The sequence below is a fragment of the Arvicola amphibius genome, chromosome 12 (assembly GCF_903992535.2).
Source record: "Arvicola amphibius chromosome 12, mArvAmp1.2, whole genome shotgun sequence".
NCBI lineage: Eukaryota > Metazoa > Chordata > Mammalia > Rodentia > Cricetidae > Arvicola > Arvicola amphibius.
In genome coordinates this window covers 154903477-155182844 of record NC_052058.2, presented here as the reverse complement: position 1 = coordinate 155182844, position 279368 = coordinate 154903477, and the positions used below count along the sequence as shown (strand labels likewise).

Sequence of the window (279368 nt, the reverse complement as noted above, 5' to 3'; positions counted from 1 at the left end):
GAAAGAAAGAAAGCAGGCTGAGCAAGCTACGGGGAGCAAGCCTGTAAGCAATATTCCTTCAGGGTTTCTGCTTCAGTTCCTAGTTCCAGGTTCCTGCCTCAAGTCCTTGCCCTGACTTATATCTCAATAACGGAAGTAAAAGATGAAATAAACTTTTCCTCACCGAGTTGCATTTTGATCACAGCAACGAGAGGCGAACCAGGACAGAAGGATCTATTTGTGTGTTCTATACTTGTTAACTTCTAACTCAGCAAGAAGAGAGATTTATTTTCCTTCAAAATTTTTCAAAATTTATTTGAAAATTCCATCAAATCTTTATGTGGCAATGTTTAAAAAAATTTGATCTGTTTCTGTTTGTTGAGCATTTGAGTCATTTCTAGTCCTTTGACATCACAACTGGAGAACTGCCGTGAGTAATTTGCTATATTACGCACTATGTCCTACATATGTCAGGTTCTCCGCGCTGAAGATTCTCAGAACTGAAACTGCTGAGTGAAGTGGGAAGTACTTTTGATGACGTCACTTTTTCTTTCCAAGAGGGTGGAGTGTTTCAAATGTTGCTCCCTTCCAGGGGCACTTTTAAAAGGTAGATGGGGGGCTGATGAACCCTGCCTCTTTCCCCAGGTAAGCCACCTGTTCAAAACTAAGAATATTGGTTCTATGACTGGGAATAGATCTCAGTGGTAGAGTGCAAGCCTGGCTTCTCAAGGCCTTGGGTTTTATTCCTCACACTGAAAGAAAAAAAAAACCAGAAATTCAGTTTAAAGATGCAACCAAATTGGTGGGCTTCTTATTGACAACCTGACCTAAAAATTCTGCAGTCAGTGATGAGAACTTTCTCCTCCTCTTCCAGATCTTCGAGTATTTAGTTGTGATGGCTACCCTTGATGGTCAAAGTTTGGCGGGATGGGGAATCACCCAAAAGACAGCCCTTTGGGCATTTGAGGGCATTTCTAGATAAACTTAACTGGGAAGGGAGGCACGACTTTGTGCAGGGTGGTACCTTTCCACAGGCTGAATGCTGGGACTGAGTGAGAAGGACAGAGGAGGAAGCCAGCTGTGCACAGCATTTGCCCCTCTGTTCCTTGACTACAGACAGTGTGACCCATCGGCTCTTGCTCAGGCTGCTATAGATGAGAGCTGTCCTTGTCACCTTGCCTTCCCTATCCTAACGGACTGTTCTCTCAAACCGTAAGCCACAAAACAAAACCTAAGTTGCTGTCGTCAGGTGTTTTGCCACAGCAACCAGACAAGTCGCTGATACCGAAAATAGGACCAGAGGCATGGGGCTGTTGCTGTTCATCACCATGTCGTTCTTTGGACCTTAGAACTGGTTTACAGCATGAATGTGGATGAGTTTGGAGCAGAGGGCTAGAGAAGACTCCAAATGCCGTAAACAGAGCTTAATGGGCCCTCTGCTGGGAGTTTAGCAGGCCAAATGCCAAGAGAAATGTGAACAGTGAGGGCTCAGCTTGTGACATTTCTAAGTGAGAAGTAGGCTAGTGGACACTTGTGTCATGTTCCGACCAAGAACCTGCCTTCATCCTGGCCATGTCCTCAGGCTGAATTCAAAGGTAGTGAAGTAATTTGCTCGGTGGTGAAAATGCCAAGGGAGGATAACATTCAGGCTGTGGTATGGTTACTGCTTGCTGATCTCATCTAGGTCTACAGCAACAGCAGTAGCAGAAAGTACGACAGAAAGATATGAAAAATGGACAAATTATCCAGAAAAGGCATCTAAAGTTTCAGATTGCGTTGTGTAGGAAAGTGGCTGTAATTGTTAAAAATATTAGCTTCATTATAAAGCGATCTTGTGGGATATACTGGGACAGTAGGAAAGGTACTCTGGGGACAAGACCCTACCCATCGAAGTCTCCAGCCTGTAAAAATTCAAATTTATTTGAAAAGAGAGAGCCTGATCTCAGAATGCCACTGAGGAGGTTCCCTGTTTGAAAGTAACTGATTAGGGAAGCTGTGTTTACACACTCAAATATTACAATGCACAGATGCCATTACAGCTATTCCCGGATGGGACCAAACACAACTCAAGCTGACAGGAAGACTTGACAGCATCATTCACAGAGTGCTGGTTTTAAAGACATTCAAAAGAGTTATGGGGTCCTGGAGATTTTCACCAAGATTTCTTAAAGCTATAAAGACTGGCAATATGTGGTAGTGTTTTATTTCCTGCAAGGGAGCCCCAGGAGGGCCACGGCATGAAGGTAAATCCTGGGTTGCCATGAAAACCCAAGAACGCTGGAGCTACTGGATCTAGAGGACATCTGACCCAGTAAGCTGATGACACAGAGTGGAGCCAGTCCAGCACAGAGGGCATGCACGCTACAGATGGCACAAATGGAGGGGGCTAGAGCTTCTTCTCAAGGCTGTTGGAGCTTAGGTGATTCTAGCATGAATTCCAGATGCCAGGCAGGGAGCTGCAGAATTTGCTTTCTCTGCTGGCTTTGGTTTTAGTCTAGTATTTCCTTGCCATGGTCCCATCCCTTCCTTTTTTAATGGGAATGTTTACTCTGTGACATTGTATGTTGAAAACTTACGTGTACTTTTTATTTTACGCAGGTCTTCAGTCATGAGATTGTCTGAATCTTGGAAGAGACCCTGCCCTTATATTTTTGAACACTTTTGGAATTGTTAAGACTTTTGGTCTTTAGCAGATGGGATAAACACATTTTGCATCATGAGATTAACGTGAGGCTTTAGAGATCAGGTGTGGATGTAATGAAGGAAGGGTGATGTTTTGTGTGTTGAGTTGGAGGGGTTAAACTTGGTTGTCTACTTGACAGGATTTAGGATCAGCTAAGAAACAACCCCCTAGGTATATCTGTAAGGTATTACCAGAGCGGTTTTATGGAATGGGAAGATCAACCTGCCTATGGGTGGAACATGTTACGGACTGAGGTCCCAGACTCAGTGAAAAGGAGAAAGTGAACTGAGTACCAGTATTCATCTCTGCTTCTGGAGTTTGGACACAATGGAAGAAGTCACATGCAGTAACTGCAGCCACAGCTAGGTCTTCTCGTGTGTTTTCTCTCTCTCTCTCTCTCTCTCTCTCTCTCTCTCTCTCACACACACACACACACACACACACAACTCTATGACCAACTCTACCCCTCAAACCACGATTCTTCCTTCAGTTGACCTTCAGTTGTAATGAGAAAAGTAATTAACTCACTTATCTACATTCTGAGTTCTTGCTACAGTTGATATGACTTATCATGTTAGACACGTATGCATTGTCTTCTGTCTATGTGGAGGCTAAATTGGTGGCCTCATGATTCTAAGGGGTCCCCCTCCAGATATGGTTACATTTTTAAGGGGCGAAAGATAAGCAAAAGAGCTCTCAAAACTGAGAGCTTCCGGTTGCCAGGGGTTGACTGCAGGTAGTTTATGTCTGCATACTCCACGCGCTACCCCTGTCTGCACTGAAAAGGACCAATGGACTTAGAAGAACTTAGCATAGAAGATGATTGGGAAGAGGAAGGGGACTTGGATTTCTTCAGTTATGCTCTTCCTTGTGGGAACTGAACTGTCACTTTCAAAGCTTAAAATTCTGCTGAAGCTAAGGTTTAACAAAACCTCAGGCTTACTGTTCGGTCCTGTGATGACTCTTATAGTTGCGCCATTATGTGTTGATGAAATTTTAAATCACTATGTTTTGTGCTGTATTCTTATTTTTGTTCCCTACCGTTTTTTTACTAGTATGATTAATGATGTAGGTCAACTTCAAGAGCAAAAAAAAAATAACCCTACACTTATTTTCATATCGCAACCATAGACTTTTGTTTAATTACATTTTTAATACAAATAATTCATTATTATAACTTACAATAGAAGCTCATAATAACCCAGACATGGTGGCTTATAACTGTAATCTCACCACATAGGACACTGAGGCAGGAGGATTTCCATGAGTTGGAGGACACCTTGAACTACAGAGTGAGATGTCTCAAAAACAAAAATAAGAATGAATTTCGTGATAATTAACATGTATTGAGGAGCGGGTATTTAAGGTGACCTGCTCTGGAGGTCATGCTACGCTCTGGACTGTCCCTAAGCCAGGCATCAGGGCCCCACCACTAACTTTGTCATTGTGTTAGCCTGCCTGCCAATCTGGATAAACAATAAAAGATAACACTGCCATTTTGCTTCTCTTGTGATGAGGGAGGGGGCCCCTTTGCTACCACATGCCCCAGACCCCTTTTACTTCCTCTAGTTTTCTGACCCTGTGGTTTGAGCTATGTGGTTCCTGCAGTACATCCTCCTTGCTTTCTTCTGGGCAGACCTCACTTGACTCAGCCCCACAGAGGGCATCCAAAGCGCTGCAGAGCTCTCTGTAGCCGTGGTACCCGTGGCTGCCTCAAGGCGAAGACCATCTGCTGCCTAGGTCTGGGCGCTCTGCTTGCCTTACTACGGTGTCAGCAATCATTTGCAGTGCTTTGTCAACTCTTTGGCTGACGATGCGTTTAGAGTCAACCTAACCCTCAATTCCTTTGAATCACACCCTTGGCTAAGATACAGGCATTTCTGGATCAAGCAATTAGCTTTTGAACCCACTTAGAAGTGTGTTATCTCTTGAGGGCATTTGTCCTTAGATTTATGCTCTTGGTCCAGTTTGTTGAGGTTATTTTGAGTTTTGCTTCTGGCACCTGTAATGCCTCTAAGGCTGTCAGCATCACATTAAAAGCAAATCTGGAAAATCGTAATAATCCATCCTCATTCTGATCGCTGAAAAAGACACCCGGTTCTGAATGCCAATGCCAGAGCCCTGGGGCCAATTAGGATGTATTTCCACAAGTGAGCCTGCCATAGAAATGACCACTGCCTACTTTCTGATGTTTTATCATTATTTAGGAAGAGCTATGTGCTCATTATAGAAAATCACAAAATACAGAAAAATATAAACATAAAATTCAGCTTCCAAAAAAGAGTTAGCACTGTAGCATCATCATATGAAGTATCTATCTATCTATCTGAATGCATAAATATGTAAGTAAAAGCTGCTGAGTTCATTCAATGGGCCTTGTGTATATGTGGTTTCAAGACTACTTTGTATTAGATAACCAATTAGGGGCCCCATCCCTTGGAGAGGCCAATTCTCCCTCTCTCTGCAGTCATTAGTTGCCTATAGTTCTTTGTCTACGGGTGGAACCTTATAAGATTTCCCTCTTCCACATTAGCTTGTCTGTTGATATTAGCATTATTACAGTCTTGTTTCGGTAGCTATAATTTTGAGATATCTTGGAGCTTCCCAATCACTTCTAGACAACACAGTTTCAGCAAACTACCTGGTCCTCCGGCTCTTACAATCATTCTACCCCCTCTTCAGAGATGTTCCTTGAGCCTTAGATGGAGACGTTGTGTTGTAGATATATCTTTTTGTTGTAAGGAGGCTGTCTGTTTCCCAGCTGCCCAGACTCCAGAAATAATCACACAGAAACCATATCATTTGCAATACTATTTGGCCAATAGCTTAAGCATATTTCTGGCTAACTGTTATATCTTAATTTATCCCATCTCCACTAATCTGTACATCACCACGAGGTCGTGGCCTACCAGCAAAGTTTCAGTGTGTCTGTCTCCAGCAGAGGCTCCATGGCTTCTCTCTGACTCCACCATTTTTATCCCAGCATTTAGCTCAGTCTTTCCCACCTAGCTAAGTTCTGCCTTGCTATAGGTCCAAAGCAGCCCTTTATTAACCAATGGTATTCACAGCATATAGAGGGGAATCCCACATCATCCTTTGGGATGGGCTCCACATGACCCATTGATTTCTACATAATAATCTGCTGTGGTTTTTCTGATATGGACTCTGTTTGCTGTAAAGAGAAGCTTCTTAGATGAGGGGTGAGAGCTATGCTTATCTATGTGCGTGAGGATGAGTTTTAAAATGCAGTTAGGAATTATTCCTGTCTTAGGGTTTCTATTGCTGTGAAGAGACAACCATGACCACAACAACTCTTATAAGGAAAACATTTAGGGGAGCATGGCATCTTACAGGCAGAATTGGTGCTGGAGAGGTAGCTGAGAATTCAACATCTGGATCTGAAGGCAGCAGAAAGAGCGAGTGAGCCATTGGGTCAGACTCGAGCTTCTAAAACCTCAAAAAGCACATCTCCAGTGATGTTCACAAGGAAGCAGCTGGCTAGCATATTAGTTCACATGAATCTGACAGAGCAGACTCCTCATCCGACTTGGAGATCCCCAAGTCCTCCATAGGGGGCCAGCTGCACCGTCATCTCTGCAGTCAGCAGTGGGTCCATTCTGGACTTCACAGATGCTGAAGAGGAGACTTGTCCCCTGCTGGTGTCTGTGCCTAACCATGTGGAAATGGGTGTACAGGAAAGAAGTCAACAGAGGTGTGTAGGGACAAGACAGTGTGTCTGGTACCTGAATATAACCATCGGTGGCATCTGGACTTTTCAGTCAGGAGTCAATCTATCCTGCTCTCCACCTTTGTCAGCATAAATTTAGCTTCAATTGCGTTTCTGCCACTTGCAGTCCAGAGGGCCCTGACATGGCCATATGCTGTGTGACCTGCGTGGAACCAGATGTTTCAGCTGGCAGGAGGGGAGGATGGTGGCCCAGCATCTGTAACTGATGGCATCATTCTGCCCACACTGCTGGCTGCTATGAAGCAAGAAAACACCATTTCTTCAGCACTGCTTCCTCCTCACATGCCTCACCCACACCCCAAATCAATGGTTATGCAGGTGGTAAAGTAGACGGTGTATTAATATGTTCTTAATTTTAGACGTCAGTGAATGCCACCAGCAGAAAGAGAAGCTGCCAACGCCGTCAGGGCACGTGTCCAACCAAATTCAAGGACTTGCTTTTCCTTTCCTTATCTCTATAAACACATCCATGCTGCTCAGAATAACTGTGAGCTCTCATACTGCCTGGAAAGATCACTTATAAATTCTTGACTTTCAAGTTGTGTTGTGAACATTCTCCTGAGGGCCAATAACATCTGAAAATTTAATCTGTGATAAATCACGACAATCGATTATATAAATATAATAACATTTTCCCTCCTTTTCAAAAGAATCTGGCAGCGAGTCACAGAGTGTTTGATCCCCGTCTATAACTCCATTGCACCCACTGTTAAATGTGAGTGTTAGGTGAGCACATTTTGAATCTTAAGATTTAAGGTGAAATTTGATAAATGTAGTAATTTTAATTTGGAAATATGCTATCCTTCAAAGAACAAAGCCTACTCTGTGTATTTGTGCATCTGAGCACACACGTGTGTGCACACGGGGTTTATAGATGCGACAATGAGCTCAGGTACTCAAAATCTCTGATGTCACGTGTTGAATCTCTTTGGCACTGAAGGCCCTGAGCTCCAGACTCTGGTACTAAGGGCCAGTGCCTGGCTTTGGAAAAAGCTTTTACAGAATGGAAGGCCACACCCCACTCCATCCTCTGTCAGTTCCCAACATCCAAAATTCTCAGGAAGAGCAAGCTGATGGAGAAGCCTTGTTAGCCAATTATCTTTAAGAGGTGGGTCCAGGTTAAGGCGTGGATTTCTGGGACCAGGGGAAGATGGGTGCACGCGGCCCATGTGTGCTCACTCTGTGTGATTCCCCCAGGGCACTGCTGAGCTTGGACTTCTCATTCCGGTTTTGTGAGTTTTCCCCTTATAATAAATAAAAATATAATTATTATATCCTTTAACTAGCCTGGCTTTTTCCCCCCAAATCGAACTAATTTCTACACACAGCCGCAACAAACACCTACTACGCTGCTTCTCAAGCAAGTCTAAAGATAAGGCCCAGACCTCTGCCAATGGCCAAAGCCTTTTTAGAAAGATGACTTAAACTTTGCTGCAATCATGAGTCTGGTAAACTGTTTTAAAGTCCTTGAAGTGATGGTTATTGATCCTCAGCAACGTTACAGACAATGTACAAAATTTCAGTTTCTCTCCTTGCATGCCTAATAGGCTTGACTTATGTATTTTATGTCTTCATTCTGTCAAGCTTGTTGCACATTTTGTGCTCACAGTGCAGTACTGCTCTAGTTAAGCGATTTTCCATTCCTCACAGTGTACCAATTATCAAGTCGGTACCCTTAGTTTCTGATAGAGTTTTCATTGTTTTACTCTGTATCACTGAGAGTGATCCTATAAACACTGTGTATCCCATGCATATGAATCTGCTGTTTGGAGATAGAAGGGATAGATACGTAGATAGATGATAGACAATAGATAATAGAGATAGATAGATAGATGATAGATTGATAGATAGATAGATAGATGATAGAGATAGATGATAGAGATAGATGATAGATAAATAGATAGATGATTGACAGATGGTAGATAGATAGATGATAGAGATAGATAAATAGATGATAGATAGATGATTGACAGATGGTAGATAGATAGATAGATAGATAGATAGATAGATAGATAGATAGATAGATAGAGATAGATGTGTGTGCAGGTGCAGCTGCCTGTGCAAACACATGTGGAGGCCAGAGGATGACTACAAATATCTTCCTCTACTGCTCCACTTAATTTTTTTGAGGCAGAGTCTCTCATTGAACCTGGTGCCCACTGTTTCAGCTGGATTGGTTGACCAGAGAACTTCAAGATGTGTGCTAGGCAGGCGGCTCTGCCACAGACCTTCAGGGCCAGCCCTGAAGTCTTCTATTGAATGGACGACCAGCAAATCGTTGTTGAGAGGAATCTCTAAGTATTATTTTTTCACTTTAGAATTTTTATTAGTTCTTTGAGACTTTTATACACTAGATTTTGGTCATATTCATCCCTTCCCCAGTTTATACCCTTCTCCCACTGACCAAACTCTGTGTCCTTAAAATAAATAAATAAAAGCCCCTCTAAACCAATTTGGAGCACAACATTATTTTGAGAAATAGTTGATATTTTATTCATTCAGTAGTGTTTGCCATTTGCCAGATCCTTGCCTGGTCACTGTGAATACAAAGATGCCATGACAGCCTCAGTGCAAGTACGTAGGGGACCAAAATGCTCTACAAGACCCCTGGTGACTCAGAGTAAAGAGTCCTGGGGACAGAAAAGAAGAGGTGGGCTTTCCTGTGTGGGGGGAACACTCAGTCTGCTGCTTCCTCCTGGGATGGGACTGTTCCTCATCTCCGTGTTCTTGGTGACCAGCAGTAACATGTCTTTAATGTCACCGATGATTCAGTGCATGAGTGGGGCTCAAACTCAGGCCAGAAATTAGAGCTATGAAAATATGACTTCAGCCCTTCCAGAGAGGAACACATGGGCTTGTCTGTGAGGCCACTCACAATGTCCCCAGACTGCACAGAGCTCTGGACTTCTCTTTGGAATGAGCTCTTTCTATCACCAACCCAATGATTAGGATGGTGGCTCTCCAGGCACGTGGTGACAGAGGGTGCCAGGTCAAAGGACTGCGATCCTTTTGGCTTGAGCATCCCTTCATCCTTTAAATGAGGGATTTCCATATCAGAACGTTATAACTTGGAAAGCACTTGAGTTGGGAAGTGGTGGAAAAATCAAAGCTGAATGCCTTGTGCCTGCATTGAGAATGATTCATGGTCTTCCATTCTGCTTTTAATTTGAAGTCAGCGTGCCTGCTCTCACTTCCACCACCACCAGCTGAAATATTAAGTGTAACTTCATCATCCATTTCTGGCGTTATTGAATAAAGCTGAAGGCGCCACAGCACCTTAATATGCACGCGATATGGACTGCCTAACAAACGCACTCTGCAGCATTCATTTTTTAATTAAATCAAGGAAGAACTTGGAACAGATGTGTGTCGTTTAAATGGTCCACTCCAGCTGGGTGCTATGGAAACCCACACTTCAGAAAAGCTTATCTTTTAATTTCCAATTAGATCTAATCTCATTTCTAATTTATTTCCACTTAGACTTTCTACTGAAGTTTCTAATTCTGTGGTCAGTAACACAGAGGCCTAAAGTTGAGAGATGGAAAAAAATCCCAGAATCCTTAAATTTCAGAGTTAAAAGGATGAGGCCATGACATCGTTACATCCTCTGCCTCGCTTCGTAAAGGTGGAAGCTGCATGGGAGAAGAAATGGACCCAAACTGGACACTGGTCAGTTCTGCCAGGTCCAGACAATGCTGGGATTGGTGTGGTTTAAAAACCAGCCAGATGTTCAGTCCGAAGGTAAAAGTGAAAAAGAAAAAGTAGACAAACAAAAAACTCAAACTCCGAAACGTTTTGTAGACGATGAGATGTTGGAACAGCTCAAGAAAAATGTTCCTTGAGAAGTCGTTAATTTCCTCCAAGGCCGTTTGTCTTCCCCTTGTAATACTCTCAAGCATGAATTTAATATCTTTGCCCTAAAACAAATAGCTCCTGTAAGGCTCAAAGGACAAGAGGGATGTTACAACTCACCAAGTCCAATAAGATCATTAATTATTTTGCTGGCCATTAAACACTGGTCTTCGGGGATGGTTGAGAAATGATGAGCTGGAGGCTAGAATCTTCAGCACGTCCTGTTGTTGCCAGAATCCATTGCCATCCTCAGAATCTGTTACTCATGGGTCAGGTGGGTGCGGGGCCCCCAGAAACTGCTACCAATAAAAAGGGTGGGTGAGTCCTTGGTATCCCTAGTCTTCCCTCTCTCAGAATACAGCTGGGAACTATTTCTTTCTTCTTTTTTTTTTTTTCTCTGGAAACTGGGATTTTTATTTTTTATTTCTTTTGCAGTCCTGGGGATAGAACCAAGGGTCTCGTGTGCTAGACAGGTCATCTATCATTAAGCCAGTTCCCTGCCCCCATCACTTTGCTTTTTCTTTCCCTTCCTTTCTTCCTACCTCTCTTCCTCCCTTTGTTTTTTTCTCCTTCCCCTACCTCCCTTCTCTCTCTCCTTTTTTCTTCTCTCTCTCTCTCTCTCTCTCTCTCTCTCTCTCTCTCTCTCTCTCTCTCGTTTCGCTGTAGCCCTGGCTGTCCTGGAACTCACTTTGTAGAACAGGTTGGTCTTGAACTCAGAGTTCCACCTGCCTCTGTCTCACAAATGCTGAGATTAAAGGTGTGTGCCACCACTGCCTGGACATTTATTATTTTTCTTTTTAACTTTCTTTTTTTTTTTTTCTCATGGTTTATTTTTTTTATATTTAAAAATTTCCATCTCCTTCCCTCCTCCTCCCCCCTCCCTCCCCTCCTTCTCCCCTTTCTCTCCCCTCCTTCTCCCCCTTCCCTCCCCTCCCCTCCACCCATACCTCCCCTCCCTCCCTCTCAAGGCCAAGGAGCCATCAGGGTTCCCCACTCTATGCTAAGACCAAGGTCCTCCCAACTCCCCCCAGGTCCAGGAAGGTGATCGACCAAGCTGAGAAGGCTCCCACAGAGCCCGTCCATGAAGAAGAATCAGAGCCCAGAGCCATTGTCCTTTGCTTCTCAGTCAGCCCCCGCTGTTGGCCACACTCAGAGAGACGGGTTTGGTCGCATGATCCATCAGTCCCATTCCAACTGGAGTTGGTGATCTCCCATTAGTTCTGTCCCACCGTCTCCATGAGTGAACGCACCCCTCTCGTTCCTGACTTTCTCCCTCATGTTCTCGCTCCTTCTGCTCCTCATCGGGATTGGGAGCTCAGTCCAGTGCTCCAATGTGGGGCTCAGTCACCTTCCCCATCTGTCGCCAGCTGGAGGTTCCCTCACGGTCCTGACTTTCTTTCTCATGTTCTCTCTCCTTCTGCTCCTCATCAGGACCTTGGGAGCTCAGTCCGGTGCTCCAAGGTGGGGCTCTGTCATTTTCTTCATCTATCGTCAGGTGGAGGTTCTATGGTGATATGCAAGAAATTCATCAGTATGGCTATAGGAACTGGCCTTTTCAGGCTCCCTCTCCTCAGCTGCCCAAGGAACCAACTGGGGGCGTCTCCCTGGAAACCTGGGAACCCCTCTAGGGTCAAGTCTCTTGACCACCCTCAGGTAGCTCCTTAAATTCAGATATATGCTTCCCTGCTCTCATATCCACCCTTCCTATATCCCAAGCACCCCATTCCTCCGAGCTCCCCCCGCTCTCCCCTTCACACTTTTCTCTCCCCATCTTCCCTTGGCCCAGTCTTGCCCAACCCTCAAGTTCCCAATTTTGCCTGGCGATCGTGTCTACTTCCACTATCCAGGAGGATTACTATATCTTTTTTGGGAGTTCACCTTCTTATTATCTTCTCAAGGATCCCAAACTTATAGGCTCGATGTCCTATAATCATGGCTAGAAACCGAATATGAGTGAGTACATCCCATGTTCATCTTTATGGGTCTGGGTTACCTCACTCAGAATAGTGTTTTCTATTTCCATCCATTTGCCTGCAAAATTCAAGATGTCATTGTTTTTACCGCTGAGTAGTATTCTAGCATGTATATATTCCACAGTTTCTTCATCCATTCTTCCACTGAAGGGCATCTAGGCTGTCTCCAGGATCTGGCTATTACAAATAATGCTGCTATGAACATAGATGAGCATATGCTTTTGTTGTATGATTGGGCATCTCTTGGGTAGATTCCCAATAGTGGAATTGCTGGGTCCTGGGGTAGGTTGATCCCGAATTTCCTGAGAAACCGCCACACTGCTTTCCAAAGTGGTTGCACAAGTTTGCATTCCCACCAGCAATGGATGAGTGTGCCCCTTACCCCACAACCTCTCCAGCAAAGGTTATTATTGGTGTTTTGGATTTTAGCCAATCTGACAGGTGTGAGATGATATCTCAAAGTTGTTTTGATTTGCATTTCCCTGATAGCTAGGGAGGTTGAGCATGACCTTAAGTGTCTTTTGGCCATTCGAACTTCTTCTGTTGAGAATTCTCTGTTCAGTTCATCGCCCCATTTTTTAATTGGGTTAATTGGCATTTTAACCGTCTAGTCTCTTGAGTTCCTTATATATTTTAGAGATCAGACCTTTGTCAGTTGCAGGGTTGGTGAAGATCTTTTCCCAGTCAGTAGGCTGCCTTTGTGTCTTAGTGACAATGTCCTTTGCTTTACAGAAGCTGCTCAACTTCAGGAGGTCCCATTTATTCAATGTTGCCCTTAAAGTCTGTGCAGCTGGGGTTATGCATAGGAAACGGTTCCCTGTGCCCATTTGTTGTAGAGTACTTCCCACTTTCTCCTCTATCAATCTCAATGTGTTCAAATTAATATTGAGGTCTTTAATCCATTTGGACTTGAGTTTTGTGCATGGTGATAGATATGGATCTACTTTCATTCTTCTACAGGTTGACATCCAGTTATGCCAGCACCATTTGTTGAAGATGCCCTCTTTTTTCCATTGTGTACTTTTGGCTCCTTTATCAAAAATCAGGTGTTCATAGGTTTGTGGTTTAAGATCCGGGTCTTCTATACGATTCCATTGGTCAACTTCTCTGTTCTTATGCCAATACCAAGCCGTTTTCAATACTGTAGCTCTGTAATAGAGTTTGAAGTCAGGGATGGTAATGCCTCCAGAAGTACCTTTATTGTATAAGATATTTTTGGCTATCCTGGGTTTCTTGTTTTTCCATATAAAGTTGATTATTGTCTTCTCAATCTCTGTGAAGAATTTTAATGGGACCTTGATTGGGATTGCATTGAATCTATAGATTGCTTTTGGTAGAATTGCCATTTTTACTATGTTGATCCTCCCAATCCACGAGCAGGGGAGATCCTTCCATTTTCTGGTATCCTCTTCAATTTCTTTCTTCAAAGACTTAAAGTTCTTGTCATATAAATCCTTCACTTCCTTGGTTAGCGATATTCCCAGATATCTTATGCTATTTGTGGCTATTGTGAAAGGTGATACTTCTCTGATTTCCCTCTCTGCTTCCTTATCCTTTGTGTATAGGAGGGCGACTGATTTTTTGGAGTTGATCTTGTATCCTGCCACGTTACTGAAGGAGTTTATCAGCTGTAGGAGTTCTTTGGTGGAGTTTTTGGGGTCGCTTATGTATACTATCATATCATCTGCAAATAATGAAAGTTTAACTTCTTCCTTTCCAAATTGGATCCCCTTGATTCCCTTATGTTGTCTTATTGCTATTGCTAGAACTTCAAGCACTATATTGAAGAGATAAGGAGAGAGTGGACAGCCTTGTCGTGTTCCTGAATTTAGTGGGATAGCCTTGAGTTTCTCTCCGTTTAATTTGATGTTAGCTGTCGGTTTGCTGTAAATAGCTTTTATTATATTTAGGAATGACCCTTGTATCCCTAATCTCTCCAAGACCTTTATCATAAAAGGGTGCTGAATTTTGTCAAATGCTTTTTCAGCATCTAATGAGATGACCATATGGTTTTTTTCCTTCAGTTTGTTTATATGATGGATTACATTAATAGATTTTCGTATGTTGAACCAGCCCTGCATCTCTGGGATGAAGCCTACTTGATCGTAATGGATAATTTTTCTAATGTGTTCTTGGATTCGGTTTGCCAGTATTTTATTGAGAATTTTTGCGTCCATGTTCATGAGTGAGATTGGCCTGTAATTCTCTTTCTTGGTTGAGTCTTTGTGTGGTTTAGGTATCAGGGTAACTGTAGCTTCATAGAAGGAATTTGGCAGTGACTCTTGTGTTTCTATATTATGAAATACCTTAAGGAGTATAGGTATTAGGTCTTCTTGGAAGTTCTGGTAGAATTCCGCATTGAAACCATCTGGTCCTGGGCTCTTTTTGGTAGGGAGGTTTCTGATAACAGTTTCTAATTCTTCGCGACTAACAGGACGATTTAGAGCATTTACCTGGTCCTGGTTTAACTTTGGTATATGGTATTTATCTAAAAAACTGTCCATTTTTTTACATTTTCCAATTTTGTGGCATACAGGCTTTTGTAGTAAGATCTAATGATTTTCTGAATTTCCTCTGTGTCTGTGGTTATGTCCCCCTTTTCATTTCTGATCTTGTTAATTTGCGTGTTCTCCCTCTGCCGTTTGATTAGATTGGCTAAGGGTTTGTCAATCTTGTTGATTTTCTCCAAGAACCAGCTTCTTGTTTCATTGATTCTTTGGATTGTTTTCTGTGTTTCTATTTTGTTGATTTCTGCCCTCAGTTTGATTATTTCCAGTCTTCTACTTCTCCTAGGTGAGTCTGCTTCTTTTTTTTCCAGAGCTTTCAGGTGTGCTGTTAAGTCACCAATGAGTGCTTTCTCCGTTTTCTTTAAGTGGGCACTTAGTGCTATGAACTTTCCTCTTAGCACTGCTTTCATTGTGTCCCATAGGTTTGAGTATGTTGTGTCTTTGTTTTCATTAAATTCAAGAAAGACTTTAATTTCTTTCTTTATTTCTTCCTTGACCCAGGTGTGGGTCAGTAGTTGACTGTTCAGTTTCCATGAGTTTGTGGGCCTTCTGGGGGTAGCATTGTTGTTGAATTCTAATTTTAATCCATGGTGATCCGATAAGACACAGGTGGTTACTAATATTTTTTTGTAACTGTGGAAGTTTGCTTTGTTACCAAGTATATGGTCAATTTTCGAAAAGGTTCCATGAGCCGCAGAGAAGAAGGTATATTCTTTCCTATTTGGGTGGAATGTTCTATAGATGTCTGTTAAGTCCATTTGGTTCATTACCTCCATTAAGTCTTTCAATTCTCTGTTAGGTTTCTGTCTGATTGACCTGTCCATTGGTGAGAGAGGAGTGTTGAAGTCTCCAACTATTAGTGTGTGTGGTTTGATGGCTGCCTTGAGTTCTAGAAGTGTTTCTTTTACATAAGTGGGAGCTTTTATATTAGGGGCATAGATATTCAGGATTGAGACTTCATTCTGAAGGATTTTTCCTGTTATGAGTATAAAGTGTCCCTTTCCATCTCTTCTGATTGATTTTAGTTTGAAGTCAACTTTGTTGGAAATTAGTATGGCCACACCCGCTTGTTTCTTAGGGCCATTTGCTTGATAAACCTTTTCCCAACCCTTTACTCTGAGTAGGTGCCTGTCTTTGTGGTTGAGGTGTGTTTCTTGTAAACAGCAAAATGTTGGATTCTGTTTTCGTATCCAGTCTCTTAGCCTGTGCCTTTTTATAGGTGAATTGAGTCCATTGATATTAAGTGATATTAATGACCAGTGGTTGTTAACTTCAGTCATTTTTAGTAGTAGAGTTTGTGTGTTTCCCTTCTTCTAGTTGTGCTGGTGAAGGGTCGCTAGATGCCTGAGTTATTGTCGGCGTTGTTGGACTCCTTGGTTTGTGATTTTCCTTCTATTACTTTCTGCAAGGCTGGATTTGTGGCTGCGTATTGTTTAAATCTGTTTTTGTCCTGGAATATCTTGTTTTCTCCATCAATGGTGAATGCAAGCTTTGCTGGGTATAATAGTCTAGGCTTGCATCCATGTTCCCTAAGTGTCTGTAGCACATCTATCCAAGCTCTTCTGGCTTTCATGGTTTCCATTGAGAAATCAGGTGTAATTCTGATAGGTTTCCCTTTATATGTTACTTGACCTTTTTCCTTTGCAGCTCTTAATATCTGTTCTTTATTCTGTATGTTTTGTGTTTTGATTATTATATGGCGTGGGGATGCTTTCTTTTGATCCAGTCTATTTGGTGTTCTGTAGGCTTCTTGTACCTTCATAGGAACATCCTTCTTTAGGTTGGGGAAGTTTTCTTCTATAATTTTGTTGAATATGTTTTCTGGGCCTTTGAGTTGTAATTCTTCTCCTTCTTCTACCCCAATTATTCTTAGGTTTGGTCTTTTCATGGTGTCCCAGATTTCCTGAATGTTTTGTGTTAAGAATTTGTTAGATTTGTTTAGTTCTTTAATCTGTGAGTTTATTTCTTCTATAGTATCTTCAGAGTCCGAGATTCTTTCTTCCATCTCTTGTATTCGGTTGGAAATACTTGTCTCTGAAGTTTCTGTTCGTTTACTCAGAGTTTCCATTTCCAGTCGTCCCTCAGATTGTGTTTTCTTCAATACCTCCATTTCATTTATCAGGTCTTGTACTGTTTCCCTTACCTGTTTGATTGCTTTTTCTTGTTTTTCTTGTTTTTCTTGGGTATCTTTGAGAGATTTATTTATTTCGTCTACCTTTTTGTTTGTCATCTCCATTTCTTTATGGCAGTTTTTTACCTCCTATTTAAGGTCCTCTATTATTTTTATAAAGTACTGTTTAATGTCGGTTTCTTCTATATCTTCTGGGGTAGGGTGTTCAATTCTTGTTGTTTCGGGATGTCTGGCTTGTGGTGATGTCATGTTGCCTTTCATGTTGTTGGAGGAGCTCCTGCATTGGCTCCTGCCCATCTCTTCCCCAAAGAATGATGGATCCTTCTGCAGACTGTGAGGTCCCCTTGCAGGCCAAGCAGCTCTCAGACAAAGGCCTACCTTGCTCCGGGCAGTCAAATGAAGGAGGGGACCTCCCACCGGCCTGGGAGCACTCAATTCCAGGTCCCCAGAGCCCAAACAGGCTGAGCCCAAAGAACGATGGATCCTCCTGCAGACTTTCAGGTCCCCTTGCAGGCCAAGCAGCTCTCAGACAAAGGCCTACCTTGCTCCGGGCAGTCAAATGAAGGAGGGGACCTCCCACCGGCCTGGGTGCACTCAATTCCAGGTCCCCAGAGCCCAACAGGCTGAGCTGTGGGATTTTGTGGCCCCAAAGACGGGAGGATGAGGAAGGGGGAGGGGGGGGAGGATTCTGGGTGCAAGCTGGGAAGGGACAGGGAGAGAGAGGCAGTATCCGGGGAGAATAACCCCTGCAGGAAGAGCAGGAAGTGTGCTGGTGGCAGGGGGGGTTGTGGAGAGTCGGTGGTCCCTCTCTGGGCAGCTGCCGCGGTTCGGGCACTCACTCCTCACTCACCCCAAAGAACGATGGATCCTCCTGCAGATTTTCAGGTCCCCTTGCAGGCCAAGCAGCTCTCGGACAAAGGCCTACCTTGCTCCGGGCAGTCAAATGAAGGAGGGGACCTCCCACCGGCCTGGGTGCACTCAATTCCAGGTCCCCAGAGCCCAAACAGGCTGAGCTGTGGGATTTTGTGGCCCCAAAGACGGGAGGATGAGGCAGGGGGAGTGGGGGAGGATTCTGGGTGCGAGCTGGGAAGGGACAGGAAGAGAGAGGCAGTATCCGGGGAGAATAACCCCTGCAGGAAGAGCAGGAAGTGTGCTGGTGGCAGGGGGAGTTGTGGAGAGTCGGTGGTCCCTCACCGGGCAGCTGCCGCGGTTCGGGCACTCACTCCTCACTCACCCCAAAGAACGATGGATCCTCCTGCAGATTTTCAGGTCCCCTTGCAGGCCAAGCAGCTCTCAGACAAAGGCCTACCTTGCTCCGGGCAGTCAAATGAAGGAGGGGACCTCCCACCGGCCTGGGAGCACTCAATTCCAGGTCCCCAGAGCCCAAACAGGCTGAGCTGTGGGATTTTGTGGCCCCAAAGACGGGAGGATGAGGAAGGGGGAGGGGGGAGGATTCTGGGTGCAAGCTGGGAAGGGACAGGGAGAGAGAGGCAGTATCCGGGGAGAATAACCCCTGCAGGAAGAGCAGGAAGTGTGCTGGTGGCAGGGGGGGTTGTGGAGAGTCGGTGGTCCCTCTCCGGGCAGCTGCCGCGGTTCGGGCACTCACTCCTCACTCACCCCAAAGAACGATGGATCCTCCTGCAGATTTTCAGGTCCCCTTGCAGGCCAAGCAGCTCTCGGACAAAGGCCTACCTTGCTCCGGGCAGTCCTATTTCTTTCTTCTTGACCTTTGTAGGGCTCAGCCCTCAGGGATTTGCCCATGTTTCATTCTTCCAGAAATTTCTCCGGCTAGTCTTGGGTGGGACTCCCATCTCCTGGCCTGACGTTCATTTCAGACTCAAATGTATCTCACCAGATCAAGCCTCACAAAACTTTCCCTTAGAACTCTCTGAGCAACCCCCCAAAGAGTGTCTGTCCCTCCATGCACCACAATGGCCTTTCCCCCCTCCAGTCTGACCTTAAACATCGATTATGGATACACATAGATGCCACAGAGAAATAGCAGAATTGTGCCCATGACCTGGCTCTCATTTTCCTGCAAGCCAAATGTTAAAACCATGACCCAGAAGATGCCGGATAGTGGCTTCAAAATTTACCCAGTCACAAATAGCTGCAAGCACTGTTAGCGTGCAATGGGAAGGAATCAGAGACCACAGAATCCTGGGGAAGCACTCAGCCTCAAATGTAGTTTTTCCTGTAAGCCTTGTAAGAGTCTTCCCCCACCCCTCCTTCTTCTTCATAGTTCAATGGTAGCAATAGACATTATAGCAAAGAAGCCAGTTCTCCTCCAATGCAATAAACACCAGAGCTAAGAGCAATGCAAACTCAGATGGGAAAGTTCTGCAGTCAAGGCAGTTTCTGTTCCTGGGCTCATGATCAGGGCTCACATTGACCAAAAGGGTCCTCTTTGTTGTCTAGGTTCTCTGCGATTGCAAAGCACCAGTATTTTGGTATCTGATGATGGCTATGAAAGTTATACAATATGGAGTCACTTAAGTCATATCTCACAAAATAGTCAAGGGGCTGTAGGAAAAGGCACTCAGACTGTGTACACCTTTAAAAACAGAGCTTAGTCCAATCCTAATCATTACACCAAGACTACAAATCCTACCTAGCAACAAGTGACAGTCACCAATCAGAACTTGCCAGCTCCTGTATGACTTTGAAAAGGTCTGTGAACTTTCTCTCAAAGCAGGTTCTGAAACTTATTAATTCAGTGAACCCCTGAACAGTTTCTGTTATCCTCATATGCACCAGAGACGACTATCACCATGAGCCCCAAACTGTAATTCTGCATCTTGCACTTTATACTTTGGTTGGTGACTTAGCTGCTTTGTTTTTATGGCAAGGTGGAAAAACTCAGTTCATCCTTTAAAGGTCATTGAATTCTAGGATGTTTTTAATTTCTTTACTTCTTCCTTGACCCAGTGGTGATTCAGGTGAGCATTATTCAGTTTCCATGAGTCTGTATGCTTTCTGAATTAGTGTTGCTGCTGAATTCTAACTTTAAGCCATGGTGATCCAATGAGATACAGGCATTTATTTCATTTCTTTTGTATATATCGAGATTTACTTTGTGACCATGAATGTGGTCAGTTTTAGAGAGTTCCATAAGGTGCTGAGAAGAAGGCATATCCCTTTTGTGCTTGGGTGCATTGTTCTATAGATGTCTGTTCAGTCCATTTGAGCCATAACATCTCTTAGTTCTCCTATTTCTCTGTTAATTTTATGTCTGGCAGACCTGTTCATTGGTAAGAGTGGGGTGTTGAAGTCTCCCACTCTTAGTGTGTGGGGTTTAATATGATATTTAAGCTTTAGTAATGTTTCTCTTACATATGTGAGTGCCCTTATATGTGGGGCATAAATGTTCAGAATTGAGACTGTCTTGTTGAATTTTTCCTGTGATGAATATGAAATGTCCTTCTCTGTCTTTATTGATTAATTTTAGTTTGAAGTCTCTTCTGTTAGATATTAGGATAGCTATACTGACTTGCTTCTTAGTTCCATTTGATTGGAAAACCTTTCCCCAACCCTTTACTGAGGTAATTTCTATCTTTGAGACTGAGATGTGTTTCTTATATGCAGCAGAAGGATAGATCCTGTTTTCCTATCCATTCTTGCAGTTTGTGTCTTTTTATAGGTGAAACGAGTCCACTGTTATTAAGGGATATTAATGACCAGGGATTGGTAATCCACAAGGATGACCGCAGTTAAGACTCCTAGCAATAGTAGAGAGGTTGGCTGAACTGGCAGATTGGTGAATACCCTGTCATCGTGGAACCATCATCCCGTAACTGATGGAAGCAGGTGCAGAGATCCACAGTCAAGCAACAGGCCGAGCTTGGGTCATCACCAACTTAGTAATTATTTGTCTTAAATTTCCTGTCGTTGCTTAGCTCATCTCTTTAAATGGGTTTGAATGTGATAAACCCCGGTGATGGCCACAGGCACTGAACTTTCCAAACCTCTTATTTGTCCATTGAGCTTTATGGTTTTCGGTCGTTTCTGTGAAACTTGAAATAAAAACCATTTGCTTTGGAGCTGTCTGTGACATGTGACCATGTGACATCAAGGTATGATACAGTTAGCTCCGTGCCTGCAGGTTCTACCTCTGTGACTTCAAACCAACTGCATATGAAAATAGTTTTTAAAAATCCGTACTTCTAATGTAAAAACGATTTTTCTTACTTCCTAAACAACACAGCGTAACCACTACATAAACAGCCTTCACATCGCATTAACAATCTGAATTAGAGATAACACACATGGAAGATGCATGCAAGTTCTAGACACCATTTTGTACAAGGAGCTTGAATATTTTGGGGTACAGTCTTAGAGATAACACACATGGAGGATGCATGCAGGTTCTAGACACAATTTTGTACAAGGAACTTAAATATCTTCAGATTTTGGTGTGTGTGTGTGCGCGCGCGTGCATGCGTGTGCAGTGGATGACTCTATGTTCAACAAATGTGTTTTTTTTTTTTCCTTGCAATTTCTGATTTCATTTAAAGATGTTTCCCTAGGTCCGCTTTTTAGAAATGGTGAGCTGCACCCACCAGGAACAGCCAGGACTATATGTGACGGTTACTGCTGCCCTGCAAAAGTACCCCCAATGCTCTGAGCAAAACCACGAATGAGCTCACAACTTTGCCGGGGGCTCTGAGGACCTGCGCTTCAGCCTTCTCAAGTCGTCGTCCAGCCAAGGGATGAGGCTTCAGTCACCTTGAGATTGACTAGGAAGACGCTGCTTCCACGCCCATATGACTGTTGGTGGGTACTAGCTATTGACCACAAGCTATCTCTAGATCCTGCCAGCTGGGCCTCTCCATAGTGTAGCTCAAGACCAGCTGCTGGCTTCATCGGAGCAGTGAGAACTGGGGGCAGTGCCAGCTTCAAGGGAGGGAAGTCACATTGAAAGTGGTATCACAGTGCTGTGCTCCGGTCTTTGGAAGCCAGGCGCGAGGTCCAAGCCACACTGTGGAGTTAGTTTTGTGAGGAAGTGAACGCTTGAAGTTAGGAAGCAGGGGTGAGCATCTTGGAGCCCTGTCAGCTTGTGCAAAGAGACCATGACAAACTATGTATTTCACCCTGAAAAGACAGTGGCAACTTTGTCCCAGAGTAGACCTTCATATTCCAGTTTCCTTTCTATTCTACTTTTAAGCTTTAATCGGCTGTTTCTTTTTTATGCAAAGTTGGGGGACAAACATGCACAAGTAATATTTTTCACTGTGTATTCATGAATACACCTTTAATAACGGATACCCACCTACAGGCTGAGTGTGGGAACCGTTCCGTTAAAAGTTCCTGGGTTTCAAACCACATCGGTTCAAGAAGAAATCAACTTCCAGATGCACAAGCGCTCAGCAGGGTCCAGCTCATCGGCTACACATGGGTCTTTATAATCTGATTAAGCCACTCTGGGCATAGTGAGCCAAGATCCCAGAGCCAGCTCCCTCTTCATTCACTATGCGGAGGTTGTTTGATGTTCTTTTTAAAGCCAGTTCATTGACTTTTTATATTTTCATTTTAAAAAAGTAAAAAGGTTTTAGCCTTTTTGCAAACCACATCAAAACAAAGCTTTGCTTCACAACGGGCATGGAAATGTGAGGCTTTTCCAAGCCCCAAGGACTTGAGGGCTCATACTTACTCTGTATTTTCTTGGGAATTAAATGTCTATTCAGACGCAAAGCTAAGAAAGGGCATTCATTAATTAGGCATTTGTAATTTCATTTAGCTGTGCAAATCTCTGTTCACTAGCTAAAGTTCCCAGAGACCAGGGTGAAGTTTTGTTTAGGAGCTGCGCAGGGAAACTAAGCAGAGAGACAATTTGTGTGCAAGTAAGGGGGAGATATCCATATTTGGGATGGGTTTTTGCAGTACTTGAAGGGAAATTAGGAGACTCGTGAAACATATGGTGAGAGATATTTAATCTCCAAAAAAAGCAGTCTTTGTTCACGGGAACCAATTATGCCACTTCCAATCATTTCAGGAGGATATTTATTCACATAATTAGGCTTGCAGTGTAGACACTGAATAAGCCCAAGAATGACAGATTTATTTCAGATTAAATAGTTGTAAGCTAAAAAGGCATGTTAGAGATTTTCTGTGTGCATGTGGTGTATTTGTGTGTCCACATACGGGCACAAATGTGTGTGTGCGCGTGTGTGTGCGCATGTGCACGGAGGCTGAAAGTTACAAGGTGTCTTCATTTGCTGCTCTTTGTCCTGTACTTTCGAGGTGGTATCTCACTGGACTGGTACTGACCAAGTGGTCAGTTAGTTCCAGAGATCCACCTGTCTCCATCCCCCAGAGCTGGGATTACAGATGTACTTGTTTTTACCTGGTATTTTTATGTGGGCGCCATCGATCTCAACTCATCTGCTGTGAGATTACCCACTGAGACATTTCCCTGGCCTGGAGACGTTCTCAAATGTATGTGTTCTTGATAATCAGATACCTGTCCAACCCATTCTGTCCAATACACACATTCACCCTTTATTCCTCTGTGGGCGTGTGCAGGAGTGTGGGCATGAGCATACGTGATGGGCTTGTGGAGACTGGAGGACAAGCTCTGATATCAGTCCTTGTCTTCCAACTAGCTCGAGGCAGGGTTTCTGTTCATGACTGCAGACTGACTGGCCCATGAGTTTCCAGGTCTCCGCCCATCTCACTGTAGGAGAAGTAGGATCGCGGATGCCCGCTACCACATCTGGCTTTTATGTAGATTCTAGGAACTCAAACTCGGATCGTCACACTTACGCAGCAAGTGCTTCTTAATCTAAACATGTACCATGCTGCCCTAGCCGTGCCAATTATGAACTTCTAAAGCCCTTTGTGTCCACCTTCCTCTGTCCCACTTGAGCCTTCTCTCTTTCCCCCCTTCGCCCCCATAGGCACAATCTGCTTCCTAATATTGTGACTTTCCTTCTTATTTTTCCATACATGGGATTATTTAATAGAGTTCTCTGTTGCCAGGCTTCTCCCACCAGCACGCTCACTAGGAGATGCAGCCGTGTTATTGTGTGTGGCCTAGATTTGCTGTTTGTTCGCTGCTGAGTCATTATTTAGGGTATGAATACACAAACCTTGCCCCTCAGTCATCTGGTGGTGAACGCTTGGGTCGGGCTGGCTCTGGAGGAAAAACAGGAGCAGAGTGCAGTTCTGCAGAATGGGCATGCGCGCCCCCTTCTCTCGGATGAAACGTTTATTGCGGTGTGGGTGGGATGACCAGGAAGAGCACCTTTAACTGTTTTACCCCAAGTCCATTTTCTGAGGAGAGAGCATCATTCTACACTTGCACCAGCAGTGGGCGATGGGCCTCACATCCTGAAAAGGCTCCTGCCTTCCACTAGCACCACCTTGGGGCCTTGAAGGAGCATTTACCCAAACCACAGCCGGCCGGTTTCCTTTTAAGTGGGCGAGACTCAAACACGGAGACATGTGAGCTCTCTCTATTTGCCTGTGTATTGGGAAATAGAGGTTCTTTTTTTCATAAAAAAGAACAAAGTCGTGGAGTTGGCAAGGAAATAGATACAACTAGAGATCATTATAGCAAGTGATGTTAAGTCAGTCTCAAAAGGGGGTTAGCAGCCGGGCGGTTGTGGTGCACGCCTTTAATCCCAGCACTCGGTAGGTAGAGCCAGGCATATCTCCGTGAGTTCGAGGCCAGCCTGGTCTACACGAGCTAGTTCCAGGACAGTCACCAAAGCTACAGAGAAACCTTGTCTCAAAAAGGGGGGGGGGTGGGTTAGCGTGCATTTTCCTTCATTTGTGGTTCCTAGAGAGACACAAGAGCATACATGCATATACAACTTGAAAACAGAGCTAAGCTGTTTATGGGACAAAGGGAACTAATGGGAGTGGTCAGCATAAGGAGGTTTGGTGCTATGCAGGGATGTGTGTGCAGCATACAGTATGCACTAGTCTGAACACTTCAAACCTCAGAGAAGCTTCCTTTTAGTTTAAATGAGTTTTGTCCCTGTGACAAGGGCTGGGGATACTGGGAGTTTGTGCCTTGAAATCAGATTGTCTGATCTGAATTTTAACTGTCACTGGTAACTGCGTTGCTCAGACTCCTCACTGTAAAGCGTGTTTTTAAAAAACTGTCTACCTTACAAGGTTTGGGAGGTAAACACACTGATGCACATAAGCCACGGTGTGCTGTGTATAAATGTTCCATATATGTAGATGGATCACAATCCCTTCATAGCTCTTAGGAAGAATTTCTTCTAGCACTGATCCTAGGAAAGCTTCTTGTAATATTTTCATCTTTACGAATGACTCTATTGAATTTCAATAATATATTTGTTATAATTTGGAAAGCAGAGCTTTGGCCACACGTCAGGCTGAGCTGTGTGAAGAGTCTTCTCACTACACTACATGGAAAAGACAGAAGACAATTCTGAAAAAATGCATAGCGAAGGCTCTGGAAACAGGGAGCTAGGAAACTTTGATCCATGTTCCTCCTGGACAATGATCTGTCCTTCCTTCCTCTTTATTCACCCTGACTTCTGATTTACCCATATGCCTATAGACATACTCAAAGCCTGGGGCTGGCATTTTGCAACCGAGGCCCACTCATTACCATCCGAGGGGTTGGCATCAAAAAGCTCCTAGGCATGGACACCTGTTTCTGCCTCCACCCTGATTGAGTTCATCTGACAAGGACGTATTCAGGGATTGTCTGCTCAGAAGGGCCATTTTCACATATTGTTGCTCGTCTAAGGAAGCCTTAGGGAGAGACTATGTGTGGGAGAGCCTTTACGTACCAAAACAGGTCACTAACTCCTACTGTAGATGCCTCCCCTCAAAAAAGGTGGCATATGTCTTTGGCTTGAGGGCTAGCTGAATTAACTGAGAAAAATCCACTTCCCTACAGTGTGTCTCAGAGTGGGCACACACCATATACATTCTGTGGGTTTTTAAATCTTTCCCAAGTGTCCAGAAAATTTATCCAGCCTTAAGCAAAAGGTTGCAAAAAAGGAATCAGCTTGCCAATCCATGTGACAAAGAGAAAAGTCCCTTAATGCGTTAAAGACTAAACGCCTATTTCCAGAGTGTGACTTTCCTAAGTCACCGCTGTCACCACTTGCTCCGGGCACAAGGGATGTTTTCTCCCATACTAGGGACTCAGATACTCAGAGGCAAATGAAAGGTGTGGAAATATGGAAGATGTGATGGTGATTCTCAGAGGAGGAGACTGGAGCGCACGCCAGCCCTCCTACATCAGGGCCCAGCAGCCTAACGCTCGTGGCAATGTTCTCAGAAGCTTCTGGCTAGAAGACAGGGCCACTCTCAGTCTTCCGTAGCTGAATGAGCGAACTCGGCTCTTGGCTCCAGAAGATCACAGGAGTGTGGAAGGATCACCATCCTTTACCGCCCCCCCCCCCATCTTCTCTAACTATGGGTGAACATTACAGAAACATCAAGTCTGTTGTGTGTCCAATCAAGGATCTGGGGGACAGTTGAGCAGCAAAAGACACAGTCCCAAGAGCTCTCTGTCTGGGCTTTTGAGGCCCAGCTCTCTTCACCACTAGCTGTCTTAGCCTAGCCCAATTCTCCACCACTACCACTAGCTGTCTTAGGGTCCTAGCCCAATTCTCTGAGCCCCTTCACAAAGCACTAGCAAACTACATCTAACAATATATAACATAGAATCAAGTCAGATTTATCAGAGGAATACAATACTACTTCAAACTATGAAAAACTAATGTAATAAGCCATACTAATAAGATGAAGGGGAACTCTCACAAGATCATCTCAGTCGATGGAAATTAAAAGGTATTTGACAAAATGGAATGGTTAACAAAACTAGGGGTATTGGATTATTTGTTCTATGGATGTCAAGTTTCTTGAGTTCTTTGTGTATTTTGGAGATCAGTCTTCTGTCCGATGTGAGGTTGGGGAAGATCTTTTCCCATTCAGTAGGCTGCCTTCTTGTCTTATTGACAGTGTCCTTTGTTTTACAGAAGCTTCTCAGTTTCATGAGGTCCCATTTATTAACTGCTGCTCTCAGTGTCTGTGCTGCTGGGTTATATTTTGGAAGTGGTCTCCTGTGCCAATGTGTTCAAGTGTACTTCCCACTTTCTCTTCTATGAGGTCCAGTGTGGTTGGTTTCATGCTGAGGTCTTTGATTCATTTGGACTTGAGTTTTGTGCATGGGGATAGATATGGATCTATTTGCATTCTTTTACATGTTGATATCCAGTTATGCCAGCACCATTTGTTAAATATGCTTTTTTTTCTGTTTTCTGTTTTAACTTCCTTGTCCAAAATCAGGTGTTCGTAGTTGTGTGGATTGATAGTCAGATCTTCAGTTCGATTCCATTGATCCTCCTGTTTGTTTTTATGCCAATACCAGGCTGTTTTCATTACCATAGTTCTATAGTAGAATTTGAAGTTAGAGATGATGATGCCTCCAGAAGTTCCTTTATTGTACAGGATTATTTTGACTATCCTGGATTTTTTTTACACAGACAAATCTCAAATGGCTGAAAGGCACTTAAGGAAATGCCTTAGCCATCAGAGAAATGCAAATCAAAACAACTCTGAGATTCCATCTTACACCTCTCAGAATGGCCAAGATCAAAAACACTGATGACAGCGTATGCTGGAGAGGTTGTGGGGAAAAGGGAACACTCCTGCATTGCTGGTGAGAATGCAAGCTGGTACAGCCCCTTTGGATATCAGTATGGTGATTTCTCAGAAAATTAGGAAGCAATCTACCTTAAGAGACAGCAATACCACTTTGAGGTATATATCCAAGGGAAACTCAATCACACGGCAAGGAAATGTGCTCAGTTGTGTTCATAGCAGCATTGTTTGCAATAGACAGAACCTGGAAACAACATAGATGCTCCTCAACCAAAGAACAGATAAAGAAAATGTGGTACATTCACACATTGGAGTGTTACTCAGCAGCAAAAAAATAATGACATCTTAGCCGGGTGGTAGTGGCGCATGCCTTTAATCCCAGCACTCGGGAGGCAGAGGCAGGTGGATCTCTGAGTTCAAGGCCAGCCTGGTCTACAAGAGCTAGTTCCAGGACAGGCTCTAAAAAAGCTGCAGAGAAACCCTGTCTCAGAAAACCAAATAATAATAATAATAATAATAATAATGACATCTTGAAATTTGCAGGCAAATGGATGGATCTAGAAAAAAAAACTATAATGAGTGAGGTGACCCAGACCCAGAACAACACATATAATATGTACTCATTCAAAAGTGGCTTTTAGACATAAAGCAAAGAAAAACCAGCTTATAGGTCACAGCCCCAGAGAAACTAGACAACAAAGAGGACCTAAAGAGAGACATACATGGATCTACATAAGGAGAAAAAGACAAGATCTCCTGAGTAAATTGGGAGTGTGGGCGTCACGAGACCGTGTAGAAGGGGAGAGGGGAGGACAAGAAGGGAGCAGACAAAAATGTATAGCTTAAAGATAACAAACTAGGGGTAGAAGGCAAGCTCATCAGCCTGATGACAAGCATCTGTGGGAATACCCACCAATATTCTAGTTAACACTAAAGGAAAAAGTCCCTTTAGCATCAGGAAACAAAGACATGGTTTTGCCACTTTAATATTGGGACAAAAAATAGTTTTAGCACTTAAATTCATCCTTAGATTGGAAAGTCTAGGCAGGAGAAACTGGCAGAAGAAATGAAAGGCATCCTGCTGAGAAAGGAATAAAACCTCTCCATTTTGTAAGTGATAAATCCTCACATATGGAAAATCTTAAAGAATCACCAGAAACAACAATTAGAGGGAGGGGGGACTATTAACAAACAAGTCAGCAAGATGCCAAGTAAAATAAAATTGTATTTCTGAATACTTGGAACTTAGCACTTCCTGATTTCAAATTTTGCTGCAGAGATATAACAGTCAAGGCAATGCAATGCTGGCATGGAGCTACAGATATAGATCCACAGAACAAAACCGAGTCCAGAATTATTCCCTCGTGGTTAGAGTCAGCCCGATTTTGGCAAGAGTATCAAGAAAATTCAAGAAGGAAAGAACAGTCTTCCAACAAATGATGCCAGGATAATTGGAGATTGTGTCTGACTCTTGTTTCTGTTACGGAATTTGTTACTTTCCTCATTGCTGCAACAAAACACCTGACCAAAAAGCAACTTAAAGGGCTCAGTTCAGCTCACAGTTCAAAGGTACACAGTCCCTGGTAGTGGACAGCTCAAGGCAGCAGGAGCTTCTGGGCATCTGGTCACATTAAATCCCGGTTAAGGAGTCGAGAATGATGGTGATGGCTGGTGCTCGGTTAGCTTGATTCCTTTCAAGGATTCCAGAGTCCAAAGTCCAGGGAATGGCTCCACCCACTTTTAGAGTAGGACTTCCCGCCTTGACAACCCTAATGGAGATAGTCCTAGAGATCATACCTCACAGACACACCGAGGGTCTTGCCTTCTACGGGATTCTAGATCCTATTCACTTGACAATATCAGAGTTACAGAACACACAAGAAACAAAGGAGGGGTTGTTCTGCTCATGGTTTCAGAGGTTTCTGTCTGTTGGTGTGGTAGTATGTTGGTGTGTCGAGAGGTGAGCGCTGTGTAGTAAAGTTCACATCCTGGTAGACACGGAGCAGAGTGGAACAATGACACAAAAGGCCCAGATCAAGACAGTGCCCATAAGGACACTCCCCAATCAGATGCGTGACCTACTTCGCCCAATCAAGCCCTGCTTGCCACAAGCCCTCTACCCCACAGAAAGAGCTGTCTAGTGTTTCATCCATCAATGTATTAAGCTGTTTGTTAGCTCAGGGTCCTCATGATCTGACCTCTGTGAGCCTCATAGACACCCACTTCTGGGTGAGCTTTACTAAGCTGCTAAGCTGTTTTCAAATCCAATAAAAATGAACCATTACACACTACACACACAGACACACACACAAATATGTGTATATATATATATAAAACAAAGAATATAGCCATTCCCTTGTCTCATAGACTATATAAAAATTTCTTCAGAATGATCAAGGACTTAAATATAAGTGATAAAATCATAAAACTCTTAGAAAAAAAATCTCTATTTCCTTACCCGAGGCAAGGTGACTTAGATATGACATCAGAAAGAATAATTTAAAAGGTACTTCATTAAGTCTAAAATCTTTTGTATTTTCCAGACTCAATCAAAAAAGCGAAGAGGTGACCTGAAGGGGAAGAGCTATTTGTAGCTATCTTCTCAGTGTCCAGTGCTCAGTGTAAATAAGAAATTCTTCTCACCCCTAGCAGCACCACTTAAAATGGGCAAGAGGGTGAAACGGTAGGAACAATCCAAACACTCCTCGTGGCCGCCTGAAAAATATCCCCTCAGTCATATTCAGGTCAGACACTCAGACAATATTAACAGGATCTCAATCTCTCTTCAGAGAGGAAATTGGTTCCATTTTAAACCATGAACAATGTTCATTGGGATTCTATCGCTGGAGCCTTTTGCTCTTGTTTCTGGCATGTCTAGACTCCTCATTAGAAGCCTTCCTCAGTCCTGAAGGGCATATCAAATCTGTCCAACCAACCCAAGGTTTTAGAATACTCAGAGACAAAAATCTCATCTCAGCTCCAGTCTCTGAAACCATCCTTCTAAATGTCTCTGGATTAATTCCTTAAGAAGGAGACATCTTCATGACACGACTTCCAAGGGAATTGCCATTCTGGCCATTAAGCACTCAGCAATAAAGGATGTTGTTTAAGTTGTGAAGATCATGCCCTGCATCCCAGTGGACTGGAATGACCCCAACCATGCTGATGACTTTCACTGGGAACTCTCACGTAGCTTTTTATAGCTCCCCCTTCTCACTGACTGCCCTACCAGGCCAAATAGAATTCAGAAAACTCATATTCCACAAGAGCCACCTCAGGCGCTCTCGTTTTTGAAGTGTCAAAACACGACTCTCTGGAAAGGACCCAACCCTGTGTGGCTTCCCCCTTTTTCTGCTTCCTTACAATGGAGATCCAGGCCTAGTGGAGCTGTTTCTGAGACCCCGTTGTTCTTCCAGCCTCGTGCTCCTAGGACAAAACTCAGTCTTTCTTCTCAGGGAGCTCACAAGGTGTGAGAGGGAGTCCCTCTAAAACAGAGGAGGTCAGGGGGAATTGGATCCCTACTGAAGACTGGATGGGTTGCCACGGGCACTGTGCCTGGGATTCTGGAAGCAGAAGGTGGGTATGACAGAGAGCAATGTACTTGGAGCTGGAGGTTGCTCTCGGATCCAGCTTGGTGGAGAGACGGTCGTTGGTCATTTTGATTCTTCTTTTCCTCATCAGCAACCTGGGGTTCATAAAACTTTATTCAAGAAGCAGGCCTAAGGACAAAGTGAAGTAAAGGATACCAAGGTCCTTTTATGGTGCCTATTCAGTGCAGTGATACTTTATTTCAATTATGATATACAGAGCTCTTTACCTGGGAGAACATTTCTAAGTGACTAGGCGGAAGTGTCTGGGCCACGCTCGCAATACGAAGCTGCTGAATGTGCCAGGCGCCATTGCTGGATTATCTGTGGCTCCTACAAGCACTTTCTGACTCCTTGCTGTGTGTTAGAAATATATGTGGAAATTGAAGGCAGAGATGACAACGAGGTGTTAGAAGTTCTGTTCGCATGGATCTCCCCATTTACCACGAGAAACAATGAAATGCAGTGCCAAGAGTGAAATTCACTAGGACAAAATCGGGCAACACACCAAAGCACGGAGAGGTGTCTAGAATATCAGAGCCATATAGGAAGTGACGCCGAAGATGGCACTGTCTCAGAAGGAAGGATCGAGGCCACTGCAGTTACGGCTCATGGGAGATCCTGGATGCAGGTCCCTCACACTGGAGAGTCATCAGGGGCAGCATGGTGGAGGCAGAGAAGACAGGATGATGAGGGAGGAAGATGAGGCTGGGCAGGGGGGCAGCTTAGGTCTGGAGGACTCTGGACCCCAACAGGGAGGGGCAGATTCCGTTGGAGCCCATTGAAGGTTGAGAGCAGGGACTGGGCTTGATTTGTTCTTTGAAAAATGTCCCTTTGCTTGTGTGAAGGTGTGAAGGGCCAGGACTGAAGAAGGAACTGTTGCTAATTCAGGTGGTTTGAAGTCTCATGGCCCAGACAAGGGTCGTGATGGGAGAAACACGCTATCCATATGGAGTCTTAGCCAAAAGGAGGGGACAAGAGTGGCAGTCAGAGGACCCTGCTGCAGAGTGATAAGAGGACCAGCTGGCATAGCGCAGTGACAAGAGTTGGCCAAGCAAGGGTTTCTTTTATGGCCACAATAAAGTTAAGCCCTTAGATGTAAACGAAGCTATTCGGAAGGGTTGGGGCCAGTCAAGTTGGAGACATGAAGCTAGAATCCAATTAATATCCTTTCCTCAGGCTGATAACCTTCTCCAAAAACAGAACCACTTGCTCCCATGCTGCCTGTGTTACAGGTGAGGAAAGCAGGCTCAGAGACGTTGAAGACATTTGAGCTGTTTGGATCAGTTGTGACCCAGGGCCAAAGGACACAATTCATAAAGGAAGTTGGTGTTGGTAGCGGGGAGAGAGGTTGATCCCATAAAGTCATCGAAGACACTGATGGACGAGACCCCAGGCTGCTTGTTATCCAGACCCCAGAAAAATAAGGGCGCAGGGGGAATAGAACTCAGACACCATAGCTTATGCATTCCCATAATTCCTCATTGTTGTCTTCCCCACCATTCCTCCTCTCTACTCATGTTCTTCCCAACCACCAGTCTAGGTGAGGACCTGCTTTCCTGGCTGAGGTCAAAAGGACGAGGAGAAATCTCTGTGTGGGTTTCCTCCACAGTCCAAAGTTTTCCTGAACATAGCTGCCCATGACAGCGTCTTCCCCTGAAGGCATCCCTCCTGGTGGGCTGTCTGAAAGGAACGGTGAACTTAGGTGCAGCTTTCTCTAAACCTAGAATTCTATTCTTTAGCTGATTAGAGTTTTAAAGTCAGGAATTGGAAGGAAAATGCTTCCCCAGGCATCTCCCAGACCCTGCAAAACTCCGTTTCATAAAAATTACAGGAGCGAATAGTAGGAGGTGTACGGCTTCTACCCTGCCTGAGCGTTTAAACCTCTCTTTGTGTTTCCCAAAATGTTTTCACTCTGTTCCCCTCACCAGAGAACCTTGGAAACCCACAGCGAGGGCATTTTTTATTAAGTTCTAACTCAGGAGGCTTAATTATTGCCAGGCAGCTTCTCTTATGACACAGAAACATAATCCTGCTCTCTCCCCTTTTCCCCTCAAGTTCAGGCATCACACCAGGCTCGTCCTTACACAATATCACAGCGGCTGAGAAGGAGCAAAGGCAGGCTCCCCAAGTGCTTTGGTTAGCCCTGCCTCCCAGCCTGCTAAAGCACCGCAGAATTTTCCAGCAATAATCTTCCTCCGCGGCTCAATCTTTCTGAGTCTGGAAGCAGGGAGAGAGGGACCTGAGGCTTGGCTGTCAATCTGACCCCATTCATTTTTTCGGTGAGAATTCTCCCATGTGTCAGGGGGGTGGGTAATAGAGAAGCCAGTCCCAAGACAAGAGAAGATGAGCAACAGAGCCGGCTAGTTGTGGAGAGAAAGCCAAGGTCAAGGAGGCCAGGCTCAGGTCAGCCTGGGCTCAGGGAAGGAGTGAAGGCGGCAGCCCTAACCTGAAGTAGTGGTGGAGAAAAAAAGAGATTTAACAGAAAGTAAATACCAGGGGGCTGGAGAAATGGCTCAGCGGTTAAGAGCACTGCCTGCTCTTACAAAGGTCCTGAGTTCAATTCCCAGCAACCACATGGTGGCTCACAACCATCTGTAATGAGGTCTGGTGCCCTCTTCTGGCCTGCAGGCACACACACACAGAATATTGTATACATAACAAATAAATAAATATTAAAAAACGAAAAAGTAAATACCAAAGGAAGAGGCTGCTTGCAAGCAAAGGAGAAGCAAGCAAAGTGGAGACCTGGAGCAGGCTGGGGACCCAAGTGGTAGCAGGTTGGAGCCCACCTTCTCTGACTGCTTGGGAAAGTCCGTTGTCACATTTTCAGGCTTTTTGTGACCCGATGAATCACCTCAGCCACCGAAAATTGGCTACAGTGTGGCCTGTAGAACTAACTGCAGAAATTGGCAAACCCAAGCGTCTGACCTTCCTCCAGCCTCCACAGCCCATTGCTGAAAACTTTTAAGGCTGGGTCACCACCATGCTAAGCTCCAGTGGTTTGAGACCCCAGTGGTCCAAAAGACTTGGCTTGAAAGATCAGCTAACCAGCTAACCATCCAGACTGATTTGGCTGCCCCGAAGCATCATGGAGCTGTCTGCTGCCTATATCCCGTTCTCCAGGAGGGAATCCCCATTAAGAGATTAATTATTACAGTCTGTCCCCTTTCCTAGCAGAGTCACTAGACAGCATTGTGTCAGCATCAGTTTCGTCTGGGAACATGTCATATTTCCCAGCCCCCTCATGCCTCTGCTTTGTTAGAAACTCCAGAAAGGAGGCCCAGAAACCCATGAGGGTTCCCTTTCCTTTCCTTTTCTTTGTTTTTTTTTCTTCCCTTCCCTTCCTCCCCTCCCTCCTTCCTCCTTTCCTTCCTTCCTGTATGCATGGGTGAGTGTGTGTGTGTGTGTGTGTGTGTGTGTGTGTGTGTACACACTGTAGCTCATGTGTGCATTGTGGAGGCAGAGATAGATGTTATGCATCTTTACTGTTCCCACCTTATCTTTGAGGCAGGTTCCCTTAATGAAAATGGAACTTGCTATTTCTACTGACTGGTTAGCCAGCAATCTGCTAGGATCTCCCGGTCTCCACCCCACCCCAAACCCACCCCAGCCACTAGGTTACAGGCAGGCGTACAACACGATGCCCGGTTTTCACATGGATTCCAAATCTGAACTCAGGTTTCTTGTGCTTGCTCAGCAGGCGTTGTACCCATGAACCATCTATCTCCCCAGTGCCCAACCCGTGTCTTACCAACCCCTGAAGATGCCCAACTTTGGGCATCACGGGACTAGGCAAGCAGTGGTGATGAAGGCTGCAGTCCAATCTATGAACAGCAGCATGAAATTCAAAAAGAAATCACTAGCAGGGAAGCTACAAGGATAAGGGCAGAAAGACGGCCAAGCGAATGATTCGGGTAAACTCTGGAGTGACGTGGCAGTTTGGTGGCTTTGCCGTCGCAGGCTGAGGAGGAGCTGATTAGAGTTCATGGCAGGTGTTGGGGCTTCAGACGCGCCACTCAGCCCTGCGATGCTTACAACATCCACCCACCCACCCATGTATCGATTCATTTACCGAGAGTCACCTTGAGAGACCACCGTTGCTCTCAGGGTTGGGGCGTGGGGAAAACACAAGGGAATAGACCGTTCTCCCTGCTCATAACTCACACAGAACACGGGGGCGGGGGGGGGAGGGTAATTACAGCATGTAGGATGGGAAACACACGGGTAAATAAAAACATGTCTGAGTTCAGCAAAGGGAGGGCGTCACCTGTCCCCCAGCCTAGCCAGGAAGGTTTTCCCTTCAACCTCAGCATTGGTGTCTCTTAAGGAACCCTGGTAGCTACAACACGTTCCACCACACAGACAAGAAAGTTAATTCTGGGGGTGAGAAGGGACATGGCGTGGGGAAGGGAGGGGGAGTGGAAAGGAAGAGGTGATAATTGGCTTTTTTATTAACATTTTTTTTTTTTTTTTTGGTTTTTCGAGACAGGGTTTCTCTGTGGCTTTGGAGCCTGTCCTGGAACTAGCTTTTGTAGACCAGGCTGGTCTCGAACTCACAGAGATCCGCCTGCCTCTGCCTCCCGAGTGCTGGGATTAAAGGCGTGCGCCACCACCGCCCGGCTTATTAACATTTTTTCCTTCATTTTACATCCAGACCAGAGTTTCCCCTCCCTCCTTCTCCTTCCATTCTCCCCACCTCCACTATCTATCCCCCCCCCCCATCCACCCACTCTCTCCATTCAGAGGAGACGACTGTCTCCTCCCATGGGCTTGAACATATAGCATGGCACATCCAGTTAAGGTAGGACCGAGCGCCTCTCCCTGTATAAAAGCTGGGCAACAACTTGGGAAAACAGGTTCCCAAAAGCCAGCTAAGTGCCAGGGACAGGTCAAGGGAGAAAGCTGACTTTTCTAAGGACATACAGTCTTTGGAAACCAGGGTCAGGTGTGTCGAGGCTAATTCTAGTTCTTCCTGATAAAGCTGGAGCCTGAACATCTGATTTATTTTCAGCTCTGCCCTGTGTGTTTCCTGAGGGCTGTAGCGTTAATATTATCAATGCCAAAACAAGCCTGCTGGGCCTTTCATTTGCGCAGCACTTCAAGGGCCAGCCCTGCTTATTCTTACTGAACCCACAGTCTTCTGGGTGAAATACGCGGAGAGGATATGGGGGCTGGAGCTCTGACTCGTGGTTAGGGCTCTGGCAGAAGACCTGAGTTGAGATCTCAACACCCACATCAGAGGGCTCGCAACCACCTGTAATTCCAGCTCCAGGGAGTGCAACACCCTCTTCTGACCTCATTACACATGTATGCAACATGGCATCCACACACGCACACCCACACACCACACACTTAAATAAAAGTAAATCTCTTTTTAAAAAAAAAAAAAAGACATGGATTTCTTTTCCTGTGGTATGCGTAATTTCTAAGCCACGAGAATTTGGACCGTTTAGCCATATTATGACATGCAGCGCACAACGCCTGTCTGCGCTCTATACGCTACCATTACAGTTCACGAGCTTCGGGCAAGGGGCTGGAGATTGAAACACACAAAGACACACACCTCTAGTCACTGATAAGAAGCCCCCTACTCAATAACACCACGGGCCGCTTCACACTACACGGACGGAGGCTTATATACCCAACACAGTCAGGTGGGCCAACAGGTGAAAACCTTATCCTCTGATCCTCAAGGCCAAGGCAACACGTGCTGGAGAAGCAGAGCTGGTAAACAACTTTGACACAGCTTTCAGTAACTCAAATCAGAAGGAAAGCTCTCTAGCAGGGAAGCGCAGCTGGAGGCCAGGACTCCAGATGGTCCCAGCAATGACACACAGCATTAAAGGCATTTCTTCTGCTGTGATGGAGCAGCAAGACTGAAAGTGACTTACAGAAGAGTTTATTTTAGCTCATGGCTCCAGAGGGATAAGAACTCGCCGTGGTGGGGAGGCATGGCAGCGAGCAGCAGGTTGGTGGCAGGAGGAATAAGCCGAGAGCTCACATCTCAACCACAGCACAGAGCAGAGAGTAACCGGGAAATGGCTTGAGACTTTCAGTGCTCAGATCTCACACCCCCAGAGCCGTACTTCCTCCATCAAGTCTGGACCACGTCAACTGCCACCAACGGCGTCACCAGCTGGGGGCCAAGTGTTCACACATGGGAGCCTGTGGGAGACTTTCTCACCCAAAGTAAAACCACACACACCAAGCTGTAGAGTTCCATGTTATTCAGAGTTTGAGAGATATTATTACTATGTCAATATGTCTACTGAGAGCCACATGGTGGGGAATGGTAACCAAAGCAGCCCAGGATGGTCTTCTACCATCTATTAATATCGCCACTCTAATGTCACGGGAGGACCCCTGGTTGACCTCACTGAAGCACGGACTTCCCTGATGTAAAAAAAAAAAAAAAAAAAAAAAAAAAAAATCAGTAATAAAGTGTAAATGCTGCTGGGCTACGGTGTTGTGCACATTATTCCAGAAGAATGTGTAGTCGGTAAGTGATGACTCTGGCTTGGGGATTCTGCCCCACCCCAACGTACCCCATAAACACTATCATTTCCCCTGGTAAATAATATATGTGCCAATGTCAATCTCTGTGCCTATATGCTATTCAGTGCCAGGCATCGGTTGCTTTATCCTATCCTATACTTTGCTGGAACACTTGGACATTTCAGAGTAATGTTCAGATATACATGGCTGGACTAGGGGGAAAAAAAGAGCATGAGCAGCAGGGCCACGTAGAGCAAGCAAACGCCTGAGGGCCCCTGGGCTAGCAAGATCAAGTTCTCAGGGGAAGTGAGCTGTGATGCCCCAGCCTTTGTCGAGCACTGAGCTACGCTGTAGAATGGGGGCATCGCTTTCACCTTCCAGAGACTTCCTGCCCAACAAAAGACGAGGCTCCGGCTGCACGGAGAGCCACAGAAAGAAATGGTGAGATAGTTAACACCAACGAATACTGAGGAGACTCGGGAGAAAGCTTGGCTTCACTCGAGTTTGGTAGCGAGGAAAACCGATAGAAATACAAAGAAGCAGAATCTTCTGAAAGTCCCAACTAGCACAGGAGTTCCCAAGAACCCCAACCCAAGGTGGCAGGGAGTCAAAGGGGCATTGGACAGAACCGTCCGTTAAGGTTGAGTGGTTCTCAACCTTCCTCATGCTGTGTGACCCTTTAATACAGTCCCTCATGTTGTGATGACCCCCAACCACAAAATTATTTCTGTTGCTACTTCATAACTATAATTTTGCTACTGTTATGAATCGTAATGAAAATATCTGATATGTGACCCTAAAGGAGCCGCGACCCACAGGTTGAGAACCACTGACCTAGACAAAGCCCAATTGAGAGCCAGCGTGGTGAGGACTCTGTTGCCCAGGTGTGTCCTGCACGGTGCACAAGAGAACAACAGGAAGCTCTAAGTTGCCCAAGGCCTTGGCTGTGCAAAGGCACTTGGTGTCCTTGCGCAGGTGTTTCTTCACGGAGCCACAGCCACCCTGGCCCCAGGTAGACAGCGCCATTCCCACTCTGGGGATATCTCATTGACCTCCGGGAACAGCTTACCCAGTGCTGGGCACAGAGAACCTCTCGTCCACAGCAGTGAGATGATTGGCATTAAGGCTGCCATTCCCATTTCACGTATGAGGAAAGGGGCCAAGCAGACTGCTTAGGGCTCACTGCAAGCAGGTGGCTGCATTAGTTAACTTTCCTCATGGCTGGGATTAAGAAGAAACTTAAGAGAGGAAGAACTTACTTCAGGTACAGTTTGAGGGAGGACAGTCCATCATGACAGGGAAGGCACGGGGACAGGAGAGGGGTGTGCTTGTGACATCGTATCTGCAGACGGAAACAGATAAATACTGATGTTCAACTCAATTTTTTTTTAATTTGGTCTGAGCCTCCAGCCCAGGGCACGGTGCTGCCCACACTGCAGCAGGTCTTCTCTCCTTGGTTAAACATTTCTAGAATCACCCTCATAGACACACTTAGAAATATATAGTCCGTGGTGACCTTAAATCCTACCAAGGTGACAATAAGGACTGACCATCACAGCAGCAGATTTAGGTTTGTGCGACATCAATGTCTGTCCTTCAAATGTTCTGTCTTTTACTTGTCAACTTTCTGGGTGGTCAAAACAACTAGCATCAGCCACATGGGGTTTTTGCTGTTTCTGACTTGTCCTGCCCTGGTTGCTTCCCATCTTACGTCTCAAAGGTTCTGCTGAGAAAATGACCTCTAACTGTAGGGCGCCTGAAGTTGGCTGAGGGCGCAGGGCTGAGAATGGGAAGGCTATGGATGGTTAGGGCGCAAGATCGCCACACACCTGTGATCCCAGCACTTTGTGAGCGGGAGGCGGGAGGACCCCGAGTTCAAGGTCATTCTCAGCCGCTGGTTGAGTCAGACGGCTGGAAAAGGAAACAAAACTCCTGGCACACTATAAAAGGCGGGCTGAAGCCTAGAATTTTCCATGAGGGCTTATTTGTTTTGGTCACCTTTTATGTGTTCTGTGTCCTGAGCTCTAGAAATTGGCACCGGCACCTGTTTTCGTTTATAGAGCTCCTCGCTGCAGTGTTCCGGCTGTGATGAAGGCTGCGGCCAGCGAGAGAGCAGCTCACGTGGCGCACAGAAGGTCAGGAAGTGCCTGTGAACGGAGGACTCGGTGTTGACTCTTTTGTCTCATTTGAATAGTAAGATAAATTTAAGTGTCTTTGGCGTCAACAACCCCAGCCTCTTCAATCAGAAACCAGCACATTGAGCACACAGGGCAGCATTAAGCGTTCTCCTCTTTGGCTAATTATAAAGCACAAGGCTGAAATCATTCATGTTCATTTATCCAATTTCCTATTGTCAAGAGCTGTGTCTACGCTTGATGTGATTATGTTAATGTGCTAATTAAATTGAATGTTCTTTGTTGAACGTTCTGCTCCCAGCAAAACGGGAGACCTCGATGAGAAGTCAGTCTTCCTCCAACGTGGCCTGGAAGAAATAGGGCAAGCACCCCATGAGAGTGGGGAAGGGTGTCTTTGGGGTTGAGTTAACGAAGATACAATTCAGTTTCAACAACTGAATACGTTTATGAGGGTGCGTTCATAAAAGGAGTCAAGTTTTGTGGCAGGCCTGGAAGAACTGTCCGCGCGCTTGTACATGGGCCACAAGGGGGCGCCACAGGTACCAAAAGCGGAGTATGGTGAACTCATTTACAGCGCAAAAGCTGCTATGAACATAGTTGAGCACGTGTCCTTAAGGTATGATTGAGCATCCTTTGAGTATATGCCCAAGAGTGGTATACCTGGGTTTTGTGGTATACTGATTTTTTTTTTCCTGAGGAACCGCCACAGTGGCTTCCTGAGTGGCAGTACAAGTTTGCCCACCCACCAAGGGACGGAGGAGTGTCCCTTGTTCCACATCCAGCATGAGCGGTCGCTTGCGTTTTTGATCCTGGCCGTTCTGACAGGTGTAAGATGGAATCTCAGTCATTTTGATTTGCATTTCCAGGATGGCTAAGGATGTTGAGCAGTTCCTTAAATGTTTCTCCATCATTTGAGATTCTTCGAGAGTTCTGTTTAGATCTGTACCCCATTTAATTGGATATTATGGTTTGTATAATTTTGGCTTCTTTGTCAAAAATCAGGTGTCCATAGATATGTGAGTTTACTTTTGGGTCTTCAGTTCCATTGATCCATCTGTCTGTTTTTATGACAATGCTGTTTTATTACTATAGCTCTGTAGTGGAGTTTGAAATCAGGGGTGGTGATACCTCTAGAAGTTCTTTTATTGTATGGGTTGTTTTGGTAGATATCCTGAGTTTTTTGTTTTTTCATATGAAGCTGAGTATTGTTCTTTCAAGGACTGTAAAGAATTGTGCTGGGATTTTAATGGGGATTGCAGTTTTATTTATAATATCCAGAACCTGGAAAAAAAACCTATATGTCCTTCAGCCAAGAAATGGATTTTTTTTAAAGGTGGTACATTTACACAGTGGAGTATTACTCAGCTGTTTAAAACAAGGGCACCAGGAAATTTGAAGGCAAATGGATGAAACTAAGGAAAAAAAAAAAAAAAAGCAATTCTGAGTTGAGGTAACTCAGACCTAGAAAGACAAGCCTGGTATGTACTCACTCATAAGTAGATGTAAGTAAGATTAGCTGTAAAGGATAATCATGCTACAGTCCACAGACCCTGAGAGACCAGGTAACAAGGGAGGATTCATGGAAGGACACCCACATCTTACTGTGAAAGGGAAATAGAAGAGATGTCTTGAGTGGACTGAGGGCAGGCTGGATGGGAACATGAGCCATCAGGTTGGGGAGGGAAGAGGGGCAGAGTACTGAAAGAGACTCCTGGAAAGCGGGGGCATCTCTGAGTCAGGTGAAAACCTGGAGCAAGGGAACCTCCCAGGAATCTACAAGATGACCCCAGCTAAGACTTCTAGCAATAGCAGATACGTAGTCTGAACTGGCCATTTCCTGTGACCAGACTGGTGCCTAGCCCAACTGTCATATTAAAACAGGCTTCATCCACCAACTGACTGAACTAGATGCAGACCCACAGCCAAACATTAGGTGGAGTTCAGGGAATCTTGTAGAAAAGGGAAGAAAGGATTGTAGGAGCCAGAGGGGTCAATCAACTATTCTGGGCTCTAAAGGGCTCACCTAGACAGAACCGACAACCAGGGAGCCTACATGGGACTGACCTAGACACTCTGTATATATGTGACTGTTCTGTAGCTTGGTCGTCTTGACTCCCTAACAATGGGAGCAGGGGCTGTCTAGGACTCTTTTACTGGCTTTTGAGACCCTATTCCTCATACTGGGTTGCTTTGCCTAGCCTTAATATAAGGCAAAGTGCTTAATCTTACTGCAACTTGTTAGCCATGTTTTGTTGCTATCCATGGGAGGTCTGCCCTTTTCTGAATTGAAATAGAGAAGGAGTGGATTGAGGGGCCGAGGGGAGGTGGGGATCTGGGAGGAGAGAGGAGGGAGGGGAAGCTGCAACCAGGATGTTAAATAAATAAATAAAAATTTATCTTAAAAAAGTCTACATTTGCCGGGCGGTGGTGGCACACGCCTTTAATCCCAGCACTCGGGAGGCAGAGGCAGGCGGATCTCTGTGAGTTCGAGGCCAGCCTGGTCTACAAGAGCTAGTTCCAGGACAGGCTCAAAAAAAAAAAAAAGTCTACATTTGACTTGAACTTACTATGTTCTGTTGATTTCCTGACATAATATATGTAGACACTTTAGACACAGCCTGCTGTGGCCTCTGTAGAGTCCCAGGTAGCAACTGTTTCTAGGAATCTGCAGCTGATACACACACACACACACACACACACACACACACACACACACAATGAAAACAAGATAGAAGGGAAGGCTGAGCTGCTTGCCAGTTTTGCTTCTGCCTTTCCTGCCTGATGCCCAGGTCTTGCCTAAGACAACACAGGTGCTTCTCAAGTCACTTGGTTCAATTTGCAAATGAAGTGACATTCCATATTAGTGAAAGAGCTCTTTGAGATTTGTTTACACTCGGATCCGAGTCCATTTTAACTCAGTCTGCGTCTGCATTTCTTCCACAGTAGCATTCTCTGGGATCCCAGAGTGTGGGAGCTAGAGAATGTCCCATGTGAGTATCCTACTGCTGTCTCTGGAACATTCTGTTGATCTTATGCTTAACTTCCCTTGTATTACCCAAAGGGTTATCGAGACTTTCATATGTGTAGGTTGTGTGCAGAGGATAACAGCTGTAACAATTACTGTGATATACCAGTAACCCTCAGCCACCAGTTTCCAGGGTGTAGATGGCAGAATCTGCAGTCTAGTGTAATGACACTTTCCTCATGGCTGTAACAGTGCTGGGTGCTTAATATCTACTCACTAACAGCCATTAGCATGTTAAAGTATATTAATTTAAAAGGCAGTGATGTCACATAAATTAACTAATTAAGGTAATAGATTATACACAGGCTTTGACAAATAAGGATATTTTGGAATGTCTATTTGACCTCAAACGGATCACAGAGAGAAAAGTGGTTAGTTGAACATCACTGAGCTCCGTCTTAGGAAAAGTTCAGCTATGTTAGTCGTGGTTAATTAAATAAGGTCACCCCACCAGGAATGAGTTTGGTACATGCAATTCCACTGGGTCAAAATCTTGTAGCCAGTGTTGCCATAAGCCCAGGCAGATGATCCATGAACTAAGATGTTTGTGTTGTAAAAAGCAGCACTACGTCACTACTACACAGCTACCAAAGCGGTGAATATCTAAACTATGGACAACCCAAAGTGCTGGAGAGGTGTGAAGCAAGAGCAGCCCTCGTTCACCGGTGGTGGGAATGTGAAATGGTACAAAGGTTTTGGAAGTCAGTAGAGCATCTTTGGAAGAACCTAGATGGACTCTCGCTCAGCAGCCAGACTCCCTGGCTTACGTTCAAACCCGCTGAAAACTTCTAGCCAAGCAAAAACCTACACATGGATATTTATAGCCGCTTTATTCCTATCTTCCCAGGATTGGAAGATGTCCCTCTGTGAATGAATAAACAAACTGTGATAAAGCCAGACAATGAAATAGCATTCGGTGCTAAAAGAACGGTTAAGCCATAAAAAGACGTAGAGGAAAATTACATGTGGGTTGGTAACGTGAGAGAAACCAATCTGAACAGTACACACATTGCAGAATCCCAGTTAGATGGCAGCTGGGACCGTATCTATAATATTTCTCATTGAAATATCTATAATGAGAGAGAAGAGATCAGTTGTTTTAGAGGCTGATGGAAGGGCTGATCAGAGATTCTTAGGGTGAGTGGGGTGGAACACAGGGTCTGTAGAGCAGAGAAAATATTCTGTGAAACCAGAATAGACAAACACAGGACGCTGTGGATCCACCCAACAAGAGTGGGCTCTGGATGCCAATGATGTAACGGTGTTGGATCATCATCTGTACTAAATATACTACCCTATGGAGGATGTTGGCAGGGTGGGGGCATGTGGTTGAAGGACAGAGAGTATATGGGGGTGCTACATACTTCCCACTCAGTTGTGCTGTGAACTTAAAACTGTCCCAAATATAAAGTCTTTTTAGGAAAAGAAACCAAAAAGCAGAAACATTGCTAGATGAAAGGGGACTGAAAAGAGACAGAGACATGACAGCTCATGTGGCCTGTGGTCCTTGATTTGATCCTGAACCCGAGCTGCTTTTCTCATGAAGGTCACTTTTTAGATAATTAGAAACAAATAAATAAGATTTGGTGGTTGCGTAATTACGTTAAATCAATAATAAGGCCTTGATTTGATAATCAGAATGTGGTTATAGAAGAAAATGCACTTGTTCTTGAGAAGCACACCCTGGAGTTTTTAGGCAGAAAGGGGTGTGCTGTCTTCCAGAAAAAACAGCACAGACATACACGGAGACATTATACGGCAAATGGGATAAGACACTATTAACTGGGGTACAAGGGCTGTGTAAGTTACTTTTACTGATTTTTTTTTTTAATAGAAGCTTGCAAAAGCTAACAACGTTTCAAATCTTAAAACAGTGTAGAAGACTGAAGAAACAAAATTACTCTCGAAGGAAGATGGGGCACATGAAGCAGATTCAATTCGTTGAAACCATAGACAGCATTGTAAATTCCCTTATAGAGCCATCCTAGGGTTGGCAGAGACTTGACTCCAGAGGAGTTCCCAGGTGTCCAGAAAGACGCCCCCAGCTAGGTCGTTGGGCAGCTGAGGAGAGGGTGCCAGAAATGTCCAGATCCTATTGCCATACTCATGAATATCTTGCATATCACCATAGAACCTTCACCTGGCATTGGATGGAGAAAATGACAGAGCCCCACATTGGAGCACCGGACTGTGCTCCCAAGGTCCTGATGAGGAGCAAAAGGAGGGAGATTATGAGCAAGGAAGTCAGGACCGTGAGGGGTGCGTCCACCCATTGAGACGGTGGGACAGATCTAACGGGAGACCACCAAGTCCAGTTGGAATGGGACTGATGGAACAGGGGACCAAACCGGACTCTCTGAATGTGGCTGACGGTGGAGGAGGACTGAGAAACCAAGGACAACGGCGATGGGCTTGGACTCTACAGCATGGACGGGCTCACTGTGAGCCTTGTCAGTTTGGTTGCTCACCTTCCTGGACTTAGGGGGAGCTGGGAGGACCTTGGACTTAACGTAGTGAAGGGAACCCTGATGGCTCTTTGGCTTGGAGAGGGGTGGAGTGGGGGTATGGGTGGAAGGGAAGGGAGGGAAGGCGGAGGAGGAGGAGTGGAGGAGATGGAAAATTTTAATTAAAAAAATGAGAAAAAAAAGAAAAATAAATAAATTCCCTTATAAACGTTCATCATTGACATGTGCATGAATGAAAGTCTTGTTGAAGGGAATCCTTCCTTCTGCCTTTTTCTTTCCTTTCTTTTTTCACTCCGATCCCACTTACCTCCCTGTCCCCTGGCATCCACCAACCCTCCGTCCTTGTAACCCGGCCCCCCAAAACACCAAATTTAAAAGAAAAACCCAAAACCAAGCAACACAAAGAAACAAAACAACCAAGTAAAGAAGAAGAACTTGTCATGGAAGCTGTAGTGTGGCCTCGGGAGCCACACGGTTCACCCTTTAGACCATGCATCTTTACTTGCTCTTGGCCTGGCTCCAGGCCTCTGGTTTCTGCTACACCACCGTTACTGGGCTCTCACAAGGGATCCTCTTGGGTATCCTGTTGTTGCCTGTGTCATGGAGATCCTGCTGTAGGTTCGTCCCCTTCGCGTGCTCTAACAGTTCATAGATTCAGTGGATGTTGGGGTGAGCCAACTCATAGCCCTGGTTCTGGACTTGGGTGGTAGCTGAATTTGTCAACTTGCTAGCTTTTTCCCTCATCCTCACTACCCAGGTGAGCTCTCCAGCACTGCCTCAGCGAACTCGCCCAATGCAGCCTACAGCAAGTTCTCCTGCTCTCTGGCCCTTAGATCCCCCTTCCCGTTCACTCCAGGGTCCAACTCTACTGTTTTGCACAGGCAAGGTGCAGGGCCCTCTCCCCCGACTGGTGTAGGAGACATATGGCCAGGGGGTGGGGTGGGGGAGGTAGGATTGAGGGGGGCAGGGTCAGCTCTCCTGCTCTCATGTCCGTAGGGCTGGTTCACCTGCATCCCTGACAACAAGTCAGCTCTAGTGTGCTGCCCAGACAGGAAATAGGGGCTGCTTTCTCGGGCACTGCAGTTAGAGTCAGGGCTAGCTCTCCTGCTCCTCTAACCCCAGGGCCAGCTCTCTTACATACTGTAGATGCTAATGGGTGTGGGGGGGGACATCTTTCCCTCACCCATGCCACCACATGACAGACGAGGGGACAGGGTCAACTCCCCTGCTCTCATGCCCTCAGGAATGGCTTATCTGTGTCCCCAAACACAGGGTCAGCTGTAGTGTGCTTCCCAGCTAGGGTGCACGCCCATGGTGAGGAGTGGGGCCATCTTTCTTGAGTGGGGTGGGGGTGAGTTCTCCCCTGATGGGTAGAGCCAGCTCACCTGCTGCAATATCCAGTCGTCCCAGGGCCAGTGAAGGACAGAGATGGCCCAGCAGAACTTGGTTCCCATGATCCCCATGCTAACACAGGCTTTAGACATCACCATAGACCCCAGCTGCAGCAGGACCATGGACCCAGACAGTTCTAGCAGCAGTTGGGGTGCACGCGCCTCCATGGCCCCTCTGGCAGCATAGGCCCCTCTGATCAGCTTGGCCCCAGCAGCAGCATGGCCACTGGGAATCAACATGGTCCCAGGTAGCTGGCTAGACCCTGGACATCCTCAGACCCCACTGTGGCAACTGGAAGCATGGACACCACCCCAGACTCCAGCTTTCACAGGGCCAAGCACCCAGAGATGGCCCTAGGAAGTGGCCCGTGCCTGGAAGTTTCCCTGGTTCCAGGTGGCAGCACCATTTACCCAAATCAGCATGACCCCAGGTGTGGCACAGTTCCCAGACAGTGACGTGGTCCAATCAGACCCTGGTCCTCCACATGGCCCTCAGTGACAACAGGAGCCATGGACATCGATTGAGATCCTGGTTCCTGTAGGACCACAGACCGAGACACGGCCCTCTGCAGCAGCCCTGGTCCATGGCCCTGGCCGACAGTACAGGTCACTCAGATCAAGGTGTTCCTGGGGGCAGCAAGGCCCTCAGAAGCTCTCATAGCCACAGGTTGTGACCCAGACCCCAGGCATCTAACGTGGCTTTGGCAGCAACATAAGCCATAAACACCAATATAGACCCTGGCTGTGTGGTAGGACCATAGACCCAGTGGTCCTAGGCAGCAGCGTGGCCCCGATATACCATGGTCCCAGTTCTGCCTGCCTTTTTCTAATCGAGCCATATTTCACACGAGCAATCTCCACAGTAGCAGAGTACAGAAGCCTGCTGTATTCTAGGGACACCCCCTCCCTCAGTGTGGCTATGTCTGGGGGGCACAGTTTCCTTCTAATTGCTCATTTTTTCTCACTATCTCATTTACTAATGATCTAGTGCTTTAAGTCTATTACACAAAGGAATTAAATATAGTCATAGTGCCCTTATTAATTATAACAAGCCCTATTATTTTCTCTCTTGATTCTTGTGCCAGCCCCCAGCCTGTCAGGTGCTTATCACAAGAGCATCCACTTGGCTGCCATAGCCACACAGTGGCCACTTCTGCGTAGTGGCCCTGCTACCTCCTACGTCCATTAGTTTATATGTGCGCCTGGTGTGGGATCCTGACCCTGTCTTTCACTAGCGATGTGGTCTTCAACCAGCTAACGAATCTCTCTCAGCCTCTGTTTACTTTTAGTTGAAGTATTCTTGAAAGCTGGAGTGTACACTAGTGTGAGCCAGTCAAACCACAGATACCTGCCTGGCTGTTCGTTGCTTGGTTCCTCTCTTTACAGAGCTCCTGCTGGATCATATGCCAATGACTTTACTCATTTAACAAGAGAAGTTCCGTTTGCAGCATTCTGTGAGAAACAGGGAAGCATGATCATCGGGGGCAGCTCTATTTGCATAAATCAATACTCTGAGATTGAGTGAGCAGGAACATCGAAGCCAAATTGACCTGGGTTCACATATTTAGCTACGCCGCTTATTAGCTGGGCCACGCTTCACCTCTCTGAATATCAGTCGCCGGATAAGGTAGAAATAAAAATAACCGCATTAGAATGTTATATTCGAGGACGAAGGGTTAAGTAAGATCTGCGAAATGATTTTGGGATCTTCCAGCCATTTTATAGACATATATATGAAGGTGTTGCCTTGTCTAGTAGGCTTTCATTGCTGGGATAAACACGATGACCGAAGGGCTTACAGGGCTATAGTCCATCAACAGCGCATGCCTAGGAAGACTCACGGCAGCAGCTGAAGCAGAGGCCATGGAGGAACATTGCCCACTCTCCGTGAACCCCTCTCTTTGCTTTCTCAAGCACATCAGGGCTCCCTGCCCGAGGATAGCATCACCCACAGGGGGCTGAGCCCTCCCTCAACAATAATTAGTCAAGATACGACCCCACAGACTCACCTGCAGGGCACTTTTATGGAGGAATTTTCTCAATTATGGATTGCTCCTCTCAACTAACTCTAGCTTGTGTTGAGCTGACAGCAAAGCAGGCAGGACATGTATGTTATAGCTATTACACACACGGATACATTATATGAAAATGCACACACATTATAAAGGCCATGCAGTGGCTACACAGTGCTGTGATTTAAGTGTGAAACGATCCCCATACGCTCACGTGTTTGAATAGAGTGTCCCCAGATGGTGGGACCATTGGCTAAGCGTGTAGAGCCTTTATGGCCCAGCCCCACTTCCAGTTCTCTGTTTCCGGAGCGTGAATGCGAGGTGACCAGCCAGCCTCCTGCTTTTCCCTGCAGTGATTGAATGAGCTCCTTTAGCCATAGGCCAGAGGAAGCCCTTTCTCCCTTAAATTGCACTGGGCGTTTATTTGGCCACTACAGTGGGAAAAATAACTCAAACACATAGTGTGTCCATGAGAACCAGCACTCAAAGAGATAAAGACTCTCTGCCGAGAGCCTGAGCCACACAGCATGGCGTTCGGCACAGAGACTTGCCTTGCCCAATTTTCAATCTCTCTAGTAGAGAGCATCGGGCCCCAAGGAACAGCCCAAACTGACCACACACCAGCTGTTTCTACCAGGGGTACCAGAGTGCTTCTGTAGGCTGCTCTGCTCATCACCCTCCCGTGAGAAGTTCATAAGACCAGAATGCCCTCTGAAGGCCACAGAGCAGTCACTTTCAGCCTGGGGGTCATGACCCTCTTGGGGTCTAAAGACCCTTTCATAGGAGTTGTATGTCAGCTACATTTTTTTTATTAAATTAATTTTACAAATTTTCACATCCTCCCCTCCTCCCATTTTCCTTCCCTTCCCCCTGCCCCCCGTCCCCCTCCCTCTCCAGTCCAAGGAGCAGTCAGGGTTCCCTGCCTTGTGGGAAGTCCAAGTTCCTCCCCCATCCATCCAGGTCTAGGAAGGTGAGCATCCAAACAGGCCAGGCCCCCCCCCCCCAAAGCCAGTACATGCAGTAGGATCAAAACCCATCAGATAGCTACATTATGATTCATAACAGTAATGAAATTACAGTTACAAAGGAGCGACGAAAATAGTTTTATGCTTGTCGGGGGGGGGGGGGTTACCATATCATAAAGACACTGTATGAAAAGGTCCCAGCATTAGGGAGGTTGAGAACCACTGCTGCAGAGAGCGCGGTGTGCTGATCCAGACGAGGTTTGAGGCTGAAACCGAGTGGCTGGAGATGACAAAGGGTGCTTTGTGGCTGGGTCACTGCATGTGACAGTCTGTAAGGGGGAACTGGCCACACGTCTTGGGGAGGGCTCAAGTCCCGGATCCACGGTGTTCTTTCTCGTTTCTTTCCACCGTTCTTTCTCTGCCTGCTTTCCCATCAGCAGAGGCGTGCCAGAGTCTGCCTTCTCGTTCAGTTTCTGTTTTGTGTTCTTAATTTTTACCTGTCCGTCCCCCTCCAATGCTACTTCACCGGCTTAGGTTTGTTTCCTAGGTAATGTTCGTTCTGCTTTTGACCCCGAAAGGAAGAAAAAAAAGGTTAGAGTTAGCTGCTTCTTTGACAAGTTTCATCTATTTTTGCATCGTTTTGAGTTCCCTGCTTTCTGGGAACTTGGGAAGCAGCTCCAGGATCCATCATGGTGATTCATCAAATGGCTCCTTTACTCCCCGGACACTATTAGTAAGTGCTTCTAGAAAGTTCTACTTAGAAACATGCCAAGCCCTAGAAGAAGGGAGAAATGGGCTTCCAAAAATGCTGCTATTAGGGATTCAGAGGTCTTGCACAAACTACATCTTCTGCCAAGCAGGCTGATTAAGAAGTACAGCATCCTGCATACTATTTTCAGGGAAGAAATGGGACAGAGTCAGCAAGAAGCTAATCAAACAACGTTGCACAAAGGGAACACAGGGTATCTCAAGAACATTACAACTTGGGCACACAGTGTTCTTGGAACTGATAGCCTAGCGCCCCCCCACCCTCTGCAGGCGGCAAGAGTTGTGTTCTCAGGATCTGAAGCCACAGCTCCCCCAAGGTCCTAGCCCCAGGCCATTACCAGCTTGGTCAAACATGTTTCTGGTTTTAGAGAAGAAGCTGGCTTCCTTCTCGATTCATCAGATCCTGGTGTGGTGGGGACGGGGAGCTCCAAGGCCCTGACCTCAGGCTATTAGTAGTTCTGCCAAGCATATTTATGGCTGTGAGAAGGGTTACGTTTCTTCTCCACACACCAGGGCCTCAGGAAAAGCCTTAGTTAATCAGCCCAGCCTTCAGCAAGATTGTCAGCGACTTTCCCTTTCAAAGGTGAGATGAAGCTTTGAGGTTGCCACTGACAGATGCCCCTGCCTACCGAGGTGGTCCACGGTCAACCCCACTGTGTTTTCTGACCTTGCCATTGATGGCAAGTCCTTCGACTGTGTCCACTTCGAGCTGTTTGCAATGCAGAGTTGCAGACAGTAAAAGACATTTGTTCTCAGAGCACTCGGGAGAAAGGATTTGGTTCTATCATCTACCATGTCCACAGTATTCCAGGAGTCCTGTGCCAAGGGGGTGACGCCACATACCAAAATGACACTGGGCACAAGAAATCTGAGGATGAGACCTTCTTGAAGCATACAGGTTCTGGCTTCTTGTCATGGCAAAGGCCAAGGCAAACACAAATGGTTCCCATGTGGTCTTTGGGAAGGGGCAAGGTGGCATGGATATTACAGAAACCATGAAACATGTTGGTTCGAGGAAAGGTAAGACCAGCAAAAGTGGACAACTCTAAAAAGTTTGTCTTGAGTGCATCTTGCCCACCAGACCACTCCTGTGGTCTGCAAGAGTGTATCCACCCACATGCTCATAACCCCCTGTAAGCTTGTGCTCTCGCCACAGTCCAGTAGGCTCTGGGGTTTTCATACTCCCCCTTTCCTATCTAGCTGGACTGCAATGACATTTATGACTGTCATTTAAAAAAAAAGCCTTAATGCCAACATCCAAAACAAAAGTGAGATGAATATGATTCTATACACAAAAACTGGTGTGTAAAATCCATTCATGCGGTGTCAGAAACGATATTCAAGGTTAATTAGTGTAAGAAACCGGCTTTGAATTTTGCTTTTCCATCTGTAACCCTTTAGGTGGAGTCTGGGTTGGCTGGCCATTGGTGGAGGCTCTGTCCACCTCCAATGGACAGAGTTGGGAGATGGACAATTGAGAGTTAGATGGAATTGGGTCTGCAGACATAACCGGCTATGGCACTTGAATGACAAGGGGTGTGCATACAAACACAGAAGGGGCAGCTGGTGCTGACCCGCCTATGTTTGGCTTGACTTGGTATTCAACTGATTGCCGACTTTAGTGTAAGCAGTGGGTGAAAGAGCTTCGTGAGGGAGGGTCTGGTAGCCAACTGGAGCTCATTCTGTGTCTTGCCCCAGGTGCCGAGAGGGTCTGATTGCCCTGGAGTTGTCTGGCGTTCACCTTGGTGTGGTGCTGTGCTCTCCCTACCTCAAGGAGCACAGAAATCCACCAGGTTTACCAGGGAAGATGGGGGCTGGCTTAGGGAGAAGTGTTAAATGGGTCAGGGAGTGGCCAACCTAGGTGGCAAGAGGAAACCAAGAAAGATGTGTGGCAAATTCAAATTCCTTGAAGACGTCTTGGGAAGGGAGCCTTGTGAAAGATGAAGGGGAGGGGTGTGTAATGCTTGAGTGATTGTCTTTTTCCCTGCAACCTACAACTCCTCCCTGCTCAACCACAAAGCTAACACGGTACCAATTTATGTAACCTCAAACACTTAATCTCCTAATCCATACAGCAAGAAGAATAATGGGGACCTCCATAGAGCCATTCTTACACTGTATCCCAAAGGGTGTTGAAAGTCCTCTCCCCTAAGCTCCTTTGGATGTGCTTAAAACAGCCAGATATTTAATACACCAAAACCCAGCCCCTCCATGATTAGCTGGAGTCTTCTCAAAATGAGTTTTCTTACCCAGAAATGTGCTTGGTTTTATCCAACCATGTGTCTCGCAGGAAGTCATTGTCACCTGCCCTTTGATTGTAGACATTTGCATGCTAATGATTAAGCAGTCTCCAGCCACTCAGTTGGATAATGAACCTGGGCTAGCTGTATTGTATCAGAGTAACCAGTGTGGGTGGCAGCCAAATGTTGAATATCACTTAGAGATTAATTTTTAACCAACCCTATTAATTCTCTTGACATTCGAAAGCAAAGTTACCTCTGTTTATATAATACGAGAAAAGATCAAATAGACATATTTGGCATGCGTCACTGAAACACCTAAAGAACGATAGTGAGAAAGAATAAAATCCGCTCTCCTTTGGGGACTTCCAGTTTGAATGAATGCAATAGGAAAGTAGTTAGCCGTTAGGAGATCAGTGGTTGGGTTGAGTGGATAAAGCGTCCACTGTGCAAGCGTGAGAACTGGAGCTTGGGTCCCTAAAGCCCAGCTAAAGCTGCGGGTGGTGGCTCTCATCTTTAATCTCAGTATTCCGACAGCAAGATACAAGGCAGAAGCAAGAGCATCCCCAGAGTTCCAAGAGCCAGTTAGCTTGACGCAGGCAGGGGTGAACAGCAAAGAGACTCTGCCTCAGCTAAGGTAGAAGGTGAAGGCTATAACAAAAGGTGACTGTCCTCTGACTTCCGCCTGTGCTCCTTGGTGCACATGCATCCGTAGTCACACATCAACAATAGCTTCCTCCTTCACACACACCACACACACACATAAATGAAAATAATTTTATAGGTGTAGTATTTCTTCATTGAGATTAAATCAGATTTGCCAGTGAAATAATGGGACTAAAATGACTTGAGGGTCAGAAGGCATGGGAGGTGTTATAATCTCCACTGGAAAACAGAGTGAGTGGCCACTTTCTTATGGACTGGGAGAAAGTAAAAACTGATAGAGAACTGGGCCTAAGTAGTACATGAACTTTTCTGTTATACTCATTTTTTCTTTCTTTTTCTTTTTCTTTTTTTTTCTCTCTTTTTTTTGAGACAGGGTTTGTGTAGCCTTGGCTGTCCTTAAATTAGCTCGTTAGGTCATGTTGGCCTCAAACTCACAGACATCTGCCTGCCTCTGCCTCCTGAGTGCTGGGATTAAAGGTGTGTGCCGCTACTGCCAGGCTTTCTTTTGTTTTCCAAGGGAACTTGATATGGCCTTTAATACAAACCAGAATTATAGCAAGATATTAAAAATAAAACCCAGTCCAGACAATGGTAGACACAGATAGACTTAGGGATTCCCTAACACTAGAGAGGTGTTTAGTACTTCAGAAAGGCACACGTAACTCTGTCACCTTGTCACAGAAGAGAGAAAAGTGCAGAAACACACCCACAAGTTATTTGCTGTGTCAGCTTTGGGCGTCACTATGAGATGCTTCCTTCTCCCACAAACCTGCGTCGACTCCCAAGCCGGACAGGCATGATCAGCTGCTCCATGAATGTGATGGGTCTATGGGGGTGGGAGGGATGCCATGTAAACTGTGGGGTGACTAGCCCCTTTTCATGTCACTCTTTCTCTGAGTGGAGGAGGGGCATGAAACATCTCTCTAAACATTCCAAGTCTACCATGAGTTGTGTTCTTCACCACGGGAAAGGCGGCGAACTGGGGTGAGAAGCAAGGCCAGCCAGAAGGGAAGAAAGACAAGCCCAGTCAGTCGGCATGATGTTCGAGGACCTAGTTCTAGTTTTCCTTGAGTCTAACTAGATCCCTGCCCTCTGTGTTTTGATTGTTCAACTTTTCTCTGAAAGACCTGAGCATTGTAAGCATCTCACTAAGAAGCTCACTACTGAGAGACAGTTTGAAGTAGGGCATTTTTTTAATATTTATTTATTTATTATGTATACAATATTCTGTCAGTGTGAATGCCTGCTGGCCAGAAGAGGGCACCAGATCTCATTACAGATGGTTGTGAGCCACCATGTGGTTGCTGGGAATTGAACTCAGAACCTTTGGAAGAGCAGGCAATGCTCTTAACCTCTGAGCCAGCCCCGAAGTAGGGCATTTTTATGAACAACAAAACTCCAATCGATTCACACAGATTTTTTTAAGATAAATGCTAAGTTCACTTACTTTCTTTTGCCCTTGATAAATAACCGTGAATGACTTTTTCTCCAGATATGGCTACTGATGGACAGGGTCATCATGACCGTTTTTCAACTTGTCAGTTGCTGTTTTTAACTTTTTCCTATTTGCTCTGTGGTGGTTTGAATGAGACCCCCCCTCCCAAAACACACACACAGGAGGTTCACCTGTTTGAATGTCTGGTCCCCAGTTGGTGGCACTGTTTGGAAAGGATTAAGAGGTGTGCCATGATTGGAGGTGTGCCACTGGGAGAAGCCTTTAAGGTTTCAAAAGCCCAGGCTGTTCCCAGTTAGCTCTTTCTGCCTCGTGCATGTGGATCACATGTAAATTCTCAGCTACTGCTCCGGGGCCGTGTTTGCTTCCCAAGATGATCATGGGCTCTAAGCCTCTGGACCTATGAGCTCCAAATTAAATGCTTTCTTTTACGAACTGCCTTGGTCGTGGTGTTTTATAATAGGAAATAACTAAGACACAACCATCACAATCCTAGCTAGTCAACCTCACTTAGCCTCTCTGTAATAACACCAACACACACATCATGCCAACCACATACCAGAGGCTCTCAGCTCCCAGGGTCCTCAGCAAACTCCTCTGGGGTCAGCATTATCATTATCTTTCCTTCATAGAGAAGGGAAACAGATACAGAAAACTTGACTCACGCAGCGGATTTACTGTGGTTGAGATTTTAACATGGTACTGTGTGGCTCTAGGATCATACTCTGAGAACAGCTGAGTCTGAACTGTTCTAGAGTTGGTGCTCAATATGCCAAGGGCCAGCATAAAATCCAGCAACCATTGAGGAAGCCAGAGAGGAAAGCAAAGAGCTGTAAATCAGGTGTTAGGGTACCAGCTTCTAGCAAAACTCCCATGAGTTAGACATTTCCAGGAAGTAATGCATAGCCGCAGCCTTATGAGCCAAAATTGCCTCATCTTGAACCCCTCTCAGTCTTAGACACCTGTCTTACCCTCAGATCTAGGATAATTTTGACCTGCTTTAGAGGAGAGGTTATGCAGAAGGCACTAGAAATAGGTTTACATTCCCTCAATTTGACCAACAGTAAACAATGTGTTTTACATGTAAACTTTGTTGCTGTGTCATGGTCTACCAAAGATCACAACAACTTGGTCAAACTTTCCATCATGTTGCGATTTTTGCCATAGCTACTCCTTAAATATCTGAACAGTTTTGTTATTGCTAACATTTTAAATCCACGTTAAAGGGGTACAAAGAAGCTTCGAGGTAACAGGAATCCAGTGTGAGGCTCAGTGTTCTAGTCCCTGTAGAATTGCTCTTTGGAGGCTCCTTTTGCCCCTAAATGTCATCCTCGGAGACTGAGTTCAGAACCTGCTAGCCAGGCCCACAAGTTCACTGTTGATCCATTACCCTTTCCTTCCTCTCCTCCCCAGACCCGTTCTTCCTCTTTCCTCTTCTCCTTTTGTCTCCTTACTCTGCAATAAAGGTTGCTACGGTGGCCTCCTGTCTCTCTTCTGGACAGAGACTTGCCACACACATCCTTCACCATGCAATACATCTGCAGCATATTGCAGTCTCTCAAATGTTCATAGCATGTGAATTGTCTCCTTCAAGTTCATCTTCCTGATGACTTGGAACAGTAGGGGGATGAAGATGAGATTTAGGGGGGGATTAGCAAGGTGTCCAGAACAAGAGAATCAGTAACAGTGGGAAAAACCTGCTTCTCGGGCAGAAAAGGTATACCTTGTTGCGTAAGAGTAGGTTTCCATCTGCTCCATCTGTCTAAATCTGCAGTTCTCCCAGAAAAGGAGAGGCTTGTTAGAGGGCAGAGGCAGGTGGAATGCCTGTCCGGGCAGATTTTAGACAAGTAGAGAGAAAGACAAGAAGGTAAGGGTGAGCTGGCAGGGGCATAGACATCCCTTCTTTCCAGCAAAGAAAACGAAGTAAGAATTGAGGAGTGAGGAAGGATGAAAGGAATTAGGAAGAAAAGCCTGTCGATCCAAACCAGATCTTGTGGTGAAGCTTATCCTGAGTCCAACACACACACTGGTGGGGACCTCGGGTAACAGCAAAGGATGGCAAACTCTGTGATAGGTCTCAAGTACTATGTGATTTTCTTTTATTCTTTATTGTATGTTTATGAGACCGGGTCTTCCTCTGTAGCTCAGGCTGGCAGGAACATACTATGTAACCCAGGTTGATGTCAAACTTTCAACCGTCTTTCTGCAAGCATTCTCTTAGGACTGAGGTTACAGGCAGGATTTACCACATAGGATCTGATGATATTCTTGGTTTTGAGGTTGGTGAAAGCTCTTTTTTCCCCCTAAGAATATAACCTAAAGGCTTTATTACCTGGTAGTGGCAGGATGTTGGTCGAACATAGAAGTGAGCAATGAATGACTATTAAAGGAATTAAAGATAATCCGAGGTGATCTTGGCTTTCTATCTGCAACATTATAACTCCCCAGTCGCAGAAGTTCCAATCAGCCGGGCGGTGGTGGCGCACGCCTTTAATCCCAGCACTCGGGAGGTAGAGGCAGGCGGATCTCTGAGTTCGAGGCCAGCCTGGTCTACAAGAGCTAGTTCCAGGACAGGTTCTAGAAACTACAGGGAAACCCTGTCTCGAAAAACCAAAAAAAAAAAAAAAAAAAAAAAAAAAAAAAAAAAAAAAAAAAAAAAAAGAAGTTCCAATCAATCAGCTGCAGAACCATCAACACAGGTGTGGCTTTTTAAGGGACCATCAGAAATTCTCAAGCCTGAGGTTGGGTTCCTGGTGGCCTGCTGTTTACCCTTCAACTCCTCTTTCCAACGGCAGCCATGTGCCTTCCTCCCAGTCTCTTGCTGACCCGAAGTGACTTTAGAAGGAACTAAATACCCTTCAAATCATGGGATGTCTTGCAGAAGAAGCTCTTTGCGTCTGGAGTCAAGACTCAAAGGATATGAAGCAGAATCGGGTCACAGATTCCTCTTCTCAATTTGAAAAAGGAATAAATGCGTTGGGATTTGGATGTTTATCAGCCAACGAGACCAGTGCTGGCCATTTCTGGAAAACTAGACCCGTAATTGTGTGCTATGGGCATGCATTTTAAAAATGTAAATCTCAGCTTCGAGTCTAATGCCTCTTTTGGCATTTTGAGAGTTCTGGGTTAAGGCTGAGTGGAATTCCTAAGCCTGCTACTGGTCACAGTCGGCTAACTCTCTTAATTAGCACAGGACCACTGTATTGTATAAGCGCCACCTCTCTGAGCTCAGCAATGACTAACCGTTCCATTCCAGACTGTTTACTTAAGAGGGGGGTTTTCACCCACAATCAATGTTTCTGGGCATTGAACCTATTTAATTCTGAGCGACAAAGAAGGCTAATGTGGGTCTGGTCCCCTATTCCTCCTCTCCTTCTCCATAGTCCATCCTTCTCTGCCCAGTCACCGAATCCTCATGCTGGGGGTGACTCAGCACCAAGTCTCCTCTAGCCATTAAAAGGTACAACCTTGATAAATTCACTTCTCTACTCTTGAGTTTATTTCTTCTCTGGAAAGTTAATTGTTGATACAGGCACTTTCTACCTAAGCGGGTCTATCTATGTTGGGGAAAATGAAGCACCTCCTAACTTAAGAAATTCACCCCCTAAACCCCAACCCCAGCACAAGATAGACACCAGACTATAGAAAGTCCAGCAGTTGCTCACTTGATAGCTATCTTTTATTGTAATGGACACTGGCAAGAAGATACGTGTGTGTGAGATCCAGTATCAGAGATTTTACAGGGCTAGTGAGATGCTTCTTCAAATAAAAAGACACTTACCCTGCCTCCAAGCCTAACCCTGGGACCAGCCCGATGGAAGGAGGGAATAGACTACCCCACGAGTAGAATGGAACTTGCACACACCCACACACGCACACACACACACATGCATGGATGGAGTATTTACAGAATAATGTTCAGAAAATGGACAGAGGACAAGAACATGGCTATAGAAACCTGTTGTGCCTGGCTATGTGTGTATAACAGCTGTGTTTGCTACAATTTTATTCTGGGGAGGGACGACTCTTAAGCATATATCTGGGGGCAAAATAAGCCACACGTGACTGAACTTGGTTAGTACGCTGCTATGGATCCGTCAAGGAGGGACACCTGATTACTTTTCAGGTGTGTAGAAAGTTGGAGGAAGGAAAGAACTCGGTGATGATGCTGAGTGTCCTGCATGTGGATCCCATGGGTAGGGTCCAGAAAAAAACAAAACCAAAAAAAAAAAAAAAAAAAAAAAAAAAAAAAAAAAAAAAAAAAACCTCCTACCAGAAAGACCTGGGACGAAATATCCGATGGGACACAGAGAAAGACTTTATTTCCCTACCTTAAGAAGCATCATATAGAGATCAGATGAGGTGCTGCACACTTGCAATCCAAGCACTCAGGAAGCAGAGGCGGGAGAAGTTTACAAGTCCAAGGCTGGCCTGGGCTAAGTAAGGGGAGCCCCCATCTCAAAACAAAACAAGTATATGGTGTACATTGATTAAGTCCCGGTGGGTATTTGAGAGTGTTCTCTTTGGTGGGGGGTGGGGGGGATACAGAAGAGAGGCCGAGTCTCATTTGGTTTGCTGTGTGGCTTCAGGACTCTTCGACTTAAGACACCCACTGAAGTTTCAGTCCCTGGCTGATATCCCCGTTGGTCTCTCCTTGTTCCTGTCTTGAGTCTGGACGCACAGTGTCCTTGCCTTTCTGCTTGTCTATATTCTAGACATTTCAAAGGCAGCTTTCAATGTCACCTCCTCTTTGTCCCTCTCTCTCAGCAGTGACCAAAGTTCAGGGGTTCTGTTTAAGCTTCCAGAAGCGGGTGACCCCCAGACAACAGGTGCCTTATAACCCACCTGCTCTGGAAGCCCTGCAGGATATGACTTTCTTATGCTCAGCACCTAGGTCTGTGCTGGGTGCACAGAGCTTTCAATATTTGTCCAATTGATATATTATTTAGGGCAGTGGAGACAACACACACTGTCCGAAGACGAGGTTGGTTTGAAACACACCCCGAGCATTATTTTCCTATCCTGTCCCACGGTTCTTTAGAAATAGTGTGGTATCTTTGGCAGATGGATCAGTGTTAGAAGCCATACTGTCTTCAGCTGTGACCTGGGAGTGTGACCAGCCTTCCAATCTCACCTTATCAGGGCATCTACTGTGGAACATCCCCTCCAGGAATCTTAGAGGCTGCCTGGAAAACATCTCTTTAAGTTCCCAGCACTTTAATTTCCCCCAGATAAGCAGATGAATCATTAAAAACCTTCTTAAGCCCCCCAGTTTGGAGGTGTGAATAAGGCCCTCGAGAGGACTCAAGAATAGATGCCGGCAGTGACCATGGCCTCAGGAAGGCACTGTCATCCTCAAACCCTCCTTGGCTCCTCTCCATTCCTGGGTCAAACTCCGTGCTGAAGCTGTGTGCTAGTGCCTTAGAGGGACGGTGGCCTCGCACATTTCTGGGCGCCTTCCCGTAGGCCCTCTTCCACAGCCCTGGCTGGAGAGCCCGGGAGCCCAGTGGCGCGGCCTTGGCATGCTAAGTGGCAGTACTGGGACGCCTTTGTTTCTGAGGCCAGTTGTCCTCTGCATTCAAATGGGTCCCTCGCCCACTCGCTCCTCCGCCAGAGGACAGCGCCCCTTGGCGATGTGTCCCCGACACCTGGGGACCCTGAGAAGGCGTATAAGGGGGTGCGCAGAGACCTCCAGCCTGGGCACCTGCGCGGGCTCGAGGGGGTCTCGCTGCCCGCTGGCCCAAGTCTCGCGGTGCTACGGCTCGGACCCAGGAGCCGCGGGCCCGGCACCCCCACCGCACCACAAAGGCTGAACCCGGAGGAGGCCCGGGAAGGGAGGAGGCGCGAGTGCGCGCGGAGGAGCGGGGAGCGCGCGAGGCGCGGGGAGCAGCGCGGGGCGCTCTCAGAGCGCGGGAGCGCGGGGAGCACCGCCCGCACCTTCCTTTGTGTGGCGCGGCCGCGGCGGCGCTGGCCCGCCCCGGGTCCCCGTCCCCGCCCCCGCCCGGCGCGCCGGTCCCTCCCGGCAAGATGGCAACCCCGGCCGCCGTCAATCCTCCGGGTGAGTAGCGGCCGAGCGGCAGGCCCAGCCTGAGCCGCGCAGCCCGGGGGTGGGGAGCGGCCGCCGCCCGGCAGCCTCAGCATCAGCACCGGCCGCGGCATCCTCATCCATAAATGGTGCTCAACCTGGTCCCGCCGGCGCCCGCCGCTACCGCGGATGACTCAATGCTCGCCCGCGGGCTCCAGAGTCACAGGAGCTGGTGGATGCCAGGTGTCGCACCGAGCGAAAGAAAAGTTTGGAGCGGGGATTCAACAGGGCAGAACTCCTGGGACTCTTCGCCTGTCGGCCCCGCCTCCCTAGCGCCGGTCTTTGGCGGGGTTTACAACCTGGTCACTGTATATCCCAGTCTTTTCTGGACACGAAAAACCTAATTGGTAATAATGTATACTGGAGCAGCCCTGTCCCTGACCGATTGCCTGCTCTCTCCCAGGGTGCAGCCTGTGACCGCTAGTCTCATGCCAGCAGATTAGAAAAATAGAAGGAGTTCATGAATGAGTGGGAGTGTTGGGCTGTTGTGGCAGGGGAACCCTATTGTCGTTGGCAAAGTTTCCTGTGGTTTCATAAGAGACTGCGAGGATAGGATATGTGACTGCCCCCCAAGTTTTAGGTTTTGTGTTGTCTGCTGTGGGCCTGGAGAATCACAGGTCACTGTGGCTCAGGTAGGAACAGTCAAAAGAACTCAGACCCCAGGAAAGCCCAGTGAAAGAGGTCTTGTGTTGGGGTGCAGACCCGGTGGGATGAAGAATGTCTTCAAAGTTATGAAAGATAACTCCATCCAGGGTGGCCGGGAAAGTTGGGGGACATTGGACACTAGCTGGACCTTGCAGAAGGTACAGTTTGAGAATGCAGACAGACAGACATTGCAGCCCTAAGTCATGAAGTCATGATGGGCACGCTCTACGCATGGGCTGGAGGCCCGTGAGTGAGGTGTGAGAAGGACTTACATTGAGTTCCATGGGTGTGGCCAGACTCAAGGGGCCTTGAAAGACAAGAACTGTGACTTCCCCTTCCCACCTTAAGAGAGGGTTTTAAGCAATAGGGAGCAGAGGAGCCACCTGGTCGCTGCTTTCCTGTAAGGCCGACCTGTCAGCTGTGCTGAGCTAACATAAAAAGGTAGCGAGACTGGAAGCTGCATGGAAAGGAGGCAAAAGGAACAGGTCAGACTTAGCTGTGGAGGCTCGAACAGAGGAGAATGAAAATACCAGGGGCCGACAGAGTTTGGGATCTGGCCCTTCTTTAGGTTTGGAGTAAAGGCAAACAGGAAAGTCAGAATACACAGCGGCAGGAGCCTGTGGGGGCACGGAGGTGGGGAAACCTTTATAATTCCCAGGAAGGAGGCTGATTAACTGAAGCAGGCAGTCCTAGAAGAGCAGACATGGAGCCCCTGCTGGAATACTGAGTGGGTAGGTGACCGGCTTGGAAGCAGAGCTGCACCGTTTTGTTTACCACTGAAGCACCCTCACCCTGTTCTGCTTCCTAGAAATCAATAGCAAATTAATAAATTTTTAACTGCCATGAGATTAGAAAAAGCAAAGGAAGAAAATGAAGACAGTTGAGCTCAGAATGGGCTTCTGTTGGGAAAAAGAGCCAACACTTAGGTGGCTTACATAACCCATCCACCATTACGTCACTGTTGGATACTGCTCTGTCCATTGCTTTGCTCTCTATGCTATATGGGATAAAGATGGTACAGTCAGACACCCAGTGCACAAGAGCCTCAACCTTGGAACGTGGAAGGAGTGTTGACGGTCACTGCCTGGTCAGCTCGATACATTGTGATGTCCAGGTCTTTTCTCAGTAGACAGAAATACCAGAGAGCCTGACCCTGGTGAGAGTTTCTCAAAGAAAATGGCTTGCAGTGATTAACTAGTCTGTTGCCCACCATCATTTCTTTAGCTGGTCCTCTGTGATGGCTTTTGGGTCTGTAGGGGGTCTTGGCCTTGCTCCCTATAAGGCTTCTGCTTCTTTGGGGCAGAAGAGTTAGTCTCAAGGAATATGGTTAAACATGTGAGCCAAAGAGATATTTCAGATTGTACGAGAAATTACTATGGGGTAGCTGCTCATCCCCCCCTGTGAGCAGAAGTCACGTGATGTTTCTTTGGAATTTCTCTTCCCACCTCCACCCTCTCCCGAGATACTGCTTTGCACAGTAATGAGAGCCTGATAAACACATCTAGATGGACTTAGAGGCAGCACGATTAGTCTCTGATCTGTACTCAGAGGACATGGCCACCTCCCATATTCACCAGCAGACTGCTGCCCTCCAGCTGAACATTTGCAGAGACGCTGATGTGGTACTGTGGTGCATCATGGGACCTCAACGATGGCAGATGAAACTGGGTCTCTTCACCTCTCTCATTGCTTCAAACCCTTACTCCGTTCCTTCTAGGCCTCCTGCTTGAGATTTAGGCTAGCTTTCTACCAGTTCCCCTCTGGGAACAGAGATCTCTGGAGGAAGGGGATCTATATATTTCCATAGCTCTGGGTACCTTGCAGCTTCTAAATATTCCCACTCTTTACACTGGGTCCCCTACTATTGTAGGACCTGAATTTTCTCTGTTGTTTCTGAGCAGGGATGATGGATGCACTCATCTCCTGGAATAGAGAAAGGAGTTCTAGAGCTGTGTGTGTGTAGGGGACGGGTATTGTTCTACCTTTTAAAGATGATATTCAAGCATTTCTGACTTTATGAACCTGTGCAGGTTTGAATTAGCTATGTGCGTTCAAGGTGCTTCCTCCTGACAGGGCATAGTATCAAAGAAGCCAGTGTCATGGGTCCTTTTTAACTTCAGTGCAAAGAAGTCAGGTCTACACTCACTCAGAGCAGTCATTAGCCTCATACATTGACTGGAAATTCTCTGAAATGAGTTTTGCAGAATGATTAACAAGACCCATGATGGTTAAGCTCAATTCTCAACAGGGTTAGAATCACCTAGGAGACACACTGCTCGGCATATCTGTGAGGATGTTTCTCGAAAGGCTTAGCTGAGGAGAGAAGACCCACCCTGAAGGTGGCAATGCCATCCTATGGGCAGGGGTCCTGAGCTGAATAAAATGGAATAAGTGAGTTGGGTACCAGCATTCATCTCTTTCTCCTTCCTGACTGACGATGGAATATGACCAGCTGCGTCAAGCCCCTGGTCTTCCCCACCGTGATGGGTTGTGTCCCCTTGAAAGATGCCTCTGTCACATCTAGAAAGGTGACTAATATAGCTTGTGTATGCTAAAGGAATTTAAAGGCATGTTTTAAAGAGATTTAGGGTTTCACTTTTACCGCTCCCCTCCCCCCCCGATTTAGTTCTTGTCCCTTTGGTATTTTAGTGTGTTATTGATGACAGAACAGGAAGTTGTTTGGGTAGGGTACTGTGGATGAGGCAGTGTTTGGAATGGTTGGACTTTCTGTTGACTGTTGAATATCTTTGGTGTGTCAAACCCTCTTCAGGATGCAGAGTAACGGATGAGTTGAGGAAGAATGTCTCTTGACCTCAGCAAGTTCATAGTCTTAGAAAGAAAGTATATAAACTGGCTAACGTTGTTTTTTAAAAGCTGAAATTACGGGGTCAGGAAGATGGCACAGTAGACAGGAGTGTGCTTGCTGTGCAGGCTGAATGCCCGAGTTCCGGTGTATAGGATGCATGGGAAAAAGCATGTTGACAGGGGTGGAGGCTGTGACACAAGAAGGACATTTCTGGGGCTTGCTGACTGCCAACCTGGCTTCAGGGTTTGTGAGAAACTGCGTCTCGAGGGAATAAGGTGGAGAGAATGGGACACTTGAAATCCTCCTGTGAGGTCTGTGAACATTGCATGGATGTGCATGCTCCCGTACACATGAACATACAACAGACACATCAAAAAAATTAAAAAAAAAACCATAGTAGAATGAAAAGAAAGCTGACTAGGTATATATGTATAACAAGGACCCTCTAGTAGCCTAATAGGGAGGTGGCTTCAGAAACCAGGCCTTTTGTAGAGGAACACATTGACTTACAGGAGAATTTCAGAAGGATCATTTGAACTGGTGCTGGGGGGCTGGGATAGACATATTTGTGAACATATGGGGACTGCCAAGCCATCATCTCCTTGGTGCCCTTAAGGAATCCTGCAGGGCAGCCGAGAATATGCAATGGAACGAGAGATTTTGAGAGTTGCATGCTGTGCTTGCAAAGTGTCCAGCCTCGGGTAAAGTTGGAACACCAAAAGAGCTGGGCTAGCAAAACGTGTCAGTGCTAGGGAGGAACGGTACCCTGAGATAAATAACCGAGGAGCCTGAATTAGAAGGGACGATTGGCCAAAGCCTTGTGAAGTCGGTGATGGTCTGTACGAGCCCTTTCAAGGAAGCTTTGACGGATGAAGAGAAGCATGCAAAAGCGCACTCCCACTCTCCCAGGCTGATGGGGAGAGGCTCCTACAGAGAGCCCTTGCTAAGGAACAATTGGTAGACAGGAGCAACCCGAAAGGAAGGAGCTGCCAGTGGTGAGCAAAGACAAAGGTGGCAGGAGAGGCTGAAGGTGTGAGAAGGGGCAGGCTCAGGGAAGGGCATGGATCTTGGGTTCCGGTTCCAGTTTGTTTCTAAAGGTAGTACAAAGCTGTTGAAGGGCATGGAACAGTACAGACATTCAGGGGCTCATCTTAGATGCTGTGGCAGGCAGGATGAAGTCTTCCATGAGAGACATGGATATGAGGTGTGCGTGTATACAGCAGGGACACTCTGCTGAACAACACCAGGGTCCCAGTTATGTACTTGTCCTTCTTTGCGGTTGGGCAGGGCATGTTTCTCTTTGGAGCAGAGGCATCCTGGCTTTAGGAAAAGCGTTGGGGGTTAAGTGATGGGGTGAGTCCCAGGCTTCTGTCCTGAGAGCTGGGTGGGTGGAGGAGTGGAGGAGAAGCTAGGTAGCCAATGGGGCATCCTGGAGGCTTCCGGATGAGACATTTGTGTGGAGGGGATCAGTGGAGCCAGATATCTGTCAGAGTGGCCCAGATATCTGGGCTGAAGACATTAACAGGGATGTTAAGCAAACTAGCACAGGGTGCTTCCCAGGGTAAGAAGGGTCACAGAATACAGAGTATTTGGGCCGAATACGTAATTGCCAATCAGGGCTTCTGGGTCACCGCTTTATTATGGCTTTCCTGAGAAAGCGTGGTACATGTGAAAGACAGACGGTTCCTGCATCTTTCCCAAACCACATATTCACTCATTTCCCGTGTGTGTCTATGGTCTAAGACCTGTGCTCGTGTGTGATATAAGGAAGGAGTGAGACAGAGCTTCTAGAAGAATATGCTGTGTGTCAAGGCCCCAGAGTTGCCAGAGCCATGAGGTATTCCTCGGAGGGCACTGATATGAGCTGGTCAGGCTGGAAGTTCAGGTCACTACATGGGCCTTGGCGTTTCAAGGATAAATGCCATTTCCCATGTATCACGATTCTCCTGACAGCATTGACTGCTGCTGTGTCTGGGCTCTTCTTGGAATGATGGATTGCTCATAGCTCCTTCCCTGCTCCCGCCCCTCTTCACACCTGGCCATTTCCCTATCACAGCTTTTCCCTCCTGGCCCTCAGTGTGAGCTCTGCGCCCTCAGGGAAACCCTTCTCCGGAGCTTTATCCAGGTGGCATATTCATGCTGTGACTTCCTCCGAGGCATGACTGAGCATCCCTGCTCAGCTGGAATTGAATGGATGGTCTCATATCCCTGGGTCTGATTGGAAATCCAGGAAGGCAGGAAGTGCCCCGTCCCTGTAACCACCTAAGTCCCTGCTGTACTGCTTTTCATTTGTAAGGAGCCGTTAGTGAATGGACGCCAAGGAATTGTCTTATTCATGTGTGGTTTCTTTACCTGCCTTGAAAGGAAAAAAACAAAAACAACAAAAACAAAAAACCACCCTGTATGTCTAGGTCTCTGAGCTCCATAGTTTAGAGCGGACTTTTATTTCTGATCATTTGGTTTCAGTGTGGACATCCTAGCAGGATAATCTCTAACCTGACCAGTTCCTCTAGACTATATAATAAGGCGAGAAGTTGTGCAGCCCATAGAAACTTACAATTCTTGGTCCGATGGAGAAGTGGAAGGATGCTTGGTAAAGCCCCACTGAGGTCCTCTTAAGATCCTTCCTATCTGGGTAAGCAAAGTGGAGCCAAGGGAGAAGGCGATCTTTCCCACATCAAATACCCAGTGGGACCCTTGGGGATCCACTGTGCCCATCAGAGCCTCCCAAGCCTGGTGGGTCATTTTCTTGCCTGGACCTTTCAGTCACCCTAATTGTCACATGACTGAAGAGAGGCCAGAGAAGCTGCATGGTAATCCCGTGTAACAGGTTGAGATGTAAGTATATTAGCAACTTTTCTCATTGCTGTGATGAAATACCAGACAGAAAGCATTTATTTCAGGCTTACGATTTGAGAGGGTCTATTCTATCATGGCAAGGAAGGCACGGCTGAGGAGTATAACTCTTTTTGCCCCCATCTGGGTAGGACAGCAGAGATGGGATGCCATTGCCCGGATGACTTTCTTCTTTTTCCCTTCATGGGATGATGGCACCCACTTTTAGGGATTGGTCTTCCTCAGTTATTCCTCTATGGAAAGAGCCTAATAGGCCACCCGTGTGTGTACCTCACTAATACCCTAGGTTTTTAAAGTGTGTGTGTGTGTGTGTGTGTGTATGCAGGTGTACCTGTGCTATGACATGGTATGAAGATCAGAGGATGAGTCTGTGAAGTTGTCATCTCCTTCCACCTCCCTGTGGGTTCCGGGGATCAAACTCAGGTCTCTGGAGTTGCCCAGTACATGCCTATACCCAATGAGCCATCTTCAGCCTGTCTTACATATTTCTTAAACCTAGCAAGTTGACAGAAACCAACCATCATAATGATCTTCTTTCTGTGTTTTAGGCCAACAGCAAGACATCTAAAGTTAATTTATGTTCCCAATATTTTATTCATAGTTATGCAAAAATACACTCTCTTCCTCTTCTTGAACATTCCCGTGACTCAGATGGGCACCTGGGCTCAGAGGTTGCAGGTGTGTATGCGTACTGCATCTCAAATGAGAGCATTCGCAAAGCCTAGAGACATTCTCGCTGGTCCCAGCTCCCAGCATCTCAGATACAGGTTACAATGCTGTTGAGCAGGCTCTCGGCCGAGCCGGCGCAGGGTGACTGCTTCTCCATATTCACTGGCCACGATAGCTGTTGATGAGCTCTGACCTATGGGGATAAACTGGTCACAGGCTTTGGGAGAGTGACAACTGGAAAAGATACAAAAGGTGCCACCAGGGGGCTGGAGAGATGGCTCAGTGGTTAAGAGCACTGACTGCTCTTCCAGAGGTCCTGAGTTCAATTCCCAGCAACCACATGGTGGCTCACAACCATCTGCAGGCATACACACAGACAGAATATTGTATACATAATAAATAAATAAATAAATAAATAAATAAATAAATAAATAAAATAAAATAAAATAAAATAAAAAAGGTGCCATCATCATGTGTCATCCATAAAGGGACTGGCTTGCAGGAAACATGACAACCTTGAAAGCCAGGAGATTCCCCTTCCTGTTTTTTTATTTTTATTTTTTTTTTTTTAAGATTGGACTTTGCTGTGTTGCCCAGGCTATTCTTGATTTCTCGATCTTCCCGCCTCAGCCTCCTGACTGCCAGGACTACAGGTGTGTGCCCCCACCCCTGACTTTTGATGATGCCTCTGAGATGGTGATGAAATCCACGCTGGAAGTTAATTTCCATGTGACAGATACCAGAAGTGCGAGAAGTTTTCTTATTTTTAGAATGGCATTGGTAATTCTATCGCATCAGCAATCTGAAATGAGGCATAGTCTGGAATCGTTTGCCATAATTTGATATGCCTGATGGATTCCAAGTCCTCCAAAGAATAAAATGAATGAATGTGATCAAGGATCACAGCTGTGCTCTCTCATTTTTTTTAAAGCGTTTCACACCAGAAAACTTCCAATTCTATTCAGCCAGCCTCCCTGAACACACCCGCTCTTCCCTGAGCAGAGGGCACCGTGCTGGGGGTAGGGGCATGAAAGATGCTGATGAAACAGGCTGGCTGCATGTGGTGTGGACTTAGCTAGTCCCTGCAGCAGGCAGCCTTGGGACAGGTTTATGCAAATTTATGCAAATGCTAGTTGTCATTGGTGAGCAGAGGAGATGTGGATTATCCTGATTCTTTCCATCAGGCATTGGAAGAAAGCTGAAGGAATGGCTTTGGAGTCTACCGCGCTGTGGTGGCCAGAGAGTGTGTCTTTTCCTAATCAGTATCTCCAAGGGCGGATCTGTGTTTCCAGCTGCCTGCTGGGTCTGTGGGGTCCCATAAACTCCACAAAGCTTGGGCCTCCCTAGCGTACTCCTCCCCTTGGAACCCCCATGGCTGCTAATGGCACCACAATCCATTCATTGGTCCAGGCCAGACATTAATTATTTTAATTGCCTATGCACCTAATTAAACAAATATTAATTGAATGCCAACTGTGTGTACTCACGGTGGCTTGCAAACCCAGGCATGGCTTCTGCTTTCCCTGAGCTTAGCTGTGTGGCTGGCAAGTCGGCCGTTTACCGAGTGGTCAAATGCACAGGATCCCATTACAAAAGGCCTGGTGAGAGAGGAACGTCTTTGCTTTCTAGCGCAGCGTGAAGCTGTTGGAGTAAGTGTGGCAGGGGTGAGTGATACCCAGGGGTCCCTTCTGAAAAGATCTTTGTGGCAGCTGAGCGAGGAACATGTGTGGTAGCCACAGGCGAGCAGGTCTGCCGGGAGCTCCTTCGGTGGGTCTGGACCAGGTGATGGAGCCTGCAGGTATTTGGGAGAGATCTAGTAGAGCCTGTGGAAGAAACAATGATGAGGAGAGGGTGCAGTGAGGTCCTGGTCTAGCCAGTTAGGAAGTTAGCATCCTTTCCCCCAGTGGACCTGAGATTTAGGGTGTTAAGGGATTCTTGGAGGTTTGGGAGAGGTCCCGAGTCTGGTCTCACTTGTGTGAATGAGGTACCTTGAGCTCAGAGGTGGATCCACCAGAAACCCGAGTTGCTTCATTCCACATCCACCCCACCCACACCTTGCGAGCAGGTCTTTCCTTTCCCCCTCTCTTCCTCCCTTCTTCAGTTTCTGCTACATAATTGGTACTTAATAAATGTCTCTTGGATGAATGAATGAATTTGGAAAACCTCCTAATTCCCTAAATTTTAATTTATGAGAAGAGACATGTCTACTCCAAGGGATTTTTGAGTGGGGTTGGTAACTTCATTCCCTGAGGCCCACAGGCAGTTTTTGTGCAGTGCAGAGAGCCTTTGAGCTCAATTTCCGTCCAGTTGCTGATGCTGATGGTTTGTGAATTTCCGCAGCGTTTGAAAGCAAAAAGCAGGCAAAATGCACTTTCTATTTATTTACTTTTTATTTTCCTTACCCCCTTTTATTAAAAATAGATTCTTTTCTCATACAATATATCCTGATTACAGTTTCCGCTCCATCTACTCCTCCCTGTTACTCCCCACCTCCTCACCCCTCCATATCCACTCCCTTTCTGTCTCTCGATAGGAAAGAACAGGCTTCTGAGAGATATCAACCAAGTCTGACAAAATAAAATATAATAAAACAAAGCGAAAATCATCACGTCGGAGTTAGACAAGGCAACCCAACAGAAGAAAGAGCCCCAAGAAAAGTCACAAGGAGAGATCCACTCATTCACACATTCAGGAATCCCAGACTAATACTGAACTGAAAGTACAATGTATATGCAGAGGACCTGGTGCAGACCTGAGTAGGCCCTGTGCATGCTTCAGTCTCCGGATTCATATGAGCTGTGCTCAGTTGATCTAAAGGGCATTGTTCTCCTGGTGTCCTACATCCTCTTTGGCTCTTACGCTCTTTTCACCTCCTCTTTCTTGGGGTTCCCTGAGCTCTGAGGGAAGAGATTTGATGGAGACATCCCATTTAGAGCTGTGTGTTCCAGGGTCGGTCTCTCTCTCTCTCTCTCTCTCTCTCTCTCTCTCTCTCTCTCTGTCCACAGTGTCTGTGAGTCAGTATTTGTTCCCATCTGCTGCAAGAGGAAGCTTCTCTGATGGCTGAGTAAGGCACTGAGATCAATGTATGAGTAGTAGAATATTGATAGAATTCTATGGTTGCTTATTTGTTTGCTTGTTTGTTTTATAGACCAATAGTATTGGTTTTACACTAGGTCTCTGGTCTAGTCTCTGGTTCTTAAGCATGTAGCATAATTAATAAAAACCCAGAGACAGATATTGGGGTCAGAAAAGCAAAACAGTCAGTCATTGCTCTGAAATGGTGATCCTGCCTCCAGGAAGCTCGGAACGAAGCTGTGTCTGAGAGCTGTCTCCTCCCATTTTATATTCTAGGGCTGGGGTTAAGTGTGGTTACTGGGATTAAAGGTGTGTGTCACCACTGCCTGGTCTGAAAGGCTGACCAGTGGGGCTGTTTTACTCTCTGATTTTCAGGCAAGCTTTATTTATTGAGATACAAATGAAATATCACTACACACGCAGTATTGGGTATGGGTTCCATCTTGGAGAGTGGGCCTTAAGTAAAATCAGGCATTGGTTGGTTACTTCCACAAGTTTTTTTTTGATTGATTTTTATTGAGCTCTACATTTTTCTCTACTCCCCTCCCTGCCTCTTTCCTCCCCGCTTCAACCCTTCCCCCAAGGTCTGCATGTTCCCAATTTACTCAGGAGATCTTGTCTTTTTCTACTTCCCATGTAGATTAGATCTATGTAAGTCTCTCTTGGGGTCCTCATTGTTCTCTAAATTCTCTGGGATTGTGTTTTGTAGGCTGGTTTATGTTTATTGTTCTTTGCTTTATGTTTAAAATACTTCCACAAGTTTTATACCACCATTGCCCTAGCATATTTCGACACAGGACAGATTGTAGATCAAAGGTTTTGTGTCTGGGTCGATGTTTACAGATCTCTTTGGTAGCATGCAGAGTACCTTTCTGTACCAAAGAGACTAGAACATTAGGACTACAGAAAGGTCCTGTGTAGGCACCAGTTTGCCCTCTTCTCATTCAATGAGTTGTGGGTGTTGTCTTCAACAATGAGACCTTGATGTCAGTTTGTAGAGAGCAATCTATTGTCTTAGCAACAGCCTGGGTTGTTTGGAGATTTCCACAGAACCCATTCAGCCAGCAACCCAGTCCTGGTACTGGAAGTTTCATTTGGTGACAGGAGATAGCCAGTTGGACTTCATCTCCCTCATTATTTAGAGACTTCACTGGGATTTCCTAGATATATTTTAGGAAGTTTCCACTGCGCGAGGTGTCCATGCTACCCCTCAAATGCTTCTCAGTTCTAGCTGTTTCTCGCCAGATTCCCTCCCTCAACCCCATATACCCTCCCACCTGATTCTCTTGCTACCATTCCCTCCCTGCCCCCAGACAACCTATAAAATAAATTCTGTTCCCCCCTTCCAGAGAGATCCATCTGTTGCCCCTAGTTCCTTCCTCTATACCTAACCTCTCTGAGTCTTCAGATTATAGCTTGGTTATCATTTATTTAACGGCTAATATCAGCACATATTAGAAAGTAAATACCATATTTATCTTTCTGGATTTGAGTTGTCTTACTCAAGATGACTTTTTCTAGTTCTGCAGGATGCACTTTTGGACTCTGAGACCTTCTATGTTTTTTTTTTTTTTTTTTTTTTTTTTTTTTTTTGGTTTTTCGAGACAGGGTTTCTCTGCAGCTTTAGAGCCTGTCCTGGAGATAGCTCTTGTTCTCGAACTCGCAGAGATCCGCCTGCCTCTGCCTCCCGAGTGCTGTGATTAAAGGCGTCTGCCACCACCGCCCGGCTTACCTTCTATGTTTCTTAAGGATGGTGTTTTCCCACCATCTGTGGCCCCACTGATGAACTTGTCATTTACTCTGACTGCACTGTCTTGTCTGGGGTCGGTTTTCATGTTTTGCCAGTTGGTCTTTATCACATGAAACTTATTTTCTGATTCTGAGTTTCATCCAGGATGAGAAAACCCATTAAACTGTGATGTCTCCTTTGATTCTGGAATATCTCAATTGCTTTAATTTTGTCTTTCATAACTTAAAACTCTTTGTCAATTACAGTTATTTTGAGGAATGTCTCTCAAATGATTCTGTTTCATGTGCCTCACAATTATAAATTGTGCTTTTTCCTATCTGTCTGTCTGTCTCTATATCACCTCTTTCTCTTTTCAAATTTTAAGTATCACAAGCAGTAGCACCACACAACTCACCATACAACTGCTGTTATATCATGAGGTTACTTTTGATAGTTGTTATTAAAAATGAGTCATCAAGCTGTCTCTATCAAGGTCACACTGTACCCAGCTAAGTGAGGAAACATGTCCTCTCTTGAGTTCTGCTCACCGCTGTGAGAACGTATAGAGGAGAGTACAAGTCTTGGGGGTTTTAACCTAAGAGCTTCAGGGTTGACACTTTTCCTAAACTAAATATCAACTTATTTGATAAGCAGAATAATTATAAGTTAACTATGCCAGGATTACCATCTCTTTAATAAAGCCAACAGGCGGTTGAAGTGCTTAATTGCCAACTTCCCTGACATTCCAATTGAAAGGCTTTTCAGGTAAGCTGCCTGTGTGGAACGCCCAAATGAGCTCTGATTAACAGTAGGATCTACAGTCAAGCAGCAATTATTCTGCTGCCCCATTTTTGGGTGCTGGTGCGCATCCATGTTTAGATGCATATTTGTGTTTATTTTGGAAACTTAATTTCCTGCTTCCTCTAATTTCTTCTTAGAAGCAAGCTTGTACGTACTTTACTCTGCTTCATTAAAAAAAAAAAAAAGTTTGGAGGCTGGAGAGATGATTCAGCCATTAAGAGCACTGGCTGCTTTTCCAGTGGACCTGGATTTGATTCTCATCATCCACGTGGTAGCTCACAATTGCCTGTAACTTAAGTCCCAAGAGATCCAGTGCCCTCTTCTGTCCTCTGTGGGTTCTAGGCATTCATGTGGCTCTAGGCATTCATAGACATACATGCAGTCAAAACACTCACACATATAAAATAAACGAATAAAAATTTTAAAAATTTGTGGATTTAATTTGCCTGTGGAAATTTACTGAACTTTCCATTCATAGGACTTTGTCCTAAGTCTCTTCTTTCTCCCCCTCCCTCCCTCTCTTCCTCTCCATCCTTTCCTTTCGCCAGGCCACACCCAGCTTTAGCCTGTGTGTTGAAGGCTTGGCCATGAGACTGTGGTGCTAATGGGAAGTGGCGGTGCCTTTCCAAGGTGGAGGGAGGTGATTGGGGTGTGTGCTTGGGGGGACTTTAGGAACTTGGCTGCTCCCCTCCCCATTTCATGTCTGCTGTTTCTGTCTTACCACCTGCTCCCTGTCCTGACGTTGTACATGGCCCCAAACCCCACAACAACAGAGGCCACTGCCCAGACTTGCCTCCTTGAGTTAGTCTCAGGTAGCTCCTCACAAGGACTGAAGCATAGTTGAAGTGAGGACCGCAGGGTCCAAGTTTTTCCAGTGTTGGGTTGCTTATCCTGATGCCATCAGGGTGATGTGGCGCATAACACTGGGCTTGGGTCCAAAGCACCAAATGTTTTGTTGAAGAGAGAGGCTCCTTGGTAACACCAGAAGCATGGTTTTCCCTTGGTCCTCTGGGCAACTTCCCTGTCTCAGTCTCGCTGGGGGTCTCCATTTGTAACATCCGCCTGTACTACGGTACTGTGCCTGTAGCTTACCACCTGCACTATGGGATGGTATGTGAGCCGGGAAAGGGGCCGGAGATTTAAACACATACACACACAGAGAGACACGGGGACACGGGTCATTCTTGAAACAAGAATGCCACTTTATTGTATTCCATGGCAGCTTATATAGGGATCCTTAACTGATAGCCATGCCCTAGCCAAACCCACCTGAAACCACTCCCCTGCCATCAGGAACTCCTGTGGGTTTTGTGCTCAGAGCAGCTGCAAACACAGGAAAACACTTATGCAGGTAAAACACTCAAATACACAGAATAAAATAAATCTAAAATTTTTTTTGAAAAGACACTTGTTTACCAAACTGATGTTACGTAAAGCTTTCTCACATTAAGATGGAGTGGGTAGCTGGGCAGTGGTGGTGCACGCCTTTAATCCCAGCACTAGGGAGGCAGAGGCAGGAGGATCTCTGTGAGTTTGAGGCCAGCCTGGTCTACAAGAGCTAGTTCCAGGACAGGCTCCAAAGCTACAGAGAAACCCTGTCTAGAAAAAAAAAAAGTGGGTAACCTTCCTGGCCATCAGCTATTTTTGGCATAGATGGACAGCTGAACCTTCATTCTTCCAGGCTGCCAAATTAGGAATGTCTTTTTGTGGGGGATGCCACCTTTTCAGGAGCAGGCTTGGGTAGGTGGCCTACTGTGCACTCTTGTGTTGGCAGTTTAGGATCTTTTGAAGTATCTTCAGTTGGCTTTTTTGGCAGTATTCACAGATGTGCAGTCTCAGCCTTCTGTCCATCTGCTCAAGAAGAGATCTGTGGATCAAAGAACTTCTCTGTTGCCGTGCAGCATCTGATGACACTAATGTAGATTAGGGGTCTTCAGAATTCTCTTCCCTCTGAGGGAATCTCCTTGCCCCTGAATATCAGGAGTATTTAATCTGGAATCTTCTCTGTCCTTGGGGTGGGCACTTGCAATCTAGAAGTTTCAACTTTCAGTTCAAATAATGGAAAATAAAGAAACCCCTCTTCTTGTTTTTTGCAATGTTTCTGTCTGGAATCCTGTATTGGGTACCATCATCCACTTTTTCTCTCATTTTTTTTCCCCTACCTTACGCCTTGATCACTTCTGGGAGATATATATATGTATATTATGACTTCCCATCCTTTCTGCCCAGGGACTGGGGCCAGCTCACTGGCATTTTCAATTAGAATTCCTTTCCTGTTGCTAATTGGGTGCTGGATAGGAGACATGAAGTCATGTGTTTTTTTTCTGTTATTGTCAGCGAGGGGAAAGGTGACTTTGAAGAGAAGCACTTGGATGATTTTGTTCTTTAAAAAAGAGATTTATTAATTGGATGGAACAACAAAATTCAGCGCTGTCGTGAGTATAGTATTTATACTTGAAAATGAGTGATTTAAATTGAAGGTAAGAGTCTGTCGAGCCAGGCAAACACAAGGGACGGTGCGGTCACAGTATCGAGCAGGTAAAAGGTCATTTTATCCTGTATTCATTGGTCTTGGATGGCGCGGTACGGTTGCGATGTTTGGTGACAATTGAGCACACACCACCACATCTAATTCTTCATTTTACCCATCAAATTAAACCACCCTTTGGCCTTTTGAGATCACAGTCTCATCTTTGTTTGGGGAAGGTACACATTTTCCCTGGGGTCATTTGTGCCACCGTGAGCTTTTGATAGCTTATAAAACTTAGAAACAAGCCTTCGTCCTTCTCGTCCTTCTCTTAAGACTGATTGCCACTTAATCCAGGTGAGTTTTCAGGAATTTGTAACTGAAGAAAATGAGTGTAGTAAACCAGTGTTAGATACTAAACACAGACAAGTGGAGAATTGATGACTTAGCATGATGAAGGATATTACAGAGGGGTTCAGTGGTGTGGCTTAGTCGATTGTACTTGCCCCATGTGCCCTAAACCCTGTGTCACGTGAACTGGGTGTGGTGGCACCCGATGGTGATCTGAGCACACTAGGGAGACAGAGACAGGAAGATCAGAAAGCCAAGGATGACTTACACTACCCTGGGAGACCTGAGACCAGGTCAGACAAACAAACCAAATATCAAACAGAAGAAAAAAAAAACTACAAAGAATCCAGCACAGTGGCAGAGTTAGACATGATGAAAAGAATGCTTCAGGTGATTGCAGTGTTCATGTGGCTCTGAGCTTTAGTTTGTATGATGTGTGATGGTTGGGATAATCTCAGTGAGGGACTGACTGCATCAGGTTGGCCTGTGGGCTTTCCTGAAGGTGGGGGGATTGTCTTACTTAAGTTAGTTGATGTGGGAACACCCAGCCTGCTGTGACTGACACCATTCCTAGGCAGAGTGCTGAAAACGGTATGGGTGGAGAAGTCATGCAGAACCACTAGCCAGCAAGCATGCATTCATTTCTCTCTCTCTTTTTTTTTTGGCATGGCTATGACTAGCTGTTTGAAGTTCCTGTCTGAACTTCCCCACAGTGATGGGCTGTAACCAGGGATTATAAACTCAAAGAATCCCTTTTGTTTCTTAAGGAAATTTTATCACAGCGGCAGAAATGAAACTAAAACAGATTCTGGAACGACAATAAGTCCTCAGCGAGATAAATAACAAAGGCATCAGAACCCAAATCAAATGTAGTGAAAGTATTAGACACAGAGGAAAGCTTAAGAGCCACAGCAACAGGGAACACATCTGGGGCGCTGGGTTAGAGTAGCCAGCCACTTCTCAGCAACCACAATGGAAGCCAGAGGATGATTGTGCTGAAGACCAAACCTGGGACAGGCCAGACCTCTGCCACTAAGCCTACATTTTCCACCCCTGTGCATAGATAATTCGTCTTTCAGGAAAGAGAAGGAAGTAAAAACATTTTCAGAAAATTAAGAGAACCAAGGGCTCTGCTAAATGAGATCCTAACGGGTCTCCTTGCAGAAGATGAAAAGTGACCTCATTGGGAATTTTCAGATACAAGGAGGAGGGATGGGCTAAGAAAGTGGGGAACACGAGAATAAAGATCAATGTGCTTTGACTCTCAATAACAACATGCTGTGTGGCGTGGCCAGAGGGAAAGCCACGTGGTTCTGGACTCCTAACTTGCTGTAGCGTGCATAATAATATTTCTAGAATAATCAATAGTGCATATAAATCACTTTAAATTAGTAGGATGAAGAAGTCATAGACTGAAGTCTGGAACTCCCTGTCCTCAACACAGCATGAACAATTCAGGGAAAAAAAGACATGGGAAACGAGGTAGCAAATGAGAACCGATGGGGATGAGTCTGATATGTAAATAGTCGCTATGAATGGATTAAAATTTATGCATTAGGAAGAAAAAATGACAGATTAAAAATAGATCCAATTGTAGTTGGTAAGAGATATTTAAAATATATTTTGGATTCCACTTCCGACTTCAGTTGTATAGACATTTTATTTATTATGGAGGAAATTTGATGTGTCCTCATTTTTTTCATAAGTTATATTTTAAGGATTCATTTAGGCCAAGTTAAATGGCAATGGAGAAAGTATTTTAAAACTATATGGTAGTTAAAGACAATCTTTCATATAAATGTGTGTATACAAGTATGTATGTGTGAGCGCGAATGTAAAACAACTAGAGGAAGACAGATCACAAGGAAACATTTTTGAAATACAGAAATAGACAATTCAAAAGCAAACAAGAGGTATAGTTCATAAAATCCCACTTGGATCCAGTAGTGACTGAAGGCGTGGAAGATGAAACAAGTGTATTGGGAGGTCCTCTTGGCAGTGACTCAGCAGCATGGTGATCTTGGCACGCTTGGGAAGTCCGCCTATTTGCTGGTGGTGGGATGCAGATCCCTGCCTTGCTTTGGTGGTGGTGCATGTACAGACATGATTCAGGCGTCAGGAGTGCCCATTGGCTCCTAGGCATGCATCCCAGTTCCAAGGAAACTGTTTTACAGCGTCGTTTACAAAGGCAGGAGTCTAACAGTTACAAGTAACTGAATCCGGGTGTCCAATAAGGACAAAGGGGCTTGGATTTGCAGCATTTTTAAAGGGAGATTTATGCTTACTTTTATTCTACGTATGTGTCTCTGTGTGTAAATATCACATGTGTGGGGGCCTCTGCAGAGGCCAGAAGAGGGTGTCAGGTCTCCTGGAGCTGGAGTTACAGGTGGTAACTGATGTGCCACCTGATGTGGGTGCTGGGAACCAAACTCAGTTCCTCTAGAAGAGCAGGAAGCTCTCTTAACCACTAAGCCATGTCTCCAACCTCTACAATATTTTTTTAAAAAAATTGAGACTGTAATTTCACCATTTACCCTCTCTTTTCTCCCTTCAAAGCCTCCCGCGTACATCATCTTTCTCTCTTTCAAGTGCATCGTTTATTTCAGAGCACTTTTTTGAGACAAGGGCTTACTGTGTTGCTCTGGCTGTCTCGGGTTCCTGTGTTGAAGTGATCCACTGGCATCCCGAGTAGCTGGGTCCACAGCCTTGCACCCCTGCACCTGGCTTATATGTACAATAGTCTTTAATGGCTTGCCAATTAAACATTAATGCTTAATAAAAATAAACATTTTTATTGATGGAGAAAATTCTTCATGATTTATTAACTTAAGCAAGGAAATCATATATGATAATCCTAATTGTGCTGTAATTCTAGGTATTCACTTGCATGGAGACGTTGTCTTTTTCTGGGTGTCTGCTTGTGTAATATGTGCGTAATTGCCAATGTGTGCATGCATGGAGGTCAGAGGTCAATGTTGAGTGTCTTCCTCTGTCAATCCCCATCTTATTTTTTTAGACAGAGTCTCCCCCTGAACATGCAGAATGCCTTTTTGGCTAGGCTGGCTGGCCAGTGAGCTCCTAGGATCTAGCTGTCCCTGTCTTCTTCCGCCTTATGCTATGCATAGGCAACACAACACCCATAGATTATGTGGGTGCTGAAGATCTGAAATCGCGTCCTCATGCTTGTGCGGCAAGCACTGTGCCCACTGAGCCAGCTCCCTGGGCCTGAAAAGTCATACTTTTGTGTACAACTTTTTGTCTGTTTAGAATTCCTAGCATTTTTGATCCTGCACCTTCTGATAAAATGAAACATATTTAAGGAGACTGTAATCCTAGGTTGTGTGTTGCGTTTTGTGTTCTGTGCCTAGAAGGCGCGGTCTTTTGCTTTAGACGTGTGTGTTGGTTTGCCTGCATTGTTCACTTGGCCATGTGTGACCTCACACACATTTATCCGCCTTGTACTTTGACTTCTTTCCCTATAAAATGGGAACAATGATCCCTTGCTCACAGGAGAGTTGCGTGGGTCAATGAGATGATACACGTGGCTTGTTTAGTTCAGCACCTCGCAGAGTCCATGGCCAGGAATATGGCTACCGTCGTCACCACTGCCCTTGTCTGAGACCATTTCACAAGTGACTAAACACTCCCCTTCATGTGATCTGAACAGTGGCCATCCCGAGGCATCACTAAGGACACTTATGTCATTCTGAGTCACAGTACTGGTTATATGTCAATGTCCTTTTCCATCGACTGTTAGGCTGGGGGTGTCTTTCCCAGTGTGATCAGCAGTTTTCTCATGGATGGCTTTGCTTTCTGAGTTACTAAGAACCAACAGGATCTGGAAATATTGAAAGTGAAAATTTCCAGACACATCAATTTACAAGTTTTACTATGATACGCTGTTATAATTGTTCTGTTCTTAATCATTAGTTATTGCTGATCTCTTGCTGTGCCCGATTTATAGGTTGAACTTATGGGTACTGTATGCAGGAAAAGTAACATATCCAGAGTTGGGTGCTCTGTATCCTTCTGTGCCTGCACTGGGGGTGTTGAACAGATCCCCTGTGGGCCGGGGGATACTGCTGTTCAGTCCTGGAATAGAAGACACATGATAATGTTGTATGGCTGAAAATATTACTAAGAGATATGCCAAGATCTGAGATATTAGTGAGATTTCTGTCCATGCTAATAGTAATATTCTGTAAATATTGTAGAAGCAGTTTGTGTTTATTGAATGTGAGTTTAGGTCTCTTTCTCTCTCTCTCTCTCTCTGTGTGTGTGTGTGTGTGTGTGTGTGTGTGTGTGTGAGAGAGAGAGAGAGAGAGAGAAAGAGAGAAAGAGAGAGAGAGAGAGAACATGAATATCAATCTTCCAGTATCCTTCTATCTCTAAAAAAGAGCCCATTTTAAACTAGATTAGATAAACCATAAAACTTGGTGCTCAGATAGGCATTTGGCTCTGCCCACCTTCCTCATGTTAGATTTCCTGGCAGGTCCCCCCCTAGGTTGTGGCCCAGTTACATCTCATCATTGGGAATTCCAGCAGAGATCCTAGATAGGAGGGCCAACTGACATCCCTAGGCTAGTCTTTGGTCAAAAGTTACGTTCTAAGTGGTTCAATTTGGGGATGCTGTGGGAAGCTTTCCTGGGTGCAGATGTATCTGAATCCCAAGGACCAAGAGAAAGAAGGGGCATGTGTCAAATAAGGATCTCAGTGTTGTTACCAGAAGGAAGGAGGGCACAGGACCGGCAGTCCAGCTGGGGTCTACCCTTGCCGGTGAGGTGCTTCTGTGTGTCACAGGTTTGGGTTTGCATACAGCTTTTGCAGAGTCTTCTTTATTGAGGAGACAGCCTCTGTGAATGGTCATTCTTCATTATCGACCTGACTGTGTTTAGACTCACTATAAAAACACCTCTAGAGAAGCGTGGGAGGGGGTTAACCGAAAATGCAGGTCCCATCTGGCATGTCATCACCGTATTCTAGGGGCTGGGGTCCTGGACTGTGGAAGAGGAGACAGCGAGCCGAACACCATTCATCTCTCGTTGCTTTCTCTGTGCACACCATGGGACCGGCTGTCTCACACCCCTGCCACCCCGGGCACCATGCCTTCCCTGCCATTTTGAACTACACCTCCAAACTTTGAGCCAAATCAAACTGTTTCCTCCTTAGGTTGCTTTAGCTAATAATTGTTATCCCAGCAAGGAAACGGCCACAGCCGTGCTCAAAAGGCTTGCTGCTCTGGCAATGTGGTCTCAATGGCATCCTCACCCCAGGCTGTGCGCTCTCGTCAACAAGAGCACTTCTTGAAGGTGTCTCCCCGAGTGTAGGGGCAATGTATAGTCTACATGTGGAAGGAGCCAGCCTAGTACCCAACTATCTGGGCAAGACAGCGAAGAACCTAGATGAGGTCCCAGCATTCCTGGCCTGTGTTCTTAGCCAGTGTCACGTGTGCCTGAGTGGGAACGACCTCAGGTGCTTGTAACTACCGCCACTGTGTGGAGATTAATGCTGGAGAACACCCTGGTTTTAGAGAAGAAGCCTATAGGTTTTCAGCTTTGCCTTCCAAGGTCTTTGAAGTGGATCTCTTAACAAGGGTGAATCCTGCCCCCCCTGCAGGAGAGAGGGGGAACAATGTCGAAGGCAGCCGATACCATAGGCCCTTTGACACACAGCTCCCAACATCCATTTCCTCTCAGCCGTCACCCTCTCATCTGCCCTCTGGATTCTAGAAGCAGACGAAAACATTTTGCAGTGTGCAATGAGCTATATCATCAACGCGGGGGGGGGGGGGTGTGACACATACTTTATGCCACTCGGAGATCCTTTATTCCTAGCATACTCTCTCTGTAGTCTCCTTTTAAGGTAGGAAACATCAGAAAATAGCAGGGGATGGGCATCTTTGTAGAACAAAGGAACAGTGTAGATGGGCACTGCTTAGCCACAGTGTGCACTATTCAGTACGTGCTATTAAATATGTATTTGGTCTTCCTGTTTCCTTTGGCATCTTTAGAGGGATAAAGTGTCCTTTGTGATGCCAATTATAGGACTAGTAGCTGGGACTCTGGTAACTCCAGGATGAGAACTGTTTACCAGGTAGACCTTGGCAGGAGGAGAGGCTGGGACTTTAAGTTCCATCTCTGACCCCTGGAGAGGGTTCTAGTTTGTTTTCCTGTTGCTATGGTAAACACCATGACCAAAAGCTGCCCCAGCTCCCTGTACTCCCGGGCAGCCCACAGGCCTCGTCTCTAGAAGCTCCCATTTTATCTCTCCTTACCAGTTCCTGTCCTTGTCACTGTGAGGGAACGTCAGACAGAAGCAACTGCCAGGGGGTGAGATTTACTTTGTCTCACAGTTTGATGGGGTAGAGTCCATGATGGTTGCATTGACTGGTTCTGTGTCAACTTGACCCGGGTAGAGTCATCAGAGAAGGAGGAGCCTCAGTTGAGGAAATGCCTCCATGAGATGCAGCTGTAAGGCATTTTCTCAACTAGTGATCAGTGGGGCAGGCCCAGCCCATGATGGGTAGTACCGTCCATCTCTGGATTTGTAATCCTGGCTTCTATAAGAAATCAAACTGATCAATCCATGAGAAGCAAGTCAGTAAAGCAGCTCCTTCATGGCCTCTGCATCAGCTTCCACCTGTGGGATCCTGCCCTGTTTGAGTTCCTCTCCTGACTTCCTTCAGTGATGAACAGCAATGCAGAAGTGTAAGCCAGAGAAACGCTCTCCTTCCCAACTTGCTGTGACCAAACACCATGATCAAAAGCAACAGAAACCCCAAGGGAGACAATGGTGCTGGAGGCATGGTGACAGGTGCTGGAGGCATGGTGACAGGTGGCTTCGCGGTGATGGAAGAATACAGCTGTGACTTCAGATCTGGCATCGAGGTGGTGGAAAAGGGCTGCAAATATTTGATAGGAATCTTAGCCCGAGTTATAAAACTTCAGGTCCGACCCCAGCAATCCACTTCTTCCAGTGAGGCCCCCACCTCCTACAGGTTCCACATCCTCTGGAAACAGTACTGCAAACAGGAGGCCAAGTATTCGAACACGGGAAACTGTGGGGGATATTTGACATCAAAATACAAGAGCAGAAATTGAGCCGTAGCAGACAGAGCCCATTTGGTCTATGACGCACAGGGTCGAATACCTTGACCGCGCAAACAAAAGAAGCCATTCTAAGGCTTTGCATGTAAACAGTTTTTACTATTTTGCATGTTTTATATTTGTAGAGTAATTCGCTGTTTAAAATGTAGCACAAAATGGTTTTGTGGAATGATGGATGAATGTAGTCATCAAGGAATATATTCTTCAACAAGGAAATCGCTTTGCTTCGTAAGACTTCCTAAAGAGAATTTTGTATTATGGAGAGATATGTGATTTACTTAATCAATTGTTGTGTAAACAGGGGAAAATGTTAATTTTTTTCCTTTTTAGAAAAGACATTCTCCGAGAAGAATTGCACTTATGGTATGATAGGCTGTATTTCTGGCTTTATAATATTTCTGCATTGAAGCCTTTCTCTAGTTGAATAATGAGAGAATAACAAATTTGCCTTTCCTACTGTCTTGCTATGCAAATGTCTTTTACTGACACGCATTTTCCCTGGAGTTGAACAGCGGCTGGCAGCTGTGTGGCCAACTTGAAGCCCTAGGCAAAGGTTAGAGGGATGAGGCAGAGGAGAGTAGTCTGGGCAGGAAGGGCTACAGGAAGGACCTGCAGAGTTTGTGTTCATTCCTTGGTGCTTTATTCAGAGGGAACAGAGAAGCCATGCCTAGGAATCAGAGATTCAGAGGGACAAAGATGTGGGAACATGGAAGTGAGGCATGGAGCGGAGGACCTAGAGAAATGGAGCGGGGAGCTCAGGGGTAGAGGCAGCAGTATCAAGAGAGCAGCAGGATGTGAAGGGGTGGAGAGGGATGGAGGAGGGGGTAGGACAAGAAGAGGAGCAAGGGAACAAAACGAGTAGGCTTAAGCAGCAGATCCGTTCCATGAAGACAGCTCATCCATGACTGTTCTCACGGCTGAGGCAAGACACTTGTCAAAAGCAGCTTAGGGAGAGGAGGACTTGCTTTGGTTCTGCTATCCCTAACAGTAGCAAAGGTGACAGAAGAAGTGGATTGAACTGTAGGGCAAGAACAGAAGCCATGTGTCTGCAGATGGGAAGCAGAAAGAGGAGTACTGGAGCTTCCTTTGTCTTCTTTTTTATTCAGGACACAACACCAGCCCATGGGGTCCCACGTTTGGGGATGGGTCTATCTTTCCCTTAGACCTCTCTGGAAACACCTTTGCAGACTTGCCCAGACTGAGACTCTCAGGTGGTGTCAGTCTATTCAAGTTGACGGTGGTGATCAACTGTTACAAAGGATGAAAAGATTGTCCTGTGTGGAGTTTTTTCTTGTCTTGGTTCGGGTTTCTATTGGCTGCGATGAAACACCAGGACCAAAAGCCAGTTGAGAAGGAAGTCAGGACAGGAACTCAGACAGGGCAGAATCCTGGAGGCAGGAGCTGATGCAGAGGCCACAGAGGGGAGCTGCTTACTGGCTTGTATGTGACTTGCTCAGCCAGTTTTCTTATAGCACCCAGGACGACTGGCTCAGGGATGGCACCACCCCACCCATCCATCTGTGAGCTGGACCCTCCCCCATTGCTTGCTAATTGAGAAAATACCTTATAGCTGAATCTCAAGGAGGCATTTCCTCAACCGAGACTCCTTCCTCTATGATGACTCTGGCTTGTTTCAATTTAGCACACAAAACCAGCTAGTACATTTCCCATAAACTTTTCTGAAGCCCTGGTGGAAGGGGGGTGGGGTGGGGGAGCAGATGGACATTTGTTCAGAGCCATCCAAACGCAGAAGACTTGTATTGATTTGTAATTGTGTGTGTGCACCCATGTGCTGGTGGAGATCAGAAGAGGGTGTCAGACCTCCAGGAGCTGGAGTCAGATGTGACCATCCGACACGATCAGGTCCTCTGCAAAGGCAGTAAGCTCTGTTAACTCCTGGGCCATCCTCTCCAGACCCCATCTTTTATTTCTCCCAAGTCCTGCCCCTGAGAGGTGGCGCCTGGATTTGTAAGTCCAGATGAAGGATGGAGCCAGGCAAGTCTTTGCTGTCGCACGCCCACTGTTGCCTCCGAAGTTCCACTCTCAAGGAGTTCACAATGCCACGGTGTTCACTCATACGTCAATGACCTGTGTGGCCGTGTGATCTGAGCCACACAACCCTGGGCTTCCACACTCATCCTCCATTTCTCTGAATGTTGACCCAGAACTCCCCACCCACCCCTTTCCAAGGTCCATTTGCTCTGACTTCTCATTCCATTCTAGTTTGTGGCGGTTGCGTGGATGGAACACCATTTTGTTTGCTTGCTTGCTTGCTTTTGTTCTTACTGTTTAGTAAACCCTCTCCCCCAAGCTCTAATATTTAAGGCACAGTGAATCCTGCTGAGAAAAACCATCCATTATCTGGCCAGTTGCTGCTTCCAGAGAGGCAGGGACCACTGAACCTACCACAGTCCTTTCAGGGGCCTCCTTTTGTCCTGGAACCTCAAGGCAAAAACCTGCTTTTTCAGCTTCCTCTCTTGGCAACCTCGCTCTGGTTCTCAACAGCAGCTACCCTCCCCACTGGGCATTTCTGACCACGAAACCCTGTAAAGTTGGACTGAGTCACGTAGTCACTTCTAGAATGTGTGTGGCACACACACTTTTCTGGGTACCCTTATTGTTTGTCCTGACTTCTAATTGGTAACAGCATCTCCTTGACCTTAACGAATGAGTCTCCTGGTTTCCTGGAGCTTCATCTCCCTCATCTTGAGTGTCTTGCCTTCCCATTCCTTCTGTTTCCTGATTATTTGGGTTATGGACTAGTCAGACTGTTTATCACAGTTACTACAGTCTGTCCTAATCAGAATATACCAGACACCACTTTCCCTTGAACACGGGAATTACCACTGCTGCTTTCACAACCCCTGTAAGGGCTCCCGAGTCTGCTCAGTCTTGGTACCTCTTTGAAACTCGATAGACACTCTGTCTTTCAATTCTGACTTGCCTCTTCCCTGCACACCCCCTTCCTGGTGGGTGTCAGCTCAGCCGCGGGAGGCTGCACGATTTTTCACCCGCTGGCTCCTGTGACGCTCCTCCTGCCTCCAGCTTCCAGCATCCTGGTATTCACATTGATCTTCAGCCCCAGCATTTGCCTTGTGTCCTAATGACAAGAATATTGCATTCTATGCATTAAGAACTTGGAGATAATAGAGAATAAGTGGAACTAAAAAAAAAAAAAAAAAAACACTCGGCCCCATTGTTTGCATTCTTTCCTAACGACAGGAATATTGCATCTTATGTTCTAACAACTTGGAGATAATAGAGAGTAAGTGGAACTAAAAATCATATGTAATCTTAACATTAATATGCTAGCTTTGTTCCATTTGTAGTGAACTGCACAGGCATGCACACACAAGCACACACACACGAGGAGGAGAGAGAGAGAGAGAGAGGAGAGAGAGAGAGAGAGAGAATATCTTTTCCTCCTTGCATGAGCACATATTGAATGTGTATTGAATTAATTCAGTTTGACTCACTGCTGGTGGTGGGACCTCCAAGTCAATGTGACTGTGACCCAGACTGAAGCCAGATGAGACGGGACTGAATGACAATCTGACATTGGAACAAGCATGAGCATTGCTACTATTTTTAATTGTCACTTACTCGTGGTACTCACACTGCAGAAATTATATTTCTGTGTAAACAACAGTGGTCTTTGGCACTGCCCTGTTAGATGTTCTTATGCTTAGTAGGATACAAGCTGTGATGCTTAGCAGGAGTGTGTTTGCTGCTGAGTATCATGATGAAACGGGGCAAATTGGAGCTACTTTCTAAAACCCTAATATATTCTTTTCTGTCTCTCTGTCATCTCAATAATTCCCGTGCTGACAATGATTTATTATAGGTGTGGCAGTGTGATTTTGGAGGTTTCACTCCTTGAGAATCTTTGGCATAACAAGCATGACAAATGATTGTTAGTTTATCCTGTGAAAGACATGAAAAGTCCAAAAAAGACCTTTCCTTGGAAAGGTGCATTTTTTTTTAAAAATTGGCTTTTTGAGACAGGGTTTCTCTGTAGCTTTGGGGCCTGCCCTGGAACTAGCTCTTGTAGACCTCAAACTCAAACTCTTTAGGCTGGCCTCAAACTCAGAGATCTGCCTGCCTCTGCCTCTCTAGTGCTGGGAGTAAAGGCATGTGCCACCACCACCACCAGGCTGAAAGATGTACTGTCTAAGCAAACAAACAAGGGCATGAGATCCTAAAGATTGTTTATTAAGGGATTTTATAAATAATTCCGCATAGATATAGATTGATATATAATTTCTTTTATTCTGCTTTACATTATTATCTATGGTTTTAGATACATTTTTGCTTAGAAACAGCCTGTGATGGTAACAAGCTTATTCTTTCTCTCTTAATAGTTGTACTGTTTCCTTGATGTTCATTTTTAATCTTTTTTCTGTGTTGGTATGTACACGTGCATGTGAGCCCCGCCCACCCAATGATGTCATTTTCTTACACTAGTTTCTACCTCCTAAAGACTTTACCATTCCCCAGACCTCAGACTAGAGATGAGCTCAGAACAGATGACATGATGTCCTCAGAAGGACAGCCTGGAGGGGAGGAACTCGGATGAGCGGGTGGAAAGAACTGTGGCCAGAGTGGCTGGAGTCTCAGTGGAGATAAAGGACAGGAGGAAGGAAGTGTGTTCTCTACTTTTTAAATGAAAGCAAATAAAACCCAGAATCACATATAGACCCTTTGGGCACAGTCAACGTTCAAAGCAAGACTCAGAAGCTAAAGCTGCCCAGTCGTATTTGGGCAGATAGAGTGGCTGAATCTGAATCAGGTGGATCCCTGACAAATACACTCACCTAAGACTTTGATCCTGCTCTACTTACTCTAATACTCGCCTATAAGATTATTCTGTGAATCGTGATATTCAACGGTGGAATGACTTTCACCTGTCTGGCTATTTACTAGCTTCTCTCTTTATGTCAGGCACGTTCACTCGTTTGGTATCTGGTCGGCCTTAGACTGTCTTTGGATAGGCAGTGTGGATGCTGTCATTCCTTCTGTTCCTCACCCTTCCTGTTTGTCAGCATCGTGAGGAATCCTCCACCGTAGGGGACTGGTCTCTTGTGGTTCTTCAGGGAGTCCCCTCAGGTGTTTGAGGATGGCTTCATTTCTTCCTCTTCCTCAAAGACTGTACTCCAGGCTGACAGACTGTCTCATGTATGCTCAGTTCCTTACAACACCTGAGCTTTGCCTCCTTTGAGGTTCTTAAACTCCCGAGTATGAGAAGCAGAGCTTTCTCCTTTGCTAGGTCTCCCACCAGCTCCCCGCACTCTGTGCTTTCTCCTCCTTCCTGGCCAGACTGCCTAAGCCCAGGCCTTGGTAAACCGCAGCCTGGGTTTTAGCCAGGTTGGAGCCCTTCTGGTAACAATCTGTCCTGTATACTTTAAGCCTTCCCCACCAGGTGTCTTCTACATGGCCAATACCCCCAGCTTTTCTCTGAAGGTCTCTGGCTGTTGGGAGGTCTGGTGTGCCTCAGGAGTAAGACCCTTTGTGGGAAGATGCCCCACTCTGCTCAGACCTGTGGCTTTTGTTTAGTGTCTCTGATCCTCTTTCTGCACCTATGCTGCTGAAAATAAAAAGTCTAAATGTGCATTAAGTGAGAGACTTTGGATCATCAGACCTCTCCCCCCTCAAGGCTCAGGGATCTACGCAGAAGAGATGGTGGGAAAACTAAGAGCCAGAGAAAAGGAAAAATCTAGAGAAAATAGCTTCTTCCAGACACAGACAGGACGGATGCACATAGGAGCCCACAGGACTATGACCGCACACACAAGTCCTGCACAGGTTTACACCAGACAAAGTCCCACACTGAGAAGGGGCAATGGACATAAGGCCCCACCCCTAACCAGGAAGCCATTTGCAATTGATAACCTGTTAGGAAAGAATCAGTTTTCTCCAGTGGAGTGATATCAACCACACTCTACGGCAGGCCTGTTGCCCAAGAGTAGCTGTCTAAGACATAACAGACTACATTTATGTGTGTTTTGTTTCATTTTGGTAATTTTTGTCTTATTGTTTTGGTTTTCATTTTTTAATTTTATTTTTGGAGAGAGAATGAGCATTAAATTGTGTGGGTAGAGAGGTGGGGAGGATCTGAGGAGATGGGAGAGGAGAAAAACATGATCAGAATATATCATATGGAGCAATTTTTTAAAAATAAACAGTTTAGCAGAGAAACCCTGGCATTCAGCCAGAAGGAAGGTAAAAGAAGCTAGTTTATGGGTGTGAACACTGTTGAGAACCTGTATTACACCTGTAAATACACCAGTATTTCAGAGCACAGGGGAGCCTGGGGAGATGGGATCCACCAGTGCCACCATTGCCTGCTGAGGAGGGAGGGCCTCTCCCCAGTCTGCACAGCCTGTTTCCTGTCCCCAAGGCTAAACCCTGCTTGCTAGGAGGGGTCCAGTGTCCAGTCTGGGATGATGGCTGCCAGAGAGATCAGGGCTTGACTTCTGCTTCCTCTCCTGGCCTCAGTCACAAACCCTCCCATTTGTGCCACCTCCTGCCCTATGGCAGAGCCTGGCTCATCTTCCTGTGGATGAGTATGTCTTACAGAGGGCCCCAAAGCTGGTTAAATCCTGACAAAAAAAAAAAAAAAAAAAAAACACCTGGATGCAGAGCCCTGTACTCCCTGCTAACATTCTTTTTTCTGTGTGTTGTGCTGCAAACATCCCACCCTGAGGAGGGCCTGTAGGAATCGTGAGCTCTGCCTTCCATCGGGAAGAGGAAGGGACCCTCCCTTCCCCAACACTTCAAGAAAAATCCTTCCTAGCCTCTCACTGAAATGTTTTGGTAACAGGCGAGATCTTTCCTTTTATGTGTCGCAGCTGCACAAGAAATCCAGTTTTTCAGAACCTAAGCAGTTAACGCTGGAAATTGTGCCGCAAATAAATTGATCAGTATGCAAGACAGTTGTCACGGCTGAATCATGGTCCACAGTTAAGGTAAACAGATCTGTGATGACATTTTCTGAGCAGAATACAAATGCAGCGTGGTTGCTCCCAGAGGTTTCTGACATTTTTTTTTTCCTACCCGGGCAGCACATTCTCCTAAGAAGGTGTTGTTCACAAGGAAGAAAGGTCTTTGTTCAACCCTCTGCGAAGGTAGGGCTGGAGCGTTTGATGTGCTGTCTGTGATGAGTGTCGCTCTGGGAAAGATGGGTGTGTGGCGGGAGCATTTCCTTTGCTTAGCGCCCTCCCTCTTCTCCCACCCGTGGGGAGAGCCTTTGGGCTGTTTATTTGAGTGATCATGAAGATAGTCCATGCGTTTGTACTGTGAAAGTTTGCTTGTGGTTGGTTTTCTCTGTGTGAAGATCAAGGGCCGTTTTCACCTATGTGGGTTTCCATGGAGAGGGAGGAGGAGAACAAAATCTTTTTTGCATCCCTCCTCTTCCTTTCATCTTAATACTCTCAAGTTACACATCTTCCCAGGCTATCCCTGCCTGCTCTGTTTTATAGGAATCCAACACAGTGTGGCTGGACCTGAAATGAGGACTAGCCTGTAGCTGGATGCTGCACCGTGGGCCAGATACGCTGTATGTCTTGTGGTGAAGCCTGCATCCCTTAGTCCAGGCTGATGTTCTGATGTGTGTATAGCTTAGCAGGACTATCTAGGAGCTAGAAAGCAGGCATTTGCCTCTCTGTAGTGGGGAACAGCGTTCCCTGGGGGATCCTTGCAGGTGGGGTGGGGGGGGCTAATATTTCTGTTTCCGTATTGGCTATCAGTTGCAATGAGTAACCCTGAGCACAGGTCATTACAAGAGTGTCACGTTGGACATGGGGGGATAAATGAATCTGTTGAGAGTGGCAATTTGGGGTCAAAGACTTCCAGAATGTTCCAGTGACTAAAAGTGACCCAGAAGGTGTACCCTTCAAAGGTGACTGATATGGAGTATGCTAATCATTGTGGGGGCATTCAGGAAAGAACTTCTGCTGTGCCTTCTGGAACCTTCCCTGGCATCCCCAGAGCACTGGGCCTCCTGTCTTTCACTACCAGCAGCGCGCAGTGTGAAATGCCCAGCCGGTTTCATGCTCAGTCTCCACGGGGCCTTTAATGATCTCTGGCTGCTGTTTGGCTCCTAGCACAGCCTGTGGCTAAAATAGGCTTTGCAAATGGTGCTTATAATCCAGACAGACAGCAGCCTGAGCAAAGGACGGGCACCTGGTTAATCTGGTTTCTTAGCGGGAGTATGGATGGAGAAACTGAACGCAGTGCCAGCTTCTGTGGGGCCTGTGTCCTCCGAGTTGACAGACACAGGAGGTTGTACATGTCCTTTGCAACAGGTCCCTCACAAGCGCCTGTGACAGAGGCCATGCAAACTTCCAGCCATCCCAGCCGTGTTTTCTTCCTTCTCCAGAATTTTCTGCCCATTCCGTGTAGGAGGATCAGGTGACCAAGGTTTTTTTGGGTTTTCCGTTTTTTGAGCCTTGAGGCTGACACACCATTATTTTGAGACAGTGACATCATCATCTTTCCTCTTTGAGGCTCTGTCATCCCAGCCCTGGTAGCTCACCCTGGACTGCTGTGACCTTCATTCTTTCTCAGGAGGAATACAGGTAGATTGGGACCATAGCTATACCAGGGAGGGAGGGGCTGGTTGAAAACAGGCCTCCTTGAGACTTGGCCCTGCAGTGGAATCTGAACAACCAGGGAGTTAGCTGAGCAAAGAGATGGATGAGAGTTTTCCTCACACAAGGATGGAATGTGTGCAATGGTTCTGGGGTGTGAGGGAATATGGCATGGTACAAGGATGGCCAGGGAGATTGACTGGAGCCAGAATGATGGGCAGCAGAGGTGGCAGCAGCCTGAACAAGTTGGCAATGGCAGGGACTCCACACAGTCAGTGGCAAGAGTAAAGAGAAGTTGAGAATGAGAGTGGAGTAATTGGCCTTATCCTATCTGATGGAATGGGCACAGACAAGAGGGCCAGGGCGGAGCAGGCGGCCGTGGTGTTACCAGTTGGACCAACAGCAGAAGGTAGACAGACTTGCAGCTGGGACAGCAGGCTTGGGAATCCGTGGCGTGGTGTTGGTGTTACACACCTGGAGGAGGTCACTGAGGGGAAACATGGATAGAAGGGGCTGCCCGGGATGCTCTGGAGTCCTGGTGAAGAGCAGCAGCTGGCAGGACACATGGCAGGAGGGCCAAAAGGTAGGGGGTCAGGGATGTGGCTCCTGAGAAGCAGGATGGATGCCTGAGTAAGGCTGGAGAACCAATCCCACAGAGAGGGTAGGAACAAGAGAGTCCTGGTTGTCCATCGCCAGCTGTGGCTGCTGTATGTGCAACCCCAGACCTCTGGTGGGGTCTTGAGAGCAAGTCTAAGTAGAGAAGAAGGGCAGGCGAGTGGGAGGAGCAGAGAGGCAGCCATATGTAGGGGCTCGGCCCCTGCTTTAAACTTACCCTCGCACAATGGAAACCCCTGCGTCTGTTTCAAGGTTTGCATTTGACCTGTGGCACTGTTATCATGGAATGCATCTGAGTTTCTGTGCAGCCCCAGACTCCCTCCTTGCTGCTAACTGTGGCAAACCCCCATCAGTATATGTGAGGCTCATGTCCTTGCTGAAGCCTGACCAGACGCTGCTTGATCTGCCTGTAGGGAATGAGGATTGAGAGCAGGATGAAGCACGCATCCAAAATTTCTGGGTTCCCTCACCAGCATGCATCAACCCTCTGAAGGAAGTACGGGGCTGTAGGAACCTGTCAAGCCAGGGGCCATGTCTCTGCCCTGCTCAGGCATGAGAGGCGGTACCATGTTTCCAAGGGAGAAACTTTGACTGTACCAGGTCCAAGGCAAGGTGTGCAGTGTGTGTGCGTACATGTCTTCCGTTAGTATCTCCCTTGATCCCTCAAACTAGTTGCTTGTGTGCACATTGCATCTGTATGGCTTGTATGGTGTGTATGAGTGTGGTGTGTGTGTGTGTGTGTGTGTGTGATGCCCAGAGGGGAGGGGTGAAGAGTGGTGGTGACATAAAGTGGGGGCTCACTGCTTCACATACCTCCACTGGAGGATACCATGCCTGGTCCCCTGACCCGCCCTCAGATGTGGCCAGGTGCAAAGGCTGAACAGAAACAGGCTGCACCCGCTCTACCCAGGAGGAAGCCCACCTCAGGCAGTCCAGGCTGGTGCTGTGTCCCCGTTCTCATGCTTTGGTGACAGCCGTCCCAGGTGAGCGCTTTGGGAAGAACATGGGTCCCAGAATGTAGCCTTCTCTGCACATCTGTGAGACAGGACCAGAAAGACAAGAATCCCAGAAGTGCAGGGAAGACCCTCATGGTAAGACGATTGTTAGCACCTGTGGGTGTGTCTAACTGAATAAGCGTGCTTACATTGTGCCCGGTGCCACATCTGAGTGCTGTGCCCACGCATCAGTGTCTCTGAGCCTCATGACTTCAGACGTGCGCACGATTACTCCCACTTTTCAGATAGCAGACCAAGGCACGGACAAGCGATTTGCTCAAAAGTTATGAAACATCTCCACTTGGTGTGTGTGTGTGTGTGTGTGTGTGTGTGTGTGTGTAAGACATATGCACAGAGAAAGATCTCTATTGAAAGACACCCTTTTCCTGGGGAAAAATAAGAGAGCTGGGAAATTTCTTCTGGTAGATATTATACATGCTTTTCTGTCCTCATGGCAACTCCGGGATGTAGGCATTTGCCTGACGTTGTAGCTTGGAAAGTTAAGTCACTTCCCATAACTCCACAACTCAGTTGCGTGACCCCAAACCATGGCATTCCCTGTGTGCCACACACACCTCAGTGTTTGTTCATCTCTTGGGGTAGCTGGGTGGGGTCTGCCAGCACACCCCACTTCTGCCTGGGCACATTGAGGAAGACAGTCCTGTAGTGCGTGGCTAAAACCTGAGCAGGCTCTAATACCCTCCAGCCTTGTGGCCTGGCACCCGCCTCTCCCTACCCAGTTCTCCAGCCTGCAGCAAGGGATGCCTTTATATCTACTTCATGGGTGGATGGAAGTCAAGTTCATGACAGGAAGGTGGACGGGTTCCAGAAAGACAGTACCTAATAGAAATCTGGAGCAAAATTCTGTCATTGTTACGAAGCCAATCTGCTCATCATTGGACATGCCTGTTGGAAAGGGCCCCCCCCCCTTCCTCGGCCTCTGACCCATGCATGCATTGCTCCAGTTCACTGACTATGACAGTCTTTTCTGTGTGTTCCTCGTGAAAAAGTTTGAACATTTGCTATTCTGTCTGTGACATCCAATTGACGCATATTAAACTAATGCTGAAGTAGCACATGGTGAGGTTGTGAGAATGGCTCAGCTGGTCAGGTGCTTGCTATGCACGAGCATGATAGCTTGAGTTCAGATGCCTGGAACTACCCGTGGACAAGCCAGGCATGGGGGTGCATGTCTGTAGTCCCAACAGCAGCAGCAGAGAGAGACAAGAGGATCCTCGGGTCTCACTGCCAGCAGCTTAGCTGAATCAGTGAGCTCCGGGTTCAGCGAGAGAATGTTTCAAAAATTCAGGTGACAAATAGAGGAAGACACCTAACCAGTGTAAAGCTCTGGCTTCTACACACATATGCATACACGCACAAACACATTTACACACACACACTGCACACCACACATTCCCTCAGTCCCCAGACTCTCTTGTGGGGCCTGGATACTTGAATGTCTCCATTTGTGCTGTGGCATTGACTTCCTAGAAGGTCGTCTTCATGGACCCCAGTTGCAGAGTGTGGCGGTGGCCGCTCTGTGATCTTACTGGCACAGAGAGATGATTTCTTCCCATGCAATAGGTTCATCAGAGTTCCTTTCCCCTTAATTAAGTGTGAAATTTAGAAACCCTGGGGCAAATCGACAGTGTTCCACAGGGTGACTCTGCTTGTTAGTATTTGGGCATCTTGGCTGTACCAGGCCATGGCTCAGACCTGGCCAGGAACATTTCTATAGCATCTTCCAGAAGAACCCTGCCATCTTTGCGTGCTTATATATCAGTTACAGGGAACAGCGGCCAGGTTTGAGAAGCAGGCAGGCAGTTGCCTTTCCAAGGGAGGTACCAGCAGACCACGTGGGTGTACCCAGGCAGAAGAGACCTGCTTTCTGTTTTGTTGGAATCTATTAAAAGTGTCTCCTAAAAATCAACTTGGGAAACATTTAACCTTTAGCATGAAGGCAAGCCTCAAGGATTGCCTCTTCCATTTCGCTGATTGGATGTCTAGAACTGTATTATGGTTACTAACATGGCACTGGATTAAAATGGAATTATCTGTCCCTTAAATTATGAAATGTTGACACAGGACATGTCACATGACACAGAGAATATGCCTGTGTCCAACCAGTACCTCATCCCAGTTAAGTTCCAGTACACGCTACGCTGTGCACCAACACTGTGTTCATCACGGCTTTAGTTGTGTTGTTTGGATGGCTATTTTCCCATTGTGTTTGGTTTGTTGCATACATTAGTCTTCATTTTTAAAAAAATGACGTCACAAGATAGATACACTTTGAGCATGTCATTGGTACTGTGACTGGTAGTGGCCCAGTCCTTCTGGTAGCTGGCACCAAACAGCTATTTAGAACTGTTTGACTGTAAATCAACTTCGTCCTCCTTTTAACCCTATGTCGGTCATTGTTACTGAAGTGCTTTCAGTAGGAAGAAACTAGAGAGGAAAAGAAGGGAAGGAGGGAGGGAGGGAGATCCTGAAGTGATTGCAGGATGGACATGCTGTGGTCAGCAGGACACTTGTGCAGAGCCATTCATTGTCTTTGCCTTGCGTCCCTTATCTGTCTACAGATAGGAATGGATCTTCAAAATTACCTCCCCCACTTTGTCTTGCCAGCCAGGGTTTGGGGGGGGGGGGCTTTCACTTTCTGCAAGTTGGATCACAACTGGCAGTTTTATTTTCCTAAAATAAACTTCAGTGATTATCATGTTTTGCTGTAGCAGGCACAGCTTTCAGTTGCCACACCCCTCCTGCTCCGAGCTGGGAGTGGCTGGCCCGGAGAAGCAATGGACCTCTCGAGGTTTACAGATGACGGTCATGATCACTTCCACTCTGATATTTGCTCGACTCACAGGCTTTGAGGTTCTTGGCTTTAAAATGCTGAAAACCAGTGTTGCCTGGAGCACTAACATAGCAGGCAATAAGTGTTTCCACAATCCTGGACATTATCTACTGGATTGATCAAAGTCAAAGTACCTTCTTCACATAGGATTTTCTCAGTATGTGTGTAATGGGCATTGGCGTTTTTAATAAAGGAGATCGATGTTCAGCTTTTCCCAGCGTGCTTCCTCTGGAGCCCTTCTTCATCCTGGGAACTTGGCAGGGATGACTACTTTAGAGAACTTGCTTCAGAATGTCTTGACCTGCTGCTTCACCTTGTCTGCTACAGACAGCCCTGACCTCCACTTTGAGACTCAATAGAAGCTGGGGGTTTCAGCTGCTATCTCAGAAAGACACATGATACCTTGTTAGAAGCAAGTTGTGACGAGTTTGTCAGGATGTCCCTGTGCCTTGCCACCTCACAGTCACCAACCCAGGAACTGCCCAAGTAAGGGATTTTTTTCCCGTATACTTCCCAATGTGTACACTCAAGATCACCGCAGTCCCCAAAACTTGTGCAAGCACAGTGGAGGGGCCGATTTAAAATTATCAGCGAAATGGATTAATTAAAAATGTTGCAGGATCCCAGGATCCCTGGCGGCTACAGTGGCAGAAACACTGTAGGTCCCCAATGATGGAGGCTTCCCATTGGCTAATAAAGAAACTGCCTGGCCCATTTGATTGGCCAGCCCTTAGGTGGGTGGAGTAGACAGAACAGGAAGAAGGAAGTGAGGTAGATGGCTCAGTCAGATGCTACACCTCTCCTAAATTAGACAGACTGCCATACCTCTCCTAAGGGAGCCAGACGCAATGAAGCTCCAGCCCAAGATGGATGTACGCTAGAAACTTCCCGGTAAGGCACCACTTTGTGGTGCTACACAGATTATTAGATATGGGTTAATCAAGGTGTGAGTAAGAGGCAGAAAATAATGGTCCAGGCAGTGTTTAAAAGAATACAGTTTCCATGTAATTATTTTGGGGCATAGGGTGGCGGAAAGCCAGCCCACAGCTAATCACTACACCCCAAGTGGCAGCAGTGGGCCATGAGGAGAGACAGACAGATGGGCAAGCCAAGAAACCAGGCTGCTGGTCTCCCAAGGTGGCTGGTCCTGGGCAGGGAGATGCATGGAGGTGGGCAAGAGACAGAGACATGGATAGGAACGCCATGCAGAGTGAGGTTGGATATTTATTAAGTGGGTTATGTAAAGGAAGGGGAAGAAGAACAGAGAGAGGCAGAGAGAGACAGAGACACACAAACAGAAAGGGGGAAGGAAAGAATGGAGAGAGGCAGCAAAAGAAAGAGGGAGGGAGTAGATGTGGCCTGTCTCTTAAAGAGACAGATCATTACAATCTATCTTTCAAGATTTCAGAAGTTTGGAGTAGGATGGCTCAGATGTGCTTTTTAGCCTCTGGGATGTCTGTCACATGACTTTCTGGTTTCTGTAGAGAAAAACAATGATAACCCCAGGATGGGTGCAGCAGCGGCCTCGGTGGCCATCCCTTCTGTCCCCAAAGGAGCCCAATGCCATGTGATCCCCCACTGTCCTGCTGAGGTTTATCTCTATAGACTGCTATGTCCCATCTGCCCCAGAGAGGACTGAGCCAAGAGTGAGCGAAAACAGCAGAAAGCATTCCAGAGAACAATGAGCGTCGTCAGGGAGGCTGCTCCAAGAGTTTCTCTTGATAGGGACTTGATCCGTCAGTGCAGGGTGCTGACAGCCCAGGGAGTGTGAAGAAGAAACTCCTTTGACAGGGTGACTGATTTGAAGTCAGGGATGTTTAACTTGGTGTTAAAGAGATTCCAGAGATGTCTGGCTTATTAGAAACAATATGTTAACCATGATGAATAGGGGCAAAAATTACTCCCTTCTGTCGCCCAACATTCTCTCTCTTTACGTTGGTATTTATTCCTGTAAAAGCTTGGCTAGGGAGACCTGGGTGCCTCCGCGTGACAACCTCATGATGAAGCCTAATGGGAGACTCTCAGTGCCCCTGATTTCATGGGGTCTGACAGTCAGGGTTTGAGTCCTCCCTGAGGGTGGGGGACTAGGCTCGGTGTGAAAGCGAAGGTGGAGCTGAGAGGTCAGAGGGTACTGCTGCAGAGGTGAAACACAGACTATGGAGCCCAGGACAGGCCCAGTCAAGTGACTGGCAGTGAGCAAGGTGGCCAGGACTTCCTCCCAAGGGCCGGCATTCTTGGGTGAAGTGTGACAGTTTCCTTGCTTGTTATTGGGTTTTCCTGTCATTAACAAAACTTCTTGTTTCTGTTGACATCCAGAAATGGCTTCAGACATCCCTGGATCTGTGACCTTGCCTGTTGCCCCCATGGCGGCTGCTGGACAGGTGAGGATGACAGGAGCCATGCCTGCCCGAGGAGGAAAGCGGCGATCCGGGTAAGCAGACCCAGCGCTTCCAGGAACTGGCCTTAGTAAAAGTTGAGCAATGCTCTTGACCTGTTAGAAAAGTATTGTCCCCCCCCCCCCCCCCCCCCCCCGGAGAGTAAAAGCTCAGCAGTTTGCATCCTGTTTAGATTTTGCAAGCGTCCTAAATATGCACATGATTCGCTTCTCAGTGTTCTGGGTCCTGGCACCCAGCTGGGGATTTCTGTTTGCTTGTCCTTGTAGGGAAAGTGTGCTGTGGGGTCCTACTGGGCCTAGCTCTCAGAAGGGAGGAGTTCAGTCTCAACTGCCAGAACATTCCAGCCTCATTTGGCAGAGCCAGCCCCAGGAACTGTAAATGATCTAACCGGGGCCCTCGAACCTTTCCCTCGGATGCTCATCTTTCCCTAGAAATGTGCAGGAATTCCTTTGGCAAGGAGCCGGCACCTGAATGCCAGCCAGATATGTTGAATATTGCTCAGACAATAAAGAGAATAAGTATTAAGTTCTGTTGACTAGACTGGTTCTGATAGGTCACAGACCACTTTGGAGCCAATGAAACCAAAACCAGCACCTACTTGTGCTGAATGATATTAGCGTCTGTACCCAGAGCCCAAATCAAATCAACCAAAGGAAAAACATTAACTGGTATTTTCCAGCTCAGTGTATTACTCAACCCAGTTCCCCATTGATCCTTTTAAATTTTCAGTTTAATAATTAATGAATAAGCTGCCTCATGATGTTGCTCCGTTTCTGGTCACACACTCCGCCCATGATTGTACCTATTCGGTGAGAACAGAACACAGAACAGAACCTTCCATAGCCCTAAGACTGCAGCCTGGACCCATGTTGAAATGGTCCAGCATTTTAATCCCAAGAGCCTCTTCCAACCCCTGTGATGCTTTAAAAAAAAGCACAGAGGCAAGGGGACAGGTGCACACCAGGGTCTGGGATGGAGTAGGCACAGGATGAGACACCATGGTGTTATAATGTTAGCTAATGAGAAGGACCGCTGTGTGTGCTGGGGTCTTTGGGAAAGGACATGGGAGGTGCATGGTCACTGTGAGGGTTCAGAGGGCTGAGAATCTGCGCATGGTAGCAAGGCCAGCCTTGATCCTGCACACTCTCTCAGGCAGTTTGTGTTCTGTCTGCTGCTTCTGGGTCTCCTCAGTGGGAACCACCTGATAAAGGCTGCAGCTTGCTTCTGGGGCTTCACGTGCAGCTGCCTGCTCTCTGAGCAGTCGTTCTTGCTAACTGTGGACTGAGTTCTGCTGTATGGCTCGATAAAAGAATGTGTATACTGTTAAAATGTTAATTTTTTCAGTAAAAATCCAGGTTGTTTCAAATGTTACTATCTTAACTCATATTCTTTAGAGAGAAACTCCATTGTTCCTTCTCGTCTTTTTCCAGAAGAGACCAGAGTGTGCTCTGTAACTCTAGTTTGGTCCAAGTCTAGGCAAACATTGTCCCACCCCATGCTGAAGACCCATGAGCCCTCCTTGTGCTGGGGATTCTTGGATCCTGTGTCTCCTCGTGGTGTGGGGGCTGGTGTGCATCCCAGCAGCTTTCTGCCTTGGCCTGCAGGGTCCTAACCTAGTCCTGCAGTACAGAGCCCGCTTTCTGCATTGCACTTAGAATGATCACAAGTCTGGAATTCCCCACGGCTGTCCTCTGTGTCCTGTGTCCTGTGTCGTCACACAGGCTGTTTCCGTTCCTTCTCTGTTGCTTCATCATGGAAGGAGGGCTTTATTTGAGGGCCAAGAGTCCATCACCACCACAGTGGGAAAGCCTGACAGCAGGTAGGCATTGCAATTAGAGCAGCTGAGAGCTCACATCTGAAACCACAACCATGAAGCAAGAGCGTGAACACGGAATGCCATGTGGCCTTTGAAACCTCAGTGACACATGGCCAGACCTCCTTAGCCTCGGCAAAGAGGATCAGCAACTGGGGACCAAGTATTCAAATGTGGGAGACTATGGGAGACATTGACATCTCATCCAAACACACACACAAAACACACACACACCATGGCCCCAGAAGATAGTGTGGGCCCTGAATAGGCCGACACTTAGGCTTGGGTTCCATTCCACAACCGAGGAAGCAACCTATTGAGGAAGGAAGCAGAGACGAAGTTAGGTGGGCAGTGGCCTCCGACATCCTGCCATAAGATGAAGCTGGGGCTCTCTGAGGGCAGACCAAGGAACTGGATCTTCACCAGGAAGCCTGGCGTCTCTATGCTCCTTGCCCTTTCCTCTTGTCAGATGGTGGGCATAATGCCCCATGACTTAGAGATTCGCCCTACTCTAAGAAGGTTTCTGTAGTCATTCTTACATCTTGCATTTTTAAAATGTTCTTCACCTAATAATGATCCCTTCCATTGTGAGGTGCTGGCGGAGGCTGTGTGCATCAACAGGCAGACGCTCCATCCGGGCCTTGTGCTGTGGCTCGCACTGACTGTTGTCTGCCGTCACTGTCAGCAGCATGGTGTCTCCAACTGCTCCTTCTGTTAAGATCGTGGGACACCCCTGAAGAGACTCAGAGGGAAATGAAAGAGGATGGGGTGTCAGGAGGGGAAAAAACAGCCTTAGTGCGCTCTGTCCCATTCCTTTCCAAGTTTTTGCTCTCACCGGACGGTCATGCTCCTGGAGGTTAGTGTGCCAAGTGCTGGGGACAGCTGTGCACCCCTCTCTCGTGCTTCATTGCCTCTTAGAGCTTGGATCTTCTTGGATGTGTGCCTGGCCTTGTGCTGGGAGTCCTCCCTGGCTGCTCTTTCTTCCCAGTCACTAACAGGCTTAGCAGTGAGAGTCTCTGTAGGGCACCGCTCTCTGCCTGGCAGCTAGGATACAAGGTAACGGAAGGTTCAGAAGGTTTCAGATTCTTTCCAAAGTAGATCCACATGTGTGGGAGAAATGAGTTGAAGCAAGTCACCTGACACACATTCTTGTCGTGACCTCCCTAAGCTCAGCAAGGGGTAGGGGAGATAAACTTGGTACTTTTAACCTCAGGGAGGAAGTGGCAGTGATGAGTTAAGTGATAAGCTGAGCCTACTCCAAAGCTACCCACTGGGATGGAGGGAGGTTGGGGGTTGCAGACAGGGATGGGCAGGAATGTAGCCTCTCCTGCTACTGCTTTGTATACCAGCACTCCATGTTAAGACACACTGTCAACTTTGCTGTGTTCTGGGGACCCATGGCTAGGCCCAGGATTGTTCCTGGGTAGCCACTATTTGACCAGCCACACTAGAATGACCTTCCCTCCTTGTCCGCTACAGCAGAAGCGAATGCTGTGTGAAAGCTCACGTTTGATGCTGCACCGTTATCCTTAGAGAGCGTTGCTAGCAAGAGCCTCATAGCCTCCCTTTCACACAAGTCGTGCTCAGAAACGCCCGCCCAAGCTTCTTATCCTGGGAGGGAAGCGGGGTCAAGTGTGTTTCTGCTCACCCGTCCACCGGGCTGTGTGTTTCAGAGTGAATACAAGCAGGCTTAAAGTCGTATTTTGATTTCTTTTATTATCCAGATGTTTCAGAATAATAGCAAAACATAAAAGACATAAAAATAAAGGATGATTTACCTCCCCTTTTTATAGCAGAAGAAGTAGGCACGACTTCTTGCAGTCATATTTAAAGTTGGACGTGGTGGCAGAGACCCGAAGGTGCTCCTGGGGCAAGTGTTGTTTGAGGTCTTTTGTTTAGTCAGGAGCAGTGGTGTGTGTGTGTGTGTTCCTGAGGGGCTAAGTGAGACTGTGTGGAATGATCCTGAAGATCTCAGCAATCATGCGGGGTCCTGATTTATCTCCTGGGCTGGGCCCACTTTATGCTTTTCCAGATTACTAAGCATGATCTGCCGAGTGTGAGTCCATGCATGCGCAAGTGGCAGGTGCAGTTTCTCTCCCTGCTGCCTGTGATTGCATGAACACTCAGGGGGTGGGTGCAGTTTCTCTCCCTGCTGCATGTGATTGCATACTCAGAGGGGGTGGGTGCAGTTTCTCTCCCTGCTGCATGTATGTGATCACACATGTGCACAGATGAGAGCCATAATTTCTTGGTCTTTATTTTTTTTATATACAAGTCATGACTCCAAGTTCCCAATGGTCCAGACCAGGCTTTTTTCTTCTACCCTCTGCTGGCCTGATCTGCATTCACCCGGCCAAGCTGTGGCCCTGTACTTCCCTGTTTATCTGCTCCATAGGGGATTGGTTAAAGAAAATTGCTCAGATAAGGATGACCATTCTTATCAGTTGAGACTGTTTCAGCACTGAAGCTGTGGATCCCAAGAATGCCCTGTCCTTGGTCACCCCAAACATCTCATTGGTCTTTAGGCTCTGAGTAAGGGCTGACTAGTCAGCTGCGTTTTGTAGGAGTGTGATGATCACAGTCTTATCAAAGTACCTTGAGATGGCTCAATGGAACAGGCACTTGCTTCCAAGCCTGATGACCTAAGTTAGATAAGTGGATTCACGTGGTAGAAGGAAAGAGTCTTCCACCTCCATAGGGAAGCCCAAGAGTACATGTGCAAATACACACACACACTGTTATAGGAGCTTCGATATCAGGTTGAACAGAATAAAATTTTAAAGAGAACTCACACCCATTTGATAAATATTTGCACAATTCTTCGGAATATACGGTGGGTTTGTTATGTAGGCAAAGTTGATCTTTCGCTTTATGAGCACTAGGTGGCAGTGTGGTTCTGCAAACTGCAACCGGCCTCAGTTTGGTGGTTATTTCCCCACACGGAGTTTCCAGGAAGGTGAGATGATAGCTCAGTAATTATACAGGGCACTAATGAGTTTTCTTCGTTTGGAATCCCACATTCAGCTCCATTTGTCCTATAGACAGCTCTGCAGTCCAGTGCTGGACTTCCGGAATGATGCTGTGGAGACCCTGCATATCTGTGTCCCTGGTGGCATGTGTGTGGTCTTTCCCCTTCTTTTTGACCATCTCCTTTTCTCTCTGTACAGAGGCATTTCTGTGATCACAACTGCCATTCCCTCCATCTCCTATTCTTAGTTGTTAGCACAGCTGGATTTTGAAGACTAAAGATCCCATCAGGCAATTCTGGGCAAAATCACGTCAGCTCAGACTGCACCGTACATAATCCAGGACAGAGACATGCAAAAGCTGCCTGTCCTCCCATACCTCTCTCTTTTCATTTTGCCATGTCTGACCATAGTTCCTAGGTCCCCCAAGTGGTTGTAAAGTCTAGAGGTCACCATACATCTCACTGGGGCCTGTCTTGGGGTGTGTGTACAAGAATGGCTCTTCATGTGTAACGTGACTGCTTTCTGGAGACCTAGGTGCCCCGTGCCTTCTCTGGGTCACCTATTACAGACTAGGAGATGAGGGTCACCTCCTTGTGAGGGGCAGAAGCTCTGACATCTATAACTGTGGTCTTCTGGCACACACCCCATTCTTGTTTATTGTTTGAGCAGAATTTCACTGTCTCCCAGCACAATCCATTCTCATAACAAGCTGCTAAAACATGGGATTCCTCAGGGAATTGCCAGGCAACTACCCTCTTCTGCTTGGGTCACGGGGGTATGCCTCACCAAATCCTTCAGACAGACTGAGAATAAAGCAGGACACCTCAGGACCCGAGATGCCATCTCAAGATCACACTTTCTGTAGGTGTCTCATTTTCTTCCTCAAAAACTCCGAGTACTCTGATCATAGTTAAGTTCCCTCTCTGCCCTAACATCTTCCAGCCTACTATTTGCTGACGTGAGAGGAATATGGGGTTTTGAGAAGGAACATTTGGCGTGTTAAGCACAAATTCATCCCCACCTTGTCTGATGTTTACAAGGGGAGGACCAGTAAAGAAGAGGTCTGAAGAATAATTTGACGAGCAGACAGCCACTTGCTTGGGTGATTTTGATATCAAATGGCCATTTCCTTCTCAAAAGCCTCCTATTTGGTCCTGGGTGTGACAGAATGATTGTCTGGAATGACTTTTGCCCTGAGGTTCATGGAGACTCACCAAGTCACAGGCAGTATTCCCAGACAAAGTAACTATTTCTTCATCACCCTTTGAACTTCCTGGATTCCAAGTCCCTTGAGCAATTTACCATACATTTTAGAGATGAAGTGTTTATATGAAATACATGCTGTGGAGGGGACCATATGCCCCAGAGATGTTGGGAGACAATAAACATTGATATTTTCCCCCCAACGTGGACTGGGCTATCCTTTGATAATCTGAGAAGCGTTCCAGGGGAACAAGGTGACGTGAGTATTCCCCACTTCTGACCAGAAAACTAACCACGCACATACTGTGATTTTTTTTTTCTCCTTCCTGAGACTGCAGGGTTACCGTCTTAGCACTACCAAATGTTAGAAGCATTGCAGAGTGATGTGATGGGGTGAGGGTCCTCTTGCTCCCACAGCTCATGGCAGTAATTACAGTCTCCTAAAAGTCATAACCAATGCTCACTTGTGACTTTGACCTTTCAGAATGGACTTCGATGATGAAGATGGTGAAGGTCCCAGTAAATTTTCAAGGTGAGTTTACTTTGTCTTTCTTAAGCCAGTAGCCAGCAGTCACGTGACTGGCATGCATAGGCACTTAGTGCCTCTTGTCATTGAGCAAACCATTATACTTTGACCATCTTGTGTATGCCTGGCTTACTGCCACTATTTGGCCTAGTGGCAGGCAGTTATTAGTAGTCCCGATATGTCCCAAGCCTAGCCTGGTGCTTTATGCTTGAAATCTCAGCACGTGGGAATATGGGGCAGGTGGATAGCAAATTCAAGGCAAACCTGAGCTGTCTAGCAAGACCCTGTCCTCAAAAGGCATAGCAAAAGAAGAGGGGAGTAATGCCTAGTTCTTAATATTACCTGTTTGCTTTTACATTTAACAGTGGTCACTAACTTTAATGGGCTCCCTTAAAGAAGCAAAAAAACATAAGGCTTGAGTTTAGAGACAATTATCAACCTGAATCATTTTTTTCTAGTAAGGAAAATTAGGAGAAATACAAGGAACATGTAAGCCTGTTTGGGGTCGGCTTCAAGAGCCTCACACTCAAGCTACAGAGTGTGTGGCAGCGTCTTCACAGCTGCTCTATGGGGCGGGCCACTGTCTAGCCCAACCTTCGGTGAAAGCTCCCAGGTCACCTGTACTGGGGGTGCAAGGGAGAGTCATGACTTCTGATTCTTTCAATCTGTTTCATTTGAGGCGCTGTGGGACACTTGGAAGTATGCGCGCTGAAGGAAGATGGCATTCCCCCATTCTTATCATACTCCCATCTGTGCCATCTTCTTCTGGCAGGGCTTGCCTTGCTGCCCCCCCCCCCACTCTGACCTCCTCCGAAGTTACTGCTGATTGTAGAAGATGTGTGGCAGGTGATAGGTGCCCGTCTGTTGTATTCACACCTCCACCTTCGTACTGACAGCCTTGGTTGTGTGAAGCGGTTTTGAGAAGTGTGATGTCCGCACAGTCCTCTGGGCTGGCTCTCTACTTTTCCCCTTGTGGGTCGTTTTGATTCTTTTTTTACCCATTAACCAAAACGATAGCTGTGGATTAAGCAGTGTTCTCTACCAATGCAGGAGGGACCCATGCCTCTTTCTGTTTAGGGATTCCCACAATCTTCAAATCTACAGTAAATATCTCCTCACCCCCATAAACTTTTACCCTTGAGGTCAGGGTCATCCATCCATTCCTCAGCTTCCTCTTCAACTGACGCAGGAGAGATGAGATGAGAACACTTTTTTTTTTTTTAAAAAAAAACCCATTAATGACCTTGAAGTTTCCTATCAAAATAACACATGAGCTTCACCAACAAAACTGGATTATCTCTTCCTGTGTAGACTGGACCCACTTTAGATGTCCTGGTATCTAAAGCTCTGTCTTAATAGCAAGGAGTGATCTGTTCCTGGAAAGGAGCAAACCTCAGAAATGTCCCCTTCTCCTCTCTGTCAAAGCTTGCCCTGGCCACACACACATTTCTGTAGAGGGAAACAATGCCGCTGAGTCCTCTGTGTCAAAGTTCCCCCTCAAGACTGCATTAGCATAGCATGTCAACCTCAGGAAATAATGCCGCTGGGTCTCAGGACAAAAAGAGGAAGAGAAACGTGGAGTGACATTTGTTTGACATGACATATCAGTGTCGGTGCTGAAACAGCAGAGGGACACAGAGCTCACTGGGCCCGAGTGTGAGGCGGCGGCCACGCCATGCTGTGTAACATTCCGAACCTGCCAGTGAGTCACTTGTTACCCAGTCATGTTCAGACCTCGGCTTCTCTCAACCACATCCTTTCCGCTGGGCCTTCAAAACAAGAGAGATGGAATGTACTTCCAAACATGTGCTGTTACTTACGGGGCTGGGTTCATGGGACCCCAGAGGCCACTGACTTAGACAACAGGACATTTGAAATAATCCATGGCTGACGGGCCTGTGGGTACATCCGAGTCGCTCGGAGTTGGGGAGACAAGCAAGTCCCCTCCCTACCTTCCACTTAACCATCCAGGGGGAAGGTGGAGGTCTGCTGGCAGCCTTGGTAAGGTGCACTCTAAGACCTCTCTGTTTCCTTACCCCATGCTTGCAAGCAGTCCCCACTGCCCCAGCAAGCAAGGCCCTGGAAAGCGTGGAGACCATGATGCAAGCCAGTCCCCATCCTTACTAGTTGATTCATCCTCTGGGCAGAGGCAGCACCATAATCTCTGTCCCCCGATGGGAGTCTAGTGAGAATTCCCTGCTTTTCTCAAGGAATGGAAGTATGGGGCTTGGCTTCCTTTCCCTAGCATAGCCTAAGGAAGCAGCCTTCACTTACCAGCACTGGGCCTGACTCCTGTTCCCTCTTAAATTCCATTATCAACTCACAAGGATGAACTCTCACCCTCTAAGAGACTCTGATCACACCCCAGAGAAAAACATCAACCTTCCTAAAGGACACCAGGACCCGGTGCCCTTCATCCCCTCAAACGGTCAGCATCCTGCATTACGAGTGATGCCCCCAGCCTTCTCACAACACTGGGCAGCACACAATGGCATTCCTTCCTGAATGTCCCAGGTTGTTCCTGTGCTGAGGCTGGCATCAGCTGCCACCAGCAGCAAGTGGCATCTCAGCGTGGGGACAGCCGACATTCCCAAGCTATCATCAGAAGTCAAGGTTACACACCACGGTCTCTGTGTGCCTTATACTTGTAGGGCCCGCTTATCCTTCCCTGGACCCCTACCCCTGTGTCAGGTGAGGCAATGAGGGGCACTAAGTCTTAGCCCATGACTACATGGGTCCTCTCAATCCTGCCTTCAGGGTTCTGGGGTTGGGTTCCTACATGTATTCATTGAGGCTTCGGTTTAGGGAGCCCTCTTTGTCACACCATCCCATATGACCGTTTACAAAAGAACGACGCAGAGATTGTATCGGCCTCTCCTGGTGGTCTGTGGGGGACTTTATAAAGTGCTTCCCCTTCTGTATGTTAATCAAGATGGGTGATGGATGTCCCACTGCTGAGTGAACTCAAGAGGCCCCCTTGGCAGCAGAGCTGGAGAAGAACCCCAAGTTACCACACGGCTAGCAGCACCTCTGTCTTCGTCCCCGATTTCCTCGCTTGTCTGCTAAGGCAAAGCCCTGGGTCGTCCTGATCCAGCAGAGGTGTCACCTCCTCCTGGCTCTGTCCTCACGACAGAGCCCTTGACCCTTCTACATAGAGACAGATTTCCTTACTGCTGCTGCCTGGCTCCTGTCAATTACTGATGCTCATAGACACCACAGTCTCGGGCATAACAGATTGATCCCATTGTCCCTTTCCCTTGGGGATAAGATAGACTTGGGTCAGTAGACAGGGCCTTGGGATGTGTCATTCTCTTCTCACAAGATGGCATTTCCTCACCTCTATCCTTGAGGGCTTCGAAATAAAATCGTACGCATCAATGCATACCATTTGTTTCTCAGATCTTGTTGCTGGGCAACTGGCAGTTCTCAGTCCTTTTTGGCGTACTGCTAGTAGCTCAGGCTTATTTCATAAAAACCTAAGTTTATCGTATCGTTCCCTGTACTGGTGGTTAGTGAATGGAATTTTCAAGCTTTTAGATCTTACCTTGTTTATCCTTTACCTCAGCCCACAAATTGAATTTATCTATGGATCGATCAAAGAACCTCACAAAGCCCACTCCCGGTGTTTATAGAGAAAAATTAGTCCGCGGTAATAAGGTCCCATTGGTTGCCACAGACACCACCTGAAAGCTTTGGACTGAACTCTAAATTTGGGAGCCACCACTGAAGGACTTTAAGCATCAGACTTAAATTTAGAGAACTGTCAGTCTGGCAACAATCCAAGGTCTGGTGGGAAAGGAGAGGTGGGAGGAGGCTTCGCCACCCGGGGGGCGGGTGGTGTCAGCCACAGTGGGCAGTGAGCATGGGCATGGGGAGGGGAGGAGAGTCAAGAGGTTTTTGCAGGCGTTTTGGCACAGGTGGACATTCGTGGTGAAGGAGCCCTCGCTCAGCAAGGCCCTGAGATAAGTCAAAGTGGGCGTAGTGTTCTTATGATTCAGAGAGGTGCTGAGTGACAGGATATGTGTTGGAATGGGGAAGGGGATTCAGGGAGAAGTGGGCGGGGCTAGTGGGACATCCCGAAGGTCAGACTGAGAGACTCCAGGTCGATACGATTCCAGACGGGGCAGGCAGATTCCCCTTGGATGTTGGGCCGCACAGAGAAGCCGGTCTCACTGGACACCCCCACAGGAAGATGCAGGCAGGTGCTGTGGAGTGGGGGAGCTCTGGGTCCTGCCAGACTCATCTTCTCCCGTAAGAGCCCGAACTTCCTGTCTGGCCTCCTCCCTTCATCAGCTCTCCGAGTACCACCCTCTCTGGGTGGCCCAGGAAGTGTGAGCCGGCAAGGTAGGAGTATGAGCCACTGGGAGCTTGCCCTGCCTTGGGTCTCATGATCAAATGTCCAGCTGAAGAGTGTGGCCTGCACCACATGACCTGCTCCGTGGCTGTGGAACGAGAGAAGAGGGTCTCTAGTCTCTCTACGGCAAGATTCTGGCCTGTGCTGCTCAAGAGCTAGAAGTCCTCTGACCAAATTCCTGCTTGCATCCCTTCCTCTTATCTGGTTGACTCTTTCTCCCCTACTTAGCAAACCCTGCCCATTTCTGCCTGGAGGATGTAGATTTTCCTGACACGGAGGGTCTTTGCTGTGCTCGTACACATTGGTACTTCGCTGGCCAGTTTACATCTTTCCAGTTAGTACCTGGGAGGTGGGGTTGGCCCCAGGAATCTGCTGACTGGTCTTAACCGGTCTTCCTCCCCTATCCCCTACAAAGCTCATCCATCTGTGAACCTCTCTCTAAAACATCAGGGTCCATTGGCCTGGCTTCTGTTAGATTTCTCATTGTGTTCTGGCCTCCTCCCCAGCCTCCAGGTTCCTCACCTTCCCCTCTCACCAGGTCTGCCCATCCTACAGGAAATGTCTCCTCCTCTCTTGATGCATCCTCCCAACCCTAAGTCTTCCTTTGACACCGCCCCCAGATGGACCCTATTTCCAGAGCACTCTTCCTATTCCTATTGCCAAATACATTAACTCTGCCCACTGCCCCCAGCCTCTTCTAGACCCCCCCCAACACCTTCTGTGTCTTTCTCTCCTCCTGTGCATAGTGCACCTTCCTGCTCAATGTCCTTGCTGCTTGAAGACCACATTGAGCTTCCTTGTTTTCTCGGCCATCCTCTCCCCATGGGGGAGGAGGGGCTGGCTCGGGACTCCTTGCACAGAAGATCTGCTCTAGAAGGCTCACAGCAGGCCACCACGGGGACATGCACATCTCAGCACACACACCATCAGACCGTCAGGCCTGATTGCCATGCCACTCCGCTTCCTGGAAGGATGGGGTGTGACGCTGATGCATACAAGTAGTGTGTGGAGCAGCCTTGCCTGGGGATCTTCCTTTCTTACTGTTAGCGCCACTCTCCTTCCTAGAGAAGCCACCAAGTCCTCCGTCCTGCAGCAGTACACATGGGGCATATTTTTAGACACTATTTCATCCCAGGGAACAGCTTTTTCTTAAGTTGAATGGGGCTGGCTGTTACTCTCTTTTGCACCTAAAGGTAATAAATAATTCAAGACAGAAATAGTCTCCCGGCCCTTATGTTAGACTTTCATTGTAAGCATCCCGGAGACGGTGTTAGGTAATCCCCCAGAGTTATTTTTTTAATTGGTTATTGGTTAAATAAGGGGTCACACCTGTTCTGTTACTATGCTGCTCTGCGGGGGAAATACACTGGTGTAGAACAAAGGCACGTTCACAGCTTTATTGGAAGTGAATCTACATCATCAACAGTCTCCTTAGTGATACAGAGTGTGGTTAGGCTTGTGACAGAGTTAGGTACTGCAAGCCTATTTTCAGCTGAGGGTTTTGTTAAGGAGAAAGGCATGCAATACAACCCCTGCCACACATCTCTGCCTGGTGTGGGCTGCCTTTGGCCAGATTAGAATCCTCACTGCAGCCTTGGCTGCCTAAGCATCCAGCACATCCCTACATCACAGGGGGATGCTGAGGTGCCGTGCAATATACTGAGTGCTGAAGGGAAAGCAAAAGCAGCTTGGCTGTGTGGGTATTTGTCATGGTCGGGTGCTTTATGTCTTGAGGCACAGTGCTTATGGAATGGGCTATCACCATCAAAAAAATTGAAGGGGCGTAAGTTGGAGGCTATCTTATAGTGGTTCATACCATGAAGTATATCAGGAACTGCCTTCGTAGGTGCGAGCCCAGACCTTCATTTTAAAGATCACCCAGAAAGATGCACACAGAAAGCCTGCTAGGATGCTTTGGTCTTCCATGGTTCCCGGTCTTAATTTTGGATGTCTAGGAAAAATCCACAGATACGTGGGCAATTTGGGAAGTGCCATTACATATTTAGAGAAGGAGGCCACAGTGGTCCACGCTCCCCACACATAGACAAGAGCTTACAGATCTGTCAGGGCTCAGCTTCAACCCACAAGGACCAAAGCACTTAGCCATTATGAGTTAGACCTAGGAAGGTGGCCATCTGATGTTAGCAGTGTGTTATTTTACCCCAAAGTCCACTGACCCTGGTCTGATCCTTCTTTTTCCCTCCCCCTGACCTCTTGCTTTCTGGGAAGAGAGAACCACAGTGAGATTGAGCGGCGCAGGCGGAACAAGATGACTCAGTATATCACGGAGCTCTCCGACATGGTTCCCACCTGCAGTGCCCTGGCTCGGAAGCCAGACAAGCTCACCATACTGCGCATGGCCGTTTCACACATGAAGTCCATGAGGGGCACCGGGAACAAATCCACTGACGGCGCGTACAAGCCTTCCTTCCTCACTGAGCAGGTGCCCCAGTGTTTCTCTCCCGCTGTTGTGGTCAAAGTGGGGAAGAGTCTTAAGGGTCACAAGCCTGAGATAAATTCCATGGGAACGTGGAGTTCAGATTTGGGGGAGGTGTGAAAGCCAGAATGTTTGCTTCCATTCTCCAGCAAGAAGTGCTCTTTAAGAGTGCCAGATCTCTCCTTTTTCTGCTCTTTTATCTCCCATATGCCTCGGTGAGGGTTGGTGACAGAACTGTGTGATGAGGATGTGGACTCAGGAGTGGCACTGACATCATAATTCCTGTATGTAAGGGTAACGAGAGCACCGTCATGCCATGAAAGCCACAGGGCCATCACAGCCAGCACTGGCAGGCTTTCGTGGTCCCGGTCCGAGTCCCTCTTTCTGTGCTGCCCATTGAGTTTAGCCAGCAAGCCACAGTTCTTCATCACCGTTTGAGAGGTGAAGAAGTCAAAGCTGGAATTTCCCAGGATCTTAGAGAAGGACCTGAAGACCTGCTTGCTCTACTAGGGTTCCCTTACGCCATGTTTTTTCTACCACGCTAACTGGGGGGGGGGGGAAGAAATGCATGAAATAGCAAGATAGCATTAGTAAATGGATATACATGAGCCAGGTGGCTTGTGTTCCAAGTCCTTATCCTTCACGCGGTGGTCACAGCGAGTGTCAGCTAGTGCTGAAAGCCTTAGCTGACTTGTCTAGCCATACACGAAGCTTTGACTTTCTAGTTTCCATAACTTTCCTGAGGTAAATGAGCCAATGGATTCCATAGAAAGAGGTGAGATTACGCGGTTGTTGGGAGTGTTCATCTGGAAGTGCGAAGTGTTCTGTGGGTGGCATCTTGAGTAATGGACTGTTTAACACGGCAGAAAGCAAGGATCAAATGAAACCGAGTGGAAGCGACTGGGCTGCACCAGGAACTGTGCTCAGGACAGAGGCTGTGAAGGAGCCACAGAATGGGCACGAAGGAAGTCAGCAGGGGACTTTTAAGGGGTGCACAGTGTGTACAGAGGGAGGGGTAGAGAAGGCGTGAGGGACTATTAGCTGTGTGGCACAGAGCATCTGTCCACAGTGGCCACAGGTTTAGAGGAACGAGGACGATAACCCGATGCCATTGTCCTCTGTTCGGTGCAGGTGTTTTGGTGGCAGATACTTCACCTACTCCAACCCCTTTGAAATCCCCCCCCCCATGGTTCCCTTGAGCCCTTGCATTGAGGGTTTCAGGAAGAAGGTAGTGGCCATATTTGGTCTTAGAGGTGTGGAGCGTGGTGGCCCAGGTACAAGCTTCCATTCTCATTCCCATCTCTATAAAGATGAAAACCATGCTAGTCCCCCCCCCCCCAGCTCTGTGGATGTAACAGGGAAGGCATCCCCGTGTAGACTGCTTAGCATGGGGGGGATGTTGCTATAAGGAATGATGAGCAGACAGACATGACTTGCTGGAAGTTCATTTAAGTACCACTAGCACTAGGGTCAGTACAGAGAGTTTCTCCAAATATGTTTAATCCTTACAAAAAGGACTCTCTGCAGCTACAGGGGATGGCAGAGAGAGGCAACCATGCACTCATGTGCCCTCTCCGTGCCACTCTCTCGGTCACACATCCACTTACAGAGCCCTGTAAACACTTACTGCGAAGCCCTGCACACACCAGAAGCTCATTAAACCTCCAAAAATTTTACTGAAAGTAAACTTGATGAACTATCAAGAAGCCCGAGCCAATAAGTATCACGCCAGAGTTGTAAAGCGAAGTGGAAGGGAATGGATGGAATTCTTACTCCCAAAACCCATACTGTCTTCCCGGGGGAAGGAGGAAAGGCCGCGTAGGAGTCATGAGATGCTGATCCTCAGAGGAGAGGATGGGAAGAGATGGGTGGGGGTGGCTCCATCCCATCAGATCCTTAGATCCTTGTTGTCTTTGCAAACTGGGTTAAAACCTGCATGCGTAAACAAAGCCACACAGCCTCATCCGGTGACAGAATTCTCCCCCTTCCCGAGGCGTCTTAGTCCATTTTTTATTTTTAAAGGATCTTCCTGTTGGGAAGATCTTCCTGACAGGGTGGATGAGAACGCTGATGTTCTTAGAACTGCGGAAGCATCTAAGAGACACAGGAAGCAGACGTGCACATGGGAAATTGACAGAGTGAGCGTTGGGTTGGAAAATGTTTGCACTGTCAGCATCCACCTTGGTATCCCAGGGCTGAGTGCATTTGAGTCGATCCCAAGCCAGTGACTGCACACAAGCCACAGAGTTCCTAGACTGTGTCTCCAAAAGTTAAAGTCTTCTAGGGACTTGGGCTCTTGGACCCTTCTTGGCCACTAGGGTCACTCTGATTGACCAGATGTTCCAGATTCCATGCTTTGCTTCCTCTCAGCTGACCCTGATATCAGGTGGTAACCATTCCTCGTGAGGTTGTATTTAAACATTTGAGGTGAGGAATGCTGACTTACTGCTGGATCCCAAAGGATGATTTTGTTCGTTGGGGGCCTGTATGGTGTATGAGAAAGTTGGAGTGGTGGGAACAGACTCTAGTGTAGGGTTAAGCTCCACACCTCCTGCAGGCCAGGAACCTAGGTTCTTTATTTAGCTTGATGTGACAGGCTATGGATAGTTACCACCGAGCTGCCTTTAGGCGTGGTTGTCTAGGTTTAGCAAAGTTGATTTTACCCCATTTGTGGCCCCCTGGGGTGACAGCAGGGCTTCGGGAACAAGAGTGCAGTGTCCCCACACAGTAGGAAGACTCGTGGCCTGTTTCTCTCTTCTCCCCATCTCATTCTCCTTTCCTCCTGCCATTCTTTGTGCTGTACACTGGGTGCTGGGCCCTCCGGCAGTGTCATGGCTGGCTGCAGTTTCAGTACATGAGGAAAGTACCTCAGGGAACCGGCAGCTCAGCCCCTCCTGATCATCATTGCCTGGTCTCTCAGCTCTCCATGCTAGAGATCTCCCCCAGTCACTAAGAGAAGACAGTGTGTTTTAGGGATGGTGCAAGTTTTGAGTCTTTCTCTAGAAAATAAGCTAGCCAGGTGAAATGACATTCATTGACACAGCCATGCACACACCAGAATAAGTAGCTGCACAAAAGAAGTTGAGGTTGCTAGTTATGAGAAGATAATTGACCGGGATCTGTCAGTACACTTGCTGACCATGACCTTTGCTCCCCAGGAACTGAAGCATCTTATTCTTGAAGCTGCTGATGGATTTCTGTTTGTGGTGGCAGCTGAGACAGGAAGAGTAATCTACGTGTCTGATTCTGTCACTCCTGTTCTGAACCAGCCACAGTCAGAGTGGTTTGGGAGCACCCTCTATGAACAGGTACACCCCGATGACGTGGAGAAGCTGAGAGAGCAGCTGTGCACTTCCGAAAACTCCATGACAGGTAAGGGTAGCTTTTGTGTGGGGGTGGCCATTTGACCTTGAAAGTTGTTTATCCCATAAACACATTAGAAAGCTGGAAGTTACAAAATAGCCTAAAGGTGAGGTGATACATTTTATTAAGTTTGTGTAAGGGCTTCAGTCACAGTACCTTCAAATTTTTAGAGTCACTTATTTTTTTGGTTTTCAAAATTTTTCCTGTAATTAGTGCATGCGGCCAGTAGGAGGTGTTCTTGCTACGTTAGTGAGACCCATAGGATCTCTATATATCAGTATGATACCATTACTTACAACCCAGGCCTTAGCCACCTGAAATACAGTTCCTTATCGAAACATCTAAGTCTGCCATAACATAACAAGACATGTTCTTCAAAATCACTTCTGTATACAAACACATGCAATCTGATGTGTAGAATTCACTGGGGGAAGTGGATTGGAAGTAAAACACTCCATAGTGGATAAAAGTGGGAATCTACTAAACCAGCATGGCTTTAGGTGACAAATGGAAGGTCACAAATATTAAGCATGGTTCTTGGCCTGGAAAATGATTTTTGGTTGGGGAAACAAGTCTCAGGAGGTTGTCATTTGTGTGTTCTCGTGGAATGCTGCAGTGACAGTCATGTGACATCAGATGGAGGGTTCTACCACCAAATACAGATGACTCTGGGTGACCTGACGGTACTGGTAGAGGTCTGGAGTGTGAGTGATGTGGCCTTCTGTGTGGCTGGCTTCAGCCAGGCGCAGTTGTCTGTATTCATCTGCTATTTCTCATGGGTAAGCAAACACAAAACTCCTATTTTCTTTTCTCGGATTGTTGCCAAACGTATCAGTCAAATTGGCCTTCTCTATAGCATGCATCTGTGCTGTATTCCTCCCTGACTGCACTGTACGCTGCTGGGGTACTCACGTTCATGTCTAATGCAATGCTGAATTTGATGTTTTGTGCCTAGTGAATAAGTGAGCCACTGCTTGCTCACTGTGGTCAGCCTAAGTTCCTGTGACCTTTGTCACAGACTGGGTAACTCAAACTGCAGGAACTGACTTTCTCTCACGGTGTGGAGACTGGAATTTCAACCTCCTAGTCCACTTCATCTGCAACAAAGCACTGTGAGCCGCTAGCTTTAAATCTATCCATGGAGCTGGAGAGATGGCTCATTGGCTAAGATCTCTTGCTGCTGCTCCAGAGGACCCGAGTTCAGTTCCCAGCACTCACACTGGGTAGCTTACAACTGCCTGTAACCAACCCCAGGGTTCCAGGACCCTTTTCTGGCCTTTGCAGACAACCGATCTCACATTGACATATCCACACACATAAAAATGAAAGATATGTGTGTGTGTACCCTCACACTAAATCTCTGTCAATACATAGTCTCATAGTTTTAGAGATTACGAAGTCTAAAACCAAGCTGTAAGTGTGCCTGGTGATGGGCCACTTTCTGGGACCTTCTAGCTGTGTCCTCACAGGATAGGAAGGATGGCACAGTCACAAAGTTCTGTCTTCATGACCTTGGGGATTAGGATAGCAACCAGGGAAGATGCAGTCAAGCATTTAGTTCATTTTATCCAGGATCATAGTATCAAGCAGGGCTGTGTCTCTTGAGACCTCTCGTTAGTTTCCAGAAGCTTCCCTTTGAATCTTACATGACCTTTCTCCTGTGTGTATTCCTGATATTTCCCCTGCTCTTGAAGGACACCAGTCCCTATCAGCTATCTTTACCTTAATTACCTCTTTAAAGGCCCTACTCCAAAAACAGTCATATTGTGAGGTTCTGGGAGTTAAGTCCTCAACCTACAAATTTTTGAGGGAGGCTCACAATTCCACCCATAATCCTTAGAGTCAAATCCAGTCTGGTAGGAGTTGAGCTGTTTCTGAGGGTCGCTGGTCATTTTCTCAGTGCTGGTGATTAGTGGGGAGTGATTTCACGTGGGGACAGAGTTTGTGTCTTAGCCATCTCTGTATGCCTGTAAAAGAACCAGGCAAGCTCAGCCTTAGACACTATTGCTCCCTCGCTAGGCTGGTCATACTACATAGAACATAACGTTCAACACTTGGGAACCGTGAGGTCAGCTAGGAAGTGTTGGTTTTAAACTTGAAATCACCTCCTCTGGAAAGAGCTGGTCTCCTTCGTTCCCCCCCTCCCTGCCTTTCTGTATTTGGCCACAGGATGTGGCTTCTTCAAACCCTTCAAGGAGACCTAGCTGGGGCAGATGACAGGGAAGTGGTGGCCATGCACAGGGCAGTTTCGGTTCCAGGGTGTTGCTAACTGGCTCCTCAGAGGCTCGTGGACATTTCTGTGTGAAGTCTTCATGCATCTGGCTGAGTAAACATGATCTTGGAGATAGTGTGAACAATAAGTGACAGTAACCAGAGCTGGTACAGCGTAAATAGTCCCCCAAGATGCCAGAGAACTCCCGGGTGAGCTGTGGACAGTTGGAACTCTGAGCTTTTTCTGGCCAGGTACTTCTTGCAAAGAAGGAGTTGGAAATGTGGGTCCTGATCCTTGGGGTATAAGAGGCACAGAATTTTTTTCCTTAGAGATCACAGTGAATTGGATTCTTCCAGGATGCACACAAAACTGTTGATCTGGGGGAGACAGCCTAAAAGGGCTCCTTGCAGAAGGGCTGCATGCTGACAGGTGTGGGGTTCACTGGTGCCCAAGAGAGGCTAGAAGTTGATTATTGAACATCCAAAGTGTACATTTAATATAAGTTTTTCATTTAAAAACTCTTAAGGGGCATTGATACTTTTGATTATTGGACAAGGGTCTCAAAATCCTTCTGTCCCCTGATCCTCTATGGTTTGAAGTCAGAAATAAGTAAACATGGCTCCTTGAGGAAGTTAAGGGTGCAGGGTCAGGGAGTTAGGTAAGGGCTGCTGGGATAGAGACAACTTACCTAGACTACTCTGCTAAGGGGGGTCTCCCTCCTCTGACCCTCCCTCTCTCCTAGAAAGTAGATGTCCCATTCATTGGGCCTGTAGCACTATCTATACTGAAGGTAGCCGGGGTGTGTGTGTGGGGGGGGGGGGAGAAGATGCTGTGTGTGCACAGTGCAAGAAGGGACAAAGAGGGGAGCCAGAGCCGGGTGTACAGCCTGCCCTGTTGGCCCAGGGACCTCTTGCACAGAGGCGTGGGATCAAGAAGGGACAGTGGGGCTCTTTGTTGAGCTAAATCTTTCCATAGCTGGCCAGGTGTGACCAGGGTGGTAAGAAGATCCTGGGAAGCACAGCAGTAGTGTGAGCCACTGCAGCGATCTGCTCTCTCCGTGAATGAGTGCCGGACTGCCGTACTACCGAGAGACAACAATGGCACCCTCAGACAGCAAGGGCAATGTCGAATGTAGACATAGCCATGGAGAGGGAGTTGGGAGACTTATTTTTGCTCTGATCTTTTCTTAGTGATCCTGGAAGTTCCTTTCTTCTTTGATCTTCGTTCTTCTTATCCCCCCAGCACAGGAGATTCCCAAGGCTCATTCCCCGCCGTGATTTTATTCTCTCATCTAAGGTTTCCAAGTAGGACCTAGTCCACTGGTTAGAAAATTGTAGGAGGAGAGGGACTAAAACAGGCCAGGGCTGTGCTGAAGAACTGTCACCACCGCTCCAAGGTAGCAGTGGCCCTGTGGAGGAAGGAGGGGCGCGTCCAACAGCCCGTATCCAGGCGCTAGCTGCAGTGTTGGCCATTCTGAGCGTCGTGTTCATCGACTGGCAGTATCCACTGAATGGCGATGCGTTTTTTAAATAGACCTCCTCATAAAACCAGGCTCTGCACTGACTGCCTGACAGAAACATGAGCCAGGGCTTGCCGGAAGCTAACCGTGAACATCCCCCTTAGGAGCCATGGTTCAGTGCTAACTCATCCAAGTATCCACAGTAGCTTTTTATGCAGCAAAACTATCTGATATGAATTGACCTTGAGTCTCTTTTCCAGCCCCAGCTTTTCTTTGTTTCATATGTGGGGCTTTTCAAGTAGCCTCACACACTTACACTCAGCTCTGCGTTTGGGACCTCTGGCTGTGCAGTATATAACCGGCAGGATGATTTCTGCCAAAGTCTCTGTGAGCATTCTAAGCTTGTCTTTCTTAGCTCTGTTCAACCCCTTTGCTCTGTCATGCTCTGATCCATCCCTGAGGGCTAAGGAGCCTCAGAGCCAGGTTGAGGTTACCTCTCCATCCATGGCACTTGGACTCCTGAGCTGAAGTAACTTCTGAGGAAGGAAGGATGCCGAGCAGCGAGTGGTGTGTAAGGAGATTCTGATGGTGGAGGGAGTGTTGTTGAAAGCAAGTAGTGCCTTGTGGGGAAGGGGCCTGTAGAAATAGCCACTGGAGCTCTGAGTGATCTGAGTAGTCACTCTCAGTGGGGATGGGGGCGGTAGGGTGTGGAAACGCCAAGGGCATTCCAGGTGACAACAGGCATATGCCTGTAACTGGATATGCCCAAGCTCTAGGTTCAGAAAGCAAGCAGGGGGCAGCAGAGACACCCAGGAGACCTGGAGGGATGGAGCCAATTCTCTGTCTTCTGGTAGTTGAACTCTGGAAAACCTTGATCCTGGTGAGCAGAAACAGGAGGCGCTTCGCCACTGACCCCAGCACCTCACTGGGAGGTTTTGGTTCTCCAGCCAGAAAGAGGATGTGGGAAAGGTTAATCTGTGGGCATTTCAAGAGGAAATCCATTTGGCCCATGTCCCCTGCATTGCCTTGTACTAAGGGATTTGCAAAATATTCCTGCATTCAGGTAATCAGGTCAGCATTTTGAGTCAGTATAGGGAATAACTTTGAAAAAAAACTGATCAGTGGTAGAAGTGGTTGAAACAGGTAAACTTCCTCCCTCCCTCCTTTTTTCTTTCCCTTCCTTCTTCCCTCCCTTTTCTTCCTTTCCTCCCTTCTTTCCTTTTCTTCCTTCTTTCCTTCCCTTTTCCCTCCTTCCTCCCTTTTCCCCTTCCTTTCCTTCCTACCTTTCCTTCCCCCGCTTCTGTTTGTGGATCAGCCCCATTTCCCAACTGTTGCAGCCTGGATTCTTTGTGATAATTTGGGGAGAACCCAAGCTGGGGTGGTCCCCAAGGTTTTAGCTGGAAAGCCCCAGTATGTGAGTCACTCATCCCAATCAGCTGTGATTAAGCTTTTCCTATCTCCCTTCGAGCTTTGCTGAAGTCCAGGGATGCTTTGACTCTTGGATCACAGTACTTGGCCAGGCTCTGGTCTGGGCACAGATAGCTTCTCCAAGAGCCCGCCACCAGGGAGCCATTTCCAGCCAACTGTGCTCACAGCCTCTCATAGGGCATTTTCCATGAGAGCTTCAAGATGCCACCTACACTCAAGAGTCTCTCTGCCTGTCTGGAAGAGAAGACACTTGTGGGACCTCTGGATGCTTGTGACTTTCATTTTCTCATTCAACCCTAACAGTGAAAATACTAATACCTATAATTAATCCACTTACATTTCTTTTTTTTTTTTTTTTTTTTGGTTTTTTGAGACAGGGTTTCACTGTAGTTTTAGAGCCTGTCCTGGAACTAGCTCTTGTAGACCAGGCTGGTCTTGAACTCAGAGATCCGCCCGTGCCCGTCTCTGCCTCCCGAGTGCTGGGATTAAAGGCGTGCACCACCACCGCCCGGCTCCACTTACATTTCTATGGCACTTTTTACCCACCGTTGAGACTAACCACACATACTACACCAGCTTCCATCCCTTGAAGAGAACTGGCAGATACCCTCACACCCAGGGTTTGGCGAGAGGGCCTGGCCCAGGTGATGACTTGAGGCACAGAGGCCAAGATTGCCTTCCCCTCTACGTCACTTCAGTCCTGAGCATAGAGATTGCTGCCAGTATCTCTGCAGCACCAGCAATCGGAGCAGTCCAGGGCCGGGCATACATAGCACTGAAGGCTCAGGGGCACACGGGAGGTGGGAAGTGTCAGAGTTGTGGGATTAGAGCAGACAGTCTGGGTGTCTCACCTCCTTGCCCTCAGAGGTCCTCTCCAGCAGTGGTTCCCCGTCAGCTATGTGAACATCAGGTTTCGAACCTGCTGGAAATGAGAATCTCAGCTCACCCTGCACCCAACTAAATCAGAAGCTAGGATGAAGCGGTCTGTCTGTCTGTCTAACCATGTCCCCAAGTCCTTGAGATGCACTCTGAACTTTGAGATGTAACAACTTAGTGGTGCCATCTTGAAACTTTTTTTTTAATTCCTCTGATTGGGTCTTCATTCTTGATTTTGTTAGGCTTTTTGACCTGTTTAAGTTCCACCTTGGAAGGGTAGGGGAGATAGAAGATTTCTTCAAGTTTCTTATTATGGAACTCTGTTCACATTTATCATACTGGTCAGGTCAATCTTGGTGAGAATATAGAGTGTTCTGTGGTCTATCAGCATCTGAATCTTCTAGGAGCTGCTTGAAACATGGACCCCTCACAGGCCTGCTGACTCCAGAGTCTGCATTTTCATAAGACTCTTGCACAGCAAAAGGGGGGGAGGGCATATTCTGGCTCATGGGTTTGGGGGTCCAGCCCATAGTTTCAAGGGGTTTAGCCTGTGACTGGCTGGATCCATTGCTTTGAGACTAAGGCAGATCTATCATGTGACAGAGACTGCCACCTTGGAGTGGCCAGGAAGCAGAAAGAGAGGGAGAGATGGGGGAGGACAGGCAGCAGCCAGGGACAAGATATGTTTTTCCACAGTGTTCTTGCAATGACACTCCCCAGCTAGTCTCTACCTTCCATAGTTCTACACTCCCCTGATTGTCTACTCAGATTTTTGAGGCAGTGATAGATTAATCCATGAGGGATCTTCACTGATGAAGGCAGATTCCCCCCCCCCCCGCCAAAGCCGCTCACTCTGTAGTTCTCTGGTTTGAACACCACTTACACTAAACTAACATCAATACCATTCAGAAGGAAACTGAAGGGTTTAGTGAAGAGCCATAACAGGGTGCTTGTAGCTAGGGTCAGGAGCAGCCTTTGCATGCATACTTGGTATGAGGTAATGGTCCGCCCTGGCAACTTGCACAGGTCCTCTTGTTAGCCCAGCTCTTTGAGGATGCGGCCAGGACTTCGGGGGGAGGGTGTAGTTTTCATCAGCAACCTGCCTCACTGTGAGATAGAAGAGGAGGGAACTTCAGGGATACCCACACTGCCACCCTCGGAGTACAAGGCAGGTACTTTCCAAAAAGCAGCCTGAGACAGGGTGGTCATGGAATGAGTGGGCCTGGGAAAATAGTAGCCGTTGTCCCCGTTCCATCTCAGCCCACCCAAGGCAGCTGGGCTCCCTTGGTCACACTTCACAAGAGAGGGCAAAGACAGATTATGTGGAACTGAGCCATGCCGCTTGGGTCCTGTAGGGGAAGAATGTGAGGCAGATAATTGGTCCCACAGGAGTTCTGTGAACTATGCAGTCTACCCTGTGGTATCACAGTTCAGGAAGAAGATGGTGTATTTCCAACTGTCAGTCATGAAGGTAACTTCATGAAAACCATATTTTCAAATACATCGTTTATTTTCTTTGGAATGCCCCAGCTTAGTCTTTGGATTCATGCCAAACCCTGAAACCCTAAACACACTCAGCAGGCCATTTCTTGCCATATTAGGTAACACAGAAGAAAAAAAAAAAAACAATTCTGGATTTTATCTCAACTATTAACACTGTTATTGAGTTTCTGTTGTTTGAAGGAGAAATGTAACATCTTAATAGTTAGAAAAGCGTGCGCACTTGAGTGAGGCCGTTGGAAATTGCCCAGCTATGTAGTAAACACACGTAAGCTGCAGAGAAAGTGTTCGGAGCTGGGCTGTCAGAGGCGCGCAGTGAGCACACATCAGCATAGAGCCCAGCACACACAGCGAGGTGCTCTGTCTCTTCACGCAGACACTCCCGCTGAAAACCACAGTGCTTTCCATCCCAGATGTTTCTCTGGAGCAGGTTCAGTTCCTTCTCGTTGCTAAATATTTACACAACCTGCCTTGTTTGGCTTCGTGAATACATCGCATGCTGATGTCCCCGGAACTGTTTGTTTTTCGCTCCTATTTTATTTTGAAAGCTATTTCATGAATCCGGACAGAGCTCCAGCCTGAGCTGCCCGGGTTCATTACTGTGGCGGTGTCACAACAAATGAAGAAGCCGGGGCAGTGTTTCTGCACACGCTGCAGACTCCAGCTGAGCCGTTTTCCTAGCATGCTGCCAAAAGTCCCACGAGATGATCCAGTGGGGGCTCGGGCACAGGACCAAAGAGGAGATGAGGAGGAGTCATGGGAACATGGAGAGGCAGTTAGGGGAGGTGGGGGGTCCTGCTCTTGGTTAGCTGGCCCTAGTGACATTTGCAACCCATGAATCTTTACCTTGAAAACTCAGACACACTTCCTCATCTGTAGATACAGATCCCCTAAGGACCAATCCAGAGCTGATTGGTGGGACAGCCGTAATGGTTGTTTGGAAACTGGTATTTCCTTCATTTCTTAAAAATTGAGAATGACAGTGAGCCACTAATGCAGATGGGTGGCCTTCCAAATGTCCCTGGCTTACCCTGCTTAATTTCTTGTCCCCTGAAAGTGTCTTGTCAGCACAGGCCTGGGAGGAGTACAGGGAGAAAAGCCGGACTTCTCATCCTCTTAGTTCCGTTCATTCAGTCTTCCATCAAGTACCAACTTTATCAAGATACCATGCTAAGTGCTGGGGGTATGGTAACGAATTAAACCAAAGTAGCCAGGCTCTCGTGGACTTTTTACAGCTTAGGGGAGAACAGGCACCAGAGAAAGAGCATGTTTAGTTCGTGTAACATGGTGGGACATAGGACAAAGTCCTAAAGGGCAATGAAAGCCAGTGATGTGGCATTGGACCTGTCTAATCAGGTTGGAGAAGGCTGTGGGGTGAGCAAGTGCTGCTTGGTAAGAGCTGGCAAGGGTGAACCAGGTAAGGTTGTCAGTGGAGCAGGGGTGGTTCTTTTTCCCAGAGTGTTTGAGTTGAAGCGTTTCCAGCCAAAGGGACCCTGTGTCCCTTTATATGTGAAAAGTTCACTGTGGCCACAGCGTGGAGGATGGACATGAGAAGACAGAGTTCATCTCAGGAGGATACAGAGGTTTTCATCTTGGGAGGATGTGGGGGTTGTCTCAGAAGATGGAAGGAATCAGCCCATGCAGGTGTGGAAGCCGTCTAGGTAAGAGAGATGATGCAGGCTGGGGCTAGGTGGTGCTGTTTTCCACTGGCTGCTATAATGAGTAGCCACAATCTGGGACAGCTTAAACAACGGAACTTTTCTTACAGCTCTAGGGACCAGAATTCTGCAACCCTACTGTGAAACTGAACTGGTTCCTTCTGTGGAATCAGGCTGAAAATCTGTTCTAAGTCTCCCTCCTGCCTCTTCTTGTAGATGCCTCTTGTTCTGTGTTTCCCTCGTTACTTGGTGTCTCGGTGTCTAAAGTCACCTCTTATCAGGACACCAGTTATATTGGACAAACACCCGCCTTCATCCAGTGTGACCTCATTATATCCGAAAAGACCTTATTTTCAAAGAAGGCCCACAGATTCTGTAAGGATGTGCATTTGGGGAGTACAACTTTAAATCAAAGTCCAGGGAACAAAGTGGAGATAGAAGGAAGTGGTCATATCCAAGAGAATAATAGGCATAGAAACCAATCAGCGAGGCTGGTGAATCTGAATTCAAGGCCAGCCTGGTCTACAGAGCAAATTCCAGGACAACTAGGACTATACAGAAAGACCCTAGCTTGAAAAACAAAAACAAGCAAATAAAAACAATCAGAGGAGTAGACACAATGGCTCTAGTTCTTTCTGTAACCAAATAGGATGACCCTTGTCAACTTTGAGTTGTCCTATGTGCTCATGGATAAATTGTTTCTACCAGAAGGAAGTTTGGCCATAGATGGAGTTGGAAACCCCCGTTAATGTCCCTGAGCTCTTGTTGAATCCAGTCATAGAACTTATCCCTTTCCGGTGGTGAGTTTGAGGTTAATGATGGTCCCCTAGACTCAACCTAGTGTCTTTGTCTACTTCAACTGCTGCAATGTGACCTGCTCAGAAATGAGCATATTGAGGGCTGTAAATGTTGTAACTATGACCCACCCTGCCTTGTGAGTCAATAGTATCAAAATTTTAAGATTCAGCTGGGGACATGATGTCGAGTGACCCATGCTCCCCGATCCCTCTGCTGTTTCTCACTCGATCCCTCTTCATTGCTTTCCAGCCAAACGATTTAACTGCAGCGAGTTCAAGTCTTTGCTAGATGAGATAAAGAGCAGGATGTTCCTACCTACCCTACTCAGATCTGCTAGGGCTGGAATCCAGGCCCTGTCAGAGCCAAGCAGCCAGTCTACCTTGTCATGATTCTTGCTCATGTTTCATATCTGCCTGAATTCTGAGTTTCTGTCTCTCTTCGTTAGCCTTCCTTTGTTCTGGCTCAATTCACTACCTGACATGTGAGTCCTAACCAGCTTCCCTCTGCCCCCTGCCTTGGATCAGACCTCCCCCATTGATCGGTCTGCATTGGAAGAAGCACATCTAGATACATGCATGCCTGGTGCCTCTGGGGACAGAAGAGGGACTTAGATCCCCTGAAGCTGCAATTATAGACGGATGTGAGACACCACGCCAGTGCTGGGATCTGAGCCCAGGTCCTCTGCAAGAGCAGTAAGTGTTCTTAACCACTTAACCTCCACTCCAGTCCCAAAATCTGTATTTTTAAAAGCAAGTCTGTGGCTCCAACACGAACCAGAGGTTAAGCACTGCCACATCCTAAAACGATGTCTGGGAACAACAGCAAAAGAATTGAAGAGACCACAAGTAAAGTACAGTCTAATCTGCCCTATGCCTAGGAGGGAACATTTGAGAAGGATGAAAAGGCTGCTTTTGATTTTCCTCCACCGACAGGCAGAATGATAAAGATGCGTAGCGTGATGGAGACCACTCAGCATCACACTTTAAACACTCTGCCCATCTCCATTTCTTAACCAAGTATCTTTCATCTCAGCTTTGATACTGAACCAGGGAGTCCACAGTCCATCCTCACCCTGGCCCCTCCAAAAAATAAAAAGGGAAACTATGACAAAAATAGCCCAGGAATAGTATTGTTTTTAGGAAGATAATTATTTTGAGTTGTTTGGAACATTTTGAGACACACTGAATCATTGCTTCCTGGTGCTGTGATTTAGATCTTGGTAAAAACCTCACGTGATGGTCAGACTTTGCGAAGCCTTCAGTTAAAAATAGCTTGATTGCAAAACCCCCGCATGCTTGAAAAAATTAAAATAGTCCTCTCCAGCTTCACCACAGAATGACACACATCTCCCCAAGAGGTGGCATGACCCAAGGCAAACAGTTGAGTGGAAATTCACGCACAAGTTCGGTCCTTGCTCTTCGCTGCCTTTTCGGTGGATGCTAATTGAAGAAAGCATCTGCATCCAGTTTTCCCTTTATTTTTGTAAATTCTTTGCTTCCACCCGGACAAAAAGCCTCCTCTGCCAGTTGCGTGCTTAGGCATTGGTCCAATGGAAAGATGCATGGATGGCTTGCAGTTTTCCCCTTCGAGTGATGACATAAATTACTCCCCAGTGAGCTATTTACAACGTCGTTCTTTAACCTTGACCCAGTGCACGTGTTCTGCGGCCTGAGAATCACGAGAGCTCTACATAGTGAGGTTGTGGGGACCAACCCCGCCTGTCGTTCATATCTCTGCCTCTGACTTGCCTGCCATAGGGCCACGTGGCTGTGAATGTAGGTAGCAGTAAAGTCAGTGGCCTCAGGAGAGAGCCATTTCTACCTGAGAACCGTATGCTTGCACTCAGCATGCTGAGTACTGTGGTCCATGACTCTGTCCCTCTCTCCACTCTCTCAAACGGCACAGCTTGTATTGGTTGGGAGAGCTGTAGGCTTCCAGGCCATCAGTGAGGTAATGGCCGGGCCACAGAGACAAATTGTGTTCTAGAAATCTAGGTTTCACCCCTGCCTTCTGGGTGACCTTGGCCAAGGTTAGGATTCTCCTGGAGCCTCTATTTTCTCCTCAGTGTGTTGTGAGGATGGTGCTCAGGCTGTTCCTACCATTCCTCAGCCACCACCCTTTTCCCCCCATGTACCTTTGTATTTGGTGGAGTTGCCTAGACACACAAGCTCAGTTATATGAACACTAAATATTGAGGGAGAAAGGGAAAGGTCTTTAGGAGAGGTCTGGTCTGTAGGAACGGGGCTCAGGAGTATAAATTGCACATAATTGTCCCATCTGTTATACTAGGGCTTTTTTCTTTTGGGCCACCAACCAGCTCCCAAAAGTGACATGGAGACTTTTATTAGTCATGAATGCTCGGCCAAGATTAGGCTCATTTCTGGCTAGCTCTTTTAACTTAGTTAACTGTTTCTCTCTAATCTGATTTTGCCTCGGGGCTTTTTTCTTTTCTTTCCTTCCGTACATCTTCCTTTCACTGCTTCTCTCGTCGGGCTGCCCCGTGGTTGCTTGGCTTCTTATCCCAGGTGTGTCCCTCTTTCCTCTTTCTCCTCTTCTCTAGTTCCTCTCTCCTCCTCTTGTTCTCCTCGCAGGCCCAGATTTTTCCTCCTGTTTATTCTCTCTGCCTGCCAGCCCTACCCTGTCCTTTCTCTGCCTAGCTATTGTCCGGTCAGCTTTTTTATTAGACCAGTCAGGTGCCGTGGGCAGGCAAGGTGAAACAGAGGCAACACATCTTTACATAATTAAAGGTGGCAGAAACAAAAGTACCACACCTTTGCACAGTTAATATTCTGCAGCATAAACAAATGTAGCACATCTTTGCCTAGTTAAAATAATATTCCATGACCCATGCTATCCTAAACAGTCTCTGACCACAGACTTTGAGAGGAGAAACTGTCAGGCCAAGAGATTTCTAGGACAGAAGATGCAGGGGGAGCCCGGAACAAGTGGGGGAAAGACTCTCCTGTTCTCCTGGGACAAGAGGCCTAGGGGAGCCTCTGTGAGCCATCTGAAGAGTCCTTCAAAGTAAGGAAGCCCCAAGGCAAAGGTGGTGAGCCCCAAGGCTATTGGACCACTAGAGCGGCTGAGGTTTGCTCAGGATAGTCTGACAGAGCGAGTGTCAGGTGTGCTAAGTCTGGAAATTAAGTCATGGGGCTCTTAGTCCCCACTCCTCTTGGGACTCTCAACATTTTGGCTTAGGACTAAGTCTGGTCCCTGAAACTTAAGTTCCTGCTTTTCGTAAGTGAGGAAGGCCTCTTTATTGTAGGCCACTCTGTCTTTTCTTCCACAAATTATTAAATACATGTCTCTGATGGAAATGGAGAATGTAGCCAGACATGAAACAGACACGGTCATCATCCACAGTAGAACCCCCAGTGTGGCTAGGACATGGACAGATGGCTCCTTTGGGAAACCAGATTGGAAAGGCTCTGTGTCCTCAGAGGAAAGTGGGAAGACAGGAACGGGGCCCCAGCTCCTGTGTTGGAGGCTGTGGAGGGGAGATGACTCAGATCTGAGACTCTGTTGGCCTGGAGATTCACAATTCACAGGCTCTGGCTGTGGGGTTAGTGAGTCTGAGGAGGGAAGGCTGCCGTGGGTGGGATGCGGTTAAAGGCCAACTAGTGCTGGTCCCGGAGAACCATTTTGCATTTAAGATTTACTCATAATGCAAGACGCAGTCCCTAGAAGGGTCTGAATTTTTTATCGATAGCGGCTGTTCCAGGTGCTGGGTTGGAAATGTGGTTCTGAAATCTAAGAATAAGAACTAATATTTATGTACTATTAGGGGCGCTTTGCAAGGTGACCCCATGAATACTTTTCCTTAAATCCTCCAGGCAGGCTTTAAACAGGGCATTCTTTGGCATCTGCTGTTCAGTTGCAGCCCCATGGGCTGGGGCCCATCCTCCCTCCCTGGACCACCTTTGCAGGCACATCAGTTACATAAGTGTGTCGTGTCTCAGATCTTCTGCCTTCTGTTTATCCTTGATGGCTGAAGTTGGGAGAATCGGTCTTTGGCTTCTTCCAAGTCTTTCCCTGTCCCTTATGCCTCACGGATACTTGAGAGGTTGTTTGATGGAGTTTGATGGCCTCAAAAGGGAGAGTAGATCCACTTCCTGACACACATGCCCCATTCATTTCCTTTCTCTCCTATACTGAATCTTCCCTCTTCCCCTATTCATTTAACCTAAGTTTCTATTATTTAGCAATATTAACATTTTTTAAAATCTGGGAGCAGGCATCCAGGGGCTTCAACACCAGGCAGATGTATACTTTGCTCCTGGTCATTTGCAGGAACTCTCCTCTCACTGAAGCCCTGCCCTTGGAAGCAACTACAAGAACCTTTCCTCTTCACCTTGGCAGGTCATCTGGCCCCTCTGCCTTGAGCCCTGGACCCCCAGGCCTCTGCTTTCTGACTCCCCGTTCTCCATCTCCTGCTTGGAGAGTGGCCCATTCTGTTAGACTCCTTTGCTTCCTTCCTTGCAGGCTATTCCTTCATACAGTCACTTGGGGTCCTCTGAAGTCAGTTAGGGATTGCAGTGGGGATACTCAGATGCCCTACATAGAGGTCTATGGTCGTGTGTAGCCTACATTCATCCTCCTATGGACCTGACATCACCCCTAGATGGCTTATTAAATCCAATACAGTATAAATGCTGTATGAGTTCAGATTACAAACGTCCCTTAGAGGCCTACTGTTGCACTGTGGGAAACTGGTAGAACCTTAAGAGTGGGGGCGTAGTGGGAAGTCTTCAGATCATTAAGGACACACGAATGAAGATGGGGGAAAGCAGGCCCTCTTTTTCTCCTGCTAGCCACCAAGTGAGCGTGTTTCTTCCACATGCACCCCCCTGTGACGATGGGCTGCCTCACCACAGGACCAAAAGCAACTCCAAAATGATGGCCTCGAATAACCTCATCTTTTAAGTTGATGAACTCTGGCGTATTTGCTACAGTGACAGGCAGCTGACCCACACTGTGTGAACAGTTGTCCATCCCGGTACACTGTTTTTGTTATTATTGTTGGGTTTTGGTTTTTTGTTTTGCATAAATTCTTCAGTGTCTGATCTAATTGCCTCCCACTGTTCTTCCCGAGTCTAGAATTTCCTGGAACTTTTTTTTTAGTCATTTCATTAGCAATTTGTGAAGGAAAAGAGTCCAAACCTGAAGTTGCCTTTTTCAACCGCTGGCTGTAGCATTCCGGCCTCCTGCTGTCCATCACGCCGGACTGTCTTCAGCCCGGGATGGACAATCATTTACCCTTGAAATGAAAACCCTCAAGGCTCACATTTCTGGCATTTTTGTAGCATGATTCCCCAAGAGGAATTTATTTCTCTAAATCACACTCCGACATGCTCTAAACAAGACGAGGGATTTGTACTCTTGTCTGCAGATTAAACAGCAGAGGTGCCAGCCGTGGGGGGCTGTGAGTGATGACTCCCTTAAGGAAGAGCAGAGCAGCAGGCTGCAGCGGGAGGCGCCCTGTGATTTCATATTATGATTGGAATTCAAATGCAGGAAAGAGTTTTGGACTTCTCCCGAGAGTCGAGGGGCCCAGCTGCTGCCGTGGTAGAGGTGGCATGGTCTGTTCCCTTGGTGCTCTCTGCCCCATAGTAGAGACGTCCCCCCAACCTTTGTCCTTTGTTTATGGGGGGATTGCTCTCTGATGCTCCCTGCAGACTGCCACTGCCCTGTTTTACCGTCTACTACCTGCCCCTTGCTAATTAACACCTCATTAGCGCCTTCACCAGTGGGAAGGTGGGGGACAGAGGGCCAATAAGCCAAACCTGACAGCTTGGCGGGCAAGCCCCTGAGTGTCAGTGGGACAGGGGCCCATCAGGGACTGTTTGCCAGTCCCCATCGGTATCACCAGAGCCCTTTTGTTACCCTCACAGACTGAGGCTAAATCCCAGCACCACAGCCCGTGTTCAGCAAAGCGAGAGAGGGATGGGGCGTGGTTTTCCACAACCTGCTCGGAATGTGGACAGTTCCACCTGTGAACCATGGCGGTGCGTTGCTCTGCTGAGTGGCGGGGACCGTGGCTAGTCTTCCCTTCTCCCCAGCAGACATTTCCTCTAGCTTGTTTTCCCACTGGTCAGGGCACTCATGTCTCCAAATGGCGTGTGCTTGTTTCTCCAAGTATTAGATGGCTAGTATTGGCTATGAATGCGTGAGTTAGAGTTACGCTTCTAAAATCGACCTTATCGATGTGTGTTGAAGAGCAGTTTGTCCTAATTTTCCCGGGAAGTTCTGAGAAAGTAGAAGCTTTACTCTGGTCATGTGCTCTGGCCTTTGAAAGCAATCTCTTGTTGACAATATGAAGGTATGAATGGGGCTGTCAGAAGCACAGGCCTGTGTGGACCAGGGGGAGGAGAGGGGGAGACAGAGGAAGGGGGTGAAACAGAAGGGAAGCAGTGTGCGTAACCTTCCAGAAAGCTTAACTACATCATCCCCCACCCGTTTTAATTCCCCAAGATAGTGTTTCTCTGGCTGTCCTGGAGCTTACTCTGTAGACCAGGCTGGCCTTGAACTCAGATCCACCTGCCCCTGCCTTCTGAGTGCTGGAATTAAAGGCATGCAATCACAACCGCCTTAATTTCTTATGACTTGATTTTCTCATCTCATCAGGGAAAATACCTGATAAAAGCAACTCAAAGGAAGAAGGGTTTGTTTGGGCTCCTGGCTTAGGGAGGGTCAGGTCCATCAGAGGAGGAGAGCATGCATGGGGATGTGAAGCGGCTGGTTACCCTGTTCAGTGGGAAAATCATTCTGAACATGCCGTGCACAACGCCTGTCTGTGCTCTATGCACTACCATACAGTTTGTGAGCTTCAGGCAAGGGGCTAGAGATTGAAACACACAGAGAGACAGAGACACGGACCTCTAGTCACTGGCAAGAAGCCCTCTCCAATAGCACCATGGAGGCTTATATACCCAACACAGTCAGGTGGGCCAACAGGTGAAAACCTTATCCTCTGATCCTCAAGGCCAAGGCAACACGTGCTCGTGAAGCAGAGCTGGTAAACAACTTTGACACAGCCTTTAATAACTTAAATCAGAAGGAAAGTAAAGATCTCTAGCAGGGAAGAGCAGCTGGAGGCAGGATTCCAAATGGTCCCAACATGAAAGGGCCAACGGGATATATGGTACATAACCTGTCATTCTCTGGGTGCTGTGATCTTTCCTGTTTGGATTACCACACAAAGCCAGGCTAAGGGAGCTGCATCTAGGGCTTGGTGACCCACATATCACAAAGGACCCATGTTTGGTGTCTTGTGGTCGTTAAAAGTCAGGAGCTTAGCTTTTATATGCTGCTCAGAACTTCCGCTGAGCAGGGAAGAAGAGGGTTGAAGACCTGTCCTCAGAGGCTGGAGTCTTAAGTCTTAAAAAGTCCCTTAGAAAAATGGGAACACAAAGGCAAATGGGCACCCACAGGAGCACGTTAGGAATTGTGATTCGGTGGTCGTCCAGGTGTGGCCGTGTAGCCTCCCAAAGATATGGCTGTGTTTCCAGATAGAGCTATTAGAAGCCTACAGTGATGAGGGGCCTCGTCCCAGGGACACAAACCTGCTTCCCCCGCCCCCAGTTATCTGCGTTTTTAATCTAGGAAAGGAGGCAAGCCATTCACCCAAGTAGCAGTACTGTCGAATACCATGCAGAAGCCCCTAAAATTCCAACTTGGGTACTGCCGATAGGATCTGTGGGTAGCTCCAGAGTGACCTCAGCCAACAGCCAGCAAGGAAATAAGCACCTTAGTCCACAGCTGCGCAGAACCAAATCCTGCCAAGAAACTGAATGGGTAGAAGTGCATGCTTCACCAAGCACAAGCGCAGCTCAATCTACTTTTGATTCTGAGGTCCTCACTAGGGAGCCTAAGGTTGAGAGCAGTGTTTGAGAGCCGATAAGCTTTGGGTGTGTTGGTAAGGACACGATAAAGAAGGGCCCTTCTTCCAGAGCAAGGATCTCAGAGAAGGAGAAAGGAGAGGCTGTCTCACTTCTTAGGATTTCAGCATCGTGTTCTCTACATGTCTGCTGCAAGCTGATCCTCCGGTTCCTAATGAGTGCTGGCCTGCAAGGAGTTACAGGCCAAAAGAATATCAGGTACAGCCAACAGCTCCATCTGGGCCACAGAAAACATTTCTGTGGAAGACTGGCGCTTTCTAACTGCTTATGAGTGTTAGCCACCCCTCCCCCCCACACACCCCTGCTGAACTGAACTCACATGAACTTGAACCCTCAGTGATCAAGTCCAGCTGCATTCTCTTCCCTCCCGGGAGCAGGTACTGCACTGATGGCATACTTAGCTTTTAGGAGCTTTTATAAGCAATGCCCTCTGTCCCTACAAATAAACCAAAGCCCTGTCTACGAGCAGACAGGCTTGAGAGCCAAGAGAGGCTGCCTGAGCTGCTTAGCATCCTTTCTGACTTGGATTTTTCCTTTGCTTCCACCTTGCCCAGGGTGACTGGGTGGGTTATCTGTTGCTCACAGTACCATGTTTTGATAATGAAATCTAACTGCCAGTAAAATAACCAAAAGCCTGGACTGCTTCCAGTTTTGAGAGAACTGTTCTTTCTAGAACTCCGCGCAGATGGACGTGTAAACCTCCACCTCCCTGACCCCACTCTTCTAGGAACTGCTGAGACAGACTAGAGTCACCCAAATGACTCTGTTAAGTCAAAAGGAAAAAATAAAAATGCAATAAACAAATACACAGGAAGAACTGCCAAACCAAACCAGAGCCAGATTTCCCGAGTCTGGGTCTCTGATTCTTCAACAAGCATGGTTTAGCTGCAGGTCCCTGAAGATGGCTGACTTCCTATCCCCCTCACTGTCCATCTGCCTCGGTGTGATGGGTGCAGCACACAACGCCTGTCTGCGCTCTATGCTCTACCATACAGTTCGCGAGTTTCGGGCTAGAGGTTGAAACATACACAGACAGAGAGACAGAGACACGGCCCTCTAAGTCACTGGTAAGAAGCCCTCTCTTCAATAGCACCCTGGAGGCTTATATACCCAACACAGTCAAGTGGGCCAACAGGTGAAAACCTTATCCTCTGATCCTCAAGGCCAAGGCAACACGTGCTGGAGAAGCAGAGCTGGTAAACAACTTTGACACAGCCTTTAATAACTCAAATCAGAAGGAAAGTAAAGATCTCTAGCAGGGAAGAGCTGCTCGAGGCCAGAGCTCCAAATGGTCCCAGCAGATAGGTACTTTATCTTCAGCCATGGGGCATGAAGTGCTGATGGAGGGGTTGGGCTGTGTGGTTAGTAGCCCAACTCCCTACTCCTCAGCCGTGGAACCATCTTTCTTGAGTTATTAAGTATGTCTGGACTTCAGTTTCTTCATGGGAAATAAAGCAAGGAGGGATTGTTGAGAATATCAGTATCAGGCAATGGGGAACTGCACTGCTCAGACCATAGTCACAATAGGAAGCTACAGAGAATTCGTCTCTTTCCCTTTCCCTCTGTGCTCCCACAGTTTCTGGTCTGTGAGCGGTAAGATTTTTTTTTTTCTCCAAGGCCGACTTCTAAATGTCCTTCTCCATGCTTTTTCTAGTTTGCTTTCTGTTGCTGTGATCAGACACTACTACCAAAATCAGCTTAGGAGAGAAAGGGTGTATTTCAACTTGCAATTCCCAGGTTATAACCCATCACTGAGGGAAGCCAGGGCAGGAACTCCAGGCAAGAACCCGAGGTGCTAGGAGCGGTGCTTCCTGGTGCCTCCTGGTGCCTCCTGGTTGCTGAGAAGTCAGGAACTTAGCTTTCATAGGCTACTTAGAGCTGCTAGAGAATGTGACTTCCTAGCTCGCTCGCTCTCTGGCTCATGCTCAGCTTTCTTATATAGCCTAGGGATGGTGATGCCCACAGTGGGGTTGGGCTCTTCCACATCTATCCCCAGTCAAGATAATCGCTTACAGATAATCCAGTCTGGCTAATCCTTCCCTTGAGACTCCTTCAGAAGACTCTAGGCTGTGTCATCTTGACAGCTGACACTAACTAGGATAGTATTCATCCCAGGAAGAGCACTCTGAACTACTTTCTATGTTTATTATACAGATCACACAAAATTACATGTGTAGATATTTGGCCTTGTGTAGACTGTGGTTAATTCTCTAGTTCTTTTCTGTTAAAGGCCACTGACTTACTCCCTGTTCTCTTGCTGTGAAGAGACAGCATGACCTAGGTAACTATAAAAGAAATCATTTAATTGGGCACTTGCTTACAGTTTCAGAGGGTTAGTCCGTCATTATCATGGCAGGAAGCAGATAGGCATGGTGCTGAAGGAGTGGTTGAAAAGCTTTATGTCCTGATCCATAGACAGCAGGGAGATAGATAGACAGACAGACAGATTGATAGATAGATGATAGGTAGATACTGGGTGTATTAGGGTTTCTATTGCTGTGAAGATACACCATAAATAAATAGATAAATAGAAAACATTTAATTTGGGTGGCTTACAGTTCCGAGGCTTAGTCCATGACCATAATAGTAGGAAGCATGGAGGCACTTGGGAAGACATGATGCTGGAGAGGTAACTGAAGAGTTCTACATCCAGATCCTCAGGCAACAGGAAGAGAAAATGACACTGGGCCCGACTTGAGCCTTTGAAACCTCAAAGCCAACCCCCAGTGACACACTTCCTCCAACACCTCCTAATAGTGCCTCTCCCTATGAGCCTGAGGAGGCCATTGTCATTCAAGTCACCACATTAGGCTTGGCGCAGGCTTTTTAAACTTCAGATCCCACCCCCACCTCCTTTGCTCCAACGAGAACACGCCCCCTTTCACATTCTACATTTTCACTGCTCTTTTGATGTTGTAAACCCAGTTTTCCCATGAGGCATTGCTACTGCAAGCATCATGCTCAGACCCCCAAAGTAAAAGAGATGGAATAGCTTACATTTTGTCTAAGGAGGACTCTGACTGGCCTGCTTAGAATAGCAGTCTTAGAACCAGTCACTGTGACGGAAGATGGGCAAGGTGCTTAGGTATTGACAGAAGTGAGCCCAGCTTGCATCAGCCTCTGTGGTCAGGGTGGCGAGCTCTCGTAAGAAATGGCAACTCCTTGTTCCGTGTTCTTAATAGACGAAACTGAGCCTGGGCAGCGTTCTAAAGAAGCTTTGCAGTGCCTGGTAGACAGGATAGCTGTCTCCACACAGCTTTGCTGCCCATCCCATGCTCTCTGCCTTTGCCTTGGAGAAGAAACTTGGTTTGGCTAGAACTAGAGAACTGATCGACACATCACCCCAAACAGCTGCCATGCACTATGAAATATGAGGAATGTGTGTGATCTGAATGTTGTGGTCTCCCTAGTCCCCGTGTTGAAACTTACCCTCTCTGTGAGCATTGAGATAGGGCCTGTAGGTGGCTGAGGACCTGATGGGGTTAGTAACTGTCAGCTGTTTCTGTGTCACCGCGATCAGAATACTCAACAGAAACAACTCAAGGAAGTGTTCGCTTCATGTTAGAATTTCAGAAAGTTTAGTCCATGCTGGCCTGGTCCATCAGCTGAATATCAGTGGCATCAGGACTGTGTGTCAGAGACAACTGCTTAATCTCACTGTAGACAGACGACAGAGCCATGCAGGACTGGGGACTGGGTACCACTTCCCCCCAGTGAAGCTCCATGGCCTAGAGGTTCCAGACCTTCCCCAACAGGGTCAGTTTCAGAATAAGTATTCAAAACATGGGCCTGTGGGGGATATTTGAGGGACGGACCCCAAGGCTCTGATGAGAGAAATTTATAGGAACCTGCTTACCTCTTTCTCCTCACAGAGATGCAGTGGTAAGATGGCATCTATGAAGAACAGGCCTTCATCAGACACCAAATCTGCCACTGCCTTGCTTTTGAACTTCTCAGCCTCTAGAACTATGAGTCATAAAGTTGACTGCTTACAAATGACCCTGCCCAAGACAGGCATTTTTGTTAAAGCAATCCAGAGCCTTAAAACTCACCTTTAGGGGTAGAGGGCCCTGTTCTCTGTGCTCTCCCAGACTAATTGCACACAGCTTGAATTTCTCTGCTGGGTCAGGGTGTTTTGTCCTGTGTGTACAGCTGCTAGGATGGTGGGGGTCAACCTTTTGAGAAAAGGAACACATTGTCACTGAAACACCAACGAAGGCATCTTCAACCCCAGGGTCCCCATTTCAGGGAGGCCACACATTTTTGGAACCACATCAATATCGTCCTGTTGTAGGGCTTTACTTTGTTTTGTCACACATTTTTTTTCTTGTTTTTCTCCCTTGCTATCTTGGTTTTCCTTTTAAAACCACGATAAGATGTTTCTGGTTTTCTCAAGGTTCTTTTGATGAAATATTTCCAATTTATATTTGTATTTCTCTTGTAGCCCGGGGAGCATTTTTATGTGCACAGAGTCTTCTTTTGTAATCTTATCCAAGACAAACTTCTGATTCTTCTTTTTCAAAAAGTCACTACTAAGAAAAATAAAATTTAAAAGCCAGCTTACCAAAAATGTTATGGAAGAGGAACATGCTCCCAGGAAAAGGCCCTCTGCTCTGGAGTCTTTAAAATGTCTCTCAGTCAAGGGTCAGGTGATGGATATCTTTGCAGACTATGTAGTCTCTGCCATGATCACTCAACTTGGTCATTGTAGTTTGCTTGTAGCCATGGATCAGAAACAAGTGAGTGGGCAGGCATGTTTTTCATTAAAACTTTATTAACAAAAGCAGATGGTGGGCCAGATTTCAGCTACCCCAGTTCTCGAGCATTTCCCGCTTTTCAACTGTCTGAAGAAAAGTCTAGTTCAAAACTTTAAAGTGGATGGGTATCATTTTTAGCTCCGTTTCATGGGTGTGGCAGTTTGAATGAAAATGGGGCTCATGGTCTCATAGGGAGTAGCACTATTAGGGGGTGTGGCCTCATTGTAGGTGTGCCCTTATTAAAGGGAAGTGTGTCACTGGGGATGGACTTTGGTGTTTCAAATGTTCAAGCCAGACCCCATGTCACCTGAGGATCTGGATGTAGAATTCTAAGCTACCTCTCCAGCATGATGTCAGCCTGTATACCCCTGTGCTTCCCACCATAATGATAGTGGACTTCTAAACCATAGGCCAGTCCCAGTTAAATGTTTTCCTTTATAAGAGTTGCCATGGTCATGGTGTCTCTTCACAGCCATAGAACGCAAACTGAACACTGAAGCATTGAGAATGAAACTCAGCACGATCTTTGGAGGTTTGGGATGATTGAGGTTAGTGTAATGAAACATATACATAGGAATATGTACATTTGTACGTGTATTTCATATGCAAACACATGCACATGTGTAGATATGTGCATAACATTATGTAAACACATATGTATGTTCACATGTGTACATATATACAAACACATGCATATATACATAGATATACACATATGCATATGCCAATGCACACATATATATACACAGAGATACAAGTACACATACATATACACACATGAACACATATAGATATACACACAGATATACAGACATATGCCCATGCACACATGTACACACATGCAAATACATTCACACATGTACATATACACAAGAATATGTATGTGTATATGTGTATGTGTGCATGCATATTGAGCAACATGAAAACATGCATGTGCACATAGATATTTACCTCAGCAGCCTTACCATGTGGAAAACTTGGGAACAGCTTAAATGTTCAACAGTAAATTCTCCATGTAAAATCGTATTATAAAACCATGAAAATGAGATTTGTTATAAAATCTTTTATTAGTTTATGCTAACTGACATGAAGTGGGAAAATGTACCCATGAGAGCTCAGCAAATTAAAATAAAGAGCAAGTATGTAGAGAAAAAGATTGACAGCAAGTATGCCTACATGGCAAGTGTGTTTTTTCTCTGTAGAAAATTGTGTGGGATCTTACTTGATGGGTGTGTGTATATATGGGTATGGGTGTGTGTAGGTGGGGGCATTTTTCTCCAGTGATCATGTTACTTACAGAAGAGAAAAGCGTCTCAGGAGAAAAATGCTAGACCAAGTTTATATAGCTCTCAGCCTGAGGCCAAGCTCTTCACATTCTGAGGCTGGCTTGATGTCCTGTCTCCCAGAGAAGCCAGGGGCAGGGGCTGGACCACTCCAGAGGCCTTGGGAGACGCATCCTGTTGTGACTTTCTGGCCCATGAGGCTGTTGTCCTCTCTGGGCTCACAGATTGTTGCCTAGAACCTTCTAGCACTTTGCAATACAGCTCCCTAGTAGACCCCTTTCATCTTCTTCACATAACCCTATAAAGTGGGGATAGATGACCCTATTTTCCAGCCAGAGAAACTGAGGCTCAGAAAGTAAGTGTCCTGTTCAAACTCCCAGAGCTGCCTGCCATGTGGAACAGCTGTGTCTTGGACCCTTCTGCCCTGTTGCTTTAGAAAGAGCACACTCCAGTGTTCTCACTCACTGCCAGCTCTCTGCATAACAGATCCAGGAAGATAGCCGTTTCCAGATGTATTGGAAAGTGCTTGGGGCCCTTGTGGTAAAGTCAGCTGTTGCCTGACTTGAGCCGTCCTGGCTTAGCTGACTGGGTGCCAGGGCCACAGAGAAGATCCTCGTGTCCGTACCGGGAAATGGGTGCCCGTAGGACTAGATGCTCAGAGTTCAAAGAACAGGGAACTGGCGTGCATCGGTTACTTTACTCATCTCTGTGACAGAAGCGTGTCGTGGAGGAGGTGCTTATGTTAGTTCACCGTTTGAGTCCATCACAGAGGACAAGTCCTGGCGGGGTTCATGTTCATAGAAGCATGTAGCCTAGCTTCTTATATAATGGCCAGACCAGCTGAGAGTCAGACCTGAGGCAGGGCCAGGCTATAACCCTCAAGACCTGGCCTCCAGTGGCCTAGGCCCCGTGTCCCAAAGATTTCGTAACATTCCCAAACAGCACTGTCGGCTGGGGAGCAAGGGTTCAAACACAAAAGCCTGTGAAGAACATTTCACATTCAAATCATAACCCAGGAGAACCAGATTGAGAGTGGGTAAGAGGCTACAAAACTGTGGCCCAGTGATGATACTGAGAAAATTTCACATAAGAAACAACAGGTGTCATGGCAAGGGAGGGACCTCCTGGGGGAGACCAGAAGACTCCAAATGGAGGGGGTTGACATATGGACTCTGAGACCCCAAGGTATGACGGCTGGTCTTGAAGTGAGGAGAAAGAAAGAAAGAGGGGGATTGGCCAGGTTCTGAAGTATGAGGGATGGTTTAGGATATGGCTCCATCGCGGAATGCTTGCCGAGCACATGCTAAATCCTGGACTCTGTCCCCAGCATCTCTAAAACAAAGGAAACAGAGAGAGAGAGAGAGAGAGAGAGAGAGAGAGAGAGAGAGAGAGAGAGAGAGCGAGAGAGAGAGAGAGAGAGAGAGAGAGAGAGAGAGAGAGAGAGAGAGAGAGAGAGAGAGAGAGAGAGAGAGAGAGCATTCTGTTCCTGGGACTACTGCTTAGAAAGCAAGAGGTCAGCCTGGTTCTTACTGAGACATTGGCTGAGGAAATCTCTGTGAAAGACTGACTATTCACAAGACCGCTTGTTTCAGGGCAAGGCTTTAGAGGGCACTGGGAGGCCCTATGGGAAGGAGAGAAGAGGGCATGGACCAAGTATGAAGAAGCTAGGAAATGAGTAGGAGGTTCAGTCAGTGAGAACAGGATGGAAGGCAAAAGGTGGGACGAGCCAGAGACACCAGTGTGAGGAAGAACGCATCCTCCCACCTTGGACTGGGGGTGTTGCCCAGCAGTGGAGTGCTTTTCTGGGTTCAGTCCCCAGAACTTCAAGAAAACAAGTCGTCTTGTCAGTGAGGAGGATGGGGTAGAGAAGGCGTATTGGAAGAGGTCAGCATTGGCCTCCACTGACTGCTGCCAAGCATCTCTTGGGATTCGCCTAGTACATCCAAACCAGCCAGCCCCAAGGCTTTGTGGGTTGGAAGGAGTTAAACATTAGCATGGTCTCTATGCTCATTCCTCCTGAAGTTCCATGGGGATCCAGCCCGTGCCCCAGGGCCTGTGAGCAGAGCTGCATTCATCTCGCATCAGGATGCAGGGCACAGTGCCAGGGACGGCCACCTGTCCTCACGCATTTCCACTGCTCCGTTTGGCAGATCCAGATCACACACCCTCTCAGGGACACACCTATCAGACAGTCGAGCATGCTCGCATTCCTGAGGAGCCTGGAGTGGGGGCTCACTGGGCCCGAGGAAACCCAAGAAGCACGTGGAGAAACAAACGGTGGGGCGGCCGTCTCTCGGGGTCCCCACGGCAGCTCGTGGAGATGTGTTTGCTCATTTCCTCATGTTGCAGCACGAGCGGGCTTCGCAGCTGGGATTTATTTTCAGAGCACTTTGGAATTCGACAGACCCGCCTGCCTCCTGCCTCCCAGCTGAACCCTTTTGCCATTTGGTTGATGATAAAGCGAGTGATGGTTCACACTGAGATGGCTGTAAAAGATGCTCTCTGTGAACGAGACAGACAGGTGTCAAAACCAGAGTAGCAGACAGTGCAGTCAGCAGAGCCCCAGGTCGGCTCTGCAAAGTCTCCGGGCTTTCAAACCCAGTGTCCCTCTCCAGAGGGAGCTGAAGTCTGTGTGCGCACCTTGCTCAGCGCTGTCCCTCAGTGGCGGATAAGACGGCGATTCTGGCGTCCGTGGAGAGCATGCACTTACAGAGCTGTGCTCCACGTCTGCAGAGAAGGCTGCCGTGACCCAGATTATAACAAGGGTGAGGAGGGCAAGCTGATCAGGCCCAGTTCAGAGTCATATTTGCCAAAGGATCCTAATAAGTACCAGAGAGCCAGCTCAGGAAAGCTCAGCTTGCCACAGGAATGCAGTCCAGGGAGGTGACTTCCGGTGCTGCACCTTCTCCTCCTCCTCCTCCGTCTCCTTCCTCCGTTAGCTCAGCAGGCCCGAACTGGGGAAGGATAGTCCTCAACTCCCTTCTCTTTCTAATGAGAGGGACTCGCGTAAGTGACCCCAAAGGAGGGGCCTCACAGGCTAGACCCGTGTCCTTCACTAGCGTTTATCTCTGTTTGAAAGTTTTTTTTCTGTCCCACTCCATTGCTTTCCCTTTGGGTCCATGCTCTCTCACACCCCAGTAGTAACGGCCTTTCCTGTACTTAGGTCAGGGAATTAGTGCTGAGTGAGTGTGATCCCCAAGGTAACGAGCTGGTGTAGTGATGTAATTCTTGGAGTTTGTCTAGGAGAAGAGCTGCTCAGGGCCATGAGCCCACTGGGGAGCAGTGAACTGCACCAGGTAACCAGGTCCTGGGCAGAGCCAAGGAGGGTCATGTGATGAGCGGAGGCCAGATTATATACTTTCATACTGGGGTTTGGGATGTCGATTTTGGAGACCATTGGTGGGGAGCATGAGAGATTGCCAAGAAAAGGTATGGCAGTTTAAGACTACCATGTTGACTGTCTATTATTCTGCTTGACTTCTTCCTCGTTGAACCTTGGTTTAGGCTGACAGCCATCAAGGCCCAACAGTCTGTCTCCATCTCCTAATACCCCTGGGATTACCAACATATAGTCATGCCCAGCTATTGTACATGGGCGCTCAGGTCTGGATTTGGGTTCTCACGCTTGCACAGCAGGTATTCTCTCCCCCTGAGCCATCTCTCCAGTCCATGCTCGTCCATGGAAGGTTTGAGCAACTGAGTCGTAGGGACGAAGGCCATGGGGAAAGGGCAGCTTTGGAAGGTGCATTTGTTTGCACCTGTAATGCCAGATAGACAGCTGGACACCGTGAAGCCTCCAAGAGGGGTCTGGCTTCCTGGTGCTTATCAAGTATGCTGAGAAAGACTCTGATTGTGATGTAAGAACAGCAGTGGTGTTCTGCGGGGAAGAGGGAGTACTGAATTCTGAGTCCAGCAGAGAAAAGCAGAAATGTAGAACCTGAGAAAGGGCGAGGACTCATTGGGTGGGGAATTACTAAGAGTAAACATTAGGGTGTAGGGAATTCTTGCTAGACCCACTCAGCAGAGCTCTTACTGAATGCAGGCCACAGTGACAAGATGGCAGCAGAAGCCAGATACTGAGGGTGGAGATTTTGCCCCAAAGTGTTACCCAGCTTCCCACTACTATGATAAAATACCTGGCATAATTAGTGAAGATAAAATCTTTGCTTTGACTCGTGGTGTTGGAGGTTCCAGTCGGAGAATGGTAGTTTGGACCTCTAATGGGGTGTGGATGACAGAGGCAGGGTTGTTCTGCAGAGCAAAGCTGCCTAACTCATCAGCTAGGTCACACAAGAAGAGATCATGGTCCTACGATCTTCAGAGGCACACCCTCAGTGACCTAAGGACCATCCGCTAGGCCCCACCTTTAGAAAGTTCACTGTTTTCATATTCAGTGATGCCATTCAGGGGGAACAAGTGTTTAAGACATGGACCGTTGAGGCTACTCATGCAGACTTGTAACACTGATTTACCTCAAGGAATCTTTCCAGAACTTCAGGCCAGAATGGGAAGCCCAAAACTAATCCCATTTTAAGAGAGACTCAGAGTCTCTGGAGAGTGTCTTTGACCTCTGGAGATGGGCGTCATGATGTCACCAGTATGCAGGAGGCAGTAGGACAATGTCACTAGAGATCTCTCGAGGGAAATGGGAACAAGAAGTTCCAAGGCCCAGCACCAAGAGAGGGTAAGGGATGGGGAAGTGGAGGCTCCCCCACAAATGGGAAAATCTTGGTATTCCAGGGCAAGAATATTATCAGGTTCATGTTGAAGAGAGGGACAAAGAGGAAACAGGCCAAGGCCTATATTTTAGAATTGGCATGGAGATTTCCCTGTGTCATGGACTGGGTGGTATCCATGGAGCTGTAGGGTAACGGCAGGTTGTAGGGGTGCCCCACTGGGAGGAGACCAACTTATAGACCATGATAGAACAATCCACCTGCAGCTGAAGAGATAGGACCTTCTGGGTCACTGAAGGTTTCCATTTGCTCTCTTCTCCATGATGAAAGCATTGTGACCTGGTTTATATCCCGGAGGCTGTAGACAGCAGGGAATGGAGACATCGGGACTGGCTGAATGGGAAGGGCTCAAGGGCTAGAACAGATCTCGTCGGTGTCTGAGACGTACGTGGAGATTCCAGCAATATGTCTTCCTCTAAAGCCAGAGGCATAGCTCCACCAGCAGAGGACTTGACCAGGCTGCCGTGGGAGAAGACGCTAGGTCACCGGTATCCAGAGGTGACATCTAAGACCTTGGCATGAATAAACTGCCTAAGGGGTGTGTGTGCAGGAGGACAAGAAAAGATGGAAGAGCTGGAGTCCCTAGAGAAAGAAGGGACTCATGGGGAAAGAGTAGAGATGCCAGAAAGGAGTGAAAAGTCTGGGTTGGGAGGGCTGTTCGATTGTTAAAACAAGACAATCTCCCTACACACCCCTAACTTACCCGGGCACTCACTATATAAACCAGGCTGCCCTTGAACATTCAAGATCCCTCCTTGCCTCTGCCTTCTGAGTTCTGGCATTAAAGATGTGTTTCCCCATGCCTAGCTTGGTGAGGTTTTGTTTTGTTTTCTTTTTTTAAGAGAGCCATGTATAGTTTGCAGACTTCAGCAAAGCAGCCAGATCAAATAAAGGAAAGATGTGTTTTGGATTCAGCAGTGGGGAAGTTTTCCGTGACCTTGGCAAAGGCTGTTTTCATGGGGCTGGGAGGAGGTGGCCAGACTGCACTGGCTTTTGAGGCTCAGGAACCCAACAATACAGATGACAAGTAGAGACGGCACCGGCACCGGGGAAAACAAGGCCTTGTGAACCGTGTGGATTCCAACTCTCCGTGAACACTGGGGATGCCAGGAAAACAGTCTGTTGCCCAGCCTGTCCCGGTGTGGCAGAGCTTTGGCAAATTGGCCCCCTCGCTGCCCAACCTTAATCTCCGCAAGAGGCTCACGCCCTACTCTGCTTCCCTCTCCTGCAGGCCGCATCTTGGACCTGAAGACAGGGACGGTGAAGAAGGAGGGACAGCAGTCGTCAATGCGCATGTGCATGGGCTCGCGCCGCTCCTTTATCTGCAGGATGAGGTTTGTGGGTTGGCAGAGACCAAAGCAGGGGGTGGGGGCATTCGCTCGACCCCGTGCTCTCCCACCCATCCTCTTTGCATACCTGTGTGTGCTGCGTTTTTCTTTTCTCTCTCTTCCTTGTTCTTTTTTCTTTTATGGATTCCTAGTCAAAGCTGGAATTTGCTCTGCAGACCAGGCTGGCCTCTAACTCTCGAAGATCCTCCTGCTTCTGCCTCCCAGGTGCTAGGATTGAAAGTGTGCACCACCACACCAGTGCATTCTTGTTCTTTATTGGGGGTGGTGCGGGGAGACCATGCTGAGGTTCAAACCCGGGACTTGTGTCCTCCAGGCAAGTGCTCTGCCACTGAGCTATTCTTCAGCCCTTGGCTTTGGGGGATTTCTCAATGCAGTGCAAGCTGGCTTGGAAATCCTGATTCTCCCACTTCTGCCTCCTTAATGCTGCACATTCTAATAACCCTGGCCCACTGTGATAGCTTAATTTCTTTTCCTGACTGTCCTCCGAGGCCATCCACACATCTTGCCTCTCCAGATTCTGTATTCCTCAATATGATTTGTATTGAAGCCGCTGATCCCATGCTTATTTTTTTTTTTTTTTTTTTGGTTTTTCGAGACAGGGTTTCCCTGTAGTTTCTAGAGCCTGTCCTGGAGCTAGCTCTTGTAGACCAGGGTGGCCTCGAACTCAGAGATCCGCCTGCCTCTGCCTCCCGAGTGCTGGGATTAAAGGCGTGCGCCACCACCGCCCGGCCCCCGTGCTTATTCTTGTGTTTCCTGTAGCGACTCACACCTCTTAAACTGGTCCCCAATTATTATTGTTAGACATTTTGTTGGTTTGTTTTGATTTTGTTTTGTGTTTTTGAGGCAGAGTCTCGTGTGTCACAGGCTGGCATCAAACTCACATAGCTGCAGGTGACGTTGAAGTTCTGATCTTCCTGTGTTCACTTCCTAAATGCTGAGACGAGGTGGGCCTCCATGCCTGGTTTATATGGCATTGGAGTTCCAGAACTTTCTTTATGCTAGACAAATACTCTACCGACTGAGTCACATTCCAAGCCCCATTGGTTTGTATTTAAAATGTAAATGGTTTGGTTTCATGATTCAGTTCCATCATCATAAGGACAGAGGCTGTGGTTTATGCCTCCTTGATATATATATATATTTTGAGATATATATATATATATATATATATATATAGAGAGAGAGAGAGAGAGAGAGAGAGAGAGAGAGAGGTGGCCACTTATGTAGTCCAGACTAGCATCCACCCTTGATCCTTATGTCTCAGACTCCTGAGGGCTGGGATTACAAACTTGAGCTACCTTTGCCCAGATGAGTTAAAAACTTTTTGCACCTCCTTGACTTTCAATAGAATGTTTTGTATATATTTATTGCTTGAATTCATGGAAGACTGGGCCCAGGATTCCTCACCACCAGCAAAATCTGAAAGGGAATGAGAGAGAAAGAAGGTGGGGGCAAGGAGGGAAAAGATGTCAAGGAAGCTTTTTGTATCGTTAAGGTGATAATAGGGGATGAGATATGCAATATACTTGCAGATATGTAATAGGTCATGCAGCCAGCCACATATAGGGTATAAAATAATGAGAGAGGTCAGATATGAAGCTATGCTATGTCTTGCCCTGTTGGAGTAATGGGGTGTCATTACTATGATAGGAAAAAATGGCTGGAAACTCCTTTAGCATGAAGGGAAGTAGTCATTCTTTTTTAGACTGAGGTGCCAACCAGACAGCTAAAATGGAAAAAGATGAGGGGCCAGTCGGGTGTATAACTCTAGAACCCAGAGGAACAACTGAAGATGGGCTCAGGGATTAATGCTGAGATGGCAGCCGAGCTGAGAGAAAAGTCACCTGAAGGCAATGGAGCGAGGTTATCAGAGGACAGCGCATGGGGCCCTGCTCCCTCAATGCTGGAAAGCTCAGTTGAGCATCCAGGCAGGCAAGAGCGAAACAGAGAGAGCTAAGGAAGTATCCGAAATGCCACTACTGAGTCCCAAATGCAAGGTTTGAGGCTCCAAGGCGACGCCTCAGAGTGAGAAGCGGAAGCTGAAGCTAAAGGCAGGCAAACAGAACAGACTCTGTGTCTTCCGCCCAGCCCGCCCTGAGATGCATTTCCCCCAGGACTGCCTTCAGATACCTCTCCTGACCAGTGTGGAATTCTGCACCCATCTTGGTTCAGCACAGCATTGCCTGCACCATCAGCCTTCTCTCCTTCCCTTTATACTCTGTGATTGAGCTGCCCATCCCAGACCAAGCACAGCAGAGCCGTTGGCTAATGTCATGGCTGTCTGCTGCCAGAAGTGACTTAACACTTGTACATCTTGTGGGTACTATAACATTTCAAGGAGAAAATGCTTTATAATGAATATTTATCTTTCCTGGTTCAACGTCATCTTTTAGATTAGTGTATGTTTTAACAAAATCTATTTCTTATGCCTGGAAAGATAGCTCTGTTATTAAAAAAAAAAAAAAGTCAAGCATGGTGGTGTGTGCACTTGTAATCCCAGTGATGGGGAGGTGGAGACAGGCAGACTCCTGGGTCTTGCTGCCTACTGGGCAAATCCTAGGTGAGAGACCGTGTCTCAGAAAAAGAAGTGCATGCCATTTAAGGAAGAACAGTTAAGGTTGTCCTCTGGCCTCCATACAGACATTTGCATATATCTGAACACATGTGCCTGTATACATGCACACACACACACACACACACACACACACAGAGAGAGAGAGAGAGAGAGAGAGAGAGAGAGAGAGAGAGAGAGAGAGAGAGAGAGAGAGAAATGTACAAACCTACAAGTCCTATCACCAAATTCTCCTGCTCCTTACGCCTATGTGGGCCTACTCTTTTACAAGACATCACTTTAGGGGTCTGGTGAGAGATGTGGTTTCTCTGCATCTGCTGCTCTCCAGGCTGAATGCTGGGCCTCTTCCAGAAAGCCCTGACAAGGTGCCAGGAAGGCGCTAGAGTGACAATGTGCAAATGGTCTCTCTGCCTTAGGCTGGAGTCTCACCCGCTGCCTGCTTGATGTCGCCAGTGAGCTGGACATTGTGCACAGCATCCAGCCAGAAACAAAATATTCTCAGCTAACGTCACAGCGGGGTCCTCTTATCCTAGCTTGGGGACGGATAGTGAATGCAGCTGACATGAACTCTTAATTAATCGGAGGCATAGCACAGCATTTCCATTAGCCGCAATAGCACCACTGCCACTACCCAGATTAGCCCGTCTTTCCAAGCCCAGGCATGCCTCCAGAGAATGTACTCAGAGCTGCCCATCAGAGTTAGGAACCTGTGCTACCTGGACTGACTTGAAAGATGTGCAGCAGTTTGTTCTGCCTAGAGCATGACATCATCAACAAAGCAGCACAGTTTCCTTGGGACACTGGGCCCAGGCTACCAGAAGGTGCAGAGGGCCCTGTTGGCATCTCTGGATGGCAATGTCACAGACTGATCCTGTTATGGAAACTGCTCCGGTGCTGGCAGCTCTCCAAGGTCTCAGAACATAATTGGACTCTTTCGTTTTCTTTTTTTTTTCTTTTCTTTTTTTTTTTTTTTTTTTTTTTTTTTTTGCATGTTGCAAATGATGACATCCAGGCTAGCGCTTGTCATGTAGTTGGGAAATGGAAATGCACTTAGCAAGTGGGCCTGCCAAGTGGTGGCCAGATCCTGATACCTGGGGATGCTGAGAGAGTCACTGAGAAGTGATCAGGGAGGTCCTGCCATTGTGGAGAGTGCTTCATCCCCTGGGTCCCATAGAGGGACCCCCAGGTGGACCTGATTCTTTGCCTATGGATTCCTTGTCTTCACTCTCCCCTCGCCTTTGCAATCAGCAGGCTTCCAGCTGTGTGGTTGTTCCTAGAGCCAGCCCTGGTCCGGGAGGGGCATCCACAGTATGATGCTCAAGCCTGGGAAGATGCTTCTGTTCAGCAGCTGTCAGCATCTGTTTTGAGTTGGTGTTTCTGCTCGGGCTTGCACAGACACTACTGCCATCATCACCCTCCCACTTTCTACAAAGCCCCCAGGTTCCACTGAAATGATCCGTGGGGCCAAGGATGGCTGGTCTTCTCCGTTAGTGTTCCTGCAACTCTCTAGCGCCGAGATGGACTGTGATGTTTCTCGTGCACGTGAAACACTGGCCAAATTTCCCTTATAGGGCAACTACAAGTCAAAAGCAGGCGAGCCCACGTCTGTCCTTTGGAAGGACATTAGCCATGGATTAGCCATGGGACTTCTGAGTAAACACACAGCGGTTGAGAACCACCTGCTTGATAGCAAGGTTACCCTTCAGTTTTGAGAACCACCTGCTTGATAGCAGGGTTACCCTTCAGCGTGAGGGGCAACAGAAAGTGAAAGTAGGGGAGGAATTTTACAAGGTCCTGGTCCTGGGTAACTTTTGTATCACTTGGCGTTTGCCAGCAGTGGATGGTGGCAGGCAGGAGCAGCAGCGGGAGGCATCTGTTCGTGTTATGGGTTCTGTGCAGGTCTTGGGTAAAAGGATCCTTAGCCCTGCAAGGGCGAAGGCTCGTGTGCTGGTCAAAGATATTGAGAGTCCTCAGCTCCTGACTACAGCTGGCATTACAGTCTCCAGGCTATTGAGGTATCATATTCTTCAGCTGTGATAATAGCCGGTGTTACAGCTCCCAGGCAGGCGATGCTGAGACTCTTGACCCTAAAAGCTTGACTACTATAGAATTCTCCCAACAACAAGGCCTACGGTTTCTCTTTGACTCCGCAGGCTTCTTGCCGTCTGCTGTCAAGCAGCTGGCCATCCTGCTCCACGCAGTTCAGCCTGCTGGTGGCTTAGCTAGGACCGGCCCTGCTGCACTCCCGCCTCTGCCTTCACCCTTTCTCTGCTCTCTCTGCTACTTCTGTTTTCTGTGTTACCAGCTCAAGCTCTAATAATAAAAAAGTGATTAAGACAACAACAACAACAAAAAAGTTAATTAAGAAAAGATTGCTCCAGAAAAATCTTCTCACTGGGCTTGATTGTCATAGCAGGAGAGGAAGCACAGCAGAGCGTTCCCCAGATGGGGGACACAAAGTGAGCTGAAGAGGCAGCTTCACAGCAATCCGTGCATGCAAATTCACGCTAGTGTTTGCTCCCATCACACACTTACCCCTCTAGTTCTAGCCTTCTGCTCCCCTCCTGGCTTAGGTGGAAATCGTTGTAGGATTAACTTGAGTTCATCCAGGCTTCTAACAGTTTAAAATTCCAGGAAGAAACTATTTCAGATAGCTCTGGTTTGGGCTACACCTTCAAGAGTAGTTTTTACAAGGTGTCTATGAAGAGTTCAGAGCAGCCGGTGTTCACGTAAGGGTTCTCTCGCTGGCTGTTTGATTAATATTCCTTTTGCTCAAGATAGTCACAGATGCAAGAAGGTCAATGGCCGTGCATGCCCCCCCATCTTTAATTGCCCCTTCCCCCGCACCTCAACATCTTTGTTGATAAGGAAGTGAATGTCAGAAAGATTGTTTACAAATTAAAAGAACTCATCATATGTGCTGCCAATATGACTTAGTCAGATCCTTGCCTTACAAGACCTGGGTTTGACCTCCAGGGTCCATGTGAAAAGAACCGGGTGTGGTGACACGCTTTAGTAATCCTGGCATCAGAGATGCAAAACCTGGAGGCCCAGCCACCAACCAGCCTCACGTGGCAAGCTGCAGACCAGTGAGCAACATTATCTCCAAAGAAAAAGATAGAACATGCGCTTCTACTCACACACACATTGCACCTGCACACGTTTGAACACACACAATGGGCTTACACTAACAGTGAGTTTTAAAGAGCTTAACACTTGCCTAATGCTTCTGGGTGAGGTGCGTTCCCCTTGTCTGTCTTAGAAGCACCGTAAGTTTTGTGTATTTACTGCAGCCTCACTGGTCCTAATAATAATGTGTTGACTCTTAGGTGTGGAAATGCTCCCCTGGACCACCTGCCTTTGAACAGAATAACCACCATGCGGAAAAGGTTCAGGTGGGCATCCCTTTCTGTGATGCACTCAGGGACTATGCTAGTAGATGCCATGATGGCCCCACACTGGGGAATAGTTCAGCTTGAAGAGGGACAGAAAGTAGAGGCCCAGGAGGGCACGTGTCAGGGTGGCAGTGTCTGGGATGAGAACCAGGAGTTGGGTGGATTTTATGTGTGACTTTCAGGTCAGGATGGTGGGAAATCGAGATTTAAAACCATAAAGGAAACAAGGGAGCAGGGGAGCAGGTAGCTTAGATACCCAAGGGGTCGCCAGCCTTGTTCCCATATCATGAAGACAGCCTCATGTGTGTCCTTTCTCAGGAATGGCCTTGGCCCTGTGAAAGAAGGAGAAGCCCAGTATGCCGTGGTCCACTGCACAGGTTACATCAAGGCTTGGCCGCCAGCAGGTGAGCAGAACTCCTGATAGATTTCTGAGAAGGCAGATGCCTTCATCTTCAACTGTTGTACTGGCTTAGGAGTATTCTTGAGGCCAGGTGGTGATGGGGCACACACCTTTAATCCCAGCACTTGGGAGGCAGAGGCAGGCAGATCTCAGTGAGTTCAAGGACAGCCTGGTCTACAAAGGGAGTTCCAGGACATCCAGGAATACTACATAAAGAAACCCTGTCTCAAAAAGCAAGCAAGCAAACAAACAAACAAACAAAACCCAAAGAGTATTCTTGGCAAAAAAAAAACAAGAGTGTATTGCCATTTTCTTTGTGGTTAGAATGTCATTTTTACTAGAGAAAGCGCCACTATCTGAAATAGGTTTCCAAAAAGTGGAATTGGTGGAGCCTTTGCACCATCAACCTCTGCAAAGATAGTGTGGAGATTTGAAATGGGAGTTTCAGCATGCTCCCACAGATGCACACATCAAAGTCATTGAGAGATGACAGATTATAATAAGCATTGGCCAGGAAAAGGAGAAACGAAACCATCCTACCTTGCTGGTGGGAAATGTAAAATAGCATAGCTGCTTGGAAAAGCAGGCTCAAAATGTTAAGCATGCAGTTACTATATGACTTCACAATTTGACTCCTAGATATCAACCCAAGAGAATTGAAGACCTAGGTCTACAAAAGGAATTCGAACACAAATATTTATTCACAATGGACAAAGTGTTAAAAACAACCCGAATATACACGAAGTGGTAGATTGATGAACAAAATTTCATGTATCCGTACAGGGAATACTAAATCACCAGAGCATTGCTGTGTGGCATAGAAATTCCACAAAGAAAAGGACACAAAGACTGTGGCCCTAATACAGTGAAAGAAGATAGGTCAATAGCCAGCCTAGCGCTTGGCATAAATCAAAACAGCACGTTGGCCATTGGCAAGCAAATGAAAACAAAGAACTATAGGATAAAAGGGGGTTGAACTTGATATTGTAGCACTGGCTCTACTGGGCAGGGAGCTGGGGATTATGCTCACTCTGAACTGGACTTTTGTCTTGGAGGGGATTATACAAGGGACCTTTCTGACCAGTGCAGGCGTCTACAGGGGCCCTTCCTTCGCTGACTGTCTGACACAGGGAGAGTGCCTGCTTCACAGGGAGAGTGACGCTTTGCTGCCTGTTGCCCAGCAGATTGTACCTCTGATCTGGCATGTTGATTTTCAGCAGTACCATAGGTTGTCTGGAAGTAAGATAATTTCTCTGTACTGTTTAAGGTTTTTCAAAGGATGAGGGTTTTTTTATGTCTGTGAATATCATCAGCACCTTTCCAGAGTTCTGAAATGCACGCATGATTGTAACAGTAGTAACTATTTTCTGAGTGTTTGCCCTGCCAGGCATAATTAGAACGATCGCAAGAGTAATATGGAATTGGCAGAGTCTGCGCACCTGCAATTCAAAACTCTACAATCTAAACACTCCACACTGACTTTTTGTGTATGTATACACATGTATTCACACACACGTGTGTGTGTGTATGTATATACATGTATATGTATATATGCACAACCTGTCAGTTAAAAGGATTTTTTTCCTTAAAGCATTATCTTGGGCTTTATTGGATTGCTACCACAAAATATTACAGACTGGGTAATTTTCAATGAAAAGAAATTTCTTACAGTTATAAGGGTGGAGACTTCTGGGATGAGGGGTTGCATTTGGCAAGGGTCTTCTAGCTGTGTGACAGAGGATGTCATCTGGGGAGAAAAGTGACACCTGGAACCTATGAGCTTAGGTCTCTCTTCTTTTATTTTTTGAGACATGGTCTTACTATGCTTCCTGGCTGGCTTGGAACTCATGATGTAAACCAGGCTGATCTTGAACTCACAGAGATCCACCTGCTTCTGCCTCACAAGTACTGGGATTAGAGTGTTCCAGCACACACAGCCTCTATTTCTTAAGGAGCCACTAACATCATCATGAGGTCACTATAGGATCTGAATTAACTCTCATTCCTCCAAGAGGCCCCATTTCCGAATACCATCAACATATGAATTTGGGGTTTCAAGTTTCTAACTCATAAAATTTTAGTAACATTTTTTCCTAATGTGTATGGCTGGGTTTTTTTTTTTTTTTTTTTGTGTGTGTGTGTGTGTGTGTGTGTGTGTGTGTGTGTGTACACCATGTACAGGCTGTGCCTGCAAGAGGTAGATCCCCAGGGACTGGAGTTACAGATGGTGTGAGCCACCATGTTGGGAATCCAATGAAGATCCTCTAGATGAACAGCCAAAGCTCTTCATTGCTGTACCATCTTTTCTGTGCCCTAAAAGATATCTTTGAAACATGGGAAGTGTAATTTATTAAACTGTCAATATGCTGTTTGCCAAAGGCCTGCACCAGACCCAAGAACAGGGATTGAAAAGGCCTCTAGCTCTCAGTTTAGGAGATCTGCTCCCTCGGTTCTGACAGTGCTACAGAACCAGCTAGACCCCGGGAATACAAAGAGTTCCCAGCAGCGGAAGAATTAGCAAAGAGCAGTGCAATAATAGCACGAGGAGACCTTTCGTAAATGGCATGGCTGATCCCTTCTGCTGCTGTTCCTAGGAGCATCAGATAGTGCTTGAGAAAGTAGGTTTGTAGTAGGAGACTGTTCCAGGAGAAGGAAATAAGAGCAAACGGTTGTGGTGCTGAGAGGGAGCCAGGCAGCAGTGTCTCCATTATCCAGTAAGTATGGTAACCTGTGAGTGGCCATTGTCTTGCCGGTCTTTCAGGGCTACACCCCAGGTCCATTCTTCTAGGGGTCCTCAGATAAATGGGGAGACCATGTGTATAGAAGTGATAGGCAAGTGTGTTATAAGACAGTAATCCTTGGGGTTTGAAGAGCCCCTAAGCCAACTGAGGTTAGGAGAGTTGCCCTGAAGAATGCCCATACCCAGGCTTCATCAGTAGCTCATCCTATGAATGCCTTGATTCCTACTGAATCTTTCTCTGCTTTAAGTTAGTTCATCACGCTTACTATACCAGGCAAATTCCTCTTCTGGTTCTGTGCTCAATACTCTGCTTTTCTGCCCCTTTTGAGGGGTTCCACACCCATGGTTTCACATGACTAATGTCATTAGTATGGTAAAACTCTCGCAGCCTCTGTGAGAAAAGAGGCTGTGGCCCAAGGAGCAGGAGACAGTGGCATCCAGAGGATGAGTTCCCCTGGAGCTGCATGGGTCTCAGAACTGTTGCGGTTCGCTTGTGTGAGGGCAGGAGGACTCATTCTTCATCTTAAATACTGGTCCTTGAAAGTGCCACTTAAGGAATGGCTGAAGGAGCCAGGGTGTTCCACTTAGAGAAAATGAGACATGATTGCTGTCTTCAAGTATTTGAGGGGGTGTCATATTGAAGGAGGAATTAGTCTCAGGATAGTTCCAGAAGACACAACTAGGAGCAAAAGAGGAAAGTTACAGAAGCGAGAAGCAAGCCAAGGGCATGAACGGGCATTAAAAATGCAAGATAGACACATTAAGCTATGGAAAAAAACAGTTTTCATGGTTAACCAGAACTGCACTTTAAAACAATTGGATACCGTTTTCTCTTAACCTCTTAATGGACCAAAGAGGGAAAAGGCAAATGATGCCCAGTGTTGGGAAAGAAAAGGTGCTGTCTACAGAGCCAGTAGGAATGCAAATTAGTGCAATGCTTGAGCAGAAGAACGGAGCGCTGCTATGTGTCAAACATTTGACAGTGTGCGATTTATGATCCGGCGCTCAGATTCATGGGAATTTACTCTAAAAATTGACTAGAAATGTCTGTAGATTGTGTGCTTTAGCACAATTTAGCAATTGTGAAAGCGCCCAATGGATCTGATTGTCACTGGCAGAGAATTGGCTAAAATTCTGTGGAATCTATACACACCAGCACAGTGGACAGACACCAGTGAGAACATGAGATATTCAAGGATATCCAAGAACAAAATAAACTATGAATAATTGTTTTTAAATGGTTATAAGACATATACATCTTGATTCTTAAATTAAAAATGAATAAAAGATAGGTATATGTTAACACTGGAATATTAATCGCTTATTTCTGTGTTTGGATTGTCGGAGCTTTTTCTTCTCTGTTCATGTCTGTATTTCCCCAAAGTTTAACCTGACTTTAATAACCAGAGAAAATGATGTTTTGAGACGTCAATCTGAAATTTCAGAGGAGGTATCCAAGATGATCAGATCGTGTGGTTTACAGTGAAGTTGAAGCGTGTCATTATCTGCCTTCTTGGTCTGTTCTTCTCCTGGGCGCATCTGTGAAGACAGAGGTTCCGGAGAAGAAGGTCATCTTCCTGTATCATGACTCACGCACGCCTACAGGGGACCTAGCTGCCCCTGCTGCCTTGTTCCATGGCTGTCGATACTGATTCTTGATTAATGGCTGCATTCTTCACACATAAAACACTAATTCTACCTTACTGTTGGCGTCCTGCAAGACCCAAGGGCATATGTGTGTTCCTGTTCTCATCCCCATACATCATTCAGAGAGCAAACGTTATATTCTTGAAATCAGGTTGAGTGGATGGATGGGTGGGTGGATGGGGGAGGGAGTGGGTGAATGGGGGAGTGGGTGGGTGGATGGGGGAGGGAATGGGGGAATGGGGGAGTGTATAGTGAAAAAAAGAAGGGCTCTTGTTTTTAAGAAAAGAGAAATCATGACTCTAGAGGAATTGAAGGAATTTCTAAGTTTATGGAATTCAGTGCTATGGAGCTCTCTTAAGACACTTAGAGACAGTTGTGAGGTGTAGGTTAGTGGCTAAATTGAAGTCATGACTCTTTTACCCCTTCTTAAGGTCATGGAACTGGGGTACTAGATTATCAAACAGCTCCCGGTAAGGACTATTAGCTACAATACTGGCTCTGCTTGCTCACATGCTCAAACTCTGCAATCATTACCAATGACTAAGTTACAGAAAAGATTTATGATGGCAAGCTAAAGTCACTATAAATATCAGAACCCAGCCTCCAGAAAAGGTTAGCAGCCAGGATGGACTTTGCAGTGCAAACCAGAGCTGTTTGGACAGAGTTCTTGACAGCCACTCATAACACGTGCACTTGGGCCTGTTATTGTACAGTTGGTTAACTGTACAATCGTGAATCTTTCTTCTTCCTTCTGCCCATGCTATACAAACCTCAAAGTAGATTCTGGTATATTCCAGAAGCCCTTTCTGTTATATAGTAGCTTTCCTGATGAGCCTAACAACATTTTACACTGTACTGGTCCAGTATTTGGAGTTGGACTAGCAGGCACTGAGTTCCTTTTTCCCATCGTTCCCATCATGTGGTTGTTTAGTTTGTCACAAACCACTCAAAGCAGGGTACGTTTTATACATTGGGGGTGTGCTCAGAGTCTAAAGGACACTAAATTTCCAGAAGTGTGACTTATTTTCTCCCATTGTCACCACCCAGCTCCTTGCTTTTCATAGAGGGCTCATCGTCAAGCAGGGTCATTTCTAAAGTGGAGGCATGGCTTACGGCCTAGTCCATGTAGAATGCCTGGTTACCTAGCAGAATGGCTGCCCAAGAGAGCCGAGATCTGACCCAGGTTAGGGAGTTTGACCCCAGAGTTGATGACTTACCCCTGGGACAATCCAGAGCTGGAAAGAGCTTGTGTTGGCACTAAACACTTTCCTCATGGATGAGGTGGGTGTCTTTTTCTCACTTCATTGCTGACTTTCAGTAAGCTGTGGCCACAGCATGCCACAGGCTTGAGGTTATTTTGCAGTTCTGGCCAGAAGCCTCTGGGGTCAGGCCAGTGCTCATACTTCACCCGACAGCTCGGCCCCGCCATGAGCTCATCTCCAACAGCTCTGGGCTTCTGGCAGTTTGCTTGTTGAGTGCTCTGTTTATTTTTCTACCATGTGAGAGTCTCCAAAAGTTGTGTGTTGGATTTGAGGCCACTAAATCACAGGCAGTGGCTGTACCCCTATGCTCCCCAGCCCACAGCCATCCTACCTTATCCATATGAGACATGCTCAGGATCTCTCTAGACGTCAAAGACACCATGTTAGCTTCTGAGATGGAGAATGACGGTCACAGTCTTCTGGCTTTTCATTCTCAGACAGGAGGAAGTGACTCTTCTTGTTCCTTCCATAAATGTTTTCTGAGCTCCCACTGCAGAGCAGGTTTTTCAATAGTAGCTCCCTTCACTGGGAAGAGACTGCCAAGAGTTGGCTCAGCAAAAAAAGCCCTGCTTTATGTATTTAATTTTCATAAGAACCATGGCGAGGTGCAGGTACGGTTATTTCCTCCTTTCTGGACACCTAAAGACAGCAATGTGAAGCAGTGAGCCTAGCACCCATGGCTAGTAAAGGAGTAAGGGCAGGCTGTGTAGTCAGTTAGGCATCTTGGTACATTCACTTTTGTGATCACCCTATTCCCTGAAGGACAGGGATGCTGTGGCCGGGGTTGTGGTTGGGGCACCAGGGAGTAACATCAGATCGTGGGGATGGAATGCTGACCCTGAAAGCTTGGACCCTTCCCTGCTTTCCGTGTGTCGGGTTGTGAAGGATGTTCTGTGAACTACGTAGAACTTGCTTGAAGGCAGAGTGAAGACTGTTGCTCGTGTCTCTCACCCCAGGAGAAAATGAAGCTGAACGAAGGCAGGGACACGCGAGGGAGCTAGGACAAAGCAGGTTACATGGGGCAGGGGTGGCAGTGGGCAAGGTCCATGTGAGGCAGGTGAGAAAGCTACATCCTGCCCTCAGGAGGTCTGACTGCAGAGTCTGTGTGCCTACGTCATCATTACATTATCATTACTTGGCTGGCTTCCCTTACTCCAAAAATTGCGCACAGATCACATTGCAATCTTGACTAGAATTTGAACGTCAACTATTTGGTCATTGTTATATTGCAGTACTTATTTATGTGCTGTTATCTATTTATCATGTCACCTATCAGATCTGTCTTAAATCTGTCAATCATCCATCTTCTATCATTTATCCAAACTGCTATCTATGTAGCTACACGTTCAGGTGCATGTTGGCAACGCTAATTAGACTCAGTGATGGGTTATTTTTAAAACGAAAGAGGCTGGGCGTGGTGGCACACACCTTTAATTCCAGTGAGTTCTAGGCCAGCCAGAGTCATACAGTGAGGTCCTATCTCAAAAGGAAAAATTTAATATAAAAAGAAAGATAAAAAAGACATAAAGGGAATATGGGAGGGGAGTTCAAGAGGAGTTGGGGGTGAATAAAATCAAAATACATTGTCTACATGTGTGAAATTCTCAAAGAGTAAAATACATTTTAAAAATTGTCATCTACTGGGGCTGGAGAGATGGCTCAGAGGTTAGGAGCACTGGCTGTTCTTCCAAAGGTTCTGAGTTCAATTCTCAGCAACCACATGGTAGCTCGCAACCATCTATAATGAGATCTAGTGCCCTCTTCTGGCATTCTGGCAGAACACTGTATACATAATAAGTAAATAAATATTTTTTTAAAAAGTCACCTGTCACCTATCATTCATGTCACAGCCTATCTATCAAATCTATTGGCCGTCATCTCTCTCATCTATTCCTCTCTCAAATCTGTTGTCTATCAAAGCCTCACCTACCCTCTGTCATCTCCCTTTCTACCCCTTGCATGTTATGTGCAGTTGGCCGGGTACTAAGCAGATCTCCTTGGTCTATCCTGTTTCCCTACACCAGAACTCTGACATTACTTGACCCGTTCCACCATGCCAAGATGAGACTCCAAATAATTTGCATCTGGAAGAGTGAGCAGGCACCACACTCCTGAATCCTTCCCACTTGAGAATTTTCCCACTGTCCTGTGCAAAAAGAGTTCTTGAGGTCAGAAGGTGTCCATGGGGACATTTCCCCAGCATCTTTAGCAGTTAGCTTCTACCTTCCGACACACAGATGGCTGAGTCTGCCTTGGTTTTCCTTTCAGAATCTCCCTTCCCCCGTTAGAACACATATAGACCATTTCCCAAAGTCCTTGAACTCAAATTTTTGTTCAGATACTCCAGTGAGGTTCATTTTAATAACTAGACCAATTCGACGTGTGTTGCTCTCTCTGCTGGCTCCAGAGTCGCCCCTGTGTTCCCGGGTGCTCTGTTCATGCCTCAAGTCCCACACTCATTTCCTGGGTCGACTTTGGTCCCCACTTACAATTTTGTTCCTCATATTCATTTCTTTAGAATTTCTTGATCTGATCTTCTATTCATGGCTACCATTTCCTTTTTTAGCTTTTGTAATGTGACAAGTGCGCTTTTCATCGAAACTCAGTCTTGTCTGCCTACAGCCATCACCTCCTCCAGATCCCGGGAGGATTGGCTTTAGATGGTTTTTTTTCCATCTCTTTTATAAAGCAACTGGAACTATTTGCTCTGGTTCCTTCCCTTAATGTCCTCTTTCCCCCACACTTCTGATTTCCATGTGCCTCACCATGGACGAGTTGCTATGCGGTGGTCCATTCTGACAGCTGAGAGTTGTTCTATCATCCATTGCAAAGGTTCTGGAAAGACTTGAGGGTCCTTGACAGACAAGGACAGAAGAGGGATGTTTGGCCTCGTGGCAGTCTTCAGAACACCTGAACCAAGTTTCACTTGCCTGTTTCCAGGGCTGTGTCTGGAGTGGCAGGTTACAAGTCACAAATAACCCCAGTGAGAATCTTGGAAATCTTCAGCCATGCAGTTTCCAAGGAGTCTCTGACTCTTCCCTGGGACTTGCCCCTGTTCTGGCCTTATCTCAAGCAGAGCTTATTCTGAGCTTTAACTGCTCTGATGAAAACCTTCCTTTCAATCTTGAGGCATTTACAGGGATGAAGGCTATGTTGTATCCTTCCTCAAGCCCACCTGGCCTGATCCAAGCATCCCCAAAACAACTCTACCCTTGCAAATTTTTCCCAGTTTCTGGCTCTGAGATACACTGCAGATCCCACATCAGGCCTTGGCACCTTTTATTGTAATTTGGGAGGGACAGGTAGGTTCAAAAGCACCAGTACCACCGAGGCTTCACTTTGCCAACTCGAAAATCAATCGGCTTTGAGGATTACCAAGCAAGATTCCTGAAATACAAAACACCTGCAGGCCAACATTCTTTTCAAAATGCCTACCAAGATAAAAGTCCCTAGACCACAACAAAAGGATTCCATGCAATCCACTGGGAAACTTCACATTCTGCATTTTTCTCCTGGCCAGTGGTGCAGCCTCTGAGAAGCCTACGGTGATGAAATCTCTTTATCTTTATTGAGACTGCTTCCCAAATGTGTTTTTGCAAAAGTAATTTTTTTCCCCTAAAATTTACAAATGTTCCTCAGGGAAGGCATTGGCGGCCTGCCGTGCGTGAGCAAGTGCCCTGAATCGCTTATAGCCAGAAGACAGTTGTCCCCCTTCTGCCTTTTGTTTTTGTGGAACATAAAAAGTATGTCTTAATTCATAGGAGGAGGTGAAGGCCAAGGACAGCCTCTTTCCAGAGAGACTGCAAAACAGCCCCACTTTGCACGCCTCTGCCCTGGGTTCCTGTAATCTTTGGTGAGGAATGAAGAAGCCTCCTTGGCCCGTGCGCCCCGTGCGGACCTTCCCTTCCAACAGCAGTTTCCAGTTCCATCTCATTTGCATTGTTTATAGTCTCCAGATTTATTCCTGGCTGACAGGAGGGAAGAGGCTATCCAAGGAGGGTGAGGTAATTTAATATGGGGTGAAATGAGCTTGTGAGGCTGATTAGGGAATCGCTAAAACCTGTTAGAATAGCTGGAATTAGTCTGTTTCTATTAAAAACCACTTTGCAGTTCCTGCCAGGAAGCACTCCCTCTTGACTCTTCTCCACTCACTCTGGCACCCAGCGGTGGCCCTGTGGCCCTCCTCCAGGCCTTGTTCCGTTCCCTGTGACACCGTTAAGCACATGGCATTGGAAGGTGCTGAATCTGTTTTCCCCATCGGCTGGTGAGCTCCAAAGACTAAGAACAGGCTTCTCCCTCCTCTGCAGCAGAGGGCCAGGCCCCTACCTGGTGCTTGTACCTAGAGGATGTCACAACCGGAGAGCCTGGGGCAGCATCGCGGGCCAGCACGCCTTCTGTCCTGAGGAAGGATGGTCTCCAGTCCTTCTGAATCATCGTTGAGCCCTGCATCTAGGCAGAGATCAGCACAGGGAGCGCTAGCTCAGCCCCAGGATGACCATACCTCCTATGTCAGTGCTGAGGGCGGCATAGCTGAGGTGGTCCTAGTGGCATTAGAAATAAGCCATAGGGAGCAGGCCAATAGGCAGCATTCCTTCAGGGCCTCCATTTCTGTTCCTTACTCTAGGTTCCTGCCTCGGTTTCCCCTGATGATGGATTGTGACTTGCAGTCCAGGTCAACCCTTTTCTCCCTAGGTTGCCTTTGGTCCTGGTGTCCATCACAACAGATGGAAAGAGGACACTGGTAAATCGAGTCTCTGTGTCGCGTACAGTGCTGATGCTTCCTGTCTGGTCCCCCACCAAACACCTATAGAGGCACTGTAGAATCAGGGTACTCACACCTATATCTCATAATAAGTGCAAAACATTGTTGCCTGAACTCCAGAGGGCCACAAGCTTGTGCCATCAACAGCAGAGTCAGGATTCTTGAGTCAGGATGCCCCTGGTGACCCCAGAGCTAAAGCCCATTACTAATAGCCATCAAGCCACACACAGTCCATCTTCCTTCCGACTGTATTGGTACCAAGCCCAATGGCCATTTTCCTTGAAGAATCCTTTCCTGAAGCCAGTTTTGTTCTTCAAGGGGTTCGTTGAAAGCCCCCAACAGACTGCCTCTGTCTCTAATATCCAAAGAGAATCTTGTCACCATCGTCCTAAATATGGATATCTGTACCACCACAAATGGAGAGCAAGTCGCAAGGCTCACCTAATGAACTCTGATGATTATCTCCAACAAATGTGGCTGCCAACCCTGCGTGCTCGGCCATAGATAACTTTCCCGAAGGTCTTTGTGAGTGACCAGGAGGCTCCAGGGAGAGGCAGGAAGATACGGGCAGCAAGCTACCCTGCAGCAGAAAAGTCCCTGCACCCTCCTCCCAGGAAGCTCTGGCCTCTCTGTCACACACCCTTCTTCACAGTCACCTTCTCCTGATGAGCCGGCCACTGTCGCGGATCCTGAGAGGCGATCACAGGAGCAATCAATCAACTAGCATGGTTTTCACACATGGCACTGGAGCGCTGTGACCTCGCTGACCTGCTAATGCTTAAACATCGTCAAAGCTGTGCTATGCCAAGATGCGCTTGACTGTATGGTAGGTGTCTGGACCTGCTTGCTCACTCTGCACTTGCCTTTATAACCATTTTTACATCCATTTGTCTCTCTGCTTTCAGGTTCTCCAAAAGGACATGACTGTAATATTAACACACACACACCAGCATAGTGCTCAGACTATGGTAGGAACTTGGGGTACTAACGCTTGGAAAACCCTGAGTTGTTGGTCAAGGGAATCCAAGAAACTCCCTAAAACTATATAGGTTATTGCCTTGTTTGCCTCCCAGGATGTGAAGGTAAGACTCTATTGCTAAAGATGCTGGACTTGGAAGAACAGAGCTAGAACTGACCTGAAGGTCTCCTCTGAAAAGCAATTCAAAGTCCTAAAATCACGACAACGACCAGCACAGGAAGATCTACTCAAGGGTGCAATAGTAGCGCTAACGTTTGGACAGTAATAACCAAGCACCTAAATAAGGCCCATTCAATAGGAGGGAAAGCATGGCTGGTACATGACCAACTATCTGTGACTGATAAGGTCATGGGCCCTAGAGAAGAACCTACTACAGCCATGCTCCTAAACCAGCATAATTTCTCAACCTACATATCCATCTTTAGAGCCACAGATAAATGTATCTCTCACCCCCAATCAAAGAAGCTTTTCTTCAGCAGGCAAAGAGCTGTCACAGAAATCCACAACCAGTCAAAATGCAGAAAGCAATTGACTGTGGGGTGCCCATCTCTGATGGCTGCATCTACAGTCCAACCCTTATACCTAAGGCTCAGGGAACACTGCAGTAAAGGGGGATGCAAGGGATGTAAGAACCAAAGGACCAGGATGTCTGCTATGAGAGAGCATCTTTTATCTATGACAGAGTTGCACCCTAAAAATGTTTTTTCCCAATGAATATTTATTTATTAAGACCACAGATGGTAAGGGTAGAGCTTGGAAATGCCTGCCATGAATGATACCCTACAGTCCTCAGTCCGGACCCCAGCCTCACTCCTCCTCTGCTGGGAGCATTTCAGACTTACGTCATTTTCTACGATTACACAGTATCCTGAACGGTAGTGGTAAGCTTGTTCCAAAGTGGTAGTCCACTCAGAAAGTGGGAGAAAGTGCAGCGATCGTCTCAGCGGGTGGGAATTTTGCTTTGTTTTTCTTTCACACCCATGAAGTCTTAACAATATGGTTGCCAAAACAAGACAGGCACAGTGACAATACCAGATGACATCCCAACATGGATGGGGGAATACGTTTAGCAAGTGTAAAAAAGTGCAAGCATATATGGGGATTATTTTGAATCACTATGAAGAAACAAAAAGAAGATAAAATATGTGAGATTTTATATATATATATATACATACATATATATATATATATATATATGTATATATATATCCTTGCCGAGTGGTGGTGGCGTGCACCTTTAATCCCAGTACTCAGCAGGCAGAGGCAGGTGAATCTCTGTGAGTTCGAGGCCAACCTGAAATACAAGAGCTAGTTCCAAAGCTACAGAGAAACCCTGTACCAATAAATCAATCAATAAATAAACACCTTGCCCTGTGCCTTGAGAGGATGAGTCAATATTTCTAAGACATCATTTCTCTTGAAAGTAAATTATAAATTTAACCAGGCCTATTAACGATGTCATCAAACTATTTTATGAAGTTAGGTAAGTTGATGCTAAGTTTCTTTCATGTGGAAAAACACATTAAGAGTAGCCAAGAAAACCCTACAGGGGATGTACCGGAAGACATTAGAACACAGGGCAGTGCCTGTAGTTCAGGTAGCATGGCACTGGGGCTGGGCCGGATTAGTGACTGGTGGAATAGAAAAGAAAGTCCTTAATTAGACCCAATCATGCATGGGGACTTGTCACAGGATGAAAGTGGTATCTCAGATCACTCTACTTTAAGTATCGGTAGGACAACTGAAGAGTCGCATATTTGAAGACAAACATGGGTATCCATCTCATACCCTACGCAAGAGTAATTGAGTGTCTGAGTAGCCAAATGTAAACGTTGAGGCCAGGAAAGCACCGGGGGAAGCAAGGAGGAGCCATTTTAATCTCTGCAGAAGAAGCAGCTAACAGTGGCTCAGACACATCATCATAAGCAAAGGTAGAAGACAGAGGACCACGTGGGAGAACATACTTATAGCATCTTTCTTGCAGAGACAGCTCTTTTAAAACAAGACCCCACATGATAGTGTGAAGCTATAATCCTATCTCTCAGGAGGTGGAGACAGAAGGATAAGAAGTTCAAAGTCATCCTTGTCTTCATACGATGTTCAAAACCATCCTGGGATATAGCAAACCTGTCTCATAAACAACACTGGGAAACAGGTAATCAAAATTCCAACAGAACAGTGGGGAAGAACCTGAACAGACAGTTCATTAAAACTCCAAATGCAAAAGCTGTTCCAAACATAAAGTGGTGTTCAAACGTAACGCTGATGACTGAAATGCAAATTAAGACATCTATTCTCACCTGTCAAACTGACAGAAACTGACGGCACATTCTGTTGGCCAAGAACATGGAGGAACAGACTTTCAGACATCAGTGGCTGGAATGCAAACTGGTACAGCCCGTCTGGAGGGAATTTTATCAAAACGGGAAGAATATCTAAAGTTGACTCAGCATTCCCATTTCTAGAGAACTGGTACCCTACAGGTACAACTCCAATGATAAAAAAAATAATACATGCTAGAATTGTCATTGTTTCTAATTCCACAACACTTGAGAACACCTCACCATTCACACACGAGAGATGGTTGGGTAAGCATGGCGCATCAACACAATTAAGGGCTATGCAGTTCTGAAAATGAACTGGGGAAGAGCTAGCTCTGTGGACAAATATGAAGAAGGGTTTCTAAGATGTACTGTGTATGTCTGTATATATGTGTGTTCATGTATGTAAGTATATGAATGTGGAGGCCAAAGGGCAGCCTCAGGTGTTGTTCCTTGGGTATCATTCACTATGTTTGAATGTTTGCTTGTTTGTGAAAGAGTCTCTCAATGGCCTGGAACTCACCAAGTAATCTAAGCTGGCTTGTTGGCAAGCCCCAGAGGATCTGCTCATTTTTGCCTCTTCAGTGCTGGGATGACACGTGTGCACCAACAGATATGGTGTCGTATGATTTTAATCTCAACATTCAAGAAGCGGAGACAGAAAGATCTCTGTAACTTTGAGGCCAGCCTGGTTTACATAGCAAGCTTCAGGACAGTCAAGGCTGCATAGTGAGACCTTGCTTTAAACAAACGAGCCAATAAAAGCCAACAACAAGAACAAAAAATGACCAACAAGTGCACGCCGCCTCTGATGGTCTTTGGTTCCTGGTCAAGGGAAAGGAGAATTGTTTGCAATGTCAACAAAACCGACTTAGTCCTTCCTATTGGTGTTCCATTCCAACTCTCTCAGCGAGATTGGGCATACGTAGAGATGAGCGATTGCGTCTTACCCTCCATTACTGCCTCTGTGCCATCCACAGATGCAGAGGGTGATGGACCACGAAATCATCAGGCACTGTCAGGCAGGGAGGCACAGGAAGCGGCGTGGGGCAGCTGAGCAGCTGGCTAGCTTCCCGGCTCTGAGTGACAGCAATGGATCTGTAGTCTCCGTTGCGTGTATGAAATCATGGGTGCTTTCCCCACTTAGCCAATAACTTTGGGCTTGTTGATGATGCTGGCATGTCTCATTTCAGGAATGACCATCCCCGAAGAAGACGCTGATGTAGGGCAAGGCAGTAAATATTGCCTTGTGGCCATTGGGAGGCTCCAGGTAAGCAAAAAGCCTGTCGTTTTCATCTTCAATGAGGGCCTGTTACTGCGAGAAACAAGAGACTGAGTTTGGGTGCCTCTTCATTTGGAAGTACCGTGTACTCAGTATTTGTGGGGTTTTGTGCCTCACTCTGGGTAAGGATAAGGCTGAGCCTGGAGATAAAAGGAGGTTACCATGAACAATACACCACCGAGGCCTTGCTGTGCTGAGGGTTAACAGACCTCTCTCCCACCTACAGGTTACTGCAGCGGTGAGTTCCTCCAGAAGTCACATCCTTGCTAACTACCTTTAAAGTCTCCCACGGCCTTGTGGGACAAAGTTCAAACTCATCATTCCAAACTCCTCTCCTTCCCTTCTTCCCATCTCACCACATCCTCTTACCAAACCACACTGTTCCCTTCCCATGACGCCACCACTTGGTTCCCCACCTCCATGGGTGTTTTCAAGCTGTTTCTTCTACCTTGCATTTCTTAATTGCCATCCTGATTTCAGAATTCCTTCTGGTGTACTTCCTGCCTTCACATCCCTTGAGACCCTAACTCAGTACCAATCTTCTTAATTCCACTAGACGATGCCGCTTCCCACTGTGCTCCCTCACAACACACAGTTCCCACCTCAACTTCATTTGCCTGCCATTTTCTGTGGTTCGCTGAGGGTATGCTTGTACCTGACAAGGTCCTCTGGGGGCAGGGACCCTGTCCTGTTAAAAGCGAATTCACTTGAGGCTGGAGAGATGGCTCAGTGTTAAGAGAGTTTGACTATTCTTCCAGAGGACCTAGGTTTGATTCCCAGCACCCACATGACAGCTCACAACTGTCTGCAACTCCAATCCCAAGGGGGATTGATGCCCTCTTCCTCAGGCACCAAGCACAAAGGTGGTACATAGACATACATGCAGGCCAAACACTCGTACACATTAAGTAAATAAATAAAACTTAAATGTTTTAATTTACCTGGTATCTGCTATACAGTAGCCACTTAGTCAACTGGCTCATTCATTCTTCCTTTGACATTCACGGTATTTTCCAAACTGATGAAGGGAGGCATGGTTGACATAATCCAGAAGGCTCGTGTTTCACATCCTTGGTCTCTTAAATCTGGCCATTTTCAAACAACTGAATAAGCGGTTTATTCACTTCAAACAAACACTGGGTCTTCACTGGGGTGTAAAATAAGAATGGCTGGGTTAATTCAGTCCAGAAATACGTACCTTTTGAGTCTCTACACCAGTTACAAAGGGGAAGAAGAGAGAGGGAGAAAGTGGCAGCCGTGACTGAACGCCAGCCACTTGCCAGCATAGCGGGCAGTATCTCTTTTGGCATCACAATTATAAATTGTTCTAATTATCATTATTCCCACTGACTAATAAGGGAACGAGTGCTCAGAAATGTAAAGAAAATGGCCAAGCATTGGTTAAACCCCCCACGCTCATCTTTCCAGTGGCACAGAAGGATTTGTGTGTGAGCTTCAAGGTCCTCACCTGCGCCGTAATCCACCCTCTCTGTTCCAGGTGACCAGCTCTCCTGTGTGCATGGACATGAGCGGCATGTCGGTGCCCACAGAGTTCCTGTCCCGGCATAACTCCGATGGGGTCATCACATTCGTGGACCCGAGATGCATCAGCGTGATTGGCTACCAACCCCAGGTCAGTGGCTAGCCCTGAGCTCCCAAAAGCTGGTGGAAGATTTAGCTTCCCTCAAAATGTGTGCATCTTCCATGTTCAAGGTTCAGCGCAATGACCTCTTGGAGATGTCACGTCGGGGTCGAGATTCTCGGTTTGTCTAAACTGACACCCTTCCCAAGGAAAACTGTTCATCGTAAGACAGCACCATGTTCAGTGGACTGCTTGTCTCCGGTCCTAGCCTTTCCGTGGCTCTCACTGAGTTTTCACAAAGGAGAGGGAGTTGAGTCTGTGTCACGATCTTGTCTGTGTCACGATGCCCCAGGGATGTTGCTTTATCCTTTGGAGAAACCTTTCTACTTGAGGCATAGTTTTCAGGTCTTTGCTCCAGATCCTTCCTGAAAAATCAGTGGCATGGGAAACACAGGAAGGCAGGAGCCAACCAGGTGAAGCCAAGGAACCTCAATCACTTGTAGTGAAAAGTGAGCTGTGTCCTAAACCTAAGGATCTCTACCAGAGGAGACACTAAGGGACAGTGTGGGAGGATGGAGATGTTACCAACTGATTTCCTAGGGGTGATCATATTTTGGCTTTGTAGTATGCTGACATTTATTATATTCATGATAAAAGACTTTGGTTTTTGTTTTGCTTTGTTTTGTTTTGATTCTGCTCCCATTCACTGTAAAACACCCGAGTTGGAGATGAAGACTGGATCTTTCAAATAACACCTGGGCTAGTGAAGGTCATTAACGAACAGGCTTGAGGCAAGCCCAGCTCTGTGGCCTAGTTCCGCCACTCGTTTCCATCCTTACGCGGTTTTAGTTTCCGTGGGCAGCAATGTCTGTTCTTGAGCTTACTTTGGATGTTTTCAAAAATATGTCGATTGCAGTTTGCCTCTCCCAAGCAAACAGGAAGAAAGCCGTGTTGTGAAGCTGCTGATCTAGCACCCAGGCAAAATTAGAAACCAGTGAGGACTGAGCCAGGGGGATTTTAGAATGGATGCAGACAGGAGGAGGGCCGTTTTATGTTTAAGACTTTAGTGGGCAGGCAAGAGGAGGTGGGTATGTAAGCAATATCGCAGGGATGTAAGCAACACCTTTGTCTCCAGGATGGTGGGGGGGGTAAGAGATGGAGAGTGGCCTTTGGGGTTATTAAAACTATCTGTCCCCTTTAGGACCTCCTGGGAAAGGATATTTTGGAATTCTGCCACCCTGAGGATCAGAGCCACCTACGGGAGAGCTTCCAGCAGGTATTGCCCATGGCTGCTACAGCTGCTGCTGCCTAGCAACTTACCTGGTGGGGAGGCAAGGCAAGAGGAATGGAGGCTACTGTGAGCTACCAGGCTGAGAGTGCCCTGCTATAATGTCACACACCCACTCTGGGCAAGAGTTCAGGCAAAGGGAGTGAGATACATGAGGAAGTTATTGCTGTTGCTATATGGCAGGAAAGGAAGAGTGTCCCCAAGCACCAAGTCTAGAGAGGGTAACTGGGGAGAAGAGCCAGCTCCCAGGGAAGGGATCAGCTGACATGAGTTGTCAAGGGACAGCACAGAAGACATTGGAGATCATGCCAGAAGGAGGGGCCATGCCAGACATGCCAGTGTGGCCTGCCTGCTAGGGGGATCCTCAGAAGTTCCCGAGTCTGACAAGGTGGAAGTAGCAGGTGGTGAGACCAGCCAGCTCGGGTCTGGGGTCTCCTGTGCAGCTCTGTAGAGCCTCAGTTCTTTCCCAGGTCACAAGATGTTAAGTAGCAATTATTCTGAATGTGTAAGCAGAACAAAGCTCTGAAGGGCAGCTTGGGAAGCCCAGGGACACAGACACACACACACACACACACACACACACACACACACACACACACAAGAAATGAAAGATAAGCCAGACCTTTAAAATGAGCGATGGGTCCCAAAGCTGTGCAAAACCTTTGAGAGTCAGATACGGAAGGCAACCTAAGGAGAGAATCACTCAGATGGGGAGAGTGGGGGAGAGGCAGCCTGGCAGGATGGTCACCATAAGAATGGTACCGTGTGCATCATTCCTGTCACTCCGTAACCAACACCCCTAGCGTGAGTCCCAGGAGGAAGGTGGCAGGAGTTAGGAGAGGCTCACTGAGGCAAAGGGACAGAGTGTCACACTTCAGCAAGTTAGAGCTAATTCAGAAGGAGGGCTGTGGCTCCTGAGCTGGCCGGGGGGGAGGGGAGAACTCTCTCGGGGGCGGGGTTGTTAAAAATGAACATAAGCAACTCTGTTGTCGTCTGTCTGGAGGGTGGGCTTACAGGGGAAGGCTCCCCCCATCTGCAGAAACCTGGGCCTCTGGTTTCACACCTACCTGGGTGGCACTGGGTTGGGGGGTCTTCCTTCTTGACCTCAGTTCTGTTCTGACGTCACTCCTTCCCACACAGGCTTCCTTTCCTTTCCCTAGCCCCGCCTGGTTGGCTGCTTCACACTTTTCTGCAGCCGGGGAGGACATCAACCAGAGAACTTCTTCCTCCTAAACTCAACTGCCGGTTGGCCCCAGCCTACTTGTCCTCCAGCTTCCTGCCTGCCTCCTTCCAGGCAGCTCTTCACCTCTTCATCCGATGGCCCAGGGTCCTCCACACCCACCACATGGCAGCCTCTCTCTCACACCACTCCTAGCTCAGCATCCCTTAGGGCACAGAACCGCATGGCAGGTCCTCCTAGAACAAGACACCATGATGTCTCCCTGTCCCGCCTAACCCTCCTAACTGACTGTGGCAGTTGTTCGCTCTCTCTCTCTCCGTCTTTCTCTCTCTCTCTCCCTCTCGGTCTCTCTCTCTCTCTCTGTATCTCGATCTCGCTCTCTTCCTCTCTTCTCTCTCTCTCTCTCTCAATCTCTCTCCGTCTCTCTCTCTTCTCTCTCTCTCATCTCTCTCTCTCTCTCATCTCTCCTCATCGTCTCTCTCTCTGTTGTCCTCTTCTACTCAAGCCTTTGTAAAAATAAAACAGGGTTTGCCAGCCCATGGTCCACGTAGCTAACGTGAGTCAAATGTGTTTCTTCGTCATAAGCTTCATGGCTCGCTGGCAAGCCTGATCCCATTCCATGCTCCTTTGGACATGATTCTTAGGTCCTCACTGGCTTCTCTTGCCTTCTTGAACTTCTCTTTTCCGTCTTCTGGCTATGACTGAGCCATTCCCTGGCTGGAATATGACCTTCTGCTCTTCACATGACTGACAGCTCTCAACCCGTGTCATCCGTCAGATCTTTCCAGTGGCTAAGAAAGAGGTCTGATCTTCCTCTACCCCTTGTTTCTCCTTTACCACGTGTCGTTTCTTCTGTCAATTTCCTCTTTTTTCATCTCTTTCACTGGAACGTGGCTTGACTGTGGGCAGACCCCCATGCCCGTACTTGTGAGCATCATCTCCGTGAGGGTGGATTTGAACCAAGCTGCCTAAGCAGATCAGAACATACAACAGCTGACTCCCATTTGGGGAAAAGGTGGGAATCGGAATGGGGTGACTTTACCAGGATGCTTTGTGCCACGTTTACTAAGTGTGCAGAAGTGAGGGTGACTTTGCCTAGCCAGCTTTGGGCTCTGTGGGTTTCATCTTTCTGGGTGTATGATTGTGAGTCTCTCGTGGTGATGGATCTCCCATTCTGTTTCCAGAATCTATCCAGATCCTTCTTCATGTGTTTTTCCATGGAATCCCCAACCCTATCCCATAAATACTGTCCTCATGTTTTTCCTAGTAGTCAATGGGACTAAGAGTATCATCCACTACCCCTGCCATCATGATGAAGCATGTCTAAACAGAAAGAGTGGGTGTGGATTAGAAGCCTGCTCTAAGTTTCTCTCTTCTGTTTGACCTCTTGGCAAACTGACCGAAAAGCAGATTCTGGGAGCGGATTCACTTTACCGCCCCCCTGGGAAGGTACACTAACACCACACTAAATTCAGAACTTGTGTGTGTGTTCTATGGGCTTCCTGTCTGGGCAGTTCAGTGCTATTGTTTCAAACCAAGGCTCAAGGGCTGACTCAGCTTTCTCAAGAACAAACCACTTCCCTTTATCAACATTGGTCCCCCTTCATTGTTGGTGGCCAGTGCCCAAAGAACACAAACTCGGGCCAAGTCTGGGTGTGCCTTGGGATGTCTTGACGGCTGTACAGTTGCTGCCCGTGTGTCCTGGACCTGAGCCAGGGCTTCCCCCTCTGATGCCACAGCCTTGGTTTCCCTTTCACTCAGGGATGAGGTAGCTGGTCTCAATACACGTTGTCGAAGCTGGCTACCAGGGTGAGATGTTCAACTCCTTTTTGTCCCCAAACCTGCGAGGTTCCCGTGGCATCTGTAGTTTACACCGTCAAATGTGACAGGATGGAGTGGAGCCCCGGTGAGATGGGAGTGGATGCTCTGGAGGCCCTGGTTCTGCTGTTATGACCCAGGGCAGGATGGATGGCAGGCGATGGTGATGATGATGGTTTGTGGTCCTCACTCATGATGATGGTGTTGGTCGTAATGGTAGTAATAGTGATAACGGTCATAATGGTAATGACTAGGATGGTGCTGATGGTTGTACTAGTAATAGCTTTGACTGTGGTAATTATAGATGATGATGATGATGATGATAATGGTGGTGATTGTGGTGATGATGTTGACGGCAATAACTGTGATGGTGATAATAGTGATTGCAGTGGCGATAATGATGGTGGCAGTGATGGCTGTAATGGTAATAGTAATGATTATGATGCCGATGATGGTAGTGGTCACGTTATAAGGATAATGGAAATAATTGTGATTGTCATGGTGATGGTAATTAGTGTGATGAGACACTGACAATGATTGTGAGGTGATGGTAATAGTAACGACTGTACGGGTGATGGCTGTAGTAGTAACGATGGTGGTAGGGTGATAATAGGGATAGTGATTGTGGTGTTATGAATAGTCATTACCCACATAGGCTCATATATTTAAATGCTTGGTCATTAGACCGTGATGCTACTTGACATGGATTAGGAGGTGTGGCCTTGTTGGAATAGGTGTGGCTTATTGGAGAAAGTTCATCACTGAGGGTGGCCTTTGGAGTTTCAAGACAGGCCCAGTCAGTCTCTCTGTCTCTCTGTCTCTCTGTCTGTCTCTGTCTCTCTCTCTCCCTCTCCCTTCTCTCCTCGCCCCTCTCTGCTTGTAGATCAGAATGTAACAATGTAACTCTCAGCTACTCTGTAGCACCACGTATCTGCTTCCTTGCTCTCTGCCATGCTGATAATGGATTAAGCCTCTGAACATGCAGGTTCTTCACATGTGCCTTACCAAGTCCCACGGTGTCCCTTCACAGCAGCAGAACAGTGACTAAGACAGGGAGCAAATGTCTGTGAGGCAGCGTCCTCTGAGACCGCCAGCTTCACCTCACCCCGAGTCAGCCTCCTTCTGGGTGCTCTTCCAGCTTTCTGTCTGGTTTTTTGATCACTCATATGTTCCCAAAGAACATATGAGTCTTGTCTGATACTGTGCAGTGTGGTTTTCTCCAGGGACCTTGTGGAAGAAGTCACCTAGCTGCTTCTGCTCTAGTCTGGGATGACCAGGCCATGAAGTCAGCTTGTGAGGTGTGCAGTAGGTGCTGCTCTGTGCCAGGCACTGGGCTGGGCTGTGTGAGCCTCAGTCACATGTCTTCAGGCTGTGTACGGTATGGTAGAGACTTCAAACCCCCAATGGGAAGCAGGATGCAGACACAGTGCTATTAGGAGGAGTCTGACCTTGCCTAGTTCTAGAATCCGGCTCTGCTCTTGTCAGCAATGCATCTGCTGATCAGACCCAGGAAGACTAAAGACTTTACATTCCCAGGATCTGAGGCTGTACGTGCCTACTAAAGGGACTTCTGCTTGCCTTATCTTGTCCTTGGGGACTGTCACGTCCAGGCGAGGTCTGTTTGTCTTTCTGATAGCTTCTCTATCTCCCACTTCTTTCTTTCTCTTCTGTGAGACCAACACCTGGAAGCCTCCAACTGCCGTGGGCGGATGCCTTTGCATACCTTTGTAAGGTGTGAATGAACAGAGAGAAAAAACAAGCTGTCTCCAGAGAGATAAGCTTGTAACTGTGGAGTAAGATCACAGTTCTTGTCCTCTCTTTACCACCAAAGCTGTCTGGTCTTGGAGAACTTAATTCTTTTGCATCCTGGTAGTGCCATATGTAAATCGTGAAGCCACCTATCCAGACCCTTGCTGGGCTGCATTACAGGGTGTCCATGAAAGTGCGCTGAAAACCGTGCCGCAACATGAAAGTAGTGGCAGATCAATACGTGCTCATAAATAATGCATACAGATTCATCATTTTATTTCACCTCCTTCCTGAGAGTTTGTTTGATCTATTTTACAATGTCAAACAGAGGTTAAAATCGTATGTGAATTAAGTTCATGATGCATTGTTGCTGCACGCTTCAGTGAGACAGTTACTCCAGAATGTTAGCATCCAGCCCAGTCATGCCCAAGGCAAGAAAGAAAAAAAGAAAGAGAGAGAGAGAGAGAGAGAGAGAGAGAGAGAGAGGAAGGAAGGAAGGAAGAAAGAAAGAAAGAAAGAAAGAAAGAAAGAAAGAAAGAAAGAAAGAAAGACAACTCTTAAGGTGTTCTCACAATCTGATTTGTATCTACTAAATTAGAAGAAGCATTGACTATTATTGAATGACCCAAGGACAGTGTCCTCTCTGTTTCAAGGGGAAGCAGACGGAAGTGAGAGCTTAGCTGCCCCCTGTCACTCTTTCTCTCTCCCCCCTCCCTTACTGTTGCTGGCGGCAGCACCCCACTCTGAGGTCCTGCTGACTTCTCAGCAACCGGCCACCCATTCCCTCTTCCTCCTCCTGCTGACTTCCTTGTCCAAATGTTTTTGCAGGTGGTTAAACTGAAGGGCCAAGTGCTGTCGGTCATGTATCGGTTCCGCACCAAGAACCGGGAGTGGCTGTTGATCCGTACCAGCAGCTTCACCTTCCAGAACCCCTATTCCGATGAGATTGAGTATGTCATCTGTACCAACACCAATGTCAAGTACGTGCTCTGTCCCCTCTTTGGCTGATTATTCACATATGAGTTGCGTCCTAAATGGCTTTGCTGGAGGCTCCCTCCCCCCGCAGGCTGTAGCTGCAGCCCAAAACCCCTACAGGGTGAAGGAGGAAGAAAAGGGGGAGACTCTGGGCTCCTGTGACCACGGGGTGCATGCATCCATTCCGTATTCAGGCCAAGCAGAGAAGAGCTCTGCCCTGTGACTAGCTCCACATTCTATGGTGCTAGCCACTCTTGGTCCTGCTGATGCTAGTGAGTAGAAGAAGCTTCTGGAAGCTCTGGCCAAAGCCAGGCAGCCTATTGTATCAGAGAGCGCTACTACCACCTAAGCCCAGAAGCACCCCTCCCTATTGCCGGCCCAGGACCCCTGCTTCTGTACACATTCCATATCCATGGAGTTGGCAGGTAGACCTGAGTTCTCCCTTGGCTCTGCTGGTTCCTAGCTTTATGATCTCACATAAGTCGCTTCCTCTTTTCCCCTTCACTTCCTCGTCTGTGACATGGAGTGATTTTCCTCTTTTTCTCTGTGTGTGTACGGGCATGTGTTTGAAAACCAGAAGCTGGCATCTGAAGTCCTCAGTTGCTCCCCCTTGCCTTTTGAGATGGAGTCTTTCACTGACCTTAGAGCTCACAGGTTTGGCCGGGCTCTCTGACTCTGCTTCCCGGTCCTGGGATCACATGAACAGTGCTGAACCTGGATCGTTTACATGCATGCTTTGGGGTAGCAAACACAGCTTGTCATGCTCCACTATGTCATCTCCCCAACCGATGGCCCCTCCTTTCCAGAGTTAAGCTTAGACCTGTGGGACAGACTTGTGGACACGGTGCCTCCTATAGGCTGTAAGGAACATGCCTCTTCAGCTCAAATATGGAAGAAATACAGATGAAGCTGATTTTTTAGATGCTTTCATTTACACTATTTTGAGACTTTTGAGGGGGGTTGCTTTGTAGCCCCAGTTAACCTAGAACTCACTTTATAGACAAAGCTGGCCTGGAAGTCTCAGAAGTCTACCTGCTCCTCCGTTTTCAGTAATTTGACTTTACCGTATTATGAAAGCACTGCACGTTTAAGGGAAACCACTCTTTGAACTTGAATCTGCTCCTCCCCTGTGCTAGCAGAGAGAAAGCTCCCAGGATGCATGTGCTAGAGAGAAAGCTCCCAGGATGCTAAGCTGTGGCAGTAAGCAGCATCTCCATGTAGCCACACACGTATGAGAGTAAACAGCCATCACTCTCCATGTGTTGCTAAGCTTGGTGTCCTGAGTTAGGTGCACTGGAGCGTTTTGTGGTTTTCAATACCACACCCATGCTGGATTCATCAGGTGTATCCTGGTGTGAGCTAGGGGGCATCCGTATCCAGCGAGGAACCAGGTGGACACAAAGGTGTCCCAGTGAGTTAAAGCACTTGGAAGCCACGTCTAGGGTAACAAAGAATGTATAACGAGGCTGGCATACTGCCCTTGTGCCTGCCACTCATGGTCACTGGACCTCCCAACCTTCATTTCCCAGGTTCAGTCAGGGATGGTCCTGAGCCCATGGCCTTCTTGTCCTCATCTCCTGAAGCAAGGGATCCTTCTAAGGAGGTGCCTGACCCTCCATCAGCACGTTCATTTCTACCAGGTCTTGTGAGCCACTGCTACCATTCAGCTCATCCCAGCCCCTTGCAGCCTGGCTCTCATGCTAGTCCAACAGCTGCCAGCATGCTATCCGGAGCACACAACTCTTGCTCACAGCAACTTCCCCCACAACTGTCTGCTGGACCAGCTCTCATTTGAGACATCTTCTCCTTTTCTGTACTTGGTACAACTGGATTCTTCTACCCCATCTGCTGGTCCAAACCTGTAAGTGGAACAGAAGAAAGATGAGAAGCCATAGATCCAGATGGGCAAAAGATGATTTTAGTCTCAATTTTCTATGTCCTCTTCTGTCTTGGGTTTTTGACCGAATTGAGGGTATTCTGTTTCTCCCCATCAATGCCACAGTGTGGGAGAGGGGTGCTCTTTACCTGGGAAGCAGAAAGACACCCTTGAGTGCCACACCCATATCTGATCCTGGGCCTCATGAAGCTAAGGAAGGCTGACAGATAGGAGCGGAGTCAAAGCATGGGGCCAGGAGGGCCCTGAGAGCTACTGTGTTCTAGTGTAGCGTGACGGGCTTCTCGGGTGCTCACAATCTGGGGGCTCGAGGTCCTTGCCAGGGAGAGGGATAAGAGGTATAGTGCCAGCCCTGACCTGCTCAGCACCTGTGCGAGCCAGATCTCCGCTGTTAGGCTTGTCTCTCCCAATATGGCTTCCCACCTGCCAACTCAGGCTGCCAAGAAGTCGTAGAAATAGACAAACACACCAACTGCTCAGAGTCCTGCACACTGTTCCAGAATCTCCCGCCTTTGGATGCCAACAGGTTGGCTGGTTGTTAAGGAAAGCCACCTCCTCTCTGGATTCTACCTCCTTCTCTGCCCCTCATCCCTTTTTGTTCCTTCATAACACATGGTTGTGTGCACAGGCCTATACAGAGCAGGGGCCCTGAGGCTGCCTACTCCCTATGGGTGACGCTGCTCCCTGGACTTTGAGAGAGTCATCTGTGCCACACCGTCAACCCTAAATCCTCCCTGTTGATGAAGCTTGTTCCTCTCTCGCGTCAGAGCCACCCCATCTACAGTAACAGCCCTGAGTCTTGGCTGGGCACCCAGCAGCCTTCTAGATTTGGATGAGAGCAGACTGACGCTCCTTGTTGCGGGGAGGTTTGGCTCCTTTAAGTTTTCATCATTCTTCACTTCCAGTCTTTGTTAACCCTCTGCTGTCAGAGTCACAGGTTTGGTCACAACTAATGAAGCTGAATCTCCCTGACCACCATGACCAGACATGGCCTGTGCCAGTCAAGATGGCTACATCACTGTTCTTGTCCTTAAGGGGGACCCTGGTCCCAGGAAACCTAAAGCTTGGGCTTCAAAACCATGAGAACATGGGCAGGGGCAGACAGGTAACAGGAGACAGTGGATAGATACAGAGGAAGAAGAAGACAAGCCAGTCCCCCAGGGCCTGTGGGAACTGCCCCAGGAGGCAGCCTTGACTTGAGGCCCAGAAGCAAAGTCACTCCCCTCTGCAAGCCAGCCCCGCTTGAGAGGGTTGGCCTTCTTTTTCCGAAAAGCCAGGCAGTTTTGGAAAGAAAGAAAAGCATTTTGTTCAGGGGTGGACCATCTTGCCGCCTCAGGCCGCTCATTCTCAGTAGCTCCTGGAGGACGCACAGATCAGAAAGCCCCTGAGATTGATACTACTGTAGCAGCAAGAGCAACAGCAGTTTTCTAAGGTAGGGGAGGTGTTCAGCACTAAGGCTGCAAAGCTCACTGCAGACGGTAGAGGGCAGTGCTAGCCACACGTGCGAGTAGACGACCTTTCTTGAATTTGTGAGGTCAGCCTTGCCAGCAATAGGCCAGCTAGTTAGGAATGATCTCCTCCGATGCCCCGTGCTTCATGGGAGGAGCGGGGAGTTACTTGCTCCGTAACCTTCAGCTGAGAGCATCCAAAAGCAACTTCCTGAAGAAGTTAAGCAAGCGCTGGGTGTTTAGCATTTGTGCTAAGCTGCTGAAAAGGCTCTTTGTCACCTCTGACTTCTTCCTGGCCCAGAAAAACAGGCTGATGCAACACACTGACTGGGTACACATCTCGGAACAGTGCCAAGTCTTAGTGTTAGGGAGCAGATACTCTGAAAGACCAGTAGTAGGCTGACTAGGTGCCAATCATGTCCATCTTTTTCACATTGGCTCAGCCTAGCTCCTGAACTTTCATTTCCTACCTCTCTTCAGGGAACTGACATGCAATTCTCCTTGGGCCAAGCCTCTGTTATTAAAATAGCACAGTCTGAGGTTGTCTCAGGTTTTCAGGACACAGGTTCCTAGTGTGTGTATACATGCACATGTACCTGTGTGCACCGTGTGTGTAGGTGCCTGGGTACAGATGTGTGTGTTCCTATGTGTGCATGAATCTATGCATGTGTGCAGGTATACACACCAGTGTGAGTACGAACACGGGTTCTTAAAGTCCCACTAGGCCCAATGATCACACAAACTCGGCTCCTTCTGTAGCAGTTACCTGCTTGGTAGTAGGTGGCAAATGGATTGTATGCAATCTCTGCAGAAGTTAGAGTATAAACTGTAACCCCAGAGCCCCAAGGAGCAGGGCCAGGAGGCAGCCTTGAGTGTGTGCTAGGAGCAAAGACACCATCCTCTTTTGTCTTCCCTGCTGGAGCTGTCTTTCTGCAAACCAGGCAACAACTGCCAGTCAGTGAGGGGCTAGGGCTCTTCATATCACAGGCTCCAAACCTAGGCAGTGTTTTGGTCCCTGCCTTTCCTTACCCTTGGAGGAGAACATGAGAACTAGAGCTGCAGGTGCTGCCTGGGACCTTAGCCCACGTCCTTCTCTGCCCCGGTAGAGGCCTTGGTGGCCTCTCAGGAGACGGTCACCTTCATCGGGCTGCTGTTGAGCCAACCCACAAGGCCAAGGGGCACTTTCTCTGAACTGATACAGGGTCATATTATTCCCTATCCAGATCGAGTCGATGCCAGGTGTCCAGAGTCCTCCCCAGGAGCCCTGGGACGTGGAGGGTGTTTATTCCAGACTGGGCAGAGGGGAAAGTACAAGGTCCACAGCCCTGCTGAACTGAATTAGAATCCCTTCTGTGCCACGTTCTGTCTGGGGACACCACTTAAACTGGCCGAGCCTCATAGCCTCTATCTGATAATTGATCATCTTATGCCGTAAAGATGTAAAGTGTTGGCCGAGTACTGGTGGTCTGTCTTCCGTTCTGGTATCAGCAGCCTGCCAGTGAGCCATCATACTTCCCCGAGATGCAGGGAACAGGAAACGAAGTAGGATAATGGAATAAGAACAAGGAAGGGCGGTGATGTTTCTTTTATAGTTAAGGTTATATTGATTCTTTTTAAAAAATTGAAAGGGTCTCGTGTTGCCTGGACTGGCCTTGAACATAACCTTGAACTGCTGATTCTCCTGCCTCCGTATCTCTAGTGCTGGGATTACAGGCATGGGTCTCCATAACTGCCTGTGTGTGGCACTGGGAATTAAACCCACAGTTTCATGCATGCTAGGCAAGTGCTCTACCAACTCTGTTGCATCCTAACCCTCTTTTTAATTTTTTTTTTGAAATCTCTATTTGTTTTGAAAGTTACTCTTGGTGCTCCACTCTGCTGATGGGCTTCCACTGCCTGGGGGCCATCACACGCTTCTAGCCCCATCCTTGCCTTTGCTCCTAGGCTCTTGTACCATCCTGAGATGGCAAATCCTTCACTCCCTTAGAACCCCAGTCTTTTCCTCTGTCCTCCCCTGACACTCAGCTCCAACAGAGGAAGAATCTGGGGGTTTCTGAATGAATCATCAGAACTGGTCTTGGCTATGGGGGTTTGCTTTGCCTTAGCCTAGTTCACTTAGTGGACTTCTCAGTTTGATTCCATAGCAGCTGCTCAGCAGCTTCTCCAAAAGAGCCTCTTCCCTGGAGTATCCAGAACTGAGTTCCTTGCTCTCTTCCTTGTTTGTAGCATCTGAGTTAGGGGCTTCACTGTTTCCTGAAACCAGTCCTGTCTCTCTACTTTAAAACTTGAAGGTGCTGGGTGTTTCCCAGCACCCCAACATGACAGCCTGGAAGAGTGGGAGGAGCCTGAGAGTAGGAGGAGCCTCGGAGTAGGAGGAGCCAACCACCTCGGAATCAACCCTGAAGTCAGACCCTGCTCTGCTGTAGTCTCTGACCTACCCTGAGCCTTCAGCTCCAGCTTCTCAACTTTAGCATGTGGATAAAATAACCCCCATGAAAATCCGGTGTGAGGATGGATGAAGAAGAAGACGTGTACCCCAATGGCCAAGTGTGCAGACTACAACCAGCGGCTTTGCTAAGCGCTGAACCAACTGCTTTCCTGAATTTTGCTTTTAAAACAGTTTTAATACTGTACTTTTTACCTTGCGTGAAACAAAAGTCGTTAGATGAAGCCTACTGTTTGAGCCAGGCATGACGGCGCCTCTCTATCCTCCTAGAAGTGAAAACCCGGAAGCAGGAGGATCAAGACTTCCAGGCCAGGCCAGGGTGCGTGGGCCAGGACAGATAGATGCCTGGAGCTCATTGGCCAGCCAGTCTAGCCAATTGGTGAGCTCTGGGCTCAGCGAAGGATCCTGCCTCAAAGGATAAGGTGGGATTCAACTGAGGAGGACTCCTGATGCCAGCCTCTGGTTTCTACACACACACAGAACACACGCGCGTACCCACACCCACACCCACACACTCTTCACCTTACCTTTTCAATAGCTCATGTAGAAGCCTAAGTCTGAAATGCAGGGGTTGAAATAAAATAGAAGCGGAAAGCCTTTTAGGGATCTGTTGAGCATGGGCAACGTGGCGGCTTTGAGGAGCTTGATTTCTGCCTCTCAGCTTCCGGTTCCCTCACGCTGCCCTGACTTACTTTTACAGGCAGCTTCAACAGCAGCAGGCGGAACTGGAGGTCCACCAGCGAGATGGGCTGTCGTCGTACGACTTATCTCAGGTGAATTTCTGGGAAGCTCTTCTTCTCTGTTTGGCCCTCGGAGAATTGAGAACTAAACTCGCCCCGGAATCCCCACTCTAAACTAAACTAAACTGAAGCTAAACTCACCCCCCATATCCCAAGGCACTATGTTCCGTCTGATCTCCGGGGAACTAATTGTATTTTCAGTCCCTGGTGCCCACTGTTGCTCTTCCTTCCGGAAGTGAGCCACACGGAGCAGAAAGTCGGGAGAGAGAGAGAGCAGGTGGTGAGCCGTGGTCTGCCAACACTTGAGTATCTTTAGGGGACAGAGGGAAATTCCAGCGTGGGCCTCAGTCTCACAGGTGCAGAAGTTAGCAAGAGCAGGCTCTGGACGTGGCTTCTCTGGCTTCCTAGTATCTCTCTCACCTTTGCTCCCACGCCTGTTTTGCTTTAATGTTTCTCTTCCTGTCTTACTCCGTGTCTCTCCTTCCCTTGCTGGTCCCTCTTCTCTCCTCCTGTCTCTGGTCCTGCTTCTGACAGCTGGCCATCAGAGAAACATCTGACCTCATTCCCAAATTAACCTTTTGGCTGTCTTCCTGATGTTTATAGTAGGTTGACTCTTTTTCATTTACTACTGAGAAAGTCCCTGTGACTCTGGCGTTTCTCCTGTAACCCCTAATTCACACCTCCCAACCCAGGTGCCCCTGATCTTCAGGGATAAGCTACCAACCTTGCAAAAATAGTCAAACCCAAAGGGACTAAGCAGGAGACAGCATGTGACTCGTGGAAAGTACCCTCTGTGTCTTATATGTGGATTGCCATTGTGTTTTATGGGCCCACAGGTCCCTGTTCCCAACCTTCCTGCCAGCGTTCACGAGGCGGGGAAGTCTGTGGAAAAGGCAGATGCAATCTTCTCCCAAGAGAGAGACCCTCGTTTCGCTGAGATGTTTGCGGGCATCAGTGCATGTAAGTGGCAGACAGTGCTACACCATGAGGCTGAGGGGTTACGATTGCGTTCAGACCATCTGGAGATAGCCACCCTAGAGATAAGGGCAGGAAAGGCGACTTTTGTGTGACTGCCATAGGACATAGGAAGAACCCTGTACAGGAGTCAGGACAGAGTCTCTGTTCCTGTCCTTGCCTCTTCCTTCCTGATCACCTGTGACACTTAACCTCAGGCCGTGACATCTCATCACTAGAATGTAAAAGGTCAGAGCACACAAAGTCTAACCCGTTACACAATGTCTTGGTCACTAGACTTCACCACTGTAACCAAATACCCAAGAAAACAACTTAGAGGAAAAAGATGGTTGTTTTGACTCTCAGTTAGAAAAGAAACTTAGGAAAAAAAAAATCACCAAAATTTCAGAAGGAAAATAAAGATGGCAAGAAAACATGAATATTGAAAATGATAAGTCAAGGTAATATTCAAGGACTACAGATGAGTAACCCCCGATTAACATGCTGTCACAATTCAGCATAATCAAAACAAAATGAGATGAACTATTGAGCCCTCAGGGGTGATTGATGAAGATGTTTTCAAATCCAGTGGGGACGTAAAGTGGCAGTATCGCCAGAGAAAGACTTCAGAATGTCCCAGTGGGCAGAGGACATAGAGCCTGAACTGACTAAAAATCTCATGAACTTTGAAATACAGAAAGGCCAAAATAATCACAAACACAGGAAGAAACTAATTTAAAAAACAAAGTAAGTAGCCTTTCCTCATTTTTAACAAATCAGGTCAATGAAAATAATAAAACAGAAAGATTTAGAAGACTAAATAATATATATACATAATATATATATATTATTTAATATGTGATATATTAATGTTTATGTTATTAAATGACATATATTAATAACACATGTTAAGATGTACATATGTACATATACACATATAAACATATATTCGTGCATGTATAAGTACTCTACCCTACCAAAGTCCCAGAGCATAGAAGAACAGTGTGTCCACTATTTACCACCAAAGCACATGAGAAAAAAAAGTAGCTTGCTTAAAGTCGTGCTGTGTGCAGTGGTAGCTGATTTGTCTGTCTGTCTGTCTGTCGCTTGTTTTGTGTGGTGCTGGGGAATGTTGGGCAAGAGGTCTACCACTGAGCTACCCCTCCAGCCTCTGTGAACTGTTTATAGAAGAGGGTGGTCTGAGTCTCCTTTACCCTGTCCACTTCAGCTCTCTCTCCTCCCCACTCAAGTCTTGCTCTTCATGCCCCACCCTTAAGGCCCTGTGATTAGACTGCAGATTGAGCTCCTGCCATTTCAGGATGCCCTATGGTTCCGGTATAACAATGGCTGGCTCTAGAGCCCCACACAGAGATGGTAGTAGGATATTTGGCTCCTGTGTGGTCTCCTAGCCCCAGGGCCATGAGCTGCTCACAGCTGCCCAGCAAGCTGGGCTCAGCGAGGGCACACACGCAGCGCCGTCACTGTCACGCACCCAGGCTGGGTGTCCTTCCTCTCGGTATCATGAGAGTGGCGGTATGATTGGGACATGCCAGCATCATGATGCTCTAGCCCAGTGGTTCTCAACCTTCCTAATACTGTGACCCTTTAATACCGTTCCTCATGTGGTGCCCTCCCCATAGGAAAATGATTTTGTTGCTACTTTGTAACTGAATTTGCTACTGTTATGGACCATAATGTAAAGTATCTGATTTGCAGGATATCAGATATCGGATGTAATGTAACTATCTCATAAACAAACCCTTTGGGGGTCGAGACCCCCAGGTTGAGAACTGCTGCTCTAGGGCCTCAGATGCTCTAGGGCTCCATCATGGAGCCAAGGGAGGGGTGCTCTCTGGTTGACATTTGGCTGTCTAGAGGCCGCATCCATTCACATCCCATTCCTGCTTCTCACATCACCACCAAGCGCCCCTTCCTTCCCATGAGAGCTCTAGACAGCCTGGCTGTGAGCTGAGCCCAGTCCTCTCAGGCTGTCCCTGCAGGTGACATGCTTGAGCAGACTTACACCTCTCTGGCAGAGCAGTGGTCTTGGTGACTCAGCCTAGCCTGGGTCTGAGTGTTGCCTGAGCTCCTGGAGGAAAGCCAGGCAACACCATCCAGCTGTCCTGGCCAGTCAGTCTGGGGTATCCCTCAGTACCTGCTGATCAGGTCGGGGAAGGGGCCCTGGACTGGGATTCAAATTGGGTCCTTCCTTGGTGTCCCGTGACCTGGGACAGGCAGGGCCTCAGTTTTCCCATCTGTAAAAATGGAAGCAAACATGTAAGCTGTTTCTGGTTTCCCGGCACTGCCCTCAGCAAACCTGACCTGTGTTAACACACAGAATCCCCACCACCGTCCTGTGCCATAGACTCTGCAGTTATGGTCTTTTTTTCAGGTGGAGAAACTGAGGCAGGGGCAAGTCCAAAGAGCATCCCAGGTGACAGTTGTGACACAAAGGGCAGAGCTGAGGTCCAAGGTCAGGCAGCTGAGGTTACCCGGGGTGTCCTCACAACTTTGCCCATTCTCTGTTGTGTGCTTCCCACCCCCCCACCTCCCCGCCGTGAAACTGGAAGTACCTTCTCCACTCTCAATGGCTTGCCTTCAGGTGACTGGGCCACCCTAGGAGTTAGGAGAGACCACCTAAGAGGGGACGTGCAAGGGTGAAGGTGAGGAGGCCATCCTCTGTGAACCTCCTAAGTTCCCGTGCCCCTGCACAGCCCACAACACAAGGGTGCGGGAACCTTCACCTGCAACTCCTGTGGTTTTCCTAGCGGAGAAAAAGATGATGAGCTCAGCTTCGACATCGGGCAGCCAGCAGATCTACTCCCAAGGAAGTCCATTCCCTGCCGGGCACTCGGGCAAGGCCTTCAGGTAGGTGCCCGGGAGGGGAATGGTAGGAAGGAAAGTCTGGGCGTCAGCCTTGGCTCTGCGAGCTGAATAGGGACCGGTCATTGCTGCGCTGTGGGGTGGAGCTAGGATGGAGACTCTGGACTGCTGGCTCTGTCCGTCAGTCCCTCCATAAGCACTGAGCATCAGTGACTCTCAGACACCAAAGGGATCAGCCTCTCTATGATCCTGGGAGGGGAGAAGTCTGTTGCCAAGATCTAGGTAGGGCTGTTGAGAAAGTAACCAGAACTGCCCTTTTCTCTGAGTTTGCTGAGGTCGTGACCGAGTGCAAGGAGAAAAGATGGTCTGTCGTATCTGAGCCTTGGCCTCAAGGGCCATTCAAGGCACCAAGCCAAGCAGGGTGCCTAGCTTAGCATCAGGGCATGCTGCAGCTTACTGAGGAAGCTTGACATCACCGCTGAGGACCAGGCCAGCCTCAAGATTTTTTCTAGGAAATGCAAGCATGAACCCAGGATTTTACCAAAGGACAGGCCAGCAATCCTCAGGGAAGACATTCTCCTATGCCCCACCAGCTACCTCTAAGCTCCCTGGAAGCCTCGTATACCCCATATCCAGCAAGGTGGCGTTTTCCCTACATCCCAGTTGAGCTTGGCCTGATTCTGAGCAGGGCTTCAGGGACCCTGCAGGGACCAGGGTTGGGCATGCAAATTCAGTGCCCAGAAACTACATTGGCCACAACGGGATAGGAATCTCCCTTCCTTGCTGTTCTAAGAACAGACTTCCTACATTAGCAGCAGGTGTGACCAGAGGCCCTCGGGAGGCTGGGCACAAAGGCCAGGGCTTGGTCCCAAAAAGCCCAGGCAGAGTTACAGCTGTTCCTCCTTAGCATCCCAGGAAGGGCTATGCAGGCTGGGGCATGTATTGAAGGAGCACCACACGGAACAAGAACAAGAAAATGTCCTTTGATAGAAAGGGAGCTGCAGAGGAAATATGTATATATGATAGTACCATGGTGAGATCCATTACTTGGGAGCCAGGCATGGTTGCCGACATCTATAAACCCGGCACTCAAGAGTCTAAGGCAGAAAATCGCCATGAATTCATGGCCGGTATTAATTATACTTTGTATAATTAATATAACTGATTTTTTAAAAGGAAACCAAATGAAAAATAAAGAAAATATTCTCCACAGGGCATAGTGGCACACATCCTTTATGCCAGCACTTGGGCTAAAAATGCCTTTTGGCAGAGGCAGGCGATCTCTGTGAGTTCCAGGGCAGCCAAATCCACTTAGTAAGAAAGATCCTGTTTCAAACAAACAAACAAAAACAAAAAAGCAAAAAGAAAATACCCTCTGAACTGAAACATCCTGGGGGAAATGGGAAAGAACTAGTGTGTTGTTAGGGCAATCCAGCTAGAAAGACAGACGTGATGTTTGAGCAGCCAAACTTGCTTTCCAATCTGCAAGGAGTGAGAGAGAACAGGAAAAGGCTAGAATACAATTGTTAAACCTGTAGTCTGTAACTCTCTTTCTTTCAAAACCCCACCTAAAAACCTAAAACTAGGCACAGCCCACCTCACTCAGTACATTCACAGGCCCCCAGCGCAGACCCAGCTAGGGCCTGGAGCCGTATAAGTCTCCCTCCAGACTTTGCCATTTTCAATGGGCTTACCGTCCACATCGCCCAAAACACTCCTGGAAGAAGGACCTGGCGATACTGTGAGGATGGTATGGTGTCAGAGCATCCTCACCAGGCACGCAGAGAGCTAGGCATTGTGATCCGTACCACAGGTGCCTAGTTAAGGTGCAGCAAGTTAAGTCACCTGAAGGCCGAAGAGGTCAGCCCGCAGCCGCATGCCTGTCTGAGCCTCTCCCAGCAGCCTTCCATTCCTAGGTTTGTCTCAGTATTGAAACTGACAGCCTGCTGCCTATGTGCAGAGTCTGGAAGCTTCCTCAGGGCCCCAGAGGGACAAATTAACCAGAGCACGGAGAGCAGGTAGCCGGGAGTCTGATTTGTATTCTAAGACTCGTGTCTCTTCTTGGAATGAAATCTTTTATAGAGATCTGGGGGTGAGCAGCGAAAGACAGTGGTAGAAAAATTCAAAAGCTGACAGACCCTGGGGGAGAAGGAGGCTGAGAATAGAAACCGGCAAGGACCCCTGGGCAGTGTACAAGGAGGAAGGAGAGCGGGTGCAGAATCTTTTGACAGAGACTCGGGAAAGCCGGCCATTTTCTGGGAATAAATGTATCTCCTTCTCCTAGCTCTTCCGTGGTCCATGTGCCTGGAGTGAATGACATCCAGTCCTCCTCCTCTACCGGCCAGAACATATCCCAGATCTCCCGGCAGCTGAACCAAGGCCAGGTGGCATGGACAGGCAGCCGTCCACCCTTCCCAGGGCAGGTATGAATACCTATGAGGCACGGCCCCGGGTGCCCAGAGTGACAGAACACATGTCATCTGCTTTTTGGGGTCCCAACTCTGAGGGTAGGTCACTGCTCCCAGCTAGAACACCCAGTTCCTCGGAAGTCCCTGCCATCCCATGGAGCACTTTGAGAGCTGGGTCCCCAGGGATTTCTGATCAACACCTCTTCTCACAACTTTCTCTTAAGAAAGAGAGCAAGAAAGAAAATCAGCCTCCTAATCACAATCCCAGAGAACCGAGACAACAGTGAGGACTCTAAGAGAGACATACATAGATCTAATCGACATGGGAAGTAGAAAAAGACAAGATCTCCTGAGTAAATTGGGAGCATGGGGACCTTGGGAAAGGATTGAAGGGGAGGGGAGAGGCAGAGAGGGGAGCAGAGAAAGATGTACAGCTCAATAAAAATCAATAAAATGAGAGAGAGAGAGAGAGAGAGAGAGAAGAAATCAGGCACCCAAAGCTTCTCCAGAAAAAAAAAAGCTCCCCATCACTTTGGAGCTCTGGTAGCTACTATGCCAAGAGGGCCTATAAATATCCAACCTGGTTCCCTGGAAGGTTCTAGAATGATAGGTCTTATTCAGATGAGGGGACTCCATAAGCTGAACTTGGAGAAGCCAGGCCATTGTCGTCCTCAAGGTCACCAGCTCCACCCCAAGTCTCCAGGGCTAGGATGCTGGCTGGCCAGCACACACTGAGCTTATCCCAGGCCAGTGAAGGGAACCAGGGCCTGCTGTTCCTGAAGGGACCTCAAGGGTGGGGCTCGTGGGAGGCGGGTTGGTCCTGCCTCTTTCTGTCCTAACCAGAACAAATCCTACCCCAGCCCAGCAAGACACAGTCATCTGCCTTCGGGATTGGATCGAGCCACCCCTACCCTGCTGACCCTTCTTCCTACAGTCCTCTCTCCAGCCCAGCTGCCTCCTCGCCGAGTGGAAACGCCTACCCCAGTCTGGCCAACAGGACTCCGGGGTTCGGTAGGTGGGGAACGAAGGACAGAATTCGTGTTCTGAGCACCCTGTGTCCAGGAGCTGAACCGGGGCTTCTTCCAGAGTATAGGGCAGGGCCCCAAGCTCTCAGGATATGGGGCAGAGCCCCTGAAGTGCCCCAGCTCCTCTCCTTTCTGGCTACAATCAAGAGGACCTTGGGTATCCTAAGTGTTAGAAGTATACACCTTGACACTGTGGTTCAGCATGGCTATTTCAAGGCAGAAATGGTATCTTTTCTTCCCTGTGTTATGATGATATGACTCAGCTGCTAGTTTAAACCTACGTGGCCCAAGGCAGAGACTTTCACATCCCAGAAGTAAACCATTCTCCATTCAGAAACCCAGAGAAGCCAGGGATGGCTGGCTGGGTCAGCAAACCCAGAAAGTTCCCTTTTTTAATACTGAAAGGTGTATGGTATGTTCCTCTCATTCTGAAACAAGATACCTGGCAGAGGTCACTGCAGGGCAGGATGGTTTACGTTGGCTCATAATTTGAGGGTTCCTTCATCATCACAGGGGAAGGGTCACACTGTCGCTGCAGCTGGGCATCGGGAGACAGGTACTGGTGCTCAGCCCACTCTTTACTGCATACTTAGTATTTCCTTCGTATTTGTTTTTTATTTCCCTAGCCCATGGATAGTGGTACCCCTCAGTCAGGATGAATCTTCCAAACTTAATTAATCCAACCTGTAAACTCTCGCGCGCACACACACCCAGAGGTTTGTCTCCTGGGTGATTCTAGATCCCAGCAACTTCATGTCATCCGTCACTAGGGGACCCTACCTCCTGCGAATGTTTCATTGCTCTGTGAGAAAGGCTCAGGCTGTTAAATGTGTTGTGGCTATGGCTGTGTCTTCTGCCTCCGTCTCAGGCACTTCTGCCCGTTGCCCTTGGTGTGTTTGATACACACTAGCATCTCTCCCAGGGCCGGGGTTACACTCCACAGAAGGGGTGGCCCTGCCTGATCCCTCATGGTACCGTCACTGGGTGACATCCAAGGGAAAGGTACACAGGGATTTTCTTTGCAAACCCTCAAGTGAGCAGGAAGCCAAGCCCAAACCTCCCAATTCCACTTGTCAAGTTCAGAGCTTCCGTGTAAGTGGCTCACCTGTCAATCTTATGGGAAAGCAACCCATAAGACTGAAGACTTGGGACCATGGGAGAGGGGAGAAGGGGAAGGGAGAGGAAGGGAGGGGAGGGAAGAAAATATATAGCTCAATAAAAACAATGAGAGGAGAGAGAGAGAGAGAGAGAGAGAGAGAGAGAGAGAGAGAGAGAGAGAGAGAGAGAGAGAGAGAGAGAGAGATCTGCTATAGAGCAGGATGCAGGAATAGCGTGTCTGAGAGGATGACCAGGGGAGGAAATGGGAACAGAGCAGGGGAGCTGAGGAGAAGAGAGGGAAGGAGCCCAGCTGGAGGCAGTAGAGACCCCCTCCGGAGCCATCAGCGGCGTGTGGAGAATGCTACCTTGAGAAGGTGGCTGTGTATCCCTGCTAACGGAGGCCTCAGCCTCCCTCCACTGCTCAGGACATCAAGAAGCAGGGTCCTACTGGGGGTGGGGCAACCTTGGTCAAGGTCAGAGGAAAGAGAGAGTATAATTAGAAAGAGGACCTGGGGGAGAGGTTCACTATCAACCTCAGGGGGTGCAGGGGAAAGGAGAGAAGAAATACAGCAGTCTCCATTAATGGTCAGTTTCATCAATTATTAAATAAAGATGAAACAGTTAAAACTGGAAATGCAGTATGCATATTTCAGTGAACACCCGGCTCAATCCTGCCTGTGGACGAAAGATACCACTCTGCCTGTGGGCACCACACACATATAACCCTGGGACTCACTGGGGCGCTGACAGCGGCACCTTGCAGCATTACAGGGGAAATGGGGTGTAGCCTCTCTTTTCAGATGCCCAGGTTCAACCTTGCCTTAGTTATCAAGGCTGCATCAAAGCAAGTGTAGTCCTTGGGAACTGGAGGAAAGTTCCCTATGCTGGTCCTCAACAGACGCAGATAAGTCCTAGAGCTTCTGGGGTGAAAGGGAGGTGTCCCCTGCCCATCAGGAGCAGCTTCCTTCCCGTCCTCTGATACCTCCACCATTCTTAGAATGGCTGAGCATAGTCCCCAAAGGATCAGGGACAGATCTGTGTCCCAAATGCTATTGAGATTTAAACCATCTACCTGCATCATCTCTCTTGGGAGTAAGTCATAAATTTGGATGCAAGTTCCTGCTGGGAACATCTCTGGAGTTTTTCTTTTACCTTTGTAGAAGATGGCTTCTTTAGCCAGGCGGTGGTGGCGCACGCCTTTAATCCCAGCATTAGGGAGGCAGAGGCAGGTGGATCTCTGTGAGTTCAAGGCCAGCCTGCCTGGTCTACAAGTTAGTTCCCGGACAGGCTCCAAACCCTGTCTCAGGAAGAAAAAAAAGAAAAAAGAATAAGGTTTCTTTACAAGGAAGACAGAAGGAGGGACAGAAAAAAGGAGGGAGGAAAGGAGGAAGGGGGCTGGCAGACAGGAAAGCAAATCTGAACTGGTGGGTTAGTAGGTTCAGAGACGATGCCTGCTTATATGAAAGGCTTTGGCCTTTTTTTTTTTTTAATTTCTCTCTTAAATTGCCATTCAAGGTTAAAAGTGTAAGCAGCCAGAGACCCTCCCACCTTGGATATAACGCTCAAGGGAATTTCTTTCTGCCTCAGGAATTATCTCCACACCCACAGGAATAGGACTCTGTAGTACGCAAACAGAGAGGAGCTGAGGATAGTTGCCGTGTCGTGCTGCCGGGTCGGCAGCACAGGGATCCTGAGAGGAGAAAGAGCGTAGAGTCCCAGCCTGGCTCGCATTGCATTGCCCAGCTATGGGGTCGGACATTTAGTTTTCGGACAGAGGCTCTGCCGCCGTTCTCATCTCGTTCTTCCTCTCTGCCCCAAATTCCTGTCACCACCAGTGATTTTCCTCTGTAGAGAGAGGAGAAAATAAAGTAAGCTTGGAGACACCAGGAGTGAGCAGAACTTAAAGGTGGCGGCCATTAAGTCCCTGCTGGGGACAGAACTGGATACCTTATACCCATCTTTCTACACCCAGGAGGCATCTGGACAGGGTTGGGTCTGTAAGGAAATTATCCTGGGTGCTAGGAAAGCCGGGGAGAGAACTGTGATGGTTCATGATCCTGGCAGGCATCCAGGAAAGTGAAAAGAAGAAAGAATGGGGGCGGGGGTGGAATCTGGGGTGTGTGAATGAATGACTTGTTAGAGAAAAGTTTGGGGGTATGTACTCAAGGGCCCTAGCTGCATTGGGGTGCTAAGCAACCACATGGGCACCGCCGCTTCAGTGGTCACGTGGCTGTTGTTGGCTCACAACTTGGCTGATCACACAGATATCCTCTACCTGTGGTGGGCAGGGTCCCACGCTAGCACATGCTCATTCATCATCAGGACACGAGTCCTCATGGGATCGGTGCATCGTGGAGACTAGGTGTGGACAAGGATCGGCAGCTGTCTCCCGGGATAAGTCCCCGTTGGCAGCTATGCCAATGCATGGTCTTATTTGCCTCCATATAAATTCTGCTGATATCCTGTAAAGCATGAATTATTTTGGGTGCTAAAAACCAAAGCCCAAGAGTTGAGAATTGGGGTAGTATGCTTTCCCTGTTTCTGGGGATACCTAAGTCAGCACGGAGGATTTCCCAGCCAGGGAGGGTTGTGACTACAAGGTGTCTTGATTGATTGGTAGAGATCAAATTTTATCCCCGTTTCTTTTTCCTCAATTTAAAAAGCACCAGAATTAGGTTAGCAGAAGTGTGGCAGGAAACGGGGACATGTGAAATAAGGGTGAGTGACATGTAATCACGAACATACGACAGATCTTGTACATTGGCATGGAGTTGCACGCACAGAAGAAAGGTGTGCAGAAAAGAGTAGACAATATTATGGTCTCATTTCAAAGCCGGGAAGTTCATGCCTTACCACAAAGAAATGTAATTTTAACCAGGAGCACCAAAAGATGCCACCTTGGTCATCTTTTGATTTCCCTTAGCTTTAGGTCCTTGGTTTTATAAGCTGCTGCTGGAGCAAAAGCCCATGAAAGACCTGGGAGGGAGGGGGGCTTGTGTTCAGCACGCTTCTGAGTTGCTACTCTGGTAGCACGTGAGAACTGGGAGGGAGGAAATGTGCTATGATAACGTGGACGTCCTAGCTCCACATGAGGATGTGTGGACTGAGACCAGAGGCTCTATCATGTCCTGAGTTGGCAAACACTGAAGATCCTTAGAAAGCAGAGCATCTTGTTTAAAGCAGTTAACTTAGATTTAAAGTCCCTTCAGCCTTTATGTGGCAACTATATCCAGTTAAAAAAAAAAAAGCAACTACCTGGGGACTTTGGGATCATACACCCTGCTGGCCAAAGGCAGTGTTAATGCCCTCTGTTTTTGTCTGGGGTCTGTGGGCCAATTCTGCTCATCTACTTGATTTATTTCTCTCTTCCATCCACAGCCTCTCTGGCTCCAAGGGATTGGCAGTGGTGATGTAAATGAATAGTGTGCCGCCCAAGGAGAAAAGGGGAGTTAAACTTAATGTCATTAGACCACTGGCCACAGACACACGGGAAAGACGTTACTTGTGCCCTTCATGTCTGGCCCTTATCCCCGAGGGAGAGAGTCTGGGAGAGGAAGGAAGGAGAGATGTACTTTTCCTATGAAGGCAGGTTTCAAAGGATGGGAAGAGAAGCCTTGAGGTCAGATCTTCCCACCAGGAATCTAAGCCATGGGTAACCACAGGGGGTTCGGCCACCAGAATGAGCTTACCTGAGTCCTGGAATATAGTCATCTATCTTGTCCCCAGAGGAGTGGCTTTAAACTCTGTTTGTGGCCACCCCATGTCACCGGAGAACCTAAGTTCCCTTTTGTGCTTTCTTCTTCTCCTTTGTAAAATTATTTAAAAGGTGACCGAGAAGGTCTCTAAAATTCTAATAAAATGATTCTCAAGCTTCCTTCTCGGTCGGAATTTTAGAGAAAAACAACAACGCAGACAAATGGTAAATCCTGGCATGTCTCCAGAGGAGGGAGATGGAAAAGGGAGGAATTCCTGCCTTGGGTTAAGGTCAGCAGTGGAGACCTGCAAGCAAGGTCTCAGGAGGAACACCGAGAAAGTTCAGAGCATTGGCTCAAGCGCATTTAGGGATTTGGATATTCAAAGAGGAAGGTTCTTGAGTTAGAATTTAGAAAGTCAGGCAGGCTTAACCGTAAATATCTGTAAGCCAGGCTTCTAGAGGGTGTGATTCCATTATTTCATTGAGGGGATAATTATTCCTCCCATCTCTTCAGCATATTCCTCAAAAGAGTCTGCTTTCATGATCACCTGGCCAGGCTCTTGATAGGCCCAGTTTGTGCCAAGTCCTTCACTGCTTGTTCCTGGAAACATGACTAGGAGAGTGGGAGAATGAAGAAAAGACAGACGACAGACAGACAGACAGGCAGGCAGACAGACAGACAGGAAAGCTGGGATTCAGTGACCGGGGTGTTTACTCTGGTAGCACATACCTACTAGGCAGCAGCCCAGAACTTCAGGATGTTTATCATGTACAGCGTGAAGCGAGAGGTTAGCTGGTCTTGGTACATCTCTGCACCCACTTGCACAGCAGAAACTGGGACCAGTTCAGTATCTCAACAGCTGGGCAATGATGGCTGGATTTAGAGCTAAGATAAAGCAAGTTGGTGACTGTCAGGGAGTGTACAGCATGAATCCCCAAATTGGTTAATTGCTCTGTCTCAATCTGGCCATTGATGTACAGTGTTTCTTGTAGAAACATAGGAAGCCAAACCCACAGAAAGTATAGTTCAAGATGCCGAAGCCAGCGGGGAATCCCACCCACCCTTTCCTTCCCTCACCATTACTTATTGGTGGCCTGAACTGCACAGCGGCGTGCTTGCAGAGACAGTGGCTTAGCAAGCCCCAGCATGTCCGTGTCTTGCCTTTTGCATCTGCTTTTCAATTTTAGGCTGAGGTAGTTCCAGCTATTCAATCATGATGACACAAGTCTATAGGCAGGTGACACCAGATCAAATCAGGCCACAGCAGAAGACACCAGTGTCCCCTGGACGAGCCTCTTTTGGAAGGCACCGGGAATTCCCTTCCCCACGCCCCCCCCCCATGTACCCCACCCGGTCTGGGTTGAGCGGAGGCTGGAGAAGAATGGAATTTATCAATCCAAAAACATCTGAAGTGTCTTCCACTGAGAAATAGGACGCAAGCCTGCCTTTCCCTCCCCTAACATTACCCCGAATCTCAGCCGTGTACATTTTTAGCCTACAAGTTTGGAGAAATTATGCACATACCTGACCCTACTAATCAATGTTGAGAGGTGAGCTCCCTGCCAGAGGACTGAAAAGTCCATGGTCCTTGTCTGCCCACTAAGGAGGTAGATAGGGAGCAACTGCCTCCATCAAAACACATTCATTTTACCCAGCAGGATTCCTCAGCTTTCACACTGCTGAGGGACTGGGCTAATCCCCGTTGGGGTGGGCTGTCTGCTTACTAAGGATGTTTATCAGTCTCCCGTCTGTTTATCCGCCTGCATCCTGCTGTCTGTGAGAATGAGAAGGGCCAGCGGTTCCCTTCTCTGAGAACCCTTCTGCTAAACCCGACAGCGCTGCACGTTCTGAACGGCTGCACGGGACTTCACAGGAATCCCAGGGCAATATCTAGTCAGTGCAGCCTCCCTCCCAGGAAAAATGGTGGTAAACCAAAATGAAGTGTATCATTAAGTTTCAACCAACAAGATGCAAGGTATCAGCCTTGCCTCCGTCTGGCAGGATCAGAGCCTGCCCTAGGGGTCTGCAAGTTCACCCAGCTGCCTCAGATGGGAGGTGTAGTGCTTTAGACACCTGGCCTAGCAGGACACTGGCCCATCTATCCAGGGCCAGCAGCAGCTGGAGATCATGGAAGTATGACTGGAACATAGCTCATGACATTTGGCGACAACTGGTTATTCCAGAAAGGAGTTCCTTGTGTCCCTTGGGAACAGGCCACATGCTGACCATTCACAAAGCAGGTTGGTGGGGTTTAGGCGAAGGCCCCACAATGCTCCCTCAGCCAGGAGAGGCCATGCTAAAGGTCATGCTTATTTTGTAGTTAGAGGAGTTACTAGTCCCATTCTAGAAAGACAAAAACACCTTTAGCTGCCTCTTTAGTCTCCTTCCCTAGGCTGGCACTTCAGCTAACTCTTCCTTTAGGTCACGTTGTCTTCCTCCAGGAAGACTCTGGTTTAGGTGGGACCTGTTCTTTTACCCCCCATGGTAGCCTGTGTTCCCCTCAGAAGAGCTGTAACTGTTGACCTCTGAACCCTTTGCCGCTCTCAGCAGACAAAGCCAATCTCCATCACTATCCGATGGCTTAGACTGAAGCTGTATTTATCCGATGGATGCAAGCAGGCTCCGTGTCAGGAGGATCTAAATTCAGCCGCTAGGTTTATACAATAAATGAACAGGACAGATCTGTTGATATCATTGAGCCCTCAGCTTCCTTATCTGAAAAAACATGGATAATAAACTCACCTCTTAGACTTGGAAATTAACTGAAATAATGTCCCCAGGACAAGCTTACCATGTAGTGTGCAGCTCTCATCGCTTCAGAATACTGTCATTTCCATCCTTCCGCGTTTCATTTCATTCCCAAAGCAGCATCATTAATTGATTTTTTTCCCTTGTTGCAAATATTTTACAGCATTTACTGTCTCAGAAGGCTAAAAAAAATTATCTTGAAATATATTATCTGTAATTAATAGAACCACGTGCCCCCAGGTATGAATAATGAGCTAATCGTCTCTGGGTCTCTCCGGCTTCTCCTCACACTACCTCCGATTATCCCTGAGGTACAACTGAGGAAACTTCATCACCATCGTGTGTCATCTGGAGGCTTCAGATGCAAAGAGGACCAACACAGCATGTCCACATTCTCCCCTTTCCCTCCCTCTCCCTCCCCTACCCCCTTTGTCACTTCCTCTCCTCTCTCTTCCCGCCTTCCTTTATCTCTTCTTTCCTCCTGTCTCCTTGCCCTCCTTCTCCCCTCCTTCCTATGTCTTCACTCCCTTCTTTAAGAACTTACTGAAGCTCTATTCCAAGTACCATCTCGGAGCAGCCTGGCACACCCAGGCCTTAGTTACTCTACCTAGAGCATCAGTATAATGTAAAGGACACCGTGTAAAAGGGGGTGCAGGTGCTGCGGGCAAACTGAGAGAAGGCCAAACTGAAACTAGACCCTGGGCTCATATTTCCATAAGACCATGAGAAGACCAAGAAAATGCAGGAGCAAGTGGCAGGGTCAGTGGGTCGAAGTGTTTGCTGTACAAGCCCAGTGACCTGAGTTTAATGATTGCCTTAGCCCACTGTGGAAGTTGAACACTGACTCCCAAGAGTTACGCACTGACCTCCACGTGTGCACTGCACACACACCATACATGCACATGCCAATAAATTTTATTTATTCAAAAAGGAAAGAACACGAGGGCATGAAGACCAGGAAAGTGACAGAATGTGACATCCAAGTTCTGCCAAGTGAATAGGATCAGAGGGTAGGTTTACCAAGATATAGAGAGAGACGTGAGGCCTGAGGAGCAGAAAGAAGCCACATTCGAGGAACCCTCTGCCATCTATAGGCAATGTCTCTGTCCCAGGAGGGTGGTGGCAGAGCCCTGTAGATCTGGGAGTGGATGGCAGAGGGACTCAGAACACAGTAGGGACAGTGAGCTTACAGGAAGGGCACTCTGGTGAGATAAACCATGGCTGGAGCAGGGACTAAGCAAAAGACCCTGTGATGAACTCATGGGGGAGAGACCGGAAGTGAAAAGGAAGCCCTGTCTACAGGCCATGAGAGGAGGTGGCTGCTGCAAGGATAAGGATTGACACCTGATCTTGTCTTTTGTATTTTACATGCACATTTCACACGTGTGTGAACGTGTGTGTGCATGCACACGCACGCACATGTGTGCACACATACGCTCAATATTCTTTTTAATTAATTTGTATATATGTATATATATGTATATATGTATATATACATATATACACACACACACATAATAGCTTAGACAAAATTCTCGTTCCTTCTATTTTCTGTTTTGAGGCCGCCATGAGCAGTCACGGGCATAGAAGGCTCTGAGGATTGGAGCTCAAGTCACCTGACAGGCACATTCTAGCAGAAGCTACTTTTTCTGGCCAACCATTCACATTTCACAGTGCTTCCCTTGATTCTTCTCCACTCAGCTTATTCTGTCAGAGAAAGGAGGAAGCCAGGAAAAAAAGCCTGTTTGGGTGTGACGTGCCTCTCAGGAGTATGGAGCCCTCGAGTGGCACCAGGATGGGGGAAAGTGTCAGAATATGACAGTTAGTGTCGTGTCCATTGGATGTTTCAGCTGAGAGTGGACAGAGTGGCGGGCAATTCCAGGGCCGGCCCTCGGAGGTCTGGTCCCAGTGGCAGAGCCAGCACCACGGACAGCAGAGCGGTGAGCAGCACTCCCACCAGCAGCCTGGCCAGACTGAAGTGTTCCAGGTAAATCCAGCGAGCAGCGCCTTCTCGTAGGTGTAGGTACCTGCGCCTTCTCTGCTTCCTTATGCCCCTCTCTGCACCTCTGCCTGCCCTACCCGGTAGCCAGCAAGAGATCCCACCCAGCTTGTAATATGGGGAGCCCACAAGTAGAAGGTCCTCCACTGCCCGGTCAAAGCCTGTGGGTACACAGAAGAGGCAGACAGGCCTTCCTCCTTTCAGATGTACCCACAGAGGGGAGGCTGCCTCCTGAACCGCACCCCAAAGTTGTCCAGGAGCCAAAGACGGTAGGACTCTGGAGCAGGGTCCATGCCCCCCTTTAAGGGCTAGAGGACCTCAATGCTCACCATGGCAGTATGTACAACCTCCAAGAGTTGCAGGTCCCTAGGGGCTAGACTGCTTCTGCCTATCTCCTCTCCACTATGGCAACCAGGAGACGGGACCATGACGGCTGGAGCGGTGCTCAGCTCTCTAGACCTGGTTGTATACCAGCTAAGGGTCCCAGGCTGCTTCCACACTGCCGCTACTGGAGACATGCCTTGCTATTCTCAATTCCCAGCACAGACCAACCTCATTGCGCTGATGACAAGGCCACGGGCTGCTAATCACACGGGGCTCGGCCTCCCAGGTTTCCCTGGAAGGCTATATATAAGTGCAGGTATAAGCCCCTTGACTCCCCTCAGTTAGAGTTGGGGCTGCCCACCCAGCCTCCTAGCAGCCGCTTAGGCTCTTCTGTGGGGCCCCCTGAGTGCCACCTGCCCTGTGCAGCAAGCCTCCAAGTTATAGGAGGCTCAGGCCACACTCTTCCTGCTCAAGGTTCAATGTCCCATTCACACACGCACGCACACACACACACACACACACACACACATTTCCCTCCCACCTGGTCAAGTGTCATCTTCACAGACCCAGATCTGGATCTAGGTGTCACTCAGATCCACAGGGTCATACCCCCTTCCCAGCACAGGGAGGTGCCTTTCCCAGGCCTCCCTTTGACTCCCTTCCGTACCGTTGTAAGGACCAGCCCTCACCCACTGTTCATCTCACACAGCAACCCTGAAAGGCACAATTTCCTAACCGTGCATCTCTTCAAGGTCACGCTGCCAGAAAGAATTCTTGGTCAAATAATTTTGTGAGACACCCGTTAAAGCAAGTTATTCAGTTTCTTTCTTGCAGGATTTACCAGAGCCTTTATGATACCAGCGAGGACTGGGTCTCTAGGCAGTAGGAAACGCGTGCTTTGTTTCCCAAGCACGTTTTACCACAGAATTCTTTTCCCACCGTTATTCCATGGGCTGGGAATTGGACAGAAGCCCAGTGGAACTTTTGCCCTAAGGAACTGAAACTCCCCCAGTGTTTTCAGGACAGGTAGTTTAAGGTCTAGCCAACTAGGACTAGATAAAGTAACCAACCTTTCACTTGGGGATGACACCACCAACCCTGACAGACCCCTGCACCCAGGTCCTACCTGCTCAGGCTCCTGCTTGGTTGGCAGTCTCATAACTGTTCGGTCTGTCTTACTGCTCTAGGCCTTGCTTGCCCAGATGGGCTCTTTCTACCGGTGGGCTTAGCTTTAGAATAAAGGCTATGACCTGGCAGTGTTTACCTTCAGCATGACCACCCCCCAGGAGAGCACCTCCCAAGGGGGTCAGATATTGAGGATCCCTGAAGCCCAAAATTATTTGATCCTGGATAGCAAGCTATGCAAAAGAACACTTGCTCACTAGAGAGACAGCCAAGGGGATCAGTGACAGGGCTGGACTCCGGGACAAGGGCAGGCTCCGGGCGAGGCTGCTGACTGTTGGGGCTTTCTGTTCTCCTCCTCTCCAGGACATGCTGCCTATGCCGGGGGACCCGACGCAGGGGACTGGCAACTATAACATCGAGGACTTTGCTGACCTGGGCATGTTCCCTCCGTTCTCTGAGTAGCTTCAGGCAAAGCCAGGCTCCTACTGCCCAGGCGCTGTTCTTGTCATGGCATAGATGCTCATGTTCAAAGGGACCAACCCCACCCCGACCCAGCTTGCCCTGCTGCAGAGTCCCCAGAAGCCACCCTGACTTCCCGTCTCCCTAGACATGGCGTCATCTGTCTGGCTCTAACCCACAGGCCTGGCTTCTTGGGTTTGGGATCTTTGTATTTATTGTACTTTATCTGTGTGCTCAGAAGGGGGCCTCCGGGGCCCTTAAATTCCATTGTGAATAATCTCCTCATGGACAGTGTGCACCCACCAAGTGTTTGCTCGGCATCCGCAACGGCTGCAGCACCAGCAGGTCTGCCTGGTGCAGAGGCTGGGTTTCCTTCTGCTTTTTTCACAGCTGCTGCCTGGGGGCTTCAGGTCGGGCTGATAGGCAGTAACCTCCGCATCCTGTGCTGGAGCCAGGAGCACTGGGACTTGAGACTCCGTCCATGCGCTGTCCTGGATGGCCTGGGGCCGGGTGTGTTTTGTACAGCGAGAATCAAAGTTGTGACTTGGTAGATGTTGGCGTGTGTGGCCAGTGAGTGGGACAAGCTGTCCCCACTCAGCTGCATTTCAAAGGGGAGCTTGACAGGGGCCTGGGAGCTGCTGGGCTGATGGCCAACCCTCCAGCACTGTCCCCAGGAGTCAGGGCTGGGGAGCTGTTCACTCTGTAAGTCAGTTCTTTGGTCCTCTGACCCTTTGACAGACAGCCTCCACGTCAAGCTTTTAGCCCTTCCTCCTTGCAACCTATCAGAGCTCTCACTCTTCCCTACTAGGCTTGAGGGCCAGTGTCCTGATTCCACAGAGGTCACTGCATTCTCCCTGCTCTGTAGCAGAGCCGAGCTGTTTCCTGCCCAACGCCTCCAGAAAGTCACACCTGGCCCTCTGTACAGGGTTACGATGCCCCACCTCTCAGTGTCCCTGACACCTTCTGCTCAGTAACCCAGGTGGGGCCACATTCTGGGTGGGGAAGGGTGCTCTGAGCCCCTGGAGCCTTGGTTCTCGGCAGACAGAAAAGCCAGGTGTATCTCAGAAGGGACACAGACAGGCCTTAGAGGCCAGGGACCCAGCTCTGGCCACATTCTTACAGTGGTCTTACGGTGGAACTGTGAGCTGACTGCTAGAAACTTCTGCCTGACTTATCTCTGACACCAGCGTCCCTGTGTCAGGTTTGACAGAGCTTCAGACTCCACCCCAATTTCAGGTCCCGCTGCTCCTCCCCCATCCCATGTGCTGTGGTGAGTGCTGCCTGCCTCCCTTTACTTAATTGAGCCCCATCTTAAGTAATCCATGGCCGAGGATCAGCCCACTAAGGCCCAAGTGTGAGAGAAGCCACCAGGCCTACCCAGGCCTTGGGGCCCTCCGGAGCTCTTTCAGAAAATGTGGAGGCTAAGCTCTCAGACCAGCCCTGCCTTGCTGCCTGGCTCCTGGGATGCTGGGAGTACATAGGTTCCAGGACCCATGAGAGCAGAATGAATATGTGAATTAAAGGCCCCAGAGACTGCCGTGCATTCTGAAGCTCAGCTTTGCCTGCCATCCAGAGCGTACCAGGGTTTTTACAGGATTCACCTGCAATCTCTACTTCACTCAGCAGAATGCCCTTGGTGATCCCTGTCCCTGACAAACTCTGGCCCCAGAGGTCCTCAGACAGCTTGAGCCCTTCCATGAAGAGTAATAGCCCAGCCTGAGGTTCACCCCAGCCTCAGAATCCCAAGTAGGTCTCCTATGTATGCTGTCTGGTGCACCTTCTGTCCCCAGCAGCCTGGAGCTGGCCTCAGGCGGTGAGCATAAGTTAGAAAAGAGAAAAAGGCCCAAAGCTAAGTTCAGGAGTGGAGAATCCTTTTCAGAGATGACAACAGCCATGGCCTTTAGCTTGTGAGTTAAGAGGTGTAGGAGCTGTGGGTTTGGTTTTTTTTTTTTACTGCCTTTGGAGGGAAGTTGGGGCTTTTCTTGGGTATGTGACACAGTTTACATAGACCGTCACTCCCCAGTGTGAGCTCACCTGCTTTGTGATGGCTATGACCTATCACACAAGCAAAAACAAGTCATTTGCTAACCAACAGTAACAAGATTAAATTGCAACCCTCTCTGTAAGTGGCCGTGGGTTGCTATGTCCTAACTTGCCAGTCTACCCTACCCTATCCTGCCAAGCTGATGCTCACCTGAAGTGCCACCACCAGGGAAACTGAAGCAGGAAAGGTCTTGAGCTTAGGAGTTCAAGGTCTACCTGGGTGACATCATAAGACCAATCTCAAAAATATATAGCTGAGTAACTTGGCCACATTCCATGTACTGAGGAGTCTCCAGCTACCTGGCTGCTCGCTTCCTCCATTGCCTAGAATCTGGGACAGCTTTGAAGAGAGAGCTCACAGGGCATGGGCACACTTCCACATGTGGCATGCCATGCCTTGTGCCCTGAGCTGGGTTTGTTGAGCCTGCACAGCCTTGTGAATATTGGCCGTAGCAAAATGGCCACGCACAGGCCATGCGGGGCCCAGCAGTTTGCTTTGTCTAACCATCTACGTCCTTAAAGAGGAAATTCACAAGCAGGCGTCCATGGACAGCAAGCACTTTCTCTCGTCTCTCATTTAGCCTTTCTTCTTATGGATGTGAACTGTGCCGTGGGTAAATGATTTGTATTTCTTGAGCGTTCTGTATGACTAACAGGTATTAAAGTCACTGGGTATATGTGTAACTAATGTAACTGCCTTTTAAATTTTCATTACAATAAAAAATGACTTTGCTCTGAACGGCGAGTGCCTCGGGACCAGCTTGGTAATTGATCAACTTGAGGCACCTGCCCCCAGGAGTCTGGGAGACTCCTGCCAATCCAGCCAATCAAGGATGAACAGTGCAGGCATGCTAAGGAGCCACACTTTGCAGGTTCTAGCTACTTAGGACAGGAAAGGAAACAAATGGTTCTTGACCTGTGTGACTCCCTTGATAAACCTCTACCTCCAAAATAATATTTGCGTCATGATTCATAACAGTAACAAAATTATAGTTATAAAGTAGCAACAAAAATGATTGTATGTTTTGGGTTCACCACAACATGAGGGACTGTATTAAAGGGTCCCAGCATTAGGAAGGTTGAGAACCCACTGGTCTTGAAATTCAGTGTAAGGCAAGGCTCTCTAGAAAACTGGACGTCACAGACACTAAAAGCATTTGCTTTCCAAAGACTTTAAAGAGAATGCCTGCAAGAGAGGAGCCCTGAGTCACACATCTGAGGAAGACTTGTGTCCAGGAACTTCTGGGTACAAGAAACTACCCCTGCCACTCAAGACAGAAATCTGAGTTCCAGTGAGATGAGCCGAACGTCGCACATCAGTGTTTTCCCGAGAATTCATAGACAGGCTGCTGAGTGTGGCACACGCCTACAGTTCCAGCTTCAGGCAGGCTGAGGCAGTGGGATTGCCTGAGTGAGCGCAGGTGTCCCAGACCAGCCTAGGCAACACGGTGAGAAGCTATCTCAAATGCATGTATTTACATACAAAGCAGATACAAATATGACATTCCTGGTTAATATCTTTAGTTGTAGAGGAATTCTAAAAATCACAAATGTTGTTCAGAATGGGGGGGGGAGACCTCATTCATAAGAAAATAATATGGCCTCGTCCCATGGAGGTTTCTTACTGTGCTTTTTGTTTGCTTTGGTTTTGATTGTTTGTATGTTTTTTCAAGACGAGGATTCTCTGTGTAGCCCTGGCTGTCCTGGACCGATCCACCTGGCTCTGTTTCCCAAAGGTGCGCGCCACCAATGCCCAGTTTCTTACAAAGTTTTAATGGGACTTTTTCTTATTTTCTTTCTTTCTTTTATTTTTTTTCTTTTTGTTGTTTTGAGACAGGGTTTCTCTGTAACTTTGGAGCCTATCCTGGAACTTGCTCTGTAGATCAGGCTAGCCTTGAACTCAAAGAGATCCACCTGTCTCTGTCTCTGGAGTGCTGAGGTTAAAAGTGTTAAAAGCCCACCACTGCTGGGCTTTATAAAATGACAAAATACCCTGATGAAAGCAACTTGAGAGAGAAGGGGTTTATTTTAGTTCACAGCTCTAGAAAGTATTCATCCTGGTCAAGAGATGTCAAGGAAGCGTGAGCTTGAAGCAGCTGGGTCACATCATCCACAGTCAGGAAACAGGAATGAAGCAGCTGGTCACACTTCTTCCACAATCAGGAAACAGGAACAACGGCAAGCTAGTGTTCAGCTCACTTTCTACATTATATACACAGCCCAGGATCCCGTATCCAGAAGATTAAATTAAATTGCCCACAATTAAGGTGGATCTTCTCATGTTGGTAACCCTAATCATGAAAACCCCCCAACACACACACACATATACACACGTACACAGAATGCCAAAGGACCATCTGCCTGGGATTCTAGTCTGTCAAGTAGGAAATTAATGCTAACCATCACAGACCTGTTTTCTAAAGAGTACACATTGCTTATAAAGTAATACAAAATTATTTTTTTTAAATTGTCCACCAGAGGAGGAGGAGGAAAGCAAGTGATTTGTCACTCATTTCCTGAGAAATCCTGAAATCCTTAGAGGTTTAGCCTCGGAAGGGGATAGCAGGGAAGAGTCTATGACCTGTCTGTCCTGTCTGCACAGGCTTGTGAATGGGAAGCTGGGGGACTGCAGAGCAGGGACACAGCAGGAGGAGACAGCAAAGCCAAATTCTTGCAAGGACCTGGGCCGACGCCTTAGCTGTGTTCCTTCTATTGTCGATAAACTGTGAACTGAAGCGACGCTTTACTTAATTATTTTCCTAATGGTGCCCATAAGTCATGTGGAGAGGACATAAAATTATTGAGAATTAAACTGTGACTAAGTGGCTTGCACTTGTAATCCCTGCACTAGGGAGGTGGAGATAGCCAGATCCCTGGGGCTCAATAGCAAAAAAAAAAAAAAAAAAAAAAAAGATGACTCCTGAGGAGGTGAATCTCTGTCTTCACATTCCCATACATGCACACGTACTTGCACACACCTGAGCATACACATTCATTATCAGGAAGCAAGTAGAGGGAGGGAGGATCAAGTTCAAAACTGAGGGGCACTGGCTGCTCAGAATTGAGAGAGGGGGTGGGGAAAGCTGTGGCACGTGCTATGCTGCTACCCAGAGATCACTATCATCTCCCTGTCTCCCCGCAACTTCCACCGGAGAAATTAAGGCATATCTTCAGTTGCTATATGGAAGGTCACTTTGCTTATTCACCTTCTCCAGCATGTTATTTCTGTAAACAGTTATGTGACACCTACCACCTGTTAGGCATGGTGCTGGTGTTTTGTTAACATAAAGAAAACCCAGACTTCCTGGGCATAAAGAGTCACCCATCCCCAGGAAAAGAGATGAGCCAGCAGAACACAAATTTCTGGAATGTGCTAAGAGCCTAGGAATAGGATACCCATTAGGCACCAACATAAAAGTGGGCTGCATTCAGGAAAGGCTGAGGTGATCAGCACGACTTAACCACTGGCAAAGCACCCTGCCCCTGACTTGACCTCTAGACCAGGATTTGCAATCCCACCAATCCCTGGTCTTGCCCCAGAATCAGACCACAAAAGTCCACCAATCCCAAACCACCCTGAAAAGCTCTGCCCGCCTCCCCACTCGAGAAACCCTATATAAACTCTGTACCCTGTTTAGTTTGCTGCTGTTTCTCACCTGAGATAGCCAGCCTCCTGGATTCTTTCCAACAAATCTCTTGAGGGAGGTTTGTTGTGTGATGTGACATTTTTGTGAGAGTGGAGCCCAGCTGTAACAACTTTTGCTGGAGCCGGATAGTAGCTGGGGTGGCGCAGAACGCTAACACTTTCACTGGGGAAACTTTCCCCAGGCAAAGCAAAGTTGTTACCCTCCCGGGGACCTGAGCAGAGCTGTAAGGCTTCTGGGAGTAGAGTTGTAGCAACTTCTGGGGGAAACCTTCCCCTGCCAGAACAGAGTTGTTACACTTGCATTAGGGAAACCTTTCCCTGGAGCAGATCTGTAAGCTGCTACACTTATAGTGATCTTGTGGTATTCCTTGGCTCCTGACTGCCAGGATCCCTTCCCATCTAAGCCACAATGCTTACAATGATATCTTTGCTGGTTCACAGCTTCTGAGCTCAGTTCTTCCAGGGAACACTTAAAGCATTCCCATCTCAAATCCCAAGACTCTAATAAATTATGCCACAGGTGCAGTCTCCCTGCAGGACACTAAATGAGAATGCCTGGCACGCATCCTGCCGCTGGTTCTTTAGATACAACCTCCCAGCCCCTGATTCCTCCCACATTTTTACCAAAAGTCAAATACATAAATGAAAACAAATTAAGTAGTGCTAATGAGCCAAGAATGCATTTCACCATCGCGATCTGTTAGCCTGTGAGCAATTTCTTCTCCCCTGGCTCCTCAAGGGAAGAAGAAATTTCTGCTCATTTTGCCCATGAAATCTCTACATCCTTAAATGGTCACCATGTTTCTCTTGCTGCCATGTTTGCATTTAAGCTGGGTCCACAGACCTGAGCTGTGTCATCATAATGGCGAAATGTGTCCTTTGCTTCCTGGGGGGAAAGTTCACAGAGCTACTTGATCATCAAGGATCATCAAGAGCCAAGTAAGCACTAAAGCTTAGTCATTATAGGTCCACCTTCCGAGGCAGAATAAAGGTCCACTGGAGACACACAGGCTCTGTCTTCAGGCGAGGAAGCAGGGAGATAAGGGTCCAAACAGCTTGCTACCAGCTACCATGGGAGAAGACATTAGGAGAAAAAAAGAAAAATTACTCGTGTTGAAAGCTGCCTCTGGACTTTGGTTCATGAGTTTATGCTCATCATAATTCAGAGTCCATGGTATTCAACTCTGGTCCTTTAAACGAATAGTAACTCATTGCGCTCCGAGTCTCCCACTGTTCCTTCACGGCCCGCGTCTAGAGTGAGCCCTTATTGACTGATGGCAAACTAGTGACTTCCAGGTGCATCTCAGCTGCCCCAACCCTATGCTGGCTATAAGCCAGTATCTTGTCTTTTTATTCCTGTTTCAAGCTGTGAGGTGGAGGTTGAGAGCTGAGGTGGACACATGACTGGCATCTGGTTGTAGCAGCAACAGGTTGGAATCGGGGGCAGGCTGGGAGGAGAAGATAAGGCCAGGATCAGAAAGATGCGGAAAGCAAGCATCTCAGCTGCGGATGCTGCGGCTTCACGCCTTGGTTTTATTGGAGAGCTGTCCAGATAGCCGGTCTTCCTTTTGTGTATTGGTGATAGAGGGGAAGCAAGGTCCTGTACAGAGGGGCAGAGGGTGGCATGTCATCTAAATGGATCCTCCAGGTCAGTGAAGATTCTGGGTGAGGAACAGACAAGACTGACAAGTATGGGGAAAGAGGTGATTCCCGGCGACCATGAGGCAGCGATGGAGTCTTGGGGCCAGTTCATGGAATGAAGGTATGTCCCAGGCAAATGGCCTGAAGATGAAGAGACAGAAGAGGTAGAAGATGTAGCTCTGGCCAGGATAGAAATGCTGGGTCTCCTTGTGTCCTGAGCACAAAGATCAGTCATAGTCTGACCTGTGATCCAAGGGACCATTGCCCTCAGTGTTATGGTGGATATAAACGAGGCAGTGAAGGTTGAGAGCAAGCAGCCTGGCTAAGTAAATCAAAGAAAGCAGAGATTTGGTCAACTACTGTTACCCTCTTAAGAAGAGCATGTCAGGCCCTTGGGACATTTTCCTGCGATGGACACATTTAATCTTTCCTTTAAGAAAAATGACTGTTTCTGTACTATTTTGATACTAAAGATGTGGACAAGACTTTGAACTCAAAGAAACCTGTTTTTTCCAAGAGCTGGAAGGAGCAGCCTGTCTTTGTTTACCTGGGACTTTCCACTGTTCGCAGCAGAAGCCCCACGTTCCAGGAAATGCCTTTAGTCCTGAGTTAACTAGGACGTTTGGTCACCCAGCCCAGGACCCCAGGATTTGTTGGCAAGAAAGGCAGGGTCCTGGAGAGGAGGAAGTGGACAGGATTTTGCAAGCCCTCAGAAGGCAGGAGCTGGCATGAATCTCAGCAACAGCTGAGACCAGGTTCTCAGATGAGGAAGAAGTCTAGAAGTTCAAAAGAGTTTTCTTTTTTTTCCCAAAAGCCTTAGCAAGAGAGAAAAGCTTAAGTCTGGGGAGACGGCTCAATGGGTTAAGTGCTTGTCACTTGGGTATGAAGACCAGCGATCCAGTCTCCAGAGTCCATATAAATGCAGGGAGGTCTCGATGGCCAGCCTATAATCCCAGCCCTCGGGAAGTGAAGAGACCCACAGAGCAAGCTGGCTGGTGATATCCAGGTTCAGTGAGCGATCTCACCTCCTCATGAGGTGAAAATCAAAGAAGACAGCTGACATCAGCCTCTGGCCTCCATTCACACATGTGTGTACACTTATATACACAGGCGAACATGCATAGACACACACAGACCACAGCTTCACCCAGACAAGACCTAGATGAGCAAGACCAAGTGTCAGACCCTGATGCAGAAACTGAGGGACCGTTTCCATTCCATACAGCTCGCTAGACAGGTCAAGAATGGTCTTTACACGTTAACATGGAGAAGCCTGACCCAGTCAGAGTTGCCTGCTCTACCTGAGTCCGCGCCACAGCAGCAATGGTGACTGAGAGCTGATATGGTAACTCAGATCCTGGAGGAATAACAGACTTTGAGCCTGACTTCTGCAGACAACACTTTCCCTCCCTTGAGGAGAAACCAGCGCATGCTCTCTGCTGAGCCTGAAGTCTAAGCTAGCATGCCACACTCACACATACGTGTGCACTCTTGCATGACTCACAGGATCCTGGCTGAGCATGAAGTCTAAGTTATCATGTCACAGTCATGGGTTGCTTAATTCACAATATGTAGAATACAGAACCTGCCTAACTGTCCCATCAGACAAATAAAGAAGATGTAATAGAGTTTCATTCAGCTTAGAACAAGACTGTGTCGTCTGGAATGAAAGAGATAGGAGTGGAGATAGCGTTAATTTAAGCCAGTCTCAGGCAAGTATTGCACATTTTCCTCTCATATGTAGAAGCTAAATTTAAATACATATATATGCAAATATATACATAACGTCACGTGAATGTAGAAGGGGTAGTTTTAAATATATTGTATTAACTCTTTGAGAATTATATATATACCTATAATGTATTTTGATTCTATTTGCTCTCCCAATTCTCCTAACTCCTCCTAGGTCCACCTACCAGAGTCACACACTTAGAGATGCCTCCCAGGCATCAATTGTCAATATCTCCTCAGCTGGGGGCTTGCCCGTGAGTTCCCCTCAGTGCTGGAAAGTTGACTGATTCCATTCTGTGCAGATCCTGGCTTGGTGGTACATGTCTTTCCCACCTGTGGATTTATTTACTTCATTGTTTTCGGCGTATTCATGTTCCGCCTGAATGTATGTTCTGCCTGCACATATGTGTGTGCACCGGTGCATGAGTAAAGGTCAGAAGAAGGCATCAGATGCCCTTGGACAGTTGTGAGCTGCCACATGTGTACTGGGAATCAACCCCGGGTCCTCTGCAAGAGCAGCAAGTGCTCTTAACCACTGAGCCATCTCTCCAGCCCTGGGACACATTCCCTCATGCTAGCACCAGGAGGCAGACATAAGCGGATCTCTGTGAGTTCCAGACCAGCCTGTGGCCTTTTCAAACACCCTTAGCACTATTTTCCCAGACACAGACTCCCTCTTCCCCTCTACCCTCCCATTCGTCTCTCCACTTAAACACCCATGCCTGTTATTCCCCTTTGACCAGAAGGGCTACTTCTAGGGAGCTGAAAGAAACCATAATGGAGAAAGAGACAAATACCGTGTTTTCTCAAATGGGGGATCTAGGGGTGTGTGTGTGTGTGTGTGTGTGTGTGTGTGTGTGTGTGTGTAAATGATTCCAGAGTTCTGAGGAGGAGGGAGTTTGCATTCTTCTCCACCTGTGTGCCCAGGGGGCCATCTTAGAGCAGCAGCTGGTGTCTTCCTCCCCTCCAGCTGCCGTCTAGCATGTCAGCACAAGCCGGGCAGCTTCGAACAAAGCAAACATATTCTCCCACTATTCTGGAGAACAGAGGGCCAGAAGCCCAGGCACTGCAGGGTTGATTCAGACTGCAGGCTCCTGGTCTCTTTCAGCTCTGGCAGCATGGCTCTAGCCTCTGCCCACTTCCCATCACCCCTCTCTTGCCTCTGTATCTCATCTTCTGAGGACACTAGTAACTCAACATAGGAGTCCCCCATAAACCTGGGGACAATGACATCTCAAGGCCTCTGTTAGATCTACACCAAACATGCTTCCATATTCGCACATGCACAGCCCTTGACAGCTAGACAGACTTGGCGGGACAGTCCTAGTACATGGGAAAGGGTGATGGGAGACTTCCTGAGATACATCCCCCCACAGGGAAATGCATGTCCTCCAAGGCTCTGCCTCAGAAGTATAGGGGCCAGGCCTGCAAGCAGCAAGTGAAGATAACCTTGCTTGTCACGGTGAAGCTATTTGCAAAGATTGACAGGTTTGGTGTCAAACTTCCACAGAAGAAAAAGTTTCTCTTGGGAGCTTGACGGAATTACTTATTTCCCATCTATTTCGAAATGAAATTTAAGCAGAGTATAGTTGTGTACACCTTTAATCCCAGCACCCGTGAAGCAGAGGCAGGTGGATCTCTATGAATTTGTAGTCAGCGTGGTCCACAGAGAGAGTTACCTTGTTTAATCAAAGTCTTATAAGCACCCAGTAGGAGAAATGGATTAAAATGACTATTAGGAATTTTCATCTCTGTCCTGTGCTTGTTTAAACAAGCCCTGGTGTCTGGAAGGCAGCAGAGAGAGCCCACAGCTTGTGAAATCCCTTCCACAGTAGCTGAACCGCTAAGCCATCCGGTCTCGAACTCCTGAAACCACCAGCAAAGGGCGAGTGTGACAGAAACTGGTGTCGGCTACTCATCGCCGATGTTTTTCAGCCAAACGGGCTTCTTGATTAATAGTTTTGTAAACCATTAAACAGAAATAGAAAAACAAGCTAATGTGTCGTCCTCTGCTTCCCGAATCCCTACAAGTCATCATCTGTAACACATTGTCATGTTGGCATGTGGCAGCGTTTCCTCTTGGCCCAACCCTCCTGAATTGTGCAGTGTGAGGGACTAGAAATAAAGAGTCTTGGGGAAGGCTCACACCCTGGATGGTCACCATCTGCCTGAGTGCTTGTGAGAACTGTTTGTTTAATGTCCTTTATTTCCTGCCCTCAGATAGTTTTGAAATGAATGATTAAAAACAGAGAGAGGAACTGGAGAGATGGGATGGCTTAGCAATTAAGAGTACTTATTGCTCTTATAGAGGATCCGGGTTTGATTCCCAGCACCTACATGGCAGTCTCCAGCCACCTATAATTCCAGTTCCAGGGGATCCAGAACCACTGGAGTCACCAAACATGAATGTGATGGCCAGACATGCATGTAAACAAAACATTCGTACATATTAAACTTAAAAAGAAAGAAATTTCACTGTCGGGTTTTGAACACGACAGTCCATTTCTTAAAATGTAATTGTAGCTTGGCACCAGCTACAATTTCGCCCTCACAGCATCTTGGTGTGGTAGCAATCACCATTCTCACTGTATAGAAGTGAGAAAGGAGCTTCATCTTACCTAAGCCAAATGGCTAGCAAGTGACAGAGCTGGGATTTGAACACCGTGCTTTGGCTTCAAAGTCCATACTCCTCTGTTCAGCGCTCACCTTCTCTCACCCCGACCCTTGACCTGTGAGTCCTCTGACTGATGAATCCCATCACTCAGAGACCCTCTGACAACCAGCTGTCTCCCTTCCCGCTGGGCTCCTGTTAAAGCAGTAGCCCTCCCGACAATTGCCCTTCTCCAGCTCTGTGCAGTCCACACAGCCCTCCTCCAAACTGCCTGTCGCTCCATCCACAGAGCCTAGCTCTGACCTGGAGACCTCACGTGACTATTCTTTCACAAGGAAGCAATAAGGTTTTGAAGATGTCTTCGGCCTTGGGCTATAACCATGGCTCAGGACAGAGCCTGGGAGTCTGATCGTGAGTGTGTGTGCCGGGAGATGCACAGCATCCCAGCCCTGCTTGTTCATGGAAAATTCGTCTTGAACAAGTGTCCGAATTCCCCATAGGGCAAGTCCTTCTCATGTGGGACTGAACCTGGATCTTCTTTTCTTTTTGAGACTAGAAGAATGATTAGTCTCGGGCCTGTGAGTTGACTCAGTTGCTGACAAAGTGCTTGTCATGCAGGCCTGGTGACATAAGTTTGAGCCCCAGAACCCATGTAAAAAAGTCAAACTCGGCAGCATGTACCTGTAAATCCTGAGATCTCTCTACAGCAGGTTGGGAGGTCCAGGCAAGTGAGTCACCCGGAAGTTTGAGCGACAGCTAGGCTGAAGTATACAGCATCACAGAAACGTGAAAGACCCTTCACCCACAGGTGGGAGAAGAGAACTGACTCCCAAAGGTGATCATCTGATGTCCACATGCGCACCAGGACTCACACACAGGATCCTCCCTTCCTCCCTCTTACCTCTCAAAATTACATTTTTTTAAAATAATGAAGAATGGTCACTCTAATTAAGTGGTCTGGATTTCCCTCTGTATGATGTGATTACCATTAATGAATAAAGAAACTGCTTTGGACCTATAACAAGGCAGAACTTAGCTAGGCGGGGAAAACTAAACCGAATGCTGGGAGAAAGAAGGCAGAGTAAGAGAAGCCATGGAGCTGCTGCCAGAGACAGATGCGCTGAAACCTTGCTGGTAGGCCATGACCTTGTGGTGATGCACAGATTAATGGAGATGGGCTAAATTAAGATGTAAGAGTTAGCCAATAAGAAGAGAGGACAGAGAAAGGAGAGAAACCATAGATGAGTTTGTAATCTTGTGGTGGTCCACATTGCAAGCTGTCCTTGGCTGGATGTAGCTCCCAGGCCATGGATTGGTCTTGGGTGGTCGATATCCAGCATCCTTGAGTCTGTGAAAATGTTGCTGCCATTCACCTGTAGAATAACTCCAGTTTCCCAGAATAAAGCTCCACTCCCATTAACGATTTTAACAGTTCAAAGATTACTGTTGAACCTGCAATGTGACTCAGTGGATAAAGGAAATTGGAGGACAAACCTGGACACTTGAGTTTAATTCCTGGGTCCTACAAGGTAGGAAAGAAATGGCTCAAGGTTGTCCTCTTTTGTGTGTACAGCATGGAATACATATACCTCTCCACACCTCACATGCAAAAGAACACACATACACACACAATAATATATTTTTCTTTTTAAGTTGAATATATACACATGTATATAAATATAAACATATATACATTTCAAATTAAATATATTCACAAATATATAAAAATATGTGTATATATTTAATTTGAATTATATGTGTATATATATATATATATATATATATATATACATCTTAGTTTGACAATCACAAGAGATAACAAGATACAGATTTAGGTCTTTGATCTGAAATGTTTACCAGCCTCCATTGTCAGCTAGGATATGAGAAACTGGTCTATGTAATAGCTGGAGCTTCTTGACCCAAACTCAAATCTGGGCCATCTGGGACTTAAGGCCAAGATGACTCCTCTGGAAACATTGTATATCCGGGCTCTGTGGCTTCTTCCCTACAGTTCCGTTCCTGTTTTCAGTCCACCCTTGGCCAGGGGCCAGAGCCTGGTCACTTCCCTTTGCATCTGAACTTTGTGGTGTCAGCCCTTGGAGAGTTTGGCCTGCAGAAGAGGAAGGGCTGATGATTGCCCTCCAGCCTCGACTCACTTTTGCCAAAGGGCAAATGTCTGTAGCTTGATTTCCTAAGAGGACTCAGTCGAATCCCGAGGACTTGGGGACAGTGGCAACTCCACAGGAAATGACGCAGTTGGGGAGCTGGATGGAACCAAGAGAAGAGATGGGCGATAGCGGGGACCCGCCAAAGGTGGAGAGGAGGCCACACAAGGGTGGCTAGAGCACCTGCCTTGCGATGAGAGCCTCTGTCCACAACACATCTCTCAAATTCCATTCCTGAGTACCTTGTCTGGAACTGTGATGAGAGAAAAGAAAAAAGAAAAAAGAAAAAAAAAAAAACCCTCTTTTGGATTAACACTAAAGTGGGTTTTAAATATTTTAAGTCATCTGCTCCAAGTTGTTGTCTTAATCTGGGAGGGGAAGCTTTGAGTTCTGCTAAATATTGTTCTTCCAGATCCTCTGTTTGTCTTAGGAAAGTCCCGGGGCTCTTGTTCTCATTTGCGTGTTGGCTTGTTCAGCTAGGCAGCTCGGTTGAACTCGGCCCTGCCCATTTTACGCGCTGCCTGGGAAAAGGAAGACCACACTGTTGGAGCATCAATAGCTGAAGTGTCCAGAGCTGAGGGAGGTCAGTGCCTCTGCACTGAGTGGTAGTGGTGGTGGTGGGGATTGCAGAATACTCAAGAGTCAAGCCTTATTGCTACAGAAGACATCAAGGGTACTCACGATGACTCACGAGGCTGCAGAAGGAAGGAGATAAGTTACCACATGGTCATAAAATAACTCCAAGGAACATGTATCGGCTCTGCTGTAAACACAGCAGGTTCGCAGATCCCGAGAGATGGAGGAGAGGGTTGCAGAACCATTGTCCACTTCCTATACAGACTGTATTCACATCGTTATTATTTTAAAAAATAATGTCTATTATCACGCCATAAATCAGAAAACAGAAAAATAGCACATTAAAATTATCTGTAACCCCCAAATTAAAAAGAGTCACCAGATGATTCAGAAACTCTGCTTCTGGGATTCGTCCAAAAGAACTAAAAGTAGGATTCAGACAAACACACACGCATCCATGTTAACTCTGTGTTTCTCAAATAAGAACTGAACGGGGGGGCAACGAACCAAGTATCAACAGCAAATGAAACCGCTGACCCACGTGACTGCAGCCTTTCGAAGGAAAGGGATGCTGCCACGTGCCGCAGTGTGGATGAACCTTGACGCTGAAACAAACACAAATAAAAGCCAGATAGGGAAGAGGACAGAAAGAGCAGAAGGGAGCATTTTGAGTTTCTGTATTATAAAGACACACTTGTACTCTAGGTTGTGGAAATCCCTAGCTGAGCAAGCACACACCTCTTAGTGGTCTGTTGTGCGTTGGTCCTCTCCTGAAGCCCCCAGGACCCTGGAGGAGTACAATGTTAATGCCAGCAGAACCTAACTTGACTCGGGTCTCAAAGATTGCCTGAGCCCAGGCACTGAGTGAGGGTAGAGTACAAGGATAGATAGCACGAGAAACAAAGACATCATAAGTCTCGAAAATGTGGCTGACCACCCTACCTGACCAGAGGGGCAAGACTGAGTTACAGAACGGCTGATGACTGCCTTTGTTCCTCCCAATCCTTCCTTCCTGTAGAGTCTACTGCCTGGAGATAAAGACGGAATTAGATCTCTAGGATAGGAATCCACCGTCTTCTCAGACTGACTGCTCCAAGTGAAGCACATTCTGAATATTTAATTCCTGGCTCTGCTCATGCAAGTCTGACTGGGACAGCTTGATCACATTCTGCTTACAATCATCTATTTTATGATTCTTCACAAGGGATCTGGAGTGATCAAATTCTAGAGACAAAGTGGGACTCTTGCTTCTAGACTCTCAGAGGAGGAGGCAGGGGCAAGTTGTTGCTTAATGGCAGGGAGTTTCACTTGGATGAATGGAAGCATTCTAGTGGTGGGTGTAGGTCACGCTTGCATAGCCATGGGGATGCTCTTAATGACACCAAATAATACCTTAAAATAGCAAATTTTATATTTTATTTTATTTCATATCCTACCACAAAAAAATGTGCCCATTAACAAAAGACTTCTATAATTTACAATCCAAAGATGGGTAAGGTAGGGCAGGAAACTAATTAAACTCAGTGGGTCAAACACAAGAAGAAGACATGAAAGGGAGAGGGAGATTTGTCGAGAAGAGGGGGCTCCACTGGAAGAAAGGATGGGAGAAGGGAATGGGGGGGGATTACTGCAATTTCTCATATGAAGGTAAGAAATCACTAAGTCATTTATAACTCTTAAAAGAAAAATATTGTTGAAAGAAATTATAGAAGATTTAAGTCAATCAAGAGACAACCATGTTCATGGATTAGAAGACCCGCTATTGTTTAGATGACAACACAGATCAAGCTGACCTGTGTGCCTGCTGTGTTGCACAGGGGTGTTGCACACATGAACTCACAGTGGTTATGGCTATAGGCACAAGACCAAAGATTAAATCAGCCAGAATCCCAGCACAGAGGGGAGAGGGGCTCATGAAGCCCCGCCCCTAGCTGAGGAACTCTTGGTAACTGATGGCTGCTCATAGAACGAAACTCAGTTTTCTTTAAGAATGTGGTCCTGGAGAGACACGTGCTTCAGTAGCTGGTCCTACACCCATACCCATAGAGCAAAGCACAGGAAGTTGAGGGTGGGGAGGGGAAAATAAAGAAGGAATTATCGGAAGGGTGGGATTAGGGATGGATTTAACCAAAAGACATTATATGCATCTATAAATTCTCAAACAATAAAAAAGATTTCTTAAAGCAAAACAAGAAAACAATTCAGTATGATGCCTGAATATCTCAGCTGACTCCTTTGAAGAAATCAACAAATGAATTCTAAAACTGGTATAGAAATTCAAAGGACCCAAAGTAGTAAGAATGTCTTTAAAACAGACCATGCTGGCAGGCTCAAACTTTCCAATCTGAAGCCCGCTCCAGGGCTACAGTAATCCAAGTTTGGAAATGGAATAGGATAAACACATAGATGAACGGACAGGAACAGAGATGAGAAGAAACTGCCACACTGATGTCCAGCTGGTTATCCACAGGTATGCCAAGACAATCCGGGAGAGAAAGAATGGGCTTCTCAACAATAGTAAAGGGACAGCTGGACACCCACAGGTAAAAGGAAAAGAAAATACCATTTCTTAACAAAATTTACCAGAGCCTGCCAAGCGACTCAGCAGATAGCCAAGCCTGATGACCTGAGTTTTAATCTCCAGGCTCATAGGATGGAGAGGAAGGAAAGAGAGAAGCAACACCATCTCTCTCTCTCCCTCTCTCTCTCCCTCCCCCCCCCCTCTCTCTCTCTCTCTCTCTCTCTCTCCTCTCTTCTCTCTCTCACACACACAAACACACAAACACACACACACCATGCCCATATGCCCGCATGTACACACACACTAAAATAAACGTAATTTTGAAAAGTTTGTCCAAGACCTAAATGCAAAAACCAAATAATGCTGCTGAGATTGGTCGATGGCACAAACACTTAAAAAAGATCCGATAGTTCTTCAAATAACATAGTTAATGTGTGACTGAGAAAATCAAACAGGTATCCTCACTAAATAGATCAACAAATAAGCAAACAAACAAACAAACCTTGTATAAGAATGCTCATAGCAGCATTATTTATCATGCCAAAACTGCTCACAAACTAATAAACAGACGAATAAATCTGCACAATATATATATTTATGCATAGAAATAATACTATCCTAATACACACTACACCACATACAGACCTTGGAAATACTTAACTAAGTGATAGCAACTTTCCAGATCTTCTATCCTTTGACACAAAGATGTAAAACGTACCTGGTCCTTGTCCAGGCTCAGGACTAGGTAGGAAGAAATGGGGAGTGACTGATAAAGACTCACAGCTTCCTCTGAAGCATCAAAAACTTTCTAAAACTGATTATGGTGATGGTGTCAAACCCTAGGATTATACTAAGACTATTCTGTGTGTTAAGTGTATGAGTTGGAGCATATGGATTACATCGTAAAGCACTTGGGACAAAACCTTAGTTTATGCCCACCCTTTGATTATGGTGAATAATGCTGCCAGGGTCACAGTCTACAGATATCTGTTTGAAACCCTGATTTTAATTTTTTTTTAACCGTATCCAGAATCACATAGTAGTCCTGTTGGGGATTTTTATTTTGGAAGGATCGATACACTGTCCACTTGTTTTTCTATATCTATTTCACGGTTAATATTCTGGGCTGTGTCTTTAGAGCCTCCTTCTCCGTGTACTTATGCATTTTAAAATATATTTAGGGTTTTATCTTTCATAGTCTGCATTTTTATTCAACCATGTCATTGCTCTTCATATAATTATTCCCAATTATTTTTATCAGGTTGCCTTTCATGAATGGATTCATTTAATCAATGCTCAGTGGTTGGACTTTTTTTTAATGTTCTAATTTATTCTTTGAGAGTGTCATACATTATAAACAATATATTTTGATTACAATTACCTTTCTTCCTCCTCCGACTCCTTCTGGACTTCCAACCATGTACCTCTCCCAATTGCCCATTAAGTTCTAGTAACACACTGAGTCTAATCAGTATTGTCCTTGTGTGCTTGGATGTGGGTCACCCACTGGAGTATGGGAAACCTGTCAAGGACTATCCCTGAGGAAACTGATTGTCAGGAGCCATTAATGATAAATAACTCCTCAGCTCAGAGTGCCCCTCCTCATCCAGGCTGGACTGTTGATTGGCTTGATCTTGTACAGGTCTTATGAAGGTTACGGGAGTTATGTGAGTCCATAAATGTAGTGTCCCTCTTATATCTGGAAGACATTATTTCTTAGGAGCTCTCCCCATATGGCTGAACTTTTGTTTACAGAAACCGCCACTGCTACATAATATGTTGTGTGGGGGTCTCTGCAAACAGCGCAGCCAACAAAGTGTCAATCCATGAGAGGCAGGAGGAAGTCAGGGAACATGACTCAGTAGACAGTGTTAGTTCAAACTTCAAGAGTCTGACACAAGGTAGTTTATTTTAAGCATATTTAAGCGCAGCACAATTTGAGAATAAGTTTCCTGATAATGATTCACTTAACCCTGTGTGCACGAAAAACCTTAAGACAAGAATGCATGGACACTCTTGCAAAATACAAATGACATTTTCCATAACGATAGATTCTATAGATTAGCTGAGGGAAAGGCTCAAAGTAGACAATGCTCCTGATAAGGGTCTGGGGGAGGAGAGAGCTATAGATTGACTCAGATAAACATGTTCAAGATAAGGGTCTTGGGGAGCCAGTGTGTCCTGCCCCATATAGATAGCACAAAAGTCACCAGACTATTAAGCCACAACCATTCATGTCCAGCCTCCTGGGTGGAATGCATCTCTCCTTTGAATAGATAACCCTGTGTCTTTGACGTTTCTGCTTTCTCTAGCCCTTATCTGTAAGAACAAGGACCTACCTGTCTCCTACAAAGGTAACTGTCTTTTCCAGAGGGCTGCTTAACCAACCATAATTGTTTCTTGGAGTGAACTCCAGAATCAAGGTATTACGATAAAATCATACACACAGTAATTTTTGACATGTACTGCCAAATTGTTTTTTAAAAAGAATATTCCTGGCAGACGAAGAGGTACTTAACCATGTTCGCCATTAAGTCAATGCAAATCAAAATTATGAGATGCCACTCAGTGCCGCTGGCTGTCACGTGTGGATTCACTGCCAAGGATCTCAGCTTTCAGGCTTTTAAGCCACACCAGCAACTTTCCTGGGTCTCCTGCTCCGTGTGGGGCTTCTCAGCCTCCATAATGCGGGAGGCAGAATTGTATGGCAGATGATAGATAGATCTACATACGTATAGATCTAATATGGGAGTATACCTCCTACTGGCTATGCTCCTCTGGAAAACTCTACCCAGCCTCTGACTTTCCTTAGCTTTTGCTCATGGAGGCCAAAAAAACAACCTCACTTTCTACACTCCATCTTCATTCCTCAACTCCTGGTCCACCAACATCTAGTCTGTCTCCACAGTGACGTAAGTCAGACACGTGTGCTGTCCCTAGGAAGCTGGCAATAGATCTGCTGTTTGCCAATCCCCTCCTCCTTTGACATCGTGCCCAGGATATGGGGAAGGGTGGGGATGGGAGAAGGGCACTGTGAGGATTCATAGGTTGCCTTAGGGGATTCAGAGCCACCACATCATCTTCAGGTTCCAGCGCTGCGTGTAGGCATTTGCCAACTGTCATGCCTGCTGTCCCCTGGTTGGGATTATTACCTGAAAGCAGGAGTGAGGGCTGACTCTCCCGAGAGAAATCCGGCCCATTCTGTGAAAGAAAGCTAACTGAAGGCCCGTGTTGGCATACCTTCAATCTCCCAGCAGGATCAGCATCACCTGGGAACTTGTTAAAAGCAGCCTACCTAAGACCTTCTGAGTCAGCAACAGTGATCTGTGTTTTAACTCAGTTAATAAAAGACTTGCCCGATATGCATGAAGCCTTGATTTAACCCGCAGTATCACACAGACTGGGCATGGTGACACATGCTTATACCCTCAACATGTGGGAGATCGGGGGGATCAGAAGTTCAAAGCCAACCGCGACTACATCGGCTGTTCAAGGTCAGCCTGGACTATCTAAAACCCAATTGGGGGGGGGGGGGAAGGGAGAGAAATGGCAAGAAAATTTCATGAATTTTTTTTGCATATGTGGGTGTACCTGAGTGTGTATATGTGCCCTATGTGTGTGCAGATGCCCAAGGAGACCAGAAGAATGTGCCAGATCACGAGAACTGGAGTTCCAGGTGATTGTTAGCCATTATGTGGGCGCTGAGAACCAAATCTAGGTACTTTGCAAGAGCAGCCAGTGCTCTAAACAACTGAGCCATATCTCTAGCCCCTGTATAGTCATCATTTTAAAAGTTTTATATTATAGAAACACATAATTAGCTAAACACTCTATTAAAAATAAAAGTAATAAGTATTCAAAACTTAACACATCCAAAATATCTAATTGAGCTGGCATCAGGCTCTTGAAATTGCATCTACCTACTGGGTGAGAGCAATGCATGGTGTTTGGCCCCTGATAGCCTCTTGTCAGCCCTGTGCAGTGAAGACGTAGGAACAGTTTGAAGGCAGCCACCGATGGGATATTTACAAGGTGGGCATCAGTAAGTGCTATAGACCATAGCTTTTCATCCCTCAGCTTCTCATCCCACTAGAGAGTTTTTTTCCAGCTTCCTTCTGCTTGATGAGGCTCCGGAAGTTGTGATTTGATGCACCCAGGGTATAAAACTTAAAAGAATCCTCAGCCAGTGGTGACACACAGCCAGGACTGGGCATCACTGTGCTAAGGAAGGGCCATCTTGTAGAAGGCTCGTAGAAACACGTTGTATGGCAGCTCATGCCCTGGGAAGGAAGACAAAGGAGTTCCAAAAGTTCTCAAAATCAGTCATCTCAGCCAGGTGATGGTGGCACATGTTCTCTGGAGGCAGAGGCAGGCAGGTCACTGTGAGTTCCAGGACAGTCAGGACTGTTACACAGAGAAACCCTGTCTCGATATATATAATCTCAGTGAGATCAGGAAAAGCAACAAATAAGTGTCAAATGGCAAGGAGGGAACACGGTGGCCAATTGAGTTCACACCCTATTCCCACCACACCCTGGGCCACTCAGTGCCAATCATCAGCCCCACGTGGGAGGAAGGCCCAGGCCTGCCAGAGCCTCTGATTTCTTCCAGCTAAGCTAAATGTTTACACTGGGCCTTGCCAGTCTTCAGGAAATCATACAGGCCAAACAAAACCACTGTGTCCGGCATCAACCAGGAAGCAGCTAGCTGGACTCATCCACCAGCATGAGGGTCTCACTGGGACACATGGAAGCATGGCCCTAGGAGCAGCAGAGCATCTACACGAGAAAGCTGTTGTGCTTAGAGCCCAGTGGAGTGTGGGCCTGCACAGCTACCAGGTCCTCCTCATGGCCTAGGCTACATGTAGGTGGATGTCAGGGGGCCCAAGGAAGGGGGTGACATTTTTGATTTCTCCTCATATCATACTGTGAGCTCTAGACACGGTTTACCAATATTTTGGAATTTTTCCCCACTAGGGCCATGACCAAAGACCTGACAAGAGCAGCTTAAGGGAGGATGACTTTATTTTGGTGGCAACTTGAGGAGACATAGTCCATCATGGTGAAGAAAACATGGCCATAGGAGCAGAACATAAGGATTCCTGCTTAGAGGACCCACAAGTAGGGAAGAGAAAATGCCGGTTCTCAGTATGCTTTTGTACACACACACACACACACACATATGTACGTGCATGCACACAAATGCACACACACACATGCAAACACATACACACTCACACACGCACATGCATGCACACGTACACACACACACGCATGCACACACATACACTCATGCACATTCACACATGCACATGCACATACACACACATCTTTTTAAGATTTCTTTTTAATTACGGCAGGTCAGTATATACACATGTGTGCAGGTGCCCATGGATGCCAGAAGAGAGGGCGTCCTGTGTCCTGGATTTGGAGCTACAAGCAGCTAAGAGCCACCTAATGTGGGTGCTGGGAGCCAACTCAGGTCTTCTGCAAGAGCAATAAGCACTCTTACCCACCAAGCCATCTCCATTCCCTGTTTTTACTTCAGCCCAAGATGGTGCTGCCCACGTTCAGGGTGTTTCCCTCACCCCTGCTGGCTAGTTTTATGTCAAGCTAGAGTCATTTGGGAAAGAGGGACTCTCTCAGTCTAGAGCAAGTCCATAGGGCATTTTCTTCATTCACAGTCCACTGTGGATTGCGCCATCTCTGGCCAGGGGGTCCTAGGTGGTATAGGAAAACAGGCTGAGTGAGCGGGTAAGCAGTGTTCCTCCATTGTCTCTGCCCATTTCTGTCTGCAGACTCTGGCCCTGAGTTCCTGTTCCCTCAGTGATTCTGTGTGACTTGAGAGCTGTAAGTGGAAATCAGCCTTCCCTTCCCCCAGCTGCTTTTAGCAGTAGTGTTTATCCCGGCAAAAGAGGCTGTAAGACACCACCTCAGTTAACCTTCCCTAGAAACACCCACAGAGATCCTCCCGAGGTGTGGTTCACTCACGCCTAGGTATTCCTCAATCACGATTAACTATCACACATGCTCTAAAGGTCAAAATGAATAACGAGACCTTGTGACAATTCCTATCCCAGGAGATTTTTGTGGAATGACATTAATTTATGTGGTTTTTTTTTTTTATTATTTGTGATTGTGTGTGTATGCATGTGTGTGTGTGCGCGCGCGTGTGTGATGTATATACACAAGTGTGTGCTGGTAAGCATGCATGCCTAGGCGAGCACAAGATGTCAGGCTATCTCCTTCCACTTTAAACTGTGAAATAAGTCCCCTCATTGAAGCTGCTCCTTCCTGTTTCATCCAGGCTCACTGGCCAGAAGGCTCCTGGGATCGTCTGTCTCTGCCCCCACAATGCTTAGGCTATGCACACATATGATCCTTTCCGGCTTTTCTGTGGTTTCTGGAGATTCAAACTCCAGTCCTCTTGCTTGATTAGCAAGTGCTTTTACCTCTCAGTCACCTCCCTAGCTTACCGTGTGATGACATCAAATAACTGAGCACTGTGTGTAGAAATGCATGATCCTCTACACTCACACCCATGTCTGAGGTCAGAGGAGCAGATTGGCCAAGGCATTGCGACCGCCAGATAAGACCTCTGACTTGTCACCAATCCTGGGCTTGAGTTTTCAATGCTCAGGTTCCCACGTGGTCTAGTTCCTCTCAGCAACCCCAGCCCAGTAAAACTGAGAGCTTCTCCACACAGGAACTTGTCTAGATGAGCGTTCACAGCAGCGCTATTCCTCTTCGTCCGAGAGGAGGAACAACCCAGGTGTGTTCCCTATTTGTCCTGTCTCTGTGATAAAATATCCTGATCAAAGAAACAAAAGAGAAAGGGTTTATTCTGGCTTCTGATTTGAGGGGTGGTCCATCATGGTGCTGAGGAACCGTGGGAAGCCTGGGGTTGCTGGCTACATTGTATTTGCCATCGAGAAGCAAAGTGACAATGTTCATATTCATATTCATATTCATGTTCATATTTCTCCGTATTCAGTCCAGGATCCCAGCCAATGGAATGACGCCACCCGGAGTTAAAGGAGGCCTTTCTGCCCCAGTTAACCTAAACTAGGTAATCTCCCATGGGCATGCCCAGAGATTTGTTTCCTGAATGACTCTAGATCCTGTCTGGTTGACAACTTTAACCATGGCAACTCTACCCCTTATCAAATGACATGCACACTTGAGGCCATAACCTTCCTCTCTTTGTCGCTATAGGCTTAGGGCTATTTTATAATGCAAAAAAATGCATTCGGTCCAAGACAAAAAGACAACATAGATGGTAACAGATCCAAAACTGTTTAAGAAATAAGTGCTGAGCTTCTTCTGAGATTCAGGAAATCTCTGTAAGCCACCACATAAACAAAGAACAAGTTACAGGACTGGAAAGATGGTTCAGCAGGTAAAAGCATTTTCTATACAAGATACCCACTCTCGTATGACTTCTGCATCCATGTGCACACATGCACAAACCTGCACATATTTATTCATGCAACATACACATATGTTACTTTTAACATATAATGGCATTAAAGAAGCATTCCCATCTACAAGGGAAGAACAGGGTCCCAGAAAGAATGATCAGATCCGTTAAACCCAGAAGGGCATGCATCCTGTGCTTCCATGTCAGGCATTTGGAGCTCATGACGGAATCGTCTGGGTTTCTTTCTCATTCAGCTCTTCTGCATGTAGCACACAGGATCTTTCCTTGGGGCCAACTCCACTCCAAGTTTAAAGGTTCCCTTTGTATATGTCCCATGGTCCTGCCATCTCCAACGCTCAGTGACTCTCTAAAACTGTAGTGTAAGATTCCCCTTAATCATTCATGCCTACAAAACCAGGGCAAAGGGAAGCTGGCAAAGAAAGACAATGAAGATGCCAAGTTTTGCTGCCAGCAGGGGGTGGCTCCTGGCCTGCTTGAAACATAGTTGCATCCTGCTTGAAACATAGTTGCATCCTGCTTGAAACATAGTTGCATCCTGCTTGAAACATAGTTGCATCCTGCTTGAAACATAGTTGCATCCTGCTTGAAACATAGTTGCGTCCTGCTTGAAACATAGTTGCGTCCTGCTTGAAACATAGTTGCGTCCTGCTTGAAACATAGTTGCATTCTGCTTGAAACATAGTTGCATCAGCCTCTGTGTGCTGACCTAGAGCACATTTCCAGGGACAGGTGTTTTGAAGGTCAGGGAACTCATTAAGCAACAACCTGAGTTTAGCATTTTCACAAGGCAAAGCCTTGATGGGTACGGTCTTACCCTCACAATATCTTTCCAGCTCTCCCAAACGCTACAGTTCTCTTTAATGTTTCTAATACTTTTAACAATTACAAATGTGTCACCACCTGCAACCTCTTGTCTGAAACTTTAAATCGCACCGACCTTCCTTCCCTTCCTGTCCTTCCCTTCCAGTTTTTACTGTTTTTCACTGTAAACCTGTGTGTAAGCAGTGAGCAGCAACCATGCCACAGCTTGGATACGCTCTTGTCTGAAACTTCCTCCTGCAAGTGAGTTAGTTCATTGCCTCCAATTTCAGCCTCTCTCCAGCTCTCAGGACACAGAGTGCAGCCTGAGTCTTTGCCAGGATGTCTGTCACACAAGTGGCTCCTTGCCTAGTTCCACAGAGTCCTTGCTCCCCACCAAACCTCACGAGTCTCACTGTCAGCATGTCTTTTAGAACTCTTGCCTTCTAAGTTCCTATCAGAATTGCCTAATAAGCTCTCCTGGAAGTATTCAGGGACTTTTCCAGCACAAAGTCTCCAACTCTTCTGCATTTCTTCTCTCTACCAGTTCCAAAAGCCTGAGAATCACAAGGTAAGATTTATCCCAGTAATAGCCCCTGCTTCTTGGTACCAAATTTCTGTGGTTTTTTGTTGTCTTTCACAAGTATGCCTAGAACCTTATCTCCTAGTGATTCTAAACCCTGCCGTTTATGAGAATAACCATCACATCAGATGACCGTCAACTAATGAATGGAAAATTAAAATATAGTATAAGACACATGATCAGTCATCCTCATCAACTTAGACCATGAAACCCAATACAGACAAGTTCAACAGAACTGCAATATACGGGCTGCCCATGCACGCTTCAGCATTGCCAGGGCATATATTTCATTCAGTTTCATATCCGTACAATGGGATGTTATGAAATTATTAAGAAGGAGTTATTGACACACCCCCACCCCCAATACACCATAAATGTACCTGAAAAACACTGCAGTAAATGAAAGAAGCCAGCTAGGAAGTGGTAACATTTCTTGCATGGTAAGATTCCACTTATAGGAAGATTCATAACAGAAACATAAACTAGATGAGTGGTCACCAGAATCTGGGAGGAAATGAAGAAGGAGTGCCTGCTAACAAATGGGTCAGGAGTTCTTTGAACATTAAAAAAAAACCTGAAATTTTATAACAGAGGTGATGTACAGCCATCCTGTCTTAGTTACATTTCTATCGCTATGATAAAACACGTGACCAAGGCAACGCACAAAACAAAGTGTGTAATTTAGATTCATGTTATCAGCGTCCATGATGTCAGAGCAAGGACATGGCAGCAGGAACAGCTGAAAACTTACCTCCTGATCCCTAAGTAGAAGACAAAGGGACACGCGGTGTTGGTGTTGCACACTGTTACTGCCAGCACTTGGGAGACAGAGGCAGGCTGATCTCTGTGAGTTTGATACCAGCCTTGTCTACAGAGTGAGTTCCAGAGCAGGTTCAAAAGCTATACAGAGAAACCCTGTCTCGAAAAACAAAACAAAACAAAAAATAAAAAGAAAACAAATAAAAAAGAAGGCAAAGGGAGAGACACTGGGGATGGTGTAGGTCTTTTGAAACCTCAAAGCCCACCCCCAGTATCTCACCTCCAACAAGGCCACACCTCCTAATCCTTTCCAAATAGTTCCACCAACATGGGAACTAAGTATTCAAATATATGCGCATGTGAGGGCCATTTTCATTCAAACCATCATATTCCTCGACTTATGCTTTAAGCTAAAAGTAAATTATTTAAAAAGTTATACCCATATATCTAAGGAGGCAGCTTGTTCCTTGGCAAGACATATATAAACATCCTCTGTATCTCATTGTGGAATGAATCAGGACAGGAAGCTGTGCGGTGACAGTCCCGATGATGACAATTGGCATTGCAGATGCCAGGCCCAGACTTTTACTAATATTTACTTTCTCACAGCCAAGGAAAAGAAAGGCCTGAGACACGCTGGTTGGAATCAGAGTGCCATGTGAACAGAGGATATAAAAATAGAGAGGGGAGGCCCTGGAATAGGTCTTCATATTTAGTAGCTGGCACAGTCATGTTCAGGGAAACTGGGGGGAGGGGAGGGGCAAATCTTCCCAATCTCTCCCCACCACCAGAGAGGTTCCCACTTTGTTCTTTTTTTTTTTTTCATATTTTCAAGTTTAATAGATACTACAAAAAGAACAGGCTGATTTCTGCAACAGCTGTATCATATAGTCTACCCACAACACAGCTCAGTCCATTCCCAAAAGTGGAAGAAAGGCCAACCCCCATCTCCCAGACCTGTAGGAAAGGCATGTCTTGGATGACACCAAGTTTTTTTTAAGCACGAATAGAGTACAAGAGATTTTCTTCTCGCTGCCCAATGCAGCCTGGCAGAAAAATGGTCCAGTGCTCACTTCTGCTTAGAGAAATATTCTTTGCTCTTCTGGACATCAGGCTTGATGGTATCACTGCCAGGTTTCCAGCCTGCTGGGCACACTTCACCATGTTTGTCAGTGAACTGGAAGGCCTGAACTAGTCTTAGAGTCTCATCCACAGAGCGGCCAACAGGAAGATCATTTACAGTGATCTGTCGAAGGATACCTTTATCATCAATAATAAAGAGGCCCCTGAAAGAGATACCTTCATCAGCTTTTAAGACTCCATAATCCTGAGCAATACTACGCTTGGGGTCTGACACCAAAGGGATGTTCATAGGTCCCAGTCCTCCTTGTTTCTTGGGTGTATTAACCCATGCCAGATGACAGAAGTGAGAATCCACAGACGCTCCAATCACTTGGCAGTTCAGTTTCTTAAACTCTTCTGCCCTATCACTGAAAGCAATGATCTCAGTGGGGCACACAAAAGTAAAATCCAGAGGGTAAAAGAAGAATACGACATATTTTCCTTTGTAATCACTTAGGCTGATATCTTTGAATTGTCCATCTGGCATAACAGCTGTGGCTTTGAAATTGGGGGCAGGATGCCCAATTTTTGCATTTCCTGAAGACATCTTGCTATCAGCTTTAATTCCAGCACTCAGGAGGAGGAAGCAGGCAGATCTTTGTGAGTTCAAGGTCAGCCTAGTCTACAAAGTGAGTTCCTAGACAGGCTCCAAAGATACCCTGTCGAGGCCTGTGTGGCTCCAACATAGATAACTATTTTCCCTAACTAGACTGGTACGGAGTCATGAGGAATAATCAGACGCAGCTTACACGGTCATCCTTGAAGGGCAAGATCTCCCACTTTGTTCTTATTTGGCCAAGAATCCCCCATGCTTCTGAACTCTAATGCAGGCCTCAAGCACCATGTCCAAAAATCAAAACATTTAATTTCTCCAAGTCATGAAGAAAGTTATTTTTAGTTTATGGAGATGGTCCCATGGAGAAGAAGTTGGTAACAGTATGGGAGGAAAAAAAAATACTAGCCCAGCCGCTGGCATCCCCCTCCCCCGCAGTTCTCAATGGAAGGGCAGGGGTGGGAAAATAGATGTCCCCAAGACCCTGGGAAGAAGCTCTTTTAGGTGAAGAAGCCTCTTCAACATGTCTAGGCAGGGGCTGGGTACTCCCCTGGCCCACAGAAGGAAGACTTGTCAGTCAGTACGCAGTCCAGAATATGGAAGTTGCTCTGTGGGCTGCAGCTACAGGAAGCGAATGCAGGGCATTGGTTACTAAAGCATTCTGAAGGCTAAAGCAGGAGAAGGGGAGCCATGAGGTTTGCAAGAGACTGGAGCTCTGGGAACTTGTGCCCCCAGAGAAAGTGCTAACAAGGAAAATGACTACAGTCTGGGACTCCCTCATTAGGTGGAAGTGGCTGGGGGCCCTCTGCTCACACTGTGGCGCTGGGAAAGCTGCATGTTAATCCTCTTCCTGATGTTGTGGGGGCCAGGATGCCAGATGACCTCTGTCACCCCAGCACCATCTGAGCCAACGCTCACCAAACACGGTGCTATTCAAACAGCCATTGTCTCCACTGCCCTTGTCCCGGCTGCTGAGCTGAAGCCCACCTCCTGCGATGCTGTTAAAAGCTGAGGAAGGCTTCCTTTGTCCCTCCCTGCCTTCCCATCACCTGACTGTGTCCCCAGGGGCAGGGTCTACACACTCTAACCAGCAGGCAAAATCTAAGCAGAGGGCAGGGCCCCAGCCTCCTTCTATACGGAATAGAGCAGAGGGGCTGGAAGGGGGGACATCAAGGGACAAATGACTAGGATGGCCAGGCCAGGGGAGCCTTTGTGGCTGCAGTAGCTAAAGAGGGGAAGAAAGTTAACTCATTTCCATCCTACACAGAGCTTGAGCTTGTGAAAAATTGACCTTCTCAAATACAGACAGATTTCCTTGTCTTTTGTACTCACTCGTTGTTCATACTTGTCCGCCGTGATATCCGCTAAGGCAGGGACTAGTGAATGTCACTAATACTTGTGCCACCTCCCTCTTACACTCTACTGATCTCCGGAGTCTTCCTGGGCTTCTAGAACTCCTATGGTCATTTTTCCTGCAGAGATTGAAGCCAATGTGAAGGCAGGGAGGGGGGGTGTGAGGAGGCTCTAGTCTAAGCAGACAAAAAGATGCTCCCCAGAGACACTATCAGAGACCACCAGTCTGCTGCTGGAACCCCTCCAATTTTGCCATTACTCCTGGCTCACTGTCCCCAGGGGGAAGGACAAAAATTGAGTTCACGTCGTTATTTTTTTTTTCTTAAAAGGCAGAAGCATACCTTTTATTTGAGGAAATGAGCCTTTTCCCTGGCACGAAATTCTAAAAGGGTTTTGTCATATGGAGCTTTTCTTGTTTCTATGACATCGCAGAAGCATCCCCTACTTCTTCCCATCAAACTCAGAGCAGTCAGCGTGCCCACTTCAGGCAGAGGTGGCAAAGAAAAGCCAAACAGCCAGTGAGATTATGTGTGGTACTGCCATGGCCCTGGTTACGTCAAGAACTGGGTATGTAGAAGGTGTGTGTGCTTCAGCAGGCAGATCTTAGTGCCCACAAGCCTCCACTCAGTGGAAGAAGCTGCCGAGATGGGAGGAAGGAAGGAGGGCTAGAGAAGGCAATAGCTCTGCTCCTCGTGGGATAAAGAAAGACCAACGGTCATGGGCAAGGAGCTCCCTCCCCGCACGAGCAAAACTTTGTCCTTCAAAAGCACTCATCCTGCTTTTGGGCAAAGGCCTTGGGCTTGGAGGGAAACCCACATGAGAGTCGAATAGGGTGATATGTTAAGGAAAGTAAAGGTGCTTGGAGAGCAGCTCTGCAGGCCCGTCACCCCTATCAGTGGTGCCTTTCAGGAATCAGAGGTGTGACTTCCAGAAAGAAGACTTCTGTTGAACCAGAGTGCATCTTGCTGAGCTCTCCCTGGGCAGGGTAGGCAATGGGAACAAGGAAAGGGCCAAGGCTGGGTCCCAAAGGGAGCGAAAGATGTGCTCTGAAGTGAAAGGCACCGGTGACATGCAAGCAAGAACGAGGCAGTCGGAAAGCTGGAAGAGAAGGTTACCCAGCGGGAAGAAAGCGTGTACAAAGGCAGAGAGGCAGACGTCTTCGTCTCTTGATCGCGACGGAAACATCTGAGCAGACAGTCTTGGCATGGAGGGTGTGAAGGCATGTGCCTCACATAATGGCGTCCAGGAACTGGGGGGAGAAAATGCTGACACTCTCCTTTCCTACCTTTCATTCCATCCAGTCATCTAGTCTTTGGGGAGATGCTCCCCATATTCAGAGTAGGTTTCCCAACCCTGTAGTTAATCCTCTCTGGAAACACCCTCAGACACGCAGACAATGCCCGCTTCATGGATCTCTTAGGTGCCTCACAAGCCAACGAAGCTGATGATAACCATTTTTAATCTTGGGATACTTCTCTGAGTTGGTTCCCACACTAGCCTTTCCTCCGGAGTGCCTCATGGGTATGCTTGGATAGCTGGTGACGAGAGTAGCTTTATGGAGACAGATTCCCACAAGTAGTTATCCAGGTTAGTGTTGGGCTGACTAAGGTGTCCTAGGGAGGGGCAGCTACATGCTTCTGATGTGTGAGTGACTGGCTAGAACTCAAAAGGGGGACAGGACCAGAAGGAGAAGAGAAGCGATTCACATTCATGATGAAGCAAGGGGAACTGGGAAGCCACTGGAAGAATGTCTCTGACTTGTTTTATTCTAGACGCCACACACCTTCACTGGCTTTTCCCAGCCTGAAGAGCCAGAGGCTGGTCACCAACCCTCTGATGACCTGTGTTGTGGCCACTGTAGTTATGATGTAGACTCATTAATGTCAGGGAGTCATAGTTGAGGACAGCATGAGATCTTGGTGGGGGACATTCAGTAAGTTACGATGTCAGAATTCACCAAAGGTCAAACAGATTGTCTCATGTATGACGTAGATACGCCAACTAAAACATTTCATAATCATGGTTGTCAAATGTTATTTTGCCGTCTGGAGTTACCACCAACTTGGAAGACCTTGATGGCGTCTTCTTCCAAAACCAGAAGTTAAACAGCTTTCTGAGAGCACATGAGAGAGTGGTCAGCTGGGAAGAAGGCTCTCCCAAAGGCATAAACTGCGGATGGGAATGAACCATTTGGCTGGGAGCAACTGCAAAATCATGAGCAGCATGAACTGGGGAGACACAGAGAAACCACATCTAGGCAGATCGCTGCCCAGGAGGGCTGCACCCTTGGGAACCATCCTTTTATGAGCTGCTTAGAGGATTAGAGATGAGAGTCTGTAGAATGCCTTACCCAGGTCAAAAGAAGACAGTAGAGAATCTGAGAGGAGAAGGGAGGGGTGGAGGGACACCTCCTCCCCCCCCCTTTTCCAATTCCTGCGTCAGTTTTGTAGCGGGATCTATCAGCAGCTGGCTTCTCAGTCCCAGAGTCACCACGGAATTCCAAGTCCAAGGACAACATCCAGGTGCTGCAGGGCAGATACCACTGAAGGATGCACTCCTGGGTTCTGAAGGAAGACCTGGGTACCAGAAGGCTGAATAACCCGGGAATAAGACATGTCCAGAGAATCAGTTACTTCATGTCTTTCCAAAGATGGGGGATGAAGGACTCCAAGAAGTGCTTCAGAGGGGCGGGGGAAAACCAGTAAACTATTTTTTAAAAAAGAAAGAAACAAAACAATCTACCATATATATGCAGATGTTCAATGCCATCCTTAAATTTTTATTTTAAAAATTATTGTAATACAATTTTCTACCTTTCATGTCAACAAAGTTTGAAGATGTGAATATTCTCAGGAAATAATTATTGATGGGTACAAAGTGGATGGTATAATATGTTATTAGTATAGCATTATTTATAGTGCTGGAAAAAGTAACATATACACCTTACAGCAGAATGATGTTAAATAAATTATGTCATTTATAAACTCACACTATAGAATACTGCTTAGGTATTTTAATGATTTAAAGAATATCTGAATCATAAAATATTTGTAGAATATCTCCTAATAAAGTGTAAAAAGAAAAGGTAAAACTATATGCATTCAATCCAATCTTGTTCCTGTTAAACATGTACATTAAATATACCCATATATGCCTACTTAGGAATGAGATACTGTAAAAAGATATTTAAAGTGTTAATAACTAAGTCACACCCCAAACCAATTTAATCATAATAATGGATGGGTGGACACATCAGTGTTTAAAGCGCCCCAGTGGATTACCATGGAGAGCAGCCTTGCGGTCAACATTCCAAGCACGCCCACCTTATTCTGTGTAACTCTCCCCCCCCCCCCCCCCCCGCCACAAACCTGCAAGAGCTCATTTTGTGCCTGCCAATCGATTTCTTCAGATGACCATTTGGACCTCGAAAACAAAATGGAGCACTCCAGTGTTTGCTTGCTGTAAAGAAGCACAGTGCACATTTCCAGACCTGGGGTGTCCATGAATTCTGAAGCCAGCCTGATTCTACTTGAGGGGGCCACCCTCAAGTATCGGGTGGAATTTTTAAAAAATAAGAATCTACCTCGATTTATCACAACATGCTTTCTAAGAAGGAGTCATAGAAAAGCAGATGGTCCCCAGGGAAGAAGGACCATGAGGGTATATAAAGAAGAACAGGGATGTGTACTGTTAGTGACCAGACACTGAAAAATTCTGTCATCTGTCATCTACAAGGCTGTGGCTCCTGTCCAAGCCTAAGGCCTGAGAACAGGAGAGCCAACGAGGTGAGTCGAAGTCCAAGGCACAGGCCTGAGAGCCAGAAGCACTGACATCCAGGGACAGAAGAAAATGGAAGCTGTAGCTCACCGGGCAGAAGAAGCCCTTCCTCCTTCATCTCTGCCCAAACCCTTGACTGATTACATGATGCCCAACTGAACTGGGAGGGCTGACTTTGCCAAATTTACTGACTGAATGAATGACTGCAGAGGCCCAAAACTGTCAGCCTATTTCCACCTTGTCTGAAGGTCAGAGAGGTTTAGCTTGTTCAAAGTTGTTGACAACAAGCATGGCTACACACCCTGACCTAGGGTGTGGTTACTTGGTGTTCTGGACTTAAAGATGGCCCACACCTGTAGATCCACTCCACCCTGACCAATGGTCAGGATATCCCAGCATACTTTGCTCCTTCTTTTGAACTAGGAGGCTTGACCTTGGGAGTGGCTGCCTTCAGGACACGTGGTCTAGGGTGGGTTCACTGCCTAAACAATAGAATGCTTTTCTCGGGAATTAATGACTTGATGGTTCAAAGTATTGAAGCGAGAAAATGTTCTAGTTGTCCTTTGTATCATGTTAAAGCCGTCATTTGTCTTTTCCCCCTTGTTGTATTGCGGTATAAAAAGTGTACGGAAAATTAAACTTAGAAGGATTTCCGTACTCACTGGAACTCCCTCCCGGGACTATCCTATGTTTCTGTGTTATTATTTTCACTTGTGTCTTTGTTCTCTTTATTTTTCTAATCCCCATGACCCTACCCTGGTACATGGCATTTTTGTCAAAGCTGCTCTCTGACAAATAATCTCTTTCAGAAATTCCCTCACCAACACACCCCAAAATAATGACTAATGAGCCACCTGGGCACCCCTTAGTTCAAGTTGACTTCAGAGATGGTTCACAACATACAAGGGAGCTATCCGTCTGGTTCTACATAGGTGGTGTAGCCACAGGTGTTTTCAGACTTCAAAATGGTATCAGGTACCTAATGACCTTGCTGTTGGGAAAACAATGGGCAGAAGCTCTTTTACTGAGGGAGAGCTGCCTGGATTCCAGACCTTTCTGACCTCAACCAGTTTGGGTCCAGATAAGACTCTCCCTCCCGCCCCCCCTGCAACCAGGGTGTGTCTGAGATTTTTGCCTGTTGCTGGACGTGGTTCCTGAAAAAGGCTGAGGCTCTCTGTTCTGACATCAGTGTTACGGCCCCATGGGGACTGCCCTGTCCCCTGTCTATTCTTGGGTCTTCGCCCACTCCAAGAGGCAGGCGTGTGGAAAAAAAGGAGTCAGCTTTTACATTTCTACCATGAAACAGTAATGGGAGTTTCTCAGACTTCCCAGTGGCCACGTGTGAATCTCTACCAGGACACACATCATGAAACACAGTTGGCAGCAAATACTTGTCCTATGCCAAGAAGGTGATTGAAGTGTCTGGAGGTATACCTGGAGTATCAAGAGACCTGGGGCTTCTGGAGAACCCCAGAGGACAGTGTGGGAGTGGTCCCAGGGCACTGGATGGAAAGGGTAGCCCCAGTCAGCATCAGCAGCCCCAAGAGAAATGGGTTGTAAATATTCTTCAACCTTGACCTACCTGCAGAACTGGAGATGCCAAGAGCTTCTCTTGGTTTCAGCCCTCCAGCTAGTTCTGTGAGTGCCGGAGTTCTGAACCACGGTTTTAGAGTCCTGTGTCTCCATCCCAAGCCTTTAAAGCCGTCTGGGGAATTGTGTGAAAAGCCTTACAGGGTAACTCAAATTCAGAGTCCCCTAGGGAAGCCCAGTCATGGGATTTTTCTTAAGGTCTCAGAAAGGGTACTAACTGAATTTGAGATCTTCACTTTGAAAAGACAGGAGACTTTAAGCAGCAGCTTAACAGATGCAGAATACACACACCATGTACAGGTGTCGCACACAACACTCATTACATACCATACACACCACACGGTATGCACTCATCATGTGTACATGACACCTCGTGTGCACAGACACACACGACAGAGCCCATGTTGACTCCCCATCCAGCTGGGATGAGTTGCCGAAGCTTCAGTGTGTGTAACAGGATTGAACTTTCCTCTTTCGCTGGTGACCTTTGGATAAGATTGAATTATTTCCTTAGGAAAGTAAAGAAAATGCCTCAATTGTTTCTGACAAGCTCACTTCATCTTCGGGACTACTTTGCCAAACAGCACTTATCTGATTTGGAAGTCCCAAGCCTCCTCTAGATGGTTGTCTATTGAACTGAAGAGACACCACGTGATGTTGGGAGAGCCCAGGATTGAAGAGGGAAATGTCTCCCACTGGAACTGAGGAGTATCTTATGCTTCACCCAGAACAGCTCCTCCTCTGTTTTACAGGGGAATGCTGGGACGTGTAAGTACCTCTGTTGGATCCCAACTCAGCTGCAAACAAAGCCAAATTTTGCCGCCCTCTTGAACTGTATTTTGGTAAGACTATCCTGAGTGGGCAGTAAGCACTGTGTTAGCATTTTCAATTTCAGTGTTCTAATGTGTCAGCATGACAAGGGCTAAATCATGGCTCAACTATGTACCAGCTGTAGAATTACTTAACCTCTCTGTGCCTCAGCTTTCCTATTAGTAACAAGGAACTTCCGCCACCCTCCAGAGTCTCCAAAGACATTTTTATTTTCTCACTGTATTTTGGACAAGGCCAGCCCTCTCAGGCAGTGATAGTTATTCTCATGGACTGGGAGGTAGTCCATGCTGTCATCTAGACCTAAGTTTCCTTCACCTTGGCCCTGCACTCTCTGTGCTACGTCCCGCGCCTGTGATGGGAGGGACTGAGCCTCACATTCCATGGGGAATGCTTTTCAATAGGTAGTGACATTTGGGGACCTAGGAGGAGGAGGACAAGATGGAGGGGGAGGAGGAGGACAATGAGTACGAAAGGGAAGACTCTTGAAAGAAAAGTTTCTGGGGATTTGGAACATGTTTCATTCACGACAGCTGTTTGGCCCTGTTGATGATGCTGCACAGGACGATAACCTTGTTCAGGGATAACCAGGACACAGATTTACGTATCCATCATCAGACACCTGGCTAGGAGCACAGCCCACTGTCGCCCCTGCTTTCTCTTGATATGCTGTGTGACCTCCAATTAAATCCAATTTTGTACCCTAGACCATGTCCCCTTGCCTGATGGGCACTAAACGGCTTCTGCTGGAACTCAAACATTGTGGCTTCCTGGATCCTCACAACAGCTGGCAGTGAAGGCATTTTCTATGACTGTTGCATTTGAAGGACAAGGAAGTTTTTGCCTAAGGCTATGAATTAAACCACAGAAGGGATTCCAGGACCATATCTCCCTCTGGTCTTCTCCCCTGGAAAGCCCATTGTCCTGCATCATCACCATGGTGAGGTGGCTCTACCACCCTTACTTTCCCTTCAACATCCTTGATATTCATTTTGGGCTTGTTTCCCTGCTCTTTATTTTCTACAAAATTTTTCTTTCTCCTGCCTCCCTAGGGATCTAGTTGAAAGCTATGTATTTGCTGTTATTTTAAGCAATGAAATCTTCATTAAAATATCAACTATAATGTTAAAAATATAATATACAACAAAGAAGCATTTCAATTTAGAGACAAAAAATATTTCAACAAATGGTTTCTGAACAGATATCTGAGTCAAACGTCTGGACTGTACTGATTATTACAGATGAAATTCCAATCATTTGCCACATCAATGCCCACCTTAGAAGCACATATAAAACCCATGAACATATACGTAAGCACATGGTAGATATGGAGAAGGGAGGTTTGGTGTGGGAGAATGGTCTGTATTCTGTCAATTATATTTTAAATAAATGCTGAATAACCAATAGCCAGGCAGGAAGTATAGGCAGGACAACCAGACAGGAAGTAGAGGCAGGTCAATGAGAACAGGAGAATTCTGGGAAGAAGGAAGCCCATTCCTCTGCAATCCTGACCAGCCACAGAAGAAGCAAGATGTGACTGCCTTGCTGAAAAAGGTACTGAGCCATGTGGCTAACATAGACAAGAACAATGAGCTAATATAATTTATAAGAGTTAATAAGAAGCCTGAGCTAATGGGCCAACCAGTTTATAACCTAATGTAGACCTCTGTGTGATTTCTTTGGGACTTAACGATTGATTGCGGGAACCAGGCAGAACAGAAAACCTCAACAACAGAGGTTTGCAAAGCCATGTCTGAGATCAAGAAATCCAGGTTGAGATGACAATGGCTTCAAATGGGTTCCCCAGCTCCCACTTCCAGGAAACAAAACAGATATTTATCATAGGACACAATCTCAAAGGGAAGGACTCAGGGTGATGTGAAGTTCTAGAACCTTGGCAGAGCAGAGGAAAGCTGGCCCATAGAGGAGAGTGAGGGGTATGGGCTTGAGTGAGCCACGACTCACACTGGGAGCTCCTCACAGTGCTCAGTACCACCCATCTCTATCCACAGGCTGAAGAAGACGCCGGATGCTGTCTGCAGCCCTCCAACTCACAGGCCATCTTCTCTCTAGCCCTCAGAGACAAAGCACGGGGCAGGGCTATTCCTTGGATTATGCTGGGATGTTTGTCTTTGTCTTTTCATCATTCCACGTCTCAAGTTACCCAGCTCACAATTCATCTTCCCCCGGCTTTGGAACAGCACGCCATCCTCCCCTTGCCCTCACTTCTATTTATACGCTGGACTCTCGCACACTACCACGGAGAGGAAACCAGTTACGGATCGGGTTGAACTTCCCTGGTCTTGGTTAATTGTCGGCCGTGCCACCTGTAAACCAGGAGTGTGTGTTGTGGTCCTTACTCCTGGAGCTGCAGGTAGAGCAGGCGAAGGCAGGGCCAATGAAGTCAAAGGAGAGAAGTCAGGCAAGAGCTGAGTCCAGAAGCAGGATGGTGGCTCAGTCTGGACTTACCCAGCAAGTCAGAAGGGCCAAGGGCCAGAACAGAGCTGGGGGTGGGAAAGTGGGCCAAGTGTGGTGTTGTTCTCTCTCTCGCGCGCGGCTCTTACACAAACATAAAATAACAGCCATGGGAACGAGAGTGGGGAGGGGAGAATTGCCACAGTCCTCCCAATAAACTCATCAGATGCTTTTATTTTTTCCAAGTCGTTTTTCCAGGCCTCCCTCGGTGACATTTATGCAAAAATGTTACGCTGTGTGGTAAACACAGCTCGGGGCCCCCTTCCAAAGTTCCAAAATTCAGCTGTTCTGCCTGAGGCTCACGGACAGAGCACGTTCACATGTTGTTATACACTCCTCATCAGCTTAATAACCGCACAGCATCTCACTGGGTGTTGTCACCCATGCCACCAACAATGGGTGAGTGTACCAGTTTCTAGTAACTTGCGTGCTTTGGGTCATCGTTAGTATCTGAATTGTTTACACATCTGTTAAACATTGACGCTGGCGATAGGGGCTTTGCATTTCCTCGTTAAGTAGGAGGGACAGCCTTGCGTCAATTCTTTTGTTTACCAGTCCGGGCTCCTCCTGCCTGTGTTAATCTCCCCGGTTTCTCTGGCTTTCCTGGACCTGTGTACTCTTCGCGTAGGTGAATCTGGGTTTGCTCAAGACTGAGGAATAAGTTTGGAGTCTTAACTGCAAGGCGAGTAGGTCGCCTTGTCTTCTGCATGGTTTGGCAACTGCACACGCTGGGCTTGGTGCAATTGTGATTGCCAGTCTTAGCCTCCAGATGTCACGAATTTCCTGTCACAATGGACTGGACTCTGGAATCATGAGCCAAAAATTAAACTTTTCCTCTCTTAAGTTGCTTTTGTCTGGTATTTTGTCTCATTGATGAGAAAAATTAACATACAGCACTAGAATAGATTTTCTACTTATTACTAATAAATCCTTCACACTCTTCTGGTGGGCCTTCTTTCCCTTTTCTCCTATATAGTGGCAGCAATATCATTTTAAATGATGTCACAATTTAAGCACTTAAACCCTGCATGGGACTGAGCACATGCATTTGAGAAAAGGAGAAGCCCGTATTGTTTTTGTTTGGTCGGGAATGTGGTCCAGGGCTTTGTGTGTGCCAGACAAGCTCTTTACCACGGAGTCCCTTCATCCCAGAGAGTAGCCTATTGGTTAAGACTTCATGGTATCCAATCTTTACCCAATGTTGCCTGGACTCAGATCATAGCAGCTTAGTTTCCTCCTCTGAAACACAGAGATGACCGCTCCCTGCCCTGCTGTGGCTGTGAGGCGGAAGTGAGGTCATCAACACAAGACTTGGAGAATAGGGCCTGATCTATAGCTAGGAAGTGCTAGCTTCTCCTGGAGGGAGTGGAGGCAGCAGCGCTCTCTGTCACCATCCTCCGACACTGGGCATCTATTCTGTTATAGTGAGTCAGGGACTCATCACTGAGACAAACTACCTGGCCAAAGCAAGCTAAGCGAGGAAGAGTTTGCTCTTTGGCTTGGTTCCAGAGGGCAGCCCATTACGGCAGGAAAGTCATCACAATAGGAGCTTAGATAGGGCTGCTCTTCACATATCCCCCATAGCAGGAAGCAGAAATTGGAGAGTACAAGCGTCCAGCGCGCTTTCTCCTTCCCAGTCTGTCTAGGACTCCATCCTAAGGAATGGTACCGCTTACAATTAAGGTGGATCTTCTCACCACAACGAACCTAGTCTAGACAATCCCTCCCAGGCATGGCCAGAGGGTTGTCTCCTCGGTGATTCTAGCTAGGTCTCATCGAGATGATAGTATCAACTGTCCCAGACAGGACTAGAATAGTGACTGGTCATCCTTGTTTGTCTAACTCATCATGGATTTAACACTGAAGGTTCCGTGTCCTAAGAATCCCTCAGTACCAGGCATGTTAGAACGGTTGGACCTCCAAGTACAGCTAGAGTTTTAGCTGATCTCGTTGAATCTTCCCACCACCTCTTTGCTTTACACAAACAAGCATGGGGAATGCCAAGCAATTAAGAAATGTGCCAGGTAACACCAGAGGGGAGAGGCAAAGCCAGCTGACCTTTCCGAAGCTGTTCTTTCCGAAGGAACTCCTGGATTCCTCCTGGAGGCTGACTCATGGTCTCTTGATACCAACATTGTTTTTAATTGTTATAAAACTTACCATTTTGGCTGCTTTTAAGTGTACATTTCAGTAGCTGTAAGTCCATTCACAATATTGTGCAACGAACACCATCCGTTTCCTGAGTTCTTTTCACAACCCGAGAACGTCATTGGCCTATGATGACACAAGAGTCGGTAAGGAGTGAGTAGCTTCAGCCACACACACATCACCGCTCCTCTCTGCTTCTAAATTTGTCCACTGAGCCCCACAAAACACCAGCAAGCCGAGGTCGTGGTGAAGAAGTCCATGTTGTGATTAAGAACGAAAGAGAAATGAGCCCGAACTGTGGCTAGGCAGACACCACTGCCCAGGACCCCATGGGGCCCGGCTCTGGGAAACACTCCCTCTGTAACCATTTACAACTGAAGCCAAATGGACTCATGATTGTTTATTTCCAGTTCAGACAGAATTCTAAACACATGGCCCATCCGACCCGTACAACAGGTCTCCTCTTTCAGCTCTTCTCAGATTCTGACCCCACCCCCCAGCCGGGGCAAGGTCTGGTCTCAGGTCCTTTGTAGATTGCAGATGCCCAGAGAGTAGAAACACTGCCTCTCTGTGCCTGCTCTTGACCACGTAAGCCTAAGTGAAGAGCGTATGGCTTAGCAGCTTGACACTGTGCAATCAGCACAGGAACATAGAGGAAATAACTTTGTACCTAATGTTGAGCTGAACTCTGTGCATTGAATTCCCCCCACAGCCCCAGGTGTCGGATACTTGTCCTGTCTCCTTGTGGGGGTCCTGCGTGTCTGCTAAGTCACATTTTCTCTCTTTGATCACTGAAAAACTGGAGCGAATTCACAGGAGAGGGGTGAGATCAGAGAGAGAGAGAGCAAGAGGAAGGTCTGGCCTGTGGAGGATGGAGTTGGAAAGGTTAGGTGCAGGACCCTGAAAGGTGGGTACAGAGTACCCATCACAGAGCAGCGGTGCTGGCAGCAGCTGGGCCACAGGAGCAAGAACTACACCTGCAGTTTCCGCTCTGGGGAAAGCAGTAGCCAGCAAGCTGGACTAAACCCCCTGCAGTGTGTCTGCGATTCTGCACGAGGATGCTACGCGGTCAGAACGCACCATTACCCAGAGGGACGCAGAGGAAGGATAAAGGACAAGAAGCTTCCAGAAGAGAATTTCCTGTTTATCAACACAGCATACACAAGAAGTGCCTGGCATAGTGACTTTAACCAGGGTAATTTACAACCAGCGTGGCATCTGTGACCTCCTGGGTTTTCCCTGCTTAACCAGTTTACTAGTGATGAGTCATCGTATCTGACCTCACTCTGCCATCAAGGGCTCATCTCCTAAGGAAGCTTGTACTCGCTGCCAGCCCCTCGTCGATGTTTGTGTCTTGTTTATTCTCCTCCTCTGTGGATTGTGGTTTTCCGGGAGAGAGTCAATTCTGCTTTAGCAGAAAATGGAAAACCCAGTTGTTCAATAGATGACAAAGCCCATTTCCTCTTTCTCTTTTCGAAGGAGGCTGTTTTCAAAATGAGTTTTTCAGTCACCTGCAAGGAGCGAGCGTCATGCTTGAAACTCGGGACTTCTCAAATCCATGCCTCACGAGCATCAGGGGATGCTTGCCTGTGTTTGCTTTCAATCTTGATGATGTCAATCTCCTATGCTGTTGTGGGAGGCTGTTCATTCGTTTCCAGCTGTTCAGCCCCGAAATAACCACACAGAAACTATATTATTTAAGTCACCGCTTGGCCAATCATTTAAGTGTATTGCTAGCTAGCAGCCTCCCACAACCCTATGCCGTTGAGTTCAAGCTCACCACAGAATGACTATAAGCCAATGGGTGGGCATGGCTGCTCACTGATGGCTGTGCTCTTTGCAAGTGGGCACCGCTGCTCATTTGCATGCTTGCCCTGTATACAAACCTTTGTTCAGGTGTAATAGTGTTCAATTGCCTTCCCAGGCACCCTTCCCCATGCCTTCAGCACAATGGTGGCTTCAAGAGGACCTTTGCTCATCATCACTTCGACACTCTGCATCCTCCCCAGCTCCTCTCAGTCTAACCCCTTTCTCCTGAGAACCTGCATAAGCCCCTCCCTCAGACAGGTGGACATCCTTAGATAGGCTTCCTCTGTTGTACTGCGTAGCATCCTTCTGTGCTTAGGAACGTGCTCAGACAAGCAATCTGATACTCTTGTCTTACCCTCCCTGGTTTCCCAGGGCCTTACTGTGGTGTAGGCTCTGTAAACACACATAGCACATAAAAGCAAATACCTGTGAGTGAAAAGAGTCAACCTTCAAGGCCACATTGAAGGTTGAAGGCATCTTGATCCTTCTGTCCTAGAAGGCATCCCTGTGAGTACACACACACACACACGCACGCACACACACACACGCACACGCACACACACACACATACACTGTGCCTCTCTGAAGGTTTCCCTGGCTATGGCTCTGCTTGGCACTTAGGAAATGCTCATAGGATGCAAGTTGGCAGGAAACTGAGTTGTTTGCCCGCCGTAGTGCAGAGCGAACCCTCCTCAACACTCTGAGCTCAGGAGAGTTGTTTTCCTTCTGTTGGAAACACAGGAATCTAGAAATTCTGGGAGGAACATGGATTCCCATGCAGAATCATCGGTAGGGAGTCTTCATCTTCCTTCGAGAGGAGAGGCTCATGGAGCAAATGGCGTTTGTTACTACTTTGAGCGTCATAGAAATTCAAACAGGTAGGATGCAAACATTGTAAGGACCTGAAAGATGAAATAGTCATCCTTTCTGATAATTTTTAATTATAAATATATAGTTTCTATACAAGTGAAAACACAGCATTTGTCTTTCTGAGTTTGGCTTGTTTTGCTTGACGTGATGGTCTTAAATTCTATTCATTTTCCTGAAAATGACATAACTTCATCTTCTTCATGGCTGAATAGCCTTCCATTGTGTATGTAGGCCACATTTTCACTGCCCAGTCATCTGCTAGACATCAAGGCTTTGTATCTTGGCTTTTGTGAACAGAGGAGGAGTAAATGGTTGTGCCAATGGCTCTGTGGTGTGTTTATTTGTCTTTGGGTTTCTGCCCAGAAATGCTATCACAGTCATACGGTAGCTCTCTTTTTAGTTTTTGAGGACCCTCTACACCGATTTTCAAAGTAGCTATGTCAGCTCACGTTCCTACCAAAAGTGAACAGGAGTTCCCCCTTTCCTCATCTCCTCACCAGCATTTATTGTAGTTTGTTTTCTGACTAGAATAAGCTGTGATCTCAGCCAGGCAGTGGTGGCATATGTCTTTAATCCTAGCACTCAGCAAGCAGTGGAAGTTGGATCTCTGAGTTCCAGGCCAGCCTGGACTACAGGGTTAAGTTCCAGGACAGCCAGGGCTGTTACACAGAGAAACTCTGTATCCAAAAAAAAAAAAAAAAAAAAAAAAAAAAGGAAAAAAAAAAAAGGAAGAAGAAAAGAAAACAGGATGTAATCTCAATGACTAAGGATACTGAACCCTGATCGTTTTTTTTTTTTTTTTTTTGGTTTTTCGAGACAGGGTTTCTCTGTAGCTTTGGAGCCTGTCCTGGAACTAGCTCTTGTAGACCAGGCTGGTCTCGAACTCACAGAGATCCGCCTGCCTCTGCCTCCCGAGTGCTGGGATTAAAGGCGTGCGCCACCGCCGCCCGGCCCCTGATCGTTTTTGTTTTCTTTTGACAGTATTAGCATTCCAGGTCTTGCATTCAGATCTGTGATACATTTTGAGTTGAGCCTGTTTCTGTAGTTACTGCTTGTTTTGTAGGATGAGAGTTAGATGAACCAGTCTTTTAAAGACATCTGTCTTCTAGATGGAGACACAGAGGCCTACCCAAAAGAGTTCATCAAGACTAGTTGAAGACTGATGGACCGGTCTCACTTGAGTTTCTCTTGAGTACGACTGTTGTGATGTTTGTAGATCCTAAAACAGCAAGGCTTGGTGATTGGGCCAGACATGCAGGGAGCAGGGAGGTGAGAGGCTTCATGAACAAGCGGAGGAGCAGAACATTGCTTTGCCCTTCTGCAGCTGAGCTGCCCATACTCTGAGCAGGGTATCCTGGGACCTGAGAAGTGCTCAGCTCTGAGTATTCCCTGGGCCTGATCCTCACTTTCTTTTCTTGTCATATTTATGCATGATATACTGGAAGAATGTTTAAGTTATTAAGGCAGTAATTCTCAGCCTGTGGGTCATGGCTCCTCTGGAGGTCAAACAACCCTTTCACAGGATCGCCTAAGACCATCAGAAAACACAGATATTTAAATTACGATCATAACAAGAGCAATCATTATGGTTATTATGAGGTAATAACTAAAATAATCTAATAGTTGGGGTCATGAGGAACTGTATTAAAGGGTCACAGTATAAGGAAGGTTAGGAACCACAATATTAAGGAATGGTATTCTAGGACTAGAGAGAACGCACACAGAAAATTCAGCGAGCCCAGATGACATTGATTAGGTTAGAAGTCCCATGAGAGCAGTGGACTGGTACTGTGGCCTCCGTGGACCTTGGTACCATACCTGACATCCGGCCAGCACTCCTCAGTTTGTGTTTTTGGAGTCACATTTCAGTCAATATGACAGCTTCACTAGCTTGTCAAAACCGTAGTGAGAAGATAGCAAAGTTCCCCTGTGACTCATGAAGGGATACACATATCCAGGAAGACAGAATCAATTCCCCCCTCAAAATACACCACTGGGCTGGAGAGATAGCTCCGAGGTTAAGAGCACTGAGTGTTCTTCCAAATGGACCCAGGTTCAAATCCCAACACCCACATGGCAGCTCACAACTGCCTGCAACTCCAGTTCCATGAGACCTGACACCCTCACATAAACATACATGCAAGCAAAAACTATGTTCAGAAAATAAAAATAAATGTTAAAAAAAAATACACCACTACTGACCAACCACATGGACAAGGGCCAGGGTGGGTATATAAAGGAAACTTGATGTGTCTATATTATGTTTTATTTCATAACCGAAAAGGACAAAGTAGAATCGGAGCATATATAATAAGAAGTATTCATCTGTTGTGTGATATTTTGATCACCTTTTGACAATAAGTTTGTTTTTAATCAGGGAGTGGAGTTAGCTACTAGCTGATCAAAATTAACCATAGAGGTTTTGGAGGATTGAGGACAAATAGACAGGAAGTAATAAGGCGGGCCTTCGAGAGAATCTCAGTCCTTTTGGATGATGGAACAGAAGAGATAGGAGGTCACTGGTTGCTTCTCTGCTGCTTCTCTGATCATTCAGGTTCCTACCCTGACAGTTGACTCATGATTTTTTATTAATAAAGAATAATTAGATAAATGAAACTTTCTGGGAGATGGGTATGTGGGTATTTGTTACATTAACTTCTATGATTTTCTGATATTTGAGTTTTTGAATATTATTATTATATTATGTATTCTAGTTTTAGTTGGGAACCCAGTGTGAGGAACCACCAAGGTATCCTGGCTGGTTTTATGTCAGCATGATACATTTAGAGTCATCTGAAAGGAGAAAGCCTCAATTAAGAAAAATGTGTCCCTTAGATCACTCTGTAAGGCATCATTTTCCTAATTAATGATTGATGTGGGAGGACCCAGTCCATTATGGGTGGTGCCATCCATCCCTGGGCTGGTAGTCCTGGGTTTTATAAGAAAACAGGCTGAGCAAGCAGTGAGGATCAAGCCAGTAAGCAGCATGCCTCCATGGCCTCTGCATCAGCTCCTGCCTCCAGGTTCCAGCCCTGTTAGAGTTCCTGTCCTGACTTCCTTCAGTGAGGGACTGCGATGTGAATGTGTAAACCAAAGAAGTCCTCTCCTCCCCAACCTGCTTCTGGCTATGGTGTTTTATCGCAGCAATAGAACTCTTAAGTAAGACACTTGGTGACTCTCGTGTTTGGTGACACGGATTTAGAAAAGGTGGTTTTTATTTATAGTCACAGCTTACAACAGTGGAAGAACAGAGACAGAAGCTGCCTGTGAAGAGGTGAGCAACAGGCAGAATTGAGAAGACACCAGGCAGGTGTTCCAGTCCTCTGGCAGAACTCAGTTCTCTCAAGAACAATGACTTACCACCCACAGAGCTCCCAGAGTCTGGGTAACTTCTTCCTTTTTCCGAAGCTGAGCATCAGATAAAGAAGAGAGGGTGTGATTAGGTCACCATTTTGAGAGAGTCCACGTCAGGTTAACCCACTTGTTTGGCTTCTGGTGAGGGCCGCCATAGCTGTGTCCCAACGTGATAGACCACATGGTGGTAGGAGCGTGTGTAAAAGTGAGAGACTACACGGCAAGAAGGGATGTGAGAGAAATCAGGAGCAGCCCTTCTCCTTCGACAGCAGCCCGCACTTACTGAAACCGTGAGAACTACTTTTATCTCTTCGGAGCATGATTCTCCTGCTGACTTAATTACTTCCCTCTGGGTTCCCCACACATACACCTGCATAAAGGTCCCAACACCTCTACTTAGGGGAGTAAGATTCCATCTTAGGAAACCTTTGGAGATAAAACACTCAAACCACAGCAATGGTGGCCAAGGCTTTGTTCTTTGTGTCTAGCTGCGGCAGAAATTATTTGCATATTTAATTATTAACCAGGACATTTTTATATAAAGGAAATAAAAATTATTTATATTATACTCCTTCAGGTGGTCAAATACTGGATTTGAGTCTCTGGTCTGTGTGGTAGGTACTGCTTGCTTAGCAACCTGATACAACGTAGCAGGTCTTCCTTCTGGTGGATTCCAAAGCTTGATACAGAAGCACAGATCATCAGAGGCCATACTCTAGAAGCAAGTTCGGGGTCACCATGTGCTTTGGAACACTGAGGGAGAGGGGATGGAGTCTGAACATCCCAAAACCACGGAATAAACTCTTTATGAACCATCTCCAAAGTAAGATGCAAGGCTCTACCTGAACCTAGAAAAGGTTTCATTACCTTGAGCTGATTAACTTATCTCAAGTCTAGGAAAATATTGGGGTGCTGGGGAAGCCATTCATCTCTGAAGCAAAGACACTTGGTCTGAACCTAAAATTAAGCAGCAAATTCAGGACCATAAGCACAGAAATGACATCAGCTCATGAAAAGTCATGAGAAACAGCGAGGAGACTGTAATTACTAAAAGCACGGTGGAGGGAACACAGAAATCAAGCAGGAACCTGGCTGGAAGCTTCCTTCCCACTGCCCAGCCCTGGAAAATGCTCGGCAGGCTGCTTGGGGAGTAATGCCACCAACTCATGTAACCCCTCCGGCAGGGTTAGCTATTCAGGGTCCTCTGAAGGGGCGCTAACCTGCAAGACAAGGGCTGAAGAAGAGGAAGGAAACCAGGCAAGATTCTATTGTCAAGGTCTCCATTTATTGGGGTGAAAGTTACAGCTTATATACCCTTGAATGGGGTGGAGGTAGGGGCAGGCAGGAACTCTGCCGGGGTAACTGAAGGTCATTAGCCAGCACCTGGAGTAAGCCGAAGCATGTGATCCATTAACATTGGAGTAAGGGGTGGGTTCCGTTAACAGCTCTCAAGATACTAGGGATGAGGGGTGGGATCTCTGTAAACATCCTTAGGGCAATGACCTCTGCTATCCCTGTAAGGACAATGGTCCCTGACAAATCTATCCTTAGGAAAATGGTCCCTGACAAACTCAGGTGTGGACCTGAAATGCAACACGACTCATAGCCCAAGCCAGATGTCCCCAGCAGTGCAACAGTGGCGGGTGTGTTAGGCGGGTAACAAACTGTCGCAGTAACACGGCGTGAATATGTGGGTTCGCATGGGTCCGTGAAATGAAGACCCAGAGACTCCGTGAGAATGAACTTAACCTCTGCAGCCACAGGGGACTGCACCTCTGTGGACTGAACCCTTCTCCCTTAGCCCTTCGGCAGCTTAGCTGGTAGGTTTCCGTATCTCAGAATAAACTGAATGAAGCTTCCTCCGGACAATACAGTGTTGGGTGCAGATACCTGATTCATGGGGTACCACGGTTTTCCAGGTTCCCTCTGACCAAGTTTTGCAGACTTTGTATCCATGGGAAACTTTCAGACAAGATTCACAAAAAGCAACAAAAGGTAACACAAAGAATAGATTTAGGCTGGGTGCCAACTCTGGAGCTAGGCCAGGTATGGCCCAGCCGGGGTTCATGACTGGAGGAGGGTACTGTAGAGGGTGGGGGGGGGTCACTTGCTAACCCTCTAGTGCGGGGGGGGGGGGGCAGGAATTTCTGCCATAACAAATCACTTTTTGACTGGATTTGAGGCCAACTCCATGGGAAGGCATTCATATCTAGTAGTGAAAACCCAGTTAAAAGCCCTTGACTGGGGAGGCCATAGACCCTAGTAGGGAAAGCTACTACTGTCGTTTTTTTCAAAAGGAAACGATGAGCCTGTCAAATTGCTCTCTAAATGGCTATGGTATGGCCAAGGACAAGTGGTGCCACCAGCTTTGGCCAGAGACGCTTCTTTCTGCAGTGGGTAGAGTAACTGCAGACGCTCATGACTGGCCATGGTGATAAGAATAAGTGGCGAACATTCAGCCATAAACGGATGTCTATCTTACCTGGAGCCTCAGCTCAAGGTACATCGTAGAAGAAGGGATAGAAGGAATGTAAGAGCCAGAGAAAGGGGAAGGAGAGTGGTGTGGAACACTGACTTCTGAGCATGACACAGCCACTCACTCTTAAACTCACAGTAATTGTCATGATTGGCACAAGATGGAGCCTACAAACATGCTGTTGTGAAAAGGGGAGGGGCTCACAAGGCTCCTCCCCTCCCTGAGGATTTATACATTTGCCAATGGTTACTGGAAGAAGGAGAGACATTTTCTCATGGTATTACATAGCCTCCTCTCTCTACTGGGCTTCAGCTCCTCAGACCATTCCAACTTGATGCTCCACGAGTGTAGTGACTGGAATCCAGCTCCCGACGCGCTTCTGCTCCTGCCATGTTCTCGACACCTACTCAGCCACGCCAGCTGATATCTCTAAGCCGCTCTCACTTGATCCTGTATGGGATCGTCACGATCCCAGTATCAATTTTTCCCACCGAAACGATTGCCTGTTCCAACCTTGCTCCCTGTGGCCAACTTCCTTTAGCAAGAGCCTCCCTCGGTGGCCTCAACGTCCAGCCACCACATACGACATCGTCACAGCTTTCTCGAAGGGAGTTTTCTCCTCATTCTTCCGCTACCCATCTTCAGTAGTTTCTCACATAATTATACCAACTCTGAGGTTAAATGCTTCCTGCCTCGTGAACACAAACAGCGTTCTGCAAACCCTAGCCCTCCCATGTGAATGTATCAGTCTAATTGTATAAGATGGATCTGAAAACCCACCTCCTTCATAGAAAACCTTCTCCCACTTCGGCAGCGGCCGTCACTCCCTCTTTTGTGCTGTCGGAGGCATCACTTAGGGTGGCACTTCTCATACCATGCAGCAATTATCTTTTCACATCCCTGCTCGCCTTCCCAGCAGAAGCCATTTTAATCACAAAGGAGAGATCTCCCGCATATAAAGCAACGGGGAGATAGTTTTAAAAATAAATCTGAAGCGGTAAAAGAATAATGGTCTATTTGACTTAATATTAGGGACCCCTCCGAATTCTAGTTCCATCAGCAATCGAAGATTATGCATCCGGAGGAAGGGAACTCTCTCTTGAGCAGCTCCCTGGAGGGTCATCCTTGTCCTGATCTTTGAACCATTTCCTCCTGAAGTTCTTGCCACTTAGCTCAAGCTCAAGTCCTTTGAATCTCTCAGAGGACTCTTGTGTGCTTCAGTGACACGCCTAGAATTCTTCTGAGAATTCCTCACTGGGCGTGGCTTTGAGTGGCCAAGCCTCTGGGCATGCTCCATCCTGCCCCAGTCTCTATGGATCCAAGATGCTAGGGTTTTTACCCAGTCTGAGGTGTGGCCTGAATTGAAGCAAGGTACCAGCTAGGATGAGTAAGGAGACAAGAAGAGAACCGAGGGTGCAGCTGGTGTTACCTAACAGCACAGTTTCCCTTAGCCAAGCTCACCGCCCATGCCGAAGAACAAAGGGTGTTCATATCCAGGGACTGGCAAAGGAAGGGCGGATCAGAGAGAGAGAAACCCCTTTTGAAGCTCCTTTTCTTCAATCTTACCAACATCACATCATCTTCAGAAGAGTCCCTTCACTCTCTGAAGACATTTAATGTGAGTTTGTCCCTATGCCTCCCTGGCCACCATCAGAACGTATTGACTTTTCCTGTCTGTCATTTCCTCTTCACAAAGCATTGTGAAAGTCCCAGACAAAGTCCCAGACACTAGTCACATTATTCCCCCGATAATATGTTACTTAACATTTGATAGTAGGGATTTTTTTTTTTTTTTTTGGTTTTTCGAGACAGGGTTTCTCTGTGGCTTTGGAGCCTGTCCTGGAACTAGCTCTTGTAGACCAGGCTGGTCTCGAACTCACAGAGATCCGCCTGCCTCTGCCTCCCGAGTGCTGGGATTAAAGGCATGCGCCACCACCGCCTGGCTTAGTAGGAATTTTAATAGAGGTTATGTGAGGAAATTAAATAAAGCGTACCTCAGTAGATTTTCACATGTAAATTCTCCATTAAGTACCACCAATGCGCTTTCTGGTGTCATGAAAAATGGGAATGGTCAGAGATCCGTTTTTCTGCTTAGAAGAGTTTGGGGGCTGAGTTGGGAATGGGGGGGTGTTTATGTGTAAACCTTCTTTTCTAGATTGCTTATTCCAAAAGAAAAGACTGGTCAGACGGTGATGACACATGCCTTTAATCCCAGCACTTGGGAGGCAGAGACAGGCAGATCTGTGTGAGTTCGAGACCAGCCTGGTCTACAGAGTTCCAGGACAGCTAGGACTGTTACCCAGAGAAACCCCGTCTCAAAAAAATCAAAAAGAAAAAAGGGGGGGCTGGAAAAAATAAATGGGGCTTATTAATGATTTATTAAAATCATATCAGCATCTCCAAATATTGGGTGTTTGTGATTGAATCTATTGGGAACAGTAGCTGTCTGAGTTAGATGCCTACTGCTTCACACCTCGGCCAAGGCAACCTATAGAAGGAAGCATTTGATTTGGTCTTCAGTTTTCAGATTTCAGAGTTATAGTCCGTGGTGATAAAGTGAAGGCATAGAGGCAGGAACAGCTGAGCACTTACATCATATTCACAAGTAGGAGACAGGGAGTGCTGTATGCGCAAGGCATGGACTTTTTTTTTTTTTTGGTTTTTTCGAGACAAGGTTTCTCTGTGGCTTTGGAGCCTGTCCTGGAACTAGCTCTTGTAGACCAGGCTGGTCTCGAACAAGGCATGGACTTTTGAACCCCCCTGTGTTACACCTCTTAGCCTGCACAGACAACGCCAGCCTTTCTGCCTCTGTTTTTAGGCAGTGCTAACCACCGAGTTGAGAACACGGCTGGATGAGCTGGGAAGACAGGAAGCTCAGGGTGGGTGTGTGCAATCTCGGAGGGGCTTCAGACCATTCCAGAAGCAATGTCTCCGAGGCAGGTGGAGTAGGAGTTGAAAGACGCAGGGAAAGAAGCAGGCTGGTGCTCAGGATTTTGATGCTGAGGTTGCCTAGGGAGAGACCCAGGATGGGGGCGCGCATCTGCATGCTGTCTGTGAAGTGAGCTGTGAAAGTGGACTGCAGAGAAACGCATACACGTTCACAGTGTTCCCTTTTACAGCCGTTTTACAGCGGCTTTTTGAAATAAATCTATATGAGTCCAGGGATCTGGGGGCTTGAATGTGCAACTGAATAGGCAAATGGAAAGCATCAGGCTCTGCATGGAGAACAGGGATAGTCAGCCACTCTGCAGCAGCAGTGACGTCATTGTCATAAGCCCTGCAGCCCCAAAATCTGTATCCCTGAGTTACCCTCTCCTCACTATATTCTCATCAGGGAAAAACTTCCCAGGCACATCATATTCTGATAGATCTGTAGGGCCTGAGATTTGATAGGGAATGGGGACCCTGTGTCTCTTGGAACAGTCAATTGACTGGAAAGTTGACTCTAAAGATAGACAGACAGATAGAGAGGCACACAGACAAGTAGGGAGATGATGCCAAGCAAAGAATTTTCTCCGCTTATTCAAAACTCAAGGCTTAATATCATTTCCTATGGTCTCAAAAGGGAGTGGGATGCAAATTTTCTGACCTGTCTCTTTGCGTTAAAGGTCGTTTGCCACTCTTTGGGGCATAGCAGACTGGATCATTCCCTAATCACTGCCTGGATCTGTCAAGTAGCACCAGTTAACCAAGCTGCCTCTCACTTATTATTGTAGTACCCGTGTTTACAGCCTTTGGCATTCTCTCGGTGCTCTTTAATCCAACCGTGTGGGGGCTCACAATCTAAGTCTCTCAACGTACGAGGGACATCAGATGCTCCTGTTCACTGGATCTCCCAGATGGCTAAGGAAGGCATGGACCAGTTGTGTAATGACAGCGTATGAGAACTATATGGCCCTTAGGAAGCTAGTGGCCGGCGAACATTCTCCCTGAAGCAAGTGTTAGGAGACTAGGATGCTAGGCACTGGACTAGAGGCCTATCATTGTCTTAAGTTCAAAGACCTGAAGTTAGATAGGCTATCAAGGCAAGAGCTACCATTGTCCTTCTCTTATCTGCTAAGCAGAGCCACCTCTAGTTTCTTTGTTTCTGATTTTATTGTGTGTGTGTTTGTTTTTGGAGAAGAGGACTTATATAGGCCAGGCTGACCTCAAACTTGCTGTACTGTTGAAAATGACCCACTGAGTTTTAACTGATCCTCCTAACCTCCAATTCCCAAGTGCTGGGAGTACATGCATGCCGCCACACCCAGTCCGTGGGGTGCTAGGGATCGAACACAGGGCTTCTTCCTAAATGCTACCCAAGCACCATACCAACTAGACATCCCCAGCCCTCTCCTGGTCCCTTGACTGAAGAGGGAGATGGGAAGGAGGTAGTCTTGTCTGCATCTGGTCCACAAAGTCTCCAGTGAGATGCTGTACAGATTCTGATGGTTTTATCTTCTGTGTGGAAATGCATGCATAACGTAACATGCCGATTCCTCAGCAGCCCCCAAGACATCCTGACACTAGACACCTCAGCCAGCTTTTCCAGTCATGGCTAACTTGACACGGCTCTTCCTGAAGCTATAATGTATGATTTTCCTTACAAAGTCATCCCTCACACCTGAGAAAGAGTCTATGCAGAAATTACATCTTGCTGTCATTCCCTGTCCAGTCCCAGAGAACACAGGGCCTCCTCCCCCTTCCACTAATTCTTTCTTTTGTAAATCGTAAGATGCATGCCTAATGTTTGTTACAGATTTGGAAATTATTTGAACATGGGTGCTAGATTTATTTTAAATGATGTCTGGATTTCCAGGTACACACTAACCGTGTGCTGCTTCCTTCTGTTGCTTTAATAAGGAATGCCAGACTTAAGTCTTATTCTGTAACTGTTATTTTATATTGTTGTCTTTACATCCTCAATGGCATTTTATATTTCCCTTCCTCCTCTCAGACCCTCCCCCCACCTTCCCTCTTCTCAGTTTCTCTTCAGAAAAGGGCAGGCCTCCCATGAATATCAACCAGCCTTGGCATATCAAGTTACAGTGACACTAGACATTTCCTCTTTTATTAAGACTGGACAAGGCAGCCCAGTAGGAGGAAAGGGTACCAAAAGCAGGCAACAGAGTCAGAGACAGCCCCTGCTCCCAGTGGTAGGAGTCCCACAAGAAAACTAAGTTACACAACTGTCGCATATAGGTAGAGGGCCTTGGATGGTCCCATGCAGGCTCTCTGATTTTTGGTTCAGTCTCTGTGAGCCCCTGTGAGCCCGGGTTAGTTGATTTTGTGGGTTTTCCTTCCTCCCCCTCTTCTATAGGATTCCCCCAAGCTCTGCCCAAGGTTTGGCTGTGGATCTCTGTGTTTGTTTCCATCCGTTGCTGGGTGAAGCCTCTCTGATGATGATGGCTAGGCGCCAATCTGAGTATAGCAGAATATCATTAGGAATCATTTCATTGACTTTTTTTTCCAGTTGTATTTGGTTCTATCCCAGGTCTCTGGGCCATCCTATCTCTGGATCCTGGCCCTCCAGCTAGTGTCAGAGGTGAGCTTCCTCTCATGGTACGGGTCTCAAACTAGATTGATGGAGGATTCTCATTGGCTAATAAACAAACTGCCTTGGCTTTTTGATAGGGCAGGATTTAGATAGGTGGAGTAGACAGAACAGGAAGAAGGAAGTGAGGCAGATGGCTCAGACAATTGCCCCGCCTCTCCTCTCTGAGTGAGATGCGATGAAGCCAGCCGCCAGGTCAGACAAGCTGAATCTTTCCCGGTAAGACACCACTTGTGGTGTTACACAGATTATTCGATATGGGTTAGTCAAGATGTGAGTAAGAGGCTGAAATTAATGGGCCAGGCAGTGTATAAAAGAATACAGTTTGTGTGTTGTTATTTCGGAGCATAAACTAGCCAGGTGGCTGGGAGCCGGGCGGCGGGAATGTGGCCTGTAGCTCATCACTACACTAGATCAGTCATTGGTTGGCCAGGCTCACAATTTCTGCATCACCTTTACCCCAGCACTTCCTGTAGGCTGGACAAATTGTCGGCCAAAGGTTTTGTGGCTACGTTGGTGTCCCGATCACTCCACTGAAAGTATTGCCTGGTAATAGAGATGCCTGGTGCAGGCTCTGTATCCCCCACTGCTAGGTAGGGTCATCCTCATACATTCCTGAGAGTGTCCATTGCACTAGGATTCTAGCTTGTCCCCGAAATGTCCCCGATTCCATTTATCTCTCCCAGTACTCTCTTCCTCCATCCTACCCCACGTGATCCTTCTTGCCTCCACCCCATGCACGATCCAGATCCCCTTCCACTGACTATGTCTATTCTCTTCCCCTTTCACAGTGAGATTCATTCACACACACACACACACACACACACACACGCACACACGCACGCACATGCACACACACACACACACACACACACACACACACACCCCTTTGGCCCTTCCTTGTAACTTAGCTTCTCTGGGTCTGTGGATTGTAGCCTGGTTCTCATTATAATACCCACTTATAAGTGAGTATATCTTTCTGGGTCTGGGTTACCTCACTCAGGATGATCTTTTCTAGTTCCATCCATTTGCCAATAAATTTCATGATGTCATTGTATTTAACAGCTGAGTAATGCTCACTGTATAAATATACCACATTTTCTTTATTCGTTCTTCAGTTGAGGGACATCTAGGTTGTTTCCAGTCTCCAGCTATTATGAATAAAGCTACTATCAACACAGTTGGGTAAATGTCTTTGTGTCAGGATGGAGCATCCTTTGGGTAAATGCCCAGGAGTATTACAGCTGGGTATTGAGGTAGATTGATTCCCAGTTTTCTGAGAAACCGCCATATTAATTTCCAAAGTGGCTATATGCAATTTTACCCCACCAGCAATGGAGGAGTCGTCCCCTTGCTCCACATCCTCTCCAGCATGAGCTATCACTTGTGTTTTTTATCTTAGCCATTCTGACAAGTGTAAGATGGAATCTCAAGTTGTTTTTTGATTTACCTAATGGCTAAGGATGTTAAACATTTCTTTAAGTGATTCTCAGCCATCTGAGACTCCAGTTGACAACATCTATTTAAGTCAGCACCCCATATTCTAATTGAATTATTTGGTTTGTTGAAATCTAGTTTCTTTGAATTCTTTATATGTTTTGGGTATCAGCCCTCATCAGACGTGAGGTTGGTGAAGATCTTTTCCCATTCTGTGGTCTTCTGTTTTGTACTATTGTGTCTTTGCCTTCCAGAAGGTTTAGATAAACAATCTTGTTTGTTTGTTTTTGTTTTTCAAGACAAGGTTTCTCTGTGTAGCTTTGGTGCCTGTCCCAGAACTAGCTCTTGTAGACCAGACTGCCTTGAACTCTGCCTCCCTAGTGCTGGGATTAAAGTCACCCCTGCCTGGTTAGATAAACAATCTTAAAAGAAGACAACCTGTCCTGCAGTTCCCTTGCAGAGCCAGGCATGGTTTTGTACACGTCATTCCTCAGCAAGGTTCTTTGTTTGCACATGTGTGCATGCATATGGAGGCCAGAGGTTCACCTTCAGGTATCATTCAAACTGTTTTCCACTGTGTTCTCTGAGACAGGGACCATCACTGGGACCCGATGCTTATGGATTCAACTAAGCCACTGGACAGAAAGACCCAGCGTTCTGCCTGTCTCCACCTCCCCAGGGCTGGCACTAACATCATGCAACACCATGCCTAGCATTTACATAGGCCTAGCATTTACATAGGCCTAGCATTTTCCAAGGCAAGCATGTTACCAGTTGAATATTTCCCTAACCCTGCAAGTCCTTTTTAAATGAGTAGCCTCCAATAGCTCACCTGAACTCTCACTGCCGTTTGAAATATGGCCACACACAGGGTAGCAGACACCAAGGCAGTATTTGAAGCCTAAGTTTTCCTTGTTAGCCCATTCAGTCATTCCTTCCTCCACGATTTTCAGTAAGTAATTGCTCACATAACTGACTAGTCAGGTGAGAATGTCCAGGTCCCTCACCGTATGCTCTGTCAGTATTTGGATCTTGAGTGTCTTCAAAGTGCATGTGTTACAGGCTTGGTCCCCAGAGGGGCACTCTTAGGAAGTGGTGGATTGTTTAAGAGGTGAACCCTAGTGAGAGTCCTTCAGGTCACTGGGGGCTTACCGACAAAAGGAACCCCCACTTCTTTGGCTGTGAATTGAGTAGTTTGCTTCCCATCATTCCGGCCAATTAATCATGGACAAAACCTCCAAGACTGTGGACCAGAATAGACCTTTCCTCTCTCTAAACTGATGGTCTTGGGTGTTTGTTATAGTGACGTGAAGCCAATTTACACGCTGTCTTCCCCTTTCTCTTCTGGCTTACACTGGACTGTGCGGGCATGATGCTGCCCTTGGCTAAACTGCCCTTCCCCTTCTCTACACTTACACACTTGCACTTCTACGGCTCTCCTCCTCTTCCCACTCTCAAGGGCAGTGCTTCTCAAATCCTCAACTGCCCCTCACTAAACCCCTCTTCCCACCAGAATTTCTGTCTTCCATCACAGAAAAGAATTGCCCTTTCCAAAGCGATGAAACACAGCAATGTTTCTCCCTTCCTCGGACATAAACACCATCGACGTCTCTAAATCAGGTCTTGTTCTCATGTAATGGAAGCGTGTTTTTTTTTTTTTAAATATTTATTTATTTATTATGTATACAGTGTTCTGTCTGTGTGTATGCCTGCAGGCCAGAAGAGGGCACCAGACCCCATTACAGATGGTTGTGAGCCACCATATGGTTGCTGGGAATTGAACTCAGGACCTTTGGAAGAGCAGGCAATGCTCTTAACCTCTGAGCCATCTCTCCAGCCCCCTGGAAGCGTGTTTGACCCAGACTGCTATCTCAGACTCAGAACATGTCATCATTTGGAAGCAGTGTCTGAAGACTTAATTCAGAACAGCTGGGGAAAATCACTGAAGATTTGTGGCCCGTGTATGACTGTTGCGTACAAATCCAACTTGACAAGACTACAGCCATCTCACCACCATAACAGCCCCCAGACAAATCCTAGTTGGTTTTCTCACAGTTTCTCAGCAAACTGCAAGCAGAGCTTACAATGGAGTGTGCACAGCGTGCTATAGCCACTGACCCTGCCTCCAGAGAGGCACCCAGACCTGACATTAGCTAAAGATGAAGCAGGGACATTTCAGCTTGGTGAAATCAGTTTTGTCCTGATGAGTGTGTTACAAGAATGAAGGTCATGAGATGAAGCATGATTAACAAAAACTCAGGGTCAGAAATTGGGGTTCAACCTGAAGATCTGAAAAACAAAACAGTCACTGCCTCTTACCCTCAACCTCAGTCCGAAAATGGTGATCCTGCCTCCAGGAATCTCAGAATGAGACTGTCTGTTGAGAGCTGTTTCCTCCCATTTTATAATCCTCCCTAGGGCTGGGATTAAAGGTGTGCATCACCAGCCTTAAAGGCATGCACAACCCGGTTTCTATGGCAACCAGTGTGGCTACTGGGACTAAAGGTGCCTGTCATTATGGCTACTGAGATAAAAGGTGCATGTCATTATGGCTACTGGGATTAAAGGTGCATGTCTTTATGGCTACTGGGATTAAAAGTATGTGTCATTATGGCTACTGGGATTAAAGGCGCATGTTACCATAATCTCGTCTGTAAGGCTGCCCCGTGGGACTGTTTTAGTCTCAGATCTTCAGGCACCTTTATTAAGATACAATTGAATGCCACTACAATGAGAAGATGGCCACAGAAGGGAATGCTGCTTCCGCGTACTTCCAAACGTCTCAGATCCCAGAATCGGGCAAGAGAACAATCTTTCCTAGAGCCTTATAAGGAAGTGTGGCCCTGACAATTCCTTAACTTCAGGCTTCTAGCTTCAGGGTTTATGGCAGAGTCGGTTTATCACCTATCAAGCCACCCAGTTTGTGGTCCTTTCTTACTGTGCAACAAAGAAACGAATGCAATCCCCTTGACCCTCTTCCTCACCAAAAGCTCAGATAAATATATTAACCAAGGGTTGGGGTAGCACTCAGTGGATAGTGCTTGCCAAGCATGCATTAGCCATGGGTGTGATCCTTAGCAAATCCTGTGTCACACACACACACACACATACGTCCCCAGGATCTTCATTAAGCTATTAATACATGTCTTGCTTTACAAACATATACCCTACTTGATCTCTCATCTCATTAAAGTTGACTCACCATCCAATGTGTACAGATGAATTAATGAAACAGAATGCATACTAGAAAAGTAATGGGGGGCCAGGTGGGCCTACCACATTCCTGAGTCTGAACTTTTTCAGGGATCTCCCATCCCTGGTGGCATGGCTTTCAGTCTGTTGAACATGTTTTTTCTAAGGTGGTAGTATATCTTCTAACACTTAAATCAAGTGTATTGAGCTGCGTAGGTGGCTCGGGCAATAGACTGTTTGCCTACTTGCGTGAGGCCTTAGGTTCTATTCTCAGCACTGCATGAAACATGAATGGCGGTCTATATTTGTGCTCTCAAAATTTAGGAGGTAGAGATAAGAGGATTAGAACTTCAAGGTTGAAGGACACCCTGGGACATATGACACCCTGTCTCAAAAACATAGTGTCTTTATGTTCCAACTTTTTACATCTGATATATTGACCCTTTCTAACTTGTCAATCATTTTTTTGTTTGTTTGTTTTGTTTTAAGGCAGGCTTTCACAGTGTAGCTTGGGCTTGCCTTGAACCTTTGGTCTTCCTGCCTCAGCCTCAGGAGTGCTGGGGAAACCAATGTGAGCCTCCACACTGGGATGTGTCCCTCCTCTCCTGTTTCTCTCCCCCCTTTCATCTCCATCCCCTCAACTTCCCCTTTCTTCACCTCTGCCAAGTTCCTCAGAGCCTTCTTTTACCCCATGATTTTAATCATTACTTCTTCCATAATTTGCCTATACCTCACACACGTTGTGTGTGGGCTTCCTACCAGCCTGTTCATCAAGGGTCCTGCAGTGGCCTCACACACAGTATTGACTCTAAAACGTATTCTAGGTTTGCCCTACCCATGGGACCCTCTCTTCCCAGAAACCAGGAGCTTAACGCTCAAGGTTGTATTTGACTCCCTTCCCCGGTCTCCCAAATCAGCTCTGAACCTTACCAATCTGTCTGACTTAATGTCTGGTACATCTCCCTGGGTCTGTCCTTCCTGTTATCCACTGTCAGTCCGCTCTCACTCTTGCTTCTCTTGGTTTGTCCCTCGCCCTCTCTTCTGTGATTGTCCCTGTTTGTAATCCACCCTTCACATTACTGCCACAGACTAGTCTCAAAAAGGACACGTCTTCCTCAAGGAGACACCCAGGCGGCTGGACTTGGCCTGGAGGAGCCCACCTAATGTTTCCTCATTCCTCTGTAACTAACTCCCTGAGGCCAGGCCTGGGGTTACATAGTACCTTCCCCCTAAGCAGTCTCTAGAATAGGTTCTCTTGCGTCACTCTTCCTCCCTCCAGCCTTTCCAGATGTTTTTCCCTTAGTTGGTCCTCCCTGCGTACTTGCAATGGCCCAGAGAGGCTAGACCTGTACTTAACATGCTATGGCACTTTGGGGAAACCATCAACCCTGCAGCTCCTAAGTTTCTCTTGCTTCTCTTCTCCCAAGTCAGTTGGAATATTATGAGACGCCATGCCACCCCCACCTGTTTGACCATGGAGAATTAGTCAGAGATCCCTGTTTGGGACGCCGAGGCCTTTATTAAAACCCTTCACCATCCACCTCTCCTTCTGACAGGGCGTTTCTCTTCCTTCTGTGTCGCAGATGCTGCTGCCAATAGCACGCCCAGGAGAACTTCCTCCTCCTAAGGAGCAAGTTACAGCAGTGCCCTGTCCTGCCTAGCACAGAGGCATGCCCCTTGAAGGGGAGTTGCTTCGTACCTCTTGTTGGGCGCTCTAGATGCTTTGCTCTGCCCTCAGGTGCCTCTGCTGATGCCTATCTTTCCAGGGGGGGAGGGGAGCTTCTCGGCATTGTGTGGCACACTCTTCATGAGCCCCTCTTAGCAGTGATGTCTCTGCGCTGGCACAGAGTAGGCATGAATGGTTGCTGGAATACCTTTGTTTCCAGATTCCAGACCCCGTTGTGCTTATGACGGCCTGTGGAGCTCATTTGAGGAAGCACAGCTTCTTGGGTTTGTCAAAGACTTTTTACCAAAGGCTGTGAACAGTGAGCATTTGAACTTGGGGCTACTATTTCTCACAGCTGGGGATAAGTAATTATTCCTGTGGACCGTGGAGTTGGAAACTGATAAGAGTTGATAGGAAGCACTTGGTGACTCCCATGGAGCAGCCTACAAGGGCCTGTGGCAGCTTTCTTAGGAAATACACATTACTAAATAAAGCCTTACATTCCTCCTCCAGAGACTGGCTTCGGAAGTTTTGATACATAGAGCCCCTGGGTTGAGGACTCTTGGATACAGGGACAGCAGAGCTAATGAGCATGGACCATCCTTCCCTTCTTGTAGCCACGGAGTGTCAAGGGTGCAAAGAAGCTTGTGCTGGAGGATGGCGGGGTGACGGTGAAGGTTAGTCATTGGCTTATGTGATGAGGGCAGGTTCCAGGGGAGACTGAAGCTGAGAGAAGAGTTTCTACAATAATTGTTAACAGGAATAATTGTCTCCAGCAGCAAGGGTTGTTTAGGAGTTCAAAGGTCACACTCTGTAAGACGGAAATGCTTCGCGGCTTTCAGATTGGGGGGAACTAGGGACACTTTAGCCTTGTGGTCACCTTTCGTTAAAAACATCCTATGACTATAGGAATTGAAGCTGTGAGTGGGGTTAGGGATTGGAGGCGGAAGCAGCAGCAAAATTAGCATATGTAACTAGCTGGCAGAAGATTTGGAACCCATTCGCCACCTGGCTGCAGGTAACAAACAGAGAGATACAAACATAGGGAAAGCAGTGCCTACCTATAAAAGGTCATGAGCCTCCTGGGCCTGTGACTGTGTGTGTGTATATGTTTGCTTTTCTCAGCTATTCCTGGGAAGATGTGAACAAACCTCTCCTCACCCCAGAGAGGGAACCGACGGAAGACCAAAAATAAAGAAATTGCCAAAGTCCTACTTGCTGAGTTTTATTGAGGTTACTTATAAGATCATGGGGGAGAGGTTGCTTACAGAAGCAGAAATGACCCAAAGACAGCTGCATCACCAAAGCACACATACTCCCCTCTCCCCACACACCCTCATGGTGGTGCTAGCTCACAAAAGCCCGAAACCTGGAGCTCACCTGGAGCTCATTGATTGACAAGTTGAAGAGCATGTCTTCTGGGTCTCTGCCTCTTCCAGGCTCTAAGCCTGCTGCCCGACCACAGCTTGGTTTGTCTGACAATGTCCCTCAGCAGTTCTTACTATTTATAAATGCTTAGAGAAGGAGGGACCCAGTGGCTCTGGTCAGTTTTAGGGACTTCCTAAAGCCTTTAAGTTTCTTACTTCTTGAGCTTCACAAGGCCCCTTGCAGGAGGAAACGTTCTGGCTCCTTTTAGAACACCCTATATTTTAAGAGCCCCTGCCCCCAAGTTGGAAGGTTTGTGTGTGGGAGGCAATTGCTACCTATGAGTTCGCAAGCCTGTTCCTAGTCTTAGGAATACCTTACCCTTAATAAATTATCCTTGTTTCTGTTTCTAACTGTCTGTCCCTGGAGTGAGTCACAGTCCTGGAACACAAGAATCTGAAAATTTCGTCAGGAGCCCTCCAGACTCACATCCATTCCTATAACAAAGGCAAATATCGTGCATTAAGATACGTTACATTAAAATATTACCTCCAACATGGAAGTTCGTTGTTTTCCTTCTGATTAGAGAAGATAGCAAACGTTTGTTGGGACCTAGCTACTGAAGGTCACCAGGCGTAAGAGGCAGCAGAAAGCAAGCAAGAAAAATCCTATCGTGGCATCCTAACTATAATGAGCCCCTTCTGCCGTCACCTGTAGAGAGAGCACAGGCAGAGCTGGGAAAGGAACGGCAGGTTTGGAAGAGCTGTTGGCGGAAAAGCAAGGGTGTCACTGAGAGGGTTGCCAAGCAACAGCAGACTCGGAAGTGGAGAGGTTTCTGAGTGGGTCTTACATTGGAACCCATCCATAGTGTTTGTAGAATCAACCTGCGCGGTCCTCGGTGCTTCTAGGGCATAGCACTGGTGAATGCTCTAGATAGACACCTCCACACTGCGCCGGGCACTCCTCCCAGACCAGATGGGGCTATTTCTTTCCTAAATAGTCCCTGTGTCTCTCTGCTGCCTACAAAATAAGCTGAGTCCTTCTAGTATGGCGCAGAAGGCACGACAAAAATAAAGCTGATTTTTTTTTATTTTCCAATATTCTGCAACTAACAATGCTCGTGTTAGGAAATCTGGAAAGCAGAAGGGAAGAAAAATGAAAAGTCAAACATTCCCCAGGGTCTTAGCACCAAACATTTGCTGCCGCCGATGTGGTTCCATTTGTCCCTCTGTGAGTCTGGGATTATGCCACCTAGGAACCAGGCTGTATCAGGATGCAGCAATAGAACGTCATCAGGGGAAGAGGGCAGGTTTCCTGGGGAGTGTGGAGCTGGAATCTGAACTTCTGTGTTGACGGTGGATCCCCTCCAAGAAGGAAGTGAACCGCCCCCCCCCCACCGAAGTTTTTATAATTTAGTTACAGACTTCAATTTAATATCATTCACCTCCAGCCAACACGTGGCCTTGAACTCGATACATCGATACCTGCTGGCTCTCCCTCATGCCTGCACAATACAGCTTTGGATTCTGCACTAGTTTTTTTGTTTTTGTTTTTGTTTTTAGTTTTTGGTTTTTCGAGACAGGGTTTCCCTGTAGTTTCTAGAGCCTGTCCTGGAACTAGCTCTTGTAGACCAGGCTGGCCTCAAACTCACAAAGATCCGCCTGTCTCTGCCTCCCGAAGGCTGGGATTAAAGGCGTGCGCCACCACCACCCGGCTTCTGCACTAGTTTTTGCTTGTCCTCAGAACTGGCCCTGCATCCCGCTAAGCCCCAGCTTGAAAGAATATGTACCAAGGCCCCAAAATACTGACTCATTCTGTCCTCTCAAACTGCATACACCCTTAATGCCACTGTGCAAATGACACAATAACCCTGAGGCTGACAGTCTTTCTCCTGCAGGACAGACCATGGGTCAGCCCCACCTGGTGACTTTTAATTTTTTTTTTAAACTTTGGGTCCTTTTTCCCCTGGAAAGTAATTATATATATATATATATATATATATATATATATATATATATATATATATATGAGCTATGTCTATCATGCACCAGAAATTATTTAAGAATGTGTATAAGGAAGTTAGTCATAGTGATGCATGCCTGTCATTGAGGCAGGAAGACCAGGGATTCAAGGTCATCCTCAGCTATGTAGTGTCCATGAGCAGCCTGGGCAACAAGAGGCCTGTCTCCAAATAAAGGAGAAGGGCAGAGGAAGAAAGGAAGGAAAGTTGGGAGAGAGGGAGAGAGAAGGAGGAGGAAATGGCGAGGGGGGAGAATAGGTGTATTAAAAGGAAGAAAATAGAGAAGCAACAAAGAGAAAAGGAAAAGTCAATTGTGATTGCCAGTGATGGCTCCCACCTGTCTTTAGGAGGGAACGCATTTGGCAGCAAGCCTTGCACCAGCCAAAGTGAGAGGGTCTCCTCTGGAACACGCAATTCACAGCCTGTGCCTGGGCTTGGGCGAGCAGGGAGAGGATACTTTTCATTACCCAGCTTCTCTTGGAATCGAGGTTAAGTGGAAATTTCTCCCTCGTGCTTCTGGTACAGAGGGTTCTGTACGGCAGGACAAAACCGGTTTTCTACTGCTAGTCAAGGAACTGCAGCAAAGCTGGGCAGTAAAAACAAGGTGTTCCTGTTGCCAGTGGTTCCCTGGCAGGGCTTGGTTAGTGTTCTCCCCATGGGTCCCTCATAAGGCTGGGAAGAAGGCAATGTTGTCAGGTGCTTCCCTTGGAAGTACGATGTCTGCGCTGGGACCATTGGCGGATGTGGATTTTAACACACCTTATCTCTGCGCATGCACTCCGCTTTTGAATAGCCTGAGCTTCTTCACGTCATGGCAGCTGGCTTGCCCCATAGGAAACATAGCAAAAGAGTCAGGAGGAACTTGGAAGTTACCTTAAGACCTAAGCGTGGAGGTTTCCCAGAATCACTTCTGCCATGCCCTGTCAATCAGAGTAGCCATAGGCAGACTCGGGCCCGTGGCAGAGTGTTTGCCCAGCATGTGTAAGACCTCGGGCTCAATCTTCAGCCGTGGAAAACAAGCAAGCAAACTGGGGAAAGAATGAGATGTACACTGCTCTTAGCAGTGGTTAGTTGGGTGTAGTAACATGTCATAATGCCAGTATCCTGGACACAGAGGCAGGAGGACTGCAGATCAGAAGCTAGCCTTGGTTAAGTCGTGAGGCTACATAGAAACCAAACCCTGTTTCAAATGGGTAGCGTAATAGAATAAGTCACCAAGTGAGGAGATAAGCTCTTCAGGGACAGAGGGAACCAGAGGCTATCTGGTCATCTTCTGCAAACCTGTTTTTCTCTTTTCTCAGTGTCGTATTTGACAATGACTCATTCATAAATACTTGGTTTCAGTTGACAGATAGTCACTGGGTATATACACTGTGAAAATCAATAGAATATGGTGCTTAGATCAAGGGTGAATCTAGATGTTTCTACTTATTAGGGTTGTAACCTTAGAAATTAGTTAATGTCACTATGACAGTTCCTTCATCTACAATTGAAGAAAAATCGCAGTACATGCTTCATCAAGATGGCTGGCAAACAAGCTAAGTCAATCATGTAAAGTGCCCGTGCCAATATCTCATACACAAGCACGACAGTGACTCCAAAGTGTTCGTTTCTGTACTCACCACCAGCCCCACCATAATCGTTATATACACGGCACTGACTTGCAAACAGAGCACAAAGCATGCGTGGCAAGGAATTTTCTGGAAACAGACCAGAGCTCTGTGGTCTGTGCCTGTCTGGTGTGGCCTCCCAAGTTTGAAAGGAGGACGGCAGTGGGTCCCTGGCAAGCCATCTCAATGTTAGGTGCTTGACCCGCTTACGGCAGGCAATACAGCCTTGTGCCCAGGTTCACCCAGTTTGTAACGGGCAGAGCCAGGGTTTGAGCCCAAGTTATTCATCACTGTTTGGCCTTTAACTAAAGGTTAAAGGGAGTGTTTGTTTGTTTTGATCTTCTCCCCGCCTCCCCACAAGCCCCATCCTCTTTTTCTTGTTGAGACAGGATCTTTCTCACAGAGCTCACGTTTCCTCAGACTCGCTAGGTGGCCACGGGTGGTGACCACGGGTGGTGACCTTGAACTTCTGACTCCCCTGCCTCTGACTCCTGAAGGCCAGATCACAAGTGTCTGACCAGTTTGTGTGGTTTTGAGGATAGATCTCAGGGTTTCATCCCTGTTAAGCATGTAGAGCTCCAACTAAGTTAAACCCCTACCCTTACAGGCATTCTTTGTGAACTTTTTAGCATGTACTAGAAATTGGTCACGTGGTGCTAAAGAGCTTGGGCACCATCCTTGGATTACAAGGTACTTTCTTCCAGGAGGTGTTGCTAGACCTTTTTGAGATGGGGAACCTGGCTTCAGAGAAGTGGTTTTCCTGTCCTAAAAAAAAAAAAAAAATGAGGATTCAATTCCAGGTCTACCCTACTCTCCGTGATGGGTTCCTCTACTAAAGCAAGCCTGTCTGGGAAGTTTATTCATGAGAACAGAGCTCGTAAAGATGATGAGGTCCCAGAAGGTAGCAGAATGCACACAGCAGAGAAACCACAAGGATGAGGAGGAAGAAGGTTGGGTACCAAGGGGCCAATGACAGCATCTGCACCACTATTCACTGAAGACAGAGGCCAGGAAGAAAACACTAAGCGAAGACCTGTGGAAGCATGTCTGTGGCAGAACGAAGATGATGCGGCCAGGGACGGGCATGTCCCTCCTGAGGATAGCACAGTGTCATATAGCCACAGGGAATGAGGGAAAATGTATGGTTAGTTCAGGAGAGCAGAAGTAGAAATGCTGGAGAAACAAGGCAACAGAGTTCAGGGCCTTAATTAAGGATGTCATCACTAAAGAGGGGAGGAGACAGAGGGGACACACCAGTTGCAAAGCTGTCTCTCCTAGAACCCTGAAGCCTACACACGGGTTCTTCAGAGAGACAGTCAGACTGACAGGTCACATGATGGGAGATGGGTGAGTGGAGCTGAACTGTGGGGCTCGGCTGAGACATCCCATGACCTGCTGGCTGGCAGCCAGTGATGTCATTCAGCTCAGACGTCTGAACCCAGTCTGAGGCCACAGTCTGGGGTTAGGAGAGGCTTGGGAGGAGAGGTTGGTTACCCATGGGAGGGGCTTCATTCTTCTGTTCTCTTCACCTCAAAGGATTGAATGATCCTGCTCACATCTTCTTTACTAATGGTGACTGATAAAGAATACACAGAGAGACACACACACACACAGAAACACCCAAACCAGAGATAGATAGAGACAGAGAAACAGAAAGAGAGACCTTTGACGGAGGGCCATGGGCTGTCTTGTTAATTTTTTAAAAGAATCTTTAAAGACTCCAGTTCGTTTATTTTGTGGGTGTGGGAGTGCATGTGCCATGGTGCACACATGGGGGTCAGAGAACAACTTTGGGGCGTTGGTTTAGTCCTTCCATTTCATGACGTGAAACCCAAGGGTCAAATGCAGATTGTCAGGCTTGGCCATAAGCCAATCACCTTTACCCACTGAGTCATCTTGCCTGCCCTCGTGATCATTTTCTATATATAGTTCCTGCAGACATTGCTGCATAGGTCTCGGTAACAACATTATATTATTCTTGTGCTAATAGAAAGTGACTTCTTCTGTGGGCTATTTTTGTTTGTAGTTGATTTTTTTTTTCCTTACAGGGAAGAACACCAATGCCGTCCTCCACTACCACAGATCGTGCAGTTGAGTTTCCTGGGTGCGAGGAAATCTCACATACTACAGCATAGCAGACTGTAGTAGATGGGCCTAACCCTGAGAACCCCGTCTTCCTGAACTCGCTGACTCCCTGGCAGGTGAACGTTACTGATTAGTTTGTAAAACAGCACCCAGCTACAGAGACCACGCTGGCCTTGACCTTGCAACCTTCCTGAATCTGTCTCCTCACACCTGGGTTTAGGTTGTCAACTTTTCAAAGTATACTAAATATACTTAATGACTGGAAAACATCTTTATTTTTGAAATATCTTCTTCATTTGTGTATGGTTTGGAATGAAATGAACTTTATTGTCTTCTTAATTACAAAACTAAGAAAAAATGTTAAAACACAGAATATACATGTGCATATATCAGACCAGTCAGCCACAGTCAAACCAAACCAAACATCCCATAATTCCATCTGTCTGTCTGTCTGTTTATCTGTCTGTCTGTCTGTCTATCTATCTATCTATCTATCTATCTATCTATCTATCTATCTATCTATCTATCTTCTGTTTCTTCAGTTCTACAGACTGGACCTAGGACTAGACTCCTGCATGTTTGGCAAGCACTCTATCACTGAGGCACAGCCATTACCAACCTCTCTGCTCCTTCGTTTGAGACAAGATGTCACTCTGTAACCCAGCAGGCTTTGATTTTGAGCTCCCTTTGCCTTGGCCATCCAAGAAGCTGGACTTGTAGGCCTGTGCTGGGGAGCCTGGATTTTGACATTTTGACATTTTGACAGTTCCAGCTTTGGCGGTCCTTATTAGCCCATTGTAGGAATGGCTGATTTCTTGCTTCTTTTGATTTTGAAGCCCTCCTTTCGTTTTCTCTTTCAAGTGTGTTGCCACAGGCATCCTAGGGTTGAAAATCTCTTCGAGTTGCTTCTTTTGACCAAATTCCAATCTCAATGACTGGATTACAGATCTGCTATATTTTTAAACATCTTGGGATATATTGTTTCTGTCTAGAAAGGAATTCCAATGAAAACGTTTGCCAGAAAACCATGAAGGTGATCACTCTCTCCTCACCACATCCAGCAGAGTGTTCCTCATTTTACTGGCAGTGTTTGAGTTGATCCACTGATAAAAGTACATTTATTAAAATAATTTCATTACATTTATTTTGTGTGTGGGAAGGGGAAGGGCGACTATGCCACTGTGCGCATGCGCGTGTGGGTCCTCCCTTTCTACCTCGTGGGTCGCGGAGGTTGAACTCTGGTTTTCAGGCTTATGGTGATCCCCTTTCCCCACTGAGCCATCTCACCATCTCACCAGGCCCCAGATTCATTGAAACTAATCACACTCAATATTTTAATTATATATATATATATATATACATATATATATATATATATACACTCTGATTTTCGAGACGAGGTTTCTGTGTGTAGCCCTGGCCATCCCGGAATTCTCTCTATAGACCAAAAGGGCTTCACTACAGAGACCAAGTGAACCTAAAATTCAATATGCAGCCCAGGTTGCCCTTAAATTTGAGGCAATTCTCTGAATCTTCTGCCTTGGTCTCCTTAGTGCCAGGATTTTTGTACTTTTTAAAATAAAATGCCTGGGGGCTGAAGAGATGGATCAGTGGTTAGGAGCATGGGCCGCTTCCCCCCCTTCAGGACCTGGGTTCAATTCCCAGCACCCACATAACAGCTCACAACTGTCTGGGACTCCAGTCCCAGAGGATCTGACACCCTTACACAGACACACAAGCGGACAAAACACATAAAAAAACACAAATAAATAAATTTTAAAAATGCCTGTAATCAGTCTGTTTTCTTCCCACTGAATAAGGGTGTGTGTGTGTGTGTGTGTGTGTGTGTGTGTGTGTGTTCATTGGTGTATGGGGGTGCCAAATGATATGGAGGGCTTTTCTCTATCTCCCTCCAACCTTCTTTTCATAGACAAATTCTCTTACTGAACTTGGAGCTCACTGTTTCACTAGACTGATGAACTAGCAATGCCCAAGCCCCTGAGCCTGTCTCTGCCCACCCCGTGCTGAGGTTACAGAGCTCACCTGGCTCTCTTTGATGGGTACTGGGAATCAAACCCAGACCCTTGCACTTGCAGAGCCAGCAACTTCCTCTCTGGGCCTGGCCTCCTCGCCCTGACTTTTTAATAACGAGTTGTGACGGAAGTTTTGCCCAGTTTATGAAAACACTGGACTGAAACAACATATTGTTTATCATGAAAACGACCTTCAACCATTTACAGGCATAGGACGGTATATGTAAGACCCCCCCTGTCCCCATCAAGTCAGTACGCAGACTCAACGATTATCGGCTCACAAATGATCAGTCTTGTCTCACATCCATCATCTTCTCTCTCTGACTTCTTCTTGGCGGCTCATCCTCAACATCTTACCGTTTCACCTGCAAATACTTCCGTGTGATGTGACTGAAAACGTCGGCCATTAAATCATCCACGTCTCCACGTTTTCCTCAGTGGTTTCATGCTCCAAAGAATACCAGGGACTGGTGACACAATGTATCAGCTGAGAGCCCACACTGCTTTTACAGAGGACCTGAATTTGGTTCCCAACACCCATGTCAACTGCTGCTCCGTGGCTCACAATCTCTTGTAGCTCCAACTCCATGCTATCTAACACTTCCGGCCTTTAAGGGCATCTCTGACTCATGGTTCCCATACACATAGTTTTGTTTTTTTTTTTTTTTTATGGCATAAAAGCAGTTTATTTCTGCGGGTGTGGTCACATACACCTTTAATCCTAGCACTCAAGAGGCAGAGGCAGGCAGATCTCAGTGAGTTCAAGGCCAGTCTGGTCCAATAGTGAGTGCTAGGACAGCTAGGGCTGTATAGAAAGACCCTGTCTCAAAACAAACAGGCAAGCAAGTAAAAAAGTAGTTTATTAGAAAAGAAGTCTAACCGAAACAACTAATAGTTCACATTACAAGTTATGCTTGTCTAGAATCCCTATCTCTCTTTTTTTCTGGGCGGAGGCTGGAGAGCAGAGGCTGTCCGCTGGTTTTACAATTTACCTGAGGGAACCAGGGCATGAGGATCTAGTAGATTCCAGATGCCTGAGAATAAGTAGGGCACTCTAACAGTGTTGGGGGTGGGGGGATGGTGACAGAGGAAAGTTTTCTACTCACAGCAGAGGAGACCTAGGTAGGCGCACATTGTCCTAGCTCAAAAGACTGGGCAATAAAAGTATGCTGTCACAGTAGCCAGAAGGGTTGGACAGACCCTCGGGGCAAGGAAGATCCCTCATTCCCTCTTGGGTGGAAGATAGAGGGGAGAGATTGTCCTCTGGGTTCATGAAATCACTGGTGTTAAAGAAGCTGCTACTCTTTCCCTGGAGCTGGTTGCATTGCATTCTGGGAGGGCTCTGGCTGTGATGTAGAGTTAGTTGGCCCAGGGGACCTTCCTCTTAGAAGGTCTGTAACGTGCCAGGAGATCGCAGACACCGTTGTACAATTTGCTTGATCAACCCTTCTTCAGGTGCAACGCCCCTGCTTGCAGGCATCTCCCTAGACGTAATTTTATAAACAAATTAAAAAGTATCAGTCTTCTTTATCTGCCCTTTTTTTCAGTTGACTTTGGTTTAACCGGGGCTGATGATGTAATTGATGAAAGGCTTGAGGCTCAAGCATGAGAAACTGACTTTGGCTCCGCAGCCCTCACAAGAAAGCAGAGCTCATCAGCCAGTGTAGCCAATCTGTAAGCTACAGACAGCAAGAAACCCTGCCTCAAAAACCTAAGGTGGAGAGCAACAGAGGAAGACCCTTGGACATTGACCTCTGGTCTCCCCATGCATAGACATCTAGACTTGCACACACGCACACCAACTTTGACCAGTGGATCCATCAGGACAGAGATTTTTCAAATACATAACTAGCTGAATAAGCTCCTGTGTCCTCACAGGTCTAAAACACCAGCTTCCTCGTGTGACAAAGGCTTTGCCGGAGCAGAAGATTTTTCTCGCTGGTCTTATGCAAGCCTTACTGTTTTGTTTCTTAAGTATACATTTAATATTTATTATTGTAAGCCAGGCGGTGGTGGCGCACGCCTTTAATCCCAGCACTCGGGAGGCAGAGGCAGGCGGATCTCTGTGAGTTCAAGACCAGCCTGGTCTACAAGAGCTAGCTCCAGGACAGGCTCTAAAGCTGCAGAGAAACCCTGTCTCGAAAAACCAAAAAAAAAAAAAAATTATTATTGTAAATTCCCTGGAACAACACTACTTGTCAGTCAATCATCCAACTATTTTAATGCCCTGCTTTCCAAAATTCTGGGTGGAGGGAAGACTTTAAAATCGATGTTCTGATTTTTTTTTTTTTTTTTTTTTTTTTTGCATTCGCAAGCTTGGCAGACACAGGTAACCCCTCCCTAGTTTCTGTTCTACGTTACCACTAAGTAAACATTTACTAATTACTCCACCAAACTCAACCCAACTGTGGCACGACAGCGTAGCAAATTAAAAACCAATCACCAGAAACTGAATTTCAATCAATTGACAGATTTGCTTTGAGTTCCCGTCATAGGATTAGGATGTGATGCTTTGTCCTTCTGATGTCACGGGGAAGTAAGGGAGACGCACCCCCAAAAGAGAAATCAAAAGTCATCTGGTCTGAACACCAGGGAGGTGAGTTGGGTCTGTAAGAGGTGACATCTGGGTAGGACACAGGAAAGGTCTGACACAGTTGTAGGTCAGGATCAGTGTGAGGTGTCACTGGACTGGCCTGGTTTGTTTAGGTGTATGAATGTGTCACGTGTGACTACAGTCACTGTGTGTTTCTGTCAGTTCTATTGTTTGGAGAAACGGATCTAAAATGGAAGGGGAATGAGATGACCTAGGGCACAGCTACCACTGCCCTTGATGAATCGCCTAATTTCCTGCTTTCCCACTGGTTCATGGACCTTCCAGGGCTGCCCATCCTTGATGTGGCACACCTCCTTTGGGTGGCACCTTGGCAGCCAGCTGTTCTTGTTGCTATGGTGATGTTAGTGGTTCCCCAGCCACACACACACACCCTTGGCTTAAGGCTTGTGCCCTCTTGTTGGGGACCTGAATGCTTTTGGCCTGCCCTGGTCAGTCACAGAAAACCCAACGCTTTGTCTGTTCTCTCAGCGCCATGGGAGAAAACGGACCTTCTCCCCCCTCTTCTAGCTTGTTTGGTTGCTTGGTTCCCATTTGGAGTCCTGGGGTACTAGTCCTGTTCTCTGTGTGGAGGAGGAGGGGGGTCTCTGAGTTTGTGCAGGAAGGAGAAATAGGTCCCTAGTCAGAACACTCTGTGTTCCTACCTACTCCTTCTCTAAGCAGAAAGGGGAAATAATTCTCCCAGTAGTGCCCTGGGGGCAGGAGAGTGGCGGCGATTCAACCTCTCCCACCCTTCACGGTTTATAGCTTCTTCTCTACCAGTGGCTTGGATAATTGGAAGACCCCCAAACCCTCCATTTTCAGAGAAGTCACAGGCCCTTTTTAGCCCATTGGAAGCTGTTTCAAGTAAGAGGAAGTTGGATGCCTTTTTTTTTTTTTTTGCACCAATCATTATTGGGATAATAAAACAAAAAAGGCAAAAAGCAGCAGTCATCCCCGATGTATCCAAGGTAGGTAGGTCTGGTCACTCAAGGACCACAAGAATCGCCCACTAGCTCTGTGAGACATGTCAGGTATTTACTCCCATGGACGCAGATGCCTCACAAAACCAGTGAGCCACTAATATTACCTTCGTCATGCAGTTGGCCCCAGACATAAGGATAAAGCTCCGGAAACAACAGGGATTCGAAGGGATGGATATGTCTCAACTTTTGGAAATTGCTCAGGAAGTTTACAACAGCCACGGTTCAGCTGATGACATAAAGGGAAAGAAACTCTGAGGTGATTGTTCCCTTGGGGAGGCAAACAAGAGAGGAAATGGGGGAAATATACTGGAAGAAGGGGTTCGGGGACTCGCCAGCATCATTTGGTAGGGCCCTGAGTGCAGAGCTGATGGAATTTAGACAAAAAATATTCCAAAGCACCCTGCTCCAGTGTGTAGCTGGCCTCTTCAGAGCTCCAACCACTGAGGAAGAATGTGGACAGCTGACAGAAGGCCTTTCAGAGGCCCTCCAAGCCCTGAGGTACCAAATCTCAGTTAAGAATTCTCAGTTGTGTGTTCCTCTGGCCACACGCCTAGGATACAGCCTCGAGGAAGGAAGGTGGATGGTTTCCCACAACTGTGTTTCAGCAATCCTGCAATCCACCCCCCATGCTGCCACCACTGGAAAAAAAAATCAGTACAGGAATTCCTGGAGGCAGCTGGATGCTGGCAGCAATGGATGATGGGACTTGATGCCAGCACCAGGGCACACAGTCTTTGGAATGGCCGGAGACTGGGCAGAGCATCTTCAAGGCCTCGAAAAAAAGCCCTGCTGTCCACACCAGTCCTGGCTCTCCCAGAGATTACTAAATCATGATACTTGTACAAAGATAAGGTCAGAGGCATTGCCTAGGGGTCCTCATGCAAGCCCTGGGACCCTGGAAATGACCAGTGGCATATCTGCTTAAGAGACTTAATCTGGTCATAGCTGCATGGCCAGTATATATAAGAGCCACAGCTGCTACTGCCCTGCTGGTACAAAGAGCTGTCAAATCAACTTTAGATCATGAACTGTTCCTGACGGCCCCTCACTCTGTTGAGGTCTTCTTGAGGGGAGCACCTGAGAGGTGCTAAAGCCCCTCTCTAAGGCTGGGGTTTCTAATGCCTGGGTGTCCCAACACCAAGCCCTGCTTCCGGATGAACCCTGTATTTGGTCACAAGATGTTAGCCCTCAACCCTGCCAGGCTCCTGTTAAATATGACCCCATGGGTCCACTGCATAAGTATCTTGAGGTGACCGACTTGGTCCAGTCTGTCAGGCCTGATCTGACTGGTGTCATGTTAGTGACAACAGATGAGGTATTTTTCACAGATGGGAGCAATTTTGCCCCCAAGCAGGATCGGGTATGCAGGGGCAGCAGAGGTGACTCAAGGTAAGATTATCTGGGTACAATCTTTAATCAGGGGAACCTCAGCTCAAGGAGCCAAGCTTTTGATTTTGGTTAAAGTTCTCTGCTGGGGGAAAGACAAGGCTATGACCATATACACTGACAGCCGACATGCTCTCTCCGCAGCCCATGGCCATGGGCTCTCTACAGGAAAAGAGGATTGCTAACCTCAACAGGAAATGAAGTCAAAATCAGAGAAGAAATCTTAGTTCTCCTGGAAGCTATCTGGTTACCCAAGAGGGTATCCATTGCAAAGGGCACCTGAAAGGTGATTCTCCCAGAAGCAACAGTATGGCTGACTTGGTTCCTGGGGAAGTGGCCCTACAGCCAGCGGGTCCTCTCCAAGTCTTGGTGGCCCCGCTGGAGCCCAGTTTGCTGGACTACCTGAAATGCACCCCAGGGTGAGACAGACAGAGAAACAAGACTGGCCGCGTGTGATAAACAAGGATGGTGGATGCTGCCAGATGCAGACAGACCCATCCTTCCCATGAGTCTGAGAAGGCAACCGCTTACAGATCTCCACCAAGCCGCTCACTTTGGAGCTACGGATGCTGCTGAACTCCTCAGACCCAGATATTGTGTTCCAAATTTGGAAAGCCTGATTAAAGACACCACTTTTAGTTTGTGCAGTCTGCGCTCAGGTAAACCCCACAAGGGATCCAGGCTGGAGGAAACCATGAGGGGAACATTGGGAGGTGACTTTACTGGAATCTGTCCTACTGTTTCTGCCTATCAATATTTGCAGGTGTTTGTAGACACCTTCTCAGGATGGGTGGAGGCCTACCCCACATGAAAAGAGACTGCTCCAATAGTTACTAAGGGATTTCTACATTTGGATTGCCCCTAGCTCTAGGGTTCAACAATGGCTTGGCTTTCGTGGCCAAAGTGTTTCAAAATCTAACAAAGGTATTAAGTATTAATTAGAAATTACACAGTATATATAGGTCACAAAGCTCAGGCCAGATAGAATGGATGAATAGAACTCTTTTTTTTTTTTTTTTTTTTTTTTTTTTTGGTTTTTTGAGACAGGGTTTCTCTGTGGCTTTGGAGCCTGTCCTGGAACTAGCTCTTGTAGACCAGGCTGGTCTCGAACTCACAGAGATCCACCTGCCTCTGCCTCCCAAGTGCTGGGATTAAAGGCGTGCGCCACCATCGCCCGGCTGATGAATAGAACTCTTAAGGAGATTCTGAGCAACTTGGTCCTGGAAACTGGTGAAAAATTGGGTCAATCTCCTCTCCTTTACCCTTCTCAGGGCCTGATATACTCTTCACTGGAAGGGGCTTACTTCTTTTGAAATTGTGTTACGGAGACCAGCTCTCTCTTCAATAGTAGTCAAACCTAGGCATGGGAATTCAAAAAAGTCAGAGAAGGAAATCTTTTGGATGGATCTCTTTTCTCTTATGTCCTTTTCAGAGGTGGAAAAATTTGGATCTAGGGGAGGGATGAGGATCAATAAATCAGGTTGTGAGAAAGATTGGCTAGAAAAAGGCCTTTGAGGATTACAATATTATGTATGCCCTGCCAACGTTGAGTTGTCCTGCCAAGGACAAGGTACCTGCATAGTGTCCTCAAATTACTTGGCTTGCTTGTGCTAATGATTTGACTAAGAGCCTTCTCTGACTCACAAGAGAGGCACACCCTCACTCTATGTCTACCAGACTATGTTAACCACCACATATTCGCTATGCTCATAATGGAGGAGAGGGGAGAACTCATATTGGCCTTGATTCAGGGTTAATGACCCTTAAACGGCCCCGACTCTTGCCTTGATCCTAGTAGGGGCAGGAACAGCTGGTGCAACTGCTGTAGGCACCTCAGCTTTGATTGTTGGGAACCAAAACTTTAGGGAACTCGGTTCCCAGACATACTTAGACCTACACATTTTGGAGAATTCTATTTCTGGGCTGGAGATAGAATTTGGAGAGTCAAGTAGGCTCCCTTGCAGTTAGTCCAATAGAACTAGAGGAGGTTAAATCTTTTTATGAAACCAGGAGGATTCTGCATGGTCTTAGGAGAAACTTGCTATTTCTATGCCAACCAGTCAATGGTAATTAGGGAAAACTGTTTACCTGATCCCCGTGGCTGACTACCTTGCCATCAGTGTTAGCTAGGCCATTGATTCTTATTCTGATCGGGCTAATGGTGGAACCCAGCATCCTCAACTGGGGCTAATGGTGGAACCCAGCATCCTCAACTGCATGGCAAACTACATCAAATAGAGGATAAATTCAGTTAAGCTAATGGTCCTTAGGACCAACTGGGCTCCCTCCACACAGGAGAAGTCAATTATTTGACTTACGCCCATAGAACCAGTGATGAATGTGACGGGGAAAGAGAGTGCAGAGCTTCCTCCATCTTGTATTGTTGCTGAGGCCGTTCCAGGTTTAACTAGAATTTGACCTCCTTGATGGAGAATCCCATGGAAAATTATTACTCAGCTCTATTCTAGGAAACCAAAGTTAAGATGTCCCAACTAACTTTGCCTCTGCTATACTGTTTGCTTGTGCCAAAACCTTCCTTCCCTCCAGTCCCCCTCCCCCCAGCTGCAAAGTGAGATGTTAGGATGTGATTTTTGCCTTTCAAAGCCTTTAGCTCTAAAGGTTCGGAGCTACACTTGGGTCCCCGAATACCAGAGCGTAGTTCCAGCCAGCTGGAATAAAGACTTCCAATTGGCTATAAACTATGTTTGTGTGGTCATCTGTGGTGGGTTCTCCATGGTGTTACAGGGCGTTACACCACCATCTTTCGATGTGAAATTCCATCTCTTGGTTGCTACAGTTTTAGCAACAAAGCCTGCTGCCCAACTGAAACAAGAAAGGGATGCTGAGTCTGACTTTGGGCTGGGAATGTGGCTTAGTGGTTCTGCCACTGAACCCAGCATACAGAAGGTCCTGTGTTCAAACCCCAGCGATTCGGTTTAGGGGTCTTGATCTGATTCATTTTGTCTGCCAGTTGAAACACTGAAAGGTAGGAAAGCATCTCAATTGAGACAGGTAGTAGTGTAGAAATCTCAGACACAGCTAACAGGAGCTTATAAAATCAACAGTTGAAGAAAGGTGTTAATTGGGGGTGAAGAAACATCCATGCAACAGAAACACAAAGAAAAAGACCCTCGGCAAAGCAGAGGGGGGCTCAGAAAGCTGAGAAATCTAGTCTCCTCTAAAGGGTTGGGTTTTTTTTTTTTTTTTAAGTCTGAAGATATTTCCTCCCTGATTTAGGGTTGGTTAGTTTGGAGAAAGATAGGATGGTTGGCCCACAACTGTTGTGTAACATAACCTGATCCAACCTGGAACTTGTTGGGCCAGTCCCTCAGTAGAGGGACTGCGGGCAGGAGAAAGACCTTTAAATCTTTAATATTCCAGAGGAGGATGAAGAAGCAGCCAGACACCTTGGAAGTTCACCATCTTTATTACCTAATTGTGGTCCCTCTCTTTCATCTGTCTATCTACCAGATAATCTCACTCCTAGTTGTTCACCAGTCCTGAAAAGAAAGAATGTCTTTCTGGAAGATCGTCGGGATGTTTGTTACTACTGGGAGGAGTCATGTCATGTGGCTCTGCTTATATAAAGGGAGGCTGGGTGACTGTCTTCCTTGTAAGCCTTGTTACTGAGGACAAAATCTGGGCTTTGCCTTCAAGAAAGGTGGGGTGGCTGCGCAGCTAAGTCACAGAGCACATGGACACTGGCCAACAAGTGTCATGTTGGCAGAAGTGTGGGTCACTTTGATCTTCCTCCAGGCCACATTGTAATAATACTGTTCACACCAAAAGGAACAGGCTTGGTTCATAGAGTTTTAGCAATGTAGCACTTTCAAACACTCCATCGTCTATGCTTGTCATAGAGAGAACAATTATGGACAGAATCCACTTGGCTCCTGGTCCCTGACTTCAGTCTCTGGCGTCAGAATGAACAAAAGCAAGAAACAGGACAGTGTGTCTGATTCCACCCTGACAGATGAGACAGGTTTTGTATTTTAAAGATTTTTTTCTATTACTTTTAATTGTGTGCATGTGTGCACATGATTACATGTGGTGCTGGGAACTGGACTCAGGGCCTCTGTGAGGGCAGCGCATGCTCTAAAGGCTGAGCCATCTCTCTAGCTCACAGG

The 279368-nt window shown here is 47.0% G+C and overlaps 2 protein-coding genes across 6 annotated transcripts; one reads left to right on the top strand and one right to left on the bottom strand.

Annotated features, from left to right (window-relative positions):
- The first annotated feature begins 60671 nt into the window (after positions 1-60671).
- Positions 60672-203251, top strand: Arnt2 (aryl hydrocarbon receptor nuclear translocator 2). Of its 5 annotated transcripts, none has more exons than XM_038313596.1 (19): positions 60672-60732; positions 98633-98747; positions 105182-105229; positions 111807-112020; positions 115173-115386; positions 145214-145316; positions 151233-151298; positions 151617-151702; positions 166603-166679; positions 168190-168324; positions 169475-169549; positions 175137-175288; positions 181772-181844; positions 182648-182771; positions 185534-185633; positions 187873-188011; positions 188857-189007; positions 198413-198549; positions 200374-203251. In XM_038313596.1, exons 1-19 carry the CDS (start codon positions 60702-60704, stop codon positions 200470-200472), a joined length of 2139 nt encoding a protein of 712 aa, XP_038169524.1. In that variant the 5' UTR covers positions 60672-60701; the 3' UTR covers positions 200473-203251. The 5 variants fall into 5 exon arrangements, with proteins under 5 accessions (XP_038169524.1, XP_038169527.1, XP_038169525.1 ...); XM_038313599.1 differs by having other exon boundaries at positions 198413-198581; positions 200374-200484; XM_038313597.1 differs by lacking the exon at positions 60672-60732 and adding an exon at positions 90265-90388.
- A 24598-nt stretch (positions 203252-227849) lies between these two features.
- On the bottom strand, positions 227850-228658 carry LOC119802753 (peroxiredoxin-1). Its single transcript, XM_038313858.2, has one exon. It carries the CDS (start codon positions 228650-228652, stop codon positions 228053-228055), a length of 600 nt encoding a protein of 199 aa, XP_038169786.1. The 5' UTR covers positions 228653-228658; the 3' UTR covers positions 227850-228052.
- Positions 228659-279368: the final 50710 nt, after the last annotated feature.

Coding starts and splice junctions, on each gene's coding strand:
- Arnt2 (XM_038313596.1), top strand. CDS start 60,702: ATGGCAACCCCGGCCGCCGTCAATCCTCCGG. Junction 151,703..166,602: donor CAAGGCTTGGCCGCCAGCAG/GTGAGCAGAACT, acceptor GTCTCATTTCAG/GAATGACCATCCCCGAAGAA. Junction 175,289..181,771: donor TGTACCAACACCAATGTCAA/GTACGTGCTCTG, acceptor TTACTTTTACAG/GCAGCTTCAACAGCAGCAGG.
- LOC119802753 (XM_038313858.2), bottom strand. CDS start 228,652: ATGTCTTCAGGAAATGCAAAAATTGGGCATCCTGCCCCCAATTTCAAA.